Raw genomic sequence first — 220,310 nt, forward strand, 5'->3', positions numbered from 1 at the left:
TCAAACTCCTTTATGCTTCTTCCCAGAGCCACGTAGTCTGCAGTGATCTGCTCAAGGTCATTCTTGGCAGTATCATCGGTGCCCACGTGGAGAAGCAGGAAGGGGTAGCGATCTGAGGGCTTGATGAGTCTCGGCAGTCTCTCCGTCACATCGTGAATCCTAGCTCCTGGCAAGCAGCAGAGCTCTCGGTTTTCAGGCAGCGCCCAGCACAACGTGGGCCTGATCTCAGCTGAGGTTCCAGGCGCTATTAATAATATCTAACTACTCAAAGGTTTTCTAAGGCACTCGTCAGTGCAGAATCCAAGCTCTTAGCCTGCAATGATATTTTGAAGATGCTGAGAAACCCTTGTAAACAACGGAGAGCGAATAGAATAAATACCATATACAGTGATTGACATGAAAAAAATCCCACTCCAGGAGTTTTTGCCAAAATCAAATATCTGTGATGAAAGTAAATAAAAACTGCCTCTTACGCTTGAAATATAAAGTGAAAGGTTTGTTACTAATAGGAAAGCTGCACCTGTAGATAAAGCCTTTTATCTGATGCGAACACCTGGCATTGATACACAGGGGCATGCTGAGTCCTAGGAATTCTGGAAATCATAATCAGCTAAGAAGGAGATAGACGGCAATCTCAATAAAATACCACTTCAGGTAAGGTAGAAGCGCTCCAAATCAGCACCCTGTTTATCCGGCATCAGAGAAACATCTCAGCCCCATGCTGATAAGTGAAAACAGGGACCATCTTCTACTGCAGCAAGCAAGCGAGCTTGCTGGGTAACACCCTAATCTCAGCATTCACACCCCTCAATGCACTTTCAAACAGCATCATGTGGCAGTCAGGGAGGGAGAGAAGCTAGCGCTGCTCAGCTCCTCAGCTCTGCTGGCGTAGGGCTGAACATTCAGAGGTGAGAGTTAAGGAGAGAGGGTGTTTTTCCTTTGGCCAGGGTTGGGGGAAGGGGAAGGGGAGACAAGACCAGAAGGGTAATCTGACCTATTCTTTTGTGGTATTGTCAACCTGAACAGCACAAGCATGGGAACCAGGAAATGAAACTGACAATATATTTAGAGATATATATCTATAAACAGAGAGAGAGAAAGCAGGTTACCAAACAAGCTGGAGAGAAGGAGACAGGACTGTGAATAGCTGCTACAGTGTCTGCAGGGCAGCTTTCATGAAATACAAGACAGGATGGATGAACCACCTGGAGTTGGCGGGCAGAGGGGAGAGTCAAGCCTCTCCGGTTATTTTAGGTGGGTTGCAAAACTCATTCAGGTACATAACCCTTAAACCCAGGGTTGGTTTCCAAGGATGTTTCAATGTTTTGTTTTGTTTTTAAATCGATCTCGCTAAAGGCAGCCTGATCTGTGTATCCAGGGTAGGCCCAACCCCCCACAGCTGGGCTGGTCCAAGCGAGTGCCATACTTAGGGGATACTGAGACACGTTACTTTTGATGTTTGCGCTCTCCCTGCCCCATGCACCTTTCCTTGCAGTCTCCTGGGTTGGTTTTTCATTGGGTCCCACTCTTTTTTGCAGTCCTCCTTAGCACAGGTCATGAACCCAATAACATTGATTTTGCATTTTCAACCCCACGGATGCTTAAATGGGCTTGAAATTAGCCACAGGACTTCTGCCTTGGTACTCTCAAAGTTAGGCTGCTGCTCAGCTAGTGCTGAGTACTGGATATTCGTTATCACTGCTGATCTGTTTGCATCAGTCCTACAATAGCTACAATTGCTCCTGGCATCTTCCCAGTACACACAGATCAAGGTGCAGTGCCAATCCCTGAAAATGAACCCAAGTAAGCAGAAAAAAATCTGCTGAAATGTGAGCCAGAAGCTCAATCAACTCAGAATGCCCGTCCAGCCTAGAGCTGATGGTTGCCAGGACATAGTGAGAACATGAGATCTCTATTCGTGTTACTCTCAAGCATTTAAGAATGGAAGGGTCAGGGGGATTTGTATTGAAAATCAAATTTGGTCAGCCTGAACCAAGAAGGAGGATAATGAATATTGTACCAGACAGGACTATCAAGCAAATTAATAGGAGATAGGCTACTGCCACCTGTTGGACACTTTTCCCAATAACACTGATGGGCTGAGAGCATTTTTATTAAGGCGAGGACGGGAGATTTTTAAAAAGAGGGTTTTAGAAGAAGAGCGGCTTCCCCTAAACCACTTCTTTGCATGCAGCTGGAAATGCTAAGGCCTGATTTTTGACACCAGGCTCCCATTTAGTGGGCAGACCTACAGGCTGAGCCCAGAAATGAGGCTGAGGACTCATCTCAGCCCTGGCATCTTCTGTTAATAGCACTCACCATGAAACGGAGCTGCGGAACCTCACTTTGGGCGGGACTGGAGGCTGAAGAGAATGTGATTTCCTTTAAAAACCATACTGCAGTGGCAATCTTCACAGCACAATTTTCTTCCAACATTGGTGTGTTTACAGAACGATTCCTCCAGGAGACGCAGGAAACTCCAAGGGATGTTTCCATTGCTTATGCCTCTAGTATGCTGTTCTGGGGAGAAACAGAAGGTTAGATAACAGAACATTACAGGATACTTCACCAACGCTTAACTTTCTAATAAAGAACCCCAAATTCACTAACTTTCCCCTCAAAAGAGCAGTTAGGTTATTATCTAAAGCGGTGGTACCTAGACCTCAGTTGTACAGGAGCCAAATTAGTGCTCAGACTTACCCAAAAGAGCTGCAGTAGTGTGAATTCATTGTTTCATTGACTATAGTACTATTCACATTTAAACAATCTGATGGGGAAATATTTTGTTTTTATATGTATATATATTATTCTCAAAGCAAATAAATTAATAACTTAGTGCAAGTTGACAACTTACTTGGTTAATAACACAGTAAAAGCATCCTGATTGGTTAATAGCTGTAGTAGCAAGTGCTGCAAAGAGCCGCAGGAGACACATTAAAGCCGCAGTCTGAGTATCACTGATCTAAAGCGAGGTCCAGGTATTCGACTCCTACCATTGGCATTAACCAGCTGATGCCTGGATATTATATTGTGTTTGTTGCGTTGTGATGCCTCCAGAAGCAAACGGGAGTGCAAAGTTATTTATTTTCAACAGCGACACCCTTTGTTAATCCTCTCTCTGTACAAAGTAAGGCACAATTTACAGAGATCTCTCCATTGTTGAAGTTAGTCAGCTCATTGATCTGTTGCTGCAAACTGGAACCTAGTCATGTCTTGCCATGTTGTAAAGTGGATGCAGAGGGTACATGTCTGTGATTACAACAGGAGCGCCTGCATATTGGAATCCTGGCAGATCCAGGAGGCTCCACTCAGCAATCAGCTTTGTAGGAATATTATCCCTTAGCTTGACATTTCAAGTGAACCCTAGTCAGTTTTGTCTTCCCCTTTCGGTCGTTACTTCATATCAAGCCCAAATCATTGCAGCAACCCAGAGTCACTGGCACATGATAGCTTTTTGGCAATAGGATTTTCCTGTTCCCCCTCCACTCTGCTACGGGGTGTCAGAACCCTGTTGGGAGTTGCAGGTTAATTACAGCTGATTGATGGGGCAGGTGGGCTCATTCAGCTTCATCCTGAATATAAGACAAATGGGCATCACCCTTACCAGAGAGGGAGTTTGGGGTCTGAGCCAGTCCTCTCTCCCTCTGGGACTGCTGTGTTATTTTGGACTGACCATTTGATTAGTAAATTAGCTTTTTAGCTCTCTGAATAGCATGCTGGGTACGTGCTAGCAGTAGGGTAGGGACTCTACCACCTAACAGGTGATCTCGTGACTTTTTGGCCCCCACCTAGATCCTAGCAGAAAGAGTTGAGGCAAATGACTAATGTCCTGATCAGCCAATCAGCTAGGACATTCTAAAAGCAGCGCAAGATGACACACAGGATCACTGGCCAATCAGAACCAGTGACACCCCAACACCCCAAAGCACTCTTGACCTTTGGAAGGTCATATGAGTGCAGAAAACTATTGACCGCTGAGCACAGTTGTGCAAAACAGCCTGCGTTCATGTGCAGAACCTGATTTTTATGCTTATAGTACGTCCTGGGCTGTTCAAAAGGTCATGGACAAAATCTCTCCATTCAGAAAACATTGGGCTGTTAACATTAATAACTGATCATGGAATCTGTTAGTGTAATTTATATACTTTCTCCCCTGAAACCTCCGTTACTTAAATGCCCTAAGGAATAAGCTGCTCAGAGGCTCTGTGAGGCTCTGCGTACATTTTGTCATCCATTGGTTGTGTTCTGTTTTGAAACACCTTCCTGTTCTTCCATCGCAGGGGAAAAAATGTGTGTTTTGGACAGCTGGAAGAAGTCTTTGTTTGCCCACTTTCTCCTGTACATAATATTTAATTAAATGCTAAAAGGTTTGCTTCTGGAATCCTATTTGCTGAACATGAACAGAGGTCGAAAGCGTCTTTAAATCATGCATCAAGAACAGAAGGTTTTTATAGCTGGTAGGAGAAATAGTTCCTCAGCCTAGCACTGTAAATGTCAATCACAAATACGCATGTCATGTCAGAACTGATGGCCACCTTGTAAAGCTGAAAAAGAAATGAATAATTAGCAGGAGCAAAATATTCATCCAGTGCATGTCGGCACGTGGCAGTTTCAAGGGGATGATGAGAAAACAGGTTACGCCAACCCCCTGACTTTCTGGTGGTATTTCAGGCAAGCTGCCTCCAATCCTTGATTAAAGAAAGTCTTTGAGCGCGTGCTTAAGTCCATCCCTGTTCAGGAAAGTCAGTCAGGCTTCGATATGTCTGCAAAATTAAGCACACACCTAAATGCTTTCCTGTGTGGAGACCAGAAACAGGTCTAAGCAGCAATGTTGGGATCCAGATCCATATTTCCTGAAAGGTGGGATGGTGCCAGGCTCCAGGGATGAGTGTGGGCCTGCGGTTAGCCGAGATGTGCCAAAATACAAAATAAACAGAAGGCAATAAGTTACCCGCATGGCTTGGTACCAGCCTTGCTCTGGCTCAGGGTGGGAGTTGAAGCTCTTTTGGATTAACACAGGATTTGCGGGCTCCCCAATTCCTTTTTCGATTTTAATTCTTTGTAAAGGTGTGAGAAAACACCGGGTGTTTAACATAACACTGTGGGATTGCCGAGGTGTCTGGGCGCAGTCCCCTCTGTCTCCTGCTTGCGTCCATTGGGAGACATCTTCTCCACTCCTTCTGTGTCTTTGGGCTTGATCTTCACCCACTGAAGGCAATAGCAGAGCTTCCATGGTCTTCAGTGGGGGGTAGGTTCAGGACCTCTGCAGGTGGTTGGAGGAGCAGCTGGTGTGGAGAAATATCTACTCTCCAACACTACTCTTTGGAATATCAGACCATCTGTACTGATTGTATGGAGCACACTGAATCCATGTAAAAGTGGATAGGGGGCATCTCCTCTGATCCCGCCCCATGACCGACTTCGGTGGCGGCTTCCCACATTGGTCTACATGAAGCCAACAAGGAGGCCCTTTGTGTGATGTGTAGGGGCTGGGGGTGGACAGGCAGCCTTGTGCCTCCACTAGGGAGCCCTTCATGCAGTTCTTTGCTGGGCTGCACAGCCGTGCACTGATCTTATGACCAGTGGGTGAATTGCAATCTGCATGTGTGTTTGGTCTCTCCTTGGAGTTAGATGCATTCCACCTCTTGTTAGCAATGCACCAGTGTGGTTGTGAGCGTGGTTTCCGTTAGCCTGGTGTTTGTTTTATAATGTGACCCTCCCTGAGGAGAAGTTAGTGTGGGGAGAATCCTCACTAATTTTCACAGTTGGCTTTTTCAGCCCCATCTGTCATTACAGCAAACAGCTTTCCCATAATTCTGGCTTGGTACATAACCTTGTCTTAAATCATCATGATAATGACAGCTTTGGAAACCTAATATTTGATTTTGTCTTCGTAGCTGTTTGCCTATTTAAAATAAAACGTCTGTTTTACATACAAATACATTATATCTGATGAGCAAAAGCTCCATGCAGAGAGAAGGAAGCTTGGAGGTTTCCAGTAGGCTGTTGTTTTATAATGCTCTAATGGATGTTTCTATTTCTAAAATACAAACGAGTCATTAAAAATTAAGGGCCAGATCCTCAGCAGCTATAAATCAACAGAGTCCCCTTGACTTCAACAGACACAGGCCAATTTACACTAGCAGAGGATCCAATCCTGAGTTTTCCAATCCACATCATGGCAATATCTTACTAAATAATCATTTTAGGAGTATTTTTTGTAGTAAAATTGCTTGAATATTGTTGTGACCTTTAGTAGAGCTGGGAGGATATTGCATAAAGACTATCTGAATATTTATTGGAACGTTTAAACGCATATGCCTGTGCTAAATGCCAATATTCTAGCAAGTGAGTTTGCTTGAACTGAATGTTCACCAAGCGCCTAATCCAAAGCCTAATCAAGTTCATGGGAGTCTCTTTACTCACTTCATTGGGCTTTGGAGCGGCCCCCAAAACAGCATGTTTTAAGTGAATGTTGGAGAATATTACCAATAAGTAAAATGCAGATAGTCACAGTTCAGTGCAACTGCACCTGTATTCCCCTCTCTATGGTCCAAGCAGGGCACCCACTCTAGGCTCCTGGTTCCTCACCCATAACCCTTCATGGGTGGAAACCTATGTCTCGCTCCCACCTGACTGGGATATTTCCAGACTGCCTAGCTCCCATAAGAACACAAGAACAGCCATACTGTGTCACATCAAAGGTCCATCTAGCCTAGTATCCTGTCTTCTGACAGTGGCCAATGCCAGGTGCCCCAGAGGGAATGAACAGAACAGGGAATCACCAAGTGATCCATCCCCTGTTGCCCATTCCCAGCTGCTGACAAACAGAGGTTAGGGACACCATCCCTGCCCATCCTGGCTAATAGCCATTGATGGACCTATCAACCATGAATTTATCTAGTTCTTTTCTGAACCCTGTTATAGTCTTGGCCTTCACAACATCCTCTGGCAAGGATTTCCATAGGTTGACTGTGCATTATGTGAAAAAATAGTTCCTTTTGTTTGTTTTAAATCTGCTGCCTATTAATTTCATTAGTGGCTCCTAGTTCTTGTGTTATGAGAAGAAGTAAATAATGCTTCCTTATTTACTTTCTTCACACCAGTCATGATTTTATAGACATCTATCATATCCCCCCTTAGTCATCTCTTTTCCAAGCTGAAAAGTCCCAGTCTTATTAATCTCGCTTCATATGGCAGCCATTCCATACCCCTGTTCATTTTTGTTGCCCCTTTCTGAATCTTTTCCAGCTGAGATGGGGCAACCAGACTGAATGGAACTTGTTTCTTTTGACTATTTCTCATCAGATCCTAGCTGTATTTTATCATCTTCCATCCTGTCCTCCTTACTAGGACATAGAGAATCTCCATTAATAGATCATCCCCTAAGGGATGTCACTGTCCGAACCATGTGCTTCTCCACACCTGTCGGCTTCCCCCAGCCGTTAGTTTAAAAACTGCTCTGCGACCTTTTCTAATTTTAAGTGCCAGCAATCTGGTTCCATTTTGGTTTAGGTGGAGCCCATCCTTCCTGTATAGGCTCCCCCTTTCCCAAAAGTTTCCTAGTTCCTAATAAATCTAAAGCCCTCCTCCCTACACCATCGTCTCATCCACACATTGAGACCCTGCAGTTCTGCCTGCCTGACAGGTCCTGTGCATGGAACTGGAAGCATTTCAGAGAATGCTACCACGGCGGTCCTGGATTTCAATCTCTTACCTAGCAGCCTACATTTGGCCTCCAGGACCTCTATTGTATCCCTCTGTATGTCATTGGTACCTACATGTACCAGGACCACCAGTTCCTCCCCAGCACTACATATAAGTCTATCTAGATGTCTTGAGAGATCTGCAACCTTCACATCAGTCACCATGCAGTTCTCCTGGTCAATGCAAACCCAGCTATCTATGTTTCTGATGATCGAATCACCCATTTACTGATATCCATCTCTTCCTAATAACTGGAGTTCCCTCCCCCAGAGAGGTGTCCTCAGTGCGAGAGGATGCCACAACATCACCTGGAAAGTGGGTCCCAACTATGGGATCGTTTCCCTCTGCTCCAGTTGGATGTTCTCCTTCCCTGGGAATTTCATCCTCCTCAGCAGCACAGAGGCTGTCAGACGGGGGGGTGGGACTGTTCTCCTGTGTCCCAGAAAGTCTCATCTACGTACCTCTCTGTCTCCCTCAGTTCCTCCAGCTCAGCCACCCTGGTCTCCAAACCTGTACACGGTCTCTGAGGGCCAGGAACTCCTTGCACCGAGTGCACATACGCCACCTGCCCTAGGGAAGGTAATCAGACATGCTGCCTTGGGTACAATAAACTGGGTAGCCCCCACTCTTTCGCTGGACATCTGCCTTTTTACACCTGCAGCTGGTTCCTTTGGTCTTGTTTTGTTTTTATCAGAGGATATTTTGGGCTTTAAGTTTAAGGAAGTTTAAGGAATGCTAAGTGTATGTAGCCCCCCTCACACTTCCCCTGTGAACTTCCTCGCAAAACTCCCCTGTTAGCCGCTTCTGGTGACAACTCCCCTGGTTGCTTAGGAGGGGGCTTTTTAAAGCCCTGGTCTTCCTGATTCGCCCCCTGGTTAATAGTTGATGGGTGTTAAAGGACTTAGGGATCAAAACCTTGTTAAGAAGCTCTCAGCCTCTCAGGGCGCTAGACTCAGCACCCACATGGTCAGCACACAGCCCCAAACTGACAGACCACACGGTATATTTCAGTCCAGCAGCAAGCACACCACGACAAATACAAACACAAACCCTGCCTACACTGTGACCTTCCCAGCCAATCCACTTTACTTTTCTCCTCAGTGATGGTAAACTGTGTAATGGCCACAGTTAAGCTGCCACCCAACTCTTCCTAAGCAAACACATGTATCCATAGAGTAAAAGCATTACAGAGACAGAGCATTACAGACTCCCATGGGCTTCAGAGAGAGTGTCCTTTTAAAATAAGCAGGATGCTTTGTTTTGTGTCCACAAGCTGGGATCTCCTGTCCTTACCAAACTCACCTTGTGAACACAGCAGGGGCTGGAGATAGCCCTGCAAGGAGAACAGCGTTGGTAGATGGCTGGCTAACTGGAATGTGTGAGTCACTCCTGCAGGAACTGAACTCCTTGTCACCTCATGGCAGAACACACCCTGCTAATCAAAACACAGAGGTGTAACACAAATCATTCATAAGCCTATTACTGCTCTCTCCCACATTCTTCCTGGGGCCAGAAGAGGGAAAGGTGGCCTTTAGCTTTGGAGAATTTCCCCATGACTGAGTGAGAGAAGCATGGGAAATGGACATTTCAGTTTTAGAATCTCAGTGACCAAAAAGCAAGTGAGACTCTGCTGAACCTCTGGCAAGGGACCCTCTCCAACATTATTTGTCACTGCACGTTGTCAAATAATTATGCAATAAGAACTGATTAATCTCAGAGCTTTTTTTCCTTTTCTTCAGTGAGATTTGCATCTCGAGACTCTAAAAGGCCTTGCTGATATGGGAATGGTTTTATTCTGTTCTGTGGGTCATGTTCTGTTTTCATGTACACCGATGGAGCTCACAGATGTTAATTAGAGCTTAGCCTTTCCAAGAAACAAAGGAGAGGCTGCAGGTAGCATTCATTGCTGTAACAGCTGCTGCAGAACTACCAGCCTCAGGAAATCAGGATCAACGGGGTGGTCACAGGTTAAGAAACAGCAAAGGTTTGAGACTGCTTGAGGAGAGAAGAGCATTTTCAGCTTTGTTTTGTCTTAGAGATACTATGTGGAATAAAGCTGCTTCGAGGACCAGGTTGATGTCTTTCTTTTGTCAGTGCTTTTAGATCTGGGTGTTTCCAAGCCGTTCAGTGACTGTGCAGCCATAGGAAAATTAAGAGAGCATGGCAGAGAGAGACCCCCTGACAAGTGCCAAGCCCAAATCCCTTGTGAGGTATCGTATGCCAGTGTGTTATCTTGCTAACCTTAAGATGGCCCTGGTGATTCTTTCCTCTAGTCTTCAGACATTAATGGAGCTGGCAAACTAAAAGAAAAAGACTAAGAAAGAGATGCAGCATAATAACAGAGCTGCCGATAACCCAGAGTGGGTCAGCGCACACTGGAGAGAAGAGGGGACTTTGTTCCTTTCCTTAGTTTGGCTCTGAAGGAAAGGATCCAAGACGCCCATTAGGATGAAGAGCACATCCTTAATAACAGAATTCCTTCTTGCATATCCGCTGAACTGTGCACAGCTCTCCCATGGAAGCAGAGACACAGGAAAACCGTGTCCATTTTGCTCAGCAGCCTCAAAAATTCCTGGGGATGAGAGAAGCTCTTCTCCCCCACCCCGCACTCCAAACAGACGGCAGAAACATTTAATTTTTGGCCTTTCTTTTATTTGATTTAATTTTCTTCTCTTCCTGGCTTTGCTCCTCCTGCTGCTTCTTCCCCATCACAAATACTCTCCAAGCAAATGAGCATGATGTCAAGGAGCAGAAGTTTGTGACTTTGAGGGAGGAACAGGCAACGAGATCCTATCTAGATGCTCTGGGGCAGCGACTGGCTTTCCTGTTGGTTGTCTGTACAGTTCCCAGTGCAATGGGGCCCTGATCCTCAATTGTGATTCTGTGGTGATAATAGGACAGGAGGGCTTGGATGGGTTTGACAATGGGCTACAGAGAGTCACACGAGGCATCACGGGCTCACACTAAAGCAAGTCTTTACCACCTCATCCCTGTTCAGTGGCCTACGCGAAAGGACTTGGTGGTCTCAGCCCAGTTCCCATTGGAGAGGGGTTCACTGCACTAATCTGAACCCTTGTTTTAGTCTCACCAGTCTGTGAAGGCCACACAGACCTAACTGCTCTCCCAGCCCTGGTGGTGGTTCTGCCTAGACAGGCTGAGACCCTGTGGCAGGCAGCCCTTCCACGGAGAATGTCCATGGTCTGCAGTAATGGTTATCCTAAGCACTGATCCTGCCTGAGGAGCACACAGGGCAGTGGAGAAGTGGGGAGGGGGCAGTGCAAAGAGGGCATTATATGCCTTGGGGCTCCTGTAATTCTGGGTCAGCTCTGCACCAGGCCAGTTCCCGAGTAACTCGGAGCAGCCTAAAGGCTGTACTGATTTATGCCAGCTGCCAAGAGCCTTACCAAGCAGTGTCGTTCTGGTCACGCACCCGTTCTTTGGCCATGGCCCCCGGCACAAAGGAGGGTTCTACATCACAGAGGCTCACCCTGTGCTGGTTGATACTCCCGATGCTCTTTAAGGTGACATGGGTGCAAAGTGTCCCAGTTGAGGGTGGGGGTGGGGAGAATCTGGGCCTATATCTCAGAATCACGATACTGCGAAGTGCTTGGGAGATCACTGTGGGGTCTTGATTTGGATAGGGGAACATGGGACTGTGCTGTACATTTCCTGTGAGCGTCTTGGGCCTGTCATCTTCCAGGCTGTCACTTCAAGCCCTCTGTTAACATTAATGCGGGCATTGAATGAACTCCAAACCTTGCAAACGAACTGCCAGCATCCTGTGTCAACAACAACTCCTTTCTGAAACAGAGGCTCTCCCAAATGTTCCGCAAGGAGTCAGTGGATTTTTAAGCACAGATAATTAATGGCTGAACAGCTCTGTTTGGATCCCATATGCAAGTCCTGCTCGGCTCTTGAGAACAGCCCTTCTCCAAGAGAGCTGAGCCAATTGCAATACAAATCAAAGAGAAAGATGCAGCGGCTCAGAGCGAAGAAACTGCTGAGAGCCAGGACTCTACATATAACTCTTCTTGGAGCTAATCTCCTCTCAGGGGAAGCCTGTTGTAAATCCTGCGAACAGAGCTTCCTTTTTGGAAGGAGGGAGTTGAACCTTGAACTTGGTCCAGTTTAGTGAGGGACGTACCTCCTCCTAAAGTGCAGTAGCTAGTGTGAAAATGCTGGTATCAGCTGTGTCTACACAATGTCCTGCAACCTCTCAAAAGGCATCAGAGTTTTCGGACTCTGTTAAAGAGGCTCAATTCGTGTTACAGGCCTACGTATATTGTTTACTAATGATGACCATTTCCCCCCACCTTTGATAAACCCACCTGCCTGTCACCCATGTACCTTGGCACTTCTAATGTGCAGCATTTAAGCACATGTAATGAGAGTTATTACATCATTTTGAAGAGGCTGTTTGATCCCTCTTGTGGCTATTCTGTTTATTGTCAGAACATAGCAGCTGCCTACCATGCTAGTGCAAATACATTGTCCCCGTAGCCTGGTGTCCGGGTCTGACAGGGCCCATGGTTGCTATTTCACAAGAAGACCCAACTCACCCCTCTGTAGGGTGACCAGATGTCCCGATTTTATAAGGACAGTCACGATTTTTGGGTCTTTTTCTTATATAGGCTCCTATTACCCCCCAACCCTTGTCCCGATTTTTCACATTTGCTGTGTGGTCTCCCTACCCCTCTGCCTCTCACACACACCCTGGACTTAACTCTGCAGTTCCATCCCGGGGAGGGGTGTGGAGAATTTTCTCCCCCCCAGGATCATCTTCTATCCTGCAATCTGAGGACTGGTCACCCTTTGAACTTGCAGCTCAGCTGATGTCACTGTTCTTCCTTAGTTCAGGTGGGAGCTGGCGAGCTCCATAGACATGCCAATAATGTTTAGAAAAGCCTGGCTCCTTTGATAAAGGTACTGCAATGTCATCTCAACCCTTGTTTGTCCCTCTCTGAGAAATATTATCTCCAGGGTGAAATGCAGCCCCTACACAAGAGCTCTTCTAGTGCAAAATATAGCTTGAGTGGTGTGTAGGCCTCATGCCGGTGCTCTGCACTGGGGTGAATTAGCTCAAGAGAGAGCTGAAGCATTGCTCACAGGCCAGTCTATTTCCAGCTTGCCCTGCCCTGAAACTGCCCTCATTCCTTCCACATTCTGCTGCCTGCGAAGGACAGACATGGGTCTGCCTACAGGTGTCTGACTGCATGGGCACCATATATATATTTTCTGCCTTGTCTGAAAGGCAGACACGTTTTCTGCTGCCCCATGGAGGAACGTCATGTAAGGCTTTCACTGTGATGCTTGTGACACACAGATCCCATGGGTTGCGGCTGTTCCTCTCACCTACCCAATTCATTAATCCATGCATTGAGTGGCCTACAATATGTTTCTTTGTATTCATGTCAACGTGATGTGTTCTGTGTCCGATACGATCTGGCAAATGTTCTGTTATGCTTATTTGAAAAAGAATTATTAATGACAGCGCTGAGATTGGTATCTGGTTCGGAACAATTTACAACTTGCTCTGCTCTCACAGTATCAGAGTTGGCGACATTTCCCTCTGTGCTGGGTTCGCAGGCATTGGGAGAGTCTACGTCACTATCTATCTCCATGTCGTGAAAGTGATCTGGCATGTTTCAAATGCCCTTTCCGCTGTTTAATGGCATTGCTTCCCTTCTGGAGTCGGAATGATGGGCCATCCAATTTACTGTTCCATGTGTTCAAATGTAGGCAAAAATCTGTTTCTCTCCACTGCTTCTCATTCCAGAATTGCATCTAATCACTGGCTACCAAATCTAAGTGTCCATTAGAGCAGCCTTAACCAGTAACTAGAAGGCCAACCATCCCCTTTGCTTAAGGCATTAAACTGGGAGTCAGGAGCTCTGCCACAGACTCTGAGTGACCTTGGGCAGATCACTTAATCTCCATGTTCTGGGCACTGTGGAGGCATGTAGAAGAGACACCGCTGTCCCTGAGGAGCGTACAGTCTAAATAGACTAGGCACACAAAGGGTGGAAGAAAGGCAGGATTATTATCTCCATTTTACAGCTCAGATCCAGATTGTGGGTCTTGGCTAGTGATGGAAATATTTGCTAGCAGGAGCTAGGAGTCACTCTGGCTCTCATGGACAGTTCTCTCTCCCAAAGCCTGATTACCCAATTGAAATTAAGAGAGCAAGGCAGAGAGAGACCCCCTGACACCCCGAGTGTTCAAAAATTGTGAGTCTGGCTCACCAAAAATCACGAGATTGACTTAAAAATACCGAGATGATGTAAAATAACAACGCTGGGGTTCTTTTTATTTGCCTTTTGCTTTCTGAGCCTTTCATGTGTACTGGGGTCACATTTGGAAGCTTTCTCCACAGCCATGGGGGCTAGAAACTTCATTTGTCTTTAAGAATGAAGGCTGAAATCAGCACATCTCCACTTAACTCCAGGAGCTGGGGCTTTAAGGAAAACAATAAAACAAACTGGATAGTCTCTACGGAAAAGGATAAATGGGCACAAATCAGATATTAGGAATGGCAATATACAAAAACCTGTAGGAGAGCACTTCAACCTCCCTGGCCACACTATAGCAGAATCCAAGCTAAGGACCAATCACTGCGCAAAAACTTCAGGACCAGACTTCAAAGAGAAACTGCTGAGCTTCAGTTCATCTGTAAATTGACACCATCAGCTCAGGATTCAACAAGATTGTGAATGGCTTGCCAACTCACAAACCAGTTTCTCCTCCTTGGTTTTCACACTCAACCACTAAGAACAGGGCCTCATCCTCCCTGATTGAACTAACCTCGTTATCTCTAGCTTGCTTGCATATATATACCTGCCCCTGGAAATTTCCACTACATGCATCCGACGAAGTGGGTATTCATCCATGAAAGCTCATGCTCCAAAACGTCTGTTAGTCTATAAGATGCCACAGGATTCATAACAAAATCTTGAGAGTTGGCAACACTGCACATGTCCGGTGATAGGAGGAGCCCCATGATGGGTGGAAGCACGCCTGCTCCTCCTGCTTCTGTCAACAGAGGGAGAATGGGGAGGTTTACTGATACAACAGCTGCTTTTAGTCCAAAATATTTGTTCCTCTTGCCGGAATAACTATCAAACATTTTAATAACGAAGGGAGAATGCTTAAAATACGGTGTCAGTGCCTGAGCTTTGTTGCAGCTTCAGCCAGCTGATGGGTTATACAGCCACCATCTCTGGGGGAATGGCTAAGTTAAATGTGTTGCAGTTATTCAGTCCTTTTTCCCCAAGGGGTCTCACAGCACTTTGCAGACACTAATAATGAATCCTCAACTCCCCTGGAAAGTAGGGGCATATTATCCCCATTTTACAGCTGGGCAAACTGAGGCACATGACTTGCCCAAGGTCACACAGCAGGTCAGTGGCCCCACCAGGAACAGAACCCAGGAGTTCTGAGGCATTGGGCTAACAACCACATCACTTATTTGCCACTGTTGTTTCTTTCCGTATTTAGGATAGAGATAGTTATGGGGATGGATTGGGCAGGCAATACTGAAGGCCGCAGCAAACCAATTTGGAAAGGACGTTGCACAAAACATGAAGGCAAGCATCTACCCAGAACTCTTCCTCCGAGGGCTTCAGCTGTTCAGCTACATTTTAGAAACTTGCTCATATGCCTTTGACCTTCTTCACGAGAAAGCAGGAGAAATGCTAAAATACCCCAAGGAATGGCTAATCTTGTTTCCTATCCATCCTGACCGTTCAGGCTGGACTAGAAAGCTAGCAGGGAAATCCTTATTTCACATTATTATTGGTCCGGTTTTCAGATCAAAGAAGCTCAGTGAATTGGGATAGACTCTGAGTGCTCATTCCAGACCCAGTGGAATCTCTGTATTGACTGAGCTCCCTTTCATCCCGAAGGAAGTCGGATGAAACACACGGTACCACTGATAGCCTAGGAAACAGTAAAAAAATAGAAAGTGAAAGGAAGGGCCAGCCCACCCAAACATTCTACCACTCCTGGGCCAGCATCGGTCCAGTGGTCACCCATGAGATGTCAGCACTTGTTAACAGTTACCAAATAATGGTACCTGAGACAACAGTGTGCTTAGAATCGGGAATTGGGGTTGTCACCAAGCGGTGCATTGGCAAACATTGGATTTTTAATGGCCACCACTTTAACTTCTGAAATATCAAAGGTGTCCAAAATGTGATTATTGCATTTGTCAGGGCAGCCCAAGGCCTTCCTCCACTTTAATACACAGGTGCAGCCCCTGGGCAGCAAAGATCCCAGCAGGCAAGGCTCCAGCTTTGTCCAAGCAGTCAATGCCGGCAGCCTGCTCCATTTTATTCAAACTCAGCGTGGCCCTCAGTTTGCTACCACACTTGCCAACATAACCTTTGGGTTGGACAAGGTCTGGTTCCCTCCCCCATCCTTTGAGTGAGTCACATTCACGATAAGAATGGGCACCTGCCCTTCCATCCTTGTCAACTTCCCACCAATCACATCTTCCCTCCTCAGCATCCACCAGGCTCTGAGTACTGCATCCCTTTTATTTTATTTTATTTTATTAGCCGCTAATTAAATTTCCACTATCCCAATAGTGGCCAAGATTTATTCTTTTGAAGCTCATTGCTGCAAATTACAATCAGTGAGAACAGAGGGGCTGGATGCAGAACGAGGTCTGGTCTATACTACAGACCTATATCGGTATAATGACATCCACACCCCTGAGCGACGTAGTTATACTGACCTAACGAGCTGTGCCAGTGAGACAGCTTCCAGGAATTTGGAAATAACCCAAATGCTTACCAGTGAAGTGTATTACATGCTAAGGCTGTAGCCTATAGGTATTTGCTATGTAAAGCATAAATATATGTTAAGGCAGTAACACAAGAAGCCTACCAGCCTCCAGGCCTGTATGACGATAGCTTAGCATAAGCGGCTAACCAGGAGTAACCCTAGCTCATAAGATAGCACAAGAGAGACTGCTGTAATAAGCAGCTATGACTCCATTGCTGACAGGTACCCCCAAGATGCCAGCTTTGGGTATTTTAAATCAGAACATCCACAGGTGTCCAGCCACAAGAATGCCATGTTAACGAGTTGTAAAAGCAGCAGAGAATCCTGTGGCACCTTATAGACTAACAGACGTTTTGGAGCATGAGCTTTCGTGGGTGAATACCCACTTCGTCACCCACGAAAGCTCATGCTCCAAAATGTCTGTTAGTCTATAAGGTGCCACAGGATTCTCTGCTGCTTTTACAGATCCAGACTAACACGGCTACCCCTCTGATGTTAACGAGTTGATGCACAAGCTAATGAAGTTGAGGTAAAAGGCCTTGTATCTTATGGGAGAAGGGCACCCTCGACGTGAATGGGGTGTGGAAGTGCAAATAAGGAAAAGGGGCTGAAACTCCTATTGAATATGCATTAGGCATAGTGAGCATCAGCAGAGAGTCTTAAGTGTTCAGTATAATTAGTGCCCAACCAGCAGATCAGGCAACAGGGTCGTGCGTAGACAGCTTGGTCAGACTAAGAACATTTACAAATTTTACATTCACACAAAAAAAGAGAAGATAATCTGAGTAATAAAACATCCATAAATTGAAACGCTCAGAGTTAGACAGCTTCCTAATCTAACTTCTGAGTGAGCAATGGAGGGCAGCCAGGTATCCAAATGCTTTGTACTCTTGTCTTTTTTTTTTAGGCTAATTATTTTTCCCACGGCTAAAATGTGCTGGATTTTAAGAGGCCTGCCCATTGCACAAATCCCTGCAGCCAATAGCTCTTATCTGGGATGTTGAACATGCATCATTTTAGTCACCTTTCAGATGAGACCTTAAAGCTACATCCCTTTCTGCATCTATTGCAAAGAGGGGGATAAAAATGTTTTATGTTACTCTTAAAAGTACAGGGAAGGCAGGAATAGCTACGGCTGTGGAGAGAGGCATGAATTCTCCAGTATTTCTTCCGAACAAAATTCTTTTCCAAATTTCGGTGTGATTTCCACAGAAGATCAGACCAACTACTGGAGAATTCTAACCAATCATAGTGCCACTAGTTAGTGCCATTTTGACTGTACTTTTAATGCTAATGTAAAAGTTTTTTCTCTCCCCTCATTAAAGCATTTGTCAATTTGATCAGGCTCTGGAAGCTTGCCACTGAGAAGGACTGCCGAGTAATGCAGGATTTAAATGAGCTACTTTGGAGCAGAAGGTCTAATATATTAGCGCATTAATCCTCAACGTCACCACGCTGACCCCAAATCAGCCAATTTCATTTATCTTATAATCACTGAGAGTCTAAAAATGTAAGTTACAAACTGACCCTTTCTAGGGGTTAATTCTGTCCATTGACTAAATCATGTCAAGCAGGTTAATGAAACTGGAGCGAAACCTAAAAGCAAAAATGTCATCAGCATTCAGACGAATGCCCTTGTTCCAATGACACCAAAGAGACTTAGTGCTTTGGGGGCAAAATCCTGATTTTAGCTCGATTTGACCCAAAAGGAACTGACCAGACTTTAGAATTGTCCTAATCCTTGGTCCTTAGTGAAACTCCCATTGACAAGGAGCATCTCTGGGATTTACTAGCCCCACCACGTAGTGAAGCTTTGTAAGTTATGGAGAGAGCAAAGACATCAGGATTAGGCCCCTAGGGTTGCCTACCATCTTGTGCAGTGGGCCACTTACGCCCTTGAAAGAGGACTTTTGACACAGGCATCCCTAATGGTGCCATCTGCTAGTGCTTCTGAAGACCTTACTCAGGCAAAAGCCTCAGTGAAATGAATGATGCGAGAATACAACAGGGCCCTGAATTTCACAGGTACCAGTGGCCAGGAATTACAGGGATTCCTAGCCCAATCTACCCTGTGTGATGCCCGGTGTTAAGCTGTTTGAATGTAGCTTTTAGGAAATTGCAGGAATGACTGTGACTAGGATAAATTAGTCACCAGCTTGTTAGGACGCTTGGCAGAAAAGACTTCTCTTCACTGTCAGACCCCAGTGGATGCAGAACCGTGATAACCATCCTTGACTGTGTTTCAAAGTCTGGCGTACCCTGCATATTGGGTGCTGGGAACACCAAAGGACCGATGCAATGGTGAAGGCCATGTCTGCTAGGTTCATTACAACATGCATGCAGGAAATAAGGATCCCATATTTGCTATACCACCTTTTATTTTGGGATCCCAAATAACTTAACAGAGTGGAGCACTTGTTCACTCCCCCACCACTGGAATGTAACCATCTTCGGAGCTCTACGTGCTATTCCTCCCAAGCCAGAAGCACTAGGCAACAGTTTAGGACAGGAAGTGAAGAAGGTTCTTGTTCAATGAGGTTGATGGACTGTAACAACTATCCAAAGTGGAATTGCGCCAGGACACATATCCTTGCAAAAAGTGCCATGGACCCTTTAAATGATGATAGGTAACTCATCTCACAGGAAAGGTGGCACTTCCATTCACACCATAACCCATACTCAATATTGGGTCAATACTGTCCAAGAGAGAGGAGCACTATCTACTGAATCACTTCCTGTAGCACTGGTCTGTTCCAACCCTGACTTCTGAGATACAGTGGGATCACAGCCCGAGGTGACTCAGCTGCAGATGGGACCTTGATTTTAACATCTCATCCCAAAGACTTTTAAAGAGACGCATGTGACTCCTCTAGCTGCCAGAATTCCAGAACTGACTCTACTAGGGTCTGGTTGGCTTCTGTTCCCCTTCCTGTCATTACAAGCAATTCTCCATATCCCTGCAACTTTTGGGTTGGTCTCATTTCACGCAAGTATTTGGAAAATTAACTCCAGAATACACAAAAAAATCATTTCTGTTTAACATAATGACTGTTCTTTCCAGGGAGCTGTCAGGTGCTCAACGTAAAGCTGTGCTTTGCTTCCCTGGTAAATCACCCCTTTTGTTTGGAACTGGATTGAAGAAAAAGAAGCAATATTTTTAGCCTGTCTCCTTCCTCCATACCAGGCTGGTTGGAGGCACATTTAAAAGATCTCTGCCGCATTCTGGCAGATTGTCAACTGTAAATTTTACGGAAAATAGTAAAAGCAATAAACAAATGGTTTTTTTTGGTAGGGGAAGGATATGATCGCTATTCAGATTTATAACTCTCATCTCCCCTGCATTTCATTGCTTTTATAAAAGTGGAGATGTCGGTGTCTGTATTACACTGGCAAGATTTTTTCCCCTTTTCTCATTTAAGTATCAGCATGAACTGGGTCCGCAATTTGAGGGAACACCGAGGGATTTTTTTTCTCAGTTGTCTCTTAATTAGGGCAGCTCCATTTGCAATATGACGGATTTTCTCCTTTTTTACAAGGGTGTTTTGATGCTGGTGACCAATTGGTGGCATTTAGTGGTAGCCAAAGTCTGCTGCTGTCCATACGCCAGGCAATGCATGGACAGCAGTAGTACAAGTTTCCGTCAGCGCGGAGGTGTGAAAAGACCAGCTTGAGTTGGTACCACTGAAGTGTTGGGTCTCCTGGGAACCTGCTGGGGAACTTCTGGCAGCAGTTGACTATCAAGGCCTGTCATCAGTACTGCTTAGTCCCGTACACAGCCAAAACCCCACTCCCTGCAGCTGCAGCTCCCTGCAGAGGAAGCCTGTACACAGAGTGGACAAGGAGAGAATGACTGGGGATGTGTGGGGACCCTGCCTAGACTTGCTTTCCATCAAATCGCATGGTTTGAGGACATAATTTGATCAATGCAAGAGGCAGGACGTTTCCCTGCTTGTATGTGTCATTGCAGAATGTTGGGGAGGAATCATCTTCCTGTGGAGAATTAAATACTACTTAGAGATTCCCATTCAGAGGAAGCTCAGTATTGTTATCTCTGTTGTCAAAATGGGGAAAATGAGGCACAGAGCTCTTGCTGTGATTTGCCAAAGATTAAACACAGCAGATGTAGCTTAAGTTTCCTGATTCTGTGTCCAGTGACCTACCTATGCTGCCTCCTCCCTGCCAGGGGCAGGATGCTTGACCGGATGACCCAATGTTCTCCCATATGAATCCTGTGTTCTCATGTTCATATCCCTTTTGACCCTGGGCCTCACCACTGTTGGATTGTTTAGAATACAAAGTCATAGCCCACTTTTAAAATGATCCCTGAAAAGCGGAGATGGGTTCGGGTCACCAACTTCAGACCCCAATGCAAAGTTGCTCAAAATGTGGGCACGTTTGGATGTAAGGTTCTGACTGAGGCCCCTCTCTGCCCAGGGTGAAATGTCCACTTCAGCCCCACTTAAACCCTTTTAATGATTCTACTATAACAGGTAGACCTGGAAGCTGGAGGCAGCTGGCAATGCTGACCCCACTAGCTGTTTCAGTAAATAACACAAATCCCCACAAAATCTCTCTTTATTAACAAATACCCAAAGGCAGGTTGAAGCCATGTTTTTTCAGTGTGAATTGCTGATGGACGGCGTGCTAGAGGAAGTCATTGGCAGACATCAGCTGATCCCTTGTGAGGCATGGGGTGGGGGGCCCTCTGCTCCCAGACTGCGTTCCAACTTTTGGTGGTCTATCATCCAGGATGTGAAGGTGAAATCTAATGCGTGGCCAGCCATGTGGTTGGCGCACAAACCAGCCAGGAGAAACCCGTGATGAGTTCTTGGCCTAGCAATGCATCCTCGGCTTTGTCAGTCTCCCAATGCAAAGGACCTTGAAGAGACCACTCCCAAGTCTGGTAGCTCGTCTGTTAATTTTGGTATGGTAGGAAGTTGGGTCCTTTTCTTGGGGCATGGGGGAGTTATCCACAGGGAACATTGCCTGTATTTTTCCCATTCCTTGTCTCTCATACGATGTCAGTCAGGTTATACTCCATCTCCCACCCTGTCCATTTTAAAATCTTCTTTTCTCGGGTGATCCATGCCAGGCCATTTCATTAACTGCTGTCGAGCGAGAAAATGACAATGGTTAAGTTGTGGGCTAATCTGAAGTTAAACAAGGAGGTGATGATCCTCCTTAAGAACATTCAGGTTTTTAAAGGTGCTGCCTGAGCTTTTGTTCAGCTGCTCCAAAGATGGATTTACCGCTCGTGGTCACTGTCAGGAAAATACTTTTCAACAGAGATGACGCTAGTTTTGTTACCTCTGATTTACAGCTGGCTTCAGTGCTGATGGCGTGCTGGGCCAGTGCCAGGAGCATGGGGCTTTGATAGGAACTTACCTTGCTGCAGTTCTCATTATTTCCCTAACCCTGCAAGCCCTTACTCATGCAAGTAGCCCCGTGGCCCTGTTGATTTCAATGGGTCTATTTTGAATCCAGATGATCCATAACTCTGTCATGGCACGCTGCAAGGCCCTACCTGATTTCCAGTGCCTGGGAGGTGAGCAGCGCTGGGTATCAGCAAGGAGGGAGTTGGCTCTGGGGTAACTGATGCAGCTGTGTGATGCTAGTGTACTTTTCAAAGACTGTCAGTTGACAGATGCCATTTTACTGTGGGGCCATGGAAAGCCAGATCAATGCATATATAAAGTAGGAGAAGGTGGGCTGCTCTTCCGAGTCAAACTCTTCAGACTCAGAGCCATTTGCTTTTTAAGAGAACGGTCTCAAGGAGCCGGTGACAGGGTGACCTGGAAAGATTTGGTGAGTCAGCTCTGAATACTTGAATGGGGATCACGACCCATTCCGGGCCCGGAGCGTGCTGGAAATCTATTCACACAAACATCTGAAAAACAATGAATTCTCTGCGACCATTCCGGGAGCCAGGAAAACGTGATGAGAAAACGGCAGCATTCAGCTCAGCTAGTTCTCGTAGGAGGGCAGATCTGGATGCAGGGCACCTGATATGCTTTAGTCAGCCACAATTTATTGGGGTCACTGCAGGAGCAACTGGGTGAGATTCTCTGGCCACCGTAGATGATCATATGATCCCTTGTGGCCTTAAGCTCTGTAAATCCAGGATGAAACCACTGGGCAAAAGATGGATGAGGTTGCACCAAGCACAGACAGTTCCAATCCCTTTTGCAAGAGCAGGCGAGGACGGATTGGGACCATCCCCATTATTCTAATGAAGTCACACTTGATCTCCTGCATCATTTTCTTCTATCTAAAGAAACTATCCCACTAAATACAGAAATTGCACAAAATTGGGGGAAATACGGTGAGAGTTTTAATATAGACACTGTTGCTAGGGCAACTGCATGGTAACCTATCGAGCCTACTTTGCCTGTGACTCCTGGAGAGAGACCTTGAGAGTATTCTGCCAGCCACAAAATTAGGGAAACAGTAAAAGTAAAAGCCTTAGCACTGACAATAAGTGTGAAAACATCCCCAAAAGCAGGAGGGAGAGGATACTCTCTGCTTTGTGCAGAGACCAGGACTGCCAAGGCCTCAGCACGCTCATCACATTTGTAGTTCTTTTTTACGATAATGACTATAATCTAATCTCATGCTTCAGGGCTTCAGCCAAGTGACATGCAGGAGTCAGGAAGGAATTATTTTTCCTAATGCACATTTGCAAGCTGTTTTTCCTCGCTGCCTTGCTTTGAAGCAGAGAGATCTGCCACAGCTGGAGGCAGGATATTGGTTGTGGGAGGCTGGTGTGCCGAGGTGGTACAGAGAATCCTTTGTTTTAGATGCTTGGCTGGTTGGGTCTTGCTCACATGCTCTGGGTCTAACTCATCACCAAATTTGGGGCCAGGAGGGAATTTTCCCCTGGTCAGATTGGCTGGGACATTGGGTTTATTTTATTTTCCTCAGCATCATGGGGTGTGGATCGCCTGCTAGGATTATCTAGGCATGTCTCACCTCATCAATTCCCGGCCAGCGCATGGACCTCCAGCTCTGGGATCCCCTCTGTCTCTCCTATCTTCTGTCTGGGGCACACAAGACTCTCCTCAGGACTGGAATGCTTTATTCTAATGGAAGCCCTTGGGCTCAGGGTAGGGACATCTGGCTTGTGATATGCAGGTCAGGCTAGATGCTCTAATGGTCCACTCCGGACTATGGAAGTACGAAAAAAGATCTGATGGCGGAATGGAGGATTGATCTATATGTGTCCTGGATCCAGTCCCCAGAACTATCTCTTCCCTCCTTATCCTCTTACTTAGTTAAAATACCATCACTATGTGATCCTTGACTTAGCACCAGCTCTGTCTCTCCCCACCACACTAGGGAGAGACAGAGCTGGCCAGGGTACCAATGAGCCCCTCAGCTTTATAATGCTACGAAGCGAAAGGCCTGGCCGGGAGTTAGATGGATGGAAGGCCTCTATGAAAAACAACAGCCAGGTCCTTGAGGGAAAGTGTTGCTAGCATTGCTCTCTCTCTCTGAGGCAGACTTGAAGCAAAGCTCAGCAGCATGTCTGCTTTGCCCTCTCACTCAGCACCGAATCGTACCCTGCAGACCCCCACCTTTCTGATCAGACAGAAAGCCCAGAACCTGCTGCCATTAACGAGCAGTTGACCCTTTTGATCAGAGCAGCAGACAGGGAGAAAAGCGAGACTCTGCGTTCACTCTCCAAGCTGCCCTCCTTCTGAGTCCGTCTGCCTGTTGCATTCCATCCGGGAGACGAAGCTTGCTGTGAGAGACTTCCCCCGCCCCACGTCCCACGGGATGGGTCAGCTGAGATGTCAGTCCCAGCAGGGGCTTGTTGCAAAAATGCCGCTTGCCCTCCTGGAGAAACAAATTCCACTTTGAGCAGCTTAAATGCTGAAAAGTTCTGGTGCAAATCCTTCCCACAGGGCATTTGAGAAACCGGTCTGGAGGCAAAACAAGCCCACATGCCCTCGCTTCAGGTTGGTGGTCTGCAGTGGAATTCTTTTCAGTCACAGATGAACAGTACTGACACTAAACCATTAAGGCACCACTTGCTTCAGCTTAAAGCCTGCTGCCCCCTGCACAGCGGGCGTGGTAGCCAGGGCGCTTGCGTGCTCTGCCTAAATGAGGGGAGTTAGTGGAGATGATGAAACTCATCATGCATCTAAGAGTAACTGAGCTAATGAGAGGCAGGCCTGGGCCTCTGGATTAGAAAATTGTAAGTAACTGAGCCATGGGGTATCCATCCTCTTGCTGACTGCATCATGCACTGAGCTACAGCTAACAGAATCCAGGGATCCTGGCTATCAGTCCCCTGCCCGGTTTCAGCCCCAGACCCCAGCAAGTCTAACACCAGCTCTGGCGACTCCATTAAAACGGAGCAACCTACTTTGGAGTCCTGAGTTTGAGAACCGCTGCTCTAGTCTGACCTTCCTCAGAACTTCCTCAAAACCCACTACTTCCACAAATCCTTCCTCGCTAGCTCTCCCCTCCCCACGACCCTGGGTTTACAGCTGGCAAGCACCGTGCAGATCAGCGGTGCCACATCTGCTTAACGGTGAGAAGAAATAGCCCTAAAGATCTGAGCCGGCAGAGAAGGAGAGAACCTGCTCTGCTGAGAAATGGGTGAGGCAAGTCTCCTCTTGGCATGAAAATCAGTCACCTCTGCCTGGATATGTGGCTCAGGTGCACAGCTGGACAGAGGGGAGCACAGTTGGAGAGGAAAATAATTGCTCCCTGAGCAGTGTTGTTTGTGCTGAATGGGGAAGCAGAAACCGGGGTCAGGATAATTTAGAAGCAGAGGGTTTGCCAGTCTGGCTCAGAGTTGTAGCAGCCTTGATTGATGCTTCACAGGAAGGCAAACCCACATGAATGCACCTGGCCATTTGTACAATGTGTTCATGTACAATTCCTTCCGGAACGCATGCAGGGAGCACTGCACGCCTTGAGGCACGAGATGTGATTCCCGCTAGCTTAGCCTGCATGACTGCCATGGAATAACGACAGTCAAAATAACCGCTCAGGCCAGAGGTGAAAGTAAGCAGGTACGGGCCGGTACGGAGGACCAGTAAGAAAAAGTGCAGTAGCTACCAGCAAGAAAATGGAGCATCTCTCCCTCTCTGACTCTGCCTCCTGGCTCCAGCAAAATTGAGGGTCCGGGAGCCCAGCTCCACGAATGTTCGGGGCCGGGTCTCCACCCTGGCCCCACCTGCTGCCCCCCCTGAGTGTGCCCCAGCCCCCCTTTGCTGCCCCCATGCACCTCCCTGGGTCCTGGAGCAGAGCGTTTGTCTCTCCCAGTCCCCTGCAGCTCCATGCTGCCTGCCTGCATTAACTGCCACCACAGGGTCCTAGTGCCCCCCCCCCACTACTGCCAGGGCAGGCTGCCATTTCCCCTCGGACCCTTTCATTTTCCAGTGGGACCTTCCACCAGTACAGCCGCCCCCCTGCCTGCAGTCACTGCTCTTGCCTCATGCTGGGCAAGGTGCAGCCCCAGTGAAGCTACAGTGAGGGGCAGCAGCAGGGGAGGAGGCGCACATTTGATGGCAGATCCCCCCCGCAGCATGCACCCACCACAGGGGAGGCGAGGGGGATTCCTGGACCCGAGAGGGGCCCTAGGAGCACATGCAGTGATGGTGGGGGGGTGAGTGTGCTGCTGGGAGGGGGAGAAGGGGGTCCTTACCCCAGAGCTCACTGCTACCAGCAGGGAGAGCGCTGGGGGGAGTCCTTCTCTCTGGCTCCAGTCCCAGGGCAGCCGGCCTGCACCTCAAACTCATCCCAAGCCCTGCCCCACCCCAGAGCCCACTCCCCCAGCCACAGCCCTTATCCCTCGCACCCCAACTCTCTGTCCTAGCCCTGAGCCTCTCCAACACCCCAAAACCCTCATCTCCAGCCCCAGCCAGAGCCCTCATCCCCCTGCACCGTAACCCTCTGCCTCAGCCCTGAGTCTCCTCTCACACCCCAAACCCTCATCCCCAGCCTCACCCCACAGCCCTCACCCCTGCTCCCCCTCCCTCCACACCCCCTCTTATCCCCAAATGCCCTCCCAGAACCTGCACCCCCTCCCTCCGCACTCCCTCCCATCCCCACACTCCCTCCCAGAGCCTGCACCCTGCACCTCAGTCCCCTGCCCCAGCTCAAGGCCTGCACCCCAGACCTCCTCCCCCACCCAAACTCTCTCCCAGAGTCTTGGGCAGGTGGGGGGTGGAGTTTGAGGGGGCAGAGTTTGGGCAGGGGCAGGTTCTGGGCACCACCAAAATTTCTACAAACCTGCCACCCCTGCTGGCAAGAGCTGGTGTGCCATACCGGGGTGGACCAGCTTCCTGAGGCAGCAATTTAAAGGGCTGGCGCCCAGCGACGTGCTGCCAGAGCCCTGGGGTAGTGGCTGCGGGGCTCGGGTGGCAATTTAAAGGACCCAGGGCTTCTGCCGCCGCTACCACCCCGGGTCTTTTAAATCAGCACTGGAGCCCCACTGCCGCTACCCCAGGGCTCCAGGACAATTTAAAGGGCCCGGGTCCTTTAAATAGGCCCCGGAGCCTGCCGGAGCCCTGGGGTAGTGGCATCAGGGCTCTGGTAGCTATTGAAAGTGTTCGGTGGTCCTGCTGCCTCTACCTCCCTGGGCCCTTTAAATAGCCACTGGAGCCCTGCTGCCGCTACCCCAGGGCTCCAGCAGCAGGTAGCAGCAGCTAGAGTCCCGGGCCTTGTAAATCCCCCCATTTAAATTGCTCCTGAACCCCAGGGCTCCCAGCCACCTCTGCAGCTGGGAGTTCAGGGGGTGATTTAAAGAGCTTGGGGCTCTCAGCTGCTGCTACCACAGCCTTAGCCCCGGGCCCTTTAAATCTTGATTTAAAGGGCCTGGGGATTTAAAGGCTCCACCTCTTCCGGTGGAGGCCAAGCCCCTCCTCAGGATTCCAGAGTACCGGCAAGTCCTTTAACTTACTTTCACCCCTGGCTCAGGCCCAGCCAAATGGAGTAACAGGCCTCACTCAGTGCAGGCTAGTGGAACTTTTCAAGCATCTTGGCTTTCCTCTGCCTCCTTTGCTTTCCCCAGGGGCTGCAGCTAGCTCTGGAGGGGGTTCAGTAGGCACAAACAGTTGGTGCATTGATCTCTCGTCTGTGAAATTTAAAAAAATGGGGGGAGGGGTTTTGTAGAAACTAGGGAGGTCTCTGGGAACTTCCCCAAAGGTCCTGATATCCTTTCTCAAATTTAGGGATAATAGGTCCAGGTTGCCAACGTATCAAGGGGTGCATCACTGGCTATTTTTAAATCAAGATTGGATGTTTTTTCTAAAAGATCTGCCCTAGTTCAAACAGGGATTAATTCAGAGCTATGCAGGTGGTCAGACTTGATGCTCATAATGGTCCTTTCTGGCCCTGTAATCTGTGCATCATGGGTCTTGCAATAGTTGGTGTTTTTCTTAAATCTCCAGCTCCTGGTTTCATGTGATTAGAGGAAAATCTCTGCTTTCATTCAAAAACAATAGAACATTTTTAGCCCTCATGTTTATGGGCAAAAATCTTGACCCCGGAGTGCTCTTTAGAGCTTCAGAAGCCAGAACTTGAATAAAGAGAACCCCAAATTCATTATTTTTTTTAAAAGCTCATTATTTTTAAGCCAATTTCCTGATATTTTGGGGACCAGACTCATGATTTTTGAATGCATGAGGTTAGCAATTGCTTACTCTCTCCCTTACCCTGATCAGCTCCCTGATTCAATGCTAGCAAACAGTGGCTCTCCCTGTGACGATCACCAGCAGTGACCCAGGTTCAGGCACTGACTCACTTGTAACCTGCTTTGGAGGAAAAGAAAATGCCAAAGTGCAGCCTCCGGCAGATGGATTAAGCTTCCCGCTCTCCCTGCACACCAGGATCCCCTCGCTCAGGTGCTGTACAGCCATCCGCATCCTCTGCCAACCCCTCCGATGCTACCTGCGCTTGAGAGAAAGCCTTCATTTTCGGTTGGCCTTGCATGCCTCTCTCCTGCTCTCCTCTCACGCTGCGATGTTAAGCCTCACTAACCTAATGACAGTAGTAGATGATAATGTCATAGAAATCTGCTGAACATGCATTTTGCGATCTTAATGAAATTACGTACAGCCTCGGCTAACCACGCATCCAGTGAGATTGCTGGAGACTGGCACAAATATGCTGAAAGCAGATAGATAATCTGATGTCAATTCTTGCCAATTGCAGACTGATTGTGCACCAGCTGCAGGAGTGGCTTGCCCTCTCAAAGCCTTTCCTTGCATACAAATACCACTGGCGAATCTTAAAGAGCTGGACTGATTGGGGTCCAGTGTTCAGCTGGTTTGACTGAGCAATTAGGGTAATTGTGGTGAACCAGCCACAGCGTTGGGACCGCTCTGGGGCACGCCACAAAGGTTGGGGCTTGTGGCTAAGCTGGGGCAGCTTTTTGCTGGAAACGTTGAACAGCAAGACGCCGCTGAGAAGCAGAGGGTGAGAAGAGACAGATCACCAGCACCGGAGGCATGAGATTCTACACTCAGAATGCATAGAGCAAAGTCAGCTGCATTCTCCTAGATTCTCCTCCCCGCCCCCCCAACACACACTGCATTCAACCTCTTCTCCACAGGTCCCCTCTCCAGAGCTGGGAATTCAGTTCCCATGGCCCCAGGGCTCTCCGGGAGCAATCACGTTTCAGAGGGAGGTGGGGAGGGTATGTGGAATGGGGTGGAAGGCCACTAAATCATAGCTTGGAGGCTACTGGAGAGCCAGCAGCCTTAGTCAGCCTTTGCCTGGCAAACTTGCTTCCTCTTCCTGGTACTGTGGGAAGGAAAAGGCTGGGAATCCCATCGGCTGGGAGTTTAAGGACAAACTGGGTGAGCATGAGCCCCATTGGCACATTTGCTCCACAGCCACCAGCCCATCTAGACTCGCGGTGAGCGGGGCGAGCCTCCCTGCCTCACAGTTATCACCTGTGACATCAGCGCTGCCTAGCGGTAAGAGGCTGAGGTGGCAGTGCTGCCTAGGGGTGCAGGAATAGGGGAAGCCCAGGATCTTTCACTCCACTGGGTTCCAACCCAGGGGCCCTCTCGGGATTGGAAGGCCGGAGTCCACTACCTGCAATCCAGCTAGCACTCTCCCCTAGGTTTCTTCCGATTGCTCTGCGCCTGCTTGGGGCACATTGTAGCTGGTGGGTGTTTCTGGTCCATGGGTCTCAGCGGGTGAGGGAGTCCCAGCTCTGTGCAGGGGACCCCTGCCCCCCCAAACCCTGGGATGCCTTCCTGGCATAGTCCCTTTGCAGCAGTGAGCACACATCTGCCTCTCTCTGCATGCCGCCCCGCTGTGAGGAAGAGATTCCTTTTTAAGTCCATGCCCAGCAGGCCTGGGTGGGTTGGGGGCTTCTCGGCTCCAGTGCTGTCCTGCAGCCGGCACTCTCCTGCTCCCAAACCGTGAGCTGGCTGCCTTGGGCTCGCGGATAGACGTACTCTCCCCACCCTGATGGTGGCGTAGCTTATGGCGTCACTGCCCGAAACTATGTAAAACAACCTCAGGATACATAACGCGGATTGGCTGCCACTCTCACTGTAAAATCCAGGGGAGGCCAAGGCGGGCAGTTCTCACCATGATGTAGGTCTCTTCTTCTTCTTCTTCAGATGATGTGTAGCAGCCCATTGCGCTAGGTGCACAAACAGCAAGAAGCCGACAGGCCACGCCCCCAAGAACCGACCATATAAACACAAATGGGAAAAGAAGCAGAGGCACAGAGCTGGGAAGTGATTTGCCCAAAGTCACCCAGCAGATCAGTGGCAGAGCTTGGAGTAAATCCCAGGTCTCCCGATTCCTAGTCCAGTGCCTGGCGAAACCACTACCTCCTCTTGTTTTACCTGAGCCATCCCTGGGAGCAGTCTGCTGTGTGTGGAATGGAAGTCCTGGCCCATCAGAAAGTGGGGGAGACGCAGAGGAAGCTCACGAAGGCCAAGACAGATTCTGCAATGAGTTCTAATCATAGGGACCTGATCGAGACTTTGATTACGTGTCCCTGTCCTTTCGGAAATGGCTGCAGGGGAACTCAGGGACAATGACACATTTCTAAGCAGAGTGTTGCCGGAAACCAGGTGTCTATATTTGCCTCCCAGGTCAAATCGGAAATCGGTTTGAAAACGAAAGGAGGCTGCAGCTCTCAGGCAGAGGCTTGCTTAGCGCTTAAGAGCTGACGTAAGATTTGCTATACATGGGGGGATGGGAGCAGCAGTATAGCTAGTGCACATGTTCAATATCGTTATTATTTGCACAGCTTCTTTCCTCTGGAATGACCCCAAAACGCTTTATAAGGGAGTCATCGCTGAAATGCAGCCACCTCTGGGGTGGGCCACGCAGTGGGTGTACACTAGCAATGCTGCATAATGGATTTCTGGGAGGGAAAGTGAATAAGTTCTTTGCCCTGGCAGGGGGACCTCACATGGTAATCGCCCACCACAGAATGCTGGCGCTTTGGTTGAGTAGCGAGAGAAGCATCGATACCTATTGTAGCCCCAGCACCGTGCCCCCCTGTAGCCCTGGGATTTTTCTTTGGAGGTCTCCCCTCCCTCCTTCCTTCTGGCTGGGGCAGAAGATTTGCAATAATTTGTTGTTCTGTGTTTGTACAGCACCAAGCACAGTTGGGTGCTGGGCCACATCTGGGGCTCCCAGACATGATGATAATACAAGTAATAAATAATACTAATAATTGCATTGACATAGCTGCTACTGTTGCCTAACAATGGATGAAAGGGAATTGCACAGCTTCTGGGAGATCCCTGCCATGGTTACCGTGACTGGCTGTGGCTGTTCTCTGCAGGGGAAATTCACTGTTGGCTCTAGTGGGATGTACGTGGTGCATCTCCTTTATGAGTGTGGCATGGCACCTTAGTTAACCCTTTGCTGCAGGCAGAAGAATATCGGCTGTTTAGAAGAAGCTGTCTTTTCCCATTTCACACTCAAATCTCTTCCTCTGTTTCATCCTCTCACCTCATCCTAATCGCGCAGATGCTCTGCTTCCTGCCTGGAGAAGTCAGCCAGGGTTGGATTCAGTGCAATGACCTCAGCATGGTATTAAACTGACAGCTTTCACCCAAGCCCAGACTGGGTTTCCTGGATTGTGGAGCATTGAGAAGGCTTTTTTCTTTTTTTTTCTTGATGTTGTCAGAATTGGGGAGCGAACGCAGCAGCAAACAGCCATCAAATTAGTTATTTTCTGCTTTTTTGACTAGAGCACACTTCAAAGTTCCTTTTATTTCCAGCTAAATAGCCTTCAGAATTGCATTCTCCTGCACTGCCAATATTTCATGAGAAAATTCTATTGTGAACTTTCCCTGCGTACTGTATCCTGCAGCCCCAAGCCAGACCCAGCAGGCCTGATCCAGACCCCAGGGTGTGGCTAGAACACCACAGGGGGGGTTGATCTACCTTGTCCCCCACCTGCAATAAAAGCAGGTTGGTGGTATGTGCAGAACGTAGACTAAACAGCTCAGAAAGGGTGACCTAGGCTTGGAGAAAGCTGCATTCAGCACCACGGCCAGTGAATGGGGAGAGAAGTAAAGCCACATGAAGGAAGGAGATACAAGGGGGGCTGGGAGGGAGAAGAGAAATGGTTCTTCTGGGTGCTGGGCACTTTTTCTCTGGAAGGATTCCTCTTCCTCCTGGGCAAAGTCAGTCCCCTGCAGCCAGAGGAGCCAGACTGGGACCCGGCAAGGAACAGCCTGACGATGGGTTGGTTTTGTCCATTGCATGCAGATTGCTTTGGGTGCGAGTGGGAGGGGGTGGTATTTGTTTATGTGCAAATCACTGCAAAGAGGGACACACCGTCCCTGCCCAAGGAGCTTATGGGCCAAGTACTGAGAAACTTGTAGCTGTATCAGAAAAGAGAGAAAGGGCACAGGCTCCCCAGCCCACATGCAGCCCTGGACTGAGCAGCTGCAGTGAGCTTGTTTGGGTCAGGGCTGAATTTGGCCCTTCACTGCTGATGGCACAGGTAGATGGCCAAAGACAGTTTCCTACGGGATGGGCAACTTAATGGCAGGACCATCAGGTGGGACCAGGTTGCACCATGGCACACGGAGGGGTCCCCAGTCACAGATGGAGCAGTAGTGTTGTTCAGAAAGGGGGAGAGATGACATATTTTTCTGAGAGGAAAGATGCCTGGCAGCACATATACTAAAATTGGAATGATACAGAGAAGATTAGCACGGCCCCTGCGCAAGGATGACACACAAATTCGTGAAGCATTCCATATTTAAAAAAAAAAAAGAATGATACAGTCAGCGCAGTACAATAAAATGCTGTTTTGCAAAACACAGCAGCAGGAAAAGCACTTGGCTGGGAGAATACTGGTTGCTTCTTTCAGCCCAAGTAAGGATGGTTGGAGCCTTAGGGCTGGTATAAATCACCCTCAAGCTATTGAAATCAAAGGGGTATCCTAATTGACACCAGCCCAAGATTTTAACCGACCCAGGCAGAGAGAAGAATGCAGGTGACTGCACCTTTCATGTGAGCTAGAGATGGATTGCTGAGCAATGACATCAGATAGCCCTCCCTTAGGTATATAGCACTCACCCATGGAAACCAGAGTCATCTTCCCATATTCTTTCCCGAGATGGGTAGGATTTAATTTCACCATTGAACAGATGCATTTTCACTCCTAAGAGCAGTTGAGAGCAATTATTGTTTTCAAGTGACAGTTTCAGGGTACTTTATTAATAGGATCTGCTCCTTGTGCTTTATGTAACCCACAGTTGATGCCAAAACTTGGGGGAAAAGAAGTCTGGAGGCTTCCTCTGCAAGAACTGGTATCTCGATGACCCACTCGGAGTCCTTGTGCATCTGCATTTCTCTGCCCATGCTGCAAAGCAAATGTTTTATTAATCCAGGTTACCGAGGCACTGGGGGAACTGCAGGTCTGTCAGGGAAGAGTCAGAGGCAGCAATCAAGAGCACAAACTTCTCCACTCGCACTTATGTGACAAACTCATCTGGAAACACAATGAGTTTTGCTAGCTTTGGAGTCTCTGATAGAGTCAGTGCATTGCAGGCGGGGAGCAGGGGAGTATTTTGTTTCAGAGGCACGCAGGTTCCTATTTGCATGGAGAGGATAAAAGAGGCAAGGACTGGCATTTGGGATCCGCTGGGAGAATTGAACTAATCTGCTTGTGTATAACTATCGGTTTATCTCCCTGCAGAAGCAGCCTGTCTTTTCAGCTTTAATCCTCTGCGTTTCTTTTTAGCTTCTTTTTATCTCTTGCTTTTTAATATTTCTGCAATGCTATTTTTTGTTGGTGTTCTTTTATGCTTCCTAGATGGAACGTCAAAATACCACATGGCCCTTCACTAGCTGTTGGAAAAGCATCCTAGCCTCCAAGGGCTCATTAGATGTTCACAGAGCTGCTACTTTGCCTTTAAAGACAACCAGCTACTTAGCAGCCTAATCCCGCGTCCCTGGCAAAGCGTGTAATGGAGCTGCTCCACTAGAGGATAACAACCTACTATTGATACTGCTTCTTTGGCTCAAGTGATCAAGGTCTGTACCACAAATTGAATGTGCCTGGTTCAAACCCTTGTCACAATCCATGGGAGGAAGTGGTTATACAGAGTGCCTTAATGCACCCTAAAGCAGGCAGAATCGCTCCACATCTGGCTCCTTGTGCCCATGCTGCTAAGGATGAGAAAACTGGTCTCCAAGATGAGCTCAGATTTTTGTTTTAGGGGTGATTCCTTTTTCTCTCAGGATAACGTGTTTCATTTTACCCCATCCTGTTTTCAACTTTGGGTGGAAACAGAAGAAACAAAAACACCACCAGAGGGTGGTGTTCCTGCTGGAATCCCAACCTGGATATGAAGTCAGCGGGAGCAGAAATCCAGTGAGAGAATTCCCAGCCCTGTTTACAGACCAGACAGGGTCAAGTGGTTTCAATTAGCATCTGAACTTTTGGTTGTTTATCTGGGCTGATCCTTTTGAGGGTTCTCATAATTGTTCTGCAACAGGCCTGGCTGTGAAATGTACAAATGTGCACATGCCTTCAAGGCCAGCTCAGGACCAGGAAACTCAGAATTGCAAGGAATTCTGTTCCTGTAACATCCGGAAGACAAACTCTCCGGACCACTGGCAGGATGGTAGGGCAAGCCAAGAAAAGCGTGCTTTCTGGGTCTTACACTGAGCCCCGTGTAGGCAGCGCCAGGCTTGGAGAGTCTCATCAGTCCTGCGTCCATACCCCGTGCAGTGAAAACAGGGTCAGGGAAGTCCAGTCACGCGCTTCACTGCTGTGACTCATTGCCATGAGCTCCTCCAACCTCTTGGACACAACACAACCTGGAGCTGCTTGGCACTCAGCTGTTTCTGCTACTTCTTATTTTATTTATATAGCTCCTGAAAATGGACTAGTCAGTTTCTCGGTCCCTGGCCCAAAGATCTGACCCTAGCAGGCCAACACGCAGTCAGTCAGCAGGGTGGGGATGCTGCACAGAGCTATTTAAAATTAGATCATGGTCAGAAAATTGTCTAGGTAAAAATGGCTCCTCCTTGCATACAGGATCTGCTCCCCAGGTGTCTCCAAGTCAGAGCCGTCACCTTACTAACAACTAACAGATTTTCACTGTGTTTAGCCCCTGCTGGGCTAACCAGAAACACAGGGCCAATTAGCAAAAGCCGGCCCCTGGCACAGCCTGCAGCCACCCACATGAAGAGTCAGTCGCTGCTTTGCTGCCTGCGAGTACTTTACTGACATAGGCAATCACTTGGGGCAGAGATGGCAGAGCTCCTTCATCTGTGGGGCCTGGACCCTCATGATTCAACACCAGAGAGCCACCAACTGCAGAATCCTCATTACTAGTGCAGACAGAAGAGAATCCAAGCCCCAGTTTGTGGCTCTGCCTGTTAGAAAAAAAATCATCTCCCCACTTGCAATTTTGAGCCAATCTAACACAGAATCTGTTGAGTGGGAGCAAATGGGCGGGCCTGGAAGAAGCCTAATAGAGCATCTGGGGATATTCAACCAAACAGAGGGGCACCCAGGGGAGCTCACAGAGTCTGCAGGGCCATATTTTGAACATCTACACAATTTGCTGTCCTCAGAGTCTTATTCTGGGGACTTGCTTGGGTGGAGCTTATTTTGTGGGTGGAGCTTGAAAGAGGATCACCGCTTTCCCTCCTCCACTTTGACCCCTGAGTCTCTTTTCAGAGTTGCATTGTAGGTAACGTCTGAAGCGGTGGGCCTTATGGTCTCGTATGGCATGGGTGGCAGATACTTTGTGAGAAGATCCCACAAAGAGGTGAATTGGAATGTGCTGATACGGCTCTTCCCAGGAACATCTGCAAGGCACCAGTATTCGGAAGCAGTGTATGTGCAATCAAATGTTCAACAGGCAATTACCAGGAGGTAATGACTTAAATTGCTGAATTTCATTGCAAAAAGCAATTGTGGTGAAATAAATGAATTAAGCTTCTGTGATCCTTAAAGCCACAAAAAAAAAAAAAAGGCAGATAATATTGTTAGCATTCGGAGGCTTTCCTCTGTCATTGTGCAAGCTTTAAGGTTTGGTTTTCTATGTCATCTGGAAATATATCTGATCTGCTTCTGAAATGCCTCTGTCATCACAGGCTACGCAAGGCTAGGCTCTGTCTGGATAGGCACCATTGCAAAAGTTGTGGCACTAATGCCAAAGTATTAGAGAACAAGAGGAAACAATCTTTAGGCCCAATGCTGTTCCCATCTCAACAGCTTATCGCCATGTTGTGGCTGCTCTATACCTACATTGTCATAGGAGGATTCCCATGGTGCCATGCAACTTACATAACAATGAAGAAACCTGCAAATTACAAATATTTCCAAGTTTCCAAAGTAAAATCGTCAAACACCAAGGTAGTATTTTGAGAGGAAGGATGACCCAGGGATTAGAGCACTAACCTAGGACTCGGAGACCTTAGTGCAAGTTTCTGCTCTGGGGCAGACTGCCTGTGTGACTATTGGCAAGTAATTTAGCCGCTCTGTGCCTCAGTTTCCCCATCTGTAAAACAGGCTTAATAGCACTGTCCTACCTCCCAGGGGTGTTATGTGGATAGACTGTGAGGCCCTCAGAAACTATGCTGCTGGGAGTCTTATAAGTACTTACACTAGAGACCATTATACACCTCGCCACATTCTGATTAGTTTAGAATGGTTTGGTTGGCTCCACATTACATACAGCATAAATGCTTCTGTAATTCAGATCAATCGGCACTGCTGGTGGGAGGCAGCACGCTGTGTGTGGTGATCTCTTGTGTTTTGCCAGAAGGAAATAACACCAGATTGTGTCACAGATATAAGCAACCGTGTAATGTGTGCGATACTCACTCCAGAGAAGGCTGAGGACAGTAAGATGTTACATACCTCAGGGAAACTGTAACTTGGCCAGATATTTGCAGACACCCTCCTTAGAAAGGCTGGAGTGGAACAACGATCAAAATCCTCCATATTGGGACAAACTGTGCAACCCCTGCAGGTTAGTGTAGATCTCTGGGAGTCAGAATTCCTGGGGCCTGTTTCTGGCTATGCCCCTGCTACGTTATAGGGTGGGTGTTCTAAGACTTTTTCATAGCATGTAGACCACGTCTTAATGGGCTGCTTGTATAGCCAAGTCCCCTCCTATTTGTGATTGCAGCACATTCCTGCAGCGCTTACAGCAACTCTTCTCATGAAAGAGCGATGTCAGGAAAGGATCTAGTGCATTTTTTGCTCTCTCTAGAGAATTACTGGCTTTCTTCCTTGTTGCTCACACTATCTGCTTTTGTTCATTTCAGTTCTGCCCCCCAGTTATCTTCCTCTCAGCTGGTAACAGGGAAGAGAAGGAGCACCTCTGTTGTATGACCTTGGGCAAGTCACTTACGCCCCCTGCCTCAGTTTCCTCAGCAGTGAAATGACCTTCACATGCATCTGGCCTCACAAGGTGTTTTGAGCACAAACTCTTTTTGGTGCCACATTTTGAAGATGTTTGTATAAAAGGGGAAGTAAAAATGCAAGATCATTTATTTATGGATTCACAGATTTTGAAGGCCAGAAAGGAACCATTATGTTTCTCTGGTCTGACCTCCTGCATAACAGAGGTCATAGATTTCCAGTGATTCCTGCTTCAAGGCTATCACTGCTGGCTGAGCCACATGGTGTGTTTCAGAAAGACATCCCATCTCAATTTAAAGATGTCAAGTGATAGAGAAATCACTGTGTGCCGAGGTCAGTGCTTCCAATGGTTTATATTTACCTTCAGAGTTAAAAAATTTCTCCTTATTTATACAGTGATTTAGACTGTGTAAACCAAGGGGGGGCTGCAGTGTGTATTTTTAAACATACAGAGCATGGATCTGCAAAGAGACAGTAGTCGCCTGTTTGATTCCACAGTGTCAGTTTCTCATCTTGTAGACAGACGTCTCATTAAAGATGGTTACCATACAAGGTGCTACAGTGTATCAGAAGTCCCTTCCTTGCCTGCCAAGACGTACAACGATCCGGTGTGGTGATGCTAGGCAGCACAGGGGTTGCGTTGGGTCATAGAAAACAGCAGGGTTTATTCAAGTCCCTTAGCCTTAATGAAGTATCCCCTTTGTATTCATTACAAATGAGCCCTTTCTCTTCTCAGCCATGAAAGTCACTGGGCTTTCCGAAAATGCAGCCTGTGAAGCATGATACATCTTGTTTCTTAAAAATATTTTGAAATGAACATTCAAATGGTATCTCAGCGTGTTATCAATTTCCTCTGATTTCTGCCCACTGGGGGATGCAGACTATGTGTGATCTGATTTCTCTTTCCTGGTAGCTGCTTACCTAAGCTCAGGGTGTGGTGTGAAAGGCACATCAGAGCCTGGTGAGCACAAGCACACAGCCTGACCTAAGCCTGAACGAGATCTGGCGAAAGCAGAGACACAGGCATCAAAGCAGTCTACTGCTCTGGGTGAACTTCAGAAGTTTCCAACTTCAGGTTCATTGCAGGTAGGAACTTGCGAGGGTTGAATGTGACCAGATCCTTTTGGTTCTGGTAACCTTATGAAACAATATGCTGATGCATCCCAGCTCTGCCTTGCTCAAATGCAGGCAATGTCCCATGCCCGAGTGATAGAAATATGCAGATGAAAAGGAGATGACTGAGGCTCCATCAGGGAGAACTGAAGTGATGGAAGGGTGAAGTCAGATGCTGCAGTGGATAATTTGGCCAATGCTGGTCCGTTTTGAAAATCTCACCTATTGTGCCCAGATTCGAAGGTGATGGGAGTATTTAAATTACAATGGAGAGAGTGGTACAAATCCAGACTCACAGCACAATGCAATCTTTTAATGATAAGCTTAATTAACCATTGGAACAATTTACCCAGCAACAGGGGTAAATCCTCCATCACTTGGAAGTCTTGAAACGGAGACTGAGTGTCTTTGTAAAGGTCTGTTTTGGTTCAACGAGAAGTTATGGGCTTGCAGTGAGAATCTCTGGGAGAAATGCTCAGGCCTGTGTTACACAGGAGGTCCCTTCTGGCCTTGTAATCTATGAACCCATGAATCTTATGGGCCTCCTGAACTCATCTCTGAGCCTTGACACCCAAATGACAGTGATAGCTATTAGCTATTTTACCAGAAGGCTGCACCCTTTCCTTCCAGGGGCTAGCCATGACAAGCTGTGCCTTCGTCAGCTGCAGGCTACACCCGGGCAATGTTCTGCATGTGGGACTGAAGGAAAAGCCGGCATGAAATTGCTGCAGCCCACTGCTGGGTACTGTAAACTGACAAGCACACATCGGGCCAGGACTCTGCACTCTCCCCCCGCTCCCCATCCAGTTCCAGCTCTCTTCTGAGGTCCTTGTGCTGCCACAGCAGGCTGGACCCCAGCTGTCTCTGGGATAGCTTCCTGCTCCAGGATCCACAGGGCAGCTGCAATCAGTGGCACTAGCCTCTCCGCTGCTGGCAGAGCCCAGAGCAGGTTTCCAGGTGACTTCTTCACAACTGGAAATCTGTCACTCGTAGCGTTCGTCTGCACAGGGATAAAAAAACCAAACCATTTGGCCTGAGTCAGCTGACTCAAACTCATATGGCTCTGGCTCCAGGACTGAAAATTGCCATGTAGACAGGCTGAAGCCCAAGCTCTGGGATCCTGTGAGGGTCCCAACCTGAATGTCTACTCAGCAATTTTTAGGCCTTCAGCCCAAACCCGAGTCAGCTGCCACAGACCAGCCAATCCCATGCTCCGAGTCTTTTATCTCTGTGTAGATGGACCCTTAAAGAGCAGGGTGAGCACTTGGCATGAGCATCCCATGGTGGTGGTCGTCATGGAGACGAAGCAAGAAAATGCAGGCAATGTCCCATGCCCAAGTGATAGAAATATGCAGATGAAAAGGAGAAGCAAGAAAACCCTGCTGAAGAAAGCAGTGTAACTGTTGAAGAGGTGGAGACAGGGCCCCGTTATACGGAGCTGAGGGTTCAAATGGGTATGTAAAGGGCTGGGATTTCCAAAAGGGGTCAGCACTGGCCTAACTCTGCCCCCACTGAAAGTAAGGGGAGTTTTAGCATTGGTCTCAATGGGAGCAAAGTCGCCCAAGGCTAACGGCTTTGGAAAATGCCGCCCATTGTGATGTTAGTGATGGCAGTGCTGAAAATACAGTAGAGAGAGAGAGAGCTAGAATTGTATCCATTTACCAATCCCCTCTATTTCTGATCAAAGGGGATTATAAGGTTTAGATTGAAAACTAAGCACAGAGTATGTTTTATGCATGGGATATTGACTCTTAATTCTTTTATCTCTGAGATTAGCTTCCTTTCTCTGTTTTAATTATTTTCAGTGGGGTTTATTGGAATTTTATCTGTTGCAGGATGATACTTGTCAGAATAAGCCATGCGCTGCATATATTTTTATTTGGTGAATGCATCACTGCAAATAATGATTTAAAGAACTGAAAATGAGAGGGCGATAGACAAAGAGAAAAGAAATAAATTCCACCAAGTCCAGAACTTTATTTCATGGACATAATTATACAGAGAATGGAAATAATGTTCTTGGTGAATCAGTTGGTTTTAAACCTGGAGGGTGCAACAGAATAGCCCTCACTTTAAGGATATTCCAGCAGCAATACAAATAGCATGAAGGAGCTATTTATGTTTATAATGTGTTCTTATTACCAGTGGCTTATATCTAGGAACAATAATACAAGAAACCCTCTATGTAAAGAATTTGTCCTGAGAAGTTTTTTTCCCCAAGAAGATCCATAGATTTGAGGGGGGAAAGTGCCTGGGACTCCTGGCCAGCTCCTACCACCAGGACAGACAGGACAAGAGGATTGGCGAGAGGGTGATAGGTCATTGGTGACCTCATCCCTTAGAAGACACCAGCAGTGAGAAAAGTAGGAGCTGGGGTTCTCTGTGAGAAGGAGTTGTGGGGTTACTTGCATCTTCCCCTAGCATCCTAGAGAGGGAGATGGGGATCTGTCATTTAAAACTCAAACTTAATTTGTGAATCCTAAAATGTGTGCGGGGGGAATAGTCAGAGGAGCTAGTAAAACCTTCTACTTGGAGCCTTCACTCTCCCAAATTCTCATTCCATCTTGAAGCTCTGCCATACAGCATAACACCCCACTGTCTGTGGGCAAAGGCATTTTGCTCTGACAAAGCAGACCATTGAGAACTTTGCTGTTGGGCATAAAGAACCTGTGTCCTTCAGGCCTATGCTGTGGTTCTTTCTGGGCGAGCCCAATGAAACCCCATTCATGTGGCTACAAGGACGGCTGCGTGTTCCTTGAAACTCTTGCTCTTGGCACAGCTGAGTTGCAGGCATTGCTGATGTGGGCCGACACAGTCCGGCCCGGGTAACAGACCATAGGCCTGTGAACTCCTCTGCCAGTCATGAAGGGGGTTGTCTGTAGTATTACCCTGGCTTGACTTTCTCGCCAAGCTGTAATTAAATGATTAGCTTGGTAATTTTCTCAATTTCACTCCAGGCACCACTGAGTCTGATTCCCATTGTAAACTGCTGGCTCATGTGTAGGGCCATTAATAGCTTTGCTAAGGAGCTTTCACTGTGCAGCCTGAGGAGCTCTGTATATTTGGGTCTTGGGGTTTTCACTCCATTTCCAAGAAGATCAATGGAAAGGATTTTATTACAGGGTGAGCCAGTACCAGGAGCGCCTGGGTTGCAGGCCAGTAACTCTGGTGGCGACCGTCAGGGGGAACAGGCAGTTTAGAAGGGTCATGCTGTACAGTATGGACAGAGTGACCTTTGTGACTGACCTAATGTGTTGCGCTTACCTTCTCTGCCTGTTCAAAGACCTGCAGCACTGAAGTCTGTAAAGCTTAACTCTTCTTTTGCATAGCACTCTCAGCTAACACAAACTGGGCAATATTTTGTGCCCAAAATAAAAGCAGGCATATTTTGCCGGGAAAAAGGGGTGGTTTATCTCTCTAGCCAATTAGTTTTATACACTCATAATGCGCCCATCCTTGAATCTAGGCAACATTTCATCCACAGACTAAAGCTCAGCAGAACTTTTGTCGTGCAATTGAACATCACGCAAAACTTGCCTGAATTAGGGTTTTGTTGCAAATCTAAGTTTGGAGCTACAAGGTGTCAAAGTAGTGCAAGGAAAGGCTGTTCTTGTGATATTTTCAGCCTAACAAGAAGGACCAAACACATGACCCGAAAGCTGATTTCCTGGTGCAATTTGTCAACTCTAGAAGCTGAGCTGTTCATCACAACTCTTGAGGGTTATAATTTTGATGATGTTGATGCTCATCTGCCACAGGAATCTACAAACACGGGTGTGCAGGACTGCTCGGGAGAGGGCAAGGTGGGGAGTGTTGGTGTCCACCTTGTATGCAGGATGCCCTTTTTTAGATGATGCTTCCCCCCTACTATCGTGCTTTATGTATTACTAGTAGCTTGAATGCCATGTCTCCAGCAGCCATGGCAGCTAAGTCTGCTCTGTCCATAGAACTCAACAGAAGCATGTTGCTGAGTTACTAGATTGTGCAAACTCTGGAAGGATTGGAATATTGTTTTGCAGTATTTTTTCCAGTGAGTTAGAATGATCCCGATATCGCAAGTAGCATCTCAAGCGTACCAGTCACTCCTGCTGTTCCAGTGACTACTAGCACTTAGCCTTTCACTCAGGCTTTGTCTATACTACCAAGTTTTGTCACCAAAAACTGCCTTTTGGCAACAGACCAGCGAGAGCGTACACACAGCAGTGAGACTTTTGTCGGGAAAAACGCCCGGGTTTGGCGACAAAAAACTTCCACCCATCTAAGAGACGTTTTTCTTTTCCCCTCCCTTTGCGGTGGACAAAGAGTCACTGCAGAATCTGCTGTTTGTTTTGCCGACAGAACTGGCTTCCCCCAGCATCCCACAATGCCTGCCGTGACCGTTCTGTGCACTGGTTTGATCTCGGCTGCCCTGTAGGCATGCACCCCTCCCCTTTCCAAGTTCTGAGAAGTATCTGACAGCTGAGTGCACTGCTCCCTTTGGGGAATAAAGAGCAAATCGTTGGAGCGCTCCTGTTGTGCCCTGCACAGGAACACAGCAGCAGGCAGACTGCTGCTGCAGGGAGGCGGAGGAGAGACTCAGGATGCCGCTCCTGGCAGCTGAGGAGGCTATGGGAGAACTTGGAGGGAATCCTCCCCAGATGCACAGCAACCAGCTCCGCCTTCCCCCAACACTCAGGGTGGGATACATACCCACAGTGCATTGCTCACACTGTCGATGATGGTGCCCACAATGTGGCCTTGATCTGTCGACAGGGGGAGCAAGTATGAACACCCTTTGGCGATTTTTGTTTTGTCGACTTCCGGGTGTTGACATCTGCCTTTACATGGCTATGTATGGAGCTACTGTCTATAGATTTACTTCGGGTCACCCTGGAGAAGATTTCTCTGGATGCCAGCTTAGGACTATGCTGTCAGCTCTCCAGCTTGTCATTTTTTTCTCTTTTCCAGCTACACATGCAGACTTCGATGCTAAATGCCAGCCTGCTATTTTCGCTCTGTTTTTATTATATAGGGAGGTGTTACTTTTGCTTTCACTCTGCCTTCTCCTGGCTGCCCCTGTTAGAATTCGTTGTCCTGGCAGCTTGTCCTTAGCAGCATCTGCTCATGGCAGCAGAACTGATCTGCTCTAGGCAAGGCTGCTCTTGAACTTGGCCCGTGAGGCTCTCCAAGGACATTGCGTCCATAATGAAGGGCAGAATGTTCCCATGGGAGAAGGGATTGTTCCGTTTGCATCGCCACCCGAGGAGCAGAGTGCTTGCCCCAAGGCTGGCAAAACTGGGGAGATTCTGGGGCTGGGTCCCACTAAGGTAACGCATCCTTGAACTTCACCAGATGGTTTGTGTTTGCACAGGAAAACTCAAGGGGCCTGCTTTGGGGGCTTTTAAGCTGCAGACTGTGTGTGTGTGTGTGTGTGTGAGACAATTTTTTTCCCAGTCCCATACCTTTGCCCCTTGCACATGTAATATCCTGACCAATCTCTCCCTTTTTTTCTCATTCAGAGCCTTCCTAAAGCACCACTTACTTTGTGTCTCCCACAAGAGGCATAAATATAGCAGTAACATTGTGATTTCCCAGGTTTGTATAGGGAAGTGAGTGCATGCCTGTAACCCTGGCCCTTTGCTCCATCCCCTGTTGCTCCCTGCTTTCCCCCGGTTGCTGCATCCCCTCCTCTTCGCTGCTTTCATCGACGATGAGGTTGTCAGCTCTTTGGTCAGGAAACCATGTCACGTCTGTGAATTTGCTCTGTGAAGCACCTAGCCCATTTGGGGGGCAATATCATCCGTGCCTGACAGTTGCCTTTGAGCTGTCTCGGTGGGTGACACCTCTGTGTCCCTGGGCTCGAGTCTGTGTGTGTGTCGAGCTGCTCCGCAAAACACATGCCAGCACACTGCAGAATATCAACAAAACTCTCGTTTAATAGGATTAACCTGAGGATTGCTCTGACAGAGGTTGGCAGCCCCGGGACTGCCACAAACGAAGGAAAGGGAAACCAGGTTGCTTTCTCTGTCAGGACACAGGTCTGATCTCCCAGAAAACCTCAAATGATTGGCTAAAGAAAGAGTTAAAAACACTGTAGCTATTCCTTACAAAATACATTCAGAGATGAGACCCAGCCTGTAAGCTAAGGCTTCTGCTTGTACCTAGATGACTAAACAGCCAAAGAAAAGAGAAATCAGGAAGGAAAAAAAAAACCCAATGAAAGCAAACCCCGCAGCCCTGGTATTGCTGTAACTTTCCATTTGGCTATGTCTTTTCCTCAGACATGTTAAAAAAATATATTTATTTAAATTTTTCCTCTTCTCAATGTAGTTTTCTTTGCTTTCCTGGAATATAGAAATATCTGTAGAACTGTGCACTTATTTCTATCAAGATCAAGAGTTAAAAGCCAACTGTCAAGTAACTAGCTATAGAAAAAGGCTGAGTACAATATATGGCTTTTGCATCTACACCCAAAGGGGACTTGCAGATGATGTTGGCAGGGTGCAGGAACTGAACTGCAATGAAGCATTGAAGTGGTGGTTTTGAATTTGCTGTGGGACCACATGCAGCTCCTAGGAACGTCGGCTTTGCAAAATGATACCATACTGAAATACAAACAAATCCTTTGGTTTTTGACTCCTTTTTTTCGCAGCAAGAACTCAGAGGCTACAGAGTGTCTGTCACAGCCCCCTCTTGGTGAGGGCATGGGTGAGTGTCCGAGTGGAGGTGGAGGTGGGTTGCAAGGAATGGTCCTGAATTGTTTCCAGCTGGAGTAATTTGTTCCTGATTTTAGCCATCTAAACAGCTCAGCCTTGGGATTTTCTCCCTAAACCCCTCCAGCCCTTTCCTCGTTCTCTTGTGCATAAGGGCATGGCAACAGCCAATGGAAAATGGGGCAACATCCTTGTTGCAGAACAAATGACAGGTTGGAGGAGCAACAGCAAACTCGGCAGAGCAGCAGGCTTTGGAAGGAGTGGGAGCAAAGGAGAGTCAAGCAGGCTGAGTAAGAACGGCTGCTCTTAACTTGTTGACTCCGAAAGCCTCCTTGCTGCCTCTCCAGACATGAAGGGCTTTTTAAAAGGCTGCAAACAGCTAGAGTAGGAGCTACTCGGCTGCAAGAGTTTCAATTACAATTCAGCTAATGAAGGGCCGCATCCTGTCTGCTGTTGCTGTGCTGTGGAGCTCGATCCAGATGGGTACCTGATGCATGATAAGCATAGATTGGCCCAATCCAGACACTGGGGTCTGAACCATCCTTCCCCCTTGAATTTCAAGGGAGTTTGGATTCAGATCTAGATCCAGACTTCACAGCTTGGACACACTGAACTGGGACCTCAAATCTGGGGACCCCAGACTCTGGTCGACAGGAGGCTCAGTTCCAAATTCAATAGTTCCCTAGCACTTAGTGCCCAGCCCCAACACCATTCGCTCATTTGTAATCCTCCAAAGGACAGTGACGTTACCCCTGCTTCATGGCTTCTGCACTTTGGAGGGCAGGGATGGAGGACCCAGACCTCCACCTCTCCCTCTTGAGCATCGTTTTTTCCTCTCCTTCTTTCTGCTTCAATTTTCAGAGGCAACAAATGTCAAATGAGCATGCAGGGGGATCTAATCAGCCTGACAGCTCCAGTGCTATGCAGCCCCTGTAACTACTTCCCTACCCGTGGGTGATTGTCAGCACCAGGGGATGGGTCAGCTGTGAGCGCTTGAGGGAGACCTTGGCTTGCCAGAGGAGAGAGCTGGCATCTGTGAGGAGGGCAAACGGACGTGGCATGTGGTGACCTTGCACCGATGAAGCAGCAAATATTTGTCTAAAGATAATGACCCTGTCTGGGATTCTGTGACAAGAATGTCAGCAGCCAGCACAGGAGCCTGTCCAGGCCCGGCCGCATTTGCTGCCAAAGAGATAATCAGCATCAGCAGGGACGTGCCAGGCCTTATGCAGGAGGAGGTGGGGAGGACAATACAGCTGAGATGTAGGTTGGTTTGTCTTTAAGCCAGTGTAACTCCAGTGACTCTAGTGTTGCTCCTCATATTTAGACTCATGTAACCGTGGCCCTGATCCAGCAAAGCACTTAGGCACATGCTTAACTTGGAGAAAGAGAGTAGCAAGGGATTAGACTGTTCCTGTGTTTACAGTTTACATTTAAGCAGGTGCCTGAAGTCAGTGGTTCTCAGCTTCTGTCATACTCCTCTCCCCCCGATGCCCATCTCATTCGGTCAGGACTTCCCTCCTACTTAGTGATCTAAGAAAATCCTGTTGGTCCTGACCCCTGGCACTCAGGGTTCGTGACCCCCAGGTTCAGAAGTCGTGCTTCAGCTAAATATGTGCTAAAGTGCCTTGCTGGATCAGGGCCTGCAAGCTGAATTAGACCCAGGAAATGCACAGTGAGTTTTACTGTTAATCACCAGCATTAGCATTATCCCCAAACTCCAAGGAAGATTATAAATAAAGTTACATTATTAGGAATGAATGGATCACCGTAAATAACATCAGATCAAATTTTAAATGCCATGTCTCTGTTCAGCCCCATTTCAGACTGGAAATCGGAGGCTGCTTCTCCTTCCCACCTTTTCAGAGCATTGTTCACCATTTTGTAAAGTCTGACAGAGAACACAAAACACACCCCACACTATAAGAGAGAGAAAATGGTAAAGACAGCAGCGGTGAAGGTTTTCATGTCACAAATGCCAATTCACAATGGCACAATCCCCAAAGAATTTAGACTCGTTGATGTGTTTGCCAAGGCGTCTTCTCAGCAGTGACTGGTGACCATTCTTTTTTCTCATGCAGGGAATTCATTAACAGCTAATAGCAGCAGATGGATAATTCAAAGAAAGCCACCCACTGGGTGGAACTAGGTACTGGCTGGGAAAACCAAGCCTTTCTGTTCTGGTTAGAGTCAGTTCCCCCAAGTGTCATCTTCATCATCTTGGATAATAGTCATCTGGGACCCCTGTGAGGTTTCTGAGTTTCAGAGCCATGTCCACAGTTTTAATGTAAGTGCTGATCGTTTTTCTCATCTCGGGCGTGTAGGGGTCATATTCCAGTTTCCTCAGCCCAGAGCGCTTAAAGTTTCCATCTTTTTGGCCTTCGACACACAAGAGTCTGTCCTCAAACACCCTGGTGCCCAGGAGGTTCACCATCCTCTTCAGTTGGACAAAGAGATCTCGCTTCAGGTCCTCAAAGTGCACCACAAGGACATTTTTGCCATACTTCAACCAGTCCAGCGTGTGAGTGGCCCACCAGGGGGCATAATTTTTGACGAACTCTGGCCATTCTGCGAGAAGCAAAGGAAATCCATTAACAACAGTATCAGTCACAGCATGTGTGAAGCCACTAGACACAGTGTAGGTCTCTTGTTTACCAATCTATCTATTAGTAATATCATTAATAATATGAAGGCACATTGCAAGACTAACAGTTCCCCTATCAGAACAAAGAATTCAGCCCCTGACCCAATGAGATTACAAAGCAACGGTCAAATCCTGCTCTGTTGGACATCAAAGAGACATCTCAAGCAGGGTTGGACTGATGCACAGACAAACTAAGTAGGTGCCTGTGCCCCAAATTTGGGGGGAGAAGACCCAAACCTCAGTGGCACTGTGACCTCTGTGGTTGCCTAGGGCCCAGAGATGGGTCAGTCCAGTCCAGCTCTCGAGCAAGGAAGGCATGCAGGACTCGGTCTAAGTGTACAGACAGGAAGGGTGCAGTTAATGTAGGTGGGAGCTACAACGTCAGTACTTCATTACAGGGTGCGGTCTTTGGAGGTGGGGGGCAGAAGCATTGGCACTCATGTTGAGTGGGTCTGGGAACCTGTTCCAATCCTGGAGGCAGCGAGGAGGAGGTCCTGGAGCCAGTAGTGGAGGGAAGAATTGGAGGGGGCTGAGGCTTATGCCAGGGGGATGGGGCAGGAATAGCTGGAAGGCTGGAGTCTCTATAAACATATCAATGCGGTGTTATGGACTAGACTGTGTTCTTGACCCTGCCTCAGGCTGACGAAGGGACACATGGTCTTAGACCTTTGCACTGGGAAGTTTCCCCCAGCCCTGTCTGAAATGCGTCAGCTTCTCTTCCCCAACAAGCGTAAGGAGGAGGGACAAGTGAGAAAGAGGGTCTGACAGGAAATGTAGGTATCAAATAACCTGGCTTGTTTTCTCCCTTCCTGCAGTTCAGTTTGTGTTCCTTTCGTTTTCCCACAAGAACACACAGAAGCTCCCCTGCACAGAAGGACAGACTCTCTGAAATGTCAGCCTTGTGCTGCTCATACCTCCTTCCAGCCTTAAAGTGAGACCAGCAGTGGCACCGCGGTATGGCTTGCTCACTGCGTAGGCTTGGGCCAGTGACCTGTGTCTCAGCCCATTCTGCAAAAAGGGGATATGAATTATATTGGTTATACTTGCCTAGCTCACTAGGGTACAACAAGGCATAATTAATGAACGCTCTGATCTGGGGCAAAAAGCTGATCCGTGCTATGGCTGAGATTTCCACACCCAATTCCCATTCATTTGAATGGCAATCGGGCATCCAAATCCTTATCCAGTTTGAAAATCTTAGCATATGCATATGGGAAAATCCTCTGTACCTGGCCCCACTGTAAAATACAGAGATCTTCAACGACAGGCAGGAGAAGTGTGCAAATTATGATGATGAAGATGATGATGAAGGTGATATAAAATTTGCAGATGACACCAAGTTGGAAGGGGAGGGTGGGTTGAAAGCACCGTGAAGGGCAGGATTCAAATTTAAAATAACTTGATAAATTGGAGAACTGATTTGAAATCAATAAGATGAAATTCAGTGAAGATAAGTGCAGAGTGCTTCACTTAGGAAGGAAAAATCAAATGCAGAGCTACAAATTGGGGAATAATTAGCTAGGTGGTGGTACTGCTGAAAAGGATCTGGGTGTTATAGTGGATCACAAACCAAATATGAGTCAGCAGCATGACGCAGTTGTGAAAAAGGCTAATGCTGTTCTGGGGTGTATTAACAAGGGTGTCGTATGTAAGACACGGGAGGTAGTTGTCCTGCTCTACTCAGCATCAATGATCCCTCTAATTTTTTACATCCGTGTGCGGAATTAATTTTGTTATGTGCACCGATATGGAGGTGATGTGGGGGAACTTAGCTCAGCACCGGTGAGGCCTCTGTGTCCAAATCTGGGCACCGCAGTTTAGGAAAGGTGTGGACAGATTGGAGAGAGTCCAGAGGAGAGCAACAAAAATGACCAAAGGTTTAGAAACCCTGACCTGCAAGGAAAGGTTAAACAAACCAGGCATGTTGGGTCTTGAGAAAAGAAGACTGAGGGGGGACCTGATATGTCTTCAGATACATTAAGCGCTGTTATAAAGAGGATGGTGATCAGTTGTTCTCCATGTCCACTGAAGGTTGGACAAGTAGTAATGGGCTAAATCTGCAGCCAGGGAGATATAGGTTAGATATTTGGGAAAACTCTAACTATACGGGTAGTTAAGCTCTGGAATAAGCTTCCAAGGAGGTTGAGGAATCCCCATCATGGGAGGTGTTTAAGAACAGGTAGAACAAAGACCTGTCAGGGATAGTCTAGGTTTATTCGGTCCTGCCTCAGCGCTGAGGAGGAGTCTTTCCATACAGCATGCAAACTTCATGCATGTCATATCCATCGCGTAACCTTGCTGACCTTGCCAGATCGATCTTTACCAAAACCTCCTAAAACTGGTTCTTAGCCTGATACTTTTCTTCTGTATCCCAGTATCTTTCCCCTTTGTAGCTTCCCTCAACTCTGCTCAGATGTTGCTTGTTTCTAAAGTCAATGGGGCTGACGCACTTTCTGTACATAGAATTGGTATGATTTCCATGACAACAATGTCACATGAGCTGGAAATCTCAGCTACTGAGGCAAGGTAATGCCTGCCTTTTCACTTTGACTGCCAGTGGCAACCACTGCAAGTCCCCGCCTCTCCTCTGGGCATTTAATCAGCCTAGACTCTGCATTTCTTCATGCTACTTGGGCTCTTTGGGTTTAATCAAGGTGGCTATTACCACCTGTCACTCATGAAATTGAATGCGAACAGGCTGTCTAATCACAGCACTGAGTTTTGAGGCTGACTTTATAGTTTCAATTTTTCCCTTGGACACAACTGTAAATGAAAATGGGCTGTGTGTGTATGTGTGTGTGAGAGAGAGAGAGAGAGAGAGATCCAAATGTGGCGTTTGCTGATCTTCAATATGTGTGTGTGTGTGAGAGAGAGAGAGAGAGAGAGATCCTAAATGTGGTGTTTGCTGATCTTCAACACCAGGAGTAGTTCAGCAAAATGGCTCTGAAAGAAATGAGAATGGGTCCTGTCGATAAAGTTCCACAAAGATCTTTGGCTGGTGATTGACAATATCCTCAGTGAGCTCAACTAGCCATCTGGTCCCTAGGCTGACTCCATGTGCTCTCGCCTAAAAATCTTTCAATTATTCCCAAGGTCTCTCGCTAATTGATTCCCACATTAAAATCAGGTGATAAAAAGGATGATGAAACACCAATAATAAGCTGTGATTCTGCTGAAACTGTAATACACATGTATCTTATGATGCATAAAAGCTCTGGGTATGTGCTCCTTCCTCTTGTCCTCCTTGAGGAACCAATGCCTGATTAATAGCTTAACTGTATTTAATTCCCCAAAGAATCATTGAAGACGGTATCTGTTTCATTAAACAGATACAGGACAATTCACCTTGTGTAATCATATCACATAAAACTTTGCTTTGGAACCACTCCAGGGATATCATAAAATTAATGTTATGGAACAAAATACTGATTTTAAAGAGCCTTCAGCCCAGGCTGGTGAAAAGCACAGCTGCAACCAGGAGAGAAAGAATGGATCAGCAGCTGTATTCAACAAAAGCAGGAGCCAGGAGAGGCCAAGCAAGGTCACGTCCCCTCCACACGCGGTAGCTCAGATCATTCCAATAGTGGCTTACATGCCCACTGCGTTTGCTCAGCCAGGGAGCCGCATTGGTATTCTAGCCACAGGGATAAGCTCCCTTTAGACGGGTGGATATAGATTCCTCTGCCACTCACACTGGAGTAGATCTGGGGTACTGCAGTGAGCAGAGTCACGCCAGTTCCACAGTGCGATGTGACTGAGGTCACAGTCTGGCCCGTTCGATTCAACGGGCATAGAAGTCACTTGTTGAGTGAGAGGTTCATAGATTGTAAAGCCAGAGAGGAGCATGGCCATCATCTGCTCTGACTTCCTGCATAACAGAGGCCGTAGGCCTTCCCTGAATTAATTCCTGTTCGAGCTAGAGTCAATCTTTTAGAAAACCACCCAATCTCGATAAGAACCCACCTCAACCCTTGGTAAATTGTACCAATCATTATTTACCCCCACCGTTAAAAACATGTGCACCTTATTTCCAGAATATGTCTAGCTTCGACTTCCAGCCACTGGATCTCATTATACCTTTATCTGCTAGATTGACATGCCCATTATCAGATGTTTGTTCCCCATGTAGGAACTGATACAAGCTGCTCAAGTCACCCCTTATCCTTCTCAGTGTTCCAAGAGTGATTGAAAATCACCATTATGGTCCAGCAAGCCCTTCCAGACCATCGCAGGTTCTAGCCCACTCAGACAGGTGAGGCCCAAGCACCTTCTCAGGGCAGAGCAGGACTTTGGTCAAACCCCATTGTTGGCAGTGGGGAATTTGTACGTCAAAGCTTGAAACAGCGGAGGGGCTTTCACAGAGATTTCGGCTGTACAAAACGTCACCTTGTATTGCTGTGAAATACACAGTGACCTAATTCAGAGCTAGGTGGAAAAAAACCATCGTGGCATGATGGCACTGATTCAGGAAAGCACTTAAGCTCACTTCATGCAGGTCCTGAAATGCCCTTCCTGATCTGGGGCCTATAATGCCCTCCCTGTTGGCACTCACAGCCTCTAGAACTGGATTGGCCCTGGAGAGTGAGCTCCTTTTTTGGCCATTGAGGGGGGGGTCCCTCCTTAGGGCCAACGGTCAACCACGTTGGCTAGGGAAGTTGCACTGACTGAAGCCTGCATTGTGGCTGTTTATGCAGTAGAGTGACAAACAGAAAACAAGAGGAATGCAGTCACCAGGGTCTGTCTGCGCTGACCAGTGCCTGGATAGAGCATAAAATGCTTGGCTAGAGCAGTGGATAGAGCATACAATGCTTGGAAATGATGCAGAGATCCTTATGAGAAAAGTAAAAACCAAGACGATCCTGTTTCTATTGATCATTTTCATATCCAGCCAAACAGACCTTTCCTTTGTTTGCTTTTAATGATAGGGAACAAGGTATCAGTGGCAGTTCCTGGTCTGCCACTACATAGAGAGACACATGATTTGGATGCATAAATGTAGGCCCAAGGGGTAGGCTTTCCTGGGGGTTAGCTCAGAGGGCAAATGCCAAGGAGGATAGTGTGCCCTTGGTACCCTGCTGGAGATTAAAGTCATGTCTGACAAGACATAAGTTGGGTGTCCTTAACTCACTGGCAAGAGAAAGGCCAATAGCTCGGTCAGGAAAGAAAAACAACCAGTGCCCTGTGTGTGGCCAAACTGACAGTCATTGCTGAGGAAAGGCCATGGATTAAGCTAGCAAAGAAAATTAAATCATCTCTCTCTTCCCATGAAGAGTCGCTCCCTCTTCCTTGGGCCCGGAGGTCACAGCTGTGGGAAGAACGAGCAATGCTACAGCAGTGTGTGCTGCACAGGAGGCTGCGTGGATAAGGGACTCCCGCATGCCTCGGGACTTACTGGGAAATAATGAAATGCCAGCTCGGCCTTTTGTTTTAATCTCTGGCTCCGTAGCATTCCAGACAAAAGGCCTCTTTGAAGGGTGAGCGCTGTCTTCCTCCACCTTTCATCTTAGGGACTCACCTGGCCCTCTTCACTGCAGTATCTGAGTGCCTCATAATTGTTACTGTATTTATTGCACAAGATCCCTGTGAGGCAGAGCCAGGCTGTTTGCCCCATTGCACAGAGGAGGACCTGAGGCACAGGCAGGCTAAGTGAGTTGCCCGTGGTCACATAGGTAGTGTTGCCCAGTGGATAGCAGACTGGACTGGCACCCACACGTCCTGGATTCTATTCCTGGTTCTGCCATTGGCCTGGTAGCAAGTCACTTCTCTGCTCCATGCCTCAGTTTTCCCATCCCTAGGATGGGGATAATCAGACTGACCCTCCCTTGTAATGCACTTTGAGATCCATGGATGAAAAGTGCTAGATAAGAGCAAGGTATTATTGTTATTAGTCTATCGCAGGGCATGGACTTGCATCAAGGTTCAAAGGTTGTTATCCTCAAGGAGCTGGCCCACACTCAGGATAACAGCCCTACCACTGCGACCAACATATGGAGTTACTCCTTTCATGTGGTAGAGGCTTGTGCTTTGGTGGTTGACCAGAGTGGCGGGCCCCGCAAGGGGAGATGGACTTCAGCCCCACCTGTGACAAGAGCCACTCACCTCCCCAGGTGGGGAAAATGGAGGTGGTGTGACCTGTAGGTCATGTGAAAATCAGACTTGGACTATATAAAAGAGAGGCCTGTGTAGGGAACTCCCAGTCGGAAAGGGACCCTGGCAGCTCCAGTCAGCACCTCTGATCAGGCCATTAAAAGTCCGGTCGGCGGCGCAGCAAGGCTAAGGCAGGCTCCCTCCCTGCCATGGCCTCGCATGGCTCCCAGAAGCAGCGGCATGTCCTCCTTCTGGCTTCTCCGTGTATGGGCAGCCAGTGGCTCTGCATGCTGCCCCCGCCCCAAGTGCTGACTCCGCAGCTCACATTGGTCAGGAACCACAGCCAATGGGAGCTGTTGTGCTGGCGTCTGCGGATGGGCAGCGCACAGAGCAGTGTGGCCTCACCTCCATGTAGGAGATGGAGAGAGAACATGCCACTGCTTCTGGGAGCTGCTAGAGGTAAGCACCACCTGGAGCCTGCACCCCTGATCCAAACCCGTGGCCCGATCCCCTTCCCCAGCTCTGGTCCCCTCCTGTCCTCCGAATCCCTCAGTCCCAGCCTGGAGCACCCTCCTGCACCCCAAATCCCTCATCCCCAGCCCTACCCCAGAGCCCACACTCCCAGCTAGATCCCTCACTCTCCCACACCCCTACCCCCTGCCCCAGCTCTGATCCCCCTCCTGCTCTCCGAACCCCTTGGTCCCAGACCGGATCACCATCCTACACCCCAAACCCCTCATCCCCAGAGTCTGCACCCCCAACTGGAGCCCTCACACTGCCCCCGACACCCAACCCACAGCCCCAGGCTGCAGCCCCCTCCTCAGTGGTCAGCCGTATAATTTATGGGGACTTAATGGTACCAAGCAGGAGATCAGGGACGGGGTGGGGCAAGGTTTCACCACTCTCATTCCATTGCTGGAGAGGGAGAGTGGGCTGGAATGTGAGCTGCCAAGTGAGAATTGGACCAGAAAAGCGCACAGCCCCAAACATGCCTACAGCCGACCTTGGCCGATTCTGCAGTTAGAATAGTTTGGAGAACTAGCCGGTATATTTCCTGCCAGTCTTTCCCCCTGAGCCCTGAGGGGGAAAAAAATCACATGTAGTAAAAAAGAAAAATCTGCGCTAGTGCCCCTACTCCAATTCCCTCTCTGCCTCTCTCCTTTCCGCTGCAGAGATTAATAGAACACACATGAATGCCAATTGCAATGAAAGCAGCCTTTCTTCACTGCACTGTTTCATAGTTATTGACAGAACCATAACTCTGCAATATTAGGTCCTGTGTTTCTAAACCTGCTAGGGCACTAAGACATATTTTCCCATTTTTACTGGGCTCACTTGTACTCTGGCACTTGCAATCGGCAGTGCGACTGCTTGGCTAGTCCCTCTGAATGGGGACTGCTTTGGGACAGGTATCCAGGAGCGGGCAGAGCTGAGTGAATGATTTCCAATAGATAATTCCTATGACAAATTTTGCCTTCTTTTCAGTTTGCACCATTGTTATATTGATTCTCTATTCAGGTTTACCAGTGAATTTCTGCAGAGAATAATTTTTGCTCTGCGGGTTATTCGTTAAGAGTTTACTGCAAATATTCAGAATGGGCAGAGGCCACTTATTTCCCACTTCAGCCTTCAAACAAGGCCTTAAATAATGCCGAGGCACTGTGTGCCGCCCCCTCTGCAGACGGATATAGTGCATCTGGTTTGCACTGCGTTGACTAGTCACTCTGAATTCTGGTTTTGTCCTCTGCTGGGATGAGTCCTGTACCTAAGCAACACAGCGCTAGTTGCAAATTCCACAAGCAGGACAGTCCACTAGGAAATGTTGCTCTTCATGAGTATTCATGCTGGTAAAGATGAGGTGCTTGAACGTTCATGGAAAGTGAACTTGAAAGGTTTGCAGTTCTATAGTTTCACAGATTTCCAGGCCAGAAGAGACTACTGTGATCACCTAGTCTGACTTCCTGCCTAACACCGCCCTCTATTTCCTGCATCGGACCCACATCTTGTCATCGATCCATTGTGTACTCTTTAGAAAGCTATCTGTTCTTGATGTAAAGGCATCGAGTGATGATGGGGACTTCACCACATCCCTTGGCAAGTTGTTCCACCAGTTAGTTACCCTCGCTGTTAAAAATATGTGTCTTATTCAGAGCACATGGTGGTTTATTTTGACTTAAATCCAAATCGAAATTAGTTTTTGCGTTGGAGAGAATATTTGTGGACAGATTTTTCCCACCTTCTCCTCAGCTTTGTGTGTTGATTGTTCTAACACCTCAGATAAGCTTCTCCGAGGTTTCCTCTCTCCACATTCTCTGTGCAGCATAATTATTGCTACTATGATCGGTTAATCATGCTGAGCACTTTACCCAACTGGCACAAGTTTACATAGAGAATATCTGGAGCTGTTGGCTATCCCAGACCAGTATGTTACAGGAAAAGCTTTCAGGGGTGGGCACAATGTGGGGAGGCATGAAAATATGCACATGCTCACTGGACCTGAAAACCTGCCCACGTGTGCATAGTGAAATCTTCAAATGACCCCACTGGTGCAGATAGGGGAATGGCCTGCCTGGCCACCTACTGACATTTACCCTTCCCTGAGCTATACAAACTGGGCAGAGCTTTGCAGGAATTTTGTCCCCTAAACATCAACAGTAGCTGGAGAAATGGACAACTGCCTTTGACCTGTATCCTTTTTAAGGAGCCATCAAGTATAGATTGGTGTAATTCTGATCTCACATGCATGGATGTAAGTCCAAGAGAACTCCAGTGACTTTGGTGGAGTCGCTCTGGATAATTGAAAATAAAATCCAGCCTGCTATCTCTGACAGTCATTTGAAGGAGAGCAGCAGATGAGGCTGCCTGAATGGATATCCAAAAGCCCTACCGCTCGCTGTTCCAGACAGCACTGCTGTCAGCACCCTCAGCACAGAGACCAGGGCATGGAGACACATACTCCAAAGAAAGACTCAGCACCCTCTCATGCCTGTATTCCCTCAGCCTTCATATCAGTCCTAGAGAGGGGCCTAAACTGCTAAAATGTAACCCCGGAGGGAAGCACAAGATGGGCTGTGAACGGCCCCAGCCTGAGGGCTAGATAGTGACTTGGTTCATGTGCCCGCAGGGAGGGATATGACAGAGCACAACCCCCCTTACACACCTGCATGGGCTACCCAGGCCTTGCTTCCTGGACACACAAATCCCAGCTACTTCCCAATGGCACAAATGGGTGAGGAGTGGACAGAAACGAGGCTCCACTCTTCACCTCCCGGGCCCAGGTGAGCTGGTGTGAAACGGGATTGTGATTTGTTACTGGCCTAAGTTAACAGCAAATCGCTACTGCCCCAGAGCCAATGGGGAAGCAATTCCTCCTGGGACGGTGCCCCTGACGCACCACCTTGTGCTCAGAGCTGGGTTGAAAAAGGCAGAATCTTTCCCCAAGTTTGGTTTGCAGTCAGCACTGGGGTTTTGCTTTGGGTACGTCTCTGGTATTGGTGGCATTGCAAGGAGGAGAGAGAGAGAGAGAGAGACTGCATTTCAGTGCACGTGGCAATAATGAAATCCAGGCACATACCAACAACACAAAAAGAGATCCCCTTAAATAAACTCTGAATTAAGGGTAGCAGATGTTCAATCAAGCTAAATATTTTAACTCTTTCCAATGAAGTCAATTTCACAACAGCAATTTGTAAATTGCTATAATTAACAAGCATCCACAATATGTGTCTGTGCATGGATGGGAAAGGTGCTTTCTCCAGAGCAGCTGGGTGCGCAGAATTAAAAGCCTGCAACTGATTTGTCTAGGGGAGGATTCTCTCCTGCTGGGGCTCCTATGTGGAATGTCCAATCACTCAGAGGGAAAGATCATCAAGTCAGTATTTTATGGCATCGTCCTGAAGCAATGCTCTGATAATAGCGATGTTGGCTAGGAGGCCAGGCCCCTTTCTGAGAGCAACTCTCACTTCAAAGGGGAAAACCCTGGAGGATTTCTCCTTCATTCCACCAAGCAGAGATTCAGGGCCATGTCGGAGCTTATCTGGGAAAGTGAGGCCTCCAAATGGGCTCTTACAAGTATTTAAGTCCCACGGGTCGGTAGAGTATTGAAATCAGGCTGGGCTTGTGTAAAAGCAGTGGATGGTACCTGGATGAAGGTGCTTTTGCCTTAATGAGCTACTTGTTTTGGTTTAACACCACAGGAAAAGGCAGCCCTTGCTGGGACATCCTCTGTTTCCTGTTTTAGCTCAGCACATAGGAAGGCTGAATTGAACAGTCCAATGGGAGTGATGGTGTCACCCTCTGCTAACACCACTGTTTAAGGGAAAATGCTCCAAATGGAGGAGGAGTAAATGGCTCTGATGGGTGTTTGAGATCCAGCTGCAAAAGCTGCTGTTCCAAGCCTACTGCAGCCCAATAAGTGTTATCTCGATTGTACGATGAGTTAAAAGATAGGGACAATCAGTCCCAGCATCCTCTCTGTCTGCCTCTGCCAGCCAAACCAACCAAACTCTATGCACCAGAGCTGGGCACATCTTTTCTTTGACAGTTTGCCCAGATTAAAGGCTGAATTCCCTTTCTCCATATCTAGTCCCCCTTTGAGTTTGCTCTCTTGGTGAAATTCCCCTCTGTGCAAAATATGAGCACAAAGTCTCTGGTCTCGTGCTAAAAGCTGCGGAATGGAAATCAGAAGTCCAGGAGAGAGAGACCTGGGAGAATAGTGGATTTTTCAGTTTGCTGGTAGTTCCGAAAAATGAGGAAAAATATTGAACCGAACATAAATGGTTTTGAAATTTTCAGTGAATCAACAAGTTTGAGAAAGAGAGCGAGAGAGAAATCATTCTGGGTTGAATGAAATCCTGAAGTGAAATGTTTCATTTCTACATCAAGCGTTATTTTAAAATGTGTCTGAATGCATTAGAAGAAATTTGATGCCAATTTCAGAACAAAAAGTTGTTTCAATCCAAAAAAATCAAAACATTTCATTTTGAAAATGTTGAAACAAAATCATAAGACTTTTTGAATGTTGGGGTTTTCTTTCTTAACCTAAACCAGTCAGTGGAACCGTCACAAATACACAAAGCGTTTTGGTGTCCCCAAATCTGCATTTTTTAAATGAAAAAAAGTTTTGTCTAAAAATGTCACTTAACTCTACTGCTGGATTCTAGTCCCAGGTCGGTCACAGGCCGACCACCTGCTGTGGGCTGGTCACCTCAGTGGTCTGTGCCTTAATATAGAAATCTGTAATAGGGGGCTGATTATGCCTCTGCACTAAGTAAGGGCAAATACTATTATTAGACATTAAGCTGCTGGCTACGAGAAGTCATTAGTTCCCTTGCAATCCTGTCATGTCCTCTGCCCTCATGTACTATACACAGATGTTACAACTGTCAACCGTACTGTAGCACAGCTCTGAAAAACACACCCAAAGGGAGCATTGTGTATGTTAGCCTCAGTCTTTTCTTCATCCCCTGGCTACTAGAGGGCAGGGGCATGCATTACTCAGCCTGCATACAAGTTACTGTGCACGTTTGAAGGCCCTTCCGGAACAAAAAGTCGTTTCAATCCAAACAATCGACACGTTTCGTTTTGAAAATGCTGACACAAAACACTGAGACTTGTTCCAAATGGGTGGGGTTTTCCCGCCAACCCAAATCAGCGAGTGACGCTGGCACAAAAAGTATCGCGGTAACGTGCCTACCTTTGCCTTTCCAATGTGCATGAGAAGCGAATCCGATGTGACCGCCATACTTCCGATTGAATTCAGCCATCAGGGCTTTGTATGGGTTCCGGATGAGCAGTATGGCTGAATCAAAGGCTTCAATTTCCTTCTGGCCACTTTCATGGGTTTTGATGCAGATTGTCCTTCCACTTCGCCAGTGATCCCTTTCCCCTTTGAACCCTTCCCAGAAAAATAAACAGACACAAGAGAATAAGTAAATGCAAAAATAATAATAATAAAAAAAGACCAAAGAAAAGAAAACCGCAAGCAGAGAGAAATCAGATTGCAAAATATATTTGGATGAAAGCAGCTGGCAATTTAAAATATATTTGCATCCGCGTTCCAGATGGAAATAATTCATTTGCTTGGATTCTGAGCAATTCATGTTTTATTTAGCACAGTGCCTGGTTACCTAGTGCAATGATCCGGTGGCTCAGCACACAACCTTAGCTTCAGTCCTAGTGACAGTAGGCAGAGAGTGGGGCCTAATTGTTATAGAAGGGGATGGGGAGTCAGGAATCCGGGTTCTAGTCCCAGCTGTTTTGGATAAATCACTTCAGGCCAGATTAGCAATGTAAATCAAGAGTAACTCCCCTGGAATCTCTGGAGCTGGGAAAATTGGGTGACCGTTCTCTCCGTGCCTGTGCCTCTCCCATCTGTGAAATGGGATGATGATGCCTGTACTTTACGAGATGGCAGAAGGTGCTGTGAGATTTAGTTTATTGATGCTTGCAAAGCCCTTGGAGATCCCCATGAGGCAGGTGCTGTAGAAGTGCCAAGCGTCTCTAACAACAGCTGCCCCACTCTACGTCGATCTCAGCCTGTGAGTGCCGGGGTCCCACAGCTCGCTGATGTGAAAGCATGGGGCAGCAGTGGCCATGTTCTCCGGGCATTCCGGGGACTTCGTGGGAACATGCTGCTCATGTCTGGATTAGCCGAGGTCAGTTGTTGGAGGCGTGCTAGGCAAAGGCCCAGCTGAGGGGTGAACTGTCCCCCTAACTTGCCTCGCCCGGGGCTGAACCACAACTGCGGTGACTCTCAGCTAGATCTGAAGCCTCCTCAGTGGTCAATGCCATGTCTAAAGAAGCAGCAAAGAGTCCTGTGGCACCTTATAGACTAACAGACATTTTGGAGCATGAGCTTTCGTGGGTGAATATCCACTTCCGACGTATTCACCCATGAAAGCTCATGCTCCAAAACGTCTGTTAGTCTATAAGGTGCCACAGGACTCTTTGCTGTTCTTACAGATCCAGACAAACACGGCTACCCCTCTGATACATGTCTAAAGAAGGGGCACTGAAATCCCCCATCATTCCCAGGGCTCCCTGGAAAACAGCACTTTGGGAGACTCCCCCACTCCAGTCAACAAGGACAGGATGTGTCTGGATTCCATGTCCCCAACAGGGCTCCAGGTCCAGACTCCTGAGTTCTTTTTGGCTCCTTCACTGACTCACATGGCTACCCAGGCAAATAATTTCCTCTCAGTTTCCTCATGTATAAAAGGAGGATACCAATACTTAGCCAGGTCTTTGCATCCTGTGCGCAGGTACACACCAGGTGGTTCAGCGCCAAGGATTCTCTGGTGTCTCTGGCTTTGTGCAGGTGCAGTGAATTTCGCCCCTTGTCAGCAGAGCTGTCTGCACACAGATCAATTTCCCAAATCTCAGCTTTCCTTGAGGTCTCAGTGGCAAACAAGCAGGCATTCAGAGTCTTCACGGGCTATTTACAGCATTAACCAACATACCTGAGCCCTGGTCTGAATCTGAGGGTCAAGAGCACTTTTTTTAATATAATCTTCCTGGCCCTGGTGTTTACACTCACCCAGTAACTCGGTGGTGACTCATAAAGTGAGAAATGACACTTGACAGCCTGTTATGGGAGCGCTCAGAGTGCCCATTAATGTCACCGGCCTTTGCTGTTTGTAAATTGGTTTCACTCGTCTGACTTTTAAAGCTGTCTGTTTATATATATCAAAAATTCAGTTCGACCATGTCCCCTGTGTTCAGTCTGGGGCAGGGTGGGATTTATAATAATCCCCCCCCCCCCCCAACATATCTCTGACTGAAGATTTTACCCCTGCACACTGAGGAGAGCAAAGGCATGCTCACAGGCCAGCTGGTTGAACTCCTGTTTGGCCAAGCCTAGAGGTGGCCATCGTGACACTACCCCTGAAGAGTCCAGCGATGAAATCCAGCCCTGTGCAGCAGGCCAACCTGAGGTTCCTGCACCGCTTACTTTAGCCTGGTTTGGGGACGTTAAGCAGTGTAAAAGTGTTAGGCTGGTTCTCTGCACAGGCCTCAGTTTTACCCATGGCCCGTACAATGTCTGGCTGGGGCTTTCCCCAACACCTGACATCTGTTACTGATCCAAGGTAACTCGGCAGAGCTTCTATAAGGAATAATTTGCCTTAATTACATTTGAAGGGAGCGGGAGTCTCTGGGCATTGGGAATAGGCCACTGAGCTCTCCACCTCCAGGTTGTGAGCCTGATCCTGGCTGAGTGACTAAAAGTCATTATACTGCCTACGGGAGGAGAGTCAGTGGAGCCAGTCCACTTCCTGCTGGCCAGGTGTCTAGAGCAGAATTGGTGCTAACTACAGTCTGGGAGGGCAGGAGTGCTTGGGGGTTCCTGCAGAGCAGAAGCAACGGCCCAATGTGTGGTTGCCGAAATCACTTTGCTGTGCATCCTGTGCCATCTCCTAGGGCTACAATTACAAAAACAAAACCCACCAGCAAACTAATTTTGGGAAGACACAGGTTTCCTTCTCCCTGCTGCTCCAAACTCTACTTATTTTGCTGCTGAGCACACAGGGCTGTGGCCTCACTTTCTTAGTTCACCGGCTGCAAATCCAACTGAGCAGCCAACCAGCTTGCACTCAACATGCTGAATAGCCTCATCTCAATGACCCGCAGGCCTAGCTGTATGAAAAATACACACGCCATGTCTAAATAAACAGAAAAAAAATATGTCAGCAGATGATTCAAGCCAGGGGGAGAGAGAGGATGTAAGTAGATGTATTACATCAATTATAGATGTGTAATTTGCTTTCCTCAGTTAGGCTGTACAATATAGCTACATGGTAGCTAATCTACTAGTTGCTTGAATACATTCTAGCCCAGTCAGATGAGTAGGAAGCCCAGAATAAACATGGAATACTGTTTGATTTTTAGCCAGCAGAACAAAATGTTTTGTATCGTTAGTGCATACATTTTGTTGTGTGGGCTTTTTTTTTAAAACTCAGTGGGATAAAGACGTTTAAATAAACTGCTCTAATGAACGAACTTACTCAAGAACCATTGCGCAAAGGAGAACGAGGGGATGGGCATTCGTTGATGTAAGTGAATATGTCGAGTGCCTGTCTGGAAACTCTACCATGCTGTATCAGCTACAACTATTGCAATGACATGTCAAATGGGTTCCATAGAATTAAACTGAGCTCAGCGTTTCGATACTGAAATCATAGAGAATCTTGGAATGTATTTGAAATAGAGTTCTCATGGTCTTGATCTGAGCAAGGTTTGGTAAGGTAAAGCCTACCAGGGACGGTCTCTTCTAATTCTAGGAGTGACCAGCTCTAGGCATGAGACTAAACTCCCTATAGTCACAGGTTCAATTCCTCACAGGGTCAACTTAGCCAGTCATACTTCAGAGGCACATAAACTGAGTGCTATGCAGTTTGCTAGCTGTGAGTCTTTCAGATCTCATCAGGATCCATGGACATGAAAGAATCCTGGAGGTATTTTCTTCTGGAGCTTCATTAGAACATAAAAATTACCAGACTAGATCAAGCCAGCGGTCCATTAAGTCCAGTATCCTGTTAGCCGCACTGGCCAGCAATACCTGCTTTAGAGGCAGGTGCAAGAAATCCTGCAGAAGGAACTGACCAAATAACCTCTTCACAGAGAAGTTTCTTCCTGACTCCAGTGAGATGCTGTCTTATGCCCTGGACCATGAGGGTTTATAACCCTTCCAAACATCTTCTTTTGTGACAAATAACCGTATTATTTCACTTTGGATACTATTGTTAGCCATATAAATGACTGTGCCTTCAATGAATCCTACTAATGTCTTTGACTCAATTATATCTTATGGCAAAAAGTTCCACGGCTAATTGCATAAGTGCATGAAAACTGTTCTTCCCTGTGTTGCCCTCACTGTGTTCTATGACTTTTCCCATAAGCTATTGCTCCGTCCCTTTCAGACCTTCCCTGCGCTAAGCACAGCAGCAGCTCTTTATCGCTCTAGCCAAGTCATACTGTCATCTTTTACATCCTCAGGGCAGTGTTGCTATTGTCCCTCCGGGGGCTTTAGAGGCAGAGTGAGGGAAGAGCTCTTTCCCCGTAAAATATTAACTCAGTAAATAATTTCTCCATGTCAACAGGAACAAAAGATGGATATCCACAAAATCATTCCGCCCAAGGAGAAACATGCTTTGTGAGTCAACCAGCAGCAGTGAGCACACTGGCAGTTGAGTGTTTTTCTGTTAAGCCATCCTGATGCCCTAAGCAATAACATTTGCTCTGAAACAGTCTAATTTGTAACTGAAAGATGGGCCTCTCCCAGCATAGAGTGAGGGGATTTACTGCATTTTGAATGCAGATATATTCTTATTTGGAGGAGTGAGCGCTTTTGTGGAATGGCCTGTTTTGTGGTAGGATCTGACTTAGGGTGACCAGACAGAAAGTGTGACATATCAGGACAGGGGTAGGGGGTAATAGGAGCCTATATAAGAAAAAGACCCAAAAATCAGGACTGTCCCTATAAAATTGGGACATCTGGTCACGCTAATCTGACTCCACACTCACATCTCAGTCTGAACCAGAACATTTTTTTGCAATGGGGGAGAGGAGGGGATAACTTATTCTCAAACGACTTGCCCTTTTCACGATTTCTCAAGCTACAAGCAGGACGAGAAACAGAACGAGAGCGAATGGGGCTGGTTAAATTATCCAGTGTGAGCAATATTCATAAGGAACTGACCCCCTCTCTCTGTTTGCAAATCATCCATGAGCCGGTCGATGGTTTTCAAATGCAAACCTTATTCTTCATGATTTGTATTCCTGTAGGAGCCCCAGCCAGCGACGTTATTCATTATTTATTTGGTTTTGGGGTGTAGCTGAGCGGCCCAAATCCAGGGCCCCATTATTCTAGGTGCTATCTAAACACACAGTCAGAGTCCTGAAGAGCCTGCAGGCTAAACAGACGGGATTGAGAAAGCGACCTATAGAAAGGAAATATTATTATCCCTGTTTTACAACGGGGAACCAAGGTCAAGAGAACGTAAAGTCTCGATTCAGCAGAGAACTTTAGTATGTGTTTAATCTGAAGCAGGTGCTTATGTTCTTCTCTGATCTGCAGAGCACATAGGATCTGGGGGGACTCTCCATCACTGGTCGTTTTTAAATCAAGATGGGCTGTTTCCTAAACGATCTGCTCTAGGGATTATTGTGGGGCAGGTCTCTGGCTTGTGTTATCCAGGAGGTCAGGATCACAGTAGTCCCATCTGGCTTTTGAATCTTTGCTGCTATGTATAAAGCACGTGGTTAGCTTCGAGCACATGGTTAAATGCCCCTAAAAGGGACAAGTGCTCAGCCCTTTCTTAAAATCAAGTCCCTTTAAACTGCCTCAAGCTGGGCCACCAGTAGTATGGTGCTCAAAACCACTTGTCCCTTCAGAAATTCCTGCCCCCGGTGGCTCCAGGTGGACTGGGCTTAGGTGTGTATTGTGCAGTGCTGCTACAGCTCTTTCAAGAGGTGTTACTGTACCAGGAGAGATGAATCAGCTGGATGCTGTTCAGTTTTGGTAGGCTGCCGTCCTGCTAGCCACAGGGAGACTCCATTGGGTGACCCTAGATTGCCTCTCTTTTGGCCCTTCTCGCTAGGGGTCTGGGATGTTTTTGGTTAGCAATTTGGGCACCTTGAAGCAAGACTGTCATATCCACGAAAGCCAACCCTTTCTAGTCCCTCTCCCGACTGTTAGCGCAGGACATCAGTGTTTCACAGTCATGGCCAGCCAGCGTGCAGCCTTGCTTTGCTGTATCATTAAGTTAACTCTCAGCAGTTTTCCCCTCTGCTTGGGAGATTATTTAAGACTGATTGATGTAATGCTGATTTCTTTGTTATTGCTGCGTTTGGTTGCTGAATTCTTCTTGTGCTCTCTCAGAGAATGGAGATCGTTAACTGCACTGACTTAGTCTCCCACAGAAGTTATTTTTAAAAAAATCCCTAATGAAATGTGAGTTTAAAGGCAGATTTGATGGTCTCGGGGTGACCCACACGAATCCGCAATTGAGTATTGACGTATTACAAAATGGGTATCATAAAGAGGGGACAAGGCAGGATAGGAATAACAAGGTAAAATACCCAGTTAAGGGTGGGGGAGAGGAGTCTGTTATAAGACCCCAAATAGTTTTTATATTGCAAAACAAAATGGGAGTTTGCCCCTTGGCATTTGGTCCGGCCACTCTGAGCTGGGAGCTGGTCAAAAATGAGAGGCTTTTTTTTTTTTTTTTGGTGCAAAAATGTGGAATTTGTAAATTTTTGACAAATTCCGAGCCACTCCAGCCAAGACCTTTTATGGGAAGTTTCGGTCCCCAGCATGGACCACAAGTGACAGCCGCAACACAAACATGACAATTCTACATAGAATTTTTCCACACCAAAGTGAATGTACCGTCCAAGGGCCCAAGTGTGGCATGGCCTCGAACCCCAAGAAACAGGCAGTATGAGTGACTCAGAATCTGTCTTCCAGGTTCCTACTACTCCCAGGGGGAAGTACCCTGTGCCAGGTCCACACCCGGTGTGGCATGCATCACCCATGAGGCTGGAAAAGCAACTGTAGCTGGTACAATGGGATGGGGGGAGCCAAACTCTGCACGCTCTCCACTCACTTCCCACGTCTTCCTCCCCATTGGTCCCACAGAGACTATTCTTCCTGCTTCCCACAATCCAAGTAGCTGGTGCAAGGGAGTTACCCCCTTACTCGCTTGGGAGGTCACGCAAGGCAGCCCACAATCCGGCCCTCAGGAAGGTGCATGTGGATATGCGGGGGGTGAATTCAGATTGTCCTCAGTTGAGCTAAATGGTGCCATGTACCACCCTGTGCTCTGTGGAACTGGTACAGTCCAGACCTCGGGCCTTTTCCGATAGATGGACCATGCAAATAGAACCATACAGCAGGAAAAGAAAGGAGTGACACGTATCCTCTACCAAAGTGTAGAAATCACACCAAGAACCCAGAGCAAGAATTGGCCCAAAGCCTGAAGTCTTTCCTCAGGCAAAAGTCCTACTGGAGCCCAAGGAAGTGTTGGCTGAATAAGGACTGCTGGGAGTGGGGCCATTTGAAATGCACCCAGTGAATCCCTAGTAACAAATCTACCAAGATATTGTGATGGCTTGAAAGACTCAAAACCACATTTCAGAGCAGTGAGGACAAGAAGGGGAAACAGAATCAGCTGGATATGCTGGTATTTGAACAGGCAGCTCCATTTCTCAAGGGCCTTCCACGAACTGCAGTTTTCAGGTCCCTGTTACTTTATGTTTACAGCTATTGCTTCTTCATTCACAACACAAGTCAGTGGCTCTGATGGCTGGCTGGATCCCAGCTGTTAGAAAAGAGGAACCTTTAGACTAGTGGCTCTCAACCTTTCCAGACTCCTGTACCCCTTTGAGGAGCCTGATTTGTCTTGCGAACCCTCAAGTTCCACCTCACTTAAAAAACTACTTCCTTAAAAAATCAGACCTAAAAATACAGAAGTGTCACAGCACAGTATTACTGAAAAATGGGTGACTTTCTCCTTTTTACCACATAATTATAAAATAAATCAATGAATATAAATATTGTACTTACAGTTCAGTGTATAGTACATAGAGCAGTATAAAGTCACTGTATGGCATTTTAGTTTGTACTGACTCCGCTAGTGGTTTTTATGTAGCCTGTTTTAAAACAAGGCAAATATCTAGATGCGTTGATGTACCCCCGAAAGACCTCTGCAAACCCCCAGGGGTATGTGTAACCCTGAGTGAGAACTACTGCTTTAGACCATTCCCGACATGCGTCAGTTTCCGCTTGGGGGATGGAGCGGACCAGGGTGGGAAGAGGTGGGGCAGGGGTGAAAACAGGTGGGATGGGGGAGGGGAAGAGGTGTGGCCTTGAGGCAAGGGGTGGAGTAGGGTGGGGTCTGGGACAGAGCCGGAGGTTGAGCACCCCCTGGCACAATGGATAGTCTGCGCTGGTGGCACCTTGTATGTTCTTTTACTCATTAATAAAGCACATTTCCTTCCCTAGACACAGTAGCGTATTTCTAATGTAAATCTCCTCTCCTGCCTTTCTTCTAAAACCCTCAAAGTTGTCCAGTTCCTTAGAGCCTTGTGGATAAGGCGTCTGAAGTCACAGTGATAGCAAAGCTGCTGGTGACGCCGGTGACCTTGTGTTTTAAACGCTTCCAATGAGCATTAAATTGTTAAAGCTAAGAATGCAATAAACCAAGCTTAGTTTGCAGGTCTGAGGCTCTAAGTCAGCTACAGACAATTACATTTGGTAGAGGACCTTGGATGACACTTTGAATGATAGAGCCATATTTTATTAAGAGGAAACTGATTAGTAAGCAAACAGGCGTGCAATTACCATTTATACTGTATATGTCCTGCTAAAACCAGTTATAACCCAACATAGCCACAACATGGCCCTTGTCCTTGCTAACTTCAATTTTCACATCTAACTGACTCTAGCTTGTATTTTTAAGTTTTGCTCACATTAACAAACTCAAATTCTCATACTCCTCTATATTAGGCCAAAGCCTAATTTGTATGTATTTCTTAACCTAGCGCATTTTAAAGGCTACACGTTCCTCTCACCTTTGTTGTAGAGCGATCCATCGAAGTAATAGCTCCCAGTGTAGAAACCCGTAGCTAGCTCGATGAGATGACGTGCCCACGTGTTGCCCGCTCCAGGAAAGCTTGCCAGACCTATAAACTGTTTCGACCGAGCTGGTAAAAACCTTCTATCCATACAACGATTGTCTAGAAAGAGAATAAATGGAAGATGTGTCAAGGTGCAATACATAAAATTCCACCATTGAGATAAGAGGAAGAGAGATTTTCAGATCTCAGGGGACATACTAACGGAGATGTGGAAATGTTCATTCAGTGAACCTTGTTCATAATGGTCACCCAGGGGGAGTCTCTTTTGTTGCCCCAGGAGCTGAAGCAGCATCTGGCTTGTTTTTTTGGCTAAAGCACCAAGTACCATCCAGACTCCCTTCCACTGTGGCCGTCTCAAGGTTTATTGCCATTTTCTGGATCTATGGTGGGTGTATCAAGAAACACTCCTGCTACTATGCTGCGTCCTCCTCAGCCACGTGTTCATGAATGATGCCTCCCAAACTAAGCACTTTTCCATCAGTTCCTGTGTCCACTGGGGCCTTTTCAGTGACACAGTGACTGTCTTGCCAGTTTCTGGTTCCACTTTGGCAGCAGGGCATATGAACCGCATAGCTCCGGCAGTGAGGACAAGAAGGGGAAACAGGAGGAAAATTAGCTGTATAGGCTGGTATTTGAAGAGGTGACTACATTACTCAAGGGCCTTCCATTAACTGTGGTTTTCAGGTTCCTGTTACTTTATGTTTTACAGCTATTGCTTCTTCATTGACAACACAAGTCTGCAGCTGTGATGGCTGGCTAGATCCCAGCTGTGCTGCTCTGAAATGAGGAACCTTCAGACCATCCCTGACATGCGTTGCAGGGGCTGGAATGGGAGGAGGGTGATGGGAAGACTTGCAGGGATTGAAGAACCATCTCCGGCCGATCCTGCAGGGACCATCACTTGGATGGGTTTCACTGTACAAACGTGAAAGGAAATAACCATTTCCCAAAGGATCCCCCACAGATTCAAAGCCTTCATCTAAAGCAGGAGTGGCCAACAGGGAGACACACAGATCCACCCCCAAAAGGCAGTCAGGACACACATGCTGAGTGGCACAAGAATCTCTGTGGCCAAGCCAAGCACACTTTGACACTCCCATTTGTTTGTCAAAGCTTTTTCTTCTGCTACATGGCTCCGCCATCATACAGAGACCCCTTCTGAAGGCAGATGGATCACAGCAGAGGACACCATGTGTGCCAATAACAGTGCATATGTCCTAGAGGCAGACCTGGGCTGCAGTTCAAACTTTGGCCCCAGTGGCCCTGGGATGTTTAGATCAGGGACTTGGGTTTGGCTCATTATAGCGATGGGGGATCTGAGGTGAATGTTTTGGGTACAGAGCTGGACCATCCATTTCAAAGGAGATTTTGCTTCTAGGACATGTGTGTGTGATCGTCTGAGTGTAATAGTGGATGAATATCTAATGTGTAGGTGCTGTGGGTGTGTGCACACAATGTGTGCGTGCATTCAGGCTTGACTGTATACCCTGATGGGTTTGTGCATGCAGATGCCCGGCGCTGGCCTATACCTGGAATAATCAGTCCCATTATGGCTGTTCTCTACGGCCTAGTGACTTGGCCTGTGGATTGAAAATCACATCAGGTCCCAAGGCCATTCCCTTCTGGTATATCATTACGCAGCTTGGAAGAGAGGCTGACTGGGCTCCACAAGTAAACATTGTTAGAGATGGGATAAATCCTCACCACCTTTCATCCGTATCCGCAGAATGAGTCCCAGTTAACCTTCCCCGGACGTTGCCCCTCAGTATCCCCTGGCTTAGTGGGAGTTGGGTTTTATTAGCGGGCTGGCCCTGGAGAAAGCGTTAACAGATTATTCCAAGGGACAGAAAGTCGCCCCTAGGATTTCCCCGCTGTTTGGAAGCACACTGGCTCTCCTGTTTTTTTCCACTTGTGTCTTTCTTCATCCTAATTGATAAAGATGTATAACAATGTATCACTGGCTCTACTATAGAGAAAACGAGTCCACTCTGTGTGGCTTGCTGTAGTCTCCTGGAGTAGACAGACGCAGTACACAATTAGATGGCTGCCTTAGGGAAAAGCCTCACTCACTATAGAAACACTGAAAAGTGCCAGCCGCTAAGATATTCTAACTGGGTACAACTACTCTACTTCAAACTTCTGCTGCTTTCGAGGAGCAGCTGGCCAGCTCAGACAGGTGACAGAATCACAAAATGCTCAGGAACTGAACGCTGTAGATGTGGGCGGGTGGATCTCCCATCCTGATACTGACCAGATTTAATGCTGCTTTGCATCAAGATCACTATGCAAGGCAGAACAGGTTTAAGTTAGATCCTCAGTGTTATTTGTTTTCTGATGGTGACGTTATTGACCTTGCATTGAATTTGGCAGTTCAACCTGCAGGCAGTTCGGAGGTAACATGTTCTAAGAGTTCCTTCCCCTGGTTGCTTCTCTCAGAGATGAGTTATTGCTATTGTTCCTACCTCATGCCCTCCTCCGCTCACCAGAGTTGCCAAATAAAATAAAAGGAACAACATTATCCTGGCCAAACATTTCCTCCAATGACTAGATCATGAAAAGCAATGCTGAGGAGCTGCAACGTTTGCCTACAGCTGGACAGAGGAGTGGCTTTTAAGTGACAATAATAGATTCTCTGATCCCACCTGCTAGGCTTTCAGCTGATGAAGTGGGCACAATATTTTATATTCCCAGCACTGATCCCCTGTGCTGAATGCAGCTTATCACCTTCCAGAGCTGGGGATGCCAACCCAGTGCTGCATATCCAGGACTGGTGTCAATCTTATGTAGAATAACATAGATATATGTATATTGTCTAAGCTGCATAAGAAAAAATGCATCCTGCTCTTTTATGATGATTAATGCAAAAGCATTTTTCAAATGACCACAGAGAAGAGGAGAACTGGAGGAAAACTGTACAATAAATCCTTGTGCATACTTGTTTGACTTTTGAAGCCAATTCTCCTGGGCTGGTTGGCATCTCTTTTCTATTCACAACCCATGAACCTACCAGTAAACACGAATTGCAAGAATGTTTGTCAAAAGAGCGAAGGCTAAAGAGAATTTTACAGATTATTGGGCAGTAGGATGGGGAGCATGTGACTTACCTGCCTCCCAGGGAGCTCTGAAGTTGAATGGACAATTAATGTTTGCAGAGTGCACTGAGCTCCTTGGATATCTCCATGCTAAATGTTATTAACAGGAGACATTCTACCCTTTGTATTTTCTCGCAAAAGCTCAAACTGCTTGAGAAAGTCCCTACAGGAGCTTTTATACAGAACAAAAGTAACCATGTTATAGCAAAAAAATGTGGATTACAGATGTCCTTGAAGTCTTTGCTTACTTTGGGCCCTAATGAAATTGATAAAAAAAAAGACTCTCCTTGAATGCATACCAGAAATTTCATTTTTATTTACTTAACTTTTTTGGAACAATCTTGACGGAACTGACCTTGAATGGGGGCCAGGAGAAGTCACCTCTGATGAAAAGCCCCTGAGTTTTCTGTTTAGGATTCCTTCTTCTACTTTCCTGGACTGGCTTTTCCTTTTCTCCTTCCTTGACCCAGTCTTTTATCCTGTGTTGTAACTGTACGGATCTAATCTCAGCCTTGCCACTATGAAATGCTAACAGAGCTCAGGAGACAAAGGCACATCTCCCGCTCACTCACCGGAAGGCAAGCATATTCTTGCTGCTGAGCAATTTCATGTATGTATCTACTTTGCATTGCAATGGGGCAAGCTGGCAAAGTCAAAATGGTCTATGGAGGTTTGAGTATATTTCTTTCTATGACAGTAATTCTCCAAGCACTTTTCTGTAACATTTCTCAAGCACTGATGTCTTCAAACATGATACCACTGGGCATTCCTCCTTCATTTAGGCCACATTTTCACAGGGTATTAATTTTTTGAACTCGTACAGGGATTTCAAAGCGCTTGACAAGCATGGGTCGATTAATAAAACCTCCTCACCTCCCTATGAGGAATATTAGTGGCATTTTATGGATGGGGAAACCGAGGCACAAAGCGATTAAATGACATGCACAGCAAGTCAATGGCAGTGCCAGGAGCTGCACCCAGAAATGCTAATAGTCAGCCTCTGCTATGATTACCAGACACAGGCTTCCACCTAGGTGCAAGAAAAAAGCAGCTAGTCCCACAGATCGGAATGAAGCCGAACCCTAAATTCTTTTTGGTTAGCTAGTGAGAGAACTGAAAAGCACTGCCACATGCAGGGCCTACAGAAGGGACTGATACGCATGATCCCATGTGATGAAAATCATAACCGCCCAAACAAGAAGAAAATACTACAGCGAATGTAAATGAACAGCCTCGTTGGGACACTGAGTGCTTCTTTGGAAAGGAGACTGGATTTGTCACATTTTGCTTTCAAGCAATCTTCACAGCCTCCTGTATGCTTCCCCCAGTGCAGTGCTGGACAGCAGGTGCATTCAGATGTCTGGAGGGCTCTGTGACAGAAGATCAGAGACCCATTATTAACCAGATTGGTTATTCTGGCCTGTAACTTATTGACAGTGACAAGGGGGAAAAAAAAAGAAAGAAAAGTCTGCTGAAGGCAGATGGCAAACTGTTATTTCCTGTGTCTGATCTAAGCAGTAATTAAAGTCGCATGTTCAAAGGAGGATTTATTTCCTGGGAAATTGAAATAAATGGTAATTTTTAATGAACTCCGAATGGATATTTGGAAACCTGTGTTAGTTTATCCAGGGTAACAGAACGCTCAGAGCTCCATGTCTTCTATGGCCAGTTTGGACACGGGTGGTAAAGCTGAAATCTGCAGCAGAGACATGTGGCCATCTGATCAGTTTGTGTGTCCTTCCTCCCATCCCTTACTCCAACACCCAGGTAAGAAAGAAAGGAAAAGCTACACAGGAAATACAGCTGGGGCAGAGGAACCAGCTGTCAGTGTAATGTTCTGGGCAGCTCCACTCTGTGACCCAGATTAGGACTATTAAACAACGGAAGTAGATTCTACTCCCATAAAATTCCTCCAAAAGCCCCAGCAGAGGCTAGCACTGGGCACTTTGAGGCTGTTAGTCTAGTTCTATAGAGCCCACCTGCCAGGCTGAATGTAGATTCACAAAGTCCTGGGGTCTCAGTAAAGGTGGCCACCATCAGGTGACCTTCCTGTCCTGGGAGGTCTTCAGACTGAGATAGCTGGAGAATCATTGTCCCAGGCAGTGCTCCAAGCAGGCACCTCTGAGTTAATGTGCTCGTTGTCCTTTGCTGGGGAGCCGGGCTCACATCAAAGCCCTATAATCAAAATGTTCCCCTGGCTGACTTTGAAGGGAAATGAACATGCTCAGTATATGGCAGAGTATTCCCATCAGTGCACGGGCCCCTTGTAACAAAGGCTGCTGTGAACATGCATTGTACTGCATGTCCAATCAGCCCAACCCCCAGTAGAGGGTGCGCCAATGAATGGGAGGTGGGCAATGCTGGGCCACCAAGGATCAGCATTCGGCTAGACAGCGGGGAGTCATAAACTACTGAGCAAAACTCTTTGTGAGTCAGAGAGGGAATGGCCCTATTCTCAGTGGAGGGGGTCGACAAGGGCGGCTCTAGGCACCAGCAAAGCAAGCACCTGCTTGGGGCAGCCCATTTGCAGGGGCGGCTGGGATCCAGCATGGGAGCTGCACCAACAGGGGGCTCTGGGAGCTGTAGTTCCTAGGTTAGCTCCCTGCCTATAGAGCCAGCCCTGGAGCATGGAAAGAACTACATTTCCCAGCATTCCCTTGGCCACTACCAACTAGAAAGGAAGGAGGGGAACCTCATGGGGCAGTGTGCTGTGAGTGGGGAGTGGCACTGTGGATGGTAGGGAGACCATATTTTAACATTCAAAAAACAGGACACTCCACGGGGAGGGAGGGTAGCCCCACCCTGCCCCCATCCACTCCCTCCAACTGCCCCCCCGCTCCCTGTCCGCTGATCACCCCCTCCCGGGACCCCACCCCCTATCTAAGCCTCACTTCTCCTTGTCTCCAACAGCCCCATCCCTCGAAAAACGCCCCAACTTCCCCCAGACTCCACCCCTCTACCTGAACCCTACAAACCCCTGGACTCCGCATGCCTATCCAAACCACGACTGTCCCTGACGCCCCTCCAAAAACCCCGACCCATCAACACACGCTTCTCTCCCCTGACTGCCCCACGACCCTCGCCCCATCCGACAACCCCACTGCCCATGACTGCCCCCCACACGCGGAACCCCCTAATCCTCTTCTCCAACCCCCACTGCCCTTTACCAGGCCACTACAACCAGCGTGTCTGCTCTGCACACGCAGACACGTCGCTCGGCGAGAACCCCTCCCCCCCCAACTCACACACCAAGTCTATCTCTCTCTATATATCTGATCACCCTCAAAATTCAGAGTGCTCAAGCTGCATTGAGGCATTCTGTTACTTCATTCTCACAAATCAAATATATACGAATCCCATTGTAACTTGCTGTAGAAAAAGTAGATAAAATTTATATCTATATAGAAATTTTCCCTGCAGATGTTATAGACAGGAATACTATTTTCAGCAGCCCATGCCGTATTTGTTTTTTTTAATGTTGTTTGTTGGTTGTGTGTTGTTTGTTAAAAGAAACCAGTGAATGCATGGAAATTCACCCACATAAGAAAGAAAAAGTGAAACAAAAAAATAAAAAGGCACCTCTCAACTTCCCTCATTAGGAGGGACAGTCTATAAAGCATCCGAAATCCTCTCAATCACACAAGCTGAAAATTGTTCCACTTTACTGCAGCTCTGTAACCATATGGGAACCAATCCTGTCTGTGTTTTGTGCACATCCAAGATTCCTGCTGAATGACCCACCCTGGGAGCGAGTTACTAGTGACCCAGGGCTGCGGCAGAAGGAGAGTGCAGGTGGGGGCAGGCCGGAGAGCCCAGGGCTGGGGCGGCAGGGGGTTAGGGGGAGGGCACTGGTGGTGGGGGAAAGGAGGAAGCCCAGTGCTGGGGCAGCAGGGTGTGTGTGGGTAGCGGGGGAAGAGCCCAGGGCTGGGGCAGCAGGGAGGTGCAGGGGGGAGCCAGGGCTGGGACGGAGGGCAGCCAACATTTTTTTTGCTTGGGGCGGCAAAAAACCTAGAGCCGGCCCTGGGGGTCAAGCCCAGATAGCGTGTCGCCAGTCAGCCACCTGGCTCTGCTAGAAAGCTGTTAAAGGGGGAGTATCGAGTGAGCAGCTGAGTGCAGCATGCACCAGCTCTCCAGCCCCTCTGCAGGGAAAAAGACACCCCAGGCAAGTAGCAATAACTATCCGGCATTAGCTGAACTCCAGCTGAGCAGCCGTGCTCCAGGGCTCCCATAGTCATTGCTCTTGCTGAAAGGGGAGAGTTAGAAACCTCTCTTGCTGCCTCCCCAGTAGACACACAGTCAGAGCAAAGAGCCTGGCGCGACGCTCTCTACCTTGCACTTGTGTCTGGTACACGATGAAGTACTCAGCGGTCCCGCAGCTCTCGAACTCCTCGCCGTCACACTTCTGGGCACACAGCTGCTCGTCCTCGCGCTCATGGAGGGTGAAGAGCGTGGTGGGGAAGCCGCAGTGGCAGGAGCCCCCCCCCAAGGCTGCCAGAGGGTATTCCTGGGGGGAGCAAGGGACAGAGTCACTCAGCCTGAGCAGCCTGCAGGAGGCTGGGATGTGCAGCCCATTGCTGCCTGCCTGTCTACCAGCGCCTCCCGCACCCACCGGCTTTCTGATTGCCACCAACTCCATTTCTGCTGCCATCAGAGTTCAGGGCAAAGCTCCCATCATCTGCAGGGGCAGCATGGTCAGGCCCTTGGTTATTAACGCTGAGTCAGTGATTGAGTACAGCAGCTGGGAAAGTGGTTCCTTTAGTTCTCCCACATTTAAGGGTTATCAAAGGGTCTGTCTACACTGCAGCTACACTTCAGCCTCCCGTCCCATGTCAACTCACAGTGTGAGTTTGGGGGGCTCACCCGAGCCACCCGGCTACTTTTAGTGCACTAGCTGGAGTTCTGCTAGCGCGACTCTGTCTAGCCGGTCTGGGAGGCTGCCTGACAGCCCTGGAGGCTGGAGTCTCTCCAAAGTCACTTTGGAGAATCAGAATCTGGAGCTGGGTTTTGCAGCTGAGCTGCAGCTGTACTTGTCCAGAAGCTACCCCACCCCTCCCAGTAAAACAGGAATAATGACACTGGTATTTGGGGGCAGTTCACAAGTCTTTGGGGTGCCAGAAGCTTTTCTCTCTCTCTCTCTCCCTCTCTCTCATGACTTCTTTCTGGGTCAGGCGCGGGAAAAGTGCTGTGCGTTACAAGAGTGACCGCTCTAGCTAAATCCCAGGGGTGGGTTTACTCTTAGCCCCTGATTCTGCCCAGCGATATGCACAGGCAGACTGTTCTCTATCTATCCATGGTACTTCGGTGGTCCCCATCAGCGGAGCACCTCACAATCTTTAATGCCTGCTATTGTCCCCATTGTAGAGATGGGGAACAGAGGCACAGACAGACAAGGCCTAGATGCACAAAAGAGGTTAGGCACCCCAGTTTTGGCACCACTGCAATGTACACCCCCGCCCCCGCCCCGTCCCCATCTGACCCTGTAGGTTTCTTAACTCACTAGGCATTTACATTTCCATGTTAAAAAGTTCTGTAAGCATCTTTGCTGGTGCCACTGGGTGGGCCTTAGGACACATCCCTGTCCTTGGCATCTCCCATTGGCTATCCTGGCACACACCCCTCTCCTTGGATCTCCCATTGGCTATCTTGGCACACACCCCTCTCCACGCAAGAAGGGCTAATTCAGTTCAGGGCACACAGTGCTTTGTAAATGAAATGTTCTGTGGGCCAGGTTCCACTGTCAGCAGCACTCCCGCAAACCAGCAGTAGCTCCACTGCAGCCATTAACTCTGCATCCGTGTAACCAGGCCTGGAGTCGAGCCGTGTGAGGGGCGTGGTGCTATTACTTCTTGCGAGCCCATCACAACGCTGCATTGCTAGCAACGGCAGCTTGGCTTTGACAAATACCAACCCAACCAGAGTTCTAGCATGTCCAGCGCCTCCTCGCCCAGCTGTGGCCCTGCATTCCAAACAGCGGGGCTGGAAATTGCCAAGCTATTTGCTAGTGCAGGGTGTCATATATCTGGAGCTATGATACTCCTCTTAAAATCATGGCCTGATGCTGCTCCGGTAATTTGTGAGTTTGTCACCCAGAGTAAGGTTACTAAAAGCCCACAGACTGCATCTTCTGTGACCTCATTTGGATTTTAAACTGCAGAGTTATGAGGGAACATTCAGAGACTGACAGGCAATTTAACACCCAGAGCTGAGGCGACGCTGGGTTAATCAAGGGGCTCGGTGCTCAGGATTTTATTTACACCTCCGAGAGCCAAACTCTCAGGGGAGCAAGAACAAAGCAGGGCTGAGGTGTGGAGCTGCTGTTCTCGTATTTAACCAATGTGACAGAGTGCAGGGAACCTAATGGTTTTTAGTGGGACTGTCTGGTCTGTCGAGCGGCTGAGGGAGCATGTTCGCTGGGCTAGAGATGGATACACAGCCAGGGAAAGCTGCTGAGTCTAGATATATTGTTTTCAAATCTCTTTCTTAGCCTCCCATTTGGCAGACATCTGTTTGAGCTACATCCGTCTATGACATTGAAATGTGACAGCAGAGAGACCTTCAGGGTCAGAGGATGCAGGACGGGAGGGCCTCAGAGGGCAGCCATTTACGCATATGTTTGGGCATCCTTAGAGCTCACAGCAGCTGAGTCCCAGGAAGCGCTGTCAGCGCCAGACAACCCATGCACAGCTTCCTGTTTTGAGGGTAGCGATGTAGCCCTATGGAAGCTATAGGGATTATTTGGTGATGAACTCCCTGCTGCAGATGGTTCGATCTTTATGTGATTAACATCTGCAGTTATATGAGCCACCAGAAACACGAACAATCCCGATGCTTCAGGACATAAACTGTGACCACATCTGGGGTCAGGAAGGAAACTACTTTCCCCCATTACTATGGTATGGAATCTGCAGTTTCCTCTAACACATTCTACATTTTCCCATGTGGGGGTAAGGTTCTTGGCCACCAGTCTACTGCTGGAGGTGAAGCACTAATCTGTTATTTCTGGTCAGAGATCCACCAGTAAGTTTGCTTGTTTTCTTTCTTTTATTTTTTAAAAATTAACATTCAAATCCAATAGATTAAACCCTGGTAAAACTCTCAGGTTAACATTTGTGTGCTCCAGTATAGTAAAAGTCTGGCATGGAAAACACCCTATGGAGTCATCTATATGGATTAAAGCATTACGATAGGTAGTTGACCTTGTATAATGCTACTACCTTCCCACCCAGATGTTTCACTGCTCAGCAAGACACTTGATTGATGTGCAGTCTGGGCCAGAGAGACCCTACCCCAGAGGCCAAGTCTCAGCTGGTGTAAATGGGGGTAGCCCCACTGACACCAAGGGGGCTACGCTGAAGGAGAAGTCAATTCCCTCCCCCCAACCCCCTGGAGGAGAGAGTTGGGAGAAGGTTCCAACTTATCCCAAAGATGCAAGTTCAGCCAATTCACCATGCAGGGGCTAGGAACCACGCAATTCAAAAGTCAGAACTGTGTCTGCACGGGTTGGAAAAAGGCCTTGACAACATGGCAGGGAGCAGCCTAAGCAGGAGCTGTCCTTGCCCATGTTTTCAGGGCATTAAGAGAAAGAAAACAAGTTTTTGTCCAGCCCCACTCCTCCTTCCCTTCCTACTCAGCTGCTGATTGTCCTGAGTGATGGGTTTGTCGTGGGTGATATCAAGGAAATCTCCTTTATGCAGGGCTGAGGTGCGACACCAGACAGAACATCAATTGCCCAGAGGGCAGACCTCAGCTCACCCCCTATAGCACTCTGGGTGAACATCCTCCCTCCACCATCAAGCCCGTTTACTTGAATGAATCAACTGGGTTTGAATAAAATCAGAACCAACAAGGGTGAAATCTGCCCCCTGTTACCAGTGTGATCAAACTCATGTTGCCTAATGGTTCTTGGGTCATGGGGTGGGGTCATGATCACCTAAAGGCTCTTGGGTAGCCTATGTCCAAAAGGTTCAATACATAGACAATGGGGTCTCCACGATTATCGACCCCAGCCTTTGTTGGCAGTGTCAGCAGAAGGACCAAGGACTGAAGAATAAGCTGCGTGACTCTTCAGTGATCTCATGAAACAATGGGACCATTCACAGCAAAGCCAGAGTTACAATTTGTTCTCTTGAAAATCCTATGCCCCATCCTCTTCTCTTTGGTCTCTTTCCCAAGGCTGCATTTTTTATTCAAGAGCCCCTTTCTTTTTGTAGATCTTCTTTCTCTTGCCCATGAACTTTCCCCTCCCCCTTACCACAGTTTCTCTGGCCCCACTCCTCCATCCCCTTTCCTTCCCACCTCAGCCTCCCGCAAGGTCCTCCAGGATCACTCTTTTCTCTGCACTCTTCCCCTTGGGACACACATTCCAAGGTCGGGAATACACACTTTTCCTATTCCCCTCTCGAGTCCATTGAGAAGAAACTTGCCCAACAACCTCAAGAACATGGGTAGGAACTTACCCCGACCCAGACCCTCAGCTGGTGTAAATCAGCCTTGCTGCATTCACTTCAGTGGAGTGATGGCCACCACAGCAGCTAAGAATCTGTCCCACCATTTTAAAAGGTGAAGCAGTTACTTGTTGTTTAGAAACAGTGGTGTCAAATCCTGACACTGCTGGGCCAATCGCATAAAAATCTCCCATAAAGTCCATGCATAGGATTTGTACAGGTAAAGCTTCCACCAGGTTACAGATTAAGCAAAAGGAGAAATGCAGTGATCCTCAGCATGGCCTTCTCCTGGGATTTAGAACCTACTTTTTGTAGGGCAAATATACAAGCTGTAAATTTCTCCTGTTGTAGTTTGGACTCAAGCAATTATTACATTAAACTGGATTAAAATGGACTGAGTATGATTTTTAACATGACTATTCTGAAGCAAATGCAGAGCTCTGGAAGGACTCTTAGCTTGATCGTTCCCCACTTGCATCCATATTACACCAGTCACTCCCTTGACTCTGGTGGGGTTATTCCTGATTTACATCATTGCAAACTGGAGGTGTGTGCCAGGTCCTTCGCTCAGAGCCCCATTGGCTTCTCCTACTTACCTTTTCAGTGCAGAAGTCCACACACTTGTCCACAGACATGTTCAGCATCACGCCAGTCACAGGCAAAGCTAAGGAGATGTTGTCCGGCCGGTGGAAGCATCCGCGGAATATCGCGCTGCCATCTGGAACAGAGAAAGCTGGTTAGTAAAGGTCCATGTGACATGGAAGACGGAAAGACTGGTTCACTGGCAACAATGGCTGTGGTGCAAAGAGACATGAGTCGAGACTCTCTGAGAGCCTTTCATGATCTTCTCCACCATCTGCCACCATCCCATCACGAAACCTGAGCAACCAATCCACCCAAACCCAATCCTTCTGGCTGCAAACGCTATCCTCAGTGACAAGTAATCCGACCTTCCTCCCAACTGAACAAACCCTCCTGACTGATGCAAAGAGTCTCCACTCCAAATCCTCCTCCACACAAAGGCATGAGATAGGTTAGAAACCCTTGCCATGCATGCTGGTTCCATGCAGTTCCCTGCCACCTCGGGCTAGTTCCATGAAGAGAGGGCCAGTATGAATGAGTCTGCAACCACCTACATATGTCTAACAAACTAATGAACAGTGATTGGCTGGTAACAGGGCTGGCTACCATTGATCTCATCAGGATCTGAATCCAGGGTGAAAGGCTCCAATCCCTCTAGCAATCTCGTCTCTTCACTATCACAGATTTATCAAGGACCCTTCCCCTTATTCTCAGGAAACAATCCAACTTTCGTGACAATTTTAAGTTAAATAAGCCTCTGGTACAGTAAAGGAGCCAATTCTAACTGAAAACCATTAGCTGAACTCTGAGAAAGCACCTAGAACACTACCTAGAAAAATACTCTTTGCTGCCTTGAATAAAAATGCACCAGCTGACATGCAAACGCCTCATGTTTGTAGTGAGAGGTTATCCGGAAAACAAACAGCAGCACAAACTCAATGAGAATCTGTCTCCCCATAGACTTTCTTTGCTGTTTAATTCCTTATCCTCTGTTCTATGCAGCTTGTTTCTTTTTCTCTCGCTCTACAAGGAGAGTATTGAGCAGCGTGATTAAGGATTATTAACAGACATCAGAGCCCCCCACTCAGCTACTGTGTGCTTTTCTCCAGCCAGCCTAGAAAGAGTGTCAATTGGAAAGCCATTCTGGAGGAGGAGGACCTATCTCCCTGGGCTCTGAGCTGTTTGTGTGCACCCACTGACAAACACTTCCATGTTAGCCTGGCACTTTGTGTCTAAGCTCCATCATTTCACGAAGGCAGGGTGAATCTTGGAAAGTCTCTGGCTTGATTTGCTTGAAGCCAGAGATGACCCGTGACTGTCAATAATGGGGGGAGGGGGAGGGGCAGAGTGAGGGCAGCCGGCTTCAGCGGTGGTACTGAGCATGCTTAGTCCATGTGAGCATGCTCAGTACAAGGCAAGCAGCAAATCTAGGGGGGATGACATGACCTGCATGCCCTCCCCCACGCATCACCGTGACTTGAAGCCCTGCTCCTCCCGCGGAGGCTGAGTTCCTTTTTTTTCTGTCCCTTGTCATCCTCCATCACTTGCTGGCCACTTTTAACCCTCTCTCTGGCTCTTTGTGTTTTAATATCTCTATCAGCAAAATGATGCTGTTGGGTTGCTTGGGATTTTGAAAGCTCAAGTGACGTCGCCAGTTCTGTAAAGAGCCAAGTAATCTTTACCCCAGAAATTGGATTCAGAGTGATGAGGAATTGGGAAGGCACAGTGCAGTTGCATCTCAGCTGCTTGAGATGGGAATATTTGTCCTCAAACATGCCTTTAAAAATACTCTGGCACTGGGTTGTGGGTATGGGGCTGGATTAGAGATTGAATGGAAGCAATTGTCTCCTTGGAAAACATGCATCAGGCAACTAACGTTGCCATGGATCCCTCTCCTCCTGTTTCTACCTTTCTGGGTTGAACTCCTGCATGATGACAATCTAACCCAATAAGCAAATCCCTTTGTACTGATCTTTGAAAGAACAACAGCTCCTTTAAACTTAGGTGTCAGAAGCAAAGTGCATTTTGTAGTGTCCTGTATGAAAGTTCAGGCTGTTCTGTATGTCTGTATGTTCTGATGCGTTTTTAGAATAAACATCTGCAGTGGTCAGCCCTAAAAAGTCAACATTTGCCCACAGTGACCACAGTGTGGCAGCTTACAAACCCCAGCACAAACATCTATGTGGCAGAGAAAACGGCTCTGGTGTCTCAGATATTGTATATTATGAACTTCCACACACAAAAACCAACCAACCAGCTTCAAAGTTGAGCGCTTTTTTTGACCAAAACTTTCTTCAACAAGAAACAGATTCGGTGCCACTGAACATTTTGGGAATTCATGTCAGTTTTGCTGAATTGTTTCAATCAGAATTCAAAAAAAAACCCTACAAAAATAAGTTCTGGAAATAGCATAACATTTCAATTTGAAATAACTTTTTGTTTAAAGACTTCCTTTGTTTAGTTTAATAAATTCAAAAACCATCTTCACATGTTCAAATTTGATGCAAAATGTTTCATTCAACTATAAATTAACTTTTCCTCAACTTTTTAATTTGCCAAAAAAAATTTTAAAAATGCAATTTTGGTTTGACCCAAAGTGATTTTTTCCCCTGTTTTTGAATTGCCAGTAAACCAAAAAATTATAGGGGCTGAACTTAGCCATTCTGGGAGTGTGGAAGACCTCCTGGCTTGAAGTGGTTTCCAGTTTGGTACAAGAGCTGTCAGCTCAGCACCCCCACTATACCCATTGGTCCAATACCCATGCAAAAAATCCATTATTCATACGCTTTTACTTTCAACTAAAGTGGCTGCTAGTTTAGATTAAGGAAAAACTCAGTGTTTGAATAAAAATAAACAAGAGAAACAGAGTAAGCACAGTGTATGTGCCTCTCGGTAATAGGCTGCAGCAACTCTGAAAACAAAATGGCTGTTTTGGAAATATAAAGAAGCAGTACACAGAAAGCAAACTCATCCCAGGTACATGGCTGCCTACACCACATGACAGCGGGGAAACTGTTGATTAAAACTGACTTTATAATGGAAACCTGCTGTGGGTCTGTATCAACAATGGCTTTGCAGCAAAGAGTATGCTTAGCTTCCCAGAGTATGCTGGCAGCAAAGCTTGGAGTACTCCACTCTCTTCTGGTCTTCTCAGAGCAAGCCAGTGCCATGAACAATTTGTGAGTGTTCATTTGCATTTTTCTAATTTGATTTCTGCTGGGTTTCCTGTGGGACAGCTTGGCAAAAACCCCAAACCATTCCTCCTGGAGATCTTAGACACATCCAAGTACCACTGTAAATGATCATTCATCTGAGGGGATAGATTCTCTCTCTCCCTTTCACGTTTAAGTACTTGCTAATGAGCCCCACAAGTCTAGGGGCTTAAAGATGAAGGGAGGCTGAATACAATGAATACGAAATTACAGGCAAGATTCACAAAAGCCTTAAAAAGTCAGAAAGAGATCAAAACCCCATTTCTGACTCATTAAAGAAACACTCTGTATTCACAGATGCCTCTGCCTTTCTGTCTCTCTCTTCTTTCCCTCTTCTTTGGCTGTGTTACAGTTAATCCGCCTGTCCAAATCACTTAATAAGGGTACACCCCTTCCATTAACAACCCTGGCTCCGTTTATGCAAAGTGGGTCGTTATTATCGCAGAAGTTTCAGAATAGCAGCCATGTCAGTCTGTATCCGCTAAAAGAACAGGAGTACTTGTGGCATCTTAGAGACTAACAAATTTATTTGAGCGTAAGCTTTTGTGGGCTACAGCCCACTTCATCGGATGCATAGACACTCTCAAAGGGAGGTTATGGCTTTTCCAGGCAGCAAAAGTGATCTGCTCAAGTCACCTTGCACTTAGAACATGCGCTAGTGAATTACTTTCCTGAAATGGGGAAATCTCCCTCAAGGAACAGTCAATATTTGGGACAAAGTCTGGTGCTTAGAGCAGCAGTGAACTGGAAGGCAGGACTCCCGGCTTTCAATTCCAGCATCTGCCACAGATTTACTGTGCAGCTTTGGTCAAGTCACTAGATTATTTAGGCCCAGCTTCAGGTGTAAAATTGCCACCATCACTGACCACCAGGGGATAGCTACACCCACATAGGAAATGTGAGTTTCAAGTTGATGACATCCCCTTAACAGCCTGTTAACACTCAACAAACAATATCAGACCAAACCAAGCAGCCATTGCGCCTCCAGAACCTTCAGGCCTGGTTTCTGATCGTTCATTTCTACTGCCTCATTTTAAGGCACAACACAAGCTCGACTGTACCTGCCTAGCACAGATGTAGGTAGGAAGCTGGGATTTAACCCCAAACCATCACACCTTTTTTTCTGGGCTCAGCATGACCTTTCTCTAGGGAAGTCACTGTGATGCGGGAGTATCACAAGGGGATCCCCTCCAGAGGGCACCAAAGGACCTACCCTACACCGTGACACCCCTGAAAACAAGCAAGACGTACATTTACTGAACTACATTATTAGATAGTTGCGCCAAAGACAGCAGATGCATTCCTTTAGATGTCTAGTGACTAGCTAATTATAAGACAGGCAGGGCCTCTAATCCAGATCTGAGGCCGTTATCGGTCAACCTGTGGGACTCCTTGCCAGAGAATGTTGTGAAGGCCAAGACTACAACAGGGTTCAAAAAAGAACTAGATGAGTTCATGGAGGATAGGTCCATCAATGGCTATTAGCCAGGATGGGCAGGGATGGTGTCCCTAGCCTCTGTTTGCCAGAAGTTGGGAATGGGCAACAGGGGAAGGATCACTTGGTGATTCCCAGTTCTGTTCATTCCCTCTGGGGCACCTGGCATTGGCCATGGTTGAAAGACAGGATACTGTGCTAGACGGGGAGAGGCAAAGCTCAGTGGTTTGAGCATTGGCCTGCTAAACCCAGGGTTGTGAGGTCAATCCTTGAGAGGGTTATTAAGGAATCGGGGGCAAAAATCTGTCTGGGGATTGGTCCTGCTTTAGAAAAGGGGGTTGGATGACCTCCTGAGGTCTCTTCCAACCCTGATATTCTTCTTTGGTCTGACCCAGTATGGCCGTTCTTATATAAAACCTACCACATCAGGAAATCCCTGTAATAACTAGTCCTTGTCAACAAAATCATGGGAGAGAAAATCCTTTGTGATATTACAAAATGGACATCCCTTGAGTAATTAAACACATTTCTGCTCCATTAGAGACGGTCGGTGGGAAAAGCGGGCATCGATCAGCAAGCTCTTACAGGCTACCTGGGCCCAGAGGTATGCTCAATGAATTGAAACAGTCTAACTTCCCGTGGCCCAATCAGCTGGCTCTTTTAGTGACTATTAGCTACTCTCATAGTCAGCTAATTCCCTACTGCGTCTGGATTACTGCGTAGCACCCAGGTATACAAAGCTCGTATTACAGATAGAATCAGAATGAAAGTCTCCAATAGTTTCAATGCAGTGTCACTTGCAACTGCAAATTCTGCTCCTCCTATTGATGGCTATTATGGTAGGTGCCTCCAAGTCCCTGTCAAAGCATCAGGGTCCCATTATGCCAAACAAATAAAGAAGGCAGGCCCTGCCCCAGAGAGAAGTATCAGGCAGAACACAGCAGATGGATCAAGCAATCAGACAGAGTGGGAAGACTGAAATACTAGGTACCTTTACTGACTAGTGGAGCAGTCAGTGTGCCCGCCAGGTTATGATTTAGCACAGGCCACCTATACTGCCGAGTGATGGGGTGAGGAACTGCACCCTTAACAGGGCATAGAAATCCCCCTCAAAGCCTGTGCTTCCAATTGTTCCTGAGGGCTCAGCTACCTCTGTGGCTGGCACAGTGGAGAAGACAGAGAGCATCACCAGTGCACCGAGAGCACACAGGTCTCTTGTAGGAATCTCGCCACCACTCACGCCTGCCTGCTTCCCATAGGAGTGCATCCTGCGACCTCCTTGTCTGCTCTGGCACATGATCTCCCTGCTGGCTGGAGAAGCCAGACACTGCTTGGTGGTGGGCTGAGATGACAGCTCAATTTTCCAGCCAGCTGAACCTGGCCTCCTTCCTCCTCACGGAGATGACCTGGCTTTTGACCACTCTCCTAAATCAGCCATGACGTCTCTCCAGAGCCACCTCCAGCCTTTCTCCTTTCATGAGCATTTATTTTTCCTGAGGTCTAAACCACCCTCTGAAGTGAGCTCATTGGATTGAAGTTATTTGCAGTGGAGGTGACCAGAATTTCTCATCCCTCTGGAAGCTCATGGACCAGCCTCATTAGTCACGTTACTGACGCATGGCCACTCGGTTAATACTTCCTTTACAAGCATGGGAGGCCTTAGCCATGGGAGACTGCTGATGTGAAGGACTCTTAAAAGACGCTGAGAACATTCTGCCAGAGAGAGATTCCTGCCCGTTGTCAAAGGCAGGAGGGTGAAGTGGGGAGCCTAGCCCTTTAATTCATGGCATTTCACCAAGGAGACACTTACTTCAGAAGAAAACTTCATACTTCCATAGCCCCTTTCATCTCATTACTGCTCTTCTGGTATCTCCTAGAGGGCCCAGTTGAGATCCCAATGTGCTAGGTCCTGTCCATACCCATAGAGAGAGAGAGTCTTTGTCCCAAAGGACTTCCAATCTAAACAGACAGACGAAGGACGTATGGTCACACCCACATTATGGATGGGGCACTGACACACACACACAGATTAAGCTACTTGTCCAAGTTCACACCGGGAGTCTGTGGCAGAGCCAGGGACTAAACCTAGATCTTTTGAATCCCAGGCTGTCTCTTAACCAAAAGAATGTCCTTCCTCTCTGCTGCATCCGTACAGCACTTTAGAGCCCTGTGAATATAGGTAGAGCCCCACTCGGAATATAGGTAGAATTATCCCCACTGTAAGGTGGGGAAACAAAGCCAGAGAAAAGTTACAAGGCCACATTTTCACTGAAGAGTTCAGTCTATCGGCGGTGTTTCCTTCGCCATTTCAGTCCACAGACAGGGATCAATTCCCACACATCCTCTTCCATCTGCTTCCCCTCCCCCACAAACCCCTCAGATTCTGTGCGCCCAGAGAGCATTTTCTGTTTCCTATTATGATTATGATCTGCTGTCGCCTAATGGCTGTGAAGCTAGATTTGCTAATGGCATTTGAATGAGTCATTTCGAGCTACAACAAAACAAGGGCAAAAGCAATTTACTGGGAATGAGCTTCGTTCCTTCTGCGTGAGGCCTTTCCAGTGAGACTCACGTTGCTGCATTTTGCTGGTTGCTTATGACACAAAACAGGAGCGAAAGCCCAGGAGCAAAGTCTATCTCTATTTTTATCCTGTCCTGGGATACCTACCATGCTGTGCCTGGGGACAGTGGGCCAAAAAGCACTTCAGATGCTGTCTCTTCTCCTGGACCTGCCCTGATCCTTTGTCAGGGAAGCAGGTGATCCTTGTTCATCCGAATTTCACCCTTTGCATGTGGGAAGCTTGTTGCGTGAGGAGCAAAGAGATTTCCAGGTCTTCCCTCCCACCCTAACTGACAGTCCGTGGTCTTATGTGGTTCTCCCAGTCCAAGTTATAAATGATCAGGGACTAATGGAAATGCTATCACCACTGCAGTAGAAGAGAAGCTATATTTTCTTTCCAAGGCTGATTGAGCAAAGGCCAACAGGGAGGTCAAGAGAAAGCTGTTGATTCAAAATGGAGACCAGAGGGGTCTCCAATTGGTGAAGATGGCAAAGTTTTCACAGAGAAGCACTCTCCTGAAGGGACTGGAGCAGCAGGTGACCTTCGCATCAGAGCAACCTGCTGAACTGGATCCTCAGAGCCAGAGACCAGGTGGATTCACTGTCTGGGCATCTGTGACGGAGTCCCCGGCCAATGCTCTGGAACTGCTCCCCACAAAGCTAGTCAGGACTTTGGGGAGCCTCCTCTCCCTTGGAGCAAACTGTTTTCAGGGCAAGAAGCTCACACGGCTTCACTTTCCTGGGTCTGACCTTGGAGCATTCAGCATATGCCCCTCCATGCGCTTCCCACAGCAAGTCTGCCCAGGTGGGGTCCTCGGGAAGTCAGAGGGTCCTGCATGCACCCCCACTTCGCAGTCAGATGTGACTCTTAGCCAATCAGTAAAAAAGAGGTTTATTAGATGACAGGAACAGGCTCTAAAACAGAGCTTGTAGGTACAGAGAACGGGACCCCTCAGCCGGGTCCATTCTGGGGCCCAGCAAGCCAGACAACCCCATCTGCCCTCACTTCCAGTTCCCAGCCAGCTCCCAACTGAAACCCCCTCAGCACCTCCTTCTCTACTGAGTTCCTTTCCCAGGCCAGGAGGGTAAAAATGCAGAAAAGGCAGGAGGATTCAATTAACAGTTCTGTTTTACAATTGGGAAAAAACAGACAATGTCGTTATATTATCATATGATGATGAAATACTTTCCCTTCTACCAGTAGCTAAAGATGATATTCAGCAGCAGCTCCTGAACGTAAACATTCCATGTGCATCCAATAGTTTTAAAAGAGATTGCCAAGGAACTGTTTGAATCATCAGTGTTGTTTCGATAAGTCTTAGAATGCTGGGGAAGTTCCAGAAGACTGGAAGAAAGTTAATGTTGTGCCAATATTTAAAAAGGGTAAACAGGATGACCTGAGTAATTATAGGCCTATCATCCTAACATAGATCCCAGGCGAACTAATGGAATGGCTGATATGGGATTGATTAAAAAGAATTAAAGGAGAGTACTGTAATTAATGACAAGCAACATGTGTTTATGGAGAATAGATCTTGTCAAACTAACTTGATATCTTTTTTAAGGAGATGACACGTTTGGCTGTAAAGGTGTTGATGGAATATACTTAGGCTTTGTCTATACTACTGAGTTTTGCTGGCAAAAGTTATGACATTTTAATTAAAGCACTTTAATTAAAACTGCAGTTGCATGTCCACACTAGTTCCTTGTGTTGGCAAGGTGCACCACACTAACAGCTCTTGCATCGACACAGAGAATAGTGCACTGCGGTAGCTATCCCACTGTGGAACTGGCCGCGGGGTGCTTTGGGAAGGGTTTGCAATGCCTCATGGCGCAGGTGCAGCAGCACATGATGCAGGTTTCTCAATCTCATCATTCCAGGGGCATCCAGAAGATTATCAGCTGATTTTCAACTGAAGTGGGGGTGGGGGGTGATGGGAAGAGTGGTGTGTCTGGGGCGGGGGAGACAGCAGGCTGACTGATCTATCCTGAGGCAGGGTAGAGAGACACCGTCCCAGCTCCACCCCCACATCAGCCCCTGACTCTGCTTGGCACATTGGTCTCTCCTGAAGCAGCCCGCTCTGCCTGCCTGCTTATGGTCCTCTGACTGGTTCTGTGATTCCCTCTGAGTTCTCCCACAGCCTCCTCATCTGCAGGGAGCAGCACCCAGAGCTGCTCTGGGAGCTCTCCATGCTGAGGAATGTCAGAGCATTGCAGCAGTCCTGTCCCTCCCCCTCTCCGCCTCCCTGCAGCAGCAGTCTGCCTGCTGCCACAACAGGAGCCCTCCACTGATTTGCTCTTTATTCCCCAAAGGGAGCAGTGCATTCAGCTGTCAGATACTTCCTGGAACTTGGAAAAGGAAGGGGCGCATGCCTGCGGGGCAGCCGAGATCAAACCAGTGCACAGAGCGGTCACGGCAGGCATTGTGGGATACCGGGGGAAGCCAGTTCTGTCGACAAAACAAATAGCAGAGTCTGCACTGACGCTCTGTTGCTTTAACTTTGCTGCAAAAAGCTTTATGCCTCTTGTCGAGGTGGTTTTATTTTGTCAGCAAAACAGCAGAGTTTTGCTGCCAAAAGTAGCTTCGTAGAGTGTGTATCTCCCCCTGTTTGTAGTGTAGCGTAGACAAGACCTTCGACTTCTGTAAGGCGTTTGACTTGGTACCCTGTGACATTTTCATTAAGAAACTAGAACGGGCCAAAATAAACATGACACAAGTCCAATGGATTAAAAACTGGATGACTGATAGCCCTCAAAGAGTAACTCTAAAAGGGGGATGACTGTGTTGCCCGCGGGTCCTGCAGGAATCAGTTCTTGGCCCTCTGCTATATAACATTTTTATCAATGATGTGAAAGGAAACTTAAAATCATCACTGATGAAATTTGCAGATGACACAAAGATTGGGGGAAGTGATACATAATGAAGAGGGCAGGTCATTGACACAGAGCAATCTGGATCGCTTGGTAAGCTGGGCACAAGCAAACAATACATATTTTAATACAGCTAAAAGTAAAGTCGTACATCTAGGAACTAAGAGTGTTGTCCATACTTGCATACGAGGGGACTTTATCCTAGGATCTCTGAAAAGGACTTGGGGGGTTGTGGTGGGTAATCAGCTGAACATGAGCTCCCTGGGCGATGCTGTGGCCAAAAGGGCTAATGTGATCACTGAAGTACAAACGGGAATCTTGACTAGCAGTGGGGAGATTATATCCCCCTGTATTTGACACTGACTACTACTGGAATACTGCATCCAGTTCTGGTGCCCACAATTCAAGATGCTTGTAAATTGGAGAGGGTTCAGAGAAGAGCCAAGAGAATGATTAAAGGATTGGAAACCGGCCTTATAACGATAGCTGGAAGCAGCTCAATCTGCTTAGTTTAAGACACAGAAGTTTAAGGAGTGACTTGATCACAGTCTATAAGTGTCTACGTAGGGGACACTTCTGGCTAGCAGACCAAGGTATAATAAGATCTAGAGGCTGGAATTTGAAGCTAGACAAATTCAGGCCTGGTCTCCTGATCTACACCTAAAATGTAAGTCAACCTAAGTAAATTGCACAGAGCTGTAAAAATTTTCACTCCCTGAGCATTGCAGTTAGGTTGACCTAACCCTCACCATAGACATGGCAAGGTCAACCAAAGGATACTTCCATCAACCTAGCTCCTGCCTCTTGGAGAAAACCCCCCATCTGTTGATGTGGGAAGTGTGCACTAGCAGAACTGCAGCAGTGTCACTGTGCCGCTGGAGCGGGTGTGCTGTAGACACCCTCAGACTAGAAATAAGGTACAGCGGGGGATTTAAGCAGGGGAGCAACTTACCAACTGGCAATTTTTAAATCAAGATTGGATATTTTTCTGAAAGATCTGCTCCAGGACAAAGCAGAATTAATTCAGGGATGTTAATTGGCCTGTGTTGTATAGGAACAATCACAGTGGTTCCTTCTGGCTTTATAAGCTATGAAATAACATCTGAATAACACACCCATTCCATCCAGGAACAGCTCATCCCATGAGGAACATCTTGCTGCAGGCAACACTTGTACAGATAAAATCAGCTTCGGAAAGTCTGAGGTAACCTGATGTGAAGCTCATACCTTAACACAACCTCAGCTATCACCTTATCAGCACATTACAAACAAGCTGCTCTTGAGATCTCATGTATTCGCCTGAGGCTGTCAGGAGACACAGGTTCTTTCCCCAGACCTGCCACAGGCTTCCCAAACAAGTCACTTCCATGCCTCAGTTTCCCCAGTGGAAAAATAAGGATGCTCATTCTGAGTTACCTTACCAAGGGGGTTTAGGAGCCTTAATTCAGTAGTTCCTGAAACGCTATCTGAGCTCACCAAATGGAAAGTGCAATAGGACACTTCTGTGCTGTAACTACTGCCTGTCATACAGACCAATATTGTCTCATTGTTTCCATCTACTCCCCTGTCCATCTGGTTTCCATCTGTCTCACACTCAGATTGGAAGCTCTTTGCAGCAGGAACCGGCTTTCTGTGCTGTCGGTGCCTGGCCGTTGCCTGGGGCCACTAGGTACAACAGTAACACAAATAGTCAATAGTCTAGACAACTTGTGGGGCCATCTCTAATAAGTAGTAACATCAAAGTGGAATCCACTATCTATTATTATCTGTTGCTAAACCAGTCTGAGTTGCAGACGCATGTCATTTGAGACCCTTTTGCTCCATGCTGCTCACATTCCATCCAGGAATTGTCTGCCCCAAACAATGATTATGCCTCTGTTTTCAATCAGAGAAATTCAAATCATTTGGCATATTTACCAAGCAATCACTCAGGAAGACTTTGGTCTGCCTGGCAGGAATGAACTAATTAGCCAGGTTCACTGCATAGCCGGTGCTGGCTTCATTATGAAAGTACTGTAAGTGTGGAGTGCGATTCAGACAGTCCATTTCTCAGCTCTTTTGTAATACCGCAAATAATCCTGACATTTGCAACGCAGCATTAAGGTAAATGAGATCTGACAGGTCCATGCTGACACACCTTTTGCTGTAAATTAATAACACGGCTTCTCTAAGAGACCGTCAGCTCCCCAAGACTCTCTCTCTCTTCCCACTTCTCTGTTTCTGGCAAACGCTAATGCCCGCTCACTGCAAGGGAAAGACCCTTTGATTATAAGAAGTGTCCTATAGTTTGTAACATCGTTAATGTTTCAGGACAGCTGCTGAGAGAGACGCGCCGATGCTGCAGTTTTAATGGAGAGCATTTCACCACTTACAACGGAAGACACAAATGAGCACAGGGTTGCCGCAGACTTTGTTTTTGACAACAACGGTGGGATGCACTGAAACATGTAATGCAGGTGTTCCCCCACGTTTTCACTGGGCGGACCACATTTCGACACTCGGATTGTCTCATAGACACTTTCCCTCTCATCTGCCACCCCATAACATCCCTGTGGCAACCACGTCCCTGTCAACCCGAAAACACCACAGAAGGGGAATAGTGAATGGATTTTGAGTTTCTTTTAAAGCAGGTTACCTTGTGACCAGCCGGTTCTCTGAGAACTGCCAACGAGTGCTCTGCTGTCCATGGGCTACACTTTGAGAACCTCTGTTGTGATCCGTAGGGGCTGCTTCCTTGGGCAAGTGACCTGGTCTTTTTTGATCTCAGCCAGGCAGAGAACTGGGGAAAAATCAGGCCCTGCCTCTAAACACAATAAGAGGCAACACAGTGCGAGGGAGTGATCACTGGAGTGGTGTTCAGGAGGCCTACGTTCTGTTCCCATCTCTGCTGCTGACCTGAGTGAGTCTCTCGCCATTTGGCTGTCTTGCCTAAGGTGCATTGGGGATCATTCCGCACTTGTGTCTCCTCTTGTTCTGAGCCCACAGCTCTTGCCTCCTCTCATAGACTGAAAGCTACCACCAAATCATCTCAGCTGATCTCCGATCACAGCCGCCTCCCAACACCCACACACTAAAGCCAACACCCAAAATGAGACAAAAGTTTTACCACCATCAGATTTCAGCTTCTACAACTGCCCCACGGTACTTGATATTAACATGGAATCTTGTTCTCCTGTAGTTCAAACCCCAGGGCTTCCCAGTTCCCAGATCTACATGTTAACCACGTACCGCCTTGTATCTTTGTAAAGGTTCCTTTCAAAAAAAAAAAAAATCTGGCGTGTAGTTCATCATAGAAAGCACATGGCATTGAGTTTTCTTCTTTTCGTTATTTGTTGCTAAATTATGCAGTGAAGTCAATCAATCCTTATTAAAATGATTATGGCAAGACCCCAGTTGGAGTAATTTGACAGCTGCTGCACACTTTACCATCACAACGACACCGTTCTTGGCAGCTTCTGCCAAAGAGTGTCAGGAAAAAGGCTTAGAACGGGGGGTAATTACAGTATTATGCAACGTAACTGGAAGCCAAGAGAAGTCCCTTTAAGAGAGAGTGGGAGAGAGCATGTGTTCGAAGGAGAGTGGAGTGGAAGCCCACTTATTCCTTTCTGGGGACCGTGTATATTCGTCATCTCCTCGAGGAACAGCAAGTGCCCACATTCAGTTCCAATGCCCACCCACAGCTCCGCAGGCATCATTTCTGCAGGAGAAGTGGAACAACACGACATTCCTAATTCAAAGGTCTCTCCCTCCTTGCGGGATGAAGAGGAACTAAAGGGCCTGTGTCTAGATTTTGACTTCAGGCCAGGTTAAATCCTGAGTACTTCCCCTCATCAGTGTATCCGAGCTCAGGATCTAGGACCAGCAATGAGAGCCCCTCCTTAGCTTTCCTTGTGAAGAAAGGTAAGAGCAGAGCTCCCCAGTGCCAAACCGCTCGATCCATCACCCTCTCCAGACTCCTGAATGACAGAAGATAATAATAACACTTTGCTCTTCTATAGTGCTCGTCCTCTGTGGATCTCCAAGCACCTTACAAAGGAAGGTGAATATCTTTAACCCCAGTTTACTTATGGGAAGCAGAAAAATTATGAGATTTGCCTCAGGTCAGGGGCATGAACAGAACCCAGGTCCCCTGATTCCCAATCTAGTGCTCTATGCACTGGACCAGAAGATTAACTGGGGCTTTAGGAAAGCCAGGAAAGGGGGGTTCCAGGGCTCATCCTATGCATTACTGAAAATAATCACACACACCACATGTCCCCTTTTCCCTCGTTTATGACTCAACGTTGCCCAGCACTCATACGAGGAACGTGGGGGGAGGCGATGCTAGGAAAAGAGAAAGAGGCCAGGCAAAGTTGATGGGATGAATATCAAGTTCCCCTTTCTGTATAGCAGAAGGACACAGAATGGCTGCTTGAAGTAGCCCTGCAGTTACCATATAGTGCACCACGGGACCTAGAGAGTGTGAGCCTAAAGCCAACCGACTGTCCGGCCATAGTTCACTCTTACTGCAAGAGATGGCTTCCCCTGCCTCAGAGAGGGAGTGTGTGCAGTATGGGAGCCTCAGTCTGGGCACCTCGAGGGCACAATGTGTGCCACGCCTCTTTGCACAAGCCTTCCCCCAAATAAACCCCAGCAATTTCTCTGGAAACAACCCCAGTTAAGAGATCAGCCCAGCCCCTCTGTGCCTGGGATGCCCCTTCCAAAGCTGTCCTCTCCTCATTGAAATCCTCCCTGCAGCCAGAAGCAAAAGGTGCTGGAGCTCTTGCCAGAGAGCTCATAGTCATCCACAGCTGGGGAAGTCCGGACAGTTCAGAGATGCCTCTGCACATTGCAGGAAAGCACAGAGCCCAACCAAAGCCAAGCTCCCAAACTAGTGAGGTACATTGGCTCCCCAGCCTGGGTCTCACTATTCACTTTGGGCTGCAGGCATCAGCATGAATTGAACGTGAGAAGAGGAGAGCGCAGTGTTCCCAGCTGGTGTGATCACCAGGGGTGAAATGCACCCTCCAGGTAAGCCTACAGAGTGCATTTCACCCCAAAGAGGTGGGCATGAAGCTCTGGGAAATGCCAATGCTTCCAGCCAGGCACTTTCCCTGTTTCCACATTGTACCTCCCAATCCATTTTCATTAACTTCTATTTCCGACAACGGTGCAGTTATTACTTACATCTCCTGGCGGACTCCTGGGCCAGCTCCAGCCGGTAAATGGAGAGACGGTTTACGCCTCCGCAGACGTTGCTCTTTTCTCCCTTGCACTCCATGTTACATTCAGACTCGCTCACATTTAAGGCTTGGATTTTGTGTCCACAGTAACATTCTGCACCGAACTCCAACCCGGCGTACAAATAACCCCTGGAGGTAGAAACCCCAGTCAGAGCAGCATCCGTTACATAGTGAAACAACAGAGACAGGTGGAAGGAGGTGCCTGGCCCAGGTAAACCTACTGGAATTCAGTAGAGCTACTGGGGATCTGACCCCCTGAGATCTTGCACCTGCCAGAGAGGGCGGCTCAAATCCCTAATGAGATCAGTGGTGGGCAAGCAGTTCAAGGCTCTGGGATTGTCAATGTTCCCCAGTGCGGGAGGTGTTTAATCTGGAAAGGGCTGAGGTTCCTCAGAGCCCACCACACGAGACAGACGTGGTGGAAAAGGTCTCTCCTGCATAAATTCTCCCTTCAGCTCCACACAGTGGGTTGGAACTCTTGCTATCGGCTGAATCCTGCGCAGTGCGGACCTCTCCTGCTCACTTTTGCAGGTCTCAAGATTTGGCCCTGTGTGTGCAGATATCCCACGACTATCCTCATCAGGCCTGTTTATGCACAGAGTTTCACATGCAGATTTGCAAGGGGAATTTCGCTCAATAGCTGGTGGATTTTCCTTCCAAGTACTCTTGGGCTTTTCCCCGGCACAGACCACAGGGGAAGAGAAATGTGCCCATCACCGGCACATCCCATTCCCAGTGGCCCTGGGGAGTGCACTGTCATGGCAGGTCGATGCTTTTCAAATCAAGAGGAGCTGCACTCAAAATAGGTGATGCAAAAACAGTTGCACATTTTGGAAACCTCTATTAAGGCCAGTTTGACTTTACTAAGCCTGGTCCTAACCTCTCTGATTTCAATGGGCTTTGGATCAGGCCCTCAATGGTGAGCAACGGGTGCTGGGGAGAACACACTGGATAATCTCTACCAGGAAGCCCCACGTCACATCTGTTAACTCAGGCATCCAGATGCATCAGGTGAGCCATTTAAACTGACTAGTGCACTATTTATCCAGTATTTAGCAAAATCAGGCATGATTCTGATCTCACTTCAACAGGTGCAAATCAGGAGTAATTCCTTTAAGGAAATGGAGTTACACCACTGTCAACTGGGTATGAGATCAGAATCAGGCCCATTGAATCAGAATCAGGCCAGCCTGAAATCCATTGCTTGGCTGTTGCATCAGTTAAGCTGGTACATTGATTAAGAAACTGATAAGAACATAAGAACAGCCATGCTGGGTCAGACCAATGTCCCATCTAGCTCGGTATCCTGTTTTCTGACAGTGGCCAATGCCAGGTGCTTCAGAGGGAATGAACAGAACAGGATAATTATCGAGTGATCCATCCCCTGTCGTCCAATCCCAGCTTGTGACATTACCTGCATTCTGCTGCATTTAGAATTCTCTGTAACAATTCAGCCACTCTAGAGTCAATCTAAATTGCTCCAAGTACTGGGCACCATGGGAGAGCAACTTGCCACGAGCCATTTTAGGGTTCTGGTTGCCACAGCCGTCATGTTACAGTGAAAGTTCTCTGAACAAGAGTGTGTTTGATTTTTTTGTATGCGTGTGTCCATTGCTGATGATTTACTAGACATCAGCTGGAAGTAGCATCACTTTAAAAGAAAAAGTGCTTAGTGCATCTTATAGATCATAAAGCAAGAGACAGCAACATTACTTACAGGCAAAAAGGACATTATATGTGTTGCAGGTGAAATAATAAGACTTTACAGGGCCTCAGAGTTGGAAAGCTCCACTAGTTGATACCGATTGGGTTTGAAAAGAAGAGCTTGCAACATGATCTGAACCAGGAGTGGGCTTGAAAAGTGAACATAGAGATGAACCCCCTTGCCTATAGAGACAAGGGTCAGAGCATGCCACAGAAGTGGTGGCATGGGTTCTCCAGGAAGATGCCAGTCATGCAGCAATTCTGCTGAGTAAGAGAACTGCTGGGCAAACTCTCAGATTATTTAATTAGTAGTAGCTGTTGAATAGAAGGGCTGAGCTCAATGCTGTGTACACCTGGGAGTTTACAATCCAAATAATCTTGTGATGTATTGTGAGGCAACTCAGTCAAGAGACACACTTTTGGTTATCCAGTCACGCTGGTTCTTAGCACTCAGCTGGCAGCTACACATGTGCAAAATTGCATGCACATGAACCTGCAACTGCATTTGTCATCTGCAAACACCTGTGCATGTACCAACGCTGCATGCATCTTTTCAATTGTCTAATGGCTGCCCGGGGGTAAATCTTAGCATTTGCACCCACGAACCCAGCAGGAGGCAATGTTCCTTTCTAAGGTGCAGATGCTAACACTTGTGGACTCCCAGATGTGAGGCTGTGTAAAAGGCACGCAGAAGCATTAGATGTTTTAGCAGGTGTTTGCCCCTGCAAAGGGCAGGCACAAGTCTGTGCCCATCCAGCCAGGTACTTGCACAACAAGCAGCGAGATAGAGGTGCAGCTGCATGTCCAATATAGTTTGGACCAATGGGTGATCATTCAGTTCCTATTCTGTCTCCCCGCCCTGGTGCTGTGGCCATCGCAAGGAAAGATTGCAGTCAGGAACCGGGGATCAGCAAGCAGGACTCCACTTGCTGTATCAACGGCTGCACTAATGGAAAAGCTCAAGAATGTCACAGGCATATGTAGGCCCCATGTGCTGGGCTTTGGCCTCTCGACTTTACAGAAGACATAGGAGTGAGAATGTCTGCTATGGAGCCGAGAAGAGGGATTGTCTGGCAATACACCTCTACCCTGATAGAACACTGTCCTCGGCTCCAGGGCCGGCTCCAGGGCCCAGCGTGCCAAGCGTGTGCTTGGGGCGGCATGCCGCGGGGGGCGCTCTGCCAGTTGCCGGGAGGGCGGCAGGCAGCTCCGGCGGACCTCCCACAGGTGTGCCTGCGGAGGGTCCGCTGGTCCCGCGGCTCCGGTGGAGCATCTGCAGGCACGCCTGCAGGAGGTCCTCCGGAGCCGCAGGACCGGCGAGTGGCAGAGCGCCCCCCACGGTGTGCCGCCGTGCTTGGGGCAGCGAAATGGCTAGAGCCGGCCCTGGTCCTCAGAAGCCAAAAAATCTTACCGCATTATAGGTGAAACGCGTCAGATCGAACATGCTTTGATCAGCCAGAGCATGCAGCCCCGCCCCACCAGAGCTCTGCTTTATCGCGTTATATCCAAATTCGTGTTATATCGGGGTACAGGTGTATACAGACCGTCTTCAGTGCATGTCAAAGCCCTGGCAGAGGAGGAGCTGGTGTGTGGAACATTGACTGGTTGGTGGAATGTTTAGGAGCAGCAAATTGTTTCCAAATTCCTTTCCTTGCTCTGTGTTAATTCATCCCTCCAGCTTGACATACAGACATGAACCTAAGCACTTAGCTTAAAGCTCTGATCAAAGGCATCACAGAAGGAGCCCCCATGTCTAGTGACACTCTGGATGTGAGCAATTAGGGTTCAATCCCCCATTATAGACTCCCTGGGTAACCTTGAATAAGGTCAGATTTTTAAAGCAATTCAGGTGCTTACAGATGCAGATCAGTCCCCAGTGGGATTTCAATAACTGGTTTCAAAGGGAGTTGGGTGCCTAATCTCTGTATCTTTAGATGCCTCAATTCCTTTAAAAATCTGCACTTAAGATCTCTGGGCCTCAGTTGCCATCTGAAAAATGGGGCTAATGGCACTTCCTTACCTCATCAGGGTGCTGGGAGGGTAAATATGTTTGTGAGATGTGCAGCTATTATGGTAATCGAGGCAACAGAATCCCATTACATATCTGGGACGATGCTTGGGGCAGAAGAGCTTTTCCAGGCCACATACGTAATAAAAGGTTTCAGACATTCATTCACATGGAGATCACTGTATTTTCCCCACCCTTTCCCTAAAACAAAAAGAGATTTGGGGTGAGCAGCAATTACTGCTACTGAAAGGCAACATCGAGCAGCCTGGAAAGATGCCGGCTGTCTCATGCGAAACCACGTCACTAGCCCGTGTCCCTTTTCATTTCATGACTGTGACGTGCAGCTTTGCCCACAGTGCAGTCGTTGCACTAAAGGTGCCTCTTCCAGGCCTGGAGATGGGTCCCGTTTGGTTCTCATGCTGTGTAAAGGGTAACCCTGTGCAGAGGGCCAGCGCACGGCCTGTGCAGCGCTATACCCTGGGCTGAGTGTGTAGGTGGCACTGAAGGGAATTTCATCCAAAGCAAATGGGCTTAAAACCAGGGTAATTTGGGGAGGTTGGAAAATCTGGTCAGTGGGTTTTGATTTGCGAATTCAGCAGCGATAAGCGTCCCTGTTCCATTTTATTCCAGGCTCCACCATGGGCCAAATTCCCTGTTGGTGTAAATGGGTGGTATCAAGGGAGCTGTTCCAATTTACCCCAGCGATGAGTTCAGCCCCCTGTTTGGATGGCGCTCAGCGAAAGGGCCTCAGGCTCCCCTCTAATCAGGACACCATTTTCATCCCAAATGAGGAACATCAACTGCCCTGGCCTGTTCCTGGTGAGAAAAATAGGGTCTTTCAAAACATCCCAGGGGGCAAGGGGGGGGTTAAGAATGGGGGTGGGGGAGAGACAGAAGGAAAACGGCCAAGAAACTGGAGTGCTTGAGCCGACAAGAGAGAACTGCTGTTGATGTGCTGAAATTAATGAAGACTCTGTGTTCATTTACCACCCTACCGTTCAGCACAGTTGTCCTGGCAACGGAACACTGTCATCTTTTTGTAGTCGAAGAAGGACACGCCACGCAGCGCCCGTCGGCGAGTGTTGTCCACATAGCAGCCAATGTATTTTGCTGGGGAAAAGAAAGAGAAGAAGAATTCGGCTTGTTACGAGACTCCCAGTGTCTCCCCCTCTCTCTGAATCTAAGCCGCTGGCTAAATATTATTTTTCACCTCTTCAATATGAGTTAGTTCAGCTGGCCTAGAAATGCAAGTCAAGGGGAGGGGAGAGGGGGAGCAGGAATCCATCAGTGAAGCACCCCCATAGGTGCAAGGAATAATTACACAGGCAAATAAAGCATGTTCCCGAGAAGGAAGGGAAGCAAAATGAGTTTTTCAGAGCCCTGGAAGGCCGAATGCTTAACTGATTCGCTTGTTTAACTCCAGTTGCTGCACATCCGGAAAGGAACCACCACTAAAGAAACAGCCCATATTTCAGTGGTAGGTTCTGCGCTCCTCAGCAGCACCGGGTTCAGGGAAGGGGCTCAGGGTTGAATTTGGGGAGGTAATTTGCGACATGTTTAGTGCTTGGGAAGCTGAAAGGCTGATAATGCAGAAGCTAGAAACACAGTCCAGACGGGGCCTGATTCATTGCTGCGTTACTCTGGTTCCAGGCTGGCAGAACGCCAGGGCAGTAAGAGCCCTCCCAGCTGTGCAATCAGAACTTCTCGGCTGGGTTCTGGAGACAACCCACAGCCCTGCTACTTGCTGTGCATTCTGGCTCCATCCAGGAATGGGCACAGGGGGCTAAACATCCCAAGCCCAGTGTCGGTTCTCTCGATGCCATCCCACCCTAGGCATCCCCACAACCATTGCCACATGCAATGTCCTCTCCGTGGGCCTGATCCAGAGCCCTGGAATTCAGTGGAAAGATTCGCTTTGTCTTCCGTGGCCTTTGGATCAGGTCCTATATCATCATATTCCCAGGACATGTTGTGACTAGGGGCCAGACTAACTCCCAAGACTATCCAGTGTGCATAGGGAGCGCACTCCTGCTCCCCTCTCCACAGACATGGCCAAGCCGCACCCACCAAACCTTCTCCTTGCCTCCATGAGGGCAAGAAATGTGACTGGGGCTTAGGGTTGCCAGCTATCTGGTTTTTGACCAGAAAGTCCAGTTGAAAGGGAACCTGTACAGTGTCCAGTCAGATATACTGACTGAACAGCAAAAGTCGGGTTACTGCAGGTGGAGGGGCACTGGGTCATCAATCCATACCAGCCCCTGCTCAGCTGGGATAGCCTCCTACCTGCATCTCCTGGGCAGGCAGGCTGAGTGTCAGGGGTTGCAGCTCCCAGCCCAGCCCCGGAGCAGAGGGAGGCCAACCAGTGTGGGAAGGGAGGTGGAGAGGATCCAGCCACGAGGAAGGAGGAGAGGGGAGAGCAGTGAGTGACAGGGGAGGAATGGAGAGAAGCGAACAGGGACGTGGCCTTGGGGAAGAGTCGAATCAGGAGTGGGGCTTTGGGAAAGAGGCGGGACTGGGGGAGGTTCTGGCACTCCTGCTGTAGTTTCCGGTTTTCAGAAATAAGTTGGCAACCCTACTGGGCTGCTCCTTATAAGTGGAGGATGTAGGAAGACTCCTTATCCCTCCCCCTACATACACACACACATACACATGCACACACACAAACTATGGACCAGGCGCAGTGCAACTCTAAATGGTTACCTGCTGTTTGTTTAAATAGAGATGATTCCACTGCTAATGGGGTGACGGGCACTAACACTAGATGGGTAGCGCAGAGAACAACTGCAGGCATTGCCATTTCACAGCCGTTGGCTTCTCTTTCCGAATGGCCTTTTCGTCCCTTTGACATTTTGGGAACAAGTTCCCTTTTTCATCTGCAGAATCCCAGCCCTGTGCATGGTCATTAGCATCTCGGCTGCTTTCTCTCCCTTTGCTCAGCGCTGGCTTTTCCCCTCTCATTCTCTTTCAGGGATCAGCTCCTGGGGGAAGGGGCACGCAAAGGGCAATTGACTGGCAGGCTCTGCTGCTTTGCTGCTGGCAAAACTGCAGCACTTGGCTACTGTGATTTGTGCTGCTCAGTATTGCCAAGAATGGGACGTCTTCACACACTGCCCGACATGAGCCGTGTAGCTCTGTCCGTCTTTTCCCCTGTTCTGAAGTTCTCCTTACTGTCCTCTCTTCTCTGCTCCTTTCAGGTCAGGAATTACCTTGCTCACAGAGTTTAATGACAGAATATTGCCTGGCTCCAAATCACTCGGCGGGTTTTCCTTCCTCTGATTATGTAGCTAAGTGCTTTGCCAGCCAGCCGAAGGGGCGCCCTGCAGGCAAAGGGAAAGAGGTCTACCTCCAAGATGCACCATGGAGATAGGTAAGGGTGTGATAACAGTAGGCCTCATTCCACCCCTCTCTCAAGTGTGCTCATGTAAACCAGGAGTAGCTCCATTGTCGTCTATGGAAGTACTGGTGTACGTGAGAGGAGAATCAGGCTACGGCCTGTGTCCCAGGATGAACTACAGAAATAGGTCCAGTGGCAGGTGGATGCAAAACCTGGGATATGTAGTGCACAATGCAGTACGGAAATAGGCAGGGGACATGAACACAGAGGGGCCAGTTCCAGCTGAGCTACACTTGGTGCAAGAACAGAGAGACAGCAAAGGCAGATTCATACATTGTTGCACTTCTCTCTGTTCTTGGCCTGACCCCCAGCATGAGTTAGAGCAGCCTCAAGGCTGCTCTAAATTGCACTCAACTTCAACAGCCCCTATAATATTATGTTCTATATTTAAGCTTGGAAGGATTAGATTTTTATTGGTCAATGTTGATTTCACCAAGCACACGCAAACCATGAAAAGTAACTCCATTGATAATCATCTACATTTACAGAGAGGCAAAGTAAGAAAAATGCTGCTTGAGAACTTAGAGTTTGATTTAAGGACGTTTACTTGGTATATTTTGACAGGTGATGTTGACAGTTTGTGTTTTAACAGTTCTACAGCTTTAACTTTTTCAATTTCAATGTCTGTTGTCATTAAATAATTATTGTCTGACCCACCCCCAATTTCCCATGAAAGTTTAAATAGATCAAAATTGTACGTGCAACTGTGAATATTTAAATGGATAAAAAATGCTCACAAATAAACATCAGTATTATACTTTGAAATTATATTTAAAAAAATGAATTCTGCCAAGCCTCTCTATATAGGTTCTTGTACTGCATTCACCCCTGTAGTGTCTGAGTGCCAGCCAGTAGAAAATACATTGCAGCAGCTGAAACTAGCCAAAGCAGGGAAGTGCTCCAGCTATATCCCCTAGGGGAAAGAGGAGGGCGATGTCAGGCTGGCTATGTAAATTGGACACAATCTGGGCAAGCCCTATGCTCAGGTATTTCCCAGTGGAAAGCCCCTTTGGATTAATGCTGCCAGGATGGTGTGAAGGGGCCATAGGGCCACACACAATTGAGCTTTGGTTCCTTATTTCAGGCACAGCCTGAGGATGGGTGTGAAGACAGGTCTTGTATCCCAAGATTCGGCACGGGGCACATAGCCAGGTGCTTTCTCTTCCTCGTAGGTTTGCAGATCATGCCACAGCTATACAGGTAGAGCAGGACACTTTTCAAAGCCTGGGCATTTGCATTCTCTGTCCCCCCGCCCCGGTTTTCACCCATTTCTATGGACAAGCCTGTGGCTGCAGGGTTCATTCTGGCTCTGAACAGTAAGTGTGCATTCTGGAGAGTCTAGGGCATGTCCCTTGCCTGAAGAGGGCACTTCCAGTATCTGCAGGCACAAGCTAATTGCAGGTGTTTCGGCTCAGCTTATCTTTACTACTCCCCTCTCTTCACTCTCTCTAGCAGCCTGATACCACTATCTAGCAGGGGACGGATTTTCTTTGTACCTATCAGCTAACAATATCCCAGGTCATTCAGAGCAAAGGCTTCTTGTATTTGGAGAGTGAACAGTTGTTTCAGGGCTAATTCATAAAACCCATAAGCTATGTACTATATAATTAGCGCCGTCCTTTCAAGGACTTGCCTTACATTAAAAAAAAAATACGGCAGCCAAGGCTAGGAAGATGGCTCAATCCATCATGTTTAGCACCAGTCAGTTGATTCTCCGCATCCCAGACTGAGGCAGAATACCTAGCACTTCAAGTGAGAGAGCCGAGACAGCACGGCAGAGATGCTTAGGAAATTAGTGCCAGCAGGCACAGCGAATACTTGGAATCAGCTGGTGAGGCTGAGGCTGGTCCCCCCACCTACTGTGCTCAAGTCCCATCAGCACCACAGAGCTACAGCAGATAAATCACTGAGTGCAGGTGTAAGCCTCTGGTGAGCATGTGTCAGAGGACCCCCCTGCTGTGCAGAGGCAATGCATTGTTACATGAGTTCTTTAGCTTAGGCTTTTAGCACTGCAGGTTGCCAGTTCAATTCCCTGCCTGTCAGCTAAGATGGGAGCCATCACACATGCTTGGGCAAAGATGTCTTTGGAACAAAGTCATCGGTGCTAACCATGAAAGACACTTCCCCCACTGATGGCAGCAGGCTTGGGATTAAACCCAGGTTTTACCCCATCAAAGTCAACAGAAGTCTCTGCCTCGACAAGGGCTGAGTAAAAACACACTCAGGTCTTCAGGGTTTGGCCCTGCCTGTTGGTTTCAAATGCTGCGCTGAGCAACTTAAATCCTGCACCTACAAAAGGATCTGTCCATTGTTTTTCGATTTGTATGTAAAAACTACATGCTTCCCTCACGGAAATGCAGCAATTCTTAAAATTATAGTCAAGTCATCATATTTTTTCATAAATTTCCCCAAAAACCATGGCTAACTTTAGAACTGAGGTCTCACTAGTAGGAAAAATGCTCGTACTAGAATGGCTTGGAAGAAGAAAAATGAGAAAAGAGGATAGAATAGTGGAGAATCAAATGAATTTTAAAATATCGAAGAAGGGTCAGATTCTGAACAAGGACATGAATCAGCACAGACCTGTTGATGTTAGTGCAGCTATGCTGAGCAACAGCAGCCGAGGATCTGGCCCTGACTGCGTGAAGCAGCTTTCCACATCAAAGGCTGAGCTGGCAATAAATTGGAAGGAGAAACTGAGGCGCCTCTCGGTCTTTGCCTTTTATTTTTACTGGTGCATTTGATTGTCACCAGATGCTGCTGGCTCAGCCTCTCAAGGAGGACATTGTGCACTGGGCAAAAGGGTGAAATTAACCTGATTGCTGGGTGACATTTACTGTAAGGGGACATTGGCTTACTAGTCCTTTTAACCTTGAGTTAACTGATTGCCGCTTCGCTCAGGGCAGTTTACACCTTGGTAGAAGCAGGTGTGGACACTCTCCAAACATTTGTTCCAGGATACAAACCTGTGTTTTACATGAGGCTTGGGTAGGAAACAGGGAGTCATGGAAAGGCAGCGTGCTTGGTGCTCCATCTTGCACGCTGCAGAGAATCACCGAGATGCTCGAGGACCTAATGCACAAGGACGGGTCTCTGAGGAAGCCCACTCTGTTATTCACTCTGCAACATGGAGCTCTTCAGAAACAGGGCCTGGAGCCCGGGAGTTTCTAAAGTGTAAGGAAGTCAGGCCTGGAATTCTGTTAGGTGGGGCTTTCTGTTCTCATGCATCCCTACAACAATCTCTAGTCTAGAAGATACATCCTGAAGTGTGAGGTCTGATTCCCCCTAGCTTAGCATGCACAAGGACAAATGCTAGCAAAGGACATAAAATTACCTAGCCCGTCTTAAAACCCAGGCACAGCATTTGACTCTGACCTCCTGTGCCCGGAAATGTATTTGTTTTTCTTTGTTCTAAAGGCAAGAAGTGGCTTGGGCAGGTGGAGAAGCTGGAGGCAGCTGGACCAGGCAGATGGGAAAAGTCAGAATTATTGGACAATGCAAAAGGAAGTGGGAGACCCACTGGGACAGGGAGGGAGAAAGGCGAGTAGGAGCAAATCTGCAGTAGGCAGAGTAATCTCTGCGCTAGCAGCATCATGCACACCCTGTTCTTGCTGCATCATGCAGTGACAATCCTGGGCTTATGATGCTCTTAAAGGAATGTCAGGTTGGTCATGCCCAACAAAGGATATTTGCTCCCTGCTACAGGCCATTGTTCGTGAGCAAATATTTCCCCCCTCCAATACTTTAATTAAATGTTTACATTAGTTTTAAGTTATGATGAGCAGAAAAGCATTAGATACTTCATGTATCTTGTGCATCATCTAGGCTCTGCTCCTGCAAACACGGATTCATATGGAGATCTTTACTCAGGAATGAAGCCAATAGGCTACTCATCTGAGTAAAGTTATGCAGGATTGGGGCCTGGATGATGTTGTACAAAGGGCACATGTTCCAGCTGTGCAGGGCACTAGTCCTAGTGTGACCTATGGGACAAGTTCCCAAAGGGAAGTTATTCCAACCTCTCATTCTACAGTCAGGGTTTTTTATTTCACAATTATTTTTTACGGCCAACTCTGCACATGGAATCCTGTGTGCAAATGTATTTAGTTAGGTCACTGTATGCATAATCAAAGGAAGACAGTTTCTGTCCCAGGCACTAGACACCCTTTATGAAAAGCTACCTGGCACACAGTACATCTGTGAAGGTAGCTGTGTATTGTCACAGCTACCCTTACAAACACAGGCATGCTTCAGTGGAAGTGGAGGGGCATTTGATCAAGCCCACAGGCTTGCAGCATTTGATCAAGAAGTCCTAGTTACTCTTCCATCTGTGTAAAGGTTGGTACTTCCAGCTCAGGATTTACATGGGTCATGAATAATGCATTGTGGGAACCATTACACTTGCCTGCACACCTCATAGATTCCAAATAATGAAGCTGCCGAAGGTATGGGTGTCTCTCTCATGGTTGCATATCTGTTGCATTAATCACCAAAGAGAAGCCCATAGCGTAGCTTTATGTAGCACCGTGGAAAGGGAGGGAGAAAAGAGAGCATGAGCTAGTGGCAGTCACAAACATGGGGCAGCTCCGGATTCCACAGGGAAGGTGGGTAGAGTTTGACAATCTGGCCTTTAAGTGTGTTGCCAGCTGCCATATCCTTTAGGAAATAAAGCTGGATTTTGCAACGAGGCCTAAAGGCATGAGATGCCCAACTCCTATTGAGCTCTTGAGCTAGTGCCTAACTCCCTTGGAACCCTTGGAGAACCCCACCTCAGAACTCTGCTCCCCAAAGGCAGAGCTGTAACCAAGTTGGAAACAAGGAGGAGGAGGAATTTATATGATAGTAACATCTAGACGGCTCAACTGAGATCAGTGCTTACACATCAGGAGAGGGAGTCTCTGCCCCAAAGAGCTTACATTTGGAAGAGACAAGACGCAGAACAGGAGGGGAAAGCGAAGTGAAGTCATTTGCCCAAGGGTCATGCCAGGTGTCCTGACTTCCAACCCAGTGCCCCTCCACTGGACCATGCTGCCCCCACATGAAAAGTGATAATCTGTCAGCACTGGTCACGCCTGACAATAAAACATGGCCTGCTTTGGAGGGGGCCCAGCATCTAGGCACCCGGGTAGCACCCAGGCAACATCCATGCAGGTGCTTCAGTGACAAGTCAGACTGCTCGGCATGCAAACTAGCTTATAGTGTAGGGCCTAATGTCTGTGCCGCCATCAGACTCCTGACAAATGTCAGTCATTCCCCCCACTGACTAGGCATCTGGCAAAGGAATAATGGAGTCCGAAGGAATCTAAGATGTAGAGCTTAATGTGGCTTAAGTGCACGTGGGAGAGAGCTCTGAGTACAACACACCTCAGACACGATGGTGCAGAGAGCTGCAAGCCGTCTAGGAGAGGTACTTAAAGCAGAAGAGAATCAATACAGGTGGTGGACAAGATGTGGTAGCCTTACACTGAGGAGGTTTTATTTTCCCTACAAAAGGGATTAAACTCAAGTCCTTTCTGTTCTGCTTCTTGATTCTTCACTAAGATCTACAGGGTAGTATGTGTCAAGAAGGCCTTTAATATAGGAGCAGAAGAGATACCATATGTGCATGTGGTCTTGCCTCAACAATGGCCAATATCCAGTGTGCCAGGGCACAGCAGCAACAACAACAAAAAAAGCTAGTGTATCTAACGATGTCCAGTGCTGTGTTTGGTGGTTGTTTTCTCGGGGGGCAGGAGCAGGTGAACTGTATCCTGGCTTCCACACTCCATCTGCTGTGAAGTGTGCCAGGGATCAAACACATGATCATGCTGCACACAGGAGCTGAAAATGTTAAGGATGGTCTTGAAATTAACCAGATCAGCTTTGACAAACTCCTTAACCGGGAAGTCCACACACCAACTACCTGCTGTCTAATGAAACGTGTTTCTACTTGTTCTGAATGTACTGCTCTTTAACGCCAGGCCAGGCAAGAAAGGGCTTTCAGGTCCTCAGTGGATGGCCTTTGTCTGATTCCATGAAATCTCTCTATGTTGCCTTTCAGTGGGAGAGGCAGCACCTCTCACAGTTACCCACGTTTTGTGTGTTTCCCTTTTCTTTCCTCTACAGAGTTGTCGATTTGCATTTGAAACTTGTTAATGAATCAAATAACAGTGCAAGCAGCTGCTATTAGCAAAAATAGAAAGCTGGGCCTGCAGATGTATTTTATTTGGCAATGAGGTCAACCTCATCCCACTATAGGTACACTCGGGATAGCTTTCTCCTTTGTCTGGTGCCTGTTGGTCCGGAGAAAGGGACCAGGTTGTCAGACTGAGGTCCTCTGTTTGTTCACCAAAAAGGTACATCAACAAAGCAAGCTTTCCCCCATGCTGTCCTCCTAATATACTCATTTCTGACCATGGGGCAAGGGTAGATTTCAGTCTGAATGGCCCATTCAAGTCCTTGACTTCTCTGATGAGACCGGGCCTATTTTGTACCAGATGAGGGGGAAAAATTTGTGGTCATCTGCCTATGAGGAACTTAATGGACATAAGACAAGTCCTCTCCTCTGCATCAGCAAACTGACTGGGTAATAGCTTCTGATCATTACAGACCATGGCCACATTCAAACCTTCTTATACCAATACAAATCCGCTGAGCCAGGAAGTCAGTCAGAAGGTACTAACTTTTAAAAAGAATAAGGCAGCTAGCATAGATGAGGTCTGGTCACCTCCATATCTCTAGCCATGTGTCTTTCTTTCTGTCATGCATTTTTATGCAGCTGAAGAACTGAGCAGGAGTTAATTTTGGTTCCGTCCATAGGAAATTATAGTTACAATACCAGTAATTTGGGGGGAAAGTCTGCAAAGCAGGGACAAAAATGACACTGAGCTAATTTAACAGGAGAGAAAATGAGGCTGCACCACTAGGACAATTACCGTTTGGTCTGAAGCTCAGCAGAGACCTTGGTGCCTTTGCCTCATCTGTCTGGCATCCATGAGTGCTGCATGCTGAATCTGTCACGATATAGTTTCATTGCAGCCACAATGCTGCATTCCACCAACTCCGAGCATCTCAATGTGAGCCACTTGTTCACGGCACAGTGTCATGGGGAAAGCTGCTCGAAATGGCTGATGGGACAATACACAGTTCCCGAACACAGTCATTGCAGCCTCGGGGAACTCATATAGAGTTGCTGGAGCTGGGTCATAGATTTGTGTATCCTCAACGAGGGATTTCTCAGACCTGCCAGAAGTGTATTTTCTGTCGCTACCCCATCACTCCTGTCGAAAGGCAGAGTGAAATAGGCCGGCACTATCACAGCATGACCTCTGCCTTCTGAGATGAACAGCAGTGCTCCCACATACATAGACAGGGCCCTGGGTGTAATGAACACTGGATACAGACAGCATTCAGGTAGCTTCTCCTGTTTCCGGTATTGTTGGAACTGTTGAAAGCTGCTTGGGGAAAGCACTGCTTTGAGTCACTGTAGAAGTGATAGTGTCAATCTTCTATTAGGCCTGACCTGGCTGTGGAGAAATCTGTAAGAGACCTGCCACCTGCAAACACCTCAAAGAAATGCTATTTTTGCTCTCCATTTTTATTTTATTGCTGTATTTCACAAAACTTTCCTTTCCCAAGGCTAGTGAATCAATACATTTTATGGAAAGGTACCAACAATTTGTACCAGATTGTCCCAGATCTTTGTCTAATAATAACGGATGGATTCACAAATCTTAAATTAAGTTGAAAGAGCAACTTTTATTTGAAAGGAACAAAACGTTTTAATGACCGAAATGTAAATTTGTCTAGTCCTGAGATGGCATAGATAGAAAACCACATTTCATGTCCAAAGTATGATATATAGGGGAGAAAATAGACTTTAATATAGAATTCATTTTTAATGGTGAGAGTAATGAACCATTGGAACAATTTACCAAGGGTCATAGTGGATTCTCCATCACTGGCCATTTTAAAATCAAGACTGGATGTTCTTCTAAAAAATCTACTCTGGGAACTCTTCTGGGGCAGTTCTCTGGCCTGTGTTACACAGGAGATCAGATGGGATGATCACAGTGGTCCCTTCAGGCCTTGGAATCTACAAGTATTGCACTCAATCGTGTAAATTGCCAGTAGGTTCAGAATCAGGCCAGCCTAGGTGAAGGAATGAGATTTTCAAAACCGCACTTGCATCAGAACTGCGATGGCGAGGCCAGGAAGGTCCCACTATCAGGAGACTGTGAAGGTACTGCCTTAAAGTAACCTTTCTGCTCTGTTCCTGAGATGCAGCTATTTCTCCTTGACTGCAGGTCAGCATCTGGTCCTGTGTGTCTCTAAGGTGAGTTGCACCACAGGTTGCAATTCAAACACCCTTTAGAAAGCTTTTCAAAGAAGGGTTCTCACCCCCCAACATTTTTTATATTTAAAAGACACAGTATCCTACAAGAATGGACCCTACAGCTGGTGATGTTGTTACCATAGCAGTCTGAGTCATGACCATACAGCACTAAAGTATTTTTTTTCTGTCCCCAGACAAAGATGAGATTAAGATAGTGTGAAAAGGTTAAAAGTATGTATCCGTAAAGTCAGCGTGAACATGTGCTAAGGATGTTGAAATAGTCTCAAAACTAAGTATTACAAACTCAGGACATCTAGAGTGCAAGAAATCCAAGCATGTTAAGGAAAGCCCATTTAACACACTCAAACAACCTTAACTCTGCCCCATAATGAGGCCATGTGGGAAGAAACAGCATGAAAAAAAATCTAGTGTGCCTTAAAAAGAATAGTACTTGTGGAATGTGTCAGTGGATGGGGATAGAGTTGAATACATAATTCATAAGGAATGGTTTATTGGACAAATTTAGCCTTTTTCGAAGTGATCTGCAAGCAAATAAGAATCGCCTTAAACATATTCATTATTGGAAGTGATCTAACATTTTGAAAACTCTGTGGATTGATTATGAACAGGCTTCTGATAGTATTCAATATGCACCCTATAAGCTAGTCATGTTGGCTAGTCATGATTGGTCAGATAAGTCAAGTCACATATATTGCTTATGGTCCCTGATTTGATGCATCTTCGTTGTGACTGGTCAGAAAAGTCACGTGTATTTTTTCTGTTCCCTGATTGGATGAGCTGCGTGCTAAAATGCACACCTGAGAAATTAGGTTTCCAGGAACAGCCAAGCATGCAAACTTGACAACTATTTCCCACACACTTTCATGGCAGTAAAACTCAGTGTCTCAATTGTTCATGGGACTGGGAAAGAACACACAGAACAGGGCGAATGTGGCTGGGGTGGATTCATTTAAACATTCAGAGGAATAGTCAGGGAAAATATATTGCACTATTCAGCCAGTTCTAATTATGAGCGTGAATATTGTTGAAGATTGTTGAATATTGTTGAATATTGTTGAAGCTTACTAGCAGTGGTACTCAGTGCACCAGTTTCCCGAGCCAGTCAAAATTAAAGCAGACAGGGACCCATGCTAGATGCTTTGGCTGGGGTATTGTATCGCCACTAATAAGTGTGGCTGACATAATTCTCACTGCCTTCACCTTTTCTTTTCTAAGCAGAGACAAAATACATGCTCTGCTGAAAAGATACATTGCAGATGAGAGTCACATGACATGTTTGTTCAGCGAACTGAGCCTACAGTCTTTTCTTGTGCCGATTTTTTTTTAAAGGAAGAAAAAAAGCAATTTCCCAAGTGCTGGGTGTAGTCAGCTATTTGGTAATCTGTTAATGTAATATTTATTAATCTGTTTTGATGGGAGATGTGCAGTTTGCTGATTAGGACAGGAATCGCCCGAGGCATGTGACTCTGAAAGTATCTCTGATTTGCTCTTGAATGTACAGAAGTCAAATAGTTTCTTTAAAACACGTTCCCGAATCCTACAGGGGTCAATTCCCTCTTATCTCTGGGTTTTTTTATTTACCCCTTACTGCATGGCTACGGTGTCAGAGCCCCATCTTGGTCCTAGACCTAGAACAAACCTGTTAGCCTCAGGTGACCCGGTGCACTAGTTTTCCATCAGCAGAGATGTGTCCACAAGACAAATACAGTTTACGTTCAGTGTCTCCTTTCAAGTGGAGCCCTTGACCTTGTTTATAGCCTAGACTCAACCACCTCCTCCGGTTCCCAGCTGTATCTTTGACATAGGAATCCTGCTGTGGTGAGATTATCCCATGTCCAGGCAGGTTGTTAGAATCTATCTGACAGCAGTGGAATTACTCTGGATTTGTTCCCATGACACTGAGATGAGAATCTGGCCAATTAATGATAGTATTCATGTATTTATTGGCTGCCAGGGGTAACTGGGATGATTCACAGGGCAAATTAAAAGTCAAGAAGCCTATGTCTGATCTCAGACTGGTTTTAAACCAGTGCTGTCGTCACTGGAGTTACTCTGATTTTACTGATCCAAATCTAGCCCCAGTCCTGAGACCCTTGAGGCATAGTGTCACAGACAACAGAGCCATCAGACTAGAGCGTCAGATGGTGAAAATTAGCATAACTTAGTTAATGGACTGGCTCTGGCCCGTAGAATGTGGAGCCAACTGGGGGCAAATCACAGAAGGGGAACCTGGTTCTTCTTGTACATTTTTTCCCAATGGGCAGGGGTGGCTTTAGGTATTTTGCCACCCCAAGCATAGCAGGCAGGCTGCCTTCAGCGGCTTGCCTGTGGGAGGTCCCCCATCCTGCGGATTCGGCAGCACGCCTGCGGGAGAGGTCTGCTGAAGCCGCGGGACCAGTGGACCCTCTCCAGGCATGCCGCCAAAGGCAACCTGCCTGCCGCCCCAGGCACGCACTTGGCGTGCTGGTGCCTGGAGCCACCCCTGCCAATGGGAGCAGTGGAGATACACACCTAAGAAGTCTGAAGATGGAGCTTGCTACATTTATAAACTGAATTATCTGACCTCTTTGCCTGTGTTCCTGTATACTTCTGTAGTGATTTGACCCCATCATTCCCATGCACCAAGCACGTATTCTTATCGACTTCAGTAGGCACTGGATCAGACCCACAGAACAGCTTCATTATGGGTCACTCTGGATTGGAAAGAAATCTGCATGTTGCAATGCACAATTATAACTATTTGGGCCTTTCATTCTCTCTTTCTTCATCTGTCTAGATCCATACACCAAATCTATCACCTTGGTATCAGATGCAGCAGCAATGGAACTTGCTAATACCAAGCCATCCCATTCTCCTGACGGATAACATTCTTCAGCTCCTGCTTGGAGTCTGCAACCATCACAGCTACCTAAGCCAAAATCCATACTCTCCACATCCCACTGCACGGGTGCCATCCAAACCACAGTGCATCCCATGGACAATACCGACTGTGCTTGGTTTTTTGGGTTCAGTTAGAACAGTTACAGGTTGTTGGATCCTCTTATACCTCTTAAAAGATCCTCTTAGAAACTCTTAAAAGACTTTTGGAGGAAGAGGAGAAGACGAGAGGAAGATTGATGGAAATGTGCTTTGATAACGTTAACCACGGAATAGTCATAGCTCATTGCTTCCAATTATTTTCAGCATAACTTGGCATTTCCACAAAGCTGACCAGGTTTCAGAAGGCCAACTAATTTTGTTCATGATAAATCCAACTGATATTGGATTACTCCAGTAATTTTTAATGGGCCAGTGACTGATGTGTGTTATGTTCAGCACACTGCTCTTGACTTAGATGAACTGCAGCTGATTAGGAAGGCTACTGAATAATTAGGGAAATGCAAGGATAATGAGTTAACGAGGGGCTAAGAGGGGCATGATGAGCATAGTATAGCCCAGTTGGAATAGCAGAAGGGAAGAGTTAATAACACAGCTACGAAGAGATAATCGTGATAAATAATGCATTTGGACGAATTCAGACCTGGTGTAATTCTACCAATGTCAATGGAACTGATGTGAATTTGGATCATGTTGACTTGCTGGAAAACAGCCATCCAGCAAATATGTATTAAATCACGTTCCTCCTATTTCTTTCTCATCTGATGGCTTCGTTAGTAGTTAAGTGGCTTAAGCGTTATAAATACAATGGCACTATTCATAGTAAATGATGTTTTGTTCAGATTGTGCCTTCTATCCCAAAGAATCCCAAAGCACTTTACAGGCCATGCAGAAAATACACTGAAATGCAGCCACCTCTGCAGTGAAATATAGCAGCTGATCATGCAGCGTAGAATCAGGGCCAATGTCTTTTTTGCATGTGGCCAGACACGAGAGCTGGCTTTGCCAATGCTTGGAGTCCCACCTCCAGTGGCCACGACTGGCTGTGCGTAAACATCTGTTCAGTCAAGGAAGCCAAAAAAGAGACTCATCTAGTTGGTCAGAACTTTACAGAGTTGTTCTTAGTTGGAATCACAGTCTTTGCATATCTTATCACTTGCACAAAATCTTGCTGCTGCTTCCATCCATCTCCAGCACCCACGGAAAATGGCTTTTTGCTTTGCACTGTAGGGATGTTCATTCTTCAGTGAAGAGTGGATGCACTACAGCTAGCTTTTCAAAGGAACAGAGAGATCTCCGTGGGTACAGTCCTTGGTAGGAGGGTTGAAGAAGAGGCGATCACAAGAACAAGCACGATTGTCGTGGGATCTCCTCTGAAATAAAAAGTGACCCAAAGTGTGCACTTGTGCTTTATGAGCACAGAATAATTATCACACCATTGTGAACGTTGCCCTTTTCTGCCTGTTCGAATGGTCCATAGATAGATCTTAACGTCGTGCGTGTGTTCATTGACCAACCACTTCAAACTTGAGGATCAAATTCCCTGCTGGTGTAATTCCCTTGAAGTCAACTGAATTAGGCCAATGGTGAGTTGGGACCAGGGACCTTGGAATTAGGGTCCCTTTGTCTTCAGGGGGAGCTGTGGGGGCTCAGCATATATGGGTCCTGGTCACTTATTTAGGAGCCTCACTATGGATTTGCAGAAGAAGGGATTAAAAAGCAAAGGTAGCATCCAGCTCTCGTTCACTTCCAGTCCCTTTAAGAATGTGACTTAATACAAATAACGATACCTATCCGGTGATTTTCATCTGCCTGGAATAACTCTCCCTGGTGCCACCACCTGGCTTACATCCCGTAATACAGGGATCTGAGGGGCTGACATGGAGAGAGCCTGCTTTCCACAAGATGCTCCTCTCCCTGCCCTAGAGAGCCATTGATTACCTGGAGGGGACAGCTATGTTGGCGGCTAGTGATGGATATTGAGAGCCTCTCTGCATGGGGACGGTGACTTAGAAGGCCCTTAGATTTACAATACCAAGCCTGGAGTAAAACCCTCCCCTCACACCAACAGCCAGCCTGGTTAGGGTGACCAGATGTCCCGATTTTATAGGGACAGTCCCAATTTTTGGATCTTTTTCTTATATAGGCTCCTATTACCCCCCAACCCCGTCCCGATTTTTCACATTTGCTGTCTGGTCACCCTAAGCCTGGTAATTTTTGCAGCCCAGCTCAAGCAGCACATGGTCTCACTCAGGCTTTGATACGCTCCCGTGCTCTTCTCAGGACCAAAGGTGAACCTGACCGCCTGTTGTCACTCGTATTGCGAGGTGAAGTCTCAACCCACCAGGCTCTTCCTAGCTGGCTGCTGCCCCTAGAGGCTTTTCTGCTGCTCCAAGGAAGGGCTTGCAGCAGGCAAGGCTTTTCGGCCCAGATTCTCAAAGCTATTTAGGTGCCTAACTCCCATGGGGAAGGAGGCACCTAAATCGCTTTGAGGCTCTGGCCTAGCTACCTGGCATCTTGACATAACAATTCATGACACCATCTCCGCTAAAACAAACTCGCGATGTCCAGGAATGCGTTCAGTGGGATTGACTACAACTGAGTCAGACAGTTCTCTTGGCCTAGGGATCCTGGCACTGAGAATGGAATGGGTTCCTAGTGGTTAGAGCGGGGGACCTGCAGTCAGGACTCCTGGGTTCTATAACCACACCCAGGAAGTAGAGTAATGTGGTGACTGAAAGAAGAAGCGAAACTGTATGAGTCAAGGTTGCTGACTTGCATACCCTGCTCTGGGTGAGGTGTGCAGTTTAGTGGGGGCTGGGCAGCAAGATTCATTTGTTCCAATTTCAGCTCTGCTACTAACTTGCAGTGTGACTCTGGATTGGTCACTTAACCTCTCTGTGCCTCACTTTCCCCACCTGTATAATGGGGTTCATGATATTCCATTACCTCTGGGAAGGATCATGGGCTAGTTCACTAATGTTTACAAAGTACTTTGAGATCCCCAGACAGCTGAAGCTAGGGAAGTGCAAGGCGTGGATGCTGCCAAGGCCTGCACTGCAGAGCAAGAGCCTACTGCCTGTAGCTCTTTCGGAGCTGGCAGAAGTCACTCTCGCCTGCCCTGGCTTCTGCGTCTGCTCCTCCACGTTCTCACGGGGCATTAACTGTTAGTTAAAAGCAGGATGAAAGAATTTCTCAGGGCTTAGCTTTAGGGTGCCATTAAAATAAATATCTACCCTTATCCTGAAGGCCGCAGATCAAAGACCTGTCATGTTTGGCACGCACAGTTTCTCCAGCCTAAATACAGTTCTGTTCTAACGGGTTTACACACTAATTGCTGCATGCAATGCTACTAGGATTGCGCCCGACGGCTCTTGGGTAGCAGAAAGCCTCCAGCAATGGGGCAGAAGGACAGACTGGACTGGTATTTATGATTTTAGCAGAAGTGTCGTCTAGTTACAGCCTGGGGACATACGCTGGGGGTGCATTTAGCCAGCTTGTTAAGGGCGTTTCTCCTTTCCTAAGGTTGTGGTTTAGTGTCATCAGCAATCGCAGCTGGGGAAATTCACCTCTGGGGGGAGGTCCACACAAGGACTAGGCACAGCATAACCCTACAAAATTGGTCTGAGGTGAGGCCTTGTCCTTGTGCTGTCACCTCTGCTCAGTGGTGACTTTTGCCAAGAGTGTGTTATGAAGGCATAGGGTTTAAGGCCGGAAGGGGTCACCGAGTCCAAGCTCCCAAACATCACAAGCAGCTAGCCCCCACCCAACCACCCCCCAAATGCCAAACAGACAAAGCAAAGAGACAGTCCCGGTGCTCGCAGGAGAGCACATGCTCGGACACTCAGACTGTGACATACGTTACAGGAACACAGCTCGTTTCTCTGAAAAGCCGCACAGCTGGGCAGTGAATAGTTGAAGAACAGAGGGACACATTTTCACACAAAGGAAGCATAGAATCATAGGACTCAAAGGGACCGCGAGCGGTAGGGTGACCAGACAGCAAATGTGAAAAATCGGGACAAGGAGTGGGGGGTAATAGGAGCCTATATAAGAAAAAGGCTCAAAAATCGGGATTGTCCTTATAAAATCGGGACATCTGGTCACCCTATCAAGAGGTCATCTAGTCCAGTCCCCTGCACTGAAGGCAGGACTAAGTATTATCTAGACCATTCCTGACAGGTGTTTGTCTAACCTGCTCTTTAAAATCCCCAGTGATGGAGATTCCACAATCTCCCTAGGGAATTTATTCCAGTGCTTAACCACCCTGACAGTTAGGAAGTTTTTCCTAATGTTCAACCTTAACCTCCCTTGCTGCAATTTAAGCCCATTGCTTCTTCTCCTGTCCTCAGAGGTTAAGAAGACCAATTTCTCTCCCTCCTCCTTGTAACAACATGTAATATACTTGAAGATTCTAGGGGGATGTCTGCACTGCCACTGGAGGTGTCCTTTCCAGCTCGGATAGACGTACACATGCTAACTTCGACCAAGCTCGCACACTGAAAACAGCAGCATGGGCTAACAGTTTGAGCAGAATCCCATCCAATACCCGAGGCTTGTACTTGGGCAGCTAGTCCACCATGCCGCTGTGCATTGAGATGCTGTGATCAAGGCTAGCACAGGTATGTCAACCCAAGCTGGAAAGAAGGAGCGCTCGCAGGTTAGGCAATAGGACCTTGATTAAGAAGGGAGCATGGGCACACACACCGGGCCCAGTTCTGTCCTCCCTTATATCAGTTTCACCCTGTGAAGGTCCTGGGTAGGGTGTTGTTACTGCCAGTCCATACTGGTGAATCCACCCAATTGTCTCTATTTGGTCTACCCCGATCTCATTCAGGCTCCATTTGTTCACAAGCGTCTCACTCAGGCCTCGCTGGCTTACTCTTGTTAATTATGGCCATAGCTGTTTATACCTGGTCTGAGCACTGAGTCCTGTGCAGTTTGATTTTTTGTCCTGAGTAACCAAATCATCTAGTTCCATTATAAAACAAACAAGCAAGGAAAGTGCTAATAAATACAGTAGTATGTACAATGTCCATGCTTCAAAATGCAGGGAAACTTATGCAGATGAGGCTTTGCCAGAGAATGTACTGAATACAGCCCCAAAGTCTCCCTCTGTCTCACACGCAGCCCCATCTCTGATTGGGCTGTTTCTCTACTGGTGATTTAGCAGAAAGCCTGCAGAGGTTCCTTACAGATGAACTGAATTTACTGAACTTGAAGATTCTTCTGAATACGATTTGGGCCGGTCGCTTTCTGGGAACTAAGGTATAAACTGAGTGGTAACAGCATCTGCTTTCCCTCTGCACACAAAGTAGCCCCTGTTCTAGGAGTCACTGACACAACCGTGGAGTCCAACTCTTTTCGCTCATGGCCAACTGTGGTAATAGCCTCCTGTCCCAGATCTGGACTTTAGCGTCCAAAATCTGGGGGCTTGCCTGAAACTCCCCCAAGCTCACTACCAGCTTGGATATTCTCGCTGCCACCAGGTCAGGAATTATAGGGCCTGACCCCCCTTTCTCTCTCTGGTGTCCCCAACCCTTCCTTGGGGGGACCCCCCCCAAGACCAGACCCTGGGTCTCTCTCTCCTCCTCTCCCACTTCCCCCCTTTCCTGGGTTAGCCGGTGCGAGACTAGACTTCACTCTTTGAATGCAACCGGAGAAGCAATCTAGCGTCCCGAGGCTATGCATTCACAGCTATCACAGCTAGCACACAAGGAATTCCCCTCCCTGATCTCGTAGCAGTAACTAGAGAAAAACTCAACTACAAGAGAAACAGAGATGATTCTTTTTCTCTTTCCCCGTAGCCTGCTCTTTCCCTGGAACAATAGGAAAATAGCCCACAGCCTGGCTTTTCCCTTCCCTTTGCCTCACTAGGAAAAGAAACTCCCACCAGTTTTCAAAGAACTTTATATAAAAAGAAAGAAAGTACAAAACAATACTCTTGCATTAAGAAACTCAATACAGGCTCTTGCTTATAAGAAAATATGAATAAACAGTCTGATTTAAAAGATAGCCCGATTAAACCAGTCCAACAAATCACATACATGTAAATACAACACAAAGCTCATCATAGCCGAATTACTTTGCTTTCCTTTGTACTCACAGATGTTTAGGGAAACTTTGAGATAAGATGGAGTTAGGAGAAAGCTTGTCCCTCACCGCCGAGGAAACAACAAGGACACAGCAATCCACATCTGTACATACAACACAAAGCTCTTCATAGCCGAATACTTGCTTTTCCTTTGTACTTACAGACTTTTAGTAGAAACTTTGAGATAGAGGGAGATAGAAGGAAACTGTGTTTACTCATAGCCGAGAAAACAACAAAGACCCTGAGTATACAAATTCCCGCCCTTGACTTTTAAACAATCCAGTTCTCTGATTGGTCCTCTGGTCAGGTGTTTGGTTACCCTTTCCAGGTAAAAGAAACTTAACCCTTACCTTACCTATCTACTTATGACACCAACACCAATGTGCATTGATAATGATAGCATCTCCCTGCGTCAATCCCTATCTCCATCGTGAGGAATTAGAAGCCATTTTATCAGCAGTTAATTGCAGTGGACACATTACATATGGCCAGGAACAGGAATGCTGCATGGTTTTTTATGATGACAGACAGCTGATTCTCACTAACCATCTGGTAGAGATTCTCTGCGTGTCAATCCAAATTAATCTAATGAACACGACCAAATGCATTTCAGAAGTGGGTTTCCACAGATTCCTCTGTTGTAAGTGTAAGAATACCACAAGGCTGGAGGGGAAAGGGCAGATTTTTTATTTGGGCATTATATTTCCCGTCTCCTGTTATGTGACATGAAAGTCACGTGGCTGGAGGAAACTTACTTTTTTCCAGCTTTGGAAAAGCTTATTTAGTAGGGGATTGGAGCAACCTGAAATGACTTAGCTGCCATTACAGAGCATTGCAATGAACTGCCTAGAAAGCATTTGCATCATTGTCCTCTACTAGATTAAATAAGAACCATTCAACTGTGATTCATAGGCCCTATACTGCTAATTGCCAACGGCAAGCCAACTTGAGCTAAAGCAGCTGGCGGATGTGATTTTGGAAACCGAGGACCTGAGAGGCAGATCCATGGTGCACAGCATAGTGACAGCTGTGAAATTCCTAGCTTGCCACAGACTTATTACAGCATTTCCCTCCTCCTTCCCTGAGACATACATACTCAGGCTCTCAGTGGAACATTTCCAAGGAAGGTTACTCCTGTGGAAAATTAAATGTTTCACTGGTTACTCATCTGGCATGTTAATGTGAAATCCCGACTAACTGGGGATATGTTGTCATCTCCATCCTCACTGTCCCTGGGAGGTATATATACAGATTCCCATGTACACTGGTGAGATCATATTCCCATCTGCACACCTGGCAGGATGAAAGGAAGCGGGGGTGGCATGCTCAGCGAATGGCACCAGCTTGAGAGGGGAGTTGTGTGCGTCCAGCATCTCTTTGCCGTGGCTTTGTGTGTGAACATTTTACACAAGCTCCTGGTTGCATGCGTGACAGTTGCTATTCTAGCACCAACGCCAAATGCAGAGGAATTCCAAAGGGATCACAAAATATCAGCCAATTAACAATCATTTCTGTATGGTGCAGAGTTGAGTTCCTGGCTGGTTCACTGCTGCAGCCATTCGAACACACAGCATGCAGCACCTTGGAGTATTGTTTCAGGCCTAATCCTGTTTGATGCAGAGCATTTGCTGAGAGGCTGCTACGCACCACAATTCCCACCCACACCACTGGGAGCTGAGGGAGGAAGTTAATTGGAGTTGGCCTGTAACATTTATTGTCCCTTGATGCTCAGATTCTGTACAAAGGGGCTGATGGTGCAAAATGTCCAGGGACTCAGAGGTAAAGCAAATACACAGGGATCATATTCTGTGACCAGATTAAGAGAAGCCATCACCTCTTGGGTATCTTGTACATCCCACCTCCTTTTCCAATCCTCCTTTGCACCTCCACAGCCCAGAACCATCACCACTGATCCCTACAACCGGAGCTGGTCGAAACATTCGCTGCAAAGAATTAAATCCTTTTATCTGTTTGCCAATTGTTGCCGACCCTTTTTCGCAGCTTGTATGGGCCAGATACCAGCATATGACCTAGAGGGGAAACGCCTGGGAATAGATTACCCGCTTGTAACCAACCAACTCAGCTAGTTGAGCTCGTTTTCCAAATGACGAGAAAAGCTTTGCTAACTGCAGGACACTCGCCCATTAATGGTAGATCAAGCAGGACGCTCACAGAACTATCTTGGGGAACAGATAGAGAGACACCAACAACAGGGGGATGTGTGAATGCTACCAACGTTCCTTCACATGCTCAGCATCCTAATGGCTCTCTATGGGTTTGTCTGGTTTTGCAGGAGGTCTCGTCTTGCCTGTGGATGCGGCACATTTTTAACAAGGTGTTTTTGCAACAGAACGGCACCCAGCAATTAATAACTACTGGTCCACATAAGCCTTCCCTGGGAAAAGCTGTGGAAAAAATGATCTTCAAAAATATAATCTGCTGCTGGAGCCACCATCAGTAGTTACTGCTGCTATTTCGTATTTCATTTTGGGTTCCCATAATGGATAATACTGCAGCTATTTCCCTAAATACCAAGGCAATCTATTAAGCTGCTGTCACAGGTGCACTGTACTGTAGCAGTATGCTATATTGCTTCTTCTCACCAGCCCAGTTTATTAATGAGAACAAATAGTAACAGCATTCGCACTCAACCAAAGATGCAAGTTAGTGCTTCACAGGGGAAAAAACAGTAGATTGAGAACTCAAGGCAAAATGTATTTGCAGAGTCTAACTGCCTTGTAAATGTACCGTTCCCGTTCAACTTCAGATCTGGGAACACTGATTGCAGGTAACTTTGTGTCATCATTGGGTACTCTCCTGACACCTCATCCTGTTGCTGTTGTCTGATATTTAACACCATCAGCATATGTAGGGCAATTTTCTAAAGGGAGGCTTATCCTGGGTATGAAGCATTAACTCTGGCACACTGGAGTGGATTTTCAAAAGTGGCCACTAGTTTTGGGTGCTTAATTTGAGCCATTGGGGCCTGATTTTCCAAGGTACCAAACAGCCCCCACTTTCCTGGAGTAGGCTCCAAAACAGAGAGAGCCAGATGCAGAGAGCAAGTCTGAAAATGCAGCCGCACACACGCAATGTTAGAGCACCTCAGTGAGTGCGTGTTTGTATGCATTCACTCATCTGACAGGTAAACAAGTGAGCTTTTAAAAACCAACGAGAACTACTAAATTAGCTTATACTGGGTAATTCACAACATTTTAGCCAATCCACAATATATTGTACGTTATTTACTGACAGAGAGAAGGACAGTTGGTATATCAGGACATCTAGACAGCAAATCTGAGAGCCTACTGAAAATGTAATTGGCAGATCTTTAATTTCCCATTACTTTAGAAGGAATTTGCATCCACTCGTTCACCCAGAATGCCCACATTAAGCACGCGAGGCGCACCAGAAGTGTTAATAATAAGAAATATTGGTAAGGTGTCTTCATGATCAAAAGCATGTCAGTGTCTTTCCGGGCTGGGAGTCCGGCAAATGTTTCAGGGTAAGCAACAAGACCGCTATAACTACAGCACCCGAGCGAGGTGATCCATTTGACTCACAGTTCGTACCAAGGGCACAGATGCTTTTAGAAACTCCTCATGGAGCAGCGGGAATGTTCAGAACAGGCAGAGGAAATCAGGTAGCTCCTGAAGTAGGTTGTGAGTTTATTTGACTCTTGCTGTCTGCTCCGCGCGGCAAACACCCATGCAGAGCAGCATTAAGCACAAAGATGTAGGATGTCTTTTCTTGCTAAAGAAATGGATGACGTGCTGCCTCTCTGTGATACCCTCTGGCACGAATGGAAATAATGCCTGGCAATAGACAAAGCCGGCTAAGCCACCCTGCTCAGTAAAGAAACAGAACCTCTGATTGCTCTGCATCCCTCATAAAATAACTGTCCTGTCAAGGCCTGTAAATTAGGTTCTCAGAGACGATAAGCACATCAGAAGCCGCGCAATAAGTCACTGCACAAAAGACACTGTCAGCTGAGGGTAAAATCAGTAGCAGGTTTCATTTAAAACTGAGATAATAAATGTTTAAAAGGGGATTAGGAGGGACTGACGGATGTTGGTCTGTCCCCGGTGCCCTCTCGGTCCCCCGTCATGGTGCCAAAGCTGAACAGCTCAGGGATATATAGTTCATCTAGACACAGAGATTGAGGATGCTGATTTTGGTGCAAGCTCTTTGGCTGGCTTAGAAACATCACTGATCCACTGCAGTGCTGCCTTATCAGCTCCAATGCACAGAACGCTTGGGAAACAGAAACTCACTTGAATGTGTGGGTTTTGGGCTTTCTCAGCCTTTCAATTAGGCATCCCACGGGACCATTAAAAATGAGTGGCTTTCAACGGACCCCCAGGGGAGCAGCTCAGGTTGTTTTCAGATTAATGTTCCCACAGGCTGGCGCCAGTAAAAATACAGGGCAAGATGAAGATCCTTGCTAATCTCAGCTTCATCGATGTACATTGAGAGTAACCCCACTAAAGCCAAAGAAGACATAGGATAGTGTAACGGAGATCAGAATCTGGCTCAAGGTGTGCCTAGCAAATAAGACTCGCTTAATGCGGGAGACATAAGAGCATATTCAAATGGGACATAAATTGGACCTAAGGTTCAACTTGTGTTTCTCTTCTCTTGGCAGTTATCCTCTTGAAAGTTCCCTGAGGGTTCGTTGGACGTTTGCAAGCACCACTTATAAACACCTGAGGGGAGGTGGATTGTTTTGGGCTGAGGCCCTCGGACTAGGACTTATTACGAGATGAAAATGAGCAAGAGAAACCTCAGGCTGAATATCTGGGGGGAAATTCTCCTGGCTGGAGGCATCATTTTCCAAAGGAAGTGGGGAAAGCTGGGTTGAGTGAATTATCAAAAACCAGAATCGCTAAGGCCCTAGAAAATGCCCTACAAGTGGATGGAGGAGCAAATATCAGGACAAAACTCCCCTTGATTCCTGCGGGGCCAGGATTTTGCCCGGAAGGTTTGCTATGAGTCTGTGCCTTTTCCCTGCTGCGAATATACGCTGCTATTCAGCCTCTCTTCCCATAGCCCCATCAGAATCTTACCTCTGTCCTCTTTCTCACGGACTTTCCTCCCTTTGAGAGCTCTGCTCCAGGCCCCGCCATAGTCCCCCATCTTGTTCCTCTCTGGAGTATCCTTGGAAACGCTCTTGAACCATGGCCCATACCTCCGGACAGAATTCCGAGCCTCCGGGGTCTCCTTGAACCCCCTCCCGAGCTGAACAACCCCCAGGTACTGAAACGCTGTCCCTTCGCTGGTGCCATCCAGGGGGTTGGGTTCATTCTCGGAGATGGTGGGCTCCCCGGCAAACCCAGAGTGCAGAAACACCAGGCTTCCGGCCGTCAGGTACAGCGCGATCAGAGTGAAGAAACGCACGGGTTTCCGCCTAAAATAACGCTGGAACTTTACCAATAATTTGGCCATAGCGCCTTCATTACTCGCCTTGTGTTGGGTGGGAAGTGGCAGAGCAAAGACAGCAACCCTCGTCTTGCAACTCTGTCTTCAAGTGCACAAGATTGGGTCAAAACCAGCTGATATAAGATAAGTGGGAAAGGCAGGACAATGGCCTTTTGTCAGCCGTCCTGCTGCGCTGGTTCAGCTGCTGAAGTGTTCTCCCCTGGTATTATTTTGGGATCAGTAAGTAGCCACTAAAGCAGAACGAGACTGCATACTGAACTCAAACAAAAATATTTTAGAATTCTATAAAGTCCAAAGGGGCTGGGGTAGGGGATGGAAAGTCTATTTTTCAGTTCCCGTTTTGTGCTAAGAAAACAAGGTATTTCTCAAAGCAAATTACAGTACCATTTGGCTCCATTTTATTCTTCTCCTGTTAACGTTCCTAAGGGGTGCTCTGGAGACTCCATTGATGGTGGGATCATGTTAAGAAAATTGAGTGTTTGAAGGCGATTTGAAAGCTGATCAGCTGACACGGCTCCCCTCACTGGCTTTCTGTGCTTTCAGCTCCTCAGCGCTAGTTCTTGCAGGCATTTCTGTAATGGAAATGGAACCGTCTCCCTTTCAGCGAAAGAATGAAAGGTCACTGGATGCGTCTCCAGGTACGGAATACTGACTGGAGCCCTTTGTTTAATGAATCTCCATTCATTTCGGTCTCAGGACAAGAATTCTCCACCTGCAAGTCAAAAGGAATGACAATCAGAAAACTGTTCGGAAGGCTTTAGCAAGGACAGATCTATAGCATTTGAAGCTGCATACCCTCCCCCAGACAGATCCCAGTCAAGATAAAACACAAATCCTCTTCTTTCCTTTTGAAGCTTAGCAGTCTGGGATATTTTCAAATTAACCCAGGCATGTCACAGTTGCCACTGTGTCGTACACTGTGGCCTCTTGGAATTTCCTGGATTCAGACAGGATAGAACTCAGATTCTCTTGCTACAAAAGCACACGTCCCTGCTAGCTAAAGAAGAATCTCTATTAGCTATCAGCAGTATAGGGCCTATGTCATACAGATGAGTTATGATGCAATCAAGTGGAGAATAGTGAGACTGTCTTTCTCTCTCTCTCTACCTACCTGTTTACCTACTTCATAACAATATAATATGAATACCACTGAGACACAAAGTTGTCTGCAGATTCTCCAAATAATGTGAATCCTTAGAATCGGATCAGAATGTTTGACACTTTCCTATATAAGTATTTGGAGCAGGATTTCTGATGTTTCCAGCCTATTGACCAGCCTTTTTCGCATTGCGTTATATTTTAATTACCATTCCCTCCACTCCAAAGCGTCTACAGATGCTAACTCTTTCAATCAGCTGGCAGAGGATTGCAGCATTTCATACAAAATGCATCTTTGGCATCGCATTCCTGCCACGGTGTGTGGAAAGCCACACCCCCAAACAACTGCCTGTGTGGACTCCAGTCACAGTTTGAGCAAAGGCAGACTCCTTGGAGGACATCCAGCCAACTGGTCAATGAGACTGGGTTCAAAGCACTTGTGTCTTAGCCTTCCTATAAACTCCCCATTGGCCTGGCATGTGGTTCCACATGGAGGAATGATTAGCTGTCTACATTTTCACCAACATTGCCTTGTTAAAGGGACAGCTAAACCTACTTAAACTGTGCTCATTAAGAGCAGAATGGATGGTAAGGGCTCTCCAGCTGAGCCTGAGGTTCAGCATGAGATGTTGCTGTGAAACAGGCAAGATCTTTTAAACCAGCTCTGATTTTCAGTCTCTGGAGAGCATGTGTGAGCCTTTTGTGGCTGAAGACTGGAGTTCAAGCCTGGTTTGTTCAGGTCATTATGAAGCTGGTAGGCTGCTAGTCCTATGCATATCATAGCAAATCTCCCTGCACAGCGGGGAATTCCTGTACAACAGAGTCAAAGGAGAATGGCAGAGACCAGTGTCCTAAAGCCCAGTCAAAACTGAGGGTTGTTGGCAGAGCCAGGAGGAGGGAGCTCCTGGCTGGCATAGCAGGCGAGCTACAGGTGAGGACGGAGGGGCATGATCAGCAGAGCTGGTGCAGGGAGCATTCCAGGGCTACAATGGCAGGGGAGGCTGCAAATGTACTGGCAGAACTAAAATCAGAAGTTTGCACAGCACCTGCCTGCATCTTGTTTGGATCCAACCTTTGCTATCAGGCCATTCAGTTCTTGAGAATCAACTTCCTTCAAAAATGTGTCACTGCAAAGCACCTGATTCCCTCATCGAAACCATTCGCTACTTTGAGAAGTTCCTGCTGACTCAGAGGGATTGTCTTATATCTCAGCACATGACTGCCCCCGTCACCCAAGGCAAGAGGCGTCAAGGGCAGAGCAACATGAAGGCCCCAGTTCTTAGAGCACAACAACTGGAAGCAATCAGGGCTGACTCTTCTGATGAAATTCTCATGCACTTGAGGATAAAACCCCCACTGGTGGCAGGACGCCTCTTTGCAGAGAAAGAGAGCCTAGAACTGGGTGAGTAATTTAGTAACCAATAGCAGCGACCCGACTCGGATTCTCTCCAAAGGGGCCAGTCCATGGTCAGGTGACCATAATGCAAATGACATTTTATGCTGCAGGATCCCAAGGCCCTTTTGAAAATCGCTCTCTTCATATTAACAACCTGCTTCATTAACGGGCTCTGGATCTCAAATGCCCCCAGCGGTGGTCAGGAAACCTCCGTATTATACCTCTGCCACAAGTCCCATCAGCATAGCCCCTCCTGCCCTTCCCAGGATCATGTGGTTGCATTGGTTCAGAGTGGCTCAGTTCAGTTGGTCCCAGACTCCCACTCCCACCCACTGAACCCCAATCATCACATGGTGCAGACCCTTGGGATTTCGTTGGAAGTCTCCCATCTAAGCATCGCTCAGCCTGGACTCACCTTCGCTTGCTAAATCAGACACAACTGTAAGCCATGGTGCCAGCGTACAGGTACCCGTTCAGCTCCCTCATAATGACAAAAGAGATGCCCTGTTTCCCATACCAGAGTTGAGGAGGTGGCGACAAAACCATCCCTGAGAGAATGTACAGGTTCTTTTTTGACTAACGTCAGGTCTACACTCCAGACCTGTAACAGTAGAATTATGTCACTCATGGGCATGAAAAATCCACACCCCGAGCAACAGAGTTATACCGACCTCAGAGCCTTGGTGTAGACAGTACTATGTTGGAGGGAGATCTTCTCCTGTTGACACAGCTACTGCCTCTCAGGGAGGTAGATTAACTACATCGAAGGGAGAAGCTCTAGTAGTATCTTCACTAAAGCACTACAGTGGCATAGCTGAGAGCTCTGCACTGGTGCAGCTATGCCACTGCAGCGCTGTACATGAAGACAAGCCCCAAGATGTGCTTAGAGCTGGAAACGATAGGTGAAATTCCTGGCAGAGTGGAGCACCTGCGCTAGGCTTTTTGCACACACAGGGTTTAAGTGCTGCATAGGGGGCATGCAGATCATGCACACAGACTGCATAAGCACAGAAAAAGGAGAGTAGGACCACAAGAGAAGAGTGCAACCTGAACAGCTCAACCCGGCTTCTTCTCCTTGTGCAAACACCATACTCGCTCCTGGGCTCCAAACAGGAGGTTCTGACAAAATGGGCCAGTGCTATCAGGCCAGATCCTCAGCTGAGCTAAATCTGCACAGCTGTCTGTGCTTCATGGGTCTTCCCTTGTGCATCTGGGAAAGCACAGAGCTGCTGCTACTGCATGACACCCAGGAGCCTTGTCTTCAATGGTGCAAAAGCACTTTATACTAGCTGGAGATCTGGCCCTATGTAAGGATGCACTAGCTAGTTCACTGAAAAGCAAAAGTGACCCAAACCTCTGCCTAAAGCTTTCCCTGAACCCACACCAGGGAGGGGGGGATTTGTTTCAGTTCCGATAACTTTGCACCCATTATTTCTTTACTGAATATGTCTCTCTGCCCCTAGCTTCACTGAAGACTAGAAATATTAAGGACCAACATGTAGCTGGCTCAGCTATTCTCCTGGTGTTTCTAATCCAATGCAATCCAGAAATAGGTTATTTCCAGACCAAAAAACATCCAGGCCTGGACAGCCCCATGAAGCTCTCTTTAAATGTGGTCATTCTCTTGCATTTTCCAGGCCATTCTGCGTGACAGATGAGAAGCAACCATCAGAAACCCCTCCACCACAAAGCCATCCAGCATCAGCAACAAACTCCTCATGGCAGCCTGCCTAATAGAGCACACATCTGAGTGCAGAGGGAGGTTCGGTCATGGTCATTGTTTCCAATTAATGCTCTCCAACAAACAGATGTTCCTTGGTTATGTGCACTTAGAAAAAGAATGGATTTTACATTCATATTTCCCTCGCTAATCAAAGTAACATGCCATAGACAATTTGCGCTTCCAGGGTTCCTGCTATCTGAAAATCTCAACAGGCTTCCCAAGTATAAGCCTCATAAATCCGGTCAGATAGGTTGGTGTTATTAGATGGAGAAACTGAGGCACAGTGAGTGCTAGAACTCGGATCTCCTGATTGCTGCTCCACAAAACCAGCCTGCCTCTCAGGATTAGCCAGCCCAGTCATTATTCTGCTCCTGCCTGTCAAACTGCTCTAGCTGAGTGTCTATTGCTCTGTTGTGCAAAGATACCTGTGTGAATTCCTTCAATGCCCGGTACCTTTCCTAGCCACTTTCTCCCACAGGAGGTCAGGTTTTCAAATGAGCTCAGCCCCCACAAACGAGGCCAGATTTTCAAACTGGCCCTGCTCCCAGCAGCTCCCAGATTTTCAGACGAGCTGCTCAGCACATGGGGTCTACGCTTTGCTAAAAGCCTGGCTCTTAGCCTTGGTATCTCTGCTGCCTCAGCTACCACCTCTATGCTGATGAGAAAGTAGCCTCCTCCAGCCTCTGTCCTGGCTCCTCTCTGGCCACACACTATCCGTCTGGACCCCATACACGTCTGGCACCGTCTCAACTTTCTTGGGCCGTACGTCCCAAAAGGCACAAGTTCTTACTGTGGGCAAAAGGAATGTACCCAAGGGCAGCTTGTGCCAGGAAAATTATCCCTGGAAATGGCATCATCAAGCCACAAAACCCTGAGGAGTCGGTGTGATTTGGAAAGGTCTAATTACACTGCAGCCCTTTGCCTTGCTGGGGGTGAGAGAGAGAGACTATCGGTATGCAGAGGCTACTGCATGTCTCTAGGTAGGCCTTCCAGACCCTTCTTCAGACGTTCTCTCTGCAGCTCTGGGTTCCTCGCTGAGGTTTGCAGCCTTTACAACCAGGTAAGAAAGATTTGTAAGATGCAAATGAGACAATTAGTAGCAGACAGAAAACGTGACGAGAAGACTCATGAATCCTGAACTGCTCCCGCAAAGGACAATGGTGCAAAAATGAGCGCTAGCCTCCCGGGAGTGTCTCTGGAGCTCCCCCTAGAGTCAGGGCAGCAGGCCACTGTGATCTCTTTCCTTTTCCAGCCTTTCGTTCTGTTCATTCAGGTCTTTCCCTCTTCACATTCCCTCTCCATCACACCAAGGGCCAGGCAGCAGGCATGGGTGCATGGATTTATGCTAATTATCATTGCAGTTAGCATACTCTAATGCTCTAATCAATTTATATCAGCTGCTCTCGGCCTGTTCATCCCAGATCTGAATGAGCTCTTATCACTTATGACTTGGGGTGGGCCAATAACTCACAACAGATAACTGATCACTTTTTCTGCTGAATGTGCCCAAGCAAATCACAGTTTTCTCTTGAGTGTTTGTTACTGAACACGTCCTTTTTGCATTTTATTTTAAACCACCCAGATTGCTCGCAAACAATTATCTGAACGTAGCCACTCCCGAGTAGCTAAGAGTGAGCAGATCAGTCACATGGCATTGTTCCTGTTCCCTGATCAGATGAGTGAGCACGTGTGACCACTTGCTGTGTGGATTTAAAATTCAGCTCCTCCAGGTGGCATTGAAAATCGCTTTATGGGAGCCTTCATGCTAGTGAAACCCAACTGCAGGACAGATACAAGGGGGCCACAGGCACGGCTGAAACCGATTTATTTCACCTGGGAGCAACTCTCCAAGCCCCAATGTTTGCAGCGCTTCCCTGGCTCTCATGGAGAGGTATCAACCCCTGTGCAGAGAAACCAGCACAAGGTCTAGGCATCACTTGCATCCTATCTCAGGCCATGGATTTAAATGGAGCTTTATCATTGGCCTTGTGCTGGGCCCTCTGCAGGCTGACTCCGTCTGCTGGAGTGAAGGTCTCGTCTCTTTCTGCTTTGCTACAAGGCAGAGGTGCTAAGTCCCTTGTCCCACTGTAAATGTGAATGTTAGGTTTGCCAGGTGTCTGATTTTCAACTGGAATGCTTGGGACCCTGGCGGCTCCAGTCAGCACCGCTGATTGGGCCATTAAAAGTCTGGTTGGCAGCACAGAGGGGCTAAAGCAGGCTCACTACGGCTCCCGGAAGCAACAGCATGTCCCTCCTCCAGCTCCTACGCATAGGGGCAGCCAGGGGGCTCCGCACGGTGCTCCCACAGCTCCCATTGGCCGGAAGCGCTGCCTGTGGATGGGGCAGCTTTGAGAGTTGCTGGTCACACCTCCACACAGAAGCCAGAGGCGGGACATGCCGCTGCTTCTGGGAGCTGCTTGAGGTAAGAGGCACAGAGCCTGCACCCTGCCCCTCTCCCATGCCCCAACCCCCTGCCCCAGCCCTAATCCACCTCCCACCCTCCAGACCCCATTGGTCCCAGCCCCCTTCTGCACCCAAAATCTTCATCCCCAGCCCCACTCCAGAGCTTCTCTCAGAAGATTATTTCCCTGTGTTCTAAAGTAGGTACTAGCTATGGGTGGCATCAGGTCAGGAGTATCGCAGGATATTCCACCTAAGCATACTTGACTGCCTATGTCTCTGTTCAAGGGGTAACCAAGTACTCTGGCATCCATATTCTGTTGCTTGTGGCTATGGTTCATTGAGGAAGCAAAATTAGAGGCCTTTATAAAAAGGCCATACTGCGTATCAGGCATGAGCACTAAACGCTGAAGTTATGCTAGCTGGGATACAAACCACAAGTGTGATCCATCCACATGCTTCAGGCCAGAAGCTGATTTCCAGCTTGGGGTCAGGAAGGAATTGTCACCACTTTTTAAAAAGTGACCAGGTAAGTAGCCAAAAGCAATTAACCATCTGAAGTACAAGGCCAATGGCATGTTAGCTGCAGGTTGCCAGTTTCATGAATGAGCTGATTAGCAGGTGGGAAGGTAGCCATGTAACCGTATGTCTGCAACGTAAAAGTTTCCAAGGCCAATGTGGCCTCTGAGGGCATGGGCCAGCCATGTGCAGGGCTGAGACATATGCCGTACTTCTGATTGCCTTGACAGTCCCAGGGTGTGTTACGGGACTAGAAGAGCTTTATGCCTGGTAATGAGGGTGACAAGTTAGAGTGACGACATTTGGTTTTTAATGCCATTTGATTGCTAGGGAAGTTCCACTGAATTTTTCTAGCAAGAATAGAATAACCTTCTCACTCCGCAATATACACAGTCACACACACACACTGATATACACACAGCCATATGCACGCAGACACACCCAGTAGCTGCCCGGTGTACAACATATCCATACGTACAGCATCCATTTTCACTCTTTTCCCCTCCACTCCATTGTGCCGCCCTCCCTGCACATTTGCTGTTCACTCTGCTGCAGTAGGGTCTGTCTTTCAACAGTTTTCCCTTCTCCTCTCCTGTTCTCCCCTCTCCCCTCGCCATCTTTCCAAAGCCGGACACAAATGCAGTAATGGCCTGGACATTCAGCTGGGTTTGAAATGAGGCAAAGAGTTTCCCGTCCCTGGTAGGCAATGAGGCCTGTGCAGACTTATCCCCAGGGTAGCCTTTTGCACCATCCCGTTAATCATAGCCCTTTGAGACTGTCATGCTTCAGGCCAGACTCCCACAAACGAATGAAAAGCAAATTTACAGCCAAGTGGTCAAAGGGGCTTCAGTAATTCCCCAGTAGCAACCCCAGGCAGATTCTTCCGATTGGCTCTTAATTCAGATTCATATTTAATGAGCCGCCAGCCATTCAGTCACAAAGGTGCTGCAGGGAGAATGTCACTGTTAATCGTGGCCTTGTCAGAACGAATGAGAGAAATCTATGAAAACCCTCAAATTCAGGGGGTACTTTGCTTTAATTTAACTTTTTGTAAATTGCATCTTTGTTGCTGGGAAGTGGCTGAGTTCTAAATAGCTGATTCCCAGCCTTCCAAAGGCCAGGCCCCAAGGATTTCCCTTAGATGAGAATGGCTGCATGCCACGAGGGCGGCTAATATGAATGAATTCACCTGGTCCTGATGTTGTCTGCGGCAATGCATTGTCACAAGAACCAGAAACATCTTATACAACATTTCCCCTGTTATTTCGCCAGTCAGGTGAGTGCTACATAATCACAAGCACTCAGTCTGGATAATGACGGTGGCAGAATCCGCCTGCCCTGTTGCCTACCCAAGTCAAAAAGCCAGTGAAAAGATACAGAACTGTGCATACAAAGCAGGTAATGGCTCTTCCGTGCACACCCATTCAGTGGCTTGCAGGCACCCAACATTCCTATGCATCCTCAGGGATACACCATTGTGCCCACATATGAAAATCTGCCCCATATGCCATTAGGCAGGCAGGGGACATGGCCCAAACACGCTGCTCATTCTGCTGATGCCCAGCTTGCTGACCTGCAAATGACTGGCTGGTGCATGAGCTTCTGTTCTCCCCTTTGCCCTGCTCTGGGTTGGTGGGAAGAATAAACAGGAGACGGAGGTGTTGAAAAGGGTCAAAAATAAGACAGGCCTTCTCCCTTCAGTGAGCCAAAGATGCTCAATTTCTAATGGTGCCCGTGTCACCTCTCTCACACAAAGAGAATGCCACGTAGTGTGCAGTGCAGACGGGTCAGCATGGACATACACACAAATATACCTTCATAGGCCTGGACCAAGCTCTTGGCATGAGCAGACTGAATGCTGATACTGTCTATGGGGCATTTCCATGAACAGGCAGGGCAGTTAGCTAGCTCGGATACAATCAGTCCTCATGCCTCAGGGCAGAAGTCAATTTCCAGCTCGGGGTAAGGAGGTAATTCTCCCCATCACCCATGTTACAGCATTGCACAAGCAGCTCTGGAGGAAGGCACAAGAACTGCTTCTGAGTCTGACTCACTAGCAGATTTTCCAGCCTCCTCTTTGTGCTGTGGAAGACTGCTTTGCTTGTCAAAAAATGGGATCAGATCATGTAATGCCCCCCTCCCTCCCTCCCACCTGTATTTCAGATCAGCTGTGAATTCCACACTGCTTATGTTCTTGGCTACATACCACAGCTTTTTAGCATTGTGCTGACTGAAGGAGGAGGGGAAAGTGGAGAGTTTGGGGGATCTTAGGGGGACTGTGCATGAGTCTCCCTTATTTCCCCAAGTTTGCGGACAGCGCGGACATCGTAGATCTTGCAGGACAATATCTTTGTGGCATTGCATCCAGTGCAACAGCAAGGCAAGAATACAGTCCTCTTGGCTCAGCTCTGGCTGATGGTATAATAATATGCCGAGCCTGTTGGAGCGAGAGGCATAGCTGTAGCTGTGGCCATTAACTCTTTCTTTAATACCATTTTCAGCATATTAGAGAGCACCTTGCAGTGCTGGGAATGGCGAGATCAGGCTCCTGGATAGACACAGAGCCCATTGAAAATGCTCGGCTATTTCAGCCTCAGTTTCCCAGGCATCCCTAGCAACTCTTCTTCGAGGGCTCAGCAGAGGGAAGGGGAATTACAGTGACTATAAACCACAGTCATACGAGGATGCTCGCCTGATATCACCAGCTCGGAAGCATGCATGTTTCACACTTGAAATCAGTGCTTCCCAAATGACTTGGAGCTGGCGCAAGTGCTGGACAGAGGTTCCAGTCGGTTTGCCCATTCCTAGTGTACATGCACGTGGACACTACCGCGCTTGTAGAGGTGTGTATATACAACAGACCCCGCCTCTGAGTTTCAGCAGGCATCAGAGCAAGTTCCTGCCTGGGTTTTACTTCTGCATCAGAACAATTCCTATTTTCTCCAAAGTGGTTCCCCATCCCTATTGCAGATGAATTCCATGGTTCCTTACTCAGAGTGAACACAGTCCGGGAAACAAATAAAGAACACTGGGCCTGGGGCGGGGCCAGGCAGAGCCCCTGTAAGAACCAGGGTTTGGGCCTGGTAAGACCTAGCTGGACAGGGGTCAGGTGACTGTATGATGAGCACCTGGCTTTTATAAAGGCTGATAGAGCTCAGTTAAGGAGGAGAGCTTGAGGGGGTAGGCTGGTTTCTCTGGCAGAGGAAAGGCCTAGGTAGATGGGCGATAGGAGGGATGGGGAAGAGATGCCAGGAGAAGGGAGGTCTGTGTCACGGTGGCTGTTGGAGTTATGTTGTACTGGTTTATTATGGGGTTTGCTGGAGATTGTAGGTGGGAGTGGTCAATGGTGTCCTGGAGAAAGGGTCTGAGCAGACTCTGGGGTGTGGAGTTTAAGCTTCCCTGGGTTGGGAGATAAGCCAGCAGCCTACAGGGTCCTGATGTGAATTTGGGCAGAAATCAGGGGAAGGTTTTCCTGAGTAATGACCACAGGACTTGACTTGAAATAACAACGATTGACTCCAGGGGTTCACTTGTGATGAGCCCTCTAGTTATTTACATGGTTCTTGCCACCATGATACCTGAACACCTCCTGGGAGGCCGGGCAGTCTGATCCTCCTTGTACAGAGGGGAACCAAGGCACAGGGTGGAACAAGTGACTTGTCCAAGGTCAAGAGGATGTGTGGCAGTGCAGGGAACTTCTGCTTCTCAGTGCAGCGCTCATCCCACCGTCCGGCCTCGTGAAACCTCGGCAGCTGGACAAAATCACCAGACCAGTGACTCTTGCAGCATGGAAGAGGTCTAGTTTTTAGCTGCCTTTGTTTTCATATGGCATGTTCTTATCTTGAGCTACTTTTGTTTGGGACGGACTTAGGAAGGGGGTCGGGTTTGACTTGACTTCACAGGCAGAAAGGCATTTCACTTGTGCAGGGTTATTGCACTAGACACTGACTAGATTAGAACCACACAGGGTAAAATGCTGGTTATGGCTCAGCAAGGCCAGGTGTCTCCAGACAGGCAAACAGACTAACTGGTTGCTGAAGGCAGGGACAGAGGTTAGAGACTTCTCACTTCAGATCCAGCCTAGGATTTGATTCCCATCTGATGGCTGTTCAGTGCTCTCATTGCAGCTGTTTTTCTACCATGCTTCTCACCAGGTGGCGTGGCATCTATCCACTCACTTAAAGGAAAAGTGGGCCCATCATGATTGGCCCCTTGGTTTGTAGAAATAGCAGAGACTGATGGGGTCCATGCAGCCTCAACTCACTAGCCATTTGGGCTGGTCCCTCCAAGTAAGGACGGGGCTATGAGAGAACCTAGCTGGATGACTCAGACCCCAGGGCTTTTTGGGTGGAGAGCAGAGCTAAATTCTGCAAGCCATGCCCACTTGGTGTGGTGCTCTGTCTCTCTCTAGTACTGACAGCGTCATAGCTAGAGGTTGCACCTGCTACCGCTCAGCTGGGCTAACAGAACTGGGTTGCAGCTCAAGCAGGAAGGGCTCAGGCCTTAAGATCCAGAGGTCACCAGCTCAAACCCTGCTACCAGCAATCCCCTTATCAAAGGACATTTGGAATGAAATGATCATACTCCAGGACGCTCACTAGTTTTTCCTGTACGCTGTTGATAAGCAGCAGAGAGAGTTCATTCACATCACCAAGATTCACTGGTCCATTGAGCCTCTCGCAAGTGAACAAATGCCCCTGTGGGCAGATTACAGGGATGCGAGAGATGCCGTCTATGAAAATCCAGCTGGTGCTGCTGTCTGGTTGGCACATGCCGGAGTGCTGGGCTGATAGCGAAGATGCCTGGGGAGTATTAACATTATTATTGTTGTTCGTGTCACAGCAGCACCTAGAGGCCCCAACTGAAATCAGAGCCCGTTATGCTAGGTGCTGCACAGATGCATAAGAAGGGCCCCTGCCCTGAAGAACTTGCAGTCTCAATAGACCAGGGCGACAGAGAAGACAGGTGAAGTAACTTGCCCGAGTCACAGGGTAAGTCAGTAGCAGAGCTGGGAACAGCACCCCCTCTGCTAGCCCACACTGCCTCTCGATGCGACCTACTTAGAAACACTCTATATGAACAGTGGCGTTACTATTTTAGTGCTTCCATTGTTTACCAAAGCTTATGCCAGTCTTCTGTTCGCTGCTCACAGCTGACCCTCTGGCTAATACCCCCTCCTTCATTAGACAGGTGGATCTGGTGTTCCCCAAAGAAGAAGATGTTACAGGAGAGCTGTGTCGTCCATATTCATGAACACCATGTAATTGAAGCACTTTGCTTTCCGTTATTACAACCAATATCTTTCCCCTGTAGAAACTGCTTTGGAGCTGTGTGAGGTACTTATGACACAAGGGGCTAGAAATCAATTTTATCCAGCCAACTGCTTTGATACTCATCTTATTTTGATATGGGAAAAAATCCCATTTCTAGCCTAAATTGTTAGTGTAATAACAATGCTCAGTAAAGTGCAACAGAGTATGCTTTATGGCTAGCTCAGGTGCCAGGGTGGCGAGTTAAAAAAGCAGGTGAATGTACAGTTGTGGGGAAATGGGGGGAAGGGGATATCAACAAGCAAAAGAGATTTCCTAGTGGCCTCAAAAGCAAAATTACAAGTACAGCTTCAATCATCCCACCTCAAAGTATCTCAGTCTTCCCTTCCATGAGCTCCACACAACACCTCTCACACAATACAGCAGAAGGGAGGGAGCCCGGAACTAAATAAACACCCAGCTCTCCTGCTGCCTAGAAATGGACAGGCAAGAGGAAACATTGACCAGGACTGACTGTGAGAAGAGGCAGCAATGGCCCACCCAGCTGTGGGAAGGAGAAGCTGTGGGTGGAGGAGATGCAGCAGGACCTTGGTGGGGAAGGGAGAGGAATACGAGCCATGGGAGGAAGATGGTGCATGGTTATAGGAGCTGGCTGGGGGGGAAGAAGAAGCAGCTGGGAGCTACCAGAGTCCATCAGAACCTAAAGCAGATTGTGAGGCTTGAGCAGCAAGACATAACTCTTCTGTGTTTTTGGTGTCATCAGGCTGCTGGGTTGTTCAGGCTCAGACAAGAAAACACCTGTTTTTCATATTTCACTGAGCATTGTGGGGGAGAGACAAGAGTTGCTCTGGGCCACCAATGAGAGAGGCAGAGTGGCTCTGGGTTTATTTCATCTGCCCTTGTCTGTCGCGGGAGCTACTGGACCAAAAATGTACCTTTGCTTGGGATGTTCCGTGGTACTTTGCGATACCATGGGAGGCTCAGAAAGACAGAGAGAGAAACCACCCCTAGTGAGCGTATGTGACAGAGCAGGGCTACCAGGAGAAAACTGCAGATCTCTGCAGAGCCAACACACATCACAATCCAATGAGAGCAGGGCACTACAGCCTGCTTCTCAACCATCCCATCCCAGCAACCAGCTCACAATCTTGTCTTGACCAGTCAGGCTTCATAATATCCCTGGGAGGTAGCTAGTATCATTACCCACCCCCATTTTAATGAGGGGGACCCTTAGGCACAGAAAGGTGAGTCAGTAGCTAAGGTCGCACAGTAGCAGAGCTGGGATTTGAACTGAGGACCTCCTGTCTCCCATGTTCTACATAAAGAGCCCAGGTGGGTGAGGGAATAACTTCTGTGCCTGAGATAGCCCCACTGACCTCTTCTTCACTCGTTTCTGCAGATACCAGTGAAGCACTCGTGGCTGCCTGAATTTGGTCCAAATCTGCATATTTATTGCCGGGTGCCCCTGTTGATTGGAGAGGCAGATGGATAATCACCTTCCACATCTTATCCTCGTTTGTTAGGTTAGGCCTTTTAAAGCCCTTTCTAAATTAATTGTGCAGCTAAAACAGACAGAAGCTGTTCTGATTCACCCCTGGGCAGTAGACCGGCAGCACCAGAGCCCCTTATTGCAGAGGAGTTTGCGAGGAAATAGAGAGCGGCTTCCTTCAGCGAGACCAGGTAGCTCCGTCCCGTACATCCGTGCAGGGCAGCACCTGAAACGGCCTCCTTCTCAACAGGTGCTGCATCGTATCTTCAGAGCAGGCAAGCCTGACTCCAGCTGCCACAGGGAAGAGATTCAGAGGCGATCACAGTGACCCTCTGCTCTGACTGCCTGGGTAACATGGGCCAGAGACCTGCCCTGCAGTCATTCCTGGAGCAGAACTTTAAGAAAAACATCCAGCTGCTTCTTCTGCTTCCCTGGTGATTGTCAGTGATGGAGAATCCACCACGACCCTCAGTAAATGGTTCTGGTGGTTAATTCTAGATCACTCTGTATCAGAGACTCAAACCTGGGTGTCCTATGTCCTAGCCCATCTTCAAACCCCCAAGCCACAGAGCAAGCACCTGCCTTGGTCTCCTGCTCTCCTCGCCCCAGACCCAGAAACCAATAAATCTGCAAAACATTTTGGCTTTCCCAAAACAGCATATTTTAATGAACACATTCCGACTAGCTCTGGTTAGGATGCCCCTCTCTAGTAAGGGCCTAATCTTTGTCATGTGACTGAGCCCTGCTCCTCCCAGGCTGGAGATGGGTGTCTCCCATTGAAACCAGCTGGTCATCCCCTCCTTCCCGACACAGACCGACATGCTGGCCAACTGGGGCCCATAGGTTACATCTGTGCACAGGGTTAGCAGCACGTCTCTTTTGGAGCTCTAGGAGGAACTGTCTGCTTAGGACACAATGTCTCTGGGATCTGCTGCTTGGGCCACGCATCTACACCCCGCCGCTGACATGGGGCTGGGCCTGGAAAGCACGGCTTTGCCTGTGTGCCCCCGCCACCTAGTCAGTGTGCTAGCCGGACTCTCCTGTTAGCGCCTGACCAGAAAGATAAACCGTTTATTGCTGACTGGGGGGCCAATCCCTGCCTGAAAGCATCTCTTTGTCCACCGAGGCTTAGAGTTCTTCCTATGCTTCTGCAAACGGTGGGGCTAATATCTAGTGCAGCTCCTTGGGGGCACCGGGCAGAATGGGATGCCAACTTCCCTCTGCAGCAATATCTCTCCCCCCAGAACCCAACGGGCAGTTCTCTGCTGGGGTTATACCTTGATGTGACTTGGGGTCTGGAGCAGGGTACATCACCCCAAGCTGATAGCCTATTGGGGTTCTCCTAATGCCCAGCCGGGGGGGCACCAGCTCTCCCAGTAAGAGAGGCAGCTCGGGTATCAAGTAATGCAGACAGAATGTCAGGACGGCCCAGAGCACATTATCACAACATATTTGCTGTAGAAACATTCTAAATGATTTAATCTGTGCCAAGCGCTGTATCTCAGCACACCCTCCAGACCAGCTTGCTGACAGGCACACAGCCCCTTTCGGCATGCACACGGGCTCATTTCCCATCGGAATGGAATTTTTAGTCAATCTCAGCTTTCAAAAAACACATAACAGACTGTCTGCAGGTCTCACCCGGCTTTTCCCCCTTCCTCTTCCTTCCAAAATTCAGGCAGACAAGCTGAGCTATTACCATTTTTTTTTAAACATACTGTAAATGTTTTCCAGATTCTCTATCACTCAAATGTCTCTCCGAGCCCATGGGACATTTCCTACCCTCCGATCTGAAAAGCAGCAAAGATTTCTGCAGCTCCGAAGAGCTCATAAATGTGCCACAAAAGACCTCGGTGACAAGTCAGTTGGCGCCTCTCTTTTGTGGCTTGATGACCTATGAGTATCAAAAGTTTGAAGGACCGTTGCTTCCTGGGGATGGCTCAGCATTTGCAATCAACTCCATTCCCTCCAGTAGCAGTGTAAGAAGAGAGCCTGCCAGTGGGGGCTAGCTGGCTATGGGGGACTGGTAATGGCATATGGAGAATTTCACCTCCAGGCTGCTGGATTTGAATCCAGCCCCAAGCAAACAAAGGTCCAGTGGCACCTTACAGAGGTTTGATGGCTTCTGCAATATAGCTGGTGATCTCAATCCAGTGTCTGATGGAAAGGTGATTGTTCCAAGAGGCCTGACTGTGAGTGAACTCAGCAGAGCGGCCAGGGACTGACTGATCCCTAGAGACCAACAGGTGGTTTTGCCAAGCAGTGAGTTGACTTTACATCTCACGGATGTGAGAAGATGTTCCCACTGCCTGGTCTGAAAGTCCCATGAGGCCATCTCTGATTCACGCCACTGATGCCGTGCTGGCCAAAGCTCTCTTCCCGGCTGCTGCTATAGCCAAGTGTTCTGGCATGTTGGTAGATTGGGTACCAAGTGCTCAGCTTGGTGAAAGACATGTTGAGTTCTGTGCTGCAAGAGGGGACTGTTGATGGCACCAACAAGGAGCTGGGAAGTTTCAGTAAAGTCTGATCCTAACAGATGCTGAGCACCCATCCAAGGAGGCAAACACTTGTCTGGGGTGGTCTTGTTATTACATAGTCCTGCTTGAGTGCAGGGGTCTGGACTAGATGACCTACTGAGGTCCCTTCCAGTGCCATGATTCTATGATTCTAAGCACTAGAGGAATGGGGTATTGTAGGGGGAGTGGAAAGGAGGGAGATTCCACAACCTCCCCAGGCAATTTATTCCAGTGTTTAACCACCCTGTTAGAAAGATTTTCCTAATGTCCAACCTAAACCTCCCCTGCTGCAATTTAAGCCCATTGCTTCTTGTCCTATCCTTGGCGGTTAAGGAGAACAATCTTTCTCCCTTCTCCTTATAACAACCTTTTAGATACTTGAAAACTGTTATCGTGTCCCCTCTCAGTCTTCCCTTCTCCAGCCTAAATAAACCCAGTTTTTTCAATCTTCCCTCATAGCTCACGTTTTCTAGACTTTAATCTTTTTTGTTGCTCTTCTCTGGACTTTCTCCAATTTGTCCACGTCTTTCCTGAAATGTGGCACCCAGAACTGGACACAGTACTCCTGTTGAGGCCTAATCAAAGCGGAAGAATTACTTCTCGTGTCCTGCTTAAAACACTTCTGCTAATACATCTTGGAATGAGGTTCACTTTTTTTTTTCACCCTGTTGACTCATATTTAGCTTGTGATCCTCTTTGACCCCCAGATCCCTTTCCGCAGTGCTCCTTCCTAGATAGTCATTTCCCATTTTGTATGTGTGCAACTGATTGTTCCTTACAAGTGGAGCACTTTGCATTTGTCCTATTACATCTTTCACATGAGCATCTCTGTTGCCTTCAGTCAGTGGCATAGCTGCAACACTGACCTTCAAGCTACCCCGCTGAGGAGTACTGTAACCGAGTTCGGCTTCCTTGGCCCACAGATAGACAGCCCTGGGAAAGGGAATGGGGGAGGTTCCTTCATCTCAGGAAGTGTCTCTGTTCTTCCCGTCACTAGGAGATGGGGAAGTTGTGTGGTGACAGTTATCCATGCAGGCTGGAGGGAGCTGCTCCTGTGCCCTTTCAGAGATAAACAGCCCCTAATCTTTCATTCGCTGAACTTGGGGCTGCTAGTTATTCTGTTATTCTGGGGGCTGTGTCTACTGGTGCCAACCCATGGCCGAGTAGCTGGTGAGTCTGCATAACGGTGCAATTGGTCTGATACTGACCTCGCCCCATTTCTACACCGGAGGAACTCCATGGACTTCCGGGGGAGAAACTTCAGCTGACACCAGAGTAAGTGAGAGCAGAATCTGGCTCAAATGTGCAAAGGTCAGAGCTCCAGGGGGCTCAGCCAGCTGGCCCAGGGAGAAGGCTGCCTTTTAACTCGGAAGGGCTGATTCGCAATCACCCTACACCCAATGGAGCGATTGCCACTGATTCAAAATGGGGAGTCAATCCTTCCCACTCCGATCTGGCAGTGAGTAACTGAGGGGGTAGAGGGTCAGCTTTGGGATCATAATAAGCCTGATTCGCCTCTGAAATCCAGACAGAGGTAACCTCACCAAAATCAACGGAGCTAAGAGAGATGGCTCTCACCCAGTGGTTCCAACCACAAGGTGTTGTCAGCACAGGCCATTGATTTAGGGAAGTGTGGGAAACCAAAGATACTATGGGCTCTGTCATCCTGCTGATGTGCAAAAGAATTTTTCACCAAGCTGCCTGCAACTTTTGCAGGGCTTGTCTCTTCCCCTCCTGCCTCTCGGAAAGGCTGCACCCAACAAGCCCCAGAGACTGGGGGCCTGGGAGTTGCAGACTGAAGGTTTTAATTTCTGCTTTAAGAACAGCAATAGATTATTGCAAATGTTAACAGCTCCAAAAGCTGTTTATTCAACTGTGAATCATTTTCATCTTGAATGTGTACTGAGTGGGGGGACGGGAGACTGCAACAGGAACTATAAAGAAAACCGTTTCGATTGCTGCCTTTCGTCACATTTTCTTTTTAATAAACTACTTTTCTTCCCCTCCCTCTCCCGTTAAGAGTGAATTTTATGCAGTTGAACTAGGTCAGATTGACAGCTCCGGAGAGTGAAGTCGGCTTTGTATGCACAGAGCAGACAGCACCAATGCGAGGCCGAGTCGTTTACCCTTCTGAATCCCGGGAACAAGAAAGCAGCCCAGACAATAGGGAAGTTGCAGGCACTCTCTGCATTGTGTCTTTCAATAAATAGGGCATTTTCAGCACAAATTTCTTAACACACCAGCCCTTAAATAAGCAGGGTCAATGTTTGTGCAGAAGCTGTTGCCATAGCTTCAGTAGACTGTGTCTTGTGGGGGTGGGAGCAAGCTGGTAATCAGTCACTGTGGTGCCTTATAATGGTCTGGGGTGGAACATTCACAAACGCCCACATGATTTAGAAGCCCATGACTTTCAGTGGGGCATCACAACAGCACAAACTGCTTAACAAATCAGCCAATTGACTTTCACCAAAACTCGGCTCCCGAGTCACCCAGGCCCCAGGTCCTCAAAGGAGGAATGTTGATTTCGATGGGAGTTAGGCACCTAAATACATGGAAAGGTCTGGGCTTTAGGTGTTTTGAAAATTCCACCCCACCTGCCTGTCTCTGGCACTCAAGTGTGAAACTGTTGGTTTAAGTAGAGCCTGCCGGGAATTTTCTGATGAAACAGTTTTTCATTGTAAAATGCTGATTCAGTGAAACCAAAAGGTTTCGATTGGTGTTTTGACTGACCTGCTCTGATTTTTTTTCCAGCTGATCAGTCTGTGAAAAATTTTGAGAATTCAACCTTTCCTCCCAGTTTGGAACAGGACAAAAGTTTGGAATCTCAAAAACTCTTGCAGGAGAAGAAAACTGATTCCTGCCCAGCATTACCCTAAAGAGACGAATGACTGCACAGCGGAGCTCAAGGCTAAATGGAACTAATTTCTGTTGTGCAGCCTGCACCTGGAAACCTTGTATTCCTCGCCAGTATAGTGTCCCAGGCTGGCCAAAATTAGAGAAGAGAGCTTCAAATATAATTCAATTCTGTACAACAATTCAGTTCCTTCGCTGAAATGCTACACAATATCTGTGCTGCAGGCACATTCATTCCCACACCAGCAAGAGTCGTGCATCGCCACTGGTGGATGAAAGAGCACGCCGTGCATGAGCATTACCTCACACGTGTAATATCCTGCACCCATAGCTTAACACTGTTTCACACAAGCTTCCCCAGCAAAGCCCCTCCAAGATGTTTTAATCCTCCCGTCTGGATTACCTCCCAGCCAAGAAGAGAGCTCCAATCACTACACAATCTCTTTGTTGTGATGCAGCTTGGTCATTAGGAACTGAACTCTGAGTGCCAATGTTCCTCAGAGGATGGTCATAATGTCAACTGACTGAGGATGGATGAGAGCTGGTGACCAATGGCTAAAGAGTACAGTACTGAACTGATCCCAGAGCCATCCACTGCCTTTTGCTAATGGATGACTAAGGGCTTCATTCTGACCTCACATTGGTTTAACCCAGGAGTAACTCTTCTGAAGTCAGTGGGGTTAAGCCAGTGTGAAACAGGTGTCAGCAAGACTGGAATCCAGCTCTATTAACTTCAAGCAAAACTGTCGCTCCTTTCCCTGGTTCACCCCTAGCTCCACTTGGCCTTTCAGAGATCAGAGCTTGCTAATGTCATTCCATTTCATTTACCCACCTACTTTTTTTCCAAAGGAGAAGAAAATAAATGGAAAAACTAAGTGCCATTAGTTTAATGGCCTCTAATGTTCTGCCATCTGTTTTTAGTTGATTAAATACAAAATATTGGTGGAACATATGGTGTGAATTATAAATAAATATTTTAATTCTGCTTCCCAGAGTAATTATTCAAGCACCTCTTGCTCTATAAGTGTGAACTTTATTGCAATTAGCATCAGGCCACAAATGAGGGAGGAGCATTAGCTCAAGAATCGGCCTGACACTAGTTCAGAGACTTCATCATAGAACTGCTTCTGAGGTCCTTACTCGGTGTTTACTCTGTCCTTTACTGAGTTTGGGTAAACACTGGGTAGGTCCCTCAGGATTGGCACTGTTGGCTTTAATGACAGTGGCAGGTACCAAACACCTCTCAGCAAGCTGTAGCCTGAAGTCCCTACTCAAGCAAATTGTCCGGGGCTCAAAGGGAATTTTGCCTGAGTAAGGGCTAAGTAAACACTGAGAAAAGAGTTCAAGAAATGTTCCAGCACTTGGATCTTGTTTCCGCTTCTCCCACAAGGACTCCTTGTCAGCCTGACCTATCGCCCTGTTAGAGAATGTGTAATGCATTATGTTTATTTATTTCTCTAACATTGCTATATATATATGACAGTCTATAGTGTATTATAGGAAAATATAAAGGAATTTTTGCTTTTCATATGTGTCTCTGCTGATGCAGCATTTCAGAACTTAGCTGAAACAGCTTCAGGGTTAGGTAAACCAAGAAATTGGTTTGTGGGTCGTATTTGTAAAATTTGTGGTCTGTGCAAGGAGCAGGGTGAAGATGGAGAGATGGGGCGAATGCAGCAGGGACCACGGATTTGAAAAGAGTTATCTAGTCCCCCAGGCAGGTAACTCGATCATTTATTTTTCTCGCCTTATCTGGTTTTGCATGCATCTATAATTCATAATGGTGCCTTAAAACTGTATATAATAAGGGCTAAAAAAAAACCTGTTTAAGCATAAATTGGACTGGATGTTATTTTTCACCCAACAACGCCAATCAAAGAGGGCTGACGCTCCTGATCTCATCCACCCCAATCCGGGTAAACTAGAGCAGGATACGGAGAGGGTGCTGCCTGCTGCTCCCTCCAGGGGCAGAGCATGCTGTCTCCTTTCATTCCTACATGGGCTACTCACACATTCTTCTTTGGAGAAGGTGGCTCTCCCCTCAGATACAGGCCAGAGACACGGGCCAGACAGCCTGAGATTCTTATTTTAACCATCACCCTGCTTGCTATAACTCCTAAGGAGTTTTTTTTTTTTTCCAGGGGAAGTGGGGTACACAGGTACAGCAAGCTTTGGGGAGGAGGAATCAGGTGCAAGCAATCACATTGGGGGAGGAGAGGAAACACAGGAGGAGAGGCATGTCAGCCAGATAATAAAAAGTTTGGGGACATGCCCGTACACTCCCCCATCCCACCCATTGTCCTGACTCTGGAGTCTGGGTTTAACAGCTGCATGTTCACGAGATTAAAGGACCAGATAGGAGACGTAAGTGCAGAGACAGCCGCCAACAAGAGGGTTTTTTTTCAAAGATCTTAGTCCAAACTTTCTCGGAAAAATGCTGGTTTTTGGTTCAAGTTCCAAGCAGGAGGCGGTGTTTTACACACCCTGTTAGAACCCAGCACTGAATTGATCCTCCCAGGGTGGAAACAAAAGGTAAGTGACCAGAGTAAATAAAATAGATGGTATCTTCTCAAGCAACATAATGACTCGTGCATGTACACACGTGAGTGCCGCGTTCCCCTGCTGGATGGAATTAGAATTGCTCAACCGTGTGTCTTAGACCCTATGCTACTAAAAAAAATAGAAGCAGCAAAGAGTCCTGTGGCACCTTATAGACTAACAAACATACTGGAGCATGAGCTTCCATGAGTGAATACCCACTTCATTGGACAATACAGTGTCTGTCTCCTTTCGCCCAAGCAGCAGGGGCGTGGGCTGTTTGGAGCAGGGGGACCTGGGGTCTATTCCCACTGTGCCCCCAAAGCAACAAGTGGCGCATGGATGTGTCACAACAATCTCCAGCTGCACTCCTCCCAGGGTGCAATGCAGCCTGGCTTTTCTTATTTCTTTTGTGGCTCTGACACTATAAAGAAAGGGCTTAAATTACTCTCATTAAGCCATCTGGAGCTCATCCTTCTCCATTGTAAACTGAAGTCTCAGGTCAATTACTGCACATTTGCATATATTCCATTAGTACTTCTGCTAATTGTCTTGAGGAGATAATGTCCTCCTGTTATTGTTCCCCAGCCAAGGGGATGTTTACAAACAGTCTGAAGGGGAGGCAGCGCTGTTCTGCATCGGTCCCTTTCTTTGCTGCTTTCGATGAACAGATAATCGATTAAAAGGAGGAGGAGGAAACCCCTTCTCTGTTCTCCCTCTTTCCCCAGCCAACACACACAAGATAGCCATGGTGATTCCAATTACATGTTCACAAGCCATGAGCTCCGCTTTATGCGGTTGCCAGGGGTAACCGGGGCACCTTTCAACTTTGATTCCTGCTGCTAAACATCCTCTAAAGTGTGAAAAATTGACAGAAATGTAAAACAAGTGCTGAATCAGGCCTGTGTGCTGGAGGTCACTCACTCCGAGATGCAATTATCTGCATTCTCTGCAGCAGCTGAGAGAGGATGGGGAAAACCATACCCCAGGACAGAGGCTAGGCAGAGTTCTTTCTTCTGGAACAAAGTCATGGTGACCCCTGACTCTCCTACTCCAAGAAAGGCTCACAGTGAGGTCTACATTGCAACTTTGGGTGCAACTCATGGGAGATGTCTTAGTGCCTACAAGGACTGGGGCAGCTCCAGAAAAGTTCAAGCTGTCTCTGGAGAAGTCCACCAACTCATGGGGAGGCTACAGAGGGGCAAAGCTTTCAACAGTCAGGAACAGAACCAGTTCAAGGCTCTTGCAAAAGAATTATCCATCCTTCTCCTCCTCCACCTCTGCTGAGTTGCAATAACTTTCAGTCTGGACCTGCCTCTAAGGCCCAGATCTAACAATGCACTTAAGCACACGCTTGATTTTAAGCACCTGAGAAGGCCCATTGAAATCAATGGCCTAGCTTCTAGCCAGTAGGGGGCAAGACTTGTACAGCTTCTGAATAGTTTGCCAGCAAAACTCTTTGCGGACTGACTGCTGAGCCCATAGTCCACTGGTTCTCAAGCCTTGGCCCAAACAGCACACAGCCACGGCCCATGTGACATCCTCAGGGCCATACGTTAGTATATATACTGTGCGGATGCAGCCCACATAACGCAGAGCTGCATGTGCAGCCCATGGTGGTAAATAGGTTGAGAACCACTGCCCTAGTCTGACGTGGAAGGAAAGCAGACAGATGGGCTGGTTTAACAGGGGTTGTGTGATATGTCACCAAAACACAGTATTTTAGTAAGATGCCACAACAGGATCAACAAATTCCTGCCAAGCCCTCACCCTGTCCAGTGGTGAAGCCTAACGTGTCACATCCTTCCAGCTGGTTCTCTGTCTCCAACAATAATACCAAGAGCAAGAACAATATCGGTGCAATGCCAATGCCGCACCACTTCCCACCTCCAGTGCAATTGCTGTCAGCTCAGGCTGAATGGGACAAGTGCAGAAACAGAAAGCTGGGTCCTCTGGTAGCATCGAAATCTCTCAGAATTTCACTGGGAGCAGGTTTAATCACAGATGAGGGAGGGAGAGGCTTACAGCACCATTACCCTCATTAAAGGAGCTCTGCAAAGCTAACTTTCAGGCAGAATAAAAAGAAAAAAAACCATCAGAAGCAAAAGATCCAAGTTAATGCTAGAGAGCGTAAATAGTCTCTGCACAGGAACATCGGCTCTCTCTCCTTGGCCAGACCGGCAGGGAGATAGAAACTCCTGTTTGGACTCCAAAGCATTCTCTTTCTGCAGCACCAGGATGCTGAATATACTACCCCCATGGTTCTTCGTTCTAATGATGCAACGCTGCTATTCCTCATTATCGGTCACTGTTCTATCAAAGCTGGGATTAGTAACACAGCCAAAGTCACCCTCCAGCTCTTTGTGCTGCTATGTAACAAGTGTGCGTGGTGGCCGGGGTGCTCCTGGGTGAATGACACAATGTGTCCTGTCACGCATGGCTAAATGTCAGACCTCACCTGCTGCGGAATTTGCCTCATGATCATTCCGAGGCAGTGGGAGAGAGATTAACTAAGGCTGGTAGGCCTTAGTAAAGTGACTAGAGGTGCTTTTGACTTCATGGCCTTTCAAGAAATTCCCTATTCAACCCAAAGTGATTTCATTTTTGAGCTTTGTCTTGTGTGGGGTCGGCACTGCAGACACCAGTGTATTTGGTGAGGTTTGAGTGGGTCAGGCGTCGGGGGGTTGCAATGATCTCCGTAGTTCCAGTCCATCTTCCAGTGGACAAGTGCCCACCTCCTAAATCCACCCCCACATCTGGCACTGGTTGGCAAACTCAGCCAGGAGGCTGTGAAGACTGAGCCATGAAGACTCACCTACTCTCCATGCCAGGTTTGAGCCACCCCAGTAGGGGCAAGAAGCCCGTGCTGAACTTGTTCAGTGGATGAACAGTGCACTACATTTGTCAGGAGCTGCCAATCTGGCATGTTCCACGGCCTCCCCGTTTCCATGGTTTCTTTTATAGAGTAGGAAGCCTGAGTGCTTTTAGATGTCAGAATCATATTTGGCTCTCCTAGATCCCTAGTACTGATGTCAAAGACAACATACACTGTCACTTACTGTTATTCTGCACCAAGGTGTCTGCTCGCTCCCCTCTGGGATCTCCAGCTCTCTCTGCCACGTACGAGGGAGATCGTGCGTATGTGTGTTTGTACGCACACGCAAGTGTTCTTAAATAGTATGTCATCAGAATGACAAGTGTACGGGACTTAATCTGATAACTAAAGTCAAACGGCATTCACAGCAATGGAAGGCAGCCCTCTGCTTTGGAGATGAGTGCTCATCTGAAGAGCTATGTGAGAAATACCATGGGAGGCTGGGACTTGATGTGCTGAAGTAGGCTTTATCTTCATCGTACAGGGAAAGCAGCTTCAGAATACACTGCTGCCCAAGCATCCCTTATTTGGAAGCAGAGTTAATAAGCACCAGCCAGGTCAGCATTTCAGCCAGTGGACAGTTTGTGACATGCTTTACCAGTCAAAATAATGACGGTAAAAGCAAGAGGAATTAATCAGACATTTCAATGCAGGGGGGCAGGGTTGGAAAAGTCAGATTTTAGAGCAGTGACTTTCATCAGTTGTTCTGGGCTAAGCTCCACAAACGCCCTTATTAAAATCTCAGAATCACCTGGGTTGGAGGAAAGCTCTAGCAATGGCTGGAGAGAAATCATAAGTGATATTTATTATGCCTAGACCATCCCTTCTTTATTGTCTATCCTGGAGTATCTGCAGTGCCAGCTAGTCCATAACTTTCTTTGGCTTTTGGTTCCATTTTAGGGTTAGGACCAGATTCTGCTGTCAGTTCCCACCTCTGCTAACATTAATGGATTCATATGGTGGAAACAAGCAGAATTTGGCCCAAATATGATTTATTTCCTTCCTAATGCCCAGCCTAACCTCTCCTTCCTGCAGAGTAAGCCCAGTGCTTGTTAATTTGCCATTGTCTAATGAGAATGATTGATCTCCAAGGTGGTTTGAGCAGACATATGGTGTTAGTAGTGGCAACAGCAGCTGCTTTCCCCCACAGTGAGCAGTTCCATCCTAGAAGGAAAGATGGGGGTCTGGGGTAGTGGTCCAACAGCTCCTGCTGATATAATACTGCACAGCAGTGCAGGCTAAGAGCCGGAGTTCCTCCTTGCACTGTCCTGCACCTTGTGCAATTATTTGCACCTGTGCAAAGTAGGCGTAAAATGCTAGCAAATCAGAATGGTGGCGGGCCGGATTCCCCACCACCTGGTTTCTTTTCTAGTCATTCACACTTGTGCAAAGTGTGTGTGAAATGTTCTCCTGGAGGTGTGGATGGGACTTCTGATTTGCTAGCATTTTACACCCACTTCTCGCCCTGTGCAAAGCAGGTGAGATCAGGCTCTCTTCATTTTAGGGTCCTTTGCTCATTTTCACTGAAGAGGAAAGCTTCATCGGAAAGGTCAAAGTGATTTAGTGCAGGGGACTGGACTAGATGACCTCTTGAGGTCCCTTCCAGTCCTACAACTCTACGATTTCTTCCGTTTCCAAACTAATGCCCGTGTCTAGGTAGCCAGCCACATGTCCTAGTGGGAATTGGTTTTGTGCTATAAAAATTGTCTCAGTAACTGCTTGTGACCAGGATGAATGAAGCGCCCATAAATTAAACATTTGAGTCATGTCTCCAAATTGCTCTGCAATTATTGAGCGACAAGGTTCAGATGCCTTCAAGCACCGCCTAGCACGTGAGCACTGCAAAACACACTGAAGTGCTCACATGGCTTCCCTGGGATGTGCAGAACAATCAGGCCATTAAAAACAGCAAATTAGCCAACACAAGAGTTCCATTAGGAGAAGAAAGGCAATTGAACTATCCAGATTCATGCATCATATCAGTACCACTTCTTATTGGGGCCTAGAACAGAGTAAGAGAAAAGGTCTTTAAAAATAGAGACGGCTAGACTGTAGTCTAGTGTTTAAAATGTGGGAACAGGCTACCTGTTCAGGAGACTGTGCCAGGAACAATCATTAATTCTTGGTTTCCTTAACTGTCAAACAGGAATCATGATCTGGCCATGCGCTAACTGGATAGTATGGCATGTGTATATGTCCTACCGACTGCCCCCTCCTGGGTGGAGTTAGTCTGTTCAAAAATGTTCCATAGTTTGTGTACTGCTAACAGCTAATGGCAAATCTCCTGTAGGGGGTTGTGCTTTGGAAGCAGGAGCATCTGGGTCCTATCCCCCACCCCTGCTACCGTGAAGTTTCCAAGTTGTGACGTGAAGCATCATGACAGTTGTGAAGTTCTAGAAAGCCACAGGTGTGTCATTTACCTACTTTACACTAGGCCAAAAAAGTGCTGTGAGATCTTCCTGTGGAAGATACTGTAGCTGCAATGCACAGAGGCAAATTCTGCTCTCACTTTTAGTTCTTGGCACTAATAGCCCGAGTGAAGAATTCATCTGGCGTTTCCAAGAGGAAGTACGTGTTTGCACTGATTACATCAGCAACAGTCAGATCTGGTTCATCCACACTCCGTTTAACCAGATGCCTGGATAGCTAAAAGCTTTTGTGTGCAGTCAGTCTTATAGCATGCATTTTTGAGTTGGTCTCTCTCTCTCTGTCAAAAAAAAAAATCAACCTACAGCTTTTAAATTGGATCCTGCCTCACCATATTGATTACTGTCTAGTAATTTGGCAATCCAAAATCTCTTGATGTTAGATGATCATGTTGTCTTATGTATGTATTCTGAAGCTTTCCTGGCCTCTCACTTACACAAGATACATGGGGCACCATTTGCAGATGCTGCAATCAAGTTGCTCCTGTGAATAAGAATTTACACTGTCACAATTCTTGGGGAAGCCAGGAGCCCTGATTCCCAGCTTCTGCTCCATCCACTAGACTCAAAAAGACCCAGGGTTGCAACAGGGATCATTGCAGATAAAAGGAGAGAGGGAGGTGCAGTGGCTATGTTAGGAGCTTGCAAATCATCTGTCTTAGCTCTAGTCAGTGCTAGGAGTCCTTCACTCCCATGAGCACTTTCTGAAAATATGAGTCTGGTTATCGAACTAGACATATTTTAGGTGTATCTCCGTGGTGACATGAAACGCGGACTCCACGCTGCTAAAATCAGAATGGGCTCTTTGGTAAATCACCCAGCTGTAGACCTGTCAGTGAAAAGGTATTTCTCCTTCTCCCCATCCTCCAAAACGCCCCACCAAACAAAACAAAACCAGAACCAGAAAATGAGATGCATCCAACTAGAGTTAAATAATATAACAGCTGGGAAAGAAACTGAGCAAAGCCAGGACAGTACAAATTAAGGTTTCCATTCTGCCCTTCAGTCAAACTCAGCCATGCAAGGACCATTTGATGCCCAATCCCTTGAGCCACTAACACACTGGTGTTGTGAATGCTACGGGAGATGAGAAGAACATGTCGTGCACTTGGCTGCTTTTAAATCAAAGCTAAAATTCTATTTATTCAGCTGGGCTTTGATGACATTTTGTTCCTAAACTTGTTTGTAGTCTTCTTTTGTTGGGAAGCAATCTGGTCGGGTGTGCGAGAGGAAAACCACATTAAGGGCCATATATATATATAAAAGGGATTGGCTTTGTGTATCAATGGATGGAACATGTTTTTTCCCCACCCAATGAAAACTGCACACACTGGACCAATTCATGCTCTCCTGTAGGTCTTGGTCCTGCTCCTATTCAAGCTGACGGAAAGTAAGATCAAGCCCTCACACCAGCGTGGAGTCAGAGCAATTCCATTGGCTTCGGAACAAATGACATCAGAAACGAGCAGAGAGTCTTTTCCTGGAAGGAATACCCATTAGCCACATTGCTTTTGAGAAAAAAGCTTTTGGCAGAGCTCTGGTAGCGATAAGAGACGATGCCTTGGCACTAATCATTCAGGATTTTCACGAGAACACGACTAATTTCACAGGGACATTTTGAGAAGCCCTCTTGCACTGGCTGCGCTGCCTAGTGTAGAGCAGTCGCAGTAGTGGCGATTATAGTATTAGTGTGTCAGTGTACGTATTAGTGTAAAGATTTGTGTCATCCCAAACAGCCGGGAATTTCCTTTGTTCATTTCAGATTCTGGACCTAACTCCCTTTGCACGGATGCCACTGGAACCCTGTTGAGTGCAGTGGCATGACATCTGATTTTGCACCAGGAAAAACAGGGCGTTGGGTTGTTTGTCTGCAGAAGGAACGCTGTTTTGCCAGTGTGTTTTTGTTATCTTCTCTGCACAACAGCCTCCCTCTCTTCCAAGATTTCCTCTCTGCAGGCAGCCTCGCCCCATGCTGGGTTTACATAAAAACACATTTTTAAAGTGTTTTGTTTTTATGTGGAAAAAGCAGCAAAGAATCCTGTGGCACCTTATAGACTAACAGATGTATTGGAGCGTGAGCTTTCATGGGTGAATACCCACTTCATCAGATGCATGTAGTGGAAATTTCGAGGGGCAGGTATATATATGCGAGCAAGCTAGAGATAACGAGGTTAGTTCAATCAGGGAGGATGAGGCCCTGTTCTAGCAGTTGAGGTGTGAAAACCAAGGGAGGAGAAACTGGTTCTGTAAAATTGGCAAGCAGTTCACAGTCTTGTTTTAGTCCTGAGCTGATGTGTCAAATTTGCAGATTGAACTGAAGCTCAGCAGTTTCTCTTTGAAGTCTGGTCCTGAAGTTTTTTTGCTCCAGGATGTCCACCTTAAGGTCTGCTATAGTGTGGGCCAGGGAGGTTGAAGTGCTCTCACTACAGGTTTTGTATATTGCCATTCCTAATATCTGATTTGTGTCCATTTATCCTTTTCTGTAAGAGACTGTCCATTTGGCCGATGAACATAGCAGAGGGACAGTCACTACGGAAAAGGATAAATGGACACAAATCAGATATTCAGAACAGCAATATACAAAAACCTGTAGGAGAGCACTTCAACCTCCCTGGCCACACTATAGCAGACCTTAAGGTGGCCATCCTGGAGCAAAAAAACTTCAGGACCAGACTTCAAGGAGAAACTGCTGTGAGCTTCAGTTCATTCTGCAAATTTGACACCATCAGCTCAGGACTAAACAAAGACTGTGAATGGCTTGCCAACTACAAAACCAGTTTCTCCTCCTTTGGTTTTCACACCTCAACTGCTAGAACAGGGCCTCATCCTCCCTGATTGAACTAACCTCGTTATCTCTAGCTTGCTCGCATATATATACCTGCCCCTCGAAATCTCCACTACATGCATCCGATGAAGTGGGTATTCACCCATGAAAGCTCATGCTCCAAAACATCTGTTAGTCTATAAGGTGCCACAGGATTCTCTGCTGCTTTTACAGATCCAGACTAACACAGCTACCCCTTTGATACTTGTTTTTACATGTCATTCCACGTAAATTCTATTAGACTTTGGTGGCAATGGTTACTGAAGTAACAATTTCTGGGAGATGAATGAAATTTCATTTGAACATTATTTATTTAATTGGTCTGTTTCTAAGGCATCTTTCACAATCTACATGTGTTATCCATGGAGTTTCAAAACTAAAACTAACAATGGGAGTGCAAGAAATTCCCCAGTCTACAGACACACAAGCAAACCTGTCAGATGAGGATTGATGTAGATTTAAATTGTTTTGTTTGATGGAGACACTGAAAAGAGTTAGAGGGCTAGAATGAGACCATGCACCAGTTAAGTAAAGAGACAGGACATTCTGGTTTTATTGGGACAGTCCCATGATTCCCTGAATTCTGTCAGGGCTCATGAAATGTCCAGGTTTTAAATTGCACCAGTCTAAACACTTGAGTTTTTTATAGCTGTTTTTTATAACTTGAGTTTTTTATAACTGCGGAATATTTTTTCCAGGTGTACCTGCTTTGCCCACAGCCCTGGGTCGCATCGCGCAGTGAACATGTTTCACGACAGCCACTGTGCTGGGTCAAAGCTTATCACAACTTCCTAGGCAACAACATGGCAAGACGAGTCGATGACCCACTCTAGTTGTTACAAAACCCCAGCTGGGACCCTCTTGGAGGAAAGGGGTCTGTGTGCACCTGGTGGTCTCTCTCCCCCTCACTTCCCTCCACTCTATGAGGAACACAGGGAGAGGAGGTAGAATTTAGCCTTTTTTCAATATACGTCATCCAAGCAGGGCTGATCACAGAAAGGAACCAGAGCAGGGGCCCTTGGGCATGTCGTGAGTCTAAGTCTAAGTGTTTCACTTTCTGGTTTTGAAAATAGGGTCCACAGATAAATCCCACTTAAGCCCTTCAAATAGGCCTTGTGCAGATTCTGCACCCAAGAGTGAATTGAATCCTCTCCCATCAGCCCGTGGCATTCCTGATTGGCCAAGAGGACTGCAGTGTAAAGGAGCATCCCTTTAAATAGCTGGTGAGCCTTCTTGAGGCGCTCATTGCATTCTGCGTTTAGAAACCAGTCACAGATGCAGTGAATATACATATATAATTAGGCCTTCCATGTTGTGTATATTTAGTACACATGGGTATCCGGACCCCATCAAACCCAGGTGGTTTTATTGATGCAAAAGCCTCAACAAGGGCAGACTTACATCCTGTGCTCCAGCCAATCAGATACCATCAGCCTGTTCCTAGCAGATCGCGCTCACCGAATTATCTATTGGCTGTTATGAATAAACTGCATTCTGATTAGGTGGCATTACTGGTTCCTGTTGTGTTTCTTTCCTACTGACTAGTAATGCTCACAATTCAGTGCTCTGAATGGCTGGCCAAGATTCCAATTAGTATAATTTCAAATTCAGTGTTGGCTCAAACTACTAAGAACTCCTGTACTCCCTTCTACAATGCTCCAGTGCATTAGCACCAAATAACAAGAGACTCGCCAAATCCCTTCCTCTTACCTGGCCTAAAGGAGTCCAAAGCTGATAATAGATAGGCAAAAATGGCCCTTAAAAAAGTTCTTTAATTCAAGTGCAGCCGGATTTCACGCTGCATGGTTGAAGAGCTCTTTTATCCCATCTCGACCCTGCTGTTAGAGAAAAGAGCAAAACACTCGCAGTGCAAGAAGCAGCAAAACCCACCAAGTATTTAGAACAGTGAAGGCCCCATCAGAGCTACACTTTCCAGAGATCTGGGGGGTGGCTCATTACCGTCAGTCTTGTCCTTAAAAGCTAATTCATGTATGTGGGAGGTAGAATGTGTATTTCATCTTATCACCGGGAAAATTAGAACACCCAACAGCAAAGCTAAGAGAGACTAAGAAGTGAAAAGACCAGCAGGAATTTTTTTTCTGCCAGGAAATGGAGTCCAGGGTGCTGGAGTGAGCAAAAGTTCTGTCATAGTTTTAATCCTTTACTGTTATTTTTTATTTTGGGGGGAGGAGGGATTTAAATTGAAAACCATATGATTAAACTCATGCCATGCAATTAGTTAGTATTGCAAAGTCAGGCTGGGGCCGGGGGCTCATTGGTTGCAATTCATAGATTCCCAGGCCAGAAGGGACAACGGTGATCATCTAGTCTGACTTCCTGTACGACACAGGGCAGAGAACTGCCCCAAAAGAATTCCTGGAGCAAATCTTGTAGAAAAACATCCAATCTTGATTGAAAAATTGTCAGTGATGGAGCTCCATGCTAGCATGTGTGTGTGTATATGTATAGATCTATTGTCAACCTACATTTCAATCCTTTGGTTAGGTTTTCAAAAGTGACACTTCCAAGTGGCTTCATTTCACAAAGGGGAGGTGCTCATCCCTTTCTGCAAATCAGAGCTCCAAGTCCCTAGATTATCAGCTCCTGAGGAGCTGATATCAGCTTGAGGAGAGGCTGAGGGAACTGGGATATTTAGTCTGCAGAAGAGAAGAATGAGGGGGGATTTGATAGCTGCTTTCAACTACCTGAAAGGGAGTTCCAAAGAGGATGGATCTAGATTGTTCTCAGTGGTACTGGATGACAGAACAAGGAGCGATGGTCTCAAGCTGCAGTGGGGGAAGTTTAGGTTGGATATTAGGAAAAACTTTTTCACTGAGAGGGTGGTGAAGCACTGGAATGGGTTACCTAGGCAGGTGGTGGAATCTCCTTCCTTAGAGGTTTTTAAGGTCAGGCCTGACAAAGCCTTGGCTGGGATGATTTAGTTGGGCCTTGGTCCTGCTTTGAGCAGGGGGTTGGACTAGATGACCTCCTGAGGTCCCTTCCAACCCTAATATTCTATGATTCTATGATTCCTTGGGGCAGGGACTGTCTTTTTGGTCTCTGTCTGTACAGCACCTAGCACAATGGAGGCCCAGTTCATGACGAAGGCTCCTCGGTGCTAGGGTAATGTCAATAATAAATAATAAGTTGGGAACCAAAAAAGAGAGACCCAAAATCACAAGTCACGTTTGAAAATTTACATTATCGAGGCAAGATCCTCAGCCGGTATAAATGATGTAGCATCATTGATTTCAAAGGAGCAATGGCAGTTTACCCCAGCTGTGGATTTGGTCCTATCTTTATATAGTGATAGAAGGAAGGGAGTAGTTTCTATCACAATAAATATTCCAAGAGGCGAGGTTGTAAATATAGATACAAATGATATAGCCATAATACCTGGGCAGATTTGCAGCCGTCAAGCACAGCAATTTTTTGCAATCCCTTTTAAGCTAAGTAACCCGTTCTGAAGGCAGCTTGGAGGGGAGAAGTTGTAACAAGAAAGCCCGTTAGTCTCATCCACACCACAAAGAGACGTCAGCCCAAACCAGAACACACACTCCACATATCCATTCCAGGGACGCTGCCAAGCTAAATATATCCCCTGAAATTTTAGAGGCAGTTAAAACAAATCTAACTTTATTTTTTTTTAAATATTTTATTTGGCTTTGCTTGGGTTCAGAGTCTGTGGGCAACACCCTTTGCCCAATATAGCACTATTTTCTGCTAGGCGGTGGCACTTTCTGTTTTCCATCGGTCTGAGGTTTGTGCAGTATAACTTAGTTCATCTCACATAGTTCCTATTTCAGGTCTCTAGCTAGTTTCCATTTCTTGTGTGCACTCTAAATGGGGTCAAACTTCTGTATAAATCCAGCAGTTCCCTACAGGAGGTGCCATCTGTCTCTTATTATTACAGATGGATCTGAGCTGTAGAGTTCAGTTCTAGACCCGGATCAAAACTTTTTCCGTGTTTAGATCTGGAGGGTTGGTTCATTCCATTATTGAGTGGGGTCAGGTCCAAAGTGTGGCCCTAGATCGAAACTTCTCAGCTATTTAGGGGTGTCTGGATCTGGGATTGTGGGTATTCTCCTCTCTGCCCACCACTAGAGCTGGATGACATTTTTCAACTGAAACTTTTGTCAGTGAAAAATGCAGAATGGGGTTGACTGAAACATTTAGAAAAGTCATGTCGTTGTGGCTGAATTGTTCATCAGAAAAATAAACATTTTATTTTGACATTTTTGTAAATGATTTTTTGTGTTGAAATTTCCTTCATTTATAGGTTAATAAAAAGTTTTAAATTGCTCAAAATTAAAACAACATGCTCCATTTGACCCAAAACTTCTTTTTCCTCTTTGATTCACTGAACATTTTAAAGACTGTCATTTTGGGGTTGACCCAAAACCATTTCTTGTTCCAGAACTGTCAGCCTTCTCCATCACCGGGCTTCAAGATGCTTTTCTGACAATGGCTTATAAATTCCTCATATAATTCCATTGGCCAAGAATCTCAAAACTCCTTCCACAGATGAATTAATATAGGCTCACAGCACTCAAGTAGGACGTTGTATATGAGTATGCCAGTTTTGTACATGGCAACACAGCGAAGTTAATTCAGACGCCCAGATTCATGTCATGAGCCAGTCGGTGGTATTTTCAGGAACAGAACCCAGGAGACTTGCCCCTGCCCTCCAGCCTCCTACTATAACCACTAAAGTTCACCTTCCAACGTGACGGACACAGGAGATGGGCAATCTGGTTTGGATCAATGACGAGTTTAATCCTTCCCCAGTCCACGAAACCAAAACATCTGATAATTAAAAAGTGTGGGTCAGATTTGGCACTCGTCTCCATTGCTCTCTGGAGATCTCTTCTCTTCTATGTTTGTATATCCATCAGCACAATGGGGCCTGGACCCTGGACCCTGGCTGGGATCTTTGGATGCCCCGGTGCTACAAATAAAGAACAACGCCAATGGATGTAAATCCAGAGCATGCCATCAACATAAGCGAATTTCATTGGTGTATCTGAGAGCTAAATCTGGCCTGGCCCAGGAGAGCCTGTTCTCAGGATAAATGTAGACAAGCATCCAAATCTTGGAAGCCTTTCCCCCTTTCTGTTGTGCAACCCCCCCTAGAGCTGTGTCACATGCGATGATTTTGGCTAACAGGGACCATGAGATCCTTTCCCCTTCTGCGTCTCAAGGGTTCCCACCCCTTGGAGTTTCAACTTTACATGAATGCAAAAATTCAAGGTGAAAAACAGTCCAAAACACCACATTTCAGGTTAAAAAATGTGCTAGGTTTCCTCCCAAAGCCAAGCATCAGCTCCAACTTTCAGGACCCCAGGCTCATCTCCAGGACCCCAACCTCCTTCAGCTCAAGTTTGCTAAAAAGTTTTCGATCTCTTTGCAGTTCCCACAGTTCATGCTCTACCCAGGTATATCCTGTCCTTTAAGAGCCAGTGTGACATCACTGCAGCACCTCTCCTAGTGTTCAGCAGCTGTCGGTGTCTCGCTACCCATGCTTCCTGAAAAAACATGCACAAACGCAGGTGCCCATAGAAGCTGCAGGGGCATTTAAATGCCAACCCCCTTCCTGATTAAACCTCAGAGATTTTCCATTCCTCCCCCGATGGAAATATGGTCCATATGGTTTTCACTAGGCCTCTGACTTTGGCTGGTTGCTGGCTGTCAATAGAGCTTATCAGAGGTCTAGGATGGAATTTCTCATCCAAACCAGAGAGTAAGAGAGTGAGACCCACCCCAAGAACAGCCAAAAGCCCAGCAGTGAAGGTACCCACCTGGGATGTGAGACACTCAGGTTCAAGTCCTGATTTGAAGCACGGACTGGGACCCGGGTTTCCCACATGCAGGTGAGCGCCCGCATCACTGGGCCATTGGCTATTGCAGGATAGGGACATTTCTCTCCCTCTCATTTCCACCCCCCCAAAAAAAGTCAAAAAGGTCTCATTTTTGTTGCATATTGGAATAAAAAACAAATGTCAAAGCCGCTGAATTTTTGGTGAAACGGAATTATTTCCCAATAAGCCCTCAGCATGAGTACAATTTCTCAACTTTAAATCCTATGAGAGGGCCACAGCTTGTATTTGTTAATGTATCTTTGAACTGTTTTATCTGAGAAGTAATTACATTCAAATTAGTACTCCTATCTCTGTATATCTGCTATTGCACAGCTGTTCCTCCAGAATAGGTGCCATAGCAGCTGAAGAGAGGTTAGACTCAATAGCAACCTTGTACCAGGTTCACAGCAGAAGTGAAGTTCCTGAGCCCTCTTATGCAGATTTTCAAAGATGGAAGAGTTCTCCACAGACTGAGATCCTCAGCTTCCAACCGGACAGGTGCTGTCACTCTTTGGATTACCATCCCACCCTCAGTCTCCTTCAACAGCTCCCATTCTCCTGGGACGGGTGCCCAGATCAGTGACTCCAGAACGCCTGGCAGGTCTTCTTAGCTCATCCCCATGTCAACATGAGCAGGTGCAAAGCAGAAAACCCAGGCAGTCTCCCCATCATAGCACCTAGCCAATTAGTATCAGAATGAGACAGACTGGCCCCAGCACCTCTAGCTCTAAGGCAGTGGAGGACATCATCAAAGATGGAAGAGTAGCATGTCAGTTAGAAACGGGGTCTGATCCAAAGCCCACTACAGTCAAAGGGAGCTTTTCCATTGACTTCAATGAGACTGCGTTCCAACTCTTAGTCATGCCTCTAGACACAGAAATGAGGCTGCCACCGACCTCAGCAGAGGTCAGGCACATGCATTCGAGAGCATATCACAGATTCATAGAATATCAGGGTTGGAAGGGACCTCAGGAGGTCATCTAGTTCAACCCCCTGCTCAAAGCAGGGCCAATCCCCAAATCGCCCCCTCAGGGATTGAACTCATAATCCTGGGTTGAGCAGGCCAATGCTCAAACCACTGAGTTATCTCTCCCTGTTGGGAAGACGTTAAGGTATGGAGATGTTGAAACAATCTGCATTCCAGGTGGGCAGCCATCAGTATCTTACCTGACCCTGTCCAGGAAGAATCACGTCATGAAAGTGTAGGGAGGGCAGGATTAGGAGCTCCAGTGTGTTGGTGTGAGAGAAGAAGCACAACTACATGGGGGTTGTTAACTGGAAAACAGGTCAACAGAAATAGAAGGCCAGCTCCTCAGTGGTGCAGATCAGTGTAGCACAACTGATCGCAATGTCAGAGCTAGCAAGTGGACATCAAGTGAGGATCTGGGCCCATCAGTACAGCCAGTGGGTGGAGAAGCTTTACTGGCAAGGGAGCCGTTGGAATAGTGAGATCTGTAAATAGAAATAACGGCAAGCGGATTGCCCTCAGTTCTGTATGTTTGGTGACATTGCAGCATAAGGGTTGCCCAGGGTACAGTGCTTTCGTGAACAATACACAAAAATCAGATACAGAATTTTCTCATCCAGCTGTTTTCATGGAAGCTCTATGTCTAGTGGCTTGGGCTCCAGAGTCCCCGATTAATAGTTAAGTCCCTTCTCTGGCCCAAGTGCAAAAAGATTTGCAATGGAAAAACCTCTTATTTGGGATTTATTGGCTTGATTTGTAAATCCAGAGGAGGATTTGTCCATCTGCTCATAGATTTTTGCAGGATTTCCAAATCTGTTTTAAGGTTTATAAATCTCTTTCCTTGCTGTAAATCAACGGAAGGCTTTAGATTTAAATGAGACAGCAGACGCCAGTGCTAACAGGGATGGGGGAGGAAAGGAATTTGTAAATATTCTTTATAAGATTTACTGATGATCTGTATAGCTTATAACTCTGATAGAGGAGACTGGCTGTTGTGTTGCGCTGAGTGTGGTGGGGAGCAGCTGAGGCTCGCTGCTTGGTGAGGAAGGAACCTAGAAGAGAGTTGGCTCCCAATTCTTTGGATGCTTCTGGGGAACACATGCAAGGCTGAAGCAAGGCTTCATTAACTACTGTCTGTCACGTGCTTTGAGATACAAGGTGCCGTATTAAATGCACAGTACTGTTGTTGCTAATTATCATGATTTTATTCCCGCACGTTACCCTTCCTTTGTTTCTCTCGCTTTCATGAGGCCTGATGCTACTCAAGTCAGTTATAAATAAACTCTGAAATGCTGGACCAGGTCCTCAGCAGATATGAACCAGTGCCTCTCCCATGGCACTATGCCAGCTTCCACCAGCTGAGGATCTGACCTGATATTCCTACACAGAACAACCTAGAGATGATTTTCTGCTGCCCGTCCACATTGATTAGTTCCACCGACAGATACCTGCTGGAAATGTGTCTCCTCTGCTGTATACCACAGCCTGTGTCAGCGTAAGTCATCTGACAGCTGCCCAGACAATATTTCAGTGCTCCACTGAAATCACCTCAACATGATCTGTGGCGAATTGAGGGGAGTTCTTTTATTTAACTGAGCAGATGTCTTAAGTTTTAAACGTAACTGACATTGGGAGTTCAGTTGTAGTGCATTAAAAATTCAACAGGCTGCTCCAAAGCTTCAGTCCCAGACTCTCTAGATGTGCCTGCCTGAGCCACTGTGTTGGGCTTGTGAAAGGATCAGATATTCATGGCTTTGGAACATCTGACATGGAAACAGTAGCACAAACTGCTGCCAAAATAATAGCACTGATAAATATTCAGTCAGAAGTAGATGCTCCCAAACTGCAGTGGGGGACATGAATTTCTCCCCTGTCCTTCTGAAAGCAAATGCAGCACAGAGGCTTTCTACTGTGAGCCCTGTCTGAAAGGTGGAAGAAAAATGCACGTTACTCCACATTGCAAATGAAAAGCACAGAAAATAGTCCCAAGATATTGAATTCTTAAATCCATGAGAATGTCAGGGCAATTGTTGCCTGGAAAGAAGTCCCAGACTGAAACCAAATTGCCGCCAGACTTTTTCACGACAGGTTTGCAACAGTAACGTCCTTTGTATTGGAAGCAGTGGAAAAAACATTCATGAAAGGGCTTTCAGCTAGGGAGAAAGAAATCAGGACCTATAGCAGGGTTCCATCTTGCATTCAAGACTAGAAACAGCATTATTATTAACGATTATTGTTTGCACTGCAATAGTGCTTAGAGACCTCCCAGTGTGCTCGGTGCTGTACAAATACACAGCAAAAGATGGCCCCTGCTCCAAAGAGCTGACAGCCTAAATAAACATGAGTTTCTGCCTCTGCTACTTAGGGGAGAGGGGATGCATTGCTACTTCTTTGAGTGTGTAGGGCAGAGGTCCCCAAACTGTGGAGTGTGCCCAGAGGAATGCTCGGGGGGGGGGCGCAGCTGGGGCCCAGGCCAGCCCGCACAGGGGTCAGGAAGGGAGCATCACCCAGCTCTGCTCCTGGCCCCAGCCCTGCCTGCTGGCCCCTGCTGCCAGCCCTGTGCCCAGGGCTCCCCATCTCCGAGGGGTGGGGGGAAGCAGACAGGGGTAAGGGGGGTGCAAGATAGAAAGTTTTGGCACCACTGGCCTAGAGCACCATAGCGAATGCTTCCCCTCTGGCTGCTACGTGCCAAAAGATCTATTCACACAATCTTTTTCCATAAGATATGTACAGTCCCTGCACCTTGACCCCAGAATTACACGTCTGTACCAAACCAACTCCCCACTGTAACAGGAGAGATGGAATATTTCATAGCTTCGGCATTTTCTATAGTCCCCCAGGTATGAGTTTTGTGCAACAGAATATTCCTCGCACACAGTATGCAAGGGGAAAGCACATGCGCCTACGCACACTTAGGTAGAAAGTGGCTTTTGGAAAAGAAATGGCCTTAAATGAATACACAGGTGAGTGACTATGGCTGACTTGGTTCATACAACTTGTAGCATAAAGGCTCTTTGTGCTTGCCTTTGTCTTGTTGGGCCTGCAGAATATCAGCTTGCAATGCAAAGAATGCAACCGAGTGTGCTGGTAGGATGTTATTACATTCCTACACCCATAGTAGAAACCTGACACCTAACGGGGCTGCTTAATTTAGCAGACAAACAAAGTCCCGTGTTGGACACACACCACCAATGCATAATGAACCAAATCCAGAAAGCTGCTGCAGGTGCACAGCAGCAATCAGGAAGTGACCCTAGGAGAGAGTAAACCATTTTTTTAATGTCACTGAACTAGCCCCTCTGTTTAATTCCAATACTTCTCTGCTTGATTCTGCAATAGCTTTTCCTTAAATGTGATGCTCACTCACATGCTACTGAGCGACAGCCCCAAAAACTACAAAGAGAGACACCTTTGTAAAACCAGCCAGCCAAGGAGGGCTCATAATCAGTTACACCAAAACAAACATCGTTGAATCCCGGTCATCAAGCAGTAACATCCCATTAAAAGGCAAAACCATCAAGAAAGTAGAACAGTTCGTTTACCTGGGCAACCTCACACTAGCCAGGGCAGACCTCAAGAAAGATGTGGCATCGAGGCTAGGAAAGAGGTCCACAGCATTCACTAAACTCAACAACAGATGGCAATCAAACCCGAGCATTTTCAACTCAGTCCTAACATGCGGCTGCAAAGGCTGGAGATCTGGCAGATGTTAGAGAAGAAGCTAGATGCCTTTGAAAATAAGTAATTGGAAGGAGAGACTATCACCAACGAAGAGACCTGAGAAATTACCTCCACAAGAGTTGGACGGAAGCATTGGGCAGATTTGGGGCATGCACTGCAGATGCCAGCACACAGACTCCCACATGAAGCTCTCAAGTAGAAACCAACTGGTGCAAAGAGACAAGGATGCCCAAGAGAAACCTTCAGAAGTCCCCCCTAGCAGGGTGGGCAGAACAGTCGAGCTCAACCCCATATCACAGATGGAAGCAGCAGCCAATGACAAAGAGAGATGAGAGAGATTCATTTCACCGCTGTGCTCCACCACTGGGGGGAGATGCTTACTTAAAGGGAAGATCTGCCCTGAATTAGCCACCAAGTGAATCCAAGCCTGGCGCTGTAAGAGTACTTTGCTCGCGAGGTGCCCAACCTCAGAAGGTCCCAGGTTTACTTTGAAGATGTATCCTAACACTCAAATACTTTTTCTGAGCCTGTGCAGTCTGGAACTGTGAGATTTCAGTTATGACGTCAGCCGTAGCAAGGACACACACCATAGACATGTGAACTACGGGATGAAATGCAGGTCGGACATAGGAAATAGATGGTGAAATTCAACATGTATGAAGAAACCATTCCATTTGAATCAGTCCCATACTACTGAATTTCTCCAGTAACCCAATACCCCTCTTGTGCACAGCACGAGACACTGGCTGTGGGTGTGTCTACAGATCAGTTAACCTGGGTTCCTACCTGTTTTTTAGCCCAAACCCTCTACCATCCACACCTGGGTTTGTAGGTGCTTGAAGCCCCAGCTAGCTGACCTGGCTGGGGGTATGGGTTAGAGCCCAGGCTCCCGTATTACTCAGGCTGGAACCTGCCCTCTGTGAACTTAGGACACAAGTTGAGTCACCCAAATGCTGATCGCCCTCCGATGCCTTGCTCCAATTCCCTCCAAGGACAGACAAGTTTTCCCACAATTGTCTGGGAAGGAATCCTAGAGTGTCTCAGCCCAAAGAACCCTGGGATATGCCCCCAGACCTCCAAGGGGAAACTCAGAAACAGCGAGAACATCGTAGACATAAGTAGGGCCTTGTCGGGAAGGGAGAGGGGGATGCTCCCAGCTGAGATAGGCTAACCCAGCCCTGGCTAACTACAGTGACAGACACAGCAGGTTGCCACGGTGCATGCTGAGGACAATGGACCTCCAGCTGTTACTCATTCATGCAGCAAGCAGCAGGAGAGATTTGCTTGCCATAGCTGGTGGGAAGAGATGCAAAATCAGCATCTGCTTTGAAAGCTTCCAGGCACCTTTGTTGTTCAGGTTATACTGAATTTTTCACACCACCCCCTGTTCTCTAGTTTGGGCCAGGCGTGGAGGGGAGGTGCTGGTCTGCTACAAGGCTTGTTCTCAGGAGATCCAGCTCTGTAGGCACCAAGGGTCCCATTAAGGATACAAGTTCAGCTATGAAACATTAACTAAAACGACCCACCAACCTTCTGATGTGCAGCCCTAGTTAGGAAATAGCCCCACTGACCTACTTACCCAGTCACAGAAAGGAAATCGAAATATAAAGGGCCAGTTTCTCCATGCTGCTGCAGCTGATCTGTGCCATTGTGGCAGTAGCAAGAAACCATACAGCTGGATTCCCCTTGGGCTGGAAGATTGATATAGTGGCTCGGTGCAAACCTATCAGAGCGCCCTGTGTAGAGGGGGTTGCCAGAGGTTGAGGAGGGGGTCCCTACACTCCAGCAATCCCCAGAAAAATCCAGAACAGTCCTTGGGTGCTGCTGGCAGCTAGCACAACTGTGAGTGCTGGGGGATTGGTCTTTGCACACAGGACCCTTCTTTGAGCTAAGCTGAGCATAGGGCCCGAAGAGTGCATGCTGATCTCTCTTTCCATGCATTCTAATTTGCTTTGCAATGGGCTGAACTTCATCAAACTACCTACCTGCCCAAATGTCTGGGTTTGTCTTGTGTTCTGTTTCATTGCCTGCAATTCCATGCAAGCACATTGCATCCTGCCCTATGATGAATGCACCTTGCAAGTGCAAAGGTGGCTCATAAAGGAAACAAGAAAACAGCCAGGTATTTCCAGAACTGTATACAGATTACAATGTATTCAGATCAGACAGTTTAAAACAGCCAGGGTAACAGTGACACTGAAATCACTGTAAGAACACAAATAAGAATGCATTCATTTACAATTCATGCCAGGGCACCAGGTAGCTGTAGACCACCTATTGTGATGTACCAATATATTACTGTATTACTATTTTAATTATCCAGTAACAACCACAAGCTGGTGTTATCTGACACTTTCCATTAGTGTTATCTTAGCTTACAGGACTTGGGTTTCCTTTAACAGGGCCTGAAAATGTTTCTGGAAAGAGCAGAGATGCTCTATCATTTCCTGAGAAGGGCTAATTGCATTAAACTAGCAATCTTCCATTGTGCTGCAGTGAACAACATATTCGATCAATGTTTGTTTTCACTAATGTAAATGAATAACCATAATACTAATATGATATTAGCATGTTGGAATCTGAAATTGCAAATAGGACAAGTCTCTCTATCACATTAGATGAAGAACAGCCTTCCTGCTGTCTCCAGCAAGCAGCAGAGCAGAGCTTCATGTGTCTAAATTCTCCCCTATTGGAGAGGACAGTGCGCAGGACTGTGTTCCACAAGCCTGTTTCCACTTGCCCACACAGCAGATGCCTAGCTGTGTCCACTCCCCCAGCAAGCCTGCCTCAGGAGCGAGGTGCACTCTGGGATGGAAGTGGCGACGTGCTGTTTGTTACCTCTCTGTCCCTGCAGCATATGCTTCCCTGCAAGGGGGCTGCTTAGACCCAAATGGGGGCTCCTCAAATGAGGCAGCTATTCAATCAGATGGGCTATCCGTCTGCATTTTTACAGGCTCTGTGGTTGTTGTGGTATCTACTCTGTAGATCCTTTAGAATTTGCATGCACGCTGCATTACAGCTGGATCTCAATTGGTAGAGACTGTTGCTGGTTAAAGGATAAAGACAAAAATAGCGTTTTGCAGAGTTGCCCCTTGTATTTCTTCAGCTTTCTCTTGTCAGAAATGGTTTCCCTTACCCAAGCTAAAAACTCCTTTCGGTGAAATCCTGGTCACATCCAAGTTAATGGGAGTTTTGCCACTGACTGCAATGGGGCCAGGATTTCAGCCATATATATATATATATATACAAATCCTGTAAATGAGAAATGAAAAAACAGCCTGTGGGACCTTTCTCTACAATGTGGAATCAGCCTGGTAACCAGGTGACTCACCCCTTTAGGGCTGGGGCAAACCAGACGGTTGCAGAATAAGCCATTCCTAGGAGTGATCAGGGTGGTTGCCCTACAAAGCACAGCAGAAGGCTGCAATGAAGGGGGAAAGCTGTGCTGCAGTTTGCAGAGGGAGGAAAAGTCCCTCAGGGAAGACCCCAGGACCAGGGGAATTGCCCCAGGAAGGGATGATAGGGAGAGATCATGACTAAACAAGGGAGGGGGGCTGCAAAGCTCTCCAGGCAGCGAGGTCTGGGAGATACCTGTTGTATTAATTTAGATGGAATAAATGGCTCAACATAACCCAGTCACAGTCCAACATTAAACAGTGTTTTAGGGGATTGGTATTCAGAGACCCATGCCTGCTCAGCACCATAGAATTGTCCCATATCTCCCAAAGAGCAGGGCTCATCTCGGTATTGTTAGCAGATGTCTGGTTATATGGACAGTAGATCCCAATGTAACCGAATTTCCACGCTGCCAAAAGGGAACCTTGCTGAACTAACCTCTGGTGTAGACGGAGCTCAGCCAATGCAAGCATTCTAGCTACCGCTGCTCAGAGAGGTGGATTACCTGCAGGAAAGGAAAAACCCCGTCCATCGCTGTAGGATGCATCTAGGCTACGGGTTTGCTGCAGCATAGCGACGGCACCGCAGCAGCCCCCATAATGTAGACAAGCCCTAACTGACTTGCCAAGGGCACAAAGGAAATCTATGACTAAGCCAGGAACTGGACCCTGGTCTCTTGAGCACTAGGCCAATGCCCTGCCGATACGACCTAGATGGAGACACGGGCCCAGATCCTCAAAGGTGCCATGCCCATTGATTTCAGTGGGAGTTAGGAGCCTAAATAACTTTGAGGATCTGGAGCCTGGTCTCACACTTAGCTAGTGCATTAGGCCTAGCAGCGGAATTACTGCCTGGGTCTCCAAGCAGCTGGGGAGCACAAATATCTCATGAGCTCCCACATCTAGCTTCTTCAACACCAAGGCCACAGCACGAGTCCTCGCTTTGGAGTGACTAGGTTCCATGTGCATTAATCAGACACCTACACATATTTCAGCTGTTTGCTATATATGGATGGTTCAGAGAACACCACGCAGGCAGCGTTCAAACTGCCAAGGGGAGATCAGAGAGACAGCCCTCCTCCCCGACGGACCGATAGCCACAGCAGTGGAACCTCAGCGGATATCCCAGGGAGCCCATGGCATGTAAGATGATATGGTGAAATTCCTGGCTGCTGCAGTCCCAGAGACCCCTTCGGCTATCTTTCAAGGAGAGGATGAGCAGAGGCATCCCTGTTTAAAGCTGATGTAAAGGTCTCAATGCGAGAAGTATTGATGCAGCATAGCAAGCTGTGTTGCATCAAAGACAGAATTTAGATTGCAGCAAGCAGTGGGCGGAGAGCATGCTGGACACTTGTGCAAGAAACCAAGGCACAAGAGCAAATTCCTCCCCTTAAATCAGACAATCAGCACACAGCAGTTAGACATGCAGACAAGTGGGAAGGAGGTTTATCTGTGTGAGATCTCACTGCCAGATCCACTCGGAGAAGAGAAGACAAAAGCCTGAGGGGAGCTGGCAACCTGGGAGACGCCTCTGGACAGATTCCTTTGGAGAGGCAGTGAAGAGTGCATCCTGGAGGGGTCTGAGTCACTCAGTCTTCCCTCAGCAGCCAAGGAAAAGAAACCACTGGAAAAATCAGCGGAAAGGACAAGGGGCTGGCAGAAAACTGTGGCGAGAGACCAGGAAAAGAGCTGCCCTCATCCAGCAATCATTGCTATGAAAGAGGGCTGAGCCTAGGAACCAGAGATGCTAGGAGGCGACATTGGTGGCTGAGTCATTGCTGACTCATGGAGAGCTTCAGCACTCAGAGGGGCGAGTCTCTGCCTGTTTGCCTGGGCCACGAGGGTCACAGTAACGTGTGCTGTAGACAGAGTACATTAGAACTAGGCTAACTCACAAGCAAGCCTCTTATACAGGGAGTCAGGACTGCGGTGGGCACAAGGTTAAACATGCTCTTTACTGTGCTAGGCACCCAAAGCAACGCCCATACAATGGGCTCTGGTGGACTAGAAGCAAGAGGATTAAGAAAGAAGAGCTGGCATTTCCCCAGCACAACGCCAGAGCCAGCCAGGCAGAAAAGAACATGGCAGGCTGCGTCAGAGCCACAGCAGCCAGGGCCAGGCCACAGGCTAGCAGAGGAGGAAGAGAGCACTTTGGGGCAGTTTCAGCACCCGCAGCCAACCCACTGATAGCAGCAAGGTGGGCCAGAGCCCAGCCATCAAACAGACTGCACAGCACCATACTCCTCTGTATGGTTGCGTGGTAGGCCCCAGACACCAGTTGACTTCGTCGTTGGCCTAGTCGGCAGTAATGTCTCTGATCTCTGGCCTCTAGCACTCAGGTTTGGCTAAGCGGGTGTGGGACTGGCTAGCCCCGCGTTTGCTGCAGTCTGGCTTTGTCATGGTAGCACATCCTGGAGGCCTTTACACATCATTTCACTGTGTCATCCCTGGGACGGAGATTGGCAGACATGGGCTCTCCTGGTAGGATACTCACGAGAGGGCTGGGGTACACACCATGGGCAAAGAGTCACTGTACTGTGTCTCCTCAGCCTTGAAGTGAAGGAAGCAGCCATAGACATACAGACCAGATCCTCAAAGGTATTTAAGCACCCACGGCCCATTGAAAACAGGTGGAGGATCTGGGCCCCAGGGCCTTCACCCTTCGGCTAGGAGTGTGCATTGCCCATGGCCATGGGCAGGCTATCTGGCTTTGAACAGCCTGCAGAACCCAAAGGTGGGCTATTCTTCAGTGCCAGACAGCTTGAGGTTTTCAAGACTTCTTGCTACAGTTTATGAGGGATGAGTTGTTCACTGAGCTGGCTCTGCTGGGAGACAGGCTACAAGAGCCACAACAGCTGACATCAGACTGCTCCCCAGGCTTCAGCACAGACAGATCCTTTGTTTAGATGTGTTCAAAGAGTTGGAAGCTAGAAGGGAACTGTCATTGTCATTACTGAAAACTCCTTAGTACACATTTTTCTAGGAAGAGATGGCAGCTCTCCCAGGGTCTGCCTGACTATGCTCAATTCCCATTTCAGATATCTGAGCATTTACAAAAAGATAATTCTGTCCTTGTCAGTTCATCACGGTCAAGTTTCTAGAGGAAGAACTAATTGTGCTATGGAGATCACACTCTGCAAGAGTATTACCAGCTGGAAGGACATGATGGCGTCCTTGATTTCTATGTGGTGAAACCCAAGCATGTCAGATGTGGGCAAGACCTCAATGGTAGACTTTCTGCTCCCTCCTTCAGTGCTGCTGAATGAACCTCAGCCTTTAGTTGCAGCAATGCAGAACACTTCCAACCAGTCAGAGAAATCAGGGATGTGAGGTCAGGGTATTTTCTCAGTATCAATTGATTATTGTACGCTGTATACGCCAGTCTTTGAACAGAAGTGGTGACCAATGGCATGCAGGCAAACTTGTCAGCCCAAACAGCAGTGCTCAGGTCTGCCCCAGGAACTGACTTTAGTTAGATAGATTAAGACAGAGAACAAACTCCCTTGCAGTTTGCAGCAATGTCCCCCCAAAAATCTACATCCCCACATTAGCAGCGCGACATTTCTTTGCAGACTGAACATTTGTTCACATGCTAAGAAAAATAACATGTCAAATTATGTGTAAGAGTGCCCCCCGGTAACTCCTCACCATGACACTAGAACTGGGGAAGGGATAAAAAGTGGCTTCAAAAGTCATCTTTGTCCCCTGCCACGATTGCACCACATGCTCCTTGGGTACACCATAAAATCAGAACCATAAAGTAGTGTAATATCGTGTGTATTAGAAGGAATGAGGCAAAACTGCATTCTCTAAGAGCATAACAATGGCCATATTGCGTCACAGCATCTAGCCCAGTATCCTTTATATAGTGGCCTGTGCCAGATGCTTCAGAGGGAATGAAAAGAATGGGGCAATTATTGAGTGATCCATTCCCAGTTGTCCAGTCCCAGCATCCGGCAGTCAGAGGTTTAGGGACACCCAGAGCATGGGGTTGCATCCCTGACCATCTTAGATAATAGCCACTGATGGACATATCCTCCATGAACCTATCTAGTTCTTTTTTTAACCATGTTCTACTTTTGGCCTTCCCAACATCCCCTGGCAATGAGTTCCACAGGTTGACTGGGTGCTGTGTGAAGAAGTACTTCCTTTTGTTTATTTTAAACCTTTTCATTTCATTGGGTGACCCCTGGTTCTTGTGTTATGAGAAGGAGTAAATAACACTTTCTTATTCACTTTCCTCACACCAGTCATGATTTTATAGACTTCTGTCATCTCCCCCCTTAGTTGTTTCTTTTCCAAGTGGAACGGTCCCAGTCCTTTTAATCTCTGCTCACACAGAAGCTGGTCCATACCCCTATTCACTTTTGTTGCCCTTCTCTGTACCTTTTCCAATTCTAATATATCTTTTTTTGAGATGGGGCAACCAGAACTCCATGCAGCATGTGCGTACTGTGGATTTATACAGTGGCATTATGATATTTCCTGTCTTATTTAGTATTTGCTGCCTAAATACTCTGGTTTCTCTTCAGATCATATATATCTTTCACCATATTGTCTAAATAGCCAAAAAAAACTTGAACACAGCCAGAGCCCTCATTCAGGAGCACCCATCTCCCCTACAGCTGGATATAAGTGGCCCCACCTCCCAAAAAAAACACTTGTTTTGGTTCTTTTCCCCAGCCTCTCTCTTAAACCACACGTACCTGTGACCCAGCTGACCAGGATCACAGGTGACCTATGCAGCGTTGCCAATGCTTGCTGTTTGATCGCAAGTCTTGCACGTGATTGGATGTTTTTCTGAAAGCCCCAGTTCCTAGATTCATGTGACTAGGTGAGACTTTTAGCTGTTGTTTTAAATAAAGAACATTTCTAGCCCAGGGAAGCTTTAAACCGTGACTCAGGTGCATCCTAAAGACTGAGAAATCAGAAAAGGAATAAAGTGAGCCCCAATTTTTTTTTAATTCCTCATTTTTAAGTCAATTTCATGATTTTTGGAGGCCTGACTCATGGTTTTTTAATGCTTGGAGTTGGCAATACTGCAGCTACGGGGTCACCCAATGAAATGAATAGGTTTAAAACAAACAAAAGGAAGTACTTCATCACACAGCACACAGTCAACCTGTGGAACTCATTGCCAGGGGATGTTGGGAAGGCCATTCAGAACAGTTTGGACCCGGACTATCAAATATTGAATGCTACCTAGCTGTTATGTAACACCGACATACCCCGGTTACCTGTGGGAGGTATTCAGCTTGGGATCTCTGGAGCTAAATACATGAGCCTCTTCTGCATGAGCCAAAAACCACATGGCTCTTAGCTAAGGCTGTAGCAGACTCTTTAATCTCTAAGTGGTCTTGGTGACACTAGAGGAGACAGAACACCACACCCAAGAGGTGTGCGGGTTATATTTGCATGGGCCTTTTCATCTGTAGCTCTCAAAGTGCTTTACGACAGAGGTCAGTATCATTTTATAGGTGGGAACACTGAGGCATGGAGACGGGACATGACTTGTCCAAAGTCATGCAGCAAGCTAGCAACAGAACCCTGCAATTCTGCTCTCACCACTAGACCACACTGCCTCACAGCAAACTGCCGGCAAACAATCTATAGACCAAGTCCTTTTCCCAGACACTATTTTCAAATAACAAATAAATTCAAGATCTGGTCTGATCTTCTCTTGACAAAAAAAAAAGGCACTTTACAAAAATTCATCTTGAATTAGTCCCCTCCATTGCGATACATCTCTAGCCTGCAGTATAGTTAGGCTGCAATGATTACCACAGGTCTGAACCTTGCCCAAGGCTGTCAGACCAACTCTTCCATTGGATTCATTATTTAAAGACTACTCTCTTTCAGGCTGACTGTTCTTAACCTAGCATAACAAGGCATTACAGTGTCAGACTTTCTGGGAATAATGCTTTCCTCTTCTGCGGCCTGGGTGATCAGAGACTCTGGCCGAAGCAACTCCAGTCTCACCTGGCAGTAATTCAGCCTTAAAGAAAATATAAGGGGGGGGGACCCCAGCATCCCAGTCTCCTTGGTCAATCTGATCAGTTGATAACATGTTGGGTGGGATGGGGGACAGATGCCTATATCAATGCTCTACCGACTGTCTCCTGGGCCTTTTATGAACAAAGTTCCATTCATCATCCAGGGGCGTTTGAGAAGCAGACTTCAAAGCAGCTGCTTGTGGTTCCCAGGCTATGTCTCAGGACTGTTCTGAAGTACACCAGCTGGCTATGGCCCAGAAGAGTCTGTTCACTAGCTGGGAACCACCAGAGCACAGTGGCCTTCTGCCCTCTGCTCCGACCCAACTCTCAGGCCAACAGCTGAACAGGCAGGAATCCCCAGCTAGGAAGATCTGGCTGCTTGCATCACCAGAATGGCTCTAGCAAAGGAGTGAATCTGACCCTCAAAGTGGAAATGACGCCTGGTTATAGCAAGCAAGTTGAATACAAAGATGTACTGCTACATAAAATAGATTTGTTTTTTAACTAGGAGCCAGGGCCCATTGCTCCCGTGGCATTTTTTTGCTGGGTCAGCAGCCTGCTTGCATTTAACAGGCTGCAGAAGAGAGGGAGAGAGTGGCCTTTATCTTTAACTGAGGGTAGGTAATGTAGAAATACAGGCAAATAGAGCTGAAAAATAGAGGTCATTCTAGGCTGGCTTGTTATCCCTTTTTCTGGGTTAATGGACACATTGCTGGATTCTGAGCCATTGCACCATTCCTCTTGCAAATCTCCTTCTTTCTGCCTTAAACTATCCAGATAGAATTCTGGAGTTTTCCAAATTCCTTCCTCCCTACAGGAAGGGAACAATTTAGGGGGTTATTTTTGCAGGACCTCAGTGTTATTTGATGCAATTCACCCCACAGGGCACACAAACCCCCTTAATGCTCCAGGTTTGTAAATACAAATACTGGTGGTTGTCTTAATGATGAAAAAAATGACAAAGTCAATGACAGATTCTTATAAAATACACCTGGATTCATAGAATGTCAGGGTTGGAAGAGACCTCAGGAGGTATCTAGTCCAACCCCCTGCTCAAAGCAGGACCAAGCCCCAACTAAATCATCCCAACCAGGGCTTTGTCAGGCCTTACCTTAAAAATCTCAAAGGAAGGAGAGTCCACCACTTCCCTAGGTAACACATTCAAGTGCTTCACCTTCCTCCTAGTGAAAAAGTTTTTCCTAATATCCAACCTAGACCTCCCCCACTGCAACTTGAGACCATTGCTGCCTGTTCTGTCATTTGCCATCACTGAGAACAGCTGAGCTCCAACCTCTTTAGAATCCCCCTTCAGGTCATTGAAGGCTACTATTAAATCCCACCTCACTTTTCTCTTCTGCAGACTAAACAATCCCAGTTCCCTCAGCCTCTCCTCGTAAATCATGTGCTCCACCCCCTAATAATTTTTGTTGCCCTCCGCTGGACTCTTTCCAATATTCCCACATCCTTCTTGTAGTGTGGGGCCCAAAACTGGACACAGTACTCCAGATGAGGCCTCACCAGTGCTGAATAGAGGGGAATTATCTTGTCCCTCGATCTGCTGGCAATGCTCCTACATCTAAGTTCAAAAATGCAGTTAGCCTTCTTGGCGTCAAGGGCACACTGTTGACTTATATCCAGCTTCTCGTCCACTGTAACCCCTAGGTCCTTTTCCGCAGAACTGCTGCCTAGCCATTCGGTCCCTAGTCTGTAGCAGTGCATGGGATTCTTGCATCCTAAGTGCAGGACTCTGCACTTGTTCTTGTTGAACCTCAACATATTTATTTTGGCCCAATCCTCTAATTTGTCTAAGTCCCTTTGTATCCTATCCCTATCCTCCAGCGTATTCCTATAACACATACCTGAAAACTTGGTTCTATTTTATATAGGTAATAGGGGGGATACATATGCAGCCAGATCCTCAGCTGATGTCAATGGTCATAGACCCATCAATTGACTTATGACAATTTATACCCGCTGCAGGTCAGACACTTGCTGTATAGACATCAGGAATCAAGGAGCAGCACCCTAATATGAAACTGACGACAAAATACTAGTCTAATTTGTGGTACTCACTTTAAGACCCAATGCTGGTCTTAGTCAACATTTGAAATCAAGTCACTAATGTATATCTAAAAATAACATTGTTTTATTGAGCAAATGTTGGGCAAGTTGGAGTACTGGAATTTATTACTAAGAGAGGGGAGTAAGCCATTTAATGGAAGGTCCAGTAGAAGATTTTGGAAGGTTAATTCAGCTTCTTACCAGGTAGTACATGATAAATCCCTTTCAGTAATCATTGAAATGTTCCTCCTTAAGACTGCATGTGGAGGTCAAATGAGTGGTGTCTCCAATTAATCCCCAAGCATCTCCCAGTGTAAAGGAGACAAAACTAATCTCACCTATAAAACCACACTTCTCCAGTTCTCAGACGCAGAGTCTTTCCCTGGATTTCAGTAATCTAGGATTATGCACAGGACTGTGCAAGCAAAAATATCATTTCAAGCAGGAGACATTATTTTTATCAGTGTATTTAAAACTAAAGTAATCAGAAGAAGAGTTTCTTACAGAACAGATTTTTCTTAAAAAAAAAAAGAGTATTTTGGCTACAACTAGAGCATAACAGACCTAACAACGTGTCAAGTTGCCATCGGTTTAAGGACGCTGTAATTGAGAGTCTAGTTTAAGTCCCGTATTTTTGTCGTTAGAAGAGATTCATGATGGTGATGAATCAGAAGATTTGATGGTGCATGACCCTGAAAGGAAAAGCCATCACTCACAATGACATATTGATGAGTGGTCTGATTGGGTTCTTTTGCTAATGCAATTTAAAATGTTTTTAATTGAGATACAACCTAAAGAGAGAGAGAGTGCAATTACTGCACAAAAAAAAGAAAATTGTTATTAAATATACTGTAAGAAATCTGCGGCTGCCACAGAGCCTTATATTTGTGACTGTGCTTTACACCAGGGATCAAACTCCTCCAAAAGTACCCAGCCCTGCTATCTGAGATAACAGGGACATAGATGAGCAGTTCTGATTGCCTCCAATAGAGGCCTTCTGCATGTTAGAACATTGATCACCTTCTTTTCTTGGTAAGCAAAGCACCTGAAATCCACTGGAGTTCAAATCTCATCTCTACCACCATTCCAAAAACTCCGGCCACACGTTTCAGATGGCTTTTAAATGACCCCTATTTGTGCACTAGAAGGTTGCACACTGTAGTGATGGTATGGAATTGGGCCTCTTTGTTATTGCACAACAAAATGGGGAGAGAAGGAGATCCAGTTTTGGAGGAAATTTGTGTTTTGTACAACTACTTATGACATCCACTAAGTTTGGATTTCCATCTCATCTAAAATACAACAACTCCCACAGCACAGTGCCAGCTAATACCATGTTCGGGCTTTTGTCTAGTACTGATTCAGACACATCCTGGAGAACAAGTGGGATTTTCCTAGAGGTGTCCTATCCAAGCATTAACCTAGTCCACCGCTAAGTAGCATAGAAGATTTACCAAGATTAAACTTTTCAGTGGTAAGACAGTAGGATCTATGGGCCACCTTTCCCTATGGAGTGAGGTGGGATATCTCCAACTCCTGGTTACTAGAGCTTTATAGCGCCCCAGGCTGGCACTACTGTAACATGCAATCATCATTTATTAAATTGAGATGAGAGGCCACATCCACTGCCTGGGTTCCATCAGCACGGAAGGCCTCTGGTAGTGCAAACTGCATTTGGAAGGGAGTCACAGTAACCCCGCTTTTGTGGGGGCCCTGAAGCTGACTTATGCAATGCACAAAGCAACCACGGTACCACAGGGAACGGTTAAGTCATTGCATCTCCTCAGGAGCTTCCATCAGGTGGGTCCAGCTGGAGCTGAAAGCTGTTCTCCCCAGCAGAAGGCAATAGAGAGATTGTGGCCAGGCTTCCCCAGGGAGTAAATTCCCCTTGTCTGCAGCTGCTCTTCAGATACGTAGAGGTGCAAATTTGCACCCACACGCACATGGGTGGCAAATTTGTAGAAATTTTGGTGGTGCCCAGAACCTGCCCCCCAACTCCACCCCCCAAACTCTGCCCCCACCTATCTAAGGCTCTGGGAGAGAGCTTGGGGGAGGAGGTCTGGGATGCAGATCTGGGCTGAGGATTAGGGTGCAGGAGGGGTGCAGGGTGCAGGCTTTAGGAAGGAGTTTGGGTGCTGGGTGCAGGCTCCAGGCTGGGGCAAGGGGTGGGTGTGTAGGAGGGGGTGAGGGATGCAGGCTTTGGGATGGAGTTTGGGTGCAGGCTCTGGGCTGGGGGTGGGGGCATAGGAAGGGGTGAGAAGTGCAGGCTCTGGGAGGCAGTTTGGGGATGGAAAGGGGTGTGTGGGAAGAGGGAGGGGGTGCACCCTCTGGGAGGGAGTTTGGGGATAGGAGGGAGTGCAGGGCTGAGGATGAGGGATTCATGATGCAGGAGGGGGCTCAGGGCTGGGGCTGAGGATTAGGGTGCGGGGGGATGAGGGCTCTGGCTGAGCAGAGGTTCAGGGTGCGGGGGGATGAGGGCTCTGGCTGGGGCTGAGGGGTTTGGGGTGTTGGAGAGGCTCAGGACTAGGCCAGGGTAAGGGCAGCCTGCCTTGCCATTAGTGGCAGCCAGGCACTAGGACCCCGGGGCAGCAGACATCAGTTCAGCCGGGAATCGCTTTACTCCCGCACGAGCAGGCAGGGGAGAGGTGCGCGCTGCTTTTTGTCGGGCAGGGACGCGGCGCGGAGGGGGGGGGAACACGCAGGGGCTGGGACCTGCTCCAGGCGGGGACGCGGCGGGGCGGGGAGGAGACCCACGGCGGCTGGGGCCCGATCCAGGCAGGGCCGGGGGAGAGACCCACCTCCAAATATTGCTGGAGCAGGGCACTCGGCCCTGAATATTCCTGGAGCCCGAGCACTGCAAATGTATATAACCCGCCGCCTATGCACACGGGGTACTCAAGTCCTGCTTGTGTGTCTGAGCCACCTGAGAGTTGCTGTGAATCCTTTGCAGCACGATGTGATGTGCTGGCGGGATGAGACCCAGAGGGACGCTTAGCAACTGACAGTTTCTTCTCCTGATTTGTTTATTTAAGGAAAGCAAATTCATTCTAATTAGAAATCTTTATGCCAAGGTGTTGCTCTGTATCTTGGGCTGCCTGTTTCCCGATGCACTTTATCAAATTATACCTGGGCTCTCAGCGTCTGTGAGTTTATTCGGCAATTCCTATTAAATTGGGGCTTCTTGCAAAGAGGAGTTGGAAGAATGGAATGGGAGAGAGCAGTGGCTTGCCGAGTGCATTAGAGAATCGCTTCGAGTAGTTCTCGTGCAGCACTGACCAAAATTAACTGGCTGAAAAAACACCACTTCAGAGCATTTGTCAATTACAGTCAGGCAGCAAGTGATGCACAGGCTGCATGGATTATTCACTTTGGAAAATGAGAATGTCCAGGAATGCTAAGCCACAAGGCTCAACCAGTACCAGCTGACTGCTTTGCATGACAAACACATGGACGCAAGACTACCAGGTGGCAGACTGTACGTATCATATATGCAGCCCCCTCTATATCTGTCCAGGGGTTTCACTGAGTTTATATACATTTGTACCAGGGATGGGCCCAAACAAAAATCTGAGCTCAGACGCCTCTAATCCCTGGAGGAGTTCAAATTCAAACCGGAGCATCGTTCCTCTGTCTCTACAGTGAGGCAAACCAGAACCAAACAAACCTGAAATTTGGGGACACAGACCTGGATCCAAACATAGTCACTCAGGCTCACCTCCAGCACCGTCCATATTGTGCCATAAGTTTTCTTTCCTCGCTGACAAGTGACTTTAACTTTAACAAGCCAATGTGAACAGCTGGGCTAGTGGCCAGGCCCTGAACTGCCGTGGAAGCAAGGGGTGTATCTAGCGATACGAAATGTATGCACATACCAGCCAATCTACCCCCTTCCCACTCCCTGCACCGCGCCCCAGAGTAACATGCTAATGCATCCTACCTAGGCATTAACACGGCAGCTGCCGCTTATTAAAGGGTAGTCCAGGGCCGATTCTGATATCTCATTTGTACCGGCGTTCCATTCACTTCAGAGGAGTTACTCCAGATAGACACCAGTCTGAGTTCAGAATTGGGCCCCTAATGTGTTAATGAAAGGCCCGATGAAGACCAAAAATTAAAACCGTTTGTTCACCATGAGAAAGGTTGCACCCACGCAAAGTGACTTTGCATGTCCCTGCCTGCGGGCCCTCCCCCTGCCTCCTCCCATGTCACAGCCTGGCACCCTGGGCTTCTGCAGGTGGAATTCTACCTCCCCATCTCATGTCTGCTCGCTACAACGTGGGAGGAGACTAGCTGCCTTCCTACTGAGTGTGAGAGCTGGGAGCCCAGCTCCGGCTGTAGCACATGAGTAAGAGGTGAAATGGCGAGAGCAAATGACAGAGAACATGACCCCCCCTTGATCCCTATTTGGCAGTAATTGATTAAGGCTAAAAATGTCCAGGTGGATCATATACACAGGACCTGAAACCCATTCTTTGCGGGGAAATCAATTGTCACATCGAAGAGTCGGTCTCAGAACATGCAGCCCCAACCATCAGACCTTGCCTTAGTGTTTCTTGGACCAGCCACAGCTACGGGGTAACTCCTGCAGTCCTTACGTAGGCAAACCTCCTCTCAAAGCCAGTGGGATATGGCTGGAGCAGAAACTGCAGCAGTTCAACTTTAGGGAGAAGAGGGCCCCGTGCCCCATGACCATGCTGGGAGTGAAGAGGACAAGGGTTCATATCAGCACAGCTTCCCGGTGCTTTGCCCAAAACTTGGAGGAGACTGTTCTTTCACGGCATAGTTCCTGCCCTCTCTTGAGCACTATACTGCATTTGCCATAAATATTAATAACCATCAGTGAAAATCCAGGCTGAAAGGAGGTGAAAGTCAGGGATGGCGGATGAATGGAGGGGCAGGCAGGCATTTGCAATGTAGTTTGTCAAGCTAGATTTTTCACTAATCACACAAAAGGACCTGCCTATTAAAACAATAGCTTAGCAAAACTCTAGTGGGACTTAGAGGGAAAGATTCTTCCATTTGCAATAAGAGCAAATGGATTAACCTGGGATGATGCTTCCAGACAGGTGGTCCCTGTACAACCCTGTTCATGTTTTGTTAAAATAATCTGAGCAGAGGCAACCAGCAAGTGGAAAACCAGTCATGCAATAAGGAGCAATTGGAACTGGAAGGGTCACTGAGGTGTATCAGACATCTCATGCTTCCAAGGGCTCCAGCTGGCTTTTTAAACATCTCTGCTCTCTGCCCTAGAGCCTACGACCCTCTCCCCTCACCTCAGTCGCATTCCTTCTCCAAAGTTTGCCGCTCCAAATATTTCAGTTCACACCCTTGATGGGCTTACTGCATTTGCAGAGAAAGTTTATGAAATTGTGCCCTGTTGGAAGAAGCAGAGACTTCCTTTTATTTATTTATTTTCTAATCTTAGGCTCAAGGTAACCTTCATATTATTACTTAACTCTCCTGCTCACTCTCACCTTTTTCTTAACGTCGATACTTTAAAAATGCTAAGTTAGCCTAGATGCAGAATGAATCAGGAAAGTTCATTTGAAGGATTACCAGCTTTTTCCAATTTCCCATGCTGCAAATGTTCCTGCACAAAGTCTAATGAGAGAGATTTTTCCCCCCTTCTCCTTTTTAAACCAGCAGAATACGGTGAGAAATCATGCTCAGTAATAGAATTATTAACACCTCCTTGCAAAGGATTTTTAACCCCTTCTGAGCCAGGAAGCTCTTACATATTGATTTAAAACTTCATTACACAGACAGCATAAAACACTCATTATAGATTAACAAAAGATTTGTCTCCTCTCCTTTCCCCACTCCCAGCTTTGAGACGCAGAAACAGACACTCGGGGTCATTTCCAGTGTGTTTTTTTTTTAAATAGGGACAAGTGGGAGTGGAAATGCAATTGTCTCTCCATCATTTGTCACGCTCTGCGCTTTTAAAATGTCCTGAAAGCGTCTCCCATATGGCTAAATGCAGATGGGGGAAGATAACAGAGCAGATTCCCATTCCAAAGAGCAGCTTACTGGCAACCCAAAGTGAAACTTTGTCAGTAACCCTCTGGCATCTGGTAATCCCTGTAACCCGTCCTCTCCTGCTTCCCCCAGGAGCCTTATGTACATTTTGGGGGGCAAAGAATCTGCTGTTAATACTTTCAACACTAAAAAAAAATAATAATTAGCCACCTCTCCATCAGCCCCAGCATAACCAGCCCCCAGCACCACTCACTTTACACCCCTTACCTGAGCACTGTGCAGTCCCTTCAAAACTCCACAGAGGTCAGTTGCCAGGGCGCCAGCTTCCTCCCCTCTGAGTTAAGTCCACGGCTGATTTGTATGCCCCCTGGGTCCTTCCAACAGCGTTGGACAGCATCTGCCTTTCCTACCAGGACCCTCTCCTCCAGCAGCTCTCCTTCCACCCGCCACCCTCGTCAGAAGGGCATTCACTTTGCATTCCGCCAAGGCGCTGGCAAAGTAAGCATGTGCAGGAGGGAGAGGACGTCCCCCCAGATGCAGCAGCCCCAGCCTGTGCGTGTGTGTCTCAGAGTCCTCGTCTCCAGCAAGGATGGCAGTGCTGAAGTAGCTGTCTCTGCAATTCCCCCTCATGCAACCCAGAATCTCTGTCCATCCTGTGACTCCTGCTTTCCCCCCAGGATGCTTTTCATGCCAACCGCTGCCTCTAATGCCACTGGTTGGGGAGGAAGAGGGGAAAGCCTTGCTCTGTAGCTAGGATTCCAGCTACTGATGTGGCTGAGGCTCTCTGAGCTCCGTTACTTAACATCTCTATCCAGCTCTTCTTGCTGCAGCTCCACTCTGCTGCATGCCGCTATTCGCAGGCCTGTAGCACTGCCTGCTGCTTAACTCCTTAACTGCCATCTTTCCACTTTGTGAATGAGATGGCTGTTGCTTCTAGATTTCACTCCCCACCTCTGTTTATTCACGCCCTTCTGCCCCCAGAAGAAGCACACCCAGGCAGCCAGCGTTAAAAGGGTCACCTGGAATGCACAGTCGCAGAGGGAAAATGCTCCCTAGAACGGAGCAATGCACACACGCAAACAGCCAGTGCGGAGCTGGGATGGCTCAAAGGGGGCCCAAAACAGGTTGGAGTCAGCAGCAGCAGCAGCCTGCAATGATTGTTATTATTTATTATTTGTCTTGCTGTAGTGCTTGGGGGGCCCTAATGATAGGCCAGGAGCCTGTGCTCGGTGCTGTACAAATGTAGAACAAAAGATGGGGCCTGCTCCCAAAAGCTTACAATCACTGCCATTACATGTTGGCAACATAACACCCAATATTATGTGCAACTATATCAGATGCCACTAAATGTGCATTTTCCCTTATGCATAACATCTCGCCCTATATTTCCCTCTTAGGGTGCTTGCTTCCATCCCAAAGGTGATTGTTTTGTTGTGTTTTGGTTTTTTGTTTGTTTGTTGGGTTGTTTTCTCTGTGTGTGTGTGAGACGTTTAATTTACATCTAGCACTAAAAGAGCAAACTTGCAGTGCAGGGAGCATGGGGCCATGGCGCCCCCTCTTCCACCATCACCCTGCCTCCTTGCTTCTGCGTATGGTGGGGGGCAGCAACGCAAGGGGCACAGGAACTTGCCTTCATGACAAGTAGCTGCCGAAGGCGCAGGGGCGGCTCCAGGCACCAGCACGCCAAGCACGTGCCTGGGGCGGCAAGCTGTGGGGGGCGCTCTGCTGGTTCTGCGAGGGTAGCAGGCAGGTGGCCTTTGGTGGCATGCCTGCGGAGGGTCCACTGGTCCCGTGGCTTCGGTGGACCTCCCACAGGTGTGCCGCCAAGTCCGCGGTACCGGGGATCTCCCGCAGGCAAGCCGCTGAAGGCAGCCTGCCTGCCATGCTTGGGGCGGCAAAATACCTAGAGCAGCCCCTGCGAAGGGGAGGGGACATGCTCCTAGCTGCCCCCCCCTCCCCCGGCTGCTCAGGAGTAGTTACAGCTCTGGCCCTTCCCTTCAGTGTTCCTCAGGATCAGGTTCGACCTGCTTCCAACAGCCCCACTGAGCAAATATGACAGGATTCATGGACATGGGTCTAATGGGATCCCACCAGCCATGCGCTCACGGTGCAGTAAATGGCCCCCTTGTTGGGATGACACCCAGGGAACTCGGGAGGAAACAAGGCTGTGAGACAGATGGAGGAGGGGAGCTTTTTCTCAATCACTCGCTTTTCTTCCCCCAGTAACTTTCCAGCAAGGGTTCCGTGACTCAGAGCAGCATCTCAGCTTCCGCCCTCGGGTTGTTATTAGTTGTAATGGCTGAAGGGAGGTACTTTGTTCCTGCTGGGTAAAGGCAGGCAGGGCCCCCTTCTCAAGGCTCTCAGGAGCAGAGCTCAGCAAATCATTTCCACTGATCTCATTTACATGGGGAATTTAGCCCTTTGTCTGGCTACCAAGGTACTGTTACGGCCTCCATTATGGTAGCCTCAGAGCACTGCTCAATCTTTACTGTATTTATCCTCACAACACACCTGGAAGGCAGAGCCGGGCTGTTATATCTATTCACATATGGGGAGGTGAGGCCCATAGAGCCTAAGGCCCCGATTTTTAAAGGTATTTAGGCTGTTCATAAGGGACTTTGGCTGTGACAAGGGTGTGACTTGCTGAGTGCACCAGTGTGTTGCGATTTTGCTGCCTCGTACAGACGCTGCTGATGCGAACCAAAAGGTACCAAGCCCTTTTCATTTTCCTTATCTTTAAAAATAGGAAGTCTGGCACAGAGCAGCAAATTCCCTGCATCCTGCACTGGAGTATCCGTCTCCTAAGGAATTTCCATGTGTCCAAAGTGTTCCATTTTTTAGGAATTTATTTACGCTTCCAAATTTTCTGATGAACGTTTTGAGCAAACGAATTTCATGTCATAAAACTGCTTGGTGCAGCTCCTGTTTCAAGGCGCGGATATTTGCAGGACACGCTCTTTTAATTCGCTACGTTCTCTTAAATCCCCTTTGTGCGAACGCCCCCACTAGCAAACTCACTGACCGGAGCGATGAGAGAACTCCTAGAAGAGGCATCAGCCTAGGTGAGGGAAAGCAGCTTAAGAATTCAAACACATGCTTGTGGGGTTTTGCAGTGTTCACTCAGCCATAGTAACAAGCATCTGGCCCAGAGTCTGGTCCATCTCGAATGGATCAGCAATTTTTAGCCAATTCAATTTACATGCAGGAGCATTTAAAGCCCTTGAACCTATAAGAAGAAGTTGTCTTAACTTTCTGGGCTAACACGGTATTGCTAACCCTGCTCTCATCACAGTTATACAACATCTTGAGACAAATCGAATATCTTTTCCCTCATTCAAAACTATTTAACCTTCAAAAAAATAAATAAGATAAAATAAACTGTCAAGCTAAAATTAACTTCTTTAACCCCCTACTAATACATTAAGTGCTAGGTTGTGCAGAAAAGCCCAGTTCAGCAAAGCGCTTACTTGTGGGCTTAACTTTAACCATTGATGTTCCGGGGCTTAAACTTGAGCTCCTGCTTAAGTGCTTTGCTGAGTAGGGGTGGACTTTAAGCACATGCACAAAGTTAAGCATGTGTTTAAGCACATTGTGGAACTGGGGCCAAAATACCTGGCCCCATATTAGGGGGCAGTGCAGAGACAGTGGTTGCAGGGTTGGAGATGTAATTTGTGACATCCCAGGCCAGAACATGGAGGGTTGGCGGTGGCAGGGAACAAAGCCATGGCTCTGCCTACACCCTACCCATCCTCAGATTCTTTTTGGCAAGTTGCTCCAAGGTAAAGGAACAGTGAAGAAGCAAACCCTGCACTCCCTTGAGTTGTACAGAGTAGGTGGAATCCCCTCGCTCTGCTATATAAAGCGAGTCACAAGCTCTCCATATCCAGAGAATATATTACACTAATTCACTTTACACTGTCCATGCAGTTTGTTTACTTGCTGCACTTCACTCATTCAGACAAAGCCAGTTAGTTACCCTTTCTGCTTAGAATCAGTTTCACTTGCTGCTTCTCAGCATGGAGAATGTTTCTTTTTAAAAACAAAGAGGGGAAAAAAAACCTGTTTTCATCAAACTTTTAACACTGTCATGAACATCCATCCTAGTTATATTCATTTTTTTTTAAATTCTAAATCACTTGCCAAAAGCTAAGGTCTGTTTAAACAAACCTATCAAGCAAACAAAACCTGTGCGTTTAACTTGCATCATTGCACAGAGGTGACTTTTGTTGCATAAATGTTCTTTGTGGATCAACCTTGAAATGCACTGACTTCTGTCCCACAATAAGAATCCCTCTCCTCACATGTTCCTAGGCTCAAATTCAGTGAACCAGTTCCTTTCTTAGGAGCAAGATAATATAGAAGAGAAGAGTCTAACAGAATCTATGCTGCCTCTCTCCACAATATGATCTATTTGTAGCATTAATTCATGGGAATTTTCAAAAACTTCCAATTACCAACGTTGTCTCGAGAGAACATGTCAGTGAGAGGGGGTGAAATAGGATGTGGTGCCTTCTAATAAGAAGGCTTTATAAAAATCTCATTTTGAGGATTATGAAGTGCCAGTATAAAAAAGCTGTAAACAGGATGTCTGAAAAGATCTTAAGCGTAAAGGTCATAATCTACAATTTAAATGGGGCACTTGTTGCTTTCATGTGATGTGCCAGTAATGAGCTTGGGTGTAGAAAAATTACGTTTGTCTCTGAAGCAACCTTCGGTCCTTTTGTGAATCGAAATGTCAACTTTCATACGTAAATTTTTACCCAGGGTATGGGGGGTGCCATGCTTATACAGCTTAAAGTGTTTCTTCCATGCTGGCTTCTCAATCATCTGATTGTCTCTGGGCCAGGGCAGCTGGTGCTCAGAAGAACAGCCTGGTACAGGAGTAGGTGGAAGCAAGGAGGGGATGAGCCTGTGTGAGAACATTTCAAACCTACCTGAACCCCGCGGCTTTGACATTTGCTCCTCGCTGAATGGGTCCATGCATTTGGCTGTCATATTGTTTCCATCAGCTTGGTGCTACAAACTGAAGCAGAAAACCTCACTGTGGTTGGCAGATTAATAGCATGGGAGGACATTACAGGCAGTGCTATAACCGGCACCGGGGGACAGAAGCATTTGAAAGAAGAATAGCAAAGTGAGGGTGGCTGGTTAGGAACTTGGAGAGGGGGATGGAAGCCTAGAGGAGAGATGCCTAGCAAGGGAGAAAAGACAACTGAAGATTTGAGGGGGCAAGGGAAAGGAAGGTGTGAGAGCCCTGGGGTAGAGAAATGGCTTTAAAAGAACAGGGTAGCAGAAGGATGGCAGCCAGGCATGAGTGAGAGAGAGAACCCTGGGCCAGATTGTGAAGTTCTCACCCACAGTTACACACAGGGACCCAACGGAGTCAATGCGAGTATGACTCGGGAACCTCTTGGACCCAACTGGCCAAGGGCACAGAATGGGGTGCAAAGGGGTTACAGAGATCTCCTGGATCTGGTATTTACTTTCTAGCGCACCAAAGAGCGGCATGGTAGGTCTCTAATAAAAGCCTGTGTCACTCTGGTCATCAACATCACTGTGAAATGTACGTACAGTTACTGTGTGAGGAGTTATGCCCAGGCACTGAAAATATGCTCTTAAAGCCTGTGTCTAGAGACCGGTCACCAGCCACAGAGAAGAACAGGTTTTCTGTCAGACGAGAAATGTTTATCTATCTGACTGTTTAAATGTCAATGAAATATTTTATGGTTCACATTAGGTCACCACCACTCACCAGTCTGAACCAAAATGAAGCATCGTGAGAACTTCAAAGAAAGAAACTAATAGGAAGAAAAAAACAATATGGAGTCGGGGGAAGGGAACCATAGCTTGAGGTGCACATCAAAGGTATGCTTTACTATATTTGGGGAAAAAAGAAGACACTCCAGACCCCTCACTGAGGAAGTAAACAAACAGCGAGTTTGCTTTATGAAAAAGGGGTCTCAACTTGGCTTGTTTGAAAAGGCTGGAGTGAACTTTGGCTGAGATAAGCTTCTTTAGATAGGAGGTTAACCTGTTAAGTTTAGTCTCTAGAACGCATGTTATGATTTTGTTTTGTATGTAACCATTTGTCTCCAGTATTCTCACTCACTGTCACTTGAATCTCTGTTCTGTATCCTTGTTTTCTCTATAAATATATTTCAGGGCTGCGGTATTTCTCAAAGTGCTGGTCTTTCGTTGAATCTCACAAGCGGGTGGGTTTCGTTCCTGCGGAGGCCAGAGGCTGATGATTTCAGGGAGCACGTCCACAACAGGCACTGACAAGACTTCCTGATGCTAAAAGCAGGTGGTGGTGAAGTGCCTCACAACCCTGGATACCCCTGGGGAGCCCCCAATGCTTCCCAACATGAGGAAGAGTCTCAAAATAAGATCTCTTACTAGCAAAGAAAAAGACAGAGGCAATGAGCTGGCGTAGAGATAGAATCCCAAAAAGACAGAATCAACGTCCGTCCCTGGGAAGGTATCCAGATATATCAGCTGAGCGTTTTCTTGGGCTTATCAATGATGGGTCACCCTTGGAAGGTTCAGATGTTTGGTACATTCTGAATGGATGCTTCTCTGGACCTTACCTGCACCTCTTGAGTCTTCAGGATTGGGTTGGGCAACTCCTGAACTGGATCCCAATGTGATTCAAGATACATGTTGCATCACATCAAGCCAGAAAACTCGTCGAAACGGGGTATTTAAGCACCTCCATTTCTGGTCTCTGTTTTAACAGGGAGGGGCAGAAAGGCACAAAAATGAACAATAATGGACACAAAAGTCCCACTCGCTTTTTGTGAACATTGCAAAGGTGCATTTGGAGTCTGGGCTGAAGATTTGGGTTAGTTCTTGTTTAAGAGAACCTGGGTTGGCCCTACCCACCTTCATAATTCATAGCTACGAGTGAGGAAGGATACCTCAGTGGTTAGAGCTCTAGCCTGAGACTCCAGGTCCAATTCCCTGCTCTGCATTAGATTCCTTGGATGAATAACATCAGTCCGCTGTGCTTCGCTGCTTCCCCGTCTGTACAATGGGGGTAATAGCATTGTCCTACCTCACAGGGTGTACGGATAAATATACCAAAGATTATAAGGGTTCAGAGACTGCATGACAGCAGCTGTATAAATACAGAGGATAGATATTTGATTTCTTTTATTTTGATCAAAGCAATTTAAAGCATTTTTATTTAACCATTTGGGTCCAAATTCAGACCTGCCCTCCCAGAGACTGAAAATGCCTTCTGAAATGCTGCGAAGGAACTAGCTTTTTTGAAACAGAAAGTCAGTTTTGCTCAGTAGTACATGAAATCTTGAGGATCTAGAATTCTGACAAGCAGGTGTACTTCCATTGATGACCATAGCTAGTATCAGAGCTGACTTCAATGGATATTCAAGCTGATGTTCATTTATGCCAGCGGAGGATCTGTATTCATCTGTGATGGTGTGTGTACCCAGCATTGGCCTTGACTTGGTCAGTGTGGACCCAGGAAGCCAGTTAGGTTTCCTGGTTGCACCTGGAGAGAGAACCAGGCTTAACTGGCTATGAAGCCCGGCTGGACAGAAGCAGACTGGTTAGTATACAGCCAGGATGTTGAGAGCAGAAGAGGGCTGTAGGGAGAGTCTGCAGTCCTTCTCTGGGGAAAGCAGAGGTAGGAAATGGTCCAGGGAGGAAGTAAGGAGTGTGAGGGAGGAGACCACAGCTGCCAGCTTCATGGTCTCTGGGCTGGAACCCAGGGTAGTGGGAGGGTCTGGCATCCCTGACCAGCCACCAAGAAAGGTGGAGTGAAACTGCCTGAGATCAGGGATGTAAGGAGCATGGAGCCCAGGGTCAGATGGAAGACCTGCTGTAAGGTCACTGGATTATAGGTTGGACTCTCTGATACCCTGGCAAGGGTGGACTGAAGCATGAGCTGGTCAGAGGGCCAAATTGCACACTGAGCGATCACTGCAGCAAGGGAGCAACCATTGACGGGGGCGCCATAGGGAAAGACAGCTGCTACAACATGACTGGCCATAAGGAGGTGCTACTGTGGTGAGTGAACCCCTTTGCATTGTCAATATTCACTGTACCTGGCTTCCAAATCTTTCCTTATTTAAGACATTTCAGAAACGTGTGTGTGTGTGTGTGTGTGTCTTACACAAACAAAAAGGTTTCTCAGACTGTTTCGAGCTCAAGGACTTAGAAGCACCAAGTAATAATTCTTAGCAGCAGACTTCCCAGCCCCCCCATCCTGGTAACTATCCTCAGCAAAAACTTGCATTTGTCTTGTAGTGGAGGAGCAACAGATTAAAAGTCAATTTTCAACCAATCTTGCTGCTGTAAGCACTTGGCTTTACCTTGGTCAAGAGGAATTGTGTGGGCTGGGAAAAAAATCCAACTAGAAATAACCAACCTTGCAAGCTAATGAGCCTTTGTTGGCAACGCGGATGAAGTTTTTAAATTTCCATTTTGCATTGCTTCAGCTTTGGCAAGGATGAGCAGACGTAGCTGAAAAGTGAGTGACGCGAGTTGGTACTGGTGGTTTGTAATTACTTGTCAGAGACGGTGCTCTTTGAATTCCCAGGGTTTCGAAGGGAAGGAAGGATGCTAAGTGGCCGTTCACCACCTTACTTGAACGTCCCTCATTAGTTGGGATACCCACTGGTGGCATTTCAGAGGCCTTGTATTCACTGCAAAGTGAACCTCAGTTGTCTCCCTTAACTAAAATCCCAGCCACATGCACGCCCCATTCACTGGAATGTGGTGGTGCTTTTCATTCAAGATGGCTACCACATCGAGGCATAGGCTCTGGCACAACTTGTCAACTGCTAACATGACTGCTGTAGAGTGGACGCAGGCTAGCTCCCCTCGGTGCCACTAGTCCTGCAACACCTTCCCACAATTCCCCCCTGAGTGCCCAGAAAGGACAGACAAGTTCTCCCACAATTCACTGGGAAAGGATTCCTAGAACAGCTTAGCTTATTGCGGCTCAAAGGACCATGAGATGTGCCCCCAGAAGTCCTAGCAACAGACGTGATTGAGCGTCGCCCCAGTTGGAACACAACATGGCTGTTCCCACCTGAGCTCAGTCAATGAGAGCACACGTAGCTCAGGTTAATTCAGCAGTGAAGCCAGACCCAGACTAAAATGACCCTCTAGGTCATATGCGCCTCTCGTGTTTCTATTGCTGCAAATTTATCACCAAGGGCCAGCGGATGGCTGGGGAGAACTGACGGCAAACATGAAAGCTTCTGTTATACCTGCAGCCTAGGCGGGGCGGGGAGGAGATCTTTCTGAGCTTTACTGAAGCCTAGGCACGGGGCCAGGGGAGATCTTTCTGAGCCAGCAGCTTTTTACCGGGGTATTGACAATAATGCCCATGCTTTGCCCTGGTTGTGCCCCAACCACCTGCTCAGGCTGGCTCGGTAAGTGGTGGCCAGCCCTCCTCCAGACTGCAGGTAGTCTGATCCTGGCTAGATGCAATCTGGGGCAGGGGGAGGGGGCTGCCCTGTGCCCATTCTCCTCTATCTCAGCTACAATGCTGCAGACAGAACCTGATATGTGCAATGTATTTCTGTGCCAGATGGGCCCAGGTAAAGATTCCAACTGCAGGTGGCCATCAAGATTAGGCTTTTGCTTGGAGTCAAAGGGGCCAATCTGTCACTTGCTGGTCTTCTGAAACTTTACCTCGGCTGACCCCAAACCCAAACCAGCAGGGAAGATTTGGCTGCTGGGACTCGCCCTTAGCCCTGCACCCCCAACCCCTGCTGACATGTAGCAGTGGTTCAGACCTGAGGCTCCAGTCTCAGGTCCTGGATTTGAATCCCTTCGCTCAGTAGCGACTGGTCCATGGTGATGTACTTTGTTGTCTTCTAAGGACCAGAAGGCTTTGGAACATGAGCTTTGGGGGGAAATCAAAGGGTTAAACAAAAGCATGTTGGAGATTTGGAGTAACAATTATAGGGCATAGACTGTGAAGTCTAATGAATCCCTTCCCTTTTAAACGCCACTTCCATTTCCCCATCCACCGCTCTCCCAGTTTACATGCCCACCTGCTGTCTTATTTCCACATATTGAATGGCCTTCCTGTTCCATCTATCTGCTCCTCGGTGCTGACAGACAATGAGGAGTCACTGTGGGGACAGTTTGCATTTGGATGTAATATATCTTCTGAGCTCTCTGTCCCTCTTTATTTGCTACCTTTTCGCTGAGTCCCATGACATTTACCAGGTTTGTAGGATACTTGGTTTTTTAACAAACCTTCCTGCTGCCACAGAGCTTGACTCGCAACCTCGCCAGCCTGGCCTGGCTTTGTGAAACACAGCCAAGATCAGCTTGTTTCCAACCTTGTTATGAAATACTCTCATCATGCAAAACCATCTGTCACATCCACGTTTTAGCCATGAGCCCAAATCGGACCCCTACAGCAGGGCCATGTGGTTTTATCATGTACGTTTCATGGGTGACATGCAATATTTTGTTCTGCAACTTTTGTCCCGGCTGTTTTCCTGAGTGCAACTTGGCAAGTGGAAACCCAAATTCAGGATCCCTGTTCATTGGCAGGTAAGAATGGGGACAAAATATCCGAATGCGGTCTATAGACCAGATCTGACTGAATCTTCCTGAGCAGGAAACAACCAAACATGGATCAAATCAGTATGTTCCAATGTCTAGGACATAGACTAGCCGCCCGGAGACCTGTTCTCTCCTCTGCCTCTGACCTGCTTGGGGCAATCACTTCTCTTCGTTTTGCCTCTGTTTCCATTCCCACTCTGTCTGTCTTGCTATTTTTTTGAAATCTAAGCTCTTATGGGCAGATATGGTCTCTTAACATGTCTTTATACAGCACCTGGCACACAGAGACACTGATCTCAATTGGTTTTGAGTCTGGTTTTGCTGCTCCTCAGTCATTTGCAATATGTAATCGTTATAATAATGGATATAAATTATACTCATGACCGTGATCTTGACTTCAGTTGGAGCTTTCCTGAGGACGGACCTCAGCATTTGGCCCTGTGTAGGTGGCCAAAAGTCACACCACTGCAGGCTGTGAGCTTGCCAGATCTTATAAGTGAAGAATTGTTGGGCCAGGTCAGTATTTGAGGTCCTCGTATCTGAAATTAAGATTGATGCAGAAAGGGGTTGTGATAGTTCGGTAAGTGGCTCACTCCACCAACAGGGAACCAGTGCCTGAGCATAGCAGTAGGGGTGCTGTTGGTCTAGGGATCCAGTCTTTCAGATGAGACAAAAATCTCTGTATCCAGACCATTTGTGGTCCATACAAATCCAATGGCATTTTATGAAAGTATAGGGGTGATGACACCAAGTCCTGGCCAATTCCCAATGTTGGCAATTACATTCTCCCTGTCTAAGATCTCCCCTGCCACCTATAGTATTCCTCTGAATTCCCTTTACCTAAATTCTTGTGTGTAATCACTGTACACTGGTAAATAGCTGCTGCATCCTAGCTCTGAGGTGGTAGTACTCCAGTGGCAGGTGACATGATTTCACTATAAGCACACAGTGTTTTTAAAAGCAATTTGGGATCTCCCTGCAAGAAAGATGCTAGTTGTATTGTACTAATGATTTATTATTATTTTTGTCATTATTTTATTATGCCTGTAAAATAGACCTCACTCCAGAGCCATTGTTACAAAACGGATGCTCCCCACCAGCTGAGCTTTGCTTTCCTCACCCCACATCTTCCTCTTGCCTATTTCACTGATGTACAATGTAGCTTTCCTCTGATGTGTTAAATGTACAGGGTAGCGGGGCTCAGGGGAGAATCAAGGACACAAGCTGCATATAGCAGGCTGCTCCTTTAAAAAGTCCAGGAACTGACATCACTGCTGAGAAGTTCAATTAGTGTCCTGAACCCTTTCCCCCAGTGAAGAAACGGGACATTCCCAGGCCTCCTATATGCACCTGTGCTGGTATTTCACAGTGGATCAGCTCTAAAAGATATTGAGTAACAGGCGTTTTTCACACATGCAGCTCCAGGGTCAAGTGCTGGCAAAGCGGACTAACGTCCTATCATACGTCCAGCAAGATCCGAGGATTCAGCTCTTTAGGCTGGCTAAAGATTTTAGTCTTTCCCCTTTTGCATTAAAGTGAATGTAGTGCTTGCTGAAAGGTGCCCGATTTGGCGCTTCTGCTCTTTATTCCACATGAGTGCCTGCCCCTCTTGCTGTAACAAATCGTTTTACCTTTCAAAGCCATTCACTCCCCGTTACGGAGCTTTTCTAGAGGCTTTATACGGTGACTTTAGGTCAAGTGATTTTCTGCTTTGGATCCTGGATCTTGTATTTTCTATTCAGCCCAGCTCCAAGTGAGGTAAGGAGGGTGACCAAGACAATAGCGACCCTCTAACTGGAGTGTCATTCACCATTGGTCACCCAAGTTCACAGTGTAGGTGGTGTAAGATCCCCTGTTGCTTATAACAGTTCTGTGTAGTAGCAGCCAGGCAGACAGCAAGATTCCATCGATGTCTGGCTAGGCGAGCATGCCCTTGTCACTTGGTCATGGAGCTTGCTGTTGTCATCCATGCCTACGTCTCCTTGGAGTATGTCATAGGCATGGAGTATGTCAATGTGATGTACATGGGGTGCAAACCTGGGAACAGACACCGATCTGGCATGAAACAGTTTGTTTTTTAAGCAGCAAATCCTGGCACCAGGATGTAAAGCCGGCGCTCTGGGATCTGCAGGATCTGCCCATTGATTCCTGGGTGGAATTGAAGGTGTTGCTTTTGATTTATACAGCCTTAAATTCATCAGAGTCCTAGACTCCAAGGACAGAAAGGACCGTTATGATCATCTAGTCTGACCTCCTGGATAATATAGCCAGAGAACTGCCCCACAATCATTTCTAGAGCAGAGCTTTTAGAAAAACATCCCATTTTGATTTTAAAATTGCCGGCAATGGAGAATCCACCACACTCCTTGAGACACGTACACTGATTTCTTTGTTCCATCTCCCTCCTTGCCAACAGGATGTTGTTATTCTTTCTGTGTGCGTTCACCCACTGGCCTGCCAATGACCTTGGCTGCTACCCGGGGCCGTCCTTAGGCATAGGCAACATAGGCAGCTGCGTAGGGCACCTGAAAATTTGGGGCACCACTGGGTCTTAGTGTCCACCCTCTTGTTCTCCTATCTCTGTTCTGACCCTTCCTGCAGGCTCCCACAGATGGCTGCTCTAGCCTGATGAGTCTTCCTTGGGAGGGAATCTAGTAGTTAAAAGTGAAAAAACCTCCAGCCTGCCAGACCTATTAGCACAACATTGAAACTGTTAAAGAGACATTCAAGGGGTAATAAAGCCATTTAACAGGCATTTGCCAACCCCAAGGTATATACTGACAGGTTTCAGAGTGGTAGTCCTGTTAGTCTGTACCAGCAAAAACAAGGACGAGTCCTTGTGGCACCTCAGAGACTAACAAATTATTTGGGCATAAGCTTTTGTGGGCTAGAACCCATTTCATCAGCTGTCCACGAAAGCTTATGCCCAAATAAATTTTTATACTGTCAGTTTCTGACTTTACTGACAAAAACAGTTGTGCATTAATGTAATATTTACACAGAACATGTCAGTCTACAGGACCTTAGTTTAAAATTTGCTTTAAAAATATTTCATTAGTGAGCTGGTGAAGATTATAAAATCACATTTCTAAAAAATGCTTGCATAGAGTTTTAGATGCACAATCATCTTTAGCCTTAAATGTGTGGATCTTCAGACATACAGTTTTTTTAAATAAATCCTTCAAAAGACCTCCCTTATCTAAAATACACATTTTAATTACTATAGTTAAAAAAAAAAGTGCTTCCAAGTCTTCCTGTCCTTTCTGTCCATCCCTTCACCACCTCTCCCCCCACTCCCCACTGAAGAGAGCCCTTAAAGGGACAACAGTCCTTCCCTTCCAGATAGCTGGACAAAGAGTTTCCCTTTCTTTACTTCTGACTATCCGATGAACTAGTTTTAAAAGAACCCTCCAGCAAAATCAGTACCTTAGTAAGACATAAAATCCTTGTTATACCTAAAATCTTTGGAAACATATTTTTTTAAAGTTGGTGAAATTTCATAACCATGTCTCTTGTTATGGAGATCACACAAAGTAAATTACTGTTCCCTTTTTCTAAAAGCAATGAACATTGTTATGAACACACTAAACCTCTCTGATTAATTTAAAATAATGTCTTTGTTTCAGTGAGTTAAATATGTAGTAATCTGGAATGCTGGCTTAAGGTTTGAGTACATTTAAAATATAAATTCAGCTTAGAAATACTGATTAAGAAAATGTAAAACAGAGAAGAGCTGCATCATGTATTCCATTATATGTAATGTTGTATTCAGCAGGACAGCTGACTCACCCTTACTACGAAGTTTTTGCAAATAAATCTCTGACAAACTTCAGGGCATATCAAAAAACCTGTGACTGACATTTTTTATTCCCAAATTTTAGTGCTTTTAATTAGGTACTTTCTTCATGTCCATTCTGCATGAGGGAGAGGGTATGGGAGTCTCTGCGGGGAACTGTGACTCTCCGCCACCATGAGGCAGGCCGGGCATCTCATTATCCTTTGCTGTCTCGTCCCTCCTCCCCCTCCCCCACCAGGCTGTGAGCTTGGGCTGCCATCCGGCATAGGGGCACCAGTTTAATAATACTGCGTAGGGCCCCATAAATCCTAAGGACGGCCCTGCTGCGGTCTGCTCGGCCCCAAGGAGAGAAGTAGCGTGAGATCCCCACACCAGATCAGTCCCAGCCGGGCCTGGCCATGAGTACTGACACGAGTGTGCCTCGGTGATCTCACATGGGCCCTGCAGACAAGGTGACACGTGTAGGAAAGATGTGTGAGGCTGGGTGGACCCGCAGGCTTCTGTAGTGAAAGTGGGGCAGGGGGATCTAGTAGCAGGAGGGAGTGCTAAGAGTAGCTAAGAGCCTCAGCAGTTAAGCTCATGCACTCACTCTCTGCCCACCTCCATCCCTTTGTCACCCTGAGTAATGGAAAAGGGCTTTGGAGTCACGTCACTCAGCACAGGGAGACTAGCACTTCAGCTGACTTGTCCCCGGCCCCATCACACCATGACCATGCAAGAGTTGAGCCTCAGGGTCTCCACCTGCCCCTAGTCCCAAGAGCAGCAAGTGAGAGCTTGATTCCCTCACTCCTCTACCCGGTCGGGCCCATCACAGAAGTGCTAACAGCAGTAGGTTATAAAGCAGGCACCGGTTGCCAAGACAAAGGACGAATACAGCCAGTAACAGGCACTAGAAAGCAGGGTACCTTGCATCTCATCTACAGCATTTGCATATTTTGATTGTCTCCCCTGTTCATCATCTGGTGACACAGGAAATAAATGTATTGCCACTGGCCCCAAGAGGAAAACCAAATCCTCTCCTGCAGACCACATCTTAAATTAACTTTTCCCTGAGGGCTCATACCTCACTTGCCCTAATTTTTCTTAATGAACTCATTAAAACGCCTGAAATGGCTCTCCCGGGAAAGATCTTTGCTGCGAACCTTTCCTGGAGAGCCACATGATTCACTGGCAGCTGCCCCTTCCTTTGTTCCCATTTTCCTGTGGCGGAGATGGTTTAACGTTACAATATTTAGCATTTCCCTGGATCAAGAAAGATTTTCCTCCTTTTCCCAGTTGCACCTTTTTCATGCAGAGAAGGGGAAATTACCTTTCACTGGCAGAGCCAGAAATTCCCCTTTATGGGCCTGGTTTGTGTAGGACCTTATTCTCAGTTCCCATTGGCTTCATTTGGAGCTGTGGGTATGTAGCGCATCTGAAAACCAGGCCCAGGATAGTGTCTTTCCTGCTAGCTCTATCCCAAGTGGCTTTTCACGTTTAAGTAACACAGTTACAGGGTGATATAAAAAACGGCAGCAAAGTGAGAGAGAGAGAACAGTTAAGAGGTAAAGGCAGAGGAGAAAAGAAACATTTTCAGATGAGGACTAGAAAGAGGTGCAGGATCACTCAAACACCGGGCTCTGCAGTGGAGAAGACTCCTGTGCCAAAAGTGGTGAGACTGTGTGAAAGAACAGTGAGGAAACCAGCTCTAAAGGTGAGCAACGAGAGAGCGGAAAACTATGCTGCAGATTAGAGTAATCCCGAAACGAAATAGGTGCCAAAAGAGATTCAGAAAGGTGAAGGGACTTGCTCCAGGCCATGTGGCAGGTCACTGGCAGACCTGGATTTCCGGAGTCCCACTGTCCTAGGCAGTGGAACACCGTGTCTCCCCCGAGCTTCAATCTGTTACACCGCTGGCAATCTGACAAATTTCAATTAATTGAGATTTAAATCCCCACTACGAACGGTACTATTGAGCTGCAACTCTCTGGCTCTGGCTCATTCTTTAAACGTTGGGATGACTCATGAAATTGGCTCAAAGATGGCTCAGTGCAAACAGGTGTGAAAGGAGCCTCCCCTAGGAACTAGATGAATTATTCATAGCAAACCATTTTTTTTCCCCAAAGAAATTTGTCTATTTTTGACCCTGCCAGATGCCCCCAAACTGAAGCAATTTTACAGATTTTTCAAACTGTTCAGTAAAACTTCATGCAAAATATTTTTAACAAACTGGGATGTTTGTGGAATAATCCAAAAGTCATTTAATTCCATAATTCATATGTCTATATAGACAAATATCATCTCATAATGCAGATTTATACAAATCAACACAAGGGGATAGACTGAAATGCCTATAGATTTATTTCACTTGAGTTCCTGAATCTATTCCTAATTACAAGTAGCGAAAGGTCCTTGTGTTTACCTGCTCTGCAGAAACCTGCGTAGAACTTGGAGGAACATGGAACTTGGAAGGAGGAGCACAGGTTGCGGGAGGAAAGAGTTTGAATGAAGCACTAGAAAGTCAGTCTGTATGCACATGGCTTCAGTTGTACCTGGTGTTTCAGAACTTCTGTAAATAGTTCTCGTAATAAAGAGCCAGTTTAGTTTTACAAGCATGGAGTCGTCTCAAGTCATTACCCAGCACACCAGACATGAAACCCTCTCCATATACTCACTTGAATGCAGTAACATAGCTAAAGTACTTCTTTCCAGCGGAGTTGATTATGTCTCTGCATGAAACGTCTCAAAAATAACTTTGCTCCCAAGGAGATATGTCATAACAAAAACATCTAAATGGCAGCTTATTAAAAAGACAAGTCCTGTTGCAAATGGAAACAAATAACATGCAGAAAGGAATGAGCTGGGATTTTTTACTCCGGAAGTTAAATCAGAATTAGGCACCATGATCTCCATTTTCAAAAGAGCTCTGCTTCCATTTAGGCACTGAAATGAGTGGCCAGATTTTCAGAAGATCTGAAGCCAGCGGGATGGATGCTGAGCTGGTTTGAACATCTGGTCACAGACAACTCACCACGCTTGACACAGCCCTGAACCAAATCGGCAGGCTAACCTTTCTGGAAACAATCTTTGTGTAGCTTCTTTCTGAATAACGCTCTCTCTCAAGTCACACAACATCATATTCTCTCCCATTGACTTAAACTGGAGCCCTTAGCTACGTTACTGGTGCTGGCAATAAAATGCAGAGACATCTCTCGTCTCAGACAAACTCAGGCTCTATGCTCCCCCTAGGGTAGAATCTCAGTTGCACTGCTGACTTCACTGTAGTTACTCTTATATCCTCTGGGGGTGAGGTGGGGAATAGACTCCTGTCTGTTCAGTGCATTCAGGTACCACCCTCTGCTAGAGGCAGGCTACCCAATGGGACGGGCCATCGGTCCTTGAGTAGCTTGCTAACTCCTGTGTTCCTGCCTGCTTACTGGGGGGCTTGGCTATCTTACAGGCCAAGGGCTAAATCATCCCTTCCCATGGAGTTTTTCTGCAGCAGGGGAGCTTTGCTCAGGAAACTTCACACTATGGGGAGTTCCCAGTATATCGTCTCCTGCGGGGAGAGGAGTTGAGGGCCCACAGAAGGGGAAGGGAGGAGCAGGCAATCACACCCACCTCTAGTAAGGGCTTGCTTACTGCACTATCATTTGTTCCCTCTCCACTCCTGAGAGCAATGCTGCCTCTGTGGGAACTTCCTACCCATTTTCTGCTGGGTGGCAGGTGGACAGAGTCACGTACACAGCTCTGGCTGGCCACTCCCCTATTAAGCCCCTGATGTGTGTTGCTGATGTGAAGGGGCATCCATGGGGACTTGCTTCTTCCATCTTCTCTATGCAGGAGACAATCTTGCCCACAGAGCTGGGGTGATGGTTCAGTTAAGCTCAGATAAGCTATCAAAAGATCTCCAAAACCAGGCCATTCCCATGGCCGTTTAGGCCTGCCAAGAAGGAGGAAGCACTGCACGTCATGTGTGAACCTGAGCTCCCAGTAAATATCCAAACATCAGGGTGCCCGGTTGAGAGGAACCTCCAGTGGTTCTGAGTTTCACACCTCCCTGTGTCCAGTCTGTGCCAAACACACCAACAGCTCAAAAGAAACTGCGTGGCTTTATTCATAGTTTTACCTCAGCAATGGCCACGGCCTCTGCAAAACCTCCACTTTCGTGGCTGGGTTTGCAACCTTGTGCTGATTGGCTGTTGAGTTTAATTAATACCCTGTGTTCCCAAAGCAAGCAGTCTGCTGGCTCCTGGCAGCTGGCCATTAAAAATGTCAGTGAAAGGAGGGGAAAATGGGATACACTTGCCAGTTGGCATTAGGGATTTCCATGGCCAATGGCCAACTGGTGCTATTTGGTTATTTGCCCTGAAATAGGAAACAAGCATTGGAGGAGGAACCTTTGTGATTTGCTCCAGGAATCAGTGAATTAATCATTTGTTCAATGTCGTTCACACACTGTCAAAGGCACATCTGTCCATGGTTGGAGGGAAACGTTGGGAGCCAGTTGTCAATAGATCTTTTGCATTTGAACGGACAATTGACTCCTGATTTGTTATGCATAGTGACTATTGAATAAATCATCCAACACTCGCACCTGCTGTGCCTTTTATCTGCTTCTCTCCAATACATCCTTTCCCTTATCAATTTTGATTTCCCTCTTTGGCAGCTATGGATTTTTCTTTTCTTTCATTTCTGATCTACCTAGAAATGAACAATTCATTTCAAATGACCCCTCTTAGTGTTGGGGCCGTGTCACGGCTGGCCTTGGGAAACAGGATTGTTGGTTAAAATGTGCTGTAGAACCAGCAGGGAAAGCACAAGGGCAGAAGATATTGTCTGAACTTCGCCTGCTGACTTCCCAGGCAAAACCCCCGCTGCTGTTCAGTGGACACTGAATAACAATAGTGTCTCCCCACAGGAAGGTTAGAAAGAGCTGCATATTTCCCGCCATAGTCACACGACACAGGACCCACTGACATCAGGAGGTACAACTGTCACGGACTCACAGATCGTGCCCACTCATGTCCCAGTGCGGTCCGTGGGGGATGCCCCTTTCAGTGAGACAGCCCTTCTCGGGGGTCCACTCTCTCTCGGGGTCAGGCTCCTCCACCTCTTGGAGCCGCACCTCTCTGAGCCTTAGCACACCTGTTTCTCGCAATGGGCCCCCTCAGGGAGTCCAAGCGCTCTGGACCCCCTGGGCCTCCTCACCCCCAAAGGGGTTGATGCCTCCTGTTCTCTAGCCCGGAGTGACTCTCAGCCAGTGTAACACAGGAGGGTTTATTGAGAGTTGAACACAGCACAGGAAACTCTCAGGGCCTCAGGCCTGGCCTCCCTCAGCACAGCATATCCCAGTCCTCCTGCAGCCAGATGGGCTCTGCCTGCTTCCCCTCGCCAGCCCCGAGGCCCCTGCTTCCCAGCTGGGCCTCTGATATCCCCAGCCCCAAGCCCCGCCTCTGTCCATTGTCTTCTCTCCAGGTAACCAGGGTCATAAACAGGAAGGCCTGGGTCTCCTCTTCTCGCAGATCTCCTCTGGCTGGAACCAGCTGGTCAGGTCACCGGGGTCCTCTCTCTGCAGCCCATTGTCCTCCCACTGGCCAGAACCGGCTGTGTCTTCTGAGCTGGGTCACCAGGTCACCAGTCACTGGAGTCTCTGTCCTCTAGGCCATCGACTGGGGTCCCGAGTCCCTCTCCGGTCCTCTGTAACAACAAACTCCCTCTCCCCTCACCTCATTAAACCAGTAACACCCAGGGACATTGAGTCCCACCCCCTATGCATGCAAACCACTGGAAAACACAGAAAACCGCAAGAAAACCCCCCACTTCGTCACAACAATATAAAAAGTGGTAGCTTTTTCTTTCACGTCTAGAGCCCAAAGTAACAATTTTCCCCCAGGACATTAAAATTGGGCCCTCAGCTGCTCCTCAACTCCTTTTGGGTGAGTGAAAGTGGAGGAGCTCAGTTTACAAGGAGCTCAGCAAGGTTTCCTAGACTAAGCTCTTTGGGGAGGGGACTGCCTCTTTTATTACATGGTTGTATGGCATCTAGTGTGGTCTGACGCACAGAACTGGAAAAAGAGAACCAAGTTTCAGGAAGGACCTAGTTTGATGGAACACCCGCAAATCAGAACAGACTGGGGCCAGGCTGCTCACACACAAGCTCTAGTGTTGCAGTATGTAACCATGGCCTCTCCCCATGCTTAATAAAGATCTCATTCCTGCAACTCTGCCACCTCACTTATTGCTAAGGAAATACTTAGTACAATGGGCCCAGATCCATCAGCACTGCTGCAGCACCAATAAATCGTAATCATAATTGTAGCCAAACGCCAGTAAAGAAAGGAATTAAATATGTGTTTCCACTGCTTTAAGCCAAGTGCTCTATATGCCTGTGGGCAGCAGGGCAGCATATGGCATACAGTGGGACAGGAAGAGGATCCTTCCAACACTGGTACCTTTGCATAGTGTGTCCAAAGAACAACGAAGAATCCCTGAAAAATGTTGAATGTGCATAAAGTTCATTCACAACATCATAATCAATTACTCAGTGATGCAGCATAAATAGCATTAAAAATACCCCTTCCTGGTAATAAATTCCTCAGTTAAATTTAGTCCTGTGATGCCTGCCACCCGGTCCACACAGGTGTGCCATTGTGCCCATTTAGCGCCCCTATTAGACGTAACCTGGCCCTGCACAGTAACAAAGGTCCTCCTGCCTGGGGCCGGTGCAGGATCAGTGCATTGGGCAAGAGGCCTTTTCCTATGCCACGAAGAAATGCGTGCTGCAAAAAATTTAAAAAAGTTAGCAAATATTGTAATTTTGAGACATCCCTATACAAAGGGGTTTGCTTGATAAATTGCACCTGGACAAGGAGAGATTAAAAAAGAACATTAGTTAGTTTAAGCACCAGAGTGTGTGTTGGGGGAAAGCAGCTGTCAGAGACTCAGGGTAACGCAGCTCTTAGAATGATTGTTGCTTTCTTCCGCATAGTGATATTGTTTTTGTGATTATTTGGAGTAGACCATGTGGATTAAAGCTGGAAGCAGGAGGATTAAAAGATTAAAGGGGGAAAAGTGCAGAGAATGCAGATTTGATGGATATTTCCCTCTTGTTTTTTTTAAGATGTTGATAAGCTCTTTAAAAAATTCATGAGGTTTCTCTTTTTCTACTTATTTATTTGTTCCCCAGGATAAACACCTGATATACAGCATCTCATTTTTCAACATGTCCTGGGGGAGCCAGCTCAGAGCATACAGTCCAGAGCACTATGTTATAACATGTCAGCATATTCTATCCAAAAAAGCCAATCCCTCCTCAGCTTTGGGCCTTGTTAAACAGAGAGGAAAACTCACCCAAATGCTTTTTCTTCCACCAGAATAGAAAACATGTGGAACTTTTTGCAAGTTTGGAGTTGCATTACGTGGAACAAGGAGAAGAACACATTGGGTTACCGTCTTCGCTGGTGTAAACAGGCTCAGCTGCACTGAGTTCAATGACATTTTAGTGGTTTACACCAAGACACAATCTGACCCATCCACTTTTCTGAGGAAGGATACTCAGGGCCAGGCTGTGATACCTTTCCTCACAATCCGTAGTGTCTTCCCCCAGTGAAGACAGTCAAACCAAACATTGGAGTTTGTCTGTGAATAGAAAAATAAAAGTAAACTATGGAAATGCCATTAAATTGGCTTCTGCCACAGTTCTAGTCTGAAAGGTGATTTTTCAAAAATCACTTCATATTTATGCTCTCTCACTGACTCTAGTCAAAAGTGTTCCATCAACGATTACAGCTCTTTTAATTAGAGCTTGGTTAAATTTTTCAGCTGACATCTTTTTTGGTGAAAAATGCAGATTCAGCATATTTTTGGGGTCCCACATCATTCCATGAAAAAAGATTCAGTAGGTCAAAATCTGCTCCCACTTCCAGCTGTGCAACCCCATTTCCTTCTAACTCTGATGTCAACTTGTCCCTGCATGAGAAGGAATAGAATCCAGCTCTTTCTCCTAAAGTTTCTAGGGCTCTGTGGGGCTCAGAAGGTGACACAGTTACAGTGAATTCTGTGTCACTGTGACTCTGACTGCACTGGCAGTGGATTCCATGACTCAGGAGGAGCTCTTGTTGCACTTTCAAGACAAGCACCACATTTTCATACTGCCACACATTTCTAACGAGCAAATGGTTGTATGTCTGTGAACGTTAAGGAGCAAAGGAAAGTGATACTAAAGACATTGAGCTCTTGTGCAGCGCTTTCCATCTGTAAATCTCAAGGTAGATCACCAAGGAAGTTAAGCATCGGGATCCCCATTTTATAGGTGGGGAAACTGAGGCACACAAAGGAGAAGAAACTTGCCCAAAGTTCCAGATCAAAGCTGGGAATAACACCCAAATCTCCTGACTCCCAGCCCAGCGCCTTACCCAAAAGACCACAGTACTGCCCCACAGTATGATCTGAATAGCCTTTGTAAAAGAGCTGAATTCTTAGTAACCTGAGATCTCACCACAGCACTCGGCTGTTAAATCCTGTGTGATAATGATCAGATTAATGAATTAGCAAAGCAGGAATGGATGAGGTTCCACTGTGTGTATTTGCTATATCTATATTCAAATACTTTTTCGCTGGACAGCCTCGCAGTTCCAAATACCAGACAGTCACAAGCTCAGGAATATGCTTCCTGAGTACAAGCGGTCTCTAACATTCTATAAATCATTGACTACATTGTGGGGAGCACGTAAAGTCATTTTCAATGAAGCCTTGTTTTGGGGCTACAGTTTCGGCTCATTTGTCAGGTTGCCACTGAATCCCTCCAAGGACCTCATTGTGCCAGCCCACCTCAAGCCCTGGCGGGCAGAACCTTCCTCATTTGGAAATGGAATTAAATGGCCTGTGGCTTTGGACTGCAGTACAATAACGGGGCAGGGGCACAGGACAGGGGGGAGGATTGGTGAAGTGCTGTTCTGTTCTCTGATGAGACATTAAGTTCCAACAGCACGCTGGGAAGCAAGCCATTCTCGGTACATTACACGCCTTTCACCATTTAACCCAGGATCTTTTTCCATTAGAAGCCAAAGAATCCCTGATTGGACCCAAAAAGACAATACCTGCTCCACCTCCAGATCCCCACTCAAGTTGTTCTTCTTTCTTGACGCCTACAGGAAATTGACTGGCTATTAATGCTTAGACTGAAGGGCTGTTTGATATGGTTAATGCGTATTTATTTAAGTTACAACAAGGTGTATATTGTATCTAAAATTGTACATCTCCAGCTGTAGCCCTCCCCATCCTTCTCATATGACGGCAACAAAATAAATTCCGTGGTACTAAGAGGACATGCCTGGATTCAACCAGATCACTTTGCTCCTGTGGGATATCCCAGCCACCCTCCCTTTGTCTGTGTTCGTCTTGTTAGATCGGAAGCAACTTGGGGCAGAGGCTGTCCTTAACTCTGTTTATACAGCACCTGGTACAACTGGGCCGAGTCCTGATTGAGGCCCTGGGATGCTACTGCAATCATATAATAAAAACAAAAATTGAATCAGAGCAACACTGGATGTCATCTGTAGATAGCAACACCTCCTTCTGTATATGTAAACAGATCCACATCTGTGCTGAGACCTAAGTATTATTATCCCAAGAGAAGTGGTTAAAATGGCTCTGAATTCAGAGGAATCTAGAATAATTCTGTATGGGTAGTCGGTGAGGCATGGACAGGATGACTACTAAGTTATTTCCTTTTCTACTTTCTATGCTCCCTGGATCGTGCTTGGGGACTTTGTGTGTGTATCTACAGTAATATCTACAATTGCTCAAAGAAACTGGATGGGTATCCAACACTTCTCACTTGCAGGATCCCCGTCTAATTTGTCTTTGTTGCTTTGAATCATTGGCAGCTGGGTTCAGCAGATTGCTGGGATCTACTGAATGGTCTGTATGGGCCTGCAGAGATTGGACCTAACAGCCATAGTAAGATTAGTGTAATTGTTTTACCAGGACCCAAGAGAAATGTTGGTCACCCCGGATTCGCAAGCTCCCATGTCACTGGTCCGTACGTACCCATCAGCACTATGAAAACACTGCTACTGCGATGGAGAGGAGAGCTTCGGCAGATATTTCAGCTGCTCGTTCTTACAAACCACAGTAGTGTCCTAGCTGCTTTGAAGCTGTCTTAGTGGAACGGGGCAGGGTGGGAATCTGATATCCCCACCATGGAATCAGGCCAGTACAAATTGCAAATGTTAAGTGCCTCCTCTGGCTACACTAGACATGAGCAGCTAGGAAACATCTCTCCTGGGCCTTCCTGTTGATCAAGGCAAGCCCCTCTAAAGTAAGGGGTGAAAGCAGCTTGTGTATCCCTAACTCCAACACTTGAAACAGCTGTTTTGTGTACTGGACCGATAGCAGTGAAAACATGTGGCAGAATAGGAACCCCTGTGGCATTAGCATTTGGGTTAGAGGCTCCGAAAGAATGGGTCCAGTTTGTGTCATGTAGGAGCTGGAAACTGACTGGGAGATTTTCAAAGGCACAAACTGATGGGGAGATTTTCAAAGGCACAAATAAGAGCTAGGTGCCCAACTCCCATTGACCTGCAATGGGCATGAGGCACCTTCCTGCATTTGAATATCGCCCCCTAGATTAGAGGAAATGAGATGGTTCCAAATGGAAATTGAATCTCATTGGGAAAGTCTCACAGCTCCCGCTAAGCTGAGCTGGCACAAGGCGAGGTAGCGCCGAGGGCAGGGGAAAGAAGGCTGCGTGCAGCCACTCCTACCCTTAGCCAGTGTTTTAGATGATCTTGCTCCTCAGCTTTCGCAGCAGTGATATAAAAGCACAATAATACACAACGTAAAACCCCGAAGACCCCGCCGCATGCCAACTGCACTTCTTTCAGGCACGTCTCCAGAAAACCCATTTGGCTGCTCTTGTGGTGCCTCTTCTCTTTTCCAGACTAAACAAACTCAGTTTTTTCAGTTTTCCCTCATAGGTCATGTTCTCTAGACCTTTCATCATTCTTGTTGCTCTTCTCTGGACCCTCTCCAATTTCTCCACATCTTTCCTGAAATGTGATGCCCAGAACAGGACGCAATACTCCTGTTAAGGCCTAATCAGAGTGGAAGAATAACTTCACGTGTCCTGCTTACAACACTCCTGCTAATACATCCCAGAATGATGTTTGCTTTTTTTGCACCAGTGTTACACTGTTGACTCATTTATCCTGTGGTCCATTATGACCCCCAGATGCCTTTCCACAGTGCTCCTTCCTAGGCAGCCATTTCCCACTTTGTATGTGTGCAACTGATCGTTCCTTCCTAAGTGGAGTACATTGCATTTGTCCTTACTGAATTTCATCCTATTTACTTCAGACCATTTCTCCAGTTTGTCCAGATCATTTTGAATTTGAATCCTATCTTCCAAAGCACTTGCAGCCCCTCCCAGCTTGGTGTCATCCGCAAACTTTATACATGTACTCTCTATGCCATTATCTAAATCATTGATGAAGATATTGAACAGAACCAGACCCAGAACTGATCCCTGTGGGACCCCACCCATTATGCCCTTCTAGCGTGACTGTGAACCACTGATAACTGCTCTCTGGAAATGGTTTTACACCCAGTTTTGCACCCACCTTATAGTAGCTCCATCTAAGTTGCATTTCCGTAGTTTGTTTATGAGAAGGTTATGCAGGACAGTATCAAAAGCTTTACTAAAGTCAAGATATACCACATCTACCACTTCCCCCCATCCACAAGGCTTGTTACCCTGTCACAGAAAGCTATCGGGTTGGTTTGACATGATTTGTTTTTGACAGGTCCATACTGCTCTTGCTCAGATGAGCCTAATCTTTCACTGTTGTAACTCTGGTTGTTCACTACCAATCTCCTCTCCCTGCATCCTTTATCTTTGGGATGCTGTATTAGCTCTCTCTGCCACTCTGTCTATGGTATTTACATAGCACCAGTCACCAGAGTAGACTTCGAGTGAGAGCTGCTCGGGGCAAAAATATGCAATTTTCACATGCCCCCATTCCTGTCTAGCACATTTTCTAAATAGTGAATATCATAAGATACAAGGTACTGTGTAGCTCTACTTCTGTGCCAACAGCTCCTGATTACATACTGTCTTTCTTTAGCTTCCATTTGCAGCATTTTAATTAAAGCTGCATATTAACAGTGACATGCAAGGATTGAACTTCTTTGTACTCTGCCATTTAAAAAACAAATATAGCCAAGTATTCGTCTACATGGGGAAACTGACCAATGGAAATATAAAAGTGACTTGGTTTTCAGTATAACCTGTGTTATTTTGAAAGCAGTTGAAGCTATCCCGGAAAAAGTCACTTTTATTCTGGGCTAGAGTGTCCGCATGAGGAGTAACACTGGCATAGCTATAATGGTATAATTACACTGCTGTCGGCCTACTGTCCAATTTCCCCATGTACACACACCCTGCATCTTTCTCCGGTGCTGGTATTTCCACCCCAAGTGCAGGAACTAGCTCAGAGTTCACCAGTGGGACCTATTTCTCCATAATACTGTTTTGCTTTAAAAATATTAATATTTTCTCTTTCATTTTGTTTATTTAGCAGTGTAACCAGAAATTATATCATTAGATCAGGGGTCAAGACTACTGGGTCCTTTGCTAATGTGCATTTCCTGCTATCTATGAGATGCTTGGATACTGTGGTGACCGGGACTGCGTAAGTACCTTAATACATAGACATTGATGATTCTGCCACTAACTCAGCATGTGGCCTTGGGTAGATCCCTTAATATTTCCGTGCTATTTCTGTTTATAACCTGTATACAGAAATATTTGCCTACATCTCATGGGCATTCTGAGGCTTAATTAATGTTCATAAAATGTTCTGAGCTCCTTGGATGAAACGTTCATACGTTTAAGGCCAGAAGGGATGACTCCGATCATCTAGTCTGACCTGTGTAACACAGGCCATAGAATTTCCCTGAAATAATTCCTCGTTGAATTAGAGCCGATCGTTTAGAAAAATAATCCAATCTTGCTTTTAAAATTGACAGCGATGGAGAATCCATCACAGCCTTTGGCAAATTGTTGCAATAATGAAATACCTTCACTGTGAAAAATGTACATTTTATTTCCCTTATATAAAGATGGCCTAGCTGCACATATTTTTGTTACGTTTTATACTATAATATAGTGCTGAAAATAGATTGTAAGATCCCATTTTACATGTTGGCTTTTTTATCTTGTGACACTTCTTTTCTCTTTGAATTATTTTCTTTGGATAAAAGTTAATCACTGTTCTGTGGGTCTCTAGCCACCGATTCTCCGCTGATCAACATCCACTCTGAAGTTTAATACAGTTTCTTTCCCAGCCCGTGAATCAGGGCATTGCCTGCCAAAGTCTACAGGTAAAGGAGTCCTGTTACAGCTGCCACTTGCATGTGAATGGCGCAAATATGCCTCCTCCGAGGCAGAGCAGTTTTGGGAGGAGTCAGTGGTTCTCCTACACATCAGCGGCTGGAACTCATTAATAAGCCCAGTGTTCTTTCCCACTCCCTGACCCGCTCTGCCCAGTGCTCCTGCCAGGGAACAGGGGAAGCCCCCCCTTGCTCTGGCCCAAGGCCTCACAAACCCTTAATCCGCCTCTGGGTCCATGCACCTTGTGCTGACCCTCCATACAAGGGCGAATTAGACCTCCAGTGACTTGTTTAGTCTTCCAAAATGTCCCTGACACCCACTGAGCCTGCCAGGGCTCAGCAGCCACTCAGCATGTCTCAGGATCCAGGCCTTAAACTGCTCTGTCCTGTAGGGCTGGGGGATGTGCCAAGGCCGCAGGAAGACAAGACAAGTCAAGTCAAGGCTTCAGGCTGTTGGCGCCTGCTGGAGCATCTTGCTCATTAGAACTGTGCTGGCGAGGGGGAGGCGGGGTGTCCAGGCAGTGTCTTGTCACTGAGGTGAAGGTCTCCCACGAACTCCTCCCAGGGGTGGTTCTTTCCTACAGGGTGGGGTTGTATTAGCTGCTTCCTACAAATCTCTGCAGTGAAGGCTCAAACCAGCAAGCAGCTTGCGCCGCAGGGCTCTGTCTTTTGTGCCTGTTGCCGCTTTCTCCACATGAAGGGCTGTCCTGTCCCGGCTGCACAGAGGAAGGCAGCAAAGCCCCAGCATGAGGACAACAGTCCCTGCAGCCCCTTAAAGGCCCAAAGACCTGAACTGGGGTTTCACAGAGCTTCTCAGGCCATGGGGATGCCCATTTCCAGAGGCGCACAGGCCTCTCGCAGCAGGAGGATAAGAGACCACAAAGTTGGAGAAGAGAAACAATTGTTATCAAAGGTCAGAGGAGCCAGGTGTGCCCCAGGATACCTGCACATGGGGCATTCATGGGCATATTGTTATGCTTATATCCTACTACTACAAAGTAACAGCAGAATCTGGCCCACAGAAGTTGGATGGGAAAAAGTCCCCTTGTGTATATGTCCCTGCCAGTGTATTGTGTTAGGTCCTTGTCCAATCTAACATGGAATGACAGAGAGAAGTGCTATTAGGACTTTTAATATTAAAACAAAGTGTTGAACTTGTAAACAGGGAAGCTCTGTTTGATTATCATCGAGAGGTTAATAACAAGGCAGGAGCGAGGCTAGTTTATTTTTTCCAGTCTCTGACATTGTCTTCTGACACCTTCAGTGTCACAAATGATCCTGCTCTTCTACTGCCTGCAGGAGGCCAAGGATTGCCAACTTGAATTACAAGCTTTGCCCCCAGATCCATTGAACAATTTCTTCATGGTGAGAATTTCTTCATGGCCTGGAAACTTTCAGGCTTCAGGGCAGTGCTGCTCCAGGGAACAAGCTTCCTTGTCAAACCACCATCGCAAGGGGGAGAGGAAGAGAGGTCCATAGAGGAATGCATATAGTCAGAGGCTCATTCAGGGAGCTGAAAAATTACATCTGGAAACTAGCTCTGCTCTCTAATCTCTCAGGCAAAGGGTATGACTATAACACAACAACTGCAGGAGCAGCAGATACGCAGGGGAATAAATCACCAGTGTTGAGCCAAGTCTCAGTGCATCCTCGGGCGATGCATATTTTATCAGCAGCCAGGTCACGCATGATTAAATATTTGTTAGGCAATGATCTATATTGAGAAAGGCCTCCTGAAAGGAATGCAAAGTGGAATCTGTCCCCAGTGACGGGACTCAGCCCAGACTTTAAGCAAAGGGTAGTTTCACAGATGGTAAATCACAGATGGATCAAGCATATGACAGTGTTAGAAACATGCAGGAATCATTTGCCTACTACTGGCAATGGATGTGTTGCCCACTCTGAAGCAGGTATGCCCATCTCTGGGGCTACAAGATACAGGTGGAGCAGTGGCATATTTACACCAAGATGCTGCTTTTTGTTATGTCTAGTCCCTGCTGTCCCTCTGGCTGGGGCTCGGTAGTAAAGCTGCACATCGATTGTGTAACAAACCCTGAACGCAGACAAAAGTAACCATACCTGAGGGCCCAGCACAAATGGACCCCCATCGTTATGGTGCTGCACGGCCCCAGAAAAGCAGACTTTGCCCCAGAGAGCTTCCAGGCTCAATCGACCAGACTCGGGCTGAGGGAAGGGGTTGAACCCCCCCAGCAGAGTGAACAATGGGATGGTGGCAGATGTTCTGTTAGTTCCTTGTTTATTTGTTAATTGTGGGGGGTTATTGAGGACGGATCAGCTAAATGGAAAGGGAGAGGTCTATCAATGGCTATTAGCCAAGATGGTGAAGGACCCAACTCCATGTCGGGATGACTTTAAAACAGAAGCCAAGAGGCTGGCGTGTTCTGTACACTCCCCCTGTCAGAGGGGATACTGGGCTAGCTGGATCATTGGTCTCACCCAGCATGGCCGCTCTGATGTTCTTATAGATTCATGTTAGCAGGACAAGCACTGCAGTCCTTGCTCGAGCACAATTCCCATTGACTCCGATGAGAGGCTAACCACCCCGCAGTGCTAGCCTGAAACACCTCTCCCACAGACCAGTGAGCCGCTGCAAAGTGTTCTGCCAATGCTTTGTTACCCCACCCAGATCCAAGGGTCTTGGGATGGTTCTTGTCTAGCACAGGGAGTTTAGCTGACGCTAGGACTACAGAACTTGGTCTTATAATCATGTTTATATCAGCATGTAAATTAAGAAGCAAATTGAAAGGTTAAATAATTTAACTCTATTTTGTTTCCTGATTTCAGCATCTCCATTTAGCATTTACTGATTAATTAACTAGACACTCACTGATCATCTGCTAATCAATGCAAATTGTTAGTTTATCCAAATGAACATGGTGAAAAGCTACATATACTGCATTATTACCCTTATGTGGCATGTCTCAGGAATGCAAAGCAAAGGCTAGATACAATTCCCAAAGATCTTTCCTTTGTGGGGTTACATTCAGCTCTGCTTTCATGTCTAATGCAGGCACTCATGTACAACAGACTCAGATTTATGGGGTGGTTCATCCATTGATCATTATAAGAAACAGGCTTACCCATCCATAAATTTAAGGTAAGTCTTTTGCTCTGCAGAACTCCACAGATCAAGCTCATCCACTGAATTGTATAGTTTCAGAGTTGATGGGATCAGCTTCCATTAAGGCTTAATCCCATTCATATATCAAGCCTAGAAACTCAAATCAAAAATTTCAGAAATCCCCACTCCGTGGCACTTGAACGTGTTTCCAGATCTTCCCTCTGGCATCGCCTGTGACATCTCAAATGCAGGAGGCTTAAGAGCTAAGAGTATAAGAACTGTTTTCTTCTGCTTCCAGACCACACAACTAAAAGCTAATGAGAAAGTGTAGCCCACTGGCATGTGTATGTTACAGTTCCTCCTCTGTTTTGGGTTCTGGGTTGTTACAGCCCCGAGTTGCTGAACCTCGGCTCCTTAGTTTGAGTGGGAGCAGCTTGTTCTTGTAGCTCTGGGGGTCTTCAGTTCACTCCCAGTGCATCAACCAACACGGTGGTGCTTAGAAAAGAACAAGGAATTTTGTGTCGTGTTGCACAATACACTGAAAAGTTAGCAACTTTAGTGGTTTCTTTTTTTTTAGAATAATTGCATGTTTATTTGCAGTTTTCAATGCATCACCTTGAATCAGTTCATTCATTTCCTTTGTGCGTAACATGACTGCTTGCTCTGCCAGTAGAAGACACATGAAAATATAATAAAGGCTTGTTTGTTTGCTCCTATTTTTCATATGCTCTCTGTGTAATCAACAGAGGAGCTTTACGGCATTATGAATCATGGAGAGTTTTATAGGCTGGTTTTTTTCACTAGAGATCTTCAGTGCAACTATAAAAATGATGGCACCAGTATAACTTGGAGCAAGAATCTTGGCCTGCTTCCAGCCCCAGGTAGCTCTGTGTTTGGTGGGATGTACTGTAGTTCTTGTCCCAAAGGCCAGATCTGCAAAACCCTTACTCACGTGAGAAGCTGCTTCACCCACACCAGGAATCCCATTCAGCCCATGGATGGGCCTGATTCTAGCTTCACATCTAGTTTTACATCAGCATAACTTACTCCTAATTCACACCAGTGCAAGAACAGGCAGGACCAATAGGACCATATGCTTAAGCTGGGTCCCTAATGGAAACACCTCTTGTCTATTATGTGTGTCCTTGTTTCTGGTCAATACTTATCTCTTTGCTAGGTGAACTCAATACACACAGCGACAGGTAAATTCCCAACTTGCTGTGTATGGACTGAGAGTTACACACAGTACATCTGTTTTAGGAGTCTATAAGGTAGCAGACAATTCTGTGTATTGTGAAGCAACAGAATCCCTTCATGTAAATAGACCTTTACCAGGTGATTGCTAACCAGTTTGTGTTTAATGTTGCGGAAGATAGAGAGGTGCAGTAGTTCACATCACTATGCATGGGTGGCACAAACTTGGAGCACAACTGCTCCTATATTTTTCTTCTGCGATCCACCAAGCTGAACGTACCCTGAGTATCCATCAGCACCGCCACTTGGCAAAGAGCAGCCCGTTCTGGGGCTGAACCCATCCAGCCTCATTCTCCATGGGAAGGGGCTGTCCTTTCCTCTGTCTATACAGCACCTGCCACAATTGGGCCCAGTCCTGATTGAGGCCCTGGGGTCCTACTCCATGGTGGGAGTCACCCCCTCTTGGCAGCCAAGGGCATTTTTAGCCAGGCTGAAATGAAAACAAACTGTGACGTGTGCAGGAGCCTTGACTGTTTGGCTACATTTAAACCCTCTGGAGGCTGTTGCTCTGGAAGGAGATGGCCTCACACATATTATTACCTGAAATCTACGTTTGGATAAGTCGAATCCACCTTAAAGATAATAAAGCAAGGCCATCCAGATTTCAGGCTTCCATCTGTCCTTCACTTGTCTCCTTCTCCTCTGTTACTTTCTGCACTGTCAAGACCTACTTAAGGAGCTTCAGTCCATAGCTAATGAACACAATAAATAGTAATTATGGACCTTGGTGTCAGTGGGAGCTCTGGGTGAGCTGGTGTACTTGAAGCCAAACACACAGTACAATCTGCATCACTGTGGGGCCCAGGGATGGTAATGATAGGACCTCAAAGCCTCAGGAGGAAAGTAGTTACCATGCTTCTACATTAGCCACATAAGAAACCGAAACCACAAAATAACTGAAGGTTCTTGAGTGACATTAAAATAACAGAACAAGGCGTTGATGAATTTAACGGTTAAATCCTGACATTTTCCTGTTTTCAGGTTCTGATTTAAAAAAAAACAACCATGCACACACACTCAGTCAGAGCAATGTAGATCAAACTTAATGGCAGCAATACATCTCTCCTGGGATGGAGAATTTACATGCAAAGGTTCAGCCCAGAGTACATTTTGAGAGCTACAAGTACCTGAAAGAAGGGTTTGTAACAGACATGGCTAATTGCAGCTGTCCAATAAGCATGTTGCACAGAAGGAAAGTGGAGAGAGAAGCCCATCTTGTGGCGAATGATGTTCCCCATTAAATAAGCTAAGAAAGTGACATTCAAATCAACCGCAAGGTAAAAAGAGCCGTTGATTCCTAGAAAGGTTCATGCCCATTTTATGCAGGTACAAACTATCAGTAATTTTACATCTGATAACGCTGGCCATAGGACCAGGGAGGGCTGATGCAGGAGCCAGAACAAGCTATTCCAGGGGGAATTAGGAATGTATATATGTGTGGTGGATCTTTGCATTGGAGGACCTCAAACTTACAAATGAACACTCCACAGTGCCCTCCGAGGAAGGGATTAGTATCGTCTCGTTACAGGCGGAGGCATCTGCTTAAAGGACTTGCCAAAGTCACACTGTGAGTCAGTGCTGGAGACAGGACTAACAGCCAGGAGTCATGCGCCCAGTCCTGTGCTCTAATCACTAGCCCGCACTCTTCCTTAGCACATGAACTTGCAACGTGACTGAGGGAGATTAAGGAGAGGACCCCACAAGGTCAGTTTTACAGAGTCGCTTTTCCAGCTAGAATGGCACACTGGGCCAAATTCATCCTGGGTGTAAACAGATGCAACTGCATTCACTGCTGTGCAGCTGCACCTACTTTCATGGAGAGGCTGAGTATGGCTCTTTATGTTTATCTGAACAGTGTGGGGGGAGAGGGAGAGATTATTATTACTCCCTTGGAAATGAGCAATGGAGCCCTACTGTAATGCTGCATGAGAGCAGCTCATTTGCAACTGACGCCTGGGAGAGTTATGCAGATAACTCCTGCTAATGGTAATGCATCGGGGGAGAATAAAACCTGTAAAGTCTAGAGCCGCTTATTCCTGTCTTTTAAAAAATGACTATTTCAGCTATTCTCCAACATGACAAAAGCCTATGGAACATTGCAAATTAACAGCCAGTAATATTCCACTTGGTTAATAAATGAAGACACCATTTTCAACAGGAATTGCAAAACAGTCCCAAAACTACTACATTTCAGCCCCTAGCTCATTTGTACGACAAAGCGAGCGATGTGGGACGGTGAGGTTATGACAGTAAATGCCAGGAGTGCTAGCAGGCTCCCCAGTCGTTATGACCAGCCGGGCTGGTCATCTTCATTCAAATTAGATGCCTGAAGAGATCCATTATCTTTTTCGCTTTCTCTCTCTCTCTCATTCACATACACTCACGAATTTCTCTCTAACGAAATGTAATCCTGGGAAATGTTTCCCCCTACCTCTGCATGACATCCCAACCCAGCACTCTACAGCAGAGCAAGGTGTCCTGTTTATCCATTTTTGTTTCTTTGCCTAAATTACGTGGCAGAGTGGTCCAGTGGGTAGGACCCTAGAACAGGAGCAAGGAAATCTGGATTCCATTCCAGGTGCTGCCAGATGTCTTTGGCAAGTCATGTTCCCTGCTTTGTGCCTCAGTTTCCCCAGCTGTGAAAGCACTTTGAGACCTATGCTAGACGAGAGCTCAGCTTTATTTCAGCTGTAGCTATGTACCTAAAATGTCACCGTGTTTTAAAAGCAACCAACTGCCTAAGACGCTTACAGGCCAAACATCAGCCTGTAACTCCGTGACACTTTTTGCAGTTCACTCACTTTGTTTCGAAGCTGGAAACGAGCCCTCAAAGGGCTGCTACACCATAAAAGACAGGAGGCTGCTGGCACATCTGAAGAAGCCAGGAAATACATGCCAGTCAGGTTTCTCCAGACGTTTTCATCTGCTGCACCCTTGAACTGCAGTAACAATGTCTACTGCACCTACTGACCTCCTCTCTCTTCAGATCTGTCCCCCTACAGCCATAGAAGTCCAGGACTGTTTACGCTCAAGGACATTTCTCTCCTTTTCCGAGTTTGGTGTGTGGGGTGTTTTCACGTAACTGTTGTAGTGCGTGCTAAAAATCAATACCCTATTGTTAAGCCAAGTGCAGCATTAGCAGTTGGCCAGTCCATGTGCCACTTCGTGACAGCCTCTGCCCCGCGGCAAGGTTAGAGATGCCAGTACTTCCTCTCATGGGGAAAATACAGATTTTCTAATGAAGGTCTAACTGAGAAGTCCTGGGGATGACGTAGCTAGGAGCTGTAGCTGATGGATGCAATGCAGTTCGGAGTGGGAAGCGCAAGAGTGAACTCCAAGCCTCTTTCCCTCCCTAAAATCAAAACCTTAGCTTAAAAGGGGGAGATTCTAGTTAATGAACATGGGATCTCGACTTTTGTAGTGTCTGTATGAACCATGAACAGCTGCTTAGTTCCACCCAAGAGCTAGCCACATTTCGATGCTGGGTGAAATGATTCCTTAATGTATATTGGGCCAAATCCTGAGATCTTCACTCTGATTTTTCTCAGTTGTTATTCGAGCAAAATCTCCATTGACTTTAATTCATCTTCTGCATGTGGAAGGACTGTAGGCTGATAAGAAGTGAAGGGCTTTTTGTTCTCTCTGGATGAATGGTGCTATATACTGGCCCCACTGAAGTCAATGGGAGTTTTGCTACTGAATTCAACGGAGCAGCATTATTGTCATCAACTCCTATAGACTCCAAATACCGAATCACTGGAGGACATTTCCTTGCGGCAGTACACCAAGCTAAAGTATTTAAGAACAGCAACGTCTTCATGAACGTTACTGTACGTTCCTTTGCTGCAAATTACTGCTGATAATATTCCACGTCAAATACTGATTCCTCTCACGCTTCTATGCCTCCGTCCATGCCAAATCCCTGGACCTTTGGGTACTTTCTGGACAATGAGTATCTGCAGACTCTCCTTCCATTACCACTGTAAAGAGTGAGCATGGGGTCTAGTGCTAACACTTGTACCAATAGGGTCTGCCTCTTTAAGGGTCAGGAGGCCTGGGGCCAATCTTCCCAGTTCAATTAGCTCCACCCACAAAGCCTGTGCAGGGTGTCGGATTTAAAAGGAGGAAGGTCCAGCGGCTGGAACACTCAGTCAAAAAGGGATCCTGGCAGCTCGGGTCAGCACCACTGACCGGGTCGTTGACTGTCCGGTTGGTGGCGCAGCAGGGCTGGTAGGAGCCACTGCACCACATGGGATGAGACTCAATTGTTGGGTTGACCAGAGTCCAGGTACCTACTGGTGGATGGTAACACAGGCTGCTGCAGCCAGAGCCTGCCCGTAAGGAAGGGGGCTGGATGCTGGAGCCAGGTTGGGGAAAAGATACCTGAGTTTTGCTTTTATTGGAATTTGGCTTCAAGGCTTCATTACCCCGGGAGGGATTGATCTGTCTAAAGTGGCTTGGTTGCAAGGCCACCTCACATTGATGGTGGGAGTTGTCATAAATAGATAGCTAAGGGTTAATGTTTCTTTTACCTGTAAAGGGTTAACAAAGGGAACCAAACACCTGACAAGAGGACCAATCAGGAAACCGGATTTTTCAAAGCTTAAGGGAGGG

At 47.1% G+C, this 220,310-nt stretch overlaps 1 protein-coding gene and 1 non-coding gene across 3 annotated transcripts; one reads left to right on the forward strand and one right to left on the reverse strand.

The window, feature by feature from the left end:
* The first annotated feature begins 32,603 nt into the window (after positions 1 to 32,603).
* On the forward strand, positions 32,604 to 32,705 carry LOC116836817 (U6 spliceosomal RNA). Its single transcript, XR_004376541.1, has one exon. It is a non-coding gene; the product is annotated as a U6 spliceosomal RNA (small nuclear RNA).
* Positions 32,706 to 45,931: 13,226 nt separating this feature from the next.
* Positions 45,932 to 184,424, reverse strand: WSCD2 (WSC domain containing 2). Of its 2 annotated transcripts, XM_075059827.1 has the most exons (10): positions 183,904 to 184,424; positions 125,403 to 126,487; positions 111,270 to 111,284; positions 100,632 to 100,746; positions 95,869 to 96,053; positions 80,639 to 80,760; positions 75,928 to 76,102; positions 68,441 to 68,605; positions 59,565 to 59,765; positions 45,932 to 47,706 (listed from the first exon to the last, which is right to left on the reverse strand). In XM_075059827.1, exons 2-10 carry the CDS (start codon positions 125,779 to 125,781, stop codon positions 47,354 to 47,356), a joined length of 1,710 nt encoding a protein of 569 aa, XP_074915928.1. In that variant the 5' UTR covers positions 125,782 to 126,487; positions 183,904 to 184,424; the 3' UTR covers positions 45,932 to 47,353. The 2 variants fall into 2 exon arrangements, with proteins under 2 accessions (XP_074915928.1, XP_032656515.1); XM_032800624.2 differs by lacking the exons at positions 111,270 to 111,284; positions 183,904 to 184,424 and having other exon boundaries at positions 125,525 to 125,734.
* Between the last annotated feature and the right edge of the window lie 35,886 nt (positions 184,425 to 220,310).

Source organism: Chelonoidis abingdonii, chromosome 22, assembly GCF_003597395.2.
Source record: "Chelonoidis abingdonii isolate Lonesome George chromosome 22, CheloAbing_2.0, whole genome shotgun sequence".
NCBI lineage: Eukaryota > Metazoa > Chordata > Testudines > Testudinidae > Chelonoidis > Chelonoidis abingdonii.

Coding starts and splice junctions, on each gene's coding strand:
- WSCD2 (XM_075059827.1), bottom strand. CDS start 125,781: ATGGCCAAATTATTGGTAAAGTTCCAGCGTTATTTTAGGCGGAAACCC. Junction 80,761..95,868: donor CCAGGAGTCCGCCAGGAGAT/GTAAGTAATAAC, acceptor TCTCTGTTCCAG/ATGGCAGCGCGATATTCCGC. Junction 76,103..80,638: donor TGGACTTCTGCACTGAAAAG/GTAAGTAGGAGA, acceptor TGCTCCCCCCAG/GAATACCCTCTGGCAGCCTT.